This window comes from Heptranchias perlo, chromosome 1, assembly GCF_035084215.1.
Source record: "Heptranchias perlo isolate sHepPer1 chromosome 1, sHepPer1.hap1, whole genome shotgun sequence".
NCBI classification, from domain to species: domain Eukaryota; kingdom Metazoa; phylum Chordata; class Chondrichthyes; order Hexanchiformes; family Hexanchidae; genus Heptranchias; species Heptranchias perlo.
Window position 1 is genome coordinate 146,598,779 of NC_090325.1, and position 288,358 is coordinate 146,887,136.

Consider the following 288,358-nt stretch of genomic DNA (forward strand, 5'->3'; position numbering starts at 1 on the left):
GGATGTAGTATACCTGGATTTTCAAAAGGTATTCAATAAGGTGCCACACAAGAGGTTGTTACACAAGATTAGGGCTCATGGGATTGGGGGTAATATATTAGCATGGATTGAGGATTGGTTAATGGACAGAAAACAGAGTAGGAGTAAACGGGTCATTTTCGGGTTGGCAGGTTGTAACTAGTGGGGTGCCGCAAGGATCAGTGCTTGGGCCTCAGATGTTTACAATCAAGATCAATGACTTAGATGAGGAGACAGAGGGTAATGTATCCAAGGAAGGCAAATGGTATGTTAGCCTTTATTGCAAGGGGGTTGAAGTATACGAGTAAGGTGTTTTTGCTGCAGTTATATAGGGCTCTGGTGAGACCACACCTGGAGCACTGTGTACAGTTTTGGTCTCCTTACCTAAGGAATGTTATATACTTGCCTTAGAGGTGGTGCATCGTAGATTCACTGGATTGATTCCTGGAATGAGAGGTTGTCCTATGAGGAGAGATTGTGTAGAATAGGCCTATATTCTCTGGAGTTTAGAGGAATGAGAGGTGATCTCATTGAAACGTATAAAATTCTTAAGAGGGCTTGGCAGGGTAGGTGCTGAGAGGATGTTTCTCCTGGCTAGAGCGTCTAGAACTAGCAGTCATAGCCTCAAGGTAAGGGGTTGGCCATTTAGGACCGAGATGAGGAAAAATCTCTTCACTCAGAGGTTTTTGAATCTCTACCCCAGAGGGCTGTAGATGCTCAGTTGTTAAGTATATTCAAGACTCAGACTGATGGATATTTGGACGCTATGGGAAGCAAGGGACATGGGGATAGGGCGAGAAAGTGGAATTGAGGTAGAAGATCAACCATGAAGTTAGTAATGGTGGAGTAGGCTCGAGGGGCCATATGGCCTACTCCAGCAACTATTTCTTATGTTCCTATGTTTTGACTTCTTTCCTAACCTCATCATATTCCCTTTTGTCATCCTCTCCTTTATTTTTGATGTACTTCGACTATGCCTTTTTCTTTAGTTTCAATTTTACCCTTATCTCTTTATTCATCCACAATGTTTCATTATTGGCTAGTTTGTTCTTTCTTTTTAGAGGAATATATTTCTCCTGAATTCTTATTGATCATCATTTAGAATATTATCCACTGCTGTTCTATTTCTTTGTCAGTCAATTTTTTTTCCTGTTTACCTTCCCTAGTTCCACTCTCATCCCCTCAAAATTAGGTGTTTTCCAATCTATTACTTGGTCTTTGTCTTACTTATGTCTTTCTCAATCATTATTTTAAACCTTATTATGTTATGATCGTTATTGCCTAGATGTTCCCCAACACTTACTTCTCTTATCTGTTCTGGTTCATTTCCCATTATAAGATCCAGCAGTGATTCCTCTCTTGTTGGGCTTCTCACATACTGGGTAAGAAAGGAGTCATGTACACATTGTATTCCCTTGTCTCCTTTCCCTACCTCTTGCCAGTTTATTTGTGGGTAGTTGAAACCTCCCATGATTATTATTCGATGCTTTTTACTCATTTCACAGATTTGTCTTCATATTTCATCCTCCACTTCCCTTCCACTATTAGTTGGTCTGTAGAATATATCTGTTAATGTGATCGATCCCTTCTTATCCTTTGTCTCAATCCATATGGATTCTATTTCTATCTTAATATTACTTATGTCCCTTTTTTCTATTGCCATTATGTTGTCTCTAATTAGCATAGCTACTCCAAACCCCCCCCCCCAACCTTCTTCCTTCCCTATCCTTTCTAAAAATGTTATATCCTGCAATATTTAACTGCCAAATATTTAAAATGGTGATCAATAAAGGTCAGGAGAAATATATTCCTCTAAAAAACAAGAACAGACTAGCCAATTATGAAACACCATGGACGAATAAAGAGTTATGAGTAAAATGGAAACTAAAGAAAAAGGCATACTCTAAGTACATAGACAATAAAGGAGAGGATGACAAAAGGGAATACAAAGATGTTAGGAAGAATGTCAAAAAAAAATTAGTAAAGCAAAGAGGAACTACGAAATTAAATTATCAAGGAATATAAAAAGAAATAGTAAAGTATTCTGCAGACACATAAATTAGAAATGAAAAATCAGGATAGGGATCGGACCACTAAGGGATGCATAAGATAAACTCACAGGTAATGACAGTGTAGTGGCAGAAATATTCAATAGTTACTTTGCCTCACTATTTACCAGGGAGACTAGGAAGGTGGGCATTACCTTAGAAGAAGTGAACAAAAAAGATATAAAGACATTTAAGATAGAAAGGGGGGAGATAATTGATAAACTAATCAAATTTAGAGGGGATAAAACCCCTGGTCTGGATGGATTGCATCCGTGCTCATTAAAAGAAGTTAGGGATGAGATAGCAGAGGCACTATTACATATACATATGAAAATATAATTAGAAATGGGAATAATGCCATAGGACTGGTGGACAGCCAATGTTATCTGCGACCGACACTGAGTGCAGCCGGCACAGAGTGACCAACTTGAGAGTTTGGTAAGTGTGGGAGTTCGGTGAAGTGGGGGAAGGAGGTGCTGCTTTGCCTTGCTTTTCCTAACTTTTTCGCAGAGCGGTGGTGGACCTGAGCAGGAGCAGACTGAGAGCGGGAATAAAAGCAGCAGCAGACCTGCAACAAGAGAAAACTGTGACATCACAGGTGAGACAGGTAAGTGATTGCTAGTGACTGTGGGCTAAGTTTTAAGTTAACATGTAGCTAAAGTTTAAAAACTAAGCTTAATTTAATTAATCTAATAAATTAAATGAGGTAAATAATTTGATTAACACTAAATTAATTAATTAAATAAATAAAATAATTGGAGAACAGGAGATGTGTTGCTGCTGCAATATGTGGGAGCTTGTGAACATTTTTATCCAGGGCGACTACATCTGCAGTAAGTGTCTGCGGCTCGAGGAACTTCGGCTCCGAGTTGAGGAGCTGGAGTCCGAGCTGCGGACATTGCGAGACATCAGGGAGGATGAAAGCTACCTGGACATTTTGCTCCAGGAGGCAGCCACACCCCTTAGATTAAATACTTTAGAATTGACACGAGGTCAGGGACAGGAGGGTGTGACTGCGAGTGAGGCAGGTACGGGGATCCAGGAGGTAGTATTGCAGGAGCCTCAGTCCCTGCGCTTGTCCAATAGATTTGAGGTTCTTGCAACCCTTGTGGACAAGTGCAGGGACTGCGGGGAGGATGAGCAAACTGACCATGGCACTGTGGCACAGGAAGCCGTTCAAGTGGGGGAAGTAAAAAGGAAGGTGGTTGTAGTTGGCAACAGTATAGTTAGGGGAATAGACACTGTTCTCTGCAGCCAAGAACATGGGTCCCGAAGGCTATGTTGCCTACCCGGTGCCAGGGTTAAGGACATCTCCTTTGGGCTGGAGAAGAACTTGGAGTGGGAGGGGGAGGATCCAGTTGTCGTGGTCTACGAAGGTCCCAACGACATAGGTGGGACTAAGAAAAAGGTTCTGCTGAGAGAGTTTGAGCAGCTAGGGACTAAACTAAAAAGCAGAACCACAAAGATAATAATCTCTGGATTATTACCTGAGCCACGAGAAATTTGGCATAGGGTAAATAAGATCAGAGAGATGAATGCGTGGCTCAAAGATTGGTGTGGGAGAAGTGGGTTTCAATTCGTGGGGCACTGGCACCAGTGGGGAGAGAGAGAGCTGTTCCATTGGGACGGACTACTCCTGAACCATGCTGGGACCAGAGTTCTAGCAAATCGAATAACTAGGGAGGTAGGTAGGACTTTAAACTAAATAAGGGGGGTGGTGTTGGGGGGGGGAGGGTCCCAGTGGAGAGAAATCTAGAATGCTAAAGAGAAAAGACAAAGAAACAGTTCAAGAAAGTGATTGGGATAAGGATAACCAGATTGTGGCAGGAAGGGACAGAGCGTACAAACAAAAGAGTGCACTAACAAATAGGGTCCGGGTAAGAAAAAATGGTAATAAGACAAATAGGACCATAGTACAAAAAAATGTTAAGATGTCTAAAAATGTTAAAAAGACAAATCTAGAGGCACTGTATCTGAATACACGAAGCATTCGTAATAAGGTAGACGAATTAACAGTGTAAATAGATGTAAACGGATATGATATAATTGTAATTACGGAGACATGGCTGCAGGGTGACCAAGGCTGGGAGCCGAATATCCAAGGGTATTCGATATTTAGGTAGGACAGGCAAAAAGGAAAAGGAGGTGGGGTGGCGTTGTTAGTAAAGGATGAAATCAGACCAATAGTGAGAAAGGATATTGGCTCAGAAAATCAAGATGTAGAATCTGTCTGGGTGGAGTTAAGAAGCACCAAGGGGCAGAAAACACTGGTGGGAGTTGTCTATAGGCCTCCTAACAGTAGTGGTAATGTAGGGGATGGCATCAAACAGGAAATTAGAGATGTATGTAACAAGGGTACTACTGCAATCATGGGTGACTTTAATCTACATATAGACTGGCCAAACCAAATTAGCAATAATACTGTGGAGGATGAATTCCTGGAGTGTGTATGAGATGGTTTTTTAGACTAGTATGTTGAGAAGCCAACCAGGGAACAGGCTATCCTAGATTGGGTATTGGGCAATGAGAAGGGGTTAATTAATAATCTTCCTTTAGGGAAGAGTGACCATAACATAGGAACATAGGAACAGGAGTAGGCCATTCAGCCCCTCGTGCCTGCTCCACCATTTGATAAGATCATGGCTGATCTGTGATCTAACTCCATATACCTGCCTTTGGCCCATATCCCTTAATATCTTTGGTTGCCAAAAAGCTATCTATCTCACATTTAAATTTAGCAATTGAGCTAGTATCAATTGTCGTTTGCGGAAGAGAGTTCCAAACTTCTACCACCCTTTGTGTGTAGAAATGTTTTCTAATCTCGCTCCTGAAAGGTCTGGCTCTAATTTTTAAACTGTGCTCCCTACTCCTAAAATCCCCAACCAGCGGAAATAGTTTCTCTCTATCCACCCTATCTGTTCCCCTTAATATCTTATAAACTTTGATCAGATCATCCCTTAACCTTCGAAACTCTAGAGAATACAACCCCAATTTGTGTAATCTCTCCTCGTAACTTAACCCTTGAAGTCCGGGTATCATTCTAGTAAACCTACGCTGCACTCCCTCCTAGGCCAATATGTCCTTCCGAAGGTGCGGTGCCCAGAACTGCTCACAGCACTCCAGGAGCGGTCTAACCAGGGTTTTGTATAGCTGCAGCATAACTTCTGCCCCCTTGTACTCTAGTCCTCTATGATAGAATTCTTCATTAAGATGGAAAGTGAAGTAGTCCAATCCGAAACTAGATTTAAACAAAGGAAACTACGAAGGTATGAGGAGTGAGTTGGCTATGATAGATTGGGAAGCTTCATTAAAAAGCATGACGGTGGATAGGCAATGGCTAACATTTAAGGAACGAATGCATGAATTGCAACAAATTTCTTCACTCAGAGGGTGGTGAACCTGTTGAATTCTCTACCACAAAAGACTGTGGAGGCCAAGTCAATGAATATACTTAAGAAGGAGCTAGATAGATTTCTAGACACAAAAGGCTTCGAAGGGGTATGGGGAGAGAGCGGGAATATGCTATTGAGATAGAGGATCAGCCATGATTATATTGAATGGTGGAGCAGGCTTGAAGGGCCGAATGGCCTCCCCCTGCTCCTATTTTCTATGTTTCTATGTATCCCTATATTTGAAAAGGGAGATATAACAAGTCCAGGGAACTATAGCTTAACGTCAGTGGGAGGAAAGATAATGGAATCTTTACTCAAAGACCTAATAGAAAAACATTTAGAAAACAAAAATTTAATACAAAATAGTCAGCACAGCTTTCAGAAGGGAAAGTCATGCTTGACTATCCTTATTGAATTCTTTGAAGAAGTAACAGAAATAGTAGGCAAGGGTAATGTAGTAAATGTAATATATTTGGATTTTCATAAGGCCTTTGATAAGGTACCACATTATAGACTCATGACTAAGGTCAGAGCATGTGGAGTCAGGGGACAGGTAGAAGAATGGATAGCAAGCAGGCTACAAGTCAGAAAACAGAGAGTAGGAGTTAAGAGTAGCTACTCAAACTGGCAAAAGGTGGGAAGTGATGTTCCACAGGGATCGGAAAATGAATTGGCAAATGAATTTCAATATAGATAAGTGTGAGGTGGTGCATTTTGGTAGGAAGAATAAGGAGGCCACATTCTGATTGGATGATAAGAGTCTAAATGGGGTAGAGGAGCAGAGAGATCTCAGAATAAAGATGCACAAATCACTAAAAGTAGCGTTTCAGGTTAATAAGGCTATAAAAAAGGCAAACCAAGCATTGGGGTTTATTTCTAGAGGGATAGAAGGGAAAAGCAGAGAAGTTATGTTAAATTTGTATGGAACCTTGGTTAGACCACACTTGGAGTAGTATGCACAGTTATGGTCTCCATCTTATAAAAAAGATATAGAGTGCAAAAGAGATTCACAAGGATGATACCAGAACTGAGAGGATACATTTATCAGGAAAGACTAAACATGCTGGGGCTCTTTTCTCTAGAAAACAGTAGGCTGAGGGGTGACCTGATAGAGGTCTTTAAGATAATGAAAGGGTTTGATTAGATAGACGTAGAGAAAATATTTCCACTTGTGGGGGAATCCAAAACTAGTCATCAATATAAGATAGTCACTAATAAATCCAATAGGGAACTCAAGAGAAACTTCTTTACCCAAAGAGTGGTAAGAATGTGGAACCCACTACCACAATGAGTAATTGAGGCAAATAGCACAGAATCATTTAAGGGGAAGCTAGATAAACACAGAAGAAGAAAGAAATAGAAGGGTATGCTGATAGGGTTAGATGAAGTAGGGAGAGAGGAAACTCATGTGGCGCATGAACGCCGGCGTAGATCAATTGGGCCGAGTGGCCTGTTTCTGTGCTGTAGACTCGATGTAACTCGATGTAAGATGTGAGTTCAAGGCTAGAGCCTTGGGGACGTTTGGCTTGGTGGGCAAGGGAGAGGGGGGATGCAGCAGAGACAGCTGAACAGATGACCTCAATCTTAGTGATAAAGTAGTCCATGAGCTTCTCACCCTTGTTGTTGAAGGTGAGGGAGGAGGGGCAGAGGAGAGGGAGTTAAGGAAACAGTTGGTAGTTGAGAAAAGAAGTCGGAGATCTCTGTACTGAAATGACAACAAACTTTAAAGGTGATCTGTATTCAGTGCAACTTCTACACTTCATTTCTACTTTTCTACTTTCTAATGAAATCGGTTGACAGTGTAATGCAATGTTACTTTGCCATTGAGATGTCATACATGTGGAGTAATAGGGGGTTGAAATTCCTCGAGCCCTGCTCCATTTCCAGAGGTGTGACAAGGCAGGACTTCTGAGATACCAGTCCGGCCTGGCTTTGATCTGGTCCCAATTTCAGGGGATAGATTTACTTACATTGAAGGGTCAGGCACCTGTGCCATTTATGGTGTTCGCCAAGCGGGAAAATTGGAGCTGCATCTTATTGCTCCATCAGGGCAGTCTGTTGCGACTGAAGATAATTTTCTTTAAAAAAAGAAAGCCCCATTCTTTTGTTGCTGCTTTATTAATGGCAACTGACTGTTCTGTTATTGATTGCTGTTGGGTAATGGCATTGTAGGCTCCCTTTCCACCTTTATAGATTGGTTGCAAGAAAGGTGGAACAGGTGGCAGCCATCATTCTGCTAGTCCCACCTCTTTAAGTGATGTCAGGATAAATGGAGGGTGGGTGTCAGAAGGGTCTTCCCCCTCTCATTGGAGCTTTGTGGTTGTAAGTAGAGAGGGGTGGAGACCTGGCAGAACCATGTACTTCCCCCAAATTCTAGCTCTTCCTCACCTGCCCAAGCCTCATTCTGCCCTCCCAGGCCCAGGAATTTTGGAGCCACAATTTATTTTCTGAAAGTGAGGTATTATTGCTTCTTTCCTTTTCCATGCCATGCATCATCTTCTGTCAGAAAGGTGGGTAAAATGACATCCTGTTCCAAGGCCTCCACCAATGCTGCTCTGAAACTGGCCACGAGGAAATTGGAAAGAATGGCCTTGGCTGACTGTCTTTCCTTCCCTGAAGTGGGAGTGGCCTGGCTGTTGCATGTCACCTCTATCTATCAACACAGCTCACCGTATGGAGAATCATGGCTAGGAATTTACATCGTATAACCTCATGATGCAGTTCACTCAGGCTCCAGAGCACTGCACTGCACCTGATGGCTGAAAACGTGGGATTCCGCTCCGTCGCCATAACAATGCGGAGCGGGAGTTGTGCCCCGTCAGTGATCCAAGCGCCTGACCAAGGTGGAGTTGCTGAGATCAGATCATTTGCATAGCGACAGTGGACGCCCACGCCAGTCTCAGCATATCTTGGTGCCTGGTGGGGAGAGCAGAAAATGTGGTGTATCCCAGCCTCTTGAAGACAAAGCCAAAGGTCCAACTGTGAACAGCAGAAAAGATTTGAAATCAGCCTCTTTCATGGTGGCCAAAACTTTGGTGTTGTAATATTCCAGGTCATAAACCCAGCCTGGAACACTCTTGTGGGGCTCACTTCCGTTGTACAATTGCACTGAAAGTATTTTTCCTGTCAACGTACAGTATGTTGGGGACTCAGGAGGCTGGACTAGTGAGAATTCTGGCAGATGACGCCAACTCACCTCCTTTTAATACATCAGGCTGCAAGAGGGCGGACGCAACTATTGCCCGCCCCAGCCCCCACTGGTCCCGGAGGAAAGGGGCCTGGTAGCATTCTCAGGGGAAGAGACCTGGTGTGACTGGGTCTCAACCTGATTCCTGCCCTCGCTCACTCCAGTTATATTGGCAGTCCACCCCAGGCCCCACGGAAATTCGAGGCCATGACTGCTATTTTCCCTGGAGTGTCATAATAAATAATGATCTATTATTCATTGGTCCCAGAAAACAGATTTTCTCCAGCACAGCACCAGTCCACCTGTTGCAGACAACGAGTGCTGCTATTGAAAGTTCCTGGAGACACAAATGCTGAATATGTAAGTGGTTTAGTGTGTATAAATTGTTGGTGCACTGTAATCGGCAATTTTTGTTTCAGGGTGGCATCCAATACAGGCAGTGATACATAAACAATGGGGCATACATAGTTATTTAAAAACCATAATTGTAACTCTAACCCTTTGGCTGTGGAATTTGTTCCCACTGTCAGGGGATTCTCTGTATTGGCCAGCAATACAAAATCACATTGCCTGTACATGAACGTTGATTACTCAGCCCACCCACAGCCAGAAATATGCTGGCCTGCAGCATCCAGTGCTGCCGGAGGTGGCTAGTTATGCCCACTGTTGATGCCTTTGTACTTCCACCAGCAGTATTTAAAAAAACTTTTTGAGTTAGAGCTCTATGCCTCTGGAAACACTAGTGCTGCCTCATTTATAATATTTATAAGATTTCCACATCGTTCACCTGAGGAAGGAGGAAGCCTCCGAAAGCTTGTGAATTTAAAATAAAATTGCTGGACTATAACTTGGTGTTGTAAAATTGTTTACAATTCATTTATAATATAGCAGTGAAGCCAAAGTTGGAGCTGCTGTCAGTTCTACCAATCATGGTGACTTCATCCATACCACATGATTCCCTTCATTTCACAATTGATATGGGGTTGGAGTCGGTTGATAAGCTGCTATAGTTTGTAGGTTACCTCTGCATTTAATTTTTTCATCATTACTTCCAAATACAAAGCCTTCTCTGCAGATGGATAAATAGCTTCCAAAGGTATTTTTGCAGACTTTGCTTTGAGGACAAATATCGCTCCTTGTTTAAATTAATTTGCATCTGGAAGACAAAAAACCGTAATAGCATTAAGAGATTAATGAAATGTCATTGGGTATCCCCTAGTGTATGTTTTTATATATCACACACACACTCAAATGTGCATTCCTTGTACACAGAAGTGGCCTAGTGGAAATCCCCCTCCAATTAACCACTCCCCCTACAGGTAGGCTCTTGATATTGGTTGACTCAGCGGGCTAGAAATTCGGCCGTGTAGTGCCCGTTTTATCAGGTGCAACGTGGCCACCTGAGGTCCCAAAATAGTGTCCGGAATGCGCCCGCTCGTTTTAGCGTGACGTGCGACGGAAGCCATCTTGGTAAAGGGGTTTGTGCAGGCGCAGATAACGAATGCTGGCAGCATTTAACGTAGGGAGAATATGCGTTAGATCAGTGTGCAATGCTGATTTAAAGAGATAGATACAATTTTGGCACTCAATGCTCCAGCCAACACACTGTCTTAACCACGACTAGCTGAACATGTCATAGACATGGAAGCCCCCCCACCAGCACTATTTAAAGGGACCATACAGGATTTACGGTTAGTTGCTGGATTATTGCTTCTGGCTGCTGATTTTGAAGGTCTCTTATTCTTGAATACTAAGACTAGGGGACATAGCCCAACATTTAGAGCCAGGACTTGCAGGAGTGAAATTAGGAAATGCTTCTACACGCAAAGGGTGATAGAAGTTTGGAATGCTTTTCTGAAAATGGCAGTTGATGCTAGCTCAATTGTTAATTTTAAATCTGAGATTGATAAATTTCTGTTAACTGGGATTAGGGGTTATGGGGCTAATGGAGTTAGGTCACAGATCAACCATGATCTCATTGAATGGTGGAACAGGCTTGAGGGGTTAAATGCTACTGCCACTTGCTGCCTTATGTTATGTGCTACCTTCTCCTACAAGAAAGCGGGACATGTGTTGGTGAGTGTCCTGCAGGATGTCTGGGTGGTGTGCCTGTCATGGTTGAATAGCTGCCAGTGTGTGTGACCTATGAGTTGTGAGTGTGCGGCTTACAACAGTGGTAATGTGTGAGGGTGAGAGGAAGCATCTGATTGAAAGAGTTTGTTGGTAGGTGGGTGATAGGGGTGTAGTGTGCGGAGCAGTGGATGTGGTTGGTGGTATAGTTGGTAGGAGATGTCACTTGACAGTTGACCTCACTCACCTTGGCCACTCGTGTCAAAGCATTGTGGTGCTATGCACCTGGCATTGACTTTGTCCCCTGCTGCCTCCCACTGTCCCTTGCGCATATGTCTGGAGGGCCTCTTGCCCCGTTGCGGATATAGGATGCCCCTTCTTCTGTCCACCTCTTGCACCAAGGCCTCTAGTGCATCAGCAGAGAACCTTGGCGCACGCTCTCTCGCAGGCCTGGTACAAACTCAAATCGGCAGATTGGTGAGGTCTGGCGTGCAGATTGGAGGATGTGGGATTTAGTAGTGCGCAACCTTTATTCAATGTTTTAACATAACTCAACAGTTTGTAAACATTGGGATGGGACCTGCATCTGTGTTTTATGTGTGTGTTGTCTGATCTCCATTCAGGCTCCGTGCAAACCTGTACCTTATATTTTGCATGTAAGAGGTGCAGCTGCCTTTAAGAGATGCGAGCAACTCACGCAATATTTGGGCCCCCCTGCAGGTGAGAACAATGCAGCTAGGCCTGGCTGCTGTTCTACAATCAGGTAAGTGAGGAGGCAGCACGAATCTCTCATGCTTCCCACATCGGAACCACCGGGCTCGGGTTAATCGTGCGCCTGTGCGCGTGCCCATGCCCGGATTCGGGGGTTAACCAGTTTAACCCCCAGCATCTCTGCAGAGCTGCACAGCTGAGATTGGGAACTCAGCAAAATAAGGAATCAAGCCTGCATTACTCCACTCCATTGGGCTTCTTGCAGTACCTGTCTAAGGGCAGAATCATCTTTTGTGTTCCTCCCCATCACCCCAAATGGAAGACTTGCTAAATGAGTACTTTGTATCCATTTTCACAGCGGAGGAAGAGGACAAAATACCAGCGGTACAAGGGAACTTAAAAATAAATCAAGGGGAGGAATTTAGTGGATTTAATATAAGTTAGAAAATAGTAATGGAGAAAATATTGGCACTTAAGTTAGACAAAGCTCCAGGACCTGAAGAGTATCAAAAGAAAGGAAAATGCAGATGTTCCAAAGCTCTCTAGATTCAGGAATTGTGCCTTTGGAATGAAAAATTGCAAATGTCACTCCATTATTTAAGAAGGGAGGGAGAAACTAGATAACTACAGATGTGTCAGCTTAACATCAATTGTGGGGATCGATCAGCAGAGACAGAGTGACTAAGCATTTGGACAAGTACTAACTGATCAAAGAGAGTCAGCATGGATTTATAAAAGGCACGTCGTGTCTGAATTTTTTGAGGAAGTCACTACCATGATGGATAGAGGACTAACTAGGGACGTTGTCTATATCAACTTCCAGAAGGCATTTGATAAGGTATCGCACAAAAGATTGTTTGCAAAAATGAGAGATCACAGAAATGGAGGTGACTTTGTGACATGGATCTGAAATTGGTTGGGAGGTAGGAGACGGACAATGGGGATAAAGTGAACATTCTCTGACTGCCGAGATGTAACAAGTGGTGTTACCCTAGGAGGGGGTACAAAGTAGACTCACCAGAATGATACCAGGGCTTCAAGGGTTAATTTATGAGGGCAGGTTGCATCAACTTGGCTTGTATTCCCTTGAGTTTAGAAGGTTGGAGGGTGATCTAATTGAGATGTTTAAAATAATAAAGGGATTCGATATAGTAGATACAGAGAAACTATTTCCTCTGGTGGGGAATCCAGAACAAGAGGGCATAATCTTAAAATTAGAGCTAGGCAATATAGGAGTTAAATCAGGAAGCATTTTTTCTTACAAAGTATGGTGGAAAGCTGGAATACTCTGCCTCAAAAAGCTGTGGATGCTGGGTCAATTTAAATTTTTAAGACTGAGATCAATAGATTTTTGTTGGGTAAGGGTATCAAAGGATATGGAACAAAGGCGGGTAAATGAAGTTGAGGTACAGATCAGTCATGATCTAATTGAATGGCAGAACAGGATCAAGAGGCTGAATGGCCTACTCCTGTTCCTATGTTGCTACTTGTCTCTGCACATTGTTTTTAAACTTCATTGCACTACCTGGACAAAAGCAAGAAATGTGTTGCTTTTTTGCATATCATTTGTTATGCCACTTATATTATGTAACGCACAACATTTTTTAACCGTTTCATTTCTAAAAAGAGGATTGATGGTGACACTGCCCCATTGTGTGTTTGCTATTGATTTTCTGCCCATCCAGTTGAAGAATGTCAGTGTTGGGAAATGGAACACTTTATCACTTTTTGCATTCAGTGTCAGCATCAAGTAAAAGAGACTTGCATACCAACATCCTCTCCTTGTGAAGCTCTACTGGCTCCCTGCACCCCAGTGAATCAACTTTAATGTCCTTGTTCTCACCTTCAAATCACTCCATGGGTTCAGCCACACTCTGCCTCATCCGTTGATTGAGTATGGCACCAAGGAGCCCGAGCAAAATTGTGGTCGGTTGGTGGTCAATGGCAAAACCCTCCAGTGGCTTGACACACAAGAAGATGATAGATGGTTGTTAGAGGCCAATAATCTGCAGCCACAGGACATCACTGCCAGACTTACTCAGTGCAGTGCCCTCAGCCCAACCACCTTCAGCTGCTTCATCAATGACCGCTCCTCTGTTATAAGGTCAGGAGTGGAGCTTCTGGTTGAGAATTCCACAGTGTTCAGTTTCATTTAAAGCTCCACCGATAATGCAGCATCCCATGTTGGCTTACAGTATCACCTGGACAACATGGGCAACGCTTGGGCTGATAAGTGGAAGGTAACATTTATGCCACGTAAGTGCCAGGAAATAACCATCTCCAACAAGAACAAGCCCAACTATCGTTTCCTTGACCTTCATTGGCATCACCCTTGCCAGGTTCCCCACAATCAACATCCTATGAATTACCATTGACCAGAGGCTTAACTGGGTCATCTATATCAGCACTGTGGCCACAAGAGCAGGGCAGGGGCTGGGCACTCTGTGACAAATGGCTTACCTTGTGACTCTTTAATGCCTCTCTACCATCTACAAGGCTCGAGTCAGGAGTGTGATGTAATACTCACCACTTATCTGGATGGGTGCAGCTGCAATAACACTCATGAAATGCAGCACCATTCAGGAGCAATCAATTCGCTTGATTAGTGCCCCTGCTACTGAACTCTGGTGGATGCAGTGTGTATTATCTAAAGGATGTATTGCAGAAACTTGCCAAGCTTACTTTGACAATACCTCCCAGCCTTGCAATTTCTGCCACCATGATGGCCAAAACCAGCAAAGTCATGAGAACACCATCACCTCTACGGTCCCCCCGCAACAACAACAACATCAACAACAACATCAACAACTTGTATTTATATAGTGCCTTTAGAGTAGGAAAACTTCCCAAGGCGCTTCTCCGAAGCGTAATAAGACAAAAATTGACACTGAGCTAAAGAAGGAGACATTAGGATTGGTGACTAAAAACTTGTTCAAAGAGGTAGGTTTTCAGGAGGTTCTTAAAGGAGGAGAGAGACGTGGAGAGGCAGAGAGGTTGAAGGAGGAAATTGCAGAGCTTAGGGCCTAGATAGCTGAAGGCACAGCTGCCAATAGTGGGGCAAAGGGAGTGGAGGATGTGTAAGAGCCCAGAGTTGGAGGAATGTAGAGTTCTTGGGAGGATTGTAGGGCTGGAGGATTTTACAGAGAGGGAGGGTGAGGCCATGGCTTTAATATATGCTCCAACAGTGACAGGAGTATGTGAGGTGGCTGCCTGCTGTTGTCCGTGAGTGGCACTTAATATTGAGGTGGCCCTTGACATCCGTGACCTGTGTCCTTTGGAATTAGTTTGGTCTTGTCCGCTTTATGGCAAACATCAATGCCAAGTAACGGGAGGGTCCAAGCAGGTATGGGCACCGCTGAGCCTAAGACTGGTGTGCTGAGTGAAATTCCAAGAATAGGTGTCAGCCTTGGCTTAGTGGTAACATTCTTGCCTCTGAGTCTGAAGGTTGTGGGCTCAAGTCCTATTCCAGAGACTTGACCATATAAGCTAGCTGATACTTCAGTGCAGTGGTAAGTGGGTGCTACACTGTCAGAGGTGCCAGCTTTTGGATGAAATGTTAAACCAAGGCTGCTCTTCTGGGGTTTCACCAAAGTTACAACAGGAGAACCCCCGTGGAAATTCACCTCCTAAATCCAGAAAGGAGGGTAAAAGAAGGCCCCAATGAGGTATATAAAGTATTAAATGGCATAAAGTGAATTATACTTCAAGCTCAGTAAGGCGAGTAAAACAAGGAGACATAAATTTAAACTGGTGAAAAGTAAAAAAATGGATCTCAGAAAAAATTTCACCACCAAAGTATCATAACCATTTTGGAATGACCCATCAAGTAAGATTGTGGAACTAAAAACATTGGGAGACTTCAAGATGTAGTTGGATGCTAGACTGGATGAGTTGAAATACTAGAGGGACGACTTTGATGGAATAAATGATCTTTTCTTATCTGTGACTATATCTTATACTCTGATGATCCAGGAATGAATGAATACAATCAGCATGGAAAGAAAATGGATTCTGTTCATTCAGATAAAACTCAGAATTACATTGCTCGCTTGTACTGACAGACTAGCCCGACACTCACCTTCACATGTTCTGTTATCTGAAGTGAGCTGAAGACCTGTAGGACACAGGCAGCGCATACCCCTGCTCAACAGCTCCTGGCAGCTGAACTGACACCAGGCTTCAGAACGTAAGGAGATTTCTAGAAGGAGAAGGTATTGCCCATGCAGTACATTAAAACCAAATGTTTTATTTACACCTTTTGTGATCTGCATCTCATAACTATTTTATGTGCTATGCTTCAACATCAGACAATGGGGCCGAAATTCCTGGGGAGTGGATGGGTATAAAGCAGGCGGATGAGATCAAGTGTGGATTCCATTGTGGACTTAGAAAAGACCCCTGACATGGAAAGGGGCAAAGGGGACCATTTGCCTTTTGAGCTGAGGCACCTTATTTCCCTGCAGGGATATTAAAAGTTTTTCAACTTAAACCTTCGGTCCTTTAACTAATGTAACTCTCTCCATCGGACCTGCAGAGTGCAAGAAAAGCAAAGAATATTGAAAGTGTTTTATTTTTAAACTTGAATCAAAATATCTTAAGTTTCATAATTTATCATGTCTCAATGTATTTTATAAGCAAAAAATCTATGGCTCTGAAATACAATATAGATTTGTTTTACATTTTGATAAATCAGATATTAATGACATTTGTCTCCATCTTTACAAATGGCTGCATTCAAATTACATATAAACTATGGGGCAACAATAGAGGAAAATAGAGAATCCAGTCAAACTTCACAGAGGAAATTGTCAGCATATGAATAAAAATAAGCTGAACACTTGAATGTCTGGATATCACCAATGAAAACTATCAATGTCAGAAGAAGCGATTTGAGCTTACAGTGATCATTCCTCTCTGTTATCCTGTTGGTCATTCACACACAAGCTCAAAATTTCTGCAAACTATATTCATTTGGTCTGACCACCTTAAGACACTCCATAATATTAACAGTGTCAGTGAAGGCAGGAATTCTAACATTGCAGACTTGCGATCTTGCAGTTCTCTCATACAGACAAATGGCAGTCCTGAATGTAAATTATATTATCGAAGCGTGGAGGATAAATATAAAGTGGCAACATTAGAAATCAGTCCAATTCTATTCTTCATTGCCACTTCCTCTATCTTTAAGACATTTGAAATCCCATATATCTCATTTTATCTGGTCTCTACAATCTACATGAAATAATCAGATTTGGAAATAACACTTGGGAGTGAAAACACCTGGGACCATACTTACATAGTTACAGTGACCGATCCGGAGAATCCCTGTGGAAAATCTACCCCACTATGGCTTTTGTTGTGGATGAGGCAGTGGGAGCTGTTAACCACCCATTGTTCTTTTTGTATTTTGTCCCTTTTTTTAGGCCCCCCTTTGCCAGCCTTTTCCAATGACCAACTGTATCCAATCTCACATGCCATATAAAAGTGGCCAGATTTGACGCAGCTTCTTATTTTGCTCTCCTCTCGTCAGGGAAGGACTGGCAGCCTGGCAATTTGTGACCATGAACCTAATTGCTACCACTCCACAGAGTAGCAAACTGGTGCCCCAATATGCCTCACAACTGGATTGCCTACTTTCTCGTCCTTGGCTGGAAATTTTAATATCTTTTTGCAAACATACCTTCTCTGGAAATGCTCTGAGCAGTTTATTCTTTCATTGTAAAGTCTCTTTCAAAGTTTCATAACGTCATAAAAGAAATATGAGCCAGAATAAATGCTAGCTTACTGGAGCAGGTCTTCCCATCAGGATTCATTTTGTAACCATGGGGAAGTAACAGCGATAGCTCCCATGTGTGTTCATACAGCGATAAGAGCAGGGCTGAGGAATCAGTCCACATTCATTTATATCTTAAAAAAAATAGAAACCAAGTTATTATTATCTGATCCTGTCATTAACATTCATTTTGCAAGGGCTGGCATGAACTATTTGTAATTACTTTAAAATGTTAATTATATGAGAGTAAAAAGTATCCTCATAAACCAGAGAATAGGTACTGTTTTTTTAAAAAGAAAGTGACAACAGAGAGAGACACACAGCGAAAACTTACATTTAGATAGCATCTTTAAATTAGTGTTGGGTACGGCAGCGTAGTGATTATGTTACTCGACTAGTAATCCAGAGAAATGGCCAGGATTTTGAGCCGGGAAGGGGACGGGGGTGGGGGGGCGGGGGGGTCAAATTGCAGACGGGAAAGTCAGAAGTACGGGTTTCCCAGACGTCCTGATTGACAGGCTGTCCTCAGTCGGATGGGAGCAGAGCAAGGAAGAGGATGTGAAAAGGTAAGTCTTTGATTGTATGGATGGGGGGGGGTGAGGGGCCTTGGGGGGCATGGGTGGGCATGGGGGCACCGATGGGCATGGGGGTCACGGGGGGGTCAGTCATCGGAGGAGTCAGTCATGGGGGGTGGGATCGGGAGTCAGTCACCCGGGGGGGGGGGGGGGGTCGGGATCGGGGGTCATCGCGGGGGTCTACGATCATTGTTAAATAGTTACTTTGCGTCAGTATTTGCAGTAGAGGAAGAGGATAGCCTGCCAGACACCCCAAGGAAACTAATTTTGAATCAGGGACAGGGGACTCACCATAATTAACGTAAGCAAATTAACAGTAATGAAGAAAATAATGGCACTAAAGAGTGACAAATCCCCCGGACCAGATGGTTTTCATCCCAGAGTTTTAAAGGAAGTAGATGAGAACATTGCAGAAACCCTAACTATAATCTTCTAAAGTTCTCTCGATTCAGGAACCGTTCCTTTAGATTGGAAAATTGCACATATCACTTCGCTATTTAAGAAAGGTGAGAGAGGAAAACCAGGGAATTATAGACCAATTAGCCTAACATCTATTTTAGGGAAATTACTAGAGTCTATAATTAAGGATAGAGTGACTGAACACCTTGAAAATTTTCAGCTGATCAGAGAGAGCCAGCATGGATTTGTGAAGGGTTGGTCATACCTGACGAACCTGATTGAATTTTTTGAAGAGGTGACTAAAGTAGTGGTCAGGGGAATGTCAATGGATATTATTTATATGGACATCCAGAAGGCATTCGGTAAAGTCCCTCATAAGAGACTGTTAGCTAAAGTTGAAGCTCATGGAATTGAGGGCAAATTATTGACCTGGTTAGGAAATTGGCTGAGCGGCAGGAGACAGAGTGTAGGGATAATGGGCAGGTACTCAAATGGGCAGGATGACTTAGATGACGGGATCGAGTGCCACGTTTGTCGATGACACAAAGATAGGCATGATGTGGAGATGCCGGTGATGGACTGGGGTTGGACTGGGGTTGACAAATGTAAAGAATCTTACAACACCAGGTTATAGTCCAACAATTTTATTTGAAAATCACAAGCTTTCGGAGGCTTTCTCCTTCGTCAGGTGAATGTGGGAATCCTTGAACGTTTCGCATTTATATTCCCTGAATATAAATGCGAAACGTTCAAGGATTCCCACATTCACCTGACGAAGGAGAAAGCCTCCGAAAGCTTGTGATTTTCAAATAAAATTGTTGGACTATAACCTGGTGTTGTAAGATTCTTTACAAAGATAGGCAGCATTGTAAGAAGTATAGATGGAAGCATAAAATTACAGAGAGATATTAATAGATTAAGTGAGTGGGCAAAACTGTGGCAAATGGATTTCAATGTAGGCAAGTGTGAGGTTATCCACTTTCGACCTAAAAAGGATAGATCAGAGTACTTTCTAAATGGTGAAAAGCTCGAAACGCCAGAAGTTTGAAGAGACTTAAGGGTCCATGCACATAGATCATTAAAACGTCATTGACATTGTCATGGCTGTTAAAAGAAGCAAGGGAGGAAATAACGGAGACTCTGAGCATCCTTTTCCAATCCTCACTGGATACAGGCATGGTGCTGGAGGATTGGAGGACTGTTAATGTTGTACTGTTGTTTAAAAAGGGAGTAAGGGATAGACCGAGAATTACATCCAGTCAGTGTCACGTCGGTGGTCGGCAAATTATTGGAATCAATTCTGAGGGACAGGATAAACCGTCACTTAGAAAGGCACGGAGTAATCAAGGACAGTCAGCATGGATTTGTTAAGGGAAGGTCGTGTCTGACTAACTTGATTGAATTTTTTGAGGAGGTAACAAGAAGTAGATGAGGGTAGTGCATTTGATGCAACCTAGATGGATTTTAGCAAGGCTTTTGACAAGGTCTCACATGGCAGGCTGGTCAAAAAAGTACAAGCCCTGGGATCCAAGGGAAAGTGGCAAGTTGGATCCAAAATTGGCTCAGAGGCAGGAAGTAAAGGGTGATGATCGACAGGTGTTTTTGTGACTGGAAGGATGTTTCTAGTGGGATTCTGCACGGTTCAGTACTAGGTGCCTTGCTTTTTCTGGTATATATTAATAATTTGGACTTAAATGAAGGGGGCAAGATTAAGAAGTTTGCAGATGATACAAAAATTGGCCATATGGTTGATAGGAGGAAAGCTGTAGACTGCAGGAAGATAACAATGGACTGGTCAGGTGGACAGAAAAGTGGCAAATGGAATTCAATCTAGAGAAATGTGAGGTAATGCATTTGGGGAGGGCAAACAAGGCAAGCGAATACACAATAAATGGAAGGATACTGAAAGATGTAGAGGAAGTGAGGGACCTTGGAGTGCATGTCCACAGATCCTTGAAGGTAGCAGGACAGGTAGATAAGGTGGTTAAGAAGCCATATGGAATACTTTCCTTTATTAGCCGAGGCATAGACTATAAGAGCAGGGAGGTTATGCTGGAACTGTATTAAACACTAGTTAGGCCACAGCTTGAGTACTGCATACAGTTCTGGTCACCACATTACAGGAAAGATGTGATTGTACTAGAGAGGGTACAGAGGAGATTTACAAGGATGTTGTCAGGACTGGAGAATTTTAGCTATGAGGAAAGATTTGATAGGCTGGAGTTGTTTTCCTTGGAACAGAGGAGGCTTGGGGTGATTTAATTGAAGTGTACAAAATTACGAGGGGCCTAGATAGAGTGGATAGGAAGGTCCTATTTCCCTCAGTAGAGAGGTCAATAACCAGGGGGCACAGATTTAAAGTGAGTGGTAGCAGGATTAGAGGGGAGCTGAGGAAAAATTTTTGGGTGGTAGGGGTCTGGAACTCACTGCCTGAAGGGTGGTAGAGGCAGAAACCCTCAATTCATTTAAAAAGTATCTGGATGTGCACCTGAAGTGCCGTAATGTACATGCTACAGACCAAGTGCTGGAAGGGTGTGGGGAGGGGGGGTGGATTTCCAGAGAAACCCAGAAGTATGGGTTTCCCAGATGTCTTTCAATCTTTTTCAATAGGTTTCCCGTATGACAGCCAGTCAGATTGACAAGCTGGCCATCAGTCGGACTGGAGAGCAGCCAGGGAGTGGATACCAGCAATTTTTGATTGGTGGGGGGGGGGGGGGGGGGTTGATCATTGGGGTGGGGGGGATCGTTCATCGGGGGGGTCAATCATCGGAGGGGGAGGGTTGGTTATCGGGGAGGTTGGACATCAGGAGGGTCATTGCTCATCAGGGGGTCAACTGGGTTGGCAGTCATCGGGGTCGTAGCTCATCGGGGGTGGTCGGTCATCAGGGTCTCAGTCGTGAGGGGGTTGGATATTGGGGGGGGTACGGAGCTCATAGGAGGTCGGAGATCATGGGTGGGGTGTCGGAGATCATGGGGGGGTCGGACATGGGGGAGTTGGAGATTGTGGGGGAGGGTCGGAATTGGGGGAGGCGGACTGGAGGGTGGGGGTCGGCCGATCGCTGTGTCGGATCGCGGCAGGTAGTCTTGTTGGAGTTGGAGGAAACACTCCTGCTCCTCTGGGCCCACAAGCAGTGCAATAAAGGCACTCACCTGTTGATCTGAGACGTCTCGCCTCCTCTTACGTGTTGAGTAGCAGAAGGACCGGGAATCCCAGCCCTCAGGAGTTAAAAATAAAAATGCTGTTAAAATGGAGGTCCGTGGTCTCCTTAAAAGATTTTACTGACTGACCTGCCTCCTGAGAGTGGGTTGGTCACCTGCCCCTTGACCCGCCTCCGTTCAAATCGGAATTGGGTGGGTTGGAGGCGAGTTGGGGTCGGGTTTTACTTTTTTACAATTTTTATTTTCCCACCCACCCTCAACCCACCAGTTCTTGGGATTAAAATTTTCCCCATGACTTCTGGTGTTTTTTGCACCAATTAAAGTACTTCTGTATCTGGCACACAATGTTACAAAGAAATGAAATATTGTTAAAAAAAAATTTGAAATATTTTTCATTAGTTAATGTTTTATATTAGGAACTATCAATCAAACAAATTAATGTTACTGTATCATATTTTATTCAACAGGAATCAGCTTGCAATGAAATCAATATAAAATGTGCCAATCAGTATCTATCGTGACAACTTCCATACCTCTGGGGGTACTTTGATCAAATTGGTGATTTAGCGAGGCTGGTAACTGATTGGTGTGACAAAAATAATGAAAATATGTGTGTGTCTGCAACATTTCTATAAGATGGTAAAAGAAGACAAATGACAATAAAAGGTGACATTATAAGACTTGTTGAAAAGAAACCAGAGTAGTAGTAAAGTAGCCTTCTATGTGTATGTCCCTAAGGTGCTGGAAGCAGTAATAGAATCAGTCTCAACTTGGGGGGGGGGGGGGGGGGGGAAATCAGCCAGTGTACTCATTCCTTATCATTTTCCAGAGGGCCTGCTGGAAGGTGTGCATGCATGGATGTCAGGTGATGGCAGGATTGGCTCTACTTTGTCCCACCCTCCCAATAACCTGTTGACACTCACTGCCTGGGCTTACACATGAAGAGTAGCCACTGAGGCGAGATATTACGAACATATCAATAATGACAGACAGGAAAAGACCCTCTGGTCCACACAATTGCGACACCTTGTTCATCACATTAGATAGATTCTGCACCCCATGTGAAACCATGAGATCTCTTGGGAGAGACAAAAAAACAAATAAAAACCCAGGACAATTTGGGAAATAAAAATGTGGGAAATTCCTCTCCGACCCACTTAAGCGATTGAAACTAGTCCAGGAGATCACTCAGGCCCTGACAATTCCATGCAATACCTATCTTTTATACAAGGTGACTTCTGCCCCAGACAGAAACAGGTCCAGCTCTCGCTTGAGCTCAGAGAATTGGCGTCCACCTCATGAGCCGGCAGCCTGTTCCACAAGTCCACTATTCTCTGGGAAAAGAACCACCTCCTAACATCTAATTTAGATCTGACTTATACAACTTAAAATTGTGACCCCTGGTCCTCCCTAACCTATTTAATTGGAATAAACTGTCCACTCAGAAACAACCTGTTCCCTTCATCACCTTATGACCCTCGATCAAATTCCCCCTAAGTCTACGCTTGTCTAAGATGTGGAGATGCTGGTGATGGACTGGGGTGGACAAATGTATGGAGTCGTACACCAGGTTATAGTCCAACAGCTTTATTTGAAATCACAAGCTTTCGGAGCTTTGCTCCTTCATCACCTGACGTCTTCTGAAAGAACCTCATTCCATTAAAAAAAAATTATAGTTGGGGTGCTGGCCACAATCTCAACTTCTGAATCTCTTTATTTTGTCTCACAAAGAAAAGTCTTGAACTACGAGTCAGCCACCATGATACAGAAGCCAAATTTAGTAATGTAAACATCAGGAGCTAGCTCCCAAATGTTGGTGTCCCAGGTTCCGAACTGAAAGAGTGGCAACATAAAGGAGGCTATTGGGACTTCTTTTGTTTTCAGTAATCGCAAGTGTTCTGATGTAACTGTTGTTGAGTCAGACTAAATTGCCAAAGACAATTAATGTGAGCAAAGATAGAGGATCATTGTTACAGGGAACTCTATTCATGCACAAAAGGGATGTAACACAGCTAATGGATTATGAGATTGTCTGAATCCTCAAAGTTTGCAAATTATGTTCTGATAATTAATATTGTGTATTTCACAAAATTTTTCAATTTTAATATCTGTGATAGTCATAGAGGTGACAGCACAGAAAGTGGCCATTTGGCCCATCTCGTTTGTACTAGTGTTAATGCTTCAACTGGAGCTATCCACATAATCCCATTTCCATGCTTTTTCCTTCTCAAGTCATTATCAAAATACCTTTTAAATGATGTTAAAATCTCTGCCTCAATGGCAATGTGTGGTATTCCACTTTCTAATCATCATGAGTAAAAATTTCCCCTAACTTCCTTCTTGTTCTTCTAGTGATTATCATGAGTCTATTCCTCCTTGTTTACCAGACAGTGGAAGCAATCTTTCCTTACTCACCCTTTCAAAATCTTTCACAATTTCATAATTTTGAAAATTTTTATTAAATACCCCTTAACAGACTTCAGGAGGACATAGCACGACTGGTGAAATGGGCAGACACATGGCAGATGAAATTTAACACAGAGAACTGTGAAGTGATCCATTTTAATAGGAAGAATGAGGAGAGGCAATATAAACTAAATGGTACAATTTTAAAGAGGGTGCAGGAACAGAGAGACCTGGGGGTGCACAAACACAAATCTTTGAAGGTGGCAGGACAAGTTGAGAAGGCTCTTAAAAAAGTGTATGATGTCCTGGGCTTTAATTACAGAGGCATAGAGTACAAAAACAAGGAAGTTATGCTAAACCTTTATAAAACACTGGTTTGGCCTCAGCTGGAGTATTGTGTTCAATTCTGGGCACCACACTTTAAGAAGGATGTCAAGGCCTTAGAGAGGGTGCAGAAGAGATTTACTAGAATGATACCAGGGATAAGGAGCTTCAATTATGTGGATAGACTGAAGAAGCTGGGGTTGTTCTCCTAAGAACTGAGAAGGTTAAGGGGAGATTTGATAGAAGTGTTCAAAATCATGAATGGTTTTCATGATGTGGAGATGCCGGTGATGGACTGGGGTTGACAATTGTAAACAATTTTACAACACCAAGTTATAGTCCAACAATTTTATTTTAAAATCCACAAGCTTTCGGAGGCTTCCTCCTTCCTCAGGTGAATGTGGAAATGAAATCCTCGAACCTATCGCATTTATAAATCACAGAACAATGCCTGGTGATTACAGATAGTCTTTTCAACTGCCCGTTGCCAAGGCAACCAAAGTGTTCAGACAGATAGGTGTTACCTACAGGGCCACCGAATATACAAACAACCAGAACTAAAAAAACAGATGATGTGGAGATGCCAATTAAAAAAAAACAGAGCGAGAGAGGCAGAAACATAGAAACATCTGGAAGGAAAAGACAGCAATTGACCCGTTATATTAAAAACAGATAACATTTGTTCGCTGGTGGGGTAACGTGTAGCGTGACATGAACCCAAGATCCCGGTTGAGGCCGTCCTCATGGGCGCGGAACTTGGCTATCAATTTCTGCTCGATGATTTTGCGTTGTCGAGTGTCTCAAAGGCCGCCTTGGAGTACGCTTACCCGAAGGTCGGTGGCTGAATGTCCTTGACTGCTGAAGTGTTCCCCGACTGGGAGGGAACCCTCCTGTCTGGCGATTGTTGCGCGGTGTCCGTTCATCCGTTGTCGCAGCGTTTTCATGGTCTCGCCAATGTACCATGCTCTGGGGCATCCTTTCCTGCAACGTATGAGGTAGACAACGTTGGCCCAGTCACAGGAATATGAACCATGCACCTGGTGGATGGTGTCCTCTCGTGTGATGGTGGTATCTGTGTCGATGATCTGGCATGTCTTGCAGAGGTTACCGTGGCAGGGTTGTGTGGTGTCGTGGGCGCTGTTCTCCTGAAAGCTGGGTAATTTGCTGCGAACGATGGTCTGTTTGAGGTTGGGTGGCTGTTTGAAGGCGAGTAGTGGAGGTGTGGGGATGGCCATAGCGAGGTGTTCGTCGTCATTGATGACATGTTGAAGGCTGCGGAGAACATGGCGTAGTTTCTCCGCTCCGGGGAAGTACTGGACGAAGATGGGTACTCTGTTGGTTGCGTCCCGTGTTAGTCTTCTGAGGAGGTCTATGCGATTTTTCGCTGTGGCCCGTCGGAACTGTCGATCGATGAGTCGAGCGTCATATCCCGTTCTTACTAGGGCATCTTTCAGCGTCTGTAGGTGCCCATCGCGTTCCTCCTTGTCTGAGCAGACCCTGTGTATTCGCAGGGCCTGTCCATAGGGGATAGCCTCTTTGACGTGGTTAGGGTGGAAGCTGGAAAAGTGGAGCATCGTGAGGTTGTCCGTGGGCTTGCGGTAGAGTGAGGTGCTGAGGTGCCCGTCTTTGATGGAGATTCGTGTGTCCAAGAAAGAAACTGATTCTGAGGAGTAGTCCATGGTGAGCTTAATGGTGGGATGGAACTTGTTAATGTTATCGTGTAGTCTCTTTAGTGATTCTTCGCCGTGGGTCCATAGAAAGAAAATGTCGTCAGTGTATCTGGTGTATAGCGTTGGTTGGGGGTCCTGTGCAGTGAAGAAGTCGTGCTCGAACTTGTGCATGAAAATGTTGGCGTATTGGGGTGCGAATTTGGTCCCCATGGCTGTTCCGTGTGTTTGGGTAAAGAACTGGTTATCGAAGGTGAAGACATTGTGATCCAGGATGAAGCGGATGAGTTGTAGGATGGCGTCTGGAGATTGGCTGTTGTTGGTGTTGAGTATTGATGCTGTCGCAGCGATGCCGTCATCGTGGGGGATACAGGTGTAGAGTGCCGAGACGTCCATCGTGGTGAGAAGTGTTCCTGGTTCAACTGGTCCGTGGGTACCACCCACCAGGTGCATGGTTCATACTCCTGTGACTCGGCCAACTCTACCTCATACGTTGCAGGAAAGGATGCCCCAGAGCATGGTACATTGGCGAGACCATGCAAACGCTGCGACAACGGATGAACGGACACCGCGCAACAATCGCCAGACAGGAGGGTTCCCTCCCAGTCGGGGAACACTTCAGCAGTCAAGGACATTCAGCCACCGACCTTCGGGTAAGCGTACTCCAAGGCGGCCTTCGAGACGCTCGACAACGCAAAATCGTCGAGCAGAAATTGATAGCCAAGTTCCGCACCCATGAGGACGGCCTCAACCGGGATCTTGGGTTCATGTCACGCTACACGTTACCCAACCAGCGAACAAATGTTATCTGTTTTTAATATAACGGGTCAATTGCTGTCTTTTCCTTCCAGATGTTTCTATGTTTCTGCCTCTCTCGCTCTGTTTTTTTTAAATTGGCATCTCCACATCATCTGTTTTTTTAGTTCTGGCCGTTTGTATATTCAGTGGCCCTGTAGGTAACACCTATCTGTCTGAACACTTTGGTTGCCTTGGCAACGGGCAGTTGAAAAGACTATTTGTAATCACCAGGCATTGTTCTGTGATTTATAAATGCGATAGGTTCGAGGATTTCATTTCCACATTCCCCTGAGGAAGGAGGAAGCCTCCGAAAGCTTGTGGATTTTAAAATAAAATTGTTGGACTATAACTTGGTTTTGTAAAATTGTTTACAAATGAATGGTTTTGACAGAGTAAATGAGGAGAAATTGTTTCCAGTGACAGAAAGGTCGGTAACCTGGAATCCATTATTAAGGAAGTGGTAACAGGGCACAAAGAAAATCATAACATGATTAGGCAGAGTCAACACGGTTTTATGAAAGGGAAATCGTGTTTGACAAATCTATTTTTGAGGATGTAACTAGCATTTGATACAGTGCCACACAAAAGGTTGTTACACAAGATAAGGGCTCATGGGGTGGGGGTAAGCTATTTACAATCTATATTAATGACTTAGATGAAGGGACCGAATATAATGTATCCAAGTTGACGATACAAAACTAGATGGGAAAGTAAGCTGCGAGAAGGACGCAAAGAGTCTGCAAAGGGCTATAGACAAGTTAAGTGAATGGGCAAGAAGGTGGCAGATGGAGTATAATGGGAAAATGAGAGGTTATTCACTTTGGTGTGAAGAATAGAAAAACAGAATATTTTTTAAATGGTGAGAAACTATTAAATGTTGGTGTTCAGAGATTTGGATGTCCTTGTCCACGAAACACAGAAGTTTAACATACAGGTACAGCAAGCAATTAGGAAGGCAAATGGTATGTTGGCCTTTATTGCAAGAGGGTTGGAGTACAAGAGTAAGGAAGTCTTGCAACAATTGTACAGGGCTTTGGTGAGATGACATCTGGAGCACTGTTTACAGTTTTGGCCTTCTTATCTAAGCCAAAATATACTTGCCTTAGAGGTGGTGCAACAAAGGTTCACTAGATTGATTCCTGGAATGAGAGGGTTGTCCTATGAGGACAGATTGAGTAGAATGGGCCTATATTCTCTGGAGTTTAGAAGAATGAGAGGTGATCTCATCAAGACGTAAAAAATTCTTAGAGTGTTTGACAGGGCTGATGCAGAGAGGCTGTTTCCCCCGGGTGGAGAGTCTAGAACTAGGGGGCATAGTCTCAGGATGAGGGGTGGGCGATTTAGGACTGAGATGAGGAGGAATTCCTTCACTCAGAGGGTTGTGAATCTTTGGAATTCTCTACCCCAGAGGGCTGTGGATGCTCAGTCGTTGAGTATATTCAAGACTGAGATCAACAGATTTTTGGACTCTAAGGGAATCAAAAAATATGGGGATCAGGTGGGAAAGTGGAGTTGAGGTCGAGGATGAGCCATGAGCAAGCTTGAGGGGCCATATGGCTTACTCCTGCTCCTATTTTTTATGTTCTTATATTCTTATGGCACAGATTTAAGGTGATCGGCAGAAAAGCCAGAGGTGACATGAGGAAACATTTTTTTACGCAGCGAGTTGTAATAATCTGGAATGCACTTCCTGAAAGGGTGGTGGAAGCAGATTCAATAGTAACTTTCAAAAGGGAATTGGATAAATACTTGAAGGGAAAAAATTTACAGGGATATGGGGAAAGAGCAGGGGAATGGGACTAATTGGATAGTTCTTTCAAAGATCCGGCACTGGCACGTTGGGCCAAATGGCCTCCTCCTGTGCTGGGCCTACTATGATTAATCTTCTCTGTTCCAATGAAAAAAATGTTTTTTTTAGCCTTTTTTCATAACTTTATTCCTGGTATCATTTTAGTGAATCTTCACTGTACACTTTCCAAGGCTCTAACATCCTTCTTACAATAGGGTACTGGGAACTGCATGCAATACTCAAACTGTGACCTAACCAAACTCTTGCACAAATCTAACATCACTGCCTTGCTTTTATATTCAATACTCCACAATGGGCCCAGAATCCCATCTGACTTGGTTTTGGTGTTGCAAATAAACAATGGGGCCGATCTTCAACAGTGTGCATGGAGTCGGCAGGATGGGTTGTCGTACACCAGCGTCAGGTGGCCTGTACCATTTTTGGTTGTGCCTCATTTGAACACTGCCAGCGAGCTATGGGCACCAAACCAGCGCCCCACTGCAGCTTGCCAGTTATGGGAGGGCGGTAAACTGGTCGTCTCCCATGCTAGGTTGGCCGAAAGTTGAGTCTGGGAAAGAAAAGGCGATCGGGGGGGGCGGGGGGAGTGGGGAATCTTGAAAGGACTGATAGTGCACTGCTGCTCTCCCTGAGCCCACGAGGAAATGAATTAAAAGTTTCCTGGGCTGTTTTTTGAGTGGCCTCCAGCGTTCCCTTTAAGGATTGCTGGTTAGGCCACTAATTGCCTGGTATAAATGGACAGCGTGTGAATGGTGCACGCTCCGCGCATTTGTACCTAAAATTTGTTATCGGGGTTCTACAACCGGCGTAGGATCCTGGTTTTCATATTTAAGTAGCCTCCTGCCTGTTTCAGATTACTTGCCCATTTACAGGCCCGCTTGAAAATTGTATCAGGTGGGTATTGGGTGTCAATGAGGCGACAAAGATGCCACCCACTTCCAATATTTGATTGCTAGCCGCCCATTTTTAAAGTGAGAAATGGGCGGCTAGCATTTGAAAATTGTGCCCAATATTATTACAAATTACTTAAAGGAATTTTTTTCTATAAATTGTCGTAGGTGACTTTTCGACTTACAACGTTCATAAGACACAATTCCTCTACTCTGTGATAAACTAAGTTTTTATATCCAAACACATCCAAATTTCAATATGATATATTGCTTTACCTTATTGGAGCACATTCACTGTTGTCCTTGGCATCATCACCACCATTATTGCTGTATCGTAGCTTCTAATGAGATCTTATTCTTTCTCTACAGGTATCAGTGATGCATTTTTATTTAGCATTGCTGGTCATTTGCATTTGTTGTCACTTTCAATAACACTGTCTGCAAATCATGTGCTGAGAACAGTTAATGTCCCTAAACACTTCAAATCTGTTGTGCCTCATGTTTGACCAACTTTTTCTTATGAATCACAACTTATCAGCGTTTCATCACACAGAATTGTATTGATGGCAGGAAGACAGACTCCTTTATGTGCATGTGAAAAGGAATAAGGTATGTTGTTTTTAGACCCTACTCTAAGCTTGGTTTGTGTCAGTGCAACACAACTCATCAAAATAAATACTAAAAGTGTCCTTAAAAGTGACACTGATCCTTGATGTCTAATGGTTCACACAGCACAGTACATTATTGCCAATGGCATTTAGCTTCTTTACTCAAATTCTTTGCTCAAAGACACACCTCAGGATGCATTGTTTCCAATGTGATGTAATGTTACATAAAGGGTTTGGAGTTAGTTATATCTTCAGACAGTCTGGTTTAACCTATTATGCTTTAGTCTTACACTGAACTCTGCACTAACGTGGGGTTGGCAATATCTGCTTTATAATGATCTTCTGGAATAAATCATCAATTTACACAGTACTAATCACCTGGAAAAAGACTGCATGATAGTGAGCATATAGCATTGTACAGGTAACAAAGGCATAAGGAAGGCATAACTTCACCAAATGGTGCATAAAAGTAGTAGGCAACAGAAGACTGACTTTGTGCTTGACCTGCTAATAGAGGAATGCATATCTTTCCTGTTGCAGTTCTACCACTGTAGACACTCTTAATTGTCACAGGATTGCAATGAAGAATTGAAAGTTATTTCCTTAGTTACAGGCATTTCTAAACAAAAGGAAATTTATACAGTAGTGTAAGTCACTTAGTTCCAAGTTAAGTTAATTACTATTAACACTCTGCAATTAATTTAAGTATTTTATATCAAAGTATTAACAACATTTTGCCCCAAACATTGACACAATAGCCAGATCAAAGAGTTTCAAGCTGAGCACAAAAATTAAGAATAGAAGGAAAGCACACAGCAATGGAACATGAACACCTTATTGAGACAAACATACAAACATACACACACACATATATAATATATATTATCTACAGTTGCATGACACAGTGTGTACTGATAAAGTGTTACACATCGAAAGGCAAAGGTAGATTTGGTTTTATGTAAGTTAGAACATTTTCACCGAAGTTTATACAAATCCAAACCAGCTGTGAGGTTTTCCAGATGTTGGAGTCACTTACTACGACAGATTCCATTCAAGTTCTTCCAGCCATAACAACAGTAGAGAGACTTCCCAAAAGTGCACAGAGCACCTGGCTGCTGTTTACTTGAAACCCGGGACCATACCAATCCCCGTGCATTCCTGTGTAGGGGAGGGAGACAAAGAAACACTATTCCAAGTGTATTTTTTATATAAACAGGTTGGGTTCTTGTTTCAATTCCTAGATATGCATATAATGAATCTTAATGGTTTTATAAAGAAAACAAATCTAGGAAAAACAAATACAAATTAAACTTACTTCTTTGCATGGCCGATGTTCAAAGAGGACTAATAAAAAAAAAGCAGGATCACCTTCACTCCAGACATGATTTGGGGATCTGCTGCCAAATCCAAACCAATCTCAGGAACGCGGGACAAAGTAAAACCTTCAAATTTCAGCTCTATTAGAACCTGAGGGTGTTGGTACTTTCGCTCCTTGGCAACTGTCAGAATAAGTTAGGGTTGGAGAAGGTTTAGGGTTAGGCGCCTGTGCAATATCCACTAAACCCAGATGCTGGAGACAATCCCAGCGCATCAACCTGCACATAATACTATCTCTTAATGGAGGGGGTGTTCTCGGTTCACTGATGCTAAGGACAGAATTTCTATATGGTTTCGTCCAGTCTGGGGCCTTGAGGGAGATTAACATGACTTCAAAGGACCTCCTATTCTTAGACGCCATTGAGTGTTCAATTTAAGGCACGCCTCCTTTTTTTTGACTGAGATATGTTATGGTCAGACCTTGAGGGTCATTGAGAAGGAGGCGATGACACCGTGATGTTAGGCATTCCATGGGACACAGATCAAAGCATGGGCGGAGTGGAGGGGGGAGGGATTAAAGTCCCATCACTAATAATCTAGCAAATGGAAAAATATCCCGTGTGTCACACACACACACACACACACACACACACAGAAAGGAAGTGGCATTAGATGAACCCCAGGTTACAGTTAGTATTGCTTTTCCATGGAAGTGAAAACTTAACATGTTACTCTGTACTCAGTTATAATAGAAAATGTAAATGTATGAACAAAGTATAGAACACAACATGGTCAAAAAAGGAGCACCTCACCTATAAATTCTACAATTTGTACAATTTGAGCTGTCAATACTGGACAATTCCTAGATTTGAAAATGTCAGTTGGCAGCAATATATTTTCATATATATCACTTCAGGCTTAAAACTTAAAACATAACTAAAAGTGGCAAACTGCACCAATCAAAAAAGGCACAAGTAATATTATTATAATAAGGATATAAGAAAAGTCAATGATGGAAAAAGGCCTTGTAGCTCATTCATCTAATGTTACCTTAGCTCTCAGGAATATTTCACAAATAACAATTCCTTCGTTTTAGCAGCACAGGAACAAAACCTCTCTAACTTTCAATAACATTCTTATCCAGATCGTTATTTAGCTCTTTATAAATAAGTTAATTAATACATTAAGTGCTTTTGCTAGGAGCCTTTTCCACATATCTACTACTCTACTGCAAAAAATTTCTTCTGATCTCGGGTGGAATTTTCCGAGGTCACATCCCACCAACAGGGCCTTGCGTGCAAAGGGGGACTTACTGAAAAATCACAGGTGCTGTTCCTGCTCATTTCTGCCCATTGACATTAATGGATGAAAAATAATCTCTGCAATTTTCCAATAAGTCACCAACTGCATGCAAGGTCCCATTGGTGACATAGGATCTTGGGAGGTTCTGCTCATAATCTTGCTATGGGCTTATTAATTTTGTATTCGATCACTGGTCTGTGTTCACTGTTCAAGTTACACAACTTCCTTTCATCCACATGCATTTTCTCCAGTGAAAACAAGTACACTTCTCGGATTCGCTCTTCATAACCTGAAGATGCCTTTATCCATGCCACTCTTTTCTGAATCTTTTCCAATGCTCCAATGTTATTTTGAATTCCAGTCTTACTAATAAATTATCAAAGATTAGAGTGATTTATTTTGATTTATAATCTAATGACCTGAGATGCATTCAGTACTTGATTAGTCTACATTTGACCTCGATACTTTCAATGAATGGTCAATTATCTTGCCGAAATACATTTATTACCCCATATTTGCTATGGAATATTATTGATTGTACTCTTGATATTTGTTTTCTGTACAATATATATTATTTCATATTTACCCACTGTTACAAACTTTTCTTTCAGGTTAGCATCACCAGCCTCTCCCATAAGCAACCCCCCATCCTTCACAATCAATGAATTTACTTTTGCTACTCATTATCTAGACCTACGATGGTGTATCCCAGGGGGTGTAGTAATAAGACCTATGGGGGGGGGGTTAAATTAGATAGAGTCGGAAACTGGGCGTGGGTATCGCGATCTGCGATTAACCATTGCCTGGTTCTTCCTTCACAGGCAGGACAAGACATTCGCCCGTCTGAGGACTTACCTTCAAGCAGCGTTAAAAACTTGGCCTGACACGACGATTCAAGGAAATGTGCATTTCCACCAGGAGGGGGAGCCCCAATCTCTTAAAGGGAGAATCTCTTAAAATCTCTTAAAAGTAGCCGCTACCTGTTAGTTGCTAAAAATAATAGTCTGCTGTCTACACAGAGTCTGAATGGAGATCAGACATCGCACACATAAAACAAACTGATGACTTTTGTTAAAACATTGAATAAAGGTTGTGCACTATTAAATCCCATATCCTCCAATTTGCATGCCAGACCTCGCCAATATGCTGATCTGAGTTTGTACCAGGCCTGCAAGAGTGCACGCACCAAAGTTCTCTGCTGATGCACTGGAGGCCTTGGTGCAAGAGGTGGACCGAAGGAGGGAAATCCTATATCCGCGTTAGGGGTGGGGGGGAGGCAAAAGACCCTCCAAACATATGCTCAAAAGGCAGTAAGAGGCAGCAGGGGACGAAGTCAATGCCAGGCGCACAGCACCATCAACATGGATGCAGTGCAGGAAGAAGTTCGATGCTTTGACACGAGTGGTCAAGGTGAGTGAGGTCAACTGCCAAGTGGCCTCTCCTCCCGACTGCACCACTAGCCGCATCCAGTGCTCCACGCATTACACCCCCATCACCCGCATACCAACAAAATCTTTCCATCAGTGCGCCCACCCACAACTCACAGGTCACACTCACCGGTAGCTATTCAACCATGACAGGCACATCACCCAGACACACGTCCCGCTTTCTTGCAGGAGAAGGTGGCGCATAACAGGAGGCAGCAAGTGGCAGAGGTATTTAGCCCCTCGAGCCTGTTCCACCATTCAATGAGATCATGGTGGACCTGTGACCTAACTCCATATACCCGCGTTAGCCCCATATCCCTTAATACCCTTGGTTCACAGAAATCTATCAATCTCAGATTGAGAATTCACAATTGAGCTAGCTTCAACTGCCATTTGCAGAAGAGTGTTCGAACCTTCTCCCACCCATTGCGTGTAGAAGCGTTTCCTAACTTCACTCCTGCACATCCTGGCTCTAAATGTTAGGCTATGATCCCGCGTCCTAGTATTGAAGTATAGGAGACCACCAAAAACAATTACAAATGCATCAGCAGCCAGAAGCAATAATCCAGCAACTAACCTGTAAATCCTGCATGATCCCTTTAAATAGCACTGGTGGAGGGGTGGGGGGTCCTCCAGGCACTCTAAGACATGTTCAGATGGTCGTGGTTAAGACTGTGCGTTGAGTTGAGCGTTAATTTCCAAAATGTTGTCTATCACTTTAAATCAGTGTTGCACATTGATCGTATCCATTTCCTCCTTACTTTACATACTGCCAGCGTTCGGTATTTGCGCATGCGCTACTACCTATACCAAGATGGCGTCCGGCGGATTTCACGCTAGAAACGTGCGTGCGGAGCCAAGGTACCATCTTGGCGCTTCAAAAGGCCACGTAGCGCCGAAACAACAGGTGCTATACGGCCCAATTTCTAGCCCATGGCATCTACTGGATACCATAATCCACTGCAAGTGTCCTCATGTGCAATTCTCCAAACTTCCAAAACTTTAGTGAGACGAGGCCAGATATGAATTGTTACATTGCATTATTTTACAGTCAGTAAGTGAATATACAGAATGCCAGTTATAGTGAACCTCATCTTACTGCAACTTAAATTCAGTCCCTCCAGGTAGGTAAGAAAAATAATAAACCACCCTGTCCTGGTTAGCAAGCTAAGTAACACATGTTTTTGGTTGAACTTATCGCTGAATCAGTAAAAGGTTTGCTTAAGACTGGCTTAGGCTTTATCTGCCTTTCTTAGCAGACCTTAACAATTGACTTTGAACACGTGGATCATTGTTTTTTTTCACCCTCACTACATAGAAGTTGGCGGTTTGACTTCTAACTCTCTCCCTGTCTGGGAGTTGACCTGTAGAGTTGTCAAGAATCTGGCCACCACCCGAGCCAAGAATGGATTCCGACCAGAAAACCCCCTGCTGTGTATGCAGGAAAATAGTTTCTTCTGCCATCTTAGGTGAATGCCTTCTGAAAGGATCTGAAATGAGCTAATGTATTACCTATTGTCTCAAAATCATTATGGATAACAATTTCAATGATGGCTCATTAATTCTTGGGTGCCAGGTAATGACCATCTCAAACAAGAGAAAGCCTAGCCATCTCCCCCTTTCCTTCAATGGCATCACCGTCATCAAGTCCTCCACCATCAACATCTGGAGGTCACCAATGACCAGTAACCTAACTGGAATAACCACATCCACATCTTGGCTACAAATACAGTGCAGAGACTGGGTATTCTGTGATAAGTAGTTCACCTTCTGACCCTTCAAAGCCTCTTCACCATCTATAAGGCTCAAGTCAGGAGTATGATGGAAAGTGCCAGTCTTGGCTCAGTGGTGGCACTCTTGCCTCTCAGCCAGAAGGTCATCAATTCAAGCCCTACGTCAGAGACTTGAGCGCATAATCTAGGCTGACACTTCAATGCAGTACTAAAGGAGTACTGCCCTTTCAGTGGTGCCATCTTTCGGATGAGACATTAAACCAAGGCTCTACCAGCCTTTTCAGGTGGATGTAAAAGATCCCAATGCACTATTCGAAGAAGAGCAGGGCAGTTGTCCTGACCAATATTTATTCCTGAACCAACACCACTAAAAACAGATTATCTGGTCATATATCTCATTGTAGAATCTTGCTGTACGCAAATTGGCTACCGTGTTTCCTATATTACAACTGTGATTGCACTTCAAAGTTACTTAATTGGCTGTGAAGGGGTTTGGGACATCCTGAGGACATGAAGGGTGTGAAAGTGGGCCGTGTAGCGCCCATTTTGTAGGCGCTGTGCAGACACCTAAGTCCCGAAAATGGGGTCCAAGATGCACGTGCACACTTCCGATGGGAAGTGAGCAGGACACCAACTTGGTAAAGGTGTTTGTGCGCACACCTAACGACTGCCGGCAGCATGCAGAGTAGGGAGATTATGGCGCGGATGAGTGTGCAATGCTGATTTGAAGGCAATGCTGCTATTTTGGAACTTCACACTCTAGCCAACGTCCAGTCTTAACCTCGCACAGCTGAACAGAACTTAAAGGGCATGAAGGACCCCCCCGCCACCAGTGCTATTTAAAGTGGTGTACTTACAGGTTAGTTGCTGGATTATTTCGTCTGGCTGGTGCAATTGTATGTGTTTGTGGAGGTTCCCTCTACTTGGATAAATTTTCAGTACTGTACAGAGAGAGCGCTCTGGCTGGTTTTGCTATACTCTTATTGTCATTTAAAATATTGTGCCAAAAAATGTTGCTTCCAGACATGGGTGGCCTGGTAGGGCTTCCTCTGGGAATTAAACATGATTGGGAGAATGAAGAGACGTCATGCAGAGCAGGACAAGCTGCTAGAAGAGGGAGGAGGAGAAGGAGGAGCTGGGCACTCAGCAGGAGGCCATATGCGCTGAGGGTCTTCAGGGACCAATTCTCTTACCTCAACATCATCGGTGACCAGTGCATCTGACATCTTCGGTTCACAAAAGAGGTTGTGACTGAAATTTGTCAGCTGCTGCAGCCACAACTGCAGCCTCAAAGCAGAGCAAGAACAGCATTGCCTGTGGCTGTCAAGGTGACTGTGGCTCTTAATTTTTATGGCTTTGGCTCCTTTCAGGCTGCTGCTGGAGATATAAGCAACATCTTGCAGTTTGAAGTGCACTACAGTATAAGGGAGGTCACTGAGGCTCTCTATACAATGAGAGACAGGTTCATCTCATTCCCTCTTGCCAGAGACAAACAGGAGGAGCCAGCACAAGGTTTTGCTCACATTACAGGCTTCCCCATGGTGCAGGGTGCCATTGACTGCACCCACATTGCCTTGCGTGCTTCTCGTCTGTAGTCGGACATATTCATGAACAGAAAGGGATTCCACTCCCTCAATGTGCAGCTGGTGTGCGACCACAGGCAGGTCAATGCCCGTTATCCTGGCAGCAGTCATGATTCGTTCATTCTGCTGCAATCCTCACTTCCATCTGTATTTCAACCAGCACAGCAAGTCAAAGGCTGGCTACTGAGCGACACGGGTTATCTCCTCGTGACATGGCTCATGACTCCGGTCAGGAACCCACACACACGTGCCTACAACGAGAGCCATTCTGCCACAAGGAACATCATAGAGCACACCGTAGGTGTCCTCAAGCCCGGACCACTCTGGAGCCCTGCAGTACTCAGCTGAATGGGTATGAAGATTTGTTGTTGTATGCTGCATGCTGCACAACCTGGCCATTATGAGGGAACAGCCCTTGCCATCGCCTGTCAGGCGAGAACCTGAGGAGCATGAACAAGAGGAGGAGGAAGTGGAGGAGGAAGAGGAGGAGGAGGAGGAAGAGGAGGAGGAGGAGGAAGTGGAGAGGAGGAGGAGGAAATGCAACAGAACATGGAGGAAGAGGAAGGGAGGCTACAACATAGACAGACCCTGTCTGCCAGGAGTTTATGTGATCAGATTATTAATGAGCGATACCAGTAACCTCTACTACACCTCCCCATTCACCAACAGTCCCACACTCCTTACCTTTTCTCTCTCACATGACCATCGAATCGTCCTCCTTATGATTACACATTGGTTCCTCCCTCAGCTCATCGCAGAAGTAAAAACCATCACAAAATGCAAATTCAAATCCACTTTTATAAATTAACACATAAAATCATGCAAACAAAATGTGACTATTCACCCTTGTGCATTCCATTAGTGCCTGTCGTTTGTGTGCCTTTACCTTTCCTAGTGCTCCCACGAGGTGCTTCCACAGTGGCTGGAGCATGGGAGCAATCTCCTCAATTGTTGACATTCAATTGAGGAGTTTGCAGATGGCTCTGGAGGGTGACCTCGAGCAGCTTGGAGGAACTAGGGGGTCCGGCTCCAGACTGGACCATCTCGGCCTGGGCTGCAGCAGTCTGGGCTGGCTGACAGGCAACAGCAAGAGCACTGGCGGAGTGACAGGGGTGGGAACAGGAATGCTGTCGTCCTGAGGGAGGACAGCAGGTTCGTTTTCCATGGAGCCACTGCCACTCTCCTGGGGCAGCGCCTTAGCAGTTCTGGTGATTTGTTGGAGAACAGATTGCTCGATTGTTGTGAGGCCCTGGAAGTCCCTTTCAACAGTGGTACCCAGAGCCACAGGGTTCCACAAGTGTGCTGATGGAGGTGACCACCCATTCCATTTGGGAAAGGATGGACTCCAAGCTCTGTGCAAAGCCCTGAGCCAACTTGGAGCTGGACTTCTCCATGTCCCTTGATGTTGTGCGCAAGCTTTCTGGCAGGCTTTCCAATGCACCAAGCATTTGGTTGTGTGCGCCCTTCAGGATGGCCAGTGCTGTCTCCTCCATGGGGGTTAAAATGTGTAGACGCTCGTCCTCCTCCAGTTGTTTCTTGTTGCCTCCTGTTATGCACCACCTCTTGCAAGAAAGAAGGAAGTGTGTTTGGGCGATGTGGCTGTGATTGTTGAATAGCTGCCAATGTGTGTGAGCTGTGAGTTGCGGGTGTGAGGCTTGCAACAGTTCTAATTATGTGAGGGTGAGATAAAGCATATGATTTGAACGGTTGAGTACTGACTGAAAGAGATTGTCAGTAGGTGGGTGATGGGGGCTGTAGTGAATTGAGCATTGGATGAGGCTAGTGGTGCAGTTGGTAGGATATGCCACTTGAAACTTGAACTCACTCACCTTGACAACTCGTGTTAAATTATTGAACTTCTTCCTGCACTGCATCCATGTTCTTGGAGCTATGCTCCTGGCATTTACCTCCTCCAGTACTTCCTCCCACTGCATCTTGAGCATATGTCTGGAGGGCCTCCTGCCCCCCTGCAGATACAGGATGGCCCTACTTCTCTCCACCTCTTGCACCAAGGCCTCCAGTGCATTATCAGAAAACCTTAGTGCATGCTCTCTCACTTGTTCAGCCATTCCTCAAGGTATCGGATTCAATTTTCAAACAACTCCCACCACTTCTTGCAGCCACAGTGCACCTCCCCTTTAAGAGGTACAGGCTGCCTTTAAGTAGCTCTAGCCACTGGTGATATCGGGCCCCCTGCTGATGCATGCAGCCAATGAACAGGGAAGGGATCGCTGGCTGCATGCAGCAATTAGGGAAATCAGCGGGCAGCACCAATGTAACATATTTCCTGCAGCGCAATGAGCAGGCGCAGGTTAATCGTGGACCACAATCCCCGCGCCCGTTTTCGGGGTTTATTCAATTTAACGCCCGAAAGGTGTTATATAAATGCCAGCCTGCTCTTTCTTTTCTTTTTACTCACCACTTGCCTGGATAGATGCAGCCACAAAAACACTCAAGAAGCTTGACATCAACCAAGACAGAACAGTTCACTTGATTGGCACCCCTGCCAGTGGACTCAATATCTGTCACAGGCGTACTGTGTTTGCAGTAAATACGATCTACAGGATGCAATGCAGTGGCTCACCAATGTTACTTTGCTAGCACCTCCCTACCTTGCAACCTCTACCACTGAGAAGGGCAAGAACAGCAATATTGTGATAAACACTGTTAGCTTTAAATTCCCCTTCAGGTCACACACCATCTTGACTTGGACATATACCACTATTCCTTGATTGTTGCTCAATAAATATTATAGAATTTCCTATCAAAACCATTGTGGGAGCATCATCACTACAATGACTGCAATGGTCCAACGAGAAGGTCCCCCACCGTCTTCTCAGGGCAACTAGGGATGGGAAATTAACATGGGCTTGCCAAAGTCACTCACATCCTAAAAACAAATCTTAAAAAAGCCCTTTAACATACTAAATCCTTCTTCGTCTCAATGGCACAGTCTGCCTCTCTATCACGGTAACAGGAAAGATGTTGGACCCTTGAGAATTAATTCTTAGAATTCCTGAACCTGAGTCCATATCAGAAATATATTATAACTTAAACTGAAAATCCCTGCTGAATCAAATAGCTAATAATCCTCAGGCGTGACACTCACATTAAAAGCCATCTTGTATTTCTTAAGCCCCTGAGTGCTCCCTTAAACTAGTCACATGGATACAACTCTCATCAACAGCAAATGTCATAATATTACCAGAAACCCTTACTGAACATCAATTAAAAATAATATTAACAACAGGTGCACCTGGATTAGGTCACTGCAGGATTCCACCAATCACTGACCACTGCAGGTAGAGCCTTTTCCATTTATCAGTATATTCAGCAGTCTATTGTCAAGTCAATTTTCAATCCAGGTAGCAAGATTGCCATTAATTCCATAAGCCTTAGCCTTTAAATTAAACCATGTGAGTAAGAAAATGGGACACAGATTCAAACCCTATTAAAAGGCAATTTTATGACTGATATTGGGAAATTCTTCTTTACACAGAGCGATCAACACTTGGAATGGCTGAATGGTTGGAGGAGAAAACCCTGAAAACTTTGAAGAAACAATTTGATTCAGCAAGTGGGGGAAGTAGGGGTAATCTGGGTGGATGAATTTAGATGGGCCGAATGGCCTTCCTCATTATAAATATCTTGTGATCTTGTGAACAGCTTCAAATGAAGAATTCTGATAAATGTCTCCTGAAAGCTTTGAGTAAATAATATCTTGGTATAGCTCTTTACCACTAATATGGTAAACTTCTTGAAGAATTCCAATAGATTGATGAGGTATGACTTATTCTTTCTAAAACCCGACACTGCTTTCATCTTAGTGGATCTGCATTCGTCAGTCAAATGTTTACAAACATTTCCGGCCGGCATTTGCTGGAGCAGGGCACCTCGTGGAGTTCCCGGTTAGTTAGACTTTTTCCTGCACCCTTCATCTCAAACTTTTTTTGCCGTGTAAGTTGCAGGAAGTGCAAGCTGATAACAACGGAGCGAGAGCAATGGGGCATCTGGGACCTTAGCGAAGAGCGGGGCCAACATTGCATCTCCTTAACCAATGAGATTAAAGGATTGAGAAATAAACAGAGGAAGGACTGAAAAGGCAGGTGAATTAGAGTGGGTGAATTCAATGTCGAATCGGGTACAGAAAGAGAAATAGAGAGGGAAAGAAAGATCGGTAAGACTTTTTTATTTTAAATTTGACATTTAAAAAATTTCCAAAAACAATTCACGACCTGAAGGAATGAGACTCCACAGATTAAACTGTTCACTTTCTGGGCCAGAGTGGTTGATTGGCAGTCAATAACAATTACCACGTTGTTAAAAGGGTACTTATGCTATTAATTACTAGATTTAACTTCCTGTGGCGAGTTTAATGAGCAATTTAATGTACAAATGCAGCAACTTCATGAAACTTACGGGGAGGTTAAGAGCAAGATGCCATTTTTGCGAAGCTAACGGCAGAATGGCGCAAATTGACCAGCAACTTGTGGCGATTTGCAATTCACTGGGTATCTCTTCCTTGGCACAAGTTGCTGGCTGATAATTGCTGCACATTGATAATACAGTGCGTCGGTCACACACTGTTATTTTTTCAGCAAATTCTGGCCCTTTGAATTTTCGGAATATTAGGATCACATTTGCTATCTTTCAACCTCAGGTACAGCACCTATATTTAAGAAGCTCCTAAAAGTATTAACCAAAGCCTGATCTGTTTCCTTGCACATTTTCTTAAGGATTCTAAAGTGTAACTCATTTGAATGAGACATCCTACAGACACGTAAGCCCTGGATTTCCAAGGGAGTTGTCCTGTAAATTCGGCAGGAGACCGGCTGAACTGTAGGAGAAGTAACATAAGGGGCTCGATTTTACCGTCGGGTTTCCTGTGGGTTTCCAGCGGGGGGGCCCCGAAAATCCCGATATCCAGTCACGTGACGGGAACCCGCCACGATCCCGCCCACTTCCGGGTTCCCCGATGAAGTGCAGGGTTGCGTGCGTGGCCCCCGCTGGTGGGAATCCCGCAGGCAATTAAAGCCAGCGGGATGCCACTTGAGGTTATTTATTTCGCTTGTTCAGGTCATTAACTGACCTGATTAAGGGACTGTGTGTGATTTTGGGGAAACATGGGACTGTTTCATACACTGGGGGAAACAGTCCTAGTTGAACTGGACGTGTTGCAGCCGTCAGCCTGTGGCAGCTGCAAAGGTCCATTTGACAGGTGGAGGGGGGAGACCCTCACCCATTGCAGGAGGCCGCTCTGTCACTTGGGACAAAGTGTGGCCTCCACCACCCCCCTCCGGACGGTCAAAGTCACCAACCTGCACACTCACCCCGGGGTCCGGAGACATGTGCCTACCTTGCGGACCCCCTCAGATGTACATATTGCGGATGGGGGCCGCCGTAGCTGCAGTCATGACCCCTTCGGAGGGTGAACAGCATCACCAGCCTCGCCATCCACGCCGTCCACCTCTGACACGTGGAGCTCCACAACAGAGTGCTGTGACACATCCACCTGTACAGCAAGAGGGAGGGCTACCGCAGAGAGAGACGCGTTGCAGAGGGCACTACCCTCGCCACAGGGTCCACAGACCGAGGCGCAGCTCCCCGGACCTCTCCGAGCAGCAGTGCACATGGAGGCGCAGATTCACTCGACATGTAGTCGTGGAGATCTGCAGGCTCTTTCATGCCGAGCTGCTCCTGGCTGGCCCCAGCACCATCTGCTTACCTTTCGCTGCCAAAGTCACCACTGCCCTCCACAACTTCTCCTCCGCATCCTTCCAGGGTGCAGCCGGGTACACCGCCGATGTCTCTCAGTCGTCTGCGCGGAAGGGCCCTGCAAATACACCTGCACCTACTCTGCAGTAACACAATGGGTGGCATCAGTGGTGGGTCCTCATAGTGATACCCAGGAGCGGGCATTATTGGACACAACAGACAGGATTCGCGGAGACATGGCAGTGGTGGTGCCAATATAATGTGTGATGTTTGTTGCTCTGAAATTCAATATAGGTAACACCCATGGCAAACCCTCAGACACCCTCGTGAACCCCCTTCATGCTCACGACACGTTTGCCTTACGCTGCCTACTGCACATATGCGATGCATGCCCTGTGGCTGCAGCACAGGTGGTGGCAGGTTGAGTGAGGCTGGCCGTGAGAGAGATGCACGAGAGGGTGAGTATGGGATAGAGCCATGAGATTGTATGAGGATTGGGTTGCATGTTAGTGGCGGGTGAGTACTGGCGAGGTGAGTAGGTGCAGGTAAGATGAGGATGGGGTTTGAGTGGGTATGAGGGGTGATGTGACAGAGTAGTGTTGGCGGTGCCGAAGGAGATGTGGGATGGGGGCAGTGTTGTGGCAGACGGAGTGTAGGGGAAAGACTACGTGTTCTCACTGTGGCTGACCTACTGAGGTCATTGGAGCGCCTCCTGCACTGTATGCAGGTGGGCGATATGTTGGTGGTGCAGGTGACCCCCTCTGCCACCTCGAGCCAGGCCTTCTTGGTGGCAGAGGCAGGCCGCTTCCTCCTGCCCGCCGGGTGGAAGATCTCTGTCCTCCCCCTCCTCCTCACCCCATCTGATGATACCTGGGGTGAGGCATCATTAAACTGGGAGCAGCCTTCCCCCTGGGCTGCTCCATGCTGTAATTTGTTCCATTGGTTGCAGCATCTGTCAGTGGAGGACTGCCCCTTTAACGAGAGAGCCTCCAGCTGACAGATCGTACTGCACATGCGCAGCCCGCCCGACGCGCAGACCAGCAGTGGGGACCCCGGAGGAGCAGGTAAGTGATTCCAATTAGTGTGTTGCCTGCTACGATCGCGCAGGCAACCCACTAATTTCACCGGGCGTGGAGGCCACGCACCCGAAACCCAACCCGCCGGAAACCCGCAGGCCTGCTAAAATCAGGCCCAAGCAGTCAGTTTCAGCCATCTGAGGTTCCCTCAGTCTCCCACTGAAGTTATGGTGGGATATCAGGACAACCCCGATGGAAATTCAGGGCCTTAATGCTTGGAGTTTTTCTGTAACACATGACTTACCAACCTGTACATCTACTATACCTTCCCAAACAATTTTGGCTTGATTTGGAATTTATTTACATCCATCGTTTCTGAAGACCAATTTGAAAAATCCTTTTAATCCATCTGTCCTTTCCTGATTCCTTATAATAACTCTAACTTATTCTTTGAAGGACTCACATAGCATTAAAACTCCATCTGCTTCTTAAACATTTGTTTGGAGCCCTCATGCTGCCATCCACAATTTGCATTCTTATTGTCCGCTTACCAGTTCTAATATTCATTTAATTAAGTTGTGTTTTCTCACTGGTTGTTGAAAACCTGTTGACCATATGGACTAATGTTGCATTTTAGACTTCAGGTTCAGGTTTTGGTTTGGAGAGTCAAAATGTGCATCCTCTCAAATTAATATTGAAATTGTATGCAATCCAAATTGCAGTAATTCTGACTTGTGATTTTTAAAATTATTATTTATTTGTTCTTGGGAAATTGGTGACACTGGCAAGACAACATTTATTGCCCATCGTTACACTGTCCAGAGGGCATGAAGAGTCAACCATGTAGTCCAGACCAGGTAGGCGGTGGAAGGTTCCCTTCTCTGCAGAACATTAGTGAACTAGTTACAACAATCCACTAACTTTCATGGTCATTTTCTAGTGCTAGACCACAAATGATCAGATTTAGTGAATACAATTTCATAACTTGCCGTGATTAAATCTGAACTTATAATCCACTTGGGTGCTAGGCCAGTGCCATAACCACTGGACGATGGAGCTTGGGTAATTACTACAGCTATTTTCACTTCTGGGACCTTTTAGCATAGGTGCAACCAATACAATCAAGTAATTCCACTTATGCTTAAGATCTTGGATAGGGACTGAATAATTCTCCACCGTAAGGTCATACATCCTTGTTCATGGGAGCTGGAGCAATATGTATTCAACTCAAAACCATGCACCACTGGATAAATCAAGGATCAGACTGATCCATACTCAACATGAGGTCTTATATTCCATTCCCTTAGACAACCAGAGGTGAAAAGCAAATTGACTACAAGGCCCTATACCCACTCACCATTAGATCTCCAGGAGTAGACAGATTTATATTGGCCAATGTACCCACATCGTCACTTATTGGACTACCAGGGACAATACAGCAACATACTTATAACAAGGTTCTATACCACTCTCCTACTAGATTATCAATGATCAAACATTGATCCTCATGTAACCTCATGGCCCTGCATATTCCTCACTCCACCATTACCAACAAGCTAGGGGATCAACCCTGGTTCAATGAGGAATGTAGAAGAGCATGCCAGGAGCAGCACCAGGTGTACCTAAAAATTAGGTGCCAACCTGGTGAAGCTACAACACAGGACTACATGCATACTAAACAGTGGAAGTAACATGCTATAGACAGAGCTAAGCGATTCCACGGATCAGATCAAAGCTCTGCAGTCCTGCCACATCCAGTCGTGAATGGTGGTGGACAATTAAACAACTAACGGGAGGAGGAGGCTCTGTAAACATCCCCATCCTCAATGATGGCGGAGTCCAGCACATGAGTGCAAAAGACAAGGCTGAAGCATTTGCAACCATCTTCAGCCAGAAGTGCTGAGTAGATGACCCATCTTGGCCTCCTCCTGATATCCCCACCATCACAGAAGCCAGTCTTTAGCCAATTCGATTCACTCCATGTGATATCAAGAAATGGCTGAGTGCACTGGATACAACAAAGGCTATGGGCCCTGACAACATCCCGGCTGTAGTGATGAAGACTTTGCTCCAGAACTAGCCGCGCCTCTAGCCAAGCTGTTCCAGTACAGCTACAACACTGGCATCTACCCGACAATGTGGAAAATTGCCCAGGTATGTCCTGTCCACAAAAAGCAGGACAAATCCAATCCGGCCAATTACCGCCCCATCAGTCTAATCTCAATCATCAGCAAAGTGATGGAAAGTGTCATCGACAGTGATATCAAGGTGCACTTACTCACCAATAACCTGCTCACCGATGCTCAGTTTGAGTTCCGCCAGGACCACTCGGCTCCAGACCTCATTACAGCCTTGGTCCAAACATGGACAAAAGAGCTGAATTCCAGAGGTGAGGTGAGAGTGACTGCCCTTGACATCAAGGCAGTATTTGACCGAATGTGGCACCAAGGAGTCCTAGTAAAATTGAAGATAATGGGAAACAGGGGGAAAACTCTCCAGTGGCTGGAATCATACCTGGCATAAAGGAAGATGGTAGTGGTTGTCAGAGGCCAATCATCTCAGCCCCAGGACATTGCTGCAGGAGTTCCTCAGGGCAGTGTCCGAGGCCCAACCACCTTTAGCTGCTTTATCAATGACCTTCCCTCCAATATAAGGTCAGAAATGGGGATGTTCGCTGACGATTGCACAGTGTTCAGTTCCATTCGCAACCTCTCAGATAATGAAGCAGTCCATGCCTGCATGCAGCAAGACCTGGACAACATCCAGGCTTGGACTGATAAGTGGCAAGTAACATTTGCGCCACACAAGTGCCGGGCAATGACTATCTCCAACAAGAGAGAGTCTAACAACCTCCCCTTGACATTCAATGGCATTACTCTCCACTTGCTTGGATGAGTGCAGCTCCAACAACACTCAAGAAGCTCAACACCATCCAGGACAAAGCAGCCCGCTTGATTGGCACCCCATCCACCACCCTAAACATTCACTCCCTTCACCACTGGCGCACTGTAGCTGCAGTGTGTACCATCTACAGGATGCACTGCAGCAACTCTCCAAAGCTTCTTCAACAGCACCTACCAAACCCGCGACCTCTACCACTTAGAAAGACAAGAGCAGCAGGCACATGGGAACAACACCACCTGCACGTTCCCCTCCAAGTCACACACCATCCCAACTTGGAAATATATCCCCGTTCCTTCTTCGTCGCTGGGTCAAAATCCTGGAACTCCCTTCCTAACAGCACTGTGGGAGAACCTTCACCACACGGACTGCAGCGGTTCAAGAAGGCAGCTCACCACTACCTTCTCAAGGGCAATTAGGGATGGGCAATAAATGCTGGCCTTGCCAGCGACGCCCACATCCCATGAATGAAAAAAAACAAATGCATAATGACTCCTGGCCTCATAAACCCTCTTCATTAGACTACCGGAGATGAGTCAAACATATCTTAACTGCAAAGTCCCTGTGACTAAATAAGTATTTTCATAGAATCATAGAATAATACAGCACAGAAGGAGGCCATTTGGCCCATTGTGCCTGTATCGGCTCTTTGAAAGAGCTATCCAATTAGTCCCGATAGTCCTGCTAATTTTCCTCCTTCAATTATTTATGATTTAGCATAGTACTGCTCTCTTGAATTCTGTCACAGTACATAAAGGATTAACAATGAGCTTCACTCACAGAAATCATGCTTAACTTGATAATTTTCTTGCAGCAATTATTTAGATTTTTATCGGGCGATTGCCCAAGAGAGGAGCCAAGCCATTCAATTTAAATATAAACATCTTGTGCAATTTGTTCAAATATATTTTTAATAGGCTGCCCCTTTAGAATTTAACAGATAGCTATTTAAATTCATTGGATCCTGGTCACTATTTTGAAGTTATTACTCAGCCAATTTAAAAAAAATGAGTGGGCCTGTCTGGAATCTTCGAAGTTAGTCAAACCAGCTAGTTTCTGTAGTTGGTAAAAAAAGAAAGAACAGTTATGCAAAAAAATTACCGACATTATAGTTTAGCATGGAAGTTGCAAACTATTTGGAATTTTTTTTTACAATGAGGTAAGCTTAACAACTATTACAAAAATGTTATGTTACTGCTACAATTCACTTGTTCTATTATTGTTTAACAAATTCATTTAGCAGCTGAAGCCTAAGACAAGGTCTAGTGAAGTGTTATTCTGTTGCCTTATGAAGACAAGGAGGATCCTGTGAAGGAATGTGATAGAGCCAGTAGCTGAAATAATCTGAAAATGGTTCTCAGTTTGTTACCTGGACACACAGTGAACCTTACCTAGGTAACATGGCAAGTGAAAATCCTGTCTGGGACAAAAGGGCGCCAGGGCTCACCTGTGAGAGTAATTTGAAACATGAAGTCCAAAAATATCTAGGATAACAAAACAATGTAATAATCTCATTTTCCCTTCCCATTAGACCAATAAGGGGTAGTTTTTGAAAGGGCCTACTTTTGCTGTAATGTGGGTTTTGTGTCTATAGTCATAGATGGTAGTCATTTGTTCAATAACTGTCATAACGTTAGAATTAACTGTAGCAGATTAGATAAAATGCTGAAGTCCATTTTGTGCCTTTGGGATCAGTATTTTGAATTGGATAGAATTTGGTATTCAACAATTAACCCAAACTCGATAGGACTGGAACACCATGAGTCCAGAATTTAATTTGGTCCTCATTCCTAGTTAAATACAAAATAGTTTTGAAGGTTCCTGCCTCTATATGGATTATTGATTGTTGATCCTTATTTCTACAAAATTTTACTGGTGTAACTTTATTCCTGGAATCTTATCTGTTCAGATACTTGTAGACCATTATAAGTGATAACAGTATCAGCTGTACTCAGGATGTTTCATTTTCTTGTATGACTTGTGGAACATGTACTACATAGTGTAGTTAAAGTTTTTGCATTTACATAGTGCCTTGCCACATCCTCAGGACATTCCATGATGTTTCACAGCCAATGAGCTATTTTTAAAGTGCAGTCATTGTAGTTGACAAGATTACAAGAGAATGAATGATGAAGGCCATTTGTCCCATCTTAGTTCATCCTTCCAGAATGACCCTAAGGCCCACCATAGCAACAACTTACTGCTCCCAAATCTGTCTTTTACTAGTTTGAATCAATGGCTAGTAGTCCTACTTTCACAATTTAGTTTAAAGCAATTTTCTGCAGTTACATAAGAACATAAGAACATAAGAAATAGGTGCAGGAGTAGGCCAATCGGCCCCTTGAGCCCGCTCCGCCATTCAATAAGATCATGGCTGATCTGATCCTAACCTCAAATCTAAATTCATGTCCAATTTCCTGCCCGCTCCCCGTAACCCCTAATTCCCTTTACTTCTAGGAAACTGTCTATTTCTGTTTTAAATTTATTTAATGATGTAGCTTCCACAGCTTCCTGGGGCAGCAAATTCCACAGACCTACTACCCTCTGAGTGAAGAAATTTTTCCTCATCTCAGTTTTGAAAGAGCAGCCCCTTATTCTAATATTATTCCCCCTAGTTCTAGTTTCACCCATCCTTGGGAACATCCTTACCGCATCCATCCGATCAAGCCCCTTCACAATCTTATATGTTTCAATAAGATCGCCTCTCATTCTTCTGAACTCCAATGAGTAGAGTCCCAATCTACTCAACCTCTCCTCATATGTCCGCCCCCTCATCCCCGGGATTAACCGAGTGAACCTTCTTTGTACTGCCTCGAGAGCAAGTATGTCTTTTCTTAAGTATGGACACCAAAACTGAATGCAGTATTCCAGGTGTGGTCTCACCAATACCTTATATAACTGCAGCAATACCTCCCTGTTTTTATATTCTATCCCCCTAGCAATAAAAGCCAACATTCCGTTGGCCTTCTTGATCACCTGCTGCACCTGCATACTAACTTTTTGATTTTCTTGCACTAGGACCCCCAGATCCCTTTGTACTGCAGTACTTTCCAGTTTCTTGCCATTAAGATATTAACTTGCTCTCTGATTTTTCCTGCCAAAGTGCATAACCTCACATTTTCCAATATTGTATTGCATCTGCCAAATCTCTGCCCACTCACCCAGCCTGTCTATATCCCCTTGTAGGTTTTTTATGTCCTCCTCACTCTCTACTTTTCCTACCATCTTTGTATCTTCTGCAAACTTTGATATGTTACACTCGGTCCCCTCCTCCAAATTGTTAATATAGATTGTAAAGAGTTGGGGACCCAGCACCGACCCCTGCGGAGCACCACTGGCTACTGGTTGCCAGTCTGAGAATGAACCATTTATCCCAACTCTCTGCTTCCTGTTAGATAACCAATCCTCCACCCATGCCAGAATATTACCCCCAATCCAGTGATTCTTTATCTTGAGCAATAATCTTTTATGTGGCACCTTGTCGAATGCCTTCTGAAAGTCTAAATACACTACGTCCACTGGTTCCCCTTTATCCACCCTGTACGTTATGTCCTCAAAGAACTCAAGCAAATTTGTCAGACATGACTTCCCCTTCATAAAGCCATGCTGACTTTGTCCTATTAAATTATGTTTATGTTTACCTTTTCCATATGCTTTATAATCTCACATAAAGTTATAAAGTCATGTCTTTGGTGCCTCCTTTCAAGCAGCTTAGGTTCACCCAGTCCTACATCATTACTCAGGCCTCTCAAACCAGGGATCAGCCTCGTGGCTCTTCTCTGCATTGCCTCCAATGCTTGACTGTCTCCCTAATGTCTCCATTAGATCAGAACTGGGCACAGTACTCAAGGTATGGTCTGACAAGAGCACTATATCGTTCGATCAGTTATGTGGGCAAACACAACAGCCAGCTTGCACACAGCAAGATCCTACAAACAGCAAATGAGACAAACGTCCAGTTAATCTGTAGTTTTGGTTGGTTGTTGGTTGAGGGAAGGTGCTAGAGAAATAGGAGAACTCCCTACTCCTCTTCGAGCAGTACCATGGGATCTTTTACATCCACTCGTGTAGGCAGATGGGGCCTTGGTTTAACATCTTAAACTGTCTCCTGATAAGCAGTTGTTTTAAAGTCATAGACTGCTCCTATTTTACTCCTGTTGGTTTCTCAGTGGCTAGAGAATGTCCAGCAATATAGTCAAAACACTCAATGATCTCTACAGTCACTCATCCCACCAGTGACCAAGATTTTTTGGCGACTTCCAATGGTGTCTGTGCTGCCATCAGAGTTGGCACTGCTATTGAAGACATGGTCAAAATCACCTACTATTGTACTGATGACAGGAGTGCTATTTTGTAAATATAATGGACTATTAGGTGAAATTAAGCAGTGGACGGTCTAATGAACATTGGAAGTGAATGGGGAGCAGGAAATGGAATTCTTTTCTCAAGATTAAGCTCTGTCTGCATCAGGAATTTTCTAGACTGGGAATGAATGGGACCATACATAAACATTGCTTTGATTAAAATGTTGCTTGAATCACAGGTTTATTTATTTGGAGATCACTGAATTAGAAAATTTGAGAGAACTATTGTTCCCCTTTGAAACACATGCAAAACTGAAGGTGATGGTTGTTTGCAAAGTCTAGGGACACTAAGGAGCATTTTCAGTGCCAAAATTAAATAGTTCAGAATTATACTAATTGGGAAATTAATTCCTAGGTCATGTCCCTTTGAGCAGCTTTTAGAAACTGAGGCACATTAACTGCCTCAGAGGAAGAAGCTAAATGTACTTGTGCAAAGTTAATTGGAGCCACGTGAAATGGAGGAAAGTTTGTCATTGTTCTGAATGTGATATTGGAATAGCTCCAGGATTTCTCATACTGCAAATGCTACAACTGTCAGTGCTTTTGTGCCCTATGAAGGACAGCAGAAGACATCCATGGGGCCATCACATAAGGATCTGGGATTTCAAGCATAGGAGGAAGTGGCACAGCAGAGGCCTGTCTCAGACACAGCACCCTGCAAGATCCCAGGTCTCTGAATAGTGACATTGACATTGCACATTTCCTTTTAGTTTGTTTTGCCCCCATTATCCTAACATTTGGCATATTCTGACTTTTTCTATTATTTCCCACCTGGACCATTGTGCAACTTCACCCAAAAGATATTGAAAATGTTGAATCAAAAGCAACTTCTAAGAAAATGCAGTTCCATTTTAAATTAGTAGGGGCAAAAGTGGACAATGCACTGTTTGAATGACATTACTTGTTGGAGAGTTGTAGTTACTGCCAATAGTTGTGAATAAATCTGTGCCGCTTGCTATCCCGATTAGTAGAGAAATGCCCGTGAGAAAGAGTTGGGGTGAAAATAGCTTAAAAAATGGGGATGGAAAATCTTCATGCTTTTGGAAGAATGTGAAATTCATCAGAATTGACTTCTTGATATTAGTGACTTTCACTACATTGATAGTATAGATACAATTGAAATATACCACAAATGAAACACATCACTAACGCTGGTATTTTTTGGATGCAAACTCAACTGCTTCACTTGACACCTGAGAGCTTTATTTTATTAACAGAGAATGATCCCAGGAATAAATGGTCAATGGTACTTGGTGTGAATGCAGTGCCATCTTCTGACAATTTTGTGAAGAGCTGGAACAAATCAAGTACAGAGTTACAACTCCATCATCACTAGGACTTTTCTTTTGGCTGAGAAATCAGCACTCTGCGTTTGTTTTCACATCACCTGTCAGAAGTTCCTGGTACATAATCAACAGACTATATATTTTTTATCTGAGTTTTATAGGAATTATTTTCCCTAATATATAAGTAAGAGCTGAGAGCCTGGCTGTTAAAAGGTACATTGAAGTTTTAACCATGGAGGACAGTTTCAGAAATGTATGGTTTGTGAGCACATTGCTGACCTCAGCTGTTTGCTGATGTGTTCCTGTCAATCACAGATGGAGAGAGTCCAGACGTCAGCGTCACATGTACACAATCCTATTTTCCTAAAATTTATCCATGGTACTCGGAGGAATTTGTTCCCTCAGATTTCATCTGTGCCATTGGAGGGACACAATGAAAAGAGGCCAGGAACTGTCTCACAGAGAAGAAGGAAAAATCAGAGGCCTTTCTTGTGCAACACCTGATGGCTGACTTAAAGAAGGAAAGTAATGGGAGGTATACTTTCTGTAGAAAGTGCTTCTCCTACCTCTCTATTATGTAAAATAGAACCATATCTACTACATGCTGACAAATACCAGCGATCTTGCTGCTTATTTTTATATTCAGGGAGACTGCCATTTCTTAGGTCACAGAGTTTGCCTGCATAGCTCCTAGAGCAGCTCCAGTGCATTCAATGGAAGCCTGGAGGCCAATCTGGAGCTGCCTGCCCCTATGAAATAGTACAGTGTCTAGTACCGCTGCATAACCAGCTAGCAGAGGCCTTTTAGGGTCAGTTGGCTCTGTATTTGCCCATAGGTCAATCAGAAGTGCCAGTTTCCATTGAAGTCAATAGACTCGTTTCAGTCGGCATAGGGCTTATTTTATGACATCATGCTCTCCATGATTTTCTGCCCATTAAAATGAATGGATGGAAAATTGTGGGCTGCCTGTGCCTGGATTCCCAATGTGAATTCCCAGCAGGTGAGGTTCCACACCAGGAATGCATTTTTGTAAAATAGGCCCCTATATCATGGGAACAGCTTAGCAAGAGTGTTGTAGATGAATTGATAGAGATTAATTGCAATGATTAGTCAACAACTCCAGTATCATTATATCATGCGACTACCAGGATGGTAGAAGGCGAACTAGATAGACCTTGGCCTTTTCTCGTCTAGCGGTTCCTATGTTCCTAAGAGATCAGAAACTCCAAATGGCTGATTTCCAAAAGACTGAAAGTAACCCATACAATTGCTGCTATTTACTAACAGATATTAGATATAGTTTTAGATATTTTTGAAGTGCGAGCTCACACTACGGTTTCTTCTCTCCCTTTCATTCTCCTTTAAGATTGACGTCGGCAGATTCCTGGCAGTAGGTTACCTTCTTATCCTCCCAGCTGAAAGATAGGGTACTGAAGTGAGGTATCAGAAGAAGGAGAAAATATAAGTCAAATAAGAATAGGAGGAGGGAAGAAACAAATATAAAACACCAGTGAAAGCCAAATTTGTAAAAGGAAATAATTATTGAATCTAGCTAAGTTCAACATTAACTGAGTCTGTGATCACTTTTCATTAGCACTAACAATATAATGATGTTTTTACAGCTGAATAGCATTGCTATAGTTTTAGGTTAAGATGGTTCACTTATTATGATGGATATATTAAATTATATGTATTACGTATTTTTTCTGCCTGAAGCAGCTGATTTATAAATACTTCAGCTTTGCTGTAGTACTACTTTGAATATACTGGCTCTAATGGGCAATCAGTGTCACTAATACATGTGGGCACTGCTTCTCCTCAGTGACAGGGGCTCATTAGCCATTGGCATCACAAATCTAGTCAAAAATACACCTTGTCTAAGCAGTTATTGTTCATATATAAGACAATGAATGTTGGCAGGCTCTTTGACCTGGTAGGGGAGGGGGAACACTGCAGCTAAGTGCAATCCTTTGCTCACCTGACATCCACATATATGTACTTACTGTATGGCGACTGGACAGCAATCAGGAGCAGGAATCTAGGCTCATTTTTCCCCTGGAACACTGAGGTCAGTTGTTGCACCCTATCTGATGGCCCCAGCTGAGATCAGTTCTTACTTCTCCAAAGCTTTATGCACCAGGGTCTGAGTTCCACCCTACATAAATTCCAACTTATGCCCGTATCCTATCTCACCCCGAGTGCTGCTGACCTATCACCACTGTCCTCACCAATCTCCACTGCCTCTCCTTCCCTCAGTGTATCGATTTCAAAATCCTGGTCCTTTTTTATAAATCACTCCAGTGCCCAATTTCACCCGACTTCTGTAACCTCCAACAGTCTTACATCTTCACTCACATCCCCTGCTCATTTGATTCTGTTCTATTGTACGCCCCTTTTTCCCCCATCTTCCCTGGAATCAGAGCTTTAGCCATCTAATCGCGCTCTCCGGAATTTTCTCTCAAAACTGCTCAGCCCTGTGACGTCTCTCTCCACCTGCAAAACCTCCCTTAAACCTACCTCTTTGATTGTGCCTTTGGCCATTTCCCCTAACTCTTCTCTCTACTCCTACTCAGGCCCGACCTCACTTTGCAAAGTACCCTGGGGCGGTTTGCTACCTTAAAGGTGCAACTGCAAGTTACTGTTGCTCTTCTTCATATTATAATGGGAACAACAAAGCACGGCAAAATACATATAAACCCCATTCAAGACTCACAGTCTACTTGTGGAGAACGGACCAATTCTACACATGAAACTGAAAGAATAATCTATTATATACATATTTTCAACATTGATAAAAATGGTAAAAACACACTAGTACAGTTTTATTATGCCATACCATTCAAATCCAGTAGGTGGAACTGGTTAGTGTTAAATTCAACTGCAGCATTTCAAATATTCTGGTATAAACCTCAACCTAAATGAAAGTATACCTAGTCTTTACTATATTTTAAAACAAAGTTGTATCATTTTATTAGTAAATTATGAAAGATACTCCTTTCATAATTATGAAATTATGAAAGGAGTATCTTAAATCAAAGAGTAAAAGGGTACAATTCTTGCCAATATTTAATATATCATGAAATGTACTAATTAATGATAAAATTGTATGATATGCATCTTTCATCTGCTCTGGTTGTGTGTTTGTGTGTGTCTATGTGTGTATACATGCAGTTCAGTTATCAAGACACTTTTATCAGTTTTAGATAAGAAAAACATGGACTTATTCATTCAAACTCGGGAACTTAGTTATGCCTTCCAATTCAAAATTTGCTGAACATGCTCACCACAATACACACGAACTCCCACAGACCAACTTCAAAAACAATGTAAACTGATCAACTCAGAAAAATTGCTAAAATAGGACAGCAGTTTAGCAGCAGCTGGTGGTTGAAGATCTGTCATGTCAGATTTCCCTTCTTGACTGCTGTGTTGAAAAAAGAAGAAAAAGTTAGCTATTGTAATATCAGACAGCTGCTTGAAGCTGCAGAATCAGACTACTCTGGAAAAGAAAAACTCTGCAGCGTCGGAACACAAAAGAACATCTACTGTTATAAGACAGCAGAGAGCTGAGGCCACCAAACCTTACCAGGGTTTGTATGGTACAATACTCCCAAACACAAATAACAAAAAAAACACACATAAAGCAGAAGAAAAATAGAAAGTAAAGAAATGACTAGCAAGGAGACTGAGAGAATGTGAATGTGCACCAGAAATTGCAAATATTATAGTATAACCTTAGATTAAAAAAAAACATGCAGATAGGAGTCAAAACACACTAAAAATATGGAAAAAGTTTAATATTTTCATACTTTTTCATGGTATACTTATGTGCAGTGGGGGAGGAAAGGATTGATAGTGCTGGGGGTGAGTGTGGTGCTGCAAGGTTTCATTCAGAGTAAAAGAAAAATCAAGATAGATTTTTTTCCTTGGCAGCCAAGGTAAGATCATTGAATTTCTTCCCCACTGCGACTAGGTCCTCGGTATGATGTTGTTTCTCTCTTTCCCTTTACTTCTTTACATTTCTTTTTTTTTCTCCTCCCCCTTTCGTATTCTTCTGCTTTGTCTGCCTGTCCTCCTATTTGTCTCTGCAGCTGCTGGTGGGAGAAACGGCAGCACTGTGGCTCGAACAATTAGCTGAAATAGAGGCAGCAGCATCAAGACTCAGGCAGGCAAGCTGCTTAGATGCAACATTAGTGGCCACTGAGTCTGGGGCATGGAAGTAAGAGATAGGAGCAGTCTAAGAGTCTCCTGGTTACTGATCTTCTGGGACACCAGCGTCCATTGGGTGAACACCGAGGGGTGTACCCTCAGGCTCACCTGCCCTGTATCAACTTTTATAAGGCCTGGTTGGGGTTGCCCTGAGCTATTCAAGCCAAGCCTGATAGCAACCTGCACCCTGCTCCCAGCACAGAGCCATATGTGAGTGAGGTAATGGGCTGACACATGCTTCCCTCTCTCGGCAATGCTGTTCTCTCCCTCCAGGCGGGAGCTACAGCAGGAATCAACAATACTGAGGGTCCTGACTGGAGGTGGAGAGCAGCATTGCTGGGAACATGAGGTGTGTGTCAGCATGCTCAGGATGACTCTTGCTGTGAGAGCCTGTATGACTGTTTGACTGATTGTTATCTTTATCCTCCATTAATGGGTCAGCTGTTTCTGCCAGCAAGCTTTGTTTTTAATCAGAAGCTGTTCAGCAGGTCATTTGATATTATAAAGCAGGCCAGATTTATCCTCCAGGCTAGAGTTGGACACCCCTAAAATGGGGTGTCAGAGAAAGCCTTTGAAATGGGCAACATAAAGGGGTTCAAGAGGAAAAAAGGGTTGAGGTTGCTTTTTGTGTTTTTTTTCCAAGTGTGCTGGTTGGTGTGTTCATATCAAATGACTGTATGTGCTGTTAATGATTTTGCTTAAAGAGCACATGCAAAAATTTCACACAAACATGTTAGCCAGTGTGCTAAAAATATCAGAGAGAAATGTGAACTCCTAGATGTGGTTCTGGAGGGAGAACAATTAAAATAATGGAAAAGGAATGTCATACAAACACATAAAGCATTTGTACACTGATATCATAAACACTCATTTCTAGGCCAATGCAGGAAGAAGGTGGGGTTGAGGTCAATCAAATGAGGTAGACTGGGTGAGCCGAGTGGGCTTTTTCCTATTTCTGAAAATATATGTATGTATGTGTGTGTAAAGAGTTGCTTTGAATACTGAAGACTCTTCAATATTTAAAATGTTTTGTTGATTCAGGATGTTTCAGACCACTCATTGTAATCTTCACAAATTTCAGCAAAATTGAAAATGCCAGGTTCGTGAGGAACTTTTACATGTTTTTCATTACTGTATTTTTGCTGCAAGATGCAATTGAAACCAGTGTTAGCCTGTGTTGGCCGTTTGTTTGAACCTCTGTTGGTAACAATTTTTTATTGTGATATGAATACATGTCTCTTATTAACTGCTTTTACATTGCACAAAATGTGTTAGTGCGGCAAGTTCCTGACGCATGGGTCTCACTCAGCTAGCAGTGAGCTAAATGTAAAATTGCTGGAATTCACTCGGATTGCCAACCTGGAAGACCAGTTTTTAGTTAAAGTTTTCCCCCTATAACTTTTCCCAGCTACCTCGGCATCAGATATTCTGTCCACGCTTTAATCGCGTTATTTAAGTCTGCGCCAATGTTCAAATGATTTGAATTAGCTGACCTTGTGAACCCTGGCAAGGTTAGGTCACCATCTTACTTGTATGCCATATTTGCGAAGTGCAGCTGTCCGACTGCTGATACGATGAGACTGCATCATTGGCCGCTTAGCGTCCTTTATTTGTTTGATGCTTGTAGGCAATCTGTTGCTGTTTTGATGTTTGAACTTTTTGAAGCAAGTCAGGGGAGGGGAATACTTTTGATTTTCCGATTTCCTTGCCTACTTTTTGCATTCTTGAGTTGGTCTCAAGTCCAGTTTCTTTCATGTGATTCAAGAGTTGTATGTTTGAATCCCCTCAACTGCAGGTGTGATAAGTCCGTTACCTGGTATAACATTGCGGCTGTACCATAACTTTGCCCGTGGAGAACTTTATAAACGTGGAGAACTATATAAACATGCTTGTTATATTTCTGTGAAGATGTGACCTTGGGTTTATTGAGGATAGTCGTAGTCTTGTAAATTTCTCATTGCTTCTATAAAAAAGAGTATGGCTTAAAAGTTCCACAGTGCCATTGCCATCCTCAGGGCGGCATAAATTACATCATAGAGGTGGGGCAGCAGTACCTGCATGGCTGCCAACCCATGAAGGTGGCATATCTTGGATCAGCACCCTGCTGCTCTGAAAGGGGGAGTCAGAGTGGACTGGCCTGAAGATAAACTGAGAAATTATTTTAAATGTTTTCCTCAGGACAGTAGGCCCAGCCTGGGATGAATTACCATTTGCTCGCTCAAAGGTGGGGCCTGCATTTGGCCTAAAAAACAAAACTAACACCTGCTCTCAGCAGATATCAGGTTTATATCTGACAGGAGTCCCAGGGTAGGCCAGGAATGCCCCCCCAGACACACCTCATACTGCTGCCAGGATGTAAGTGGGGTGGACATAAGAAGTGCCTGTCCCTCCTCGATTGGAATATGGCTTGATTTTATGAGTGGGACGTAAACGGAGTATTCAGTCCCACTTTGTTTTCTGAACCCCCAATGGAATTCCACTGTTACTGCGCTCATAAGATCACACAATTTGTACCCTTATACATTCATCATATTTCTAGTTAGTTTTGTGATAATTACTTTTAATTTGTCCTCTAAAAACAGCTGTTTTTTAAAATTCATTCATGGGATGTGGGCGTCGCTGGCAAGGCCAGCATTTATTGCCCATCCCTAATTGCCCTTGAGAAGGTGGTGGTGAGCCGCCTTCTTGAACCGCTGCAGTCCGTGTGGTGAAGGTTCTCCCACAGTGCTGTTAGGAAGGGAGTTCCAGGATTTTGACCCAGTGACGATGAAGGATGACGATATATTTCCAAGTTGGGATGGTGTGTGACTTGGAGGGGAACATGCAGGTGGTGTTGTTCCCATGTGCCTGCTGCTCTTGTCCTTCTAGGTGGTAGAGGAAATGGGTTTGGGAGGTGCTGTCGAAGAAGCATTGGCGAGTTGCTGCAGTGCATCCTGTAGATGGTACACACTGCAGCCACTGTGCGCCGGTGGTGAAGGGAGTGAATGTTTAGGGTGGTGGATGGGGTACCAATCAAGCGGGCTGCTTTGTCCTGGATGGTGTTGAGCTTCATGAGTGTTGTTGGAGCTGCACTCATCCAGGCAAGTGGAGAGTATTCCACAACACTCCTGACTTGTGCCTTGTAGATGGTGGAAAGGCTTTGGGGAGTCAGGAGGTGAGTCACTCGCCACAGAATACCCAGCTTCTGACCTGCTCTTGTAGCCACAGTATTTATATGGCTGGTCCAATTAAGTTTTTGGTCAATGGTGACCCCCAGGATGTCGATGGTGGGGGATTCGGTGATGGTACTGCCGTTGAATGTCAAGGGGAAGTGGTTAGACTCTCTTTTGTTGGAGATGGTCATTGCCTGGCACTTGTCTGGCACAAATGTGATTTGCCACTTATCAGCCCAAGCCTGGATGTTGTCCAGGTCTTGCTGCATTTGGGCACGGACTGCTTCATTATCTGAGGGGTTGCGAATGGAACTGAACACTGTGCAATCATCAGCGAACATCCCCATTTCTGACCTTATGATGGAGGGAAGGTCATTGATGAAGCAGCTGAAGATGGTTGGGCCTAGGACACTGCTCTGAGGAACTCCTGCAGCAATGTCCTGGGGCTGAGATGATTGGCCTCTAACAACAACTACCACCTTCCTTTGTGCTAGGTATGACTCCAGCCACTGGAGAGATTGCTCCCTGATTACCATTGACTTCAATTTTACTAGGGCTCCTTGGTGCCACACTCGGTCAAATGCTGCCTTGATGTGAAAGGGTCACTCTCACCTCACCTCTGGAATTCAGCTCTTTTGTCCATGTTTGGACTAAGGTTGTAATGGGGTCTGGAGCCGAGTGGTCCTGGCGGAACCCAAACTGAGCATCGGTGAGCAGGTTATTGGTGAGTACGTGCACCTTGATATCACTGTCGACGACACTTTCCATCACTTTGCTGATGACTGAGAGTAGACAGATGGGGCGGTAATTGGCCGGATTGGATTTGTCCTGCTTTTTGTGGACAGGACATACCTGGGCAATTTTCCACATTGTCGGGTAGATGCCAATGTTGTAACTGTACTGGAACAGCTTGGCTAGAGGCGCAGCTAGTTCTGGAGCACAAGTCTTCAGCACTACAGCCGGGATGTTGTCGTGGCCCATAGCCTTTGCTGTATCCAGTGCACTCAGCCATTTCTTGATATCACGTGGAGTGAATCGAATTGGCTGAAGAATCGCTTCTGTGATGGTGGGGATATCGGGAGGAGGCCGAGATGGATCATCCACTCGGCACTTCTGGCTGAAGATGGTTGCAAACGCTTCAGCCTTGTCATTTGCACTCACATGCAGGACTCCGCCATCATTGAGGGTGGGGATATTTACAGAGCCTCCTCCTCCCGTTAGTTGTTTAATTGTCTACCACCATTCACGACTGGACGTGGCAGGACTGCAGAGCTTTGATCTGATCCGTTGGTTGTGGAATCGCTTAGCTTTGTCTATAGCATGTTGCTTCCGCTATTTAGCATGCATGCGGTCCTGAGTTGTAGCTTCACCAGGTTGGCACTTCATTTTTAGGTACACCTGGTGCTGTTCCTGGCATGCTCTTCTACACTCCTCATTGAACCAGGGTTGATCCCCTGGCTTGTTGGTAATGGTAGAGTGAGGCATATGCCGGGCCATGAGGTTGCAGATTGTGCTGGAATACAATTCTGCTGCTGCTGATGGCCCACAGCGCGTCATGGATGCCCAGTTTTGAGCTGCTAGATCTGTTCTGAATCTATCCCATTTAGCACGATGATAGTGCCACACCACATGTTGGATGGTGTCCTCAGTATGAAGACAGGACTTCGTCTCCACAAGGACTGTGCGGTGGTCACTCCTGCCAATACTGTCATTGACAGATGCATTTGCGACAGGTGGATTGGTGAGGACGAGGTCAAGTGTTGGTTCGCTCACCACCTGCCGCAGGCCCAGTCTGGCAGCTATGTCCTTCAGGACTCGGCCAGCTCGGTCAGTAGTGGTGCTACCGAGCCATTGAAGTCCCCCACCCAGAGTACATTCTGTGCCCTTGCTACCCTCAGTGCTTCCTCAAGTGGTGTTCAACATGGAGGAGGACTGATTCATCAGCTGAGGGAGGGTGGTAGGTGGTAATCAGCAGGAGGTTTCTTTGCCCATGTTTGACCTGATGCCATGAGATTTCATGGGGTCCAGAGTCAATGTTGAGGACTCCCAGGACCACTCCCTCCTGACTGTATTTCACTGTACCGCCACCTCTGGTGGGTCTGTCCTGCCGGTGGGACAGGACATACCCAGGGATGGTGATGGAATAATCTGGGACGTTGGCTGAAAGCTATGATTCTGTGAGTATGGCTATGTCAGGCTGTTGCTTGACTCGTCTGTGGGACAGCTCTCCCAATTTTGGCACAAGTCCCCAGATGTTAGTGAGGAGGACTTTGCAGGGTCGACTGGGCTTGGTTTGCCTTTGTCGTGTCCGGTGCCTAGTGGTCCAATGCCGGGTGGTCCGTCCGGTTTTATTCTTATTATGACTGTTTTGTAAGCAAGATTTTACAATTGAGTGGCTTGCTAGGCCATTTCAGAGGGCAATTAAGAATCAACTACATTGCTGTGGGTCTGGAATCACATATAGGCCAGACCCACAGTTGCCAAACTAAAGATTGGGATCATGATTTTCTCCATTTGCTAATTGTTAGGAAAATGTAGACATGCATAAACAGGGTACAGTGCTACTAGAAAGCAGTTTAATTCATGTGTATTGCTGCTCTGAAGATTGCTCTTATTAAAAAATGGGGTCAAGAAAGCTAAAGAAAAGTAATAAAAAGTTATTTTTCTTGTTAAGGCCTTGTTTGTGTACAAGTACATAGGGAAGATTATAACTGAAAAATGAATATTGAATTCCATATCAGATCAGTCCTGGCAGTAGTCAGCTGAATCAAGGGCAAGATTTCAAAGAATCAGCCCCACACTAATGTAACATATTGTACAAATGATATACAGTGGAGTTTAGATAGTGTTTGATTCAGCAAGTGGTGCAAATGATTACTATATCTGACTCAGCACCACAACAGAAAACAGGTACCACACACTCCTCCATTCATAAAACTCCCAATCATTAGAAATATCCATTAAGGAAAAGGATTCAGATACAATTTGTAACCTTGTACATTTCAGTAAGAAGGGTTTAAACAGTTTTTAAAAAATGTTTGCCATTTTAGTTTGCTGCTTGATGGCTTCCACACAATACCGCATATATGGTAAAAGGAACTCCAGTCCAGTCAAAATCTAGTGTCACTTTGTGAGGCATTGCTCAGTTTCTCTCCTTGTTGGCAAACTATGTTCATTTTTCTTATCTTCTCCCTCAGTGCTGACTGCTGGTTTTCTGTCATTTACAATGTCTACATCAGAAAGGTCATAGCCAATTTCAGAATGTCTTAGTTATGAAAAGCATCTTCCTGTGTCATTCCTAGTGGCAGAAAATCATTTTCTTCTTTGCCTTCTAAAGTTTCAGTATCTTGTAAATTGCTAGTCTTCTCATTGCAGATGCCAGGTCACATTGTTTTGTCTGAGTAATGAGTGGATCACTAAACAGCACACCATGAAACAGTGCAAATTGACCAACGGCACAGAACATTTTCAACATCAGGATCTTCTTTTTTCTCTGGATTCTGATTACTAAGACAGTCCCCCAACAATTTTTCCTTGTTCCTCACAAGACTTGCCATGGTTAATTGAGGGAAATTAAAGTGCATAGGGGGAAAAATTGGATAAGGGCCGTTTTTGGCGTAGGTAGCGTGATGTGCTATTACCTCACACCCAATGACCCCTGCGCAGGCAGGACGCAAGTTTCGGCTGGCCCGAGGACTCACCTGCAATCGGCATTCCATTCCAGGCCTTGCATGTGGAATCAATGCAATTTACACTTTCCACCAGCAGGGGGAGCTCAATCTCTTAAAGGGAGTATGTTTCTTAGAACTTTCTTAAAGGCAGCTGGTACCTATTATTTGCTGAAAATAACAGTCTACTGTCTGCATGGAGTCTGAACGGAGATCAGACATCGCACACGTATATCACAGATGCAGGTCCCATCCATATGTTTACACACTGATGAGTTGTGTTAAAACATTGAATAAAGGTTGCACACTACTAAATCCCACATCCTCCAATCTGCACGCCAGGCCTCACCAATCTGCCAATCTGAGTTGGTACCAGGCCTGTTAGGTTGTCCCTCCTTCTGCTGATGCACTAGAGACCTTGGTGCAAGAGGTGGACAGAAGGAGGGACATCCTATATTTGCGAGGTTGGGGGGGGGGGTGCAGTGCGGGGGCAAGAGGCCCTCCAGACATATCTCCAAATGGCAGTGGGGGACGAAGTCAATGCCACAGACATGCTATAGACAAAGCTAAGCGATTCCACAACCAACGGATCAGATCAAAGCTCTGCAGTCCTGCCACATCCAGTCGCGAATGGTGGTGGACAATTAAACAACTAAGGGGAGGAGAAGGCTCTGTAAACATCCCCAATGAACATGGATGCAGTGCAGGAAGAAGTTCAATGCTTTGACATGAGTGGTCAAGGTGAGAGAGGTCAACTGTCAAGTGGCGTCTCCTACCAACTGCACCACGCACTACACCACCCATCCCCCACATACCAACAAACTTTTTCCATGGGTATTCAACTTTTCCAACCAGATGCTTCCTCTCACCCTTACACATTACCACTATTGCAAGCCGTCAACCCACAACTCACAGGCCACACACACTGGCAGTTATTCAATCATGACAGGCACATCACCCAGACCAACGTCCTGCTTTCTTGCAGGAGAAGGTGGCATATATCAGGAGGCAGTAAGTGGCAGTGGCATTTAGCCCCTCAAGCCTGTTCCACCATTCAATGAGATCATGGTGGACCTGTGACCTAACTCCATATATCCGCCTTAGCCCCATATCCCTTAATACCCTTGGTTCACAGAAATCTATCAATCTCAGACTTAATGTTCACAAGTGAGCTAGCATCAAATGCCATCTGTAGAAGAGCGTTCCAAATGTCTCCCACCCTTTGTGTGTAGAAGCATTTCCTAACTTCACTCCTGCACGTCCTGGCTCTAAATGTTCGGCTATGTCCCCCCCAACGTCCTAGTATTCAAGTCTATGAGACCTCCAAAAGCAGTTACAAATGTCTCCGTAGCCAAAAGCAATAATGCAACCACTAACCTGTAAATCCTACATGGTCCCTTTTGTCCAGTTGCGCACTGAATGAAGTCATTTTCTCCCTACTTTACATAATTGCAGCGTTCGTTATCTGCGCCTGCGCTAACTCCTATACCAAAATGGCCTCCGGCGCACATCATGCTGGAAATGTGTGAGCGCATCCAAGACGCCATCTTGGATGTCAAAGAGGCTGTATAGCACCGAAATGACAGGCCATACATGGCCCAATTTACCGCCCATAATCTCTCTGACTGATCCTTTGCATTGTTCCCATCTCCTGCAAAATTTGCGCTTTCTGTGAAGTAGCAAACTAACTGTGACTTATTCACTTGTCATGGTGATTTACTGTGCAGAGCAGAGGGAGAGGGGGAAACACCTGTTTATAGTGCTTTGTTGTTTACAGCTGTGCTTCACAATATGAGTCAAAATTAATTACCTGTGAAATCTCCTGTTGATAACTGGTACAAACTGATCTATACAGCCAAACTTGGATTGATCACAACAAGAAGATTCTACAGTAAAATATTACCCATATGTGAGTCTAGGTTCTGAGTGCCAGTAGGCTTTTCAACCATAGGGTATATCAGAAGCAAACCCAACCTTGAGCTCACGGACATCAATGCCTGTTACTTTGCTGCAGAGATCTTGCCTCTGGGAAGATTAATTAGAAAGCTACTTGGCATATGTGAGTGTTTGGTTCTGTGTAGCTCTTCTCATACTGATCTTAGAATCAGTCACCAGACATTCCAAATTGTTGGGTTAGGTTTTCCTTCTGTGCATAATCATATCCTACTGCACCATTAGATTCCGTCATGAGGGATATGGCATCTTATGGAACAAGATAATGAAAAGCAAGAGCTTTTGAAATGAATTTTGAGATGAGCTGGGTACAGCCTTCTCTAATCAATTTCCTGGAGTGTTGCTCACATTGGGTAAAATGGTTGTTTCACAGCAGCTCAGAAATATTGATCCACATGGGGTCTTTTCTTGGCTGCTATACTACATGGCATTGTAAACGCTTCCCTCTACTACAGCACTGTCCCCCATCCTTTTCAAAATCACCATAACCCACCCTTGACCCCTTTGTCCTTGCAAACTATCGCCCCATCTCCAACTTCCCTTTTCTCTCACAAAGTCCTTGGCTGCCCTGATATCGTCCTTCCTCTGTACGCTTCAGCTCATCCAAAAGTCTGCAGCCTGTATCCTGTCCTGCACCATCCTACTTGCCCATTTCCCTGTCCTTGATGACCTGGATTGGCTCCTGGTCTTCAATGCCTCAAATTTAAAATTCTTATTGTGTTCAAATCATTTCATGGCCTCCCTCCTCCCAATCCCTGTAACCTCCTCCAGTGCAACAACTCTCCCTCTTCCAACTCTCCATTCCTCTTACTCCAGCCTCTTGTGCATCATCTTTCCCTTCATGAGAGTGCCTTCTTGCTCTGGAATTCCTTCCCTAAACCCCATTGCCTCTCCTCCTTTAAGACCCTCCCTAAAACCCACCTCTAACTAAGGGTTTTGGTCAGCCCTTCATAATGTCTCCTTTGGCTTGGCTTCCATTTTTTGATTCCACCATGTAAAGCACTTTGGGTGTTTTTCTATGTTTAAGAGGTTATATCTTTGTCATCTGCTTGACTCTGAATGTCTTAAGTCTAGGTTTGAAGTCATTGGTTGACTAATGCTGCTTGGGTCCAGTGAGTCCACCCATTTAACAGGAAGGGACACTGCATTTGGAAACCATAACTTAGCTCTGAAAAATCTTTACCAAGATCTCAAAGCTTTTTGGGGTTCCAAAGTTATTTCTTCTCCATGAGCTATTGTCCAGGTGATTCCGTTTGAGGCTATGGGTCTTGCTCCAGTTTTGTGCTTTTATCACTGGTGCGGTCTTCAATGTGAAATTTAATGGCTTTCAATGTTCCAGATGTTGGCTGAGTGGACATTTATGATGGCTGTTTTGTCTGTGATTTATGCTGATCACTTTCATACTCTCCAAACTGTATATTTGGGCCTTGTCTTTCTGACAACCAAAGTTTTTCTGAAATTGTGCAGAAGCTTCATGTCTGCCATGGGGGGAATTCTGTGGGATAGAGATTGCTATTAGAGACACTGAGGATCTCATGATGCTGCTTAGCTTGCAGTTGCTTTGTTCAATTTTCTCCCCTCCATTCCTATAGACACTGACTTATGCTTGAATATAGTTCATTGGTGCCAGCAGCCTTCTGGTACCTCTACTCTACTGGGCATGTGTCATTTGAGTGCCTAGATAGTGATTACCAGCAGACTAATCAATCATGGGGAGCATCACAGACATTCTGTTTCCACTTTTCCAGCAGACTTCCAAATGTGCAATTTTCAGCCTGGAGTCTATGGGTAGCAATCAGGAGCATAAACAGTGACTGATTTTTTTTTCTCCCAAACCCTGCTAGAAGGCATTGAGACGAGCTGTAGCACCTTTACCGCCACCTCGGCTGAGATCAGCTAATTCAGCACATCAGGTATGTAACTTGGGACCTTTGTAGTCCATCTGGTTCAGTATCACACCAGGCAGTGCATTATTCATTTGATCCATCAGTGGAGTTCATTTGTCACTTGTGATTCATATCGGTCCGAAACTGAGTGGCACTTATTCCAGTCAACAGCAGCGTTTAGGAGATGGTGTGCTTTTGTTACAATTACACTCTTCCTTTCCTCATTTGGGGTTTGGGGCTACACAGTAGCAGCTCTACAACACCATGCTGGTGACATCACCAAAACTCTGCATTTAATTGGAATTTTTTAAAAAGCATTATCATTTTGTCATATTTTGTGATGTTTTATTCATTTGGGCAATTACTTTACTTACTATGAGTCTATTTTTCCTTATAAACAATACTTCAGTAACTATTTCTGGAATAAGGTCAGCACTGATGGATTCTGGTTTTGTTTGACAGATTTTAATTTTAACAGTGATTTAATTTAATATGCTTAGTTGCAATCAATACTTAAAAATAATAAATAGAAAAGGAAACTTTACCAAATCAAGTTTGATTGCTGAAATCATACAATATTGTATACTTGGCTAATTCCTGAAGTGGAAGTCTAGGTGATAATCAGCAAACAATGTTAAACTTCAAAACAGAGTTACCCCCTTTATTCTTGAACTTGTTTCCTATGTCAGTAGTAACAGAAAACAGCACCCTTGAAACATTGAAAGTTGCATCAGCTTTCTGCTAGATCCTATGTTAAAATACAACTCAAAGTCTTCCCTTTGAATTATTGTCATGTTTTTCTTAGAACTAATTTTTCTCACAATCAAACCACCGGTTATTTAACGCAAAGCATATATTAATACAGTACTAAATATGCCTATTAATTATCCCTGCTGCTAAATCTGCTGTCTTCAGAGAGGTGGTTAAAATTGACGAAGGAGTTACTGGAAAAGTGTAATATCATGGTTATTAAGATTGATGATATATAGAAACAAATTTGACACAACACATTTAATAATTCTTTGCATAACTATTTCCAGCAAATGTCTCACCTAACCACATATTAACTCATTTCTTCTCATGTTCTTTACTCAAGTTCACAGTTAAGTTGTTGTATTTAAGTGCTGAATATACACGGTAAATTCCAAAAGGTATGGGGGACAGAACACTGCATGAATACAAGTCTGGCATATAGTATCGCATAGTTGAATTGACACAAGGAAAAGGAGAATATTTCTTAGCAGGATGTTTTTTTCCATTAATGCAAAAGTGCTGGGGGTTTGCTGAGAAGTGATATGGATGAGGACAGGGAGAAAAAACAAATCAAAATCTTATCTTTCCAGCAGCAATATGAGATCTCACCTCCAAGCATGTAAAACAATGTTAACCTGTTGACTGTTGGCTTTGACAAACATATAGTACAAGGCACCAATGGTTCCTTTGTCAAATTTATATTCAATAACTCCCTCCTCTTTTACCACTGGATTACAGCTTAATGAACATCTAGATATATGCCCACAAAGAGAGCCATTGCAGTTCAACAGAACTGTCAGTGGTCAAGTGTTTTTGCAGCTACTGTAATAAAAATATACTTTAGCATATTTGCTGCTGTTTACATATAGCATAATAACAGATGCAATACAGTACATAACAGGTTATGTTTAAAAATACAATTTATCAGCTCAATGGTCACAGTATAATACTGCATTCTTGAGGACATTAAGCATGCATTTACATAAACAATATATTAAATTTTAAAAGAAATTATACATTTAAATGTCTTTTTTTAAATCTACGTACACCAATTAGAATCTGATGAATGACAGACCAGTAATGAGTTTATGCACTTTTCTTAGATATCACGGTTTCTAAAATCTCATTTCAGATATTACACATCATTTTAAAATAAATTTAAGGCTAGACAATAAAAACCTGAAGTAACCTGTTTTCCCATTTTTGAGTTTTAAAATCTTTTAGTCCCATGTAAAATATACATCAAAAAGTAAAAATTATCTTGAAATGTATTTGTTCTTTTTCTCAGTGTGGAAGAAACTAAAAGATGACTGGCCAATAGTTCATTTACCCATCTCTTGTATCAGTTCTGTGCCTTGATGATTTCTTGGTAAGCAGGTTTTTACACACTCTTCTTGTGAGCTGAATCTGTTTTTGTTTCCCTGGCAACCGCTATAGAGAAACTGTTCACACTGCCTGTTGTCCACATTAAAGAACCATCGCCATGTAGGGGTGTTGCAGTTCCCATTCTTTCTGGACTGCTGGCAAACTGCTGCCGAGGAAAATAATGAAAAAGTGAATCTGAATAAAAGGCCAAACAAAATACTTTAAAAATTCAAGTTATTGGCGATGGACTAAGCAATTGAATTATTTATTATGAAATAAATTCTGGTTGCAGTTTTTAAGAATGCTAAAGTTCAATTTAATGTACCTCTATTTAAAAAGGCATTTCTGCCATTTAGAGTCATAGAGTCATAGAAGTTTACAACATGGAAACAGGCCCTTCGGCCCAACATGTCCATGTCGCCCAGTTTATACCACTAAGCTTTAATACCATAGCAGAGTTTAATATTGAAACTAATAATTTAGCAACACTTTAATGGGAGGAACTTATTGGGTTCAAGACAAGTAAAAAAAAATCATAATGGAGAAAATAATGGGACTTAGGATAAAGAAATCTCCAGGACCTGATGGTTTCCACCCCAGGGAATTAAAAAAGGTGAGGAAATAAATAAGTGTTAGTCATAATCTTTCAAAGCTTTCTTGATTCGGGAATTATGCCATTAGATTGGAAATGTACTAATGTCACTCCATTATTTAAGAAGGGTGGTAGAGAAAAACAGGTAACTACAGGCCTGTCAGTTTAACACCAGTTGTGGCAAAGCTACTTGAATCTGTCATTACGGATAGAGTGAAGGAGCACTTGAACAAATATGAGCTGATCAGAGACAGCCAACATGGCTTAGATAAGGGCAAGTCATGTCTGACTACCTAGTTGAATTTTTTCAAGAGATCACTAATAAGGCATATAAGGGAGTGTCTATAGATGTTATCTATATGGACTTCCAGAAGGCATTCTATAAGGTTCCACACAAGATTATTAGCAAAAATGAGAGTGCATAGAATTAGAAGTAGCCTTTTGATTTGGGTTGGAAATTGATTGGGAGATGGGAGACAGAGAATAGGGACAGATGGTACACACTCTGATTGGTGGGATGTGACAAGTGATGTTTTCCAGGGATCTGTTCTGGGGCCTCAACTTTTCACCATATTTATTAATGACTTGGATGAAGGAATAGAGAGTTGTATATCCAAGTCTGCAGATGACACTAAGTTAGGGGGGGACAGTAAGTAGTGCAGATGGGAGCAGGAAGTTGTAAAGGGACATATACAGATTAAGTGAGTGGGCAAAACTGTGGCAAATGGAGTTCACTGTAGGCAAGTGTGAAGTCATCCACTTTGGACCCAAGAAAGATAAATCAGAGTATTTTCCAAATGGTAAGAAACTAGGAACTGTAGAGGAGCAAAGAGATTTGGGAGTCCAAGTACACAAATCATTAAAACCTAGTAGACAGGTAAATAATGCAATCAATAAGGCTAATCAATAAGGCTAACCCTAACCCTAAACCTTTATCACAAGGGAGTTATGCTTCAGTTATACAGAACCTTGGTCAGATCCCACCTGGAGTACTGTATTCATTTTGGGCCTGCATCTCAGGAAGGATATACTGAACTTGGAGCAGGTGTAGCACAGATTCACCAGAATGATACTGGGGCTCAGACGGTTAAATTATGAGAACAGGTTGCATAAACATGACTCGTTTTCCCTTGAGTATAGACAATTGAGTGGTGATCTGATCGAGGTGTCAAAATTTTAAAAGATTTTAATAGGGTAGATACAGAGAAACTATTTCCTCTGGTGGGGGAATCAAGAACAAGGGGACATAATCTTAAAATTACAGCGAGGCCATTAAGCAGCAAAATCCGGAAGCACTTTTTCACACGAGTCATAGAAATCTGGTACTCTCTCTCCCGAAAGGCTGTGGATGCTAGGAATATTGGAGCTTTCACGACTGAGATAGATAGATTTTTGTTAGGTAAGAAAAGCAAGAAGCATGGAGCAAAGGCTATTAAATGGAATTAAAGTGCAGATCAGCCATGATCTAATTGAATGATGGAGCAGGCTTGAGGGGCCTAATGGCCTACTGCTGTTCCTAATGTTCCTATGTTCCCAACAATTACTGATTGAAATTATATGGGAGAATAATGGGCATAGAAGATAAAAAGAATTTAGTTCTATTTACAGTGTAACAGGATGCATGCCATTGCATTGTGATCATTTCTACAAAATAAAAGTTCAATATATATTTGTTCATCTGCGAAGATTTGACTCATATGATTATAATCCATATATTCCTCTGTGTGTTAAATCTACATTTTTGTTGAACTTGAGTAAATCGGGAATCGTGACCTGCAAGAAACGTTAAGAAACTTTTCTTCTGTTTTTACCGGTGCCCTAAATTTGTTGAATACATTGCCAAAGATCAGCCAAAAACGTTTTGTTGAAGACTGCTAAGGTTTTGTTAAAGGTCAGTTAAGGGAAACTTTTACACAATTACACAAGGGAGAAGAAAAATAAAAATTAGTTACCAATGCAGTCAACAACTGTGAGTTAGTTATACATGAGAACATTAAAACAAAATGTCATGAGGAAGAAAAGGCCATTTCTCCAATCAAGTCTGCTCCATCCAGAGTCCATGAATAATTATTCTATCATGGACTTGTTTGGTCCACTATTTTAAGGAACACTAAAGGGGAAACTTTACAAATTTGTGCTTCTGTCAGAGCTTTGTCTACTGGAAGCACATTGGGAACTTGGGCTCGTATCCCCCATGATTTTCCATCAATTAAAATTAACTGCCGGTCAATGCATGTTTTCTGGGGAGTACATATGATGGTTTCATTCTAAGATTCAAATGTGACAGAACTCTTTGAAGGAGAAGGAGGGAGGGCTAACTCCTTGGAGATATAGGCTACATGTCACAACCATGACTAATGACATCTCTGCACAACCCCTTTACTACAGTAGAGATCAGATACTATGATGCACATGGGTGAACTTGAGTCCATTCTGAGAAAACATCCTGGATCCTAAAGCAAAGCTTTAGCAATGCTTTGTTGGGGATGTACACACGGCTCCATAATTAGATATTGAAGGTTGTTAATAATGTGGTGCAGCAGCAGGTGGAGCGGGTAAAGATGGTAATTACAAAGTAGAGATTAGTTACCACCAATCTGAGGCTGGATAGAATACTGTTATTACAGCAGATAAACAGTCTGTACATGGTGGTTTCATTGGAGACAAGGCTAGAGGAAATACGTGAAAAAAAGATGCTGAAATAGGCAAAGTTATTAGCTCACGTGGAGTGTAAGTATGACGTGGTAGAAATGAAGTTTTGGGGATTTGTGGGAGCGGCAGGTTAGGGAGCAGGCTTGAGGGGCTGCATGACCTACTCCTATTCCCCAGATTTGACTATTCCAATGCTCTCCTGTCTGACCTCCCATCTTCCATCCTCCATAAATTTAGCCCATCCAAAACTCTGCTGCCCTTATCCTAACTCGCACCAAGTCTCGTTCACCCATCACCCCCGTGCTAGCTGACCAACATTGGCTCTCGGTCCACCAAGACCTGGATTTTAAAATTCTCACCCTCATGTTCAAATCCTCCATGGCCTTGCCTCTCCCTAACTCTGTAACCTCCTCCAGCCCCACAACCGTCCGAGAGCTCGGCGTTCCTCCAACTCTGGCCTCTTGGCATACCCCACTTCCTTTGCCCCGCAATTGGTGGCCGTGCCTTCAGCTGTCTACGCCTAAGTTCTGGAATTCTCTCCTTAAACCTCTCTGCATCTCCACCTCTCTCTCCTCCTTTAAAACACTCCTTAAAACCAATCTCTTTGACCAAATGTTTGGTTACGTGTCCTAATAATGTCTCCTTCTTTGGCTCAGTGTTAATTTTTGTTTGATTACGCTCCTGTGACGTTCTTTGGGACATTTTAATACATTTAAGGCGCTCTTGTTGAAAGGAACAAAGATAGACTCTGTGACGAAGAAGACAGAGTGCAGCATAAAGGATGTTGAGGTGGAGAGAAAACCACAACATGTTAAAAGAATTAGGTAAGAACTAGTGTGCAGAGAGTAGTGGGGATGTTCACTGATGCCCCCAGTGGATGTCTCTACAGGTTGATCAGTGGTGTGATAGGGCTTGAAATCCTGACGGTGTCTGACAATTTTAGGCAGTGGTTTCTTTCAATTCTTCAGAGATACAGGGAAGGAGTTTCCTCCAGATTCTTGCTGAAAAAGGCGATCTAAGTGTGGAGAATGTAGGAAAATAAGGCAGGGAGGCCTGCAGCCAAACCTTCGTCCTAAAATTGGCCAATTATATTTTCCTCCCCCGCACCATTGCACTGATGTTGGCCATCTGCCATTGCTCATCCTACCACACATAAATGATGGCTTCACTTATGGGACCTATGCCTAGCCCACTCTGCCACTTAGTTCCTATCTATCAACATTCTTGACCTCACTAACTCCTCTGACCTGAAATGGAACTCTTGCATCTTTCCATTGCTGGAGTTGCTTTCGAAGCTCTGCTTGCTCTCATCTACCAAAGGTTTCTTCTCCCCTCAACAACTCTCAACTCTCTACAAACCAAGTTCATCCAAAACTTGAATGGATTCCCATCTGGGTAGGGTCTTCTAGCACCTCTCTTGCACCTGGCTAGGATAGAAGAAACAGCTAGTCATCTGATAGGTGATCCTTCTCTCAGCTCCAGCCTTCAAATGCACTCTCTTCATTGCAACTATTTTTGTCTCTCTATTTCAGTGTTGTCCAATAGAAATCGCTGACTCCTTCTGATTGAGACTCCATGCTGGTAACCTTACAGGTAAACCTTTGCTTGAGCATTGGCACTCATCAAGACAGGGTGGGGTCCTCATTGTTACTGACACTTATTAGGAAGTCTATGATGTTAAATGGATGATTTTGTAATCCAATGCTCCAAGGGAGATCATTTTTGGAAATCGCAGATACCCAGCTGCAATTTTTCATCCATTTTTTAATGGATGCAAATTTACAGACTGCATGCCTGCAATTTCCTATGATACACTTCCTGTGACCACTGGTTTGCAAAACCATCCCTTAAATGCAATTACAGTATTCAATTTTTATACTCCCACCGTTTCAGAGAGCTAGAAATATAAAATATCTTCATTACAAATTGTCAAAATGTAGTTTAATATTTTGAGCCCATTTATAGGTTAAATACAGTATTTGTTCGAACCCTAAATATAACTAAGAGCTACAAAGTTCCCATGGAGCTTAAGTTATTTAATCCCCTTTCCTTGTGGGATAAATTTTGTGTTCAACTAACAGAGCATCCTTCATATTTCTTACAACTTTGAACTGTACACTTTACTACTGTCTTTAGTCACATACTGAGAACATGAACCTCATTTTCTTAAAGTTCGTTCACAAAATCAGAGTCAGAATACTTGAAATCCATCTTTCTGGCAGAGCTGAAAGGACAGTTTTTGGGAGGGGAGATAAGAAAATGCCAATAATATATGATTTGGTAGAACTAAATATATGTTATTAATCATATGACAAGTAGCATTACAATTGCATGTTTCTATTGAGAACCATAAGTTTTGTTTGTTGCACACAATTTGAAGTTTTTCCCCCCACCCATCTACTTTGGCAGATCTTACAGATCATGGAATCTAACAGTATAGAAGCAGGCCATTTGTCCCATCAAGTATGTGTTTTTCTTCACATGAGCACCTAATCTAATCCCACTTCTCTGCTCATTTCTCATTCTCTTTAATATTCCTCTTTTCCAACAGCTATCTAATTCACTTTTAAAAGAATTTATGTACTCTGCCTCAACAATTGTTTTTAGCAGAGAATTCCACAATTGAACTGCCCTCTGTTTAAAGATGTTTTTCAACACCTCCCCTTCAATTCCATGATATTCTTTCATTTGCGTCCTCTTGTTCTTATCTTGTCGAACAGTGGAAATAATGGGCAACATTTTAGCACCCGCTATCGGGTGCGTTCCTGGTGGAGGGGCCCCGAAAATCGGGAAATCCCGGAGCGGGACCAGAGCCCGCCTCGAACCCGCGCACTTCCGGGTTCCCCGCTGACGTGCCGGCGTGCGCGCAGCCCCGCTGGTGGGAATCCCGCAGGCAATTAAAGCCAGCGGGATACCACTTGAAGCTATTTATTTGGCTTGTTCAGGTCATTAACTGACCTGATTAAGGGATTATGTGAGGAGGGGTGGGATTTTAGAGCAAACTGGGACTGTTTCCCACACTGGGGGAAACAGTCCCAGTTCAAATGGACCTGTTGCAGCTGTCAGCCTGTGGCAGCTGCAAAGGTCCATTTGACAGGTAGGGGGGGAGACCCTCACTCATTGCAGGAGGCCACTCTGTCACTTGGGACAAAGTTTGGCCTCCACCACCTTCCTCCTGACAATCAAAGTCACCAACTTGCACACTTACCCCAGGGTCTAGAGACATGTACCTACCTTGCGGACCCCCTCAGATGTACATCTTCCGGATGGGGGCTGCCGTAGCTGCAGTCATGACCTCCTCGGAGGGCGAACAGCATCACCAGCCTCACCATCCACGCCGTCCACCTCTGACACGTGGAGCTCCACAACAGAGTGCTGTGACACATCCACTTGTACAGCAGGAGGGAGAGCTACCGCAGAGAGAGATGCGTCGCAGAGGGCACTACCCTCGCTACAGGGTCCACAGACCGAGGCTCAGCTTCCTGGACCTCTCTGAGCAGCAGTGCACACGGAGGCTCAGAGTCACTCGACATGTAGTCGTGGACATCTGCAGCCTCCTTCATGCCAAGCTGCTCCTGGCTGGCCCGAGCACCATCTTCTTACCTGTCGCTGTCAAAGTCACAACTGCCCTCAACAACCTCTCCTCCGCATCCTTCCAGGGTGCAACCGGGGACATCGCCGACATCTCTCAGCCGTCTGCACAAAAGAGCCCTGCAAATACACCTACAGCCACTCTGCAGTGACACAATAGGTGGCATCAGTTGTGGGTCTTCATAGTGATCCTCAGGAAAGGGCATTATTGCACAGACCAGACAAGATTCGCGAAGACATGGCAGTAGTAGTGCCAATATAATATGTAATGTGAGTTGGTCAGAAATTCAATATAAGTAACAACCATGACAAACCCTCAAACACCCTTGTGCATCCCCTTCATGCTCACGACACGTTTGCCTTATGCAGCCGACTGCACATATGTGATGCATGCCCTGTGGCTGCAGTACAGGTAGTGGCAGGTTGAGTGAGGCTGGCCGTGAAAAAGATGCACGAGAGGGTGAGTATGAGACAGAGCCATGAGATTGTATGAGGATTGGGTTGAGTGGTAGTGGCGGGATGAGTACTGGCGAGGTGAGTAGGTGCAGGTACGATGAGGATGAGGTTTGAGTGGGTATGAGGGGTGATGTGACAGAGTAGTGTTGGCAGTGAAGAAGGAGATGTGGGGTGGGGGCGGTGATGTGGCAGACAGAGTGTAGGGGAAAGAGTAAGTGTACTCACTTTGGCTGACCTACTGAGGTCATTGGAGCGCCTCCTGCACTGTATGCAGGTGGGCGATATGTTGGTGGGCAGGTGACCTCCTCTGCCACCTCGAGCCAGGCCTTCTTGGTGGCAGAGGCAGGCCGCTTCCTCCCTCCCGCCGGGGGGAAGATCTCTGTCCTCCCCCTCCTCCTCACCCCATGTATTGATACCTGGAGTGAGGTATCATTAAACTGGGAGCAGCCTTCCCTCTGGGCTGCTCCATGCTGTGATTTTTTCTGTTTGTTGCAGCATCTGTCAGTGGAGGACTGCCCCTTTAAATAGAGCTCCTCCAGCTGACAGATCTCACTGCGCATGCACAGCCCGCCCGACGTGCAGGTCAGCAGTGGGGAACCCGGAGGAGCAGGTAAGTGAATCCAATTGGGCTACAATCGCGCGGGTGGCTGACTCATTTCACCGGGCGCGTTACCCACGCGCCCGATAGCCTGCCCGCCGAGAACCCGCAGCCCTGGTAACATCGGGCCCAATATATTATTTACCTGAAAGTAACACTTCACAATCCTGAAGACCTCTAACGGGTCACCCCATAACCTTCTCAGCTCTGGTGTAAAACCCTCAACTTCTCAAGACCCTCTTCATAACTGTAACCTCTTATTCCTGGTAACATGCTAGTGAATCTACACTGCATCTGCTTCATTGCTTTTATATTCTTCCTATAATGGAGTGCACAAAACTGCCAATCAGTACTTTTGCTGCGACCTAAAGTTTTGTACAAGTTCAACATGAGCTTTTTTCTTTTATATTTTACATCTCTGAATGTAAAACCAAGGATTCCGTTTAACTTTTTTATGGTCTTATCTACTTGTGCTGCCACCTTAAATAGATTGTGTATCTGCACACCAAGGTCCCTCAGCTTCTCCACTTGCTTTAAAAGCCTACATTTAAAGCATGTTCTTTTTCCCTATTCTTACTTCCAAAATGTATTACTTCACATTATCTACATTGAACTGCATCTACCACCTAGCTGCCCATTCTACTAGACAATCTTGTCCCTCTGCAGTCTTTCACAATCTTAGTCGCAATTTGCCATATTCCCCAATGTGGTGTCTTCAGCAAATTTTTAATATTGTTCCCTTAATTTCCAAGTCCAGATTATTTTTAGTTTGTAATAAATAAGAGCATCCCCAACACTTACAGTTGTGGAACGTTACTTACCATACCTTTCCATTCCAAGAAACTTCCTTTTACCCCCTACCTTTTGCTTTGTGCCCTCCAATTATCTCTCTTTCCATGAGGCCACATGCCCATATTTCATGTGTTATTATCTTTGCTCTACATATCTTATGTGGTAACTTACCAATGGAATGAAAGTTGGGTGGGTTCAGCCAATTTGCTCTGTCAAGATTACTGTCCAGGCGGCGACGATGGAAGTCTGTCCCATGTGAATCACATTCACTCCATTTTCTTTATTTTTCCTCTATTATTGCTTCAAATAATTCTATAAGGTTGGCATGTCCTGCCTTTTAGAATCCACACTGACTGACCCTGATTAGCTCATGTTCCTTTAAGTGCTTAGCAATTTCATCCCATATTATGGACTCTAGCAGTTTAGCAACAAATGATGTACTGTGAAACTGTTACTGTTTTTAAGCACTTTGAGCATGTTTTTTTTTAGAATTTCACTCTATGGCACTAAGCCAATCAGGAACACTATGTACAGAACATCACAATGTTGGGTTGCCACAACTAGAACCACATAAGTAATTCTGCACTGAAAGATTACATAAAAAGAAAAGCAGAATATTTTAACTATGGTTATGCAGGCAAATTTACTGATTATTGACTTAAATGGATGGTAATTGCAAACAAAAATATGAATAAGTTTACTCACTTGCAGAGCCTCTTTCTGTTTTGACCTGCCCACATATATTAACCTTTATGCTGTGACCGTCAGTCTTCCAAATGAGGACTTCGATTGGCTGAAAAACTGGCCTGTTAGGCAACGAAACCCCAGTTTTAAAAGCAGCTTCCACCTGCAAAATGACACCTGACAGTGTCGACTCCTGCTGGGGGTAAGATTCAGTGGGTGGCAGGCATCCTCCAATACCTTTTTGGACTGGGAACTCTTTATGTGTGAACTTGAACAGTGATGTTAGCAGGCTCTTCAACCAGCTAGGGCATCATGGCTAATTACACTCTCATCTTTCATTTCCAAATGTGCACTTTGCAGCAGGGCTCACTGGAAAGCAATCAGGAGTAGGAACCCTGGCTGATTTTCCCTTCCCTAGCCCATCGGCATTAATGCCAATTGTAGTGGCTCTACCATTTACTCCTGTTGAGATCAGCTAACTCAGCACAGATCGGGAATCAAATCTCGAACTTTTCAGTCTGTATGACTGAGCTACACATTGTTTTTACTAAGCCACTGAGGGAGCTCAATTTGTTTTTAACCTAGTCAGCAAAATCTCATTAACTACTAAAACAATTTAATGCAAGTTATTATTTTAAAGGCATATATATTATACTGGCAGTTGAATAATACCTGCCCTTGCCACTCTTTGAATGTTCCTATCCACTTGTTCGCACTGTGGTCCACTGTAGCTCTCCTTACACAAGCACTTATTAGGCCTCACACACACGCCACCATGCCGACATACTGGATCACACTTTGCTGTTAAAGGAATGAGAAATCTTTAGTATACTGAACAACTTTCATTATCTGAAGGTTTCTTATTATTTTTAAGCACAGTATATTATGTGCAGGTAAAGACAAAAATAATATTGTGCTCTGAAAATGTTTTTTTCTTGATGTGGAAACTTCAGCTCTTTTCCTGTATTTGTTGGAAATAAGCAATAACTTTATGCATGCTTTCAAATTTGGGATGGAGGGACATAGCTTCAAGGTCCGACTCTGCTGAATTCCTGATCTGAGCTACGTTGTGTTGGCAGTGCCAAGCACAGGTCAGGCATCTTTCCATTTGGGGAAGGGAAATTCTGAACTGCTCTGTTGCTATCATGTGCCTCCTGGTGGTCAACAACAGCCATTCGTGGCATCCTGGAATCAAACCATGTGCCTATTAGCAGTGGATGGTATGAGGCAATGAGAAGGGGATTTTTGAGGGGCATAAAACAGAAACAAAAAGGTGTCTGACCTTACTGGTGTACATGACCTCTTAAAGTTACAGTGTGTGTTTTCACCATCATGCACTTTAAATGTTGATTTACTTTTAACGTTTGAATGTTAGACATACTGCTAGTTCAGTATTAAGTAGAAAGATTAGATCACTTATTTATATTCCACACTTAAAAAAAATCCTTCACATTCCACGAGTAAGATAGACAAGCTAACGAAGATTTTGCAAAGGGTCTCTGTCACTTTAACAGACATTCATTCACTACTACATGACTTTCCCTTATCATGCACTTTTACAGTACCACCCATATGGCTATCTTAAGATGCTTTTGACCAGAGAAGGAAGGCAGATGGCCAACTAAGGAAAACATAATACAATTCCATTTTGTTTATTTTTTAAACCAAGAGTAAACAATGTTAATTTTTAAAAATCAATTAGATTAAAATGATGATTAGCACAAATGTGAAAAATTTTAATGCTAATTATGTTCTAATGAGATATATTAAATATTATATCTATGTTATCCACAACACTTGGACAGCCTAATGTGACAATCTAAATGTTGGAACTCAGTTAACCCTAGGTAAAGATCTAGAAGGGAGGGTGTTGGGAAATGTCATCTATTAGGGATATCTAGATTTAGAACCATAGAATCAAAGAAGTTTACAACATGGAAACAGGCCCTTCGGCCCAACATGTCCATGTCGCCCAGTTTATACCACTAAGCTAGCCCCAATTGCCTGCACTTGGCCCATATCCCTCTCTACCCATCTTACCCATGTAACTGTCCAAATGCTTTTTAAAAGACAAAATTGTACCCGCCTCTACTACTGCCTCTGGCAGCTCGTTCCAGACACTCACCACCCTTTGAGTGAAAAAATTGCCCCTCTGGACCCTTTTGTATCTCTCCCCTCTCACCTTAAATCTATGCCCCCTCGTTATAGACTCCCCTACCTTTGGGAAAAGATTTTGACTATCTACCTTATCTATGCCCCTCATTATTTTATAGACTTCTATAAGATCACCCCTTAACCTCTTACTCTCCAGGGAAAAAAGTCTCAGTCTATCCAACCTCTCCCTATAAGTCAAACCATCAAGTCCCGGTAGCATCCTAGTAAATCTTTTCTGCACTCTTTCTAGTTTAATAATATCCTTTCTATAATAGGGTGACCAGAACTGTACACAGTATTCCAAGTGTGGCCTTACTAATGTCTTGTACAACTTCAACAAGACATCCCAACTCCTGTATTCAATGTTCTGACCAATGAAACCAAGCATGCTGAATGCCTTCTTCACCACCCTATCCACCTGTGACTCCACTTTCAAGGAGCTATGAACCTGTACTCCTAGATCTCTTTGTTCTATAACTCTCCCCAACGCCCTACCATTAATGGAGTAGGTCCTGGCCCGATTCGATCTACCAAAATGCATCACCTCACATTTATCTAAATTAAACTCCATCTGCCATTCATCGGCCCACTGGCCCAATTTATCAAGATCCCGTTGCAATCCTAGATAACCTTCTTCACTGTCCACAATGCCACCAATCTTGGTGTCATCTGCAAACTTACTAACCATGCCTCCTAAATTCTCATCCAAATCATTAATATAAATAACAAATAACAGCGGACCCAGCACCGATCCCTGAGGCACACCGCTGGTCACAGGCCTCCAGTTTGAAAAACAACCCTCTACAACCACCCTCTGTCTTCTGTCGTCAATCCAATTTTGTATCCAATTGGCTACCTCACCTTGGATCCCGTGAGATTTAACCTTATGTAACAACCTACCATGCGGTACCTTGTCAAAGGCTTTGCTAAAGTCCATGTAGACCACGTCTACTGCACAGCCCTCATCTATCTTCTTGGTTACCCCTTCAAAAAACTCAATCAAATTCGTGAGACATGATTTTCCTCTCACAAAACGATGCTGACTGTTCCTAATCAGTCCCTGCTTCTCCAAATGCCTGCAGATCCTGTCTCTCAGAATACCCTCTAACAACTTACCCACTACAGATGTCAGGCTCACCGGTCTGTAGTTCCCAGGCTTTTCCCTGCCGCCCTTCTTAAACAAAGGCACAACATTTGCTACCCTCCAATCGACAGGCACCTCACCTGTAGCTGTCGATGATTCAAATAGCTCTGCTGGGGGACCCGCAATTTCCTCCCTAACCTCCCATAACGTCCTGGGATACATTTCATCAGGTCCCGGAGATTTATCTACCTTGATGCGCGTTAAGACTTCCAGCACCTCCCTCTCTGTAATATGTACACTCCTCAAGACATCACTATTTATTTCCCTAAGTTCCCTAACATCCATGCCTTTCTCAACCGTAAACACCGATGTGAAATATTCATTTAGGATCTCACCCATCTCTTGTGGTTCTGCACATAGATGACCTTGTTGATCCTTAAGAGGCCCTACTCTCTCCCTAGTTACTCTTTTGCCCTTTATGTATTTGTAGAAGCTCTTTGGATTCTCCTTTGCCTTATCTGCCAAAGCAATCTCATGTCCCCTTTTTGCCCTCCTGATTTCTCTCTTAACTCTACTCCGGCAATCTCTATACTCTTCAAGGGATCCACTTGATCCCAGCTGCCTATGCATGTCATATGCCTCCTTCTTCTTTTTGACTAGGGCCTCAATCTCCCGAGTCATCCAAGGTTCCCTACTTCTACCAGCCTTGCCCTTCACTTTATAAGGAATGTGCTTACCCTGAACCCTGGTTAACACACTTTTGAAAGCCTCCCACTTACCAGACGTCCCTTTGCCTGCCAACAGACTCTCCCAATCAACTTCTGAAAGTTCCTGTCTAATACCATCAAAATTGGCCTTTCCCCAATTTAGAATTTTAACTTTTGGGCCAGACCTATCATTCTCCATAGCTATCTTAAAACTAATGGAATTATGATCAATGATCCCAACGTGATTCCTCACTAACACTTCTGTCACCTGCCCTTCCTTATTTCCCAAGAGGAGGTCAAGTTTTGCACCCTCTCTAGTCGGGCCATCCACATACTGAATGAGAAATTCCTCCTGAATACACTCAACAAATTTCTCCCCATCCAAGCCCCTAATGCTATGGCTGTCCCAGTCAATGTTGGGAAAGTTAAAGTCCCCTACTATTACCACCCTATTTTTCTTGCAGCTGTCTGTAATCTCCTTACATATTTGCTCCTCAATTTCCCATTGACTATTTGGGGGTCTGTAGTACAATCCTATCAAAGTGATCTCTCCCTTCTTATTTTTCAGTTCTACCCATATAGACTCAGTGGGCGAACCCTCGGATATATCCCCTCTCACTACTGCCGTGATGTTCTCCCTAATCAAGAATGCAACTCCCCCTCCTCTCTTACCTCCTGCTCTATCTTTCCTATAGCATCTGTACCCTGGAACATTTTGAAGAATGAAGAATAGCGTAACTAAAGGTGAGCTTCCTATATGTTTTCTTTATTATTTATCCTTCACATATTAATATCTCCTTTGGAGGTAGGAGGATTTATCTGCTTGCAATCCAAGGCAGAGAGTAGTACTGATCTGTTAAGCTACAGGACACTTTTGTAGCTAAATCCAAATGATAGTGTTTGTGAAAGTATGAGGATTACTCCATATCAATGCCATACGAATGTTTTTTTTTAATGTAATATGAAAATAGCCCACTCTATAGCTACCACTTATGTGAAATGGCCCTTAATCTTGTAAGTAGGGTTTATCACTGCTGGTAGCAGGCACTGAGCTAATTTTGTCAATGGCTGGTTTACCCAGAGTGTTATTTTCACAAGAGAAAAAAGATATATTTTCTGACAGTTCTTATTCTGTCAGCATAATATCATGAAACCTATTAAATATATGTATGTGAAGTAGAAATGGTCTCCTATTTCAAGCATCTTGTTTTCGGTGATATTTGGAGGATAACCACTCATACTTTCATCAAAGCATTGCTAAATAGATTTAAATGCAAAAAAACCACTCTGTTTAGTAAGCTTCCTATATGTTTTACATTATTGTGATTTCCTGAGGAACATAGAATACTAGCTTGGACAGAAAGTTTGGAAGCAATCCAAGCATTGCTCCATCTCAGTCCTCATGTTAGATTAAGTAGGGATGTTCAGTGACTAAGTTATTCCGTTCTCTCGGGATTCTAGGTGGGATGATAATTACGAAATTTTTACTTTAACTGGTCGTGACTTCATTTCACAAGCAGCAGTTCAAATGGCAGGTACATTAACTTGTGAAAAGCCATATTTAGAACTCATGCTGGAGCTAGAAGATTATGCAGGGGGTTTATGTTTCCAGGTTTCTGTCATAAATCTGAATGTTAAGAACTTGTTCCCAACTGAATCCCTTACTTAGAAGGAATACAGTACCGATGTAGCATGTGAAATATGTACTGCGACAGAACTGAGTTTAGAACTCTAATGTAACTGGCCGTGTAGATAGAACTGGAATTTTTGGATTTCACAAACAAGGAATATTCTTTCCTAAACTCAAAATGGCAAATTTCTTCCAATTGCTCGTGCTGTGAAAGGTTTCTGAGCAGGGAGTCATTCTGGTAACAAAATATCAATCCTTGGGTATTCATTTAATAACAAGGCCATTAGTCAAAGGCAAGCTGGGGTAGGATGCCAAAGTGCGCTTGGTAGAGCCTTGCGATGAGCTTTACTGGGAGAAGTGTGCGGATATACACAGTGTGCTGAGAGTTCGGTAAGTGTGGGAGTTCGGTGAAGTGGGGGAAGGAGGTGCTGCTTTGCCTTGCTTTCCAAACTTTTCCTGCAGAGCGGTAGTGGACCTGAGAGTAGAAGACTGAGATTGTGGAATAAAAGCAGCAGCAGACCTGCACCAAGAGACAACTACTGTGCGACATCACGGGTGAGGCAGGAGAGTCCGAGAGGTGAGCAGAGTATAAAAGGGGAGGCCTAGAGCGGGAAGAGAGTCTAGGAGTCTAAGGCAAGTCATGGCAGCGCAGCTCGCACCCGTGATATGCTCCTCCTGCACTATGTGGGAAGTCATGGACACTACCAGTGTCCCTGGCGACCATGTGTGCAGGAAGTGTGTCCAGCTGCAGCTACTGGCTAACCATCTTTCGGAGCTGGAGCTGCGGGTGGACTCACTGTGGAGCATCCGCGATGCTGAGACTATCGTGGATAGCACGTTCAGTGAGGTGGTCACACCGCAGGTAAAGAATACGCAGGCAGAAAGGAAATGGGTGACTGCCAGGCAGAGTAAAAGGACTAGGCAGGTAGAGCAGGAGTCCCCTGGGGCCATCTCCCTCTCAAACAGATATTCTGCTTTGGATACTGTTGGGGGAGATGGCTTATCAGGGGAAAGCAGCAAGAGCCAGGTTTGGGGCACCACGGGTGGCTCTGCTGCACAGGAGGGGAGGAAGAATTGTGGCAGGGCTATAGTGATAGGGGATTCCATTGTAAGGGGAACAGATAGGCGTTTCTGCGGCCGCAAACGTGACTCCAGGATGGTATGTTGCCTCCCTGGTGCTAGGGTCAAGGATGTCACGGAGCGGCTGCAGGGCATTCTGGAAGGGGAGGGTGAACAGCCAGTAGTCGTGGTCCATATTGGTACCAACGACATAGGTAAAAAAAGGGATGGGGTCCTGCAAGGTGAATTTAAGGAGTTAGGAGATAAATTAAAAAGCAGGACTTCAAAGGTAGTGATCTCAGGATTACTACCGGTGCCACGTGCTAGTGAGTATAGGAACAGGAGAATAGACAGGATGAATGCGAGGCTGCAGGGATGGTGTAGGAGGGAGGGATTTAGATTCCTGGGACATTGGGACCGGTTCTGGGGAAGGTGGGACCTGTACAAGCGTGACGGGTTACACCCGAGCAGGACCGGGACAAATGTCCTCGCGGGGGTGTTTGCTATTGCTGTTGGGGAAGGTTTAAACTAGAGTGGCAGGGGGATGGGAACCTGAGCGGGGAGTCAGAAGGGAATAAAGTTCAGAGCAGCAAGAGAGGGCAAGACCCAGGGGAAATCTACAATACAAATAGTACAGACAGTTGTTCAAGAACAAGTGAAAGGGAAAAGCATAGAGCAGCGGAAAGAAAGTGTACTTTAGGTACTTCAGGCACGACAGATAAAATGAAAACTAGAAGGCGTAAGGCGATTAACCCAGCATCAAAGCTGTGGCAGGGGGTTGGGAACCTGAGCAGGGAGACAGAGGAAAGCATATCAGGAAGGGACAGAAGGTATGGAGTAAAAGGTAAAGTGTTAAAAAAGGAAAAAGCAGGAACTAAGTGTCACAAAACATATTTGAAAGTTCTTTATCTGAATGCACGTAGCATTCGTAACAAAATGGATGAGTTAATGGCACAAATAACGACGTATGGGTATGATCTTGTGGCCATTACAGAAACATGGCTGCAGGGTGACAACGACTGGGAATTAAATATGCCAGGGTATTTAACAATCAGGAAGGACAGGCAGGAAGGAAGGGGAGGTGGGGTGGCTATGTTAATAAGGGAAGGAATCACTGTAATACAGAGAAAAGATATTGGGACAAAGGATCAGGATAATGAAACAGTTTGGGTAGAGATAAGGAATAATAAGGGGCAAAAAACACTTGTGGGCGTAGTATATAGGCCTCCTAATAGTTGCAACTCTGCTGGAAGAAGTATTAATCAGGAAATAGTCGGGGCATGTAATAAGGGAACAGCTATAATTATGGGGGATTTTAACTATCATATTAACTGGACAAATCAAATTGGGCAGGGTAGCCTTGAGGAAGAGTTTATTGAGTGTATTAGGGATGGATTTCTTGAGCAGTATGTAACTGAACCAACAAGGGGGCAAGCAACCTTGGACCTGGTCCTGTGTAATGAGCCAGGGTTAATTAATAATGTCCTAGTTAAGGATCACCTTGGAATGAGTGACCATAACATGGTTACATTCCATATCCAATTAGAGGGTGAGAAGGTTGGTTCTCAAACAAGCGTACTGAGCTTGAATAAAGGAGACTATGATGGTATGAGAGCGGAATTGATTGAAGTGGACTGGGAAAATAGATTAAAGGGTAAGACGGTACATGAGCAGTGGTGTTCATTTAAGGAGTTATTTTACAACTTTCAAAAAATATATATTCCACTGAGGAAAAAAGGGTGTAAAAGAAATAACAGCCATCCGTAAAGAAATTAAGGATAGTATCCGACTAAAAACAAGGACATATAAGGTAGCCAAACTTAGTGGGAGGATAGAAGATTGGGAAGTCTTCAAAAGACAGCAAAAAGTAACAAAATTATTGATTAATAAAGGGAAGATAGATTATGAAAATAAATTAGCAAAAAATATAAAAACAGATAGCAAGAGTTTCTACAGTTATATAAAAAGAAAAAGGGTGGCTAAGGCAAACGTAGGTCCTTTAGAGGATGAGACCGGGAAATTAATGGTGGGAAACATGGAGATGGCAAAAATGCTGAACAAATATTTTGTTTCAGTCTTTACGGTAGAGGACACGAAGAATATCCCAACACTGGACAAACAGGGGGCTCGAGGGGGGGAGGAGCTAAATACGATTAAAATCACTAAGGAATTGGTACTCAGTAAATTAATGGGACTCAAGGCGGATAAATCCCCTGGACCTGTTGGCTTACATCCTAGGGTCTTGAGGGAAGTGGCAGTAGGGATTGTGGATGCTTTGGTAATAATTTTCCAAAATTCTCTGGACTCGGCAAAGGTCCCGGCAGATTGGAAAACTGCCAATGTAACACCCTTATTTAAAAAGGGTAGTAGGCAGAAGGCTGGAAATTATAGACCAGTTAGCTTAACATCTGTGGTGGGTAAAATTTTGGAGTCTATTATTAAGGAGACAGTAGCAGAACATTTGGATAAACATAATTTAATAGGACAAAGTCAGCATGGCTTTACAAAGGGGAAGTCATGTCTGACAAATTTGCTTGAGTTCTTTGAGGATATAATGTACAGGGTGGATAAAGGGGAACCAGTGGATGTAGTGTATTTGGACTTTCAGAAGGCATTCGACAAGGTGCCACATAAAAGATTATTGCTCAAGATAAAGAATCACTGGATTGGGGGTAATATTCTGGCATGGGTGGAGGATTGGTTGTCTAACAGGAAGCAGAGAGTTGGGATAAATGGTACATTCTCGGACTGGCAACCTGTAGCCAGTGGTGTTCCACAGGGGTCGGTGCTGGGTCCCCAACTCTTAACAATCTATATTAACGATTTGGAGGAGGGGACCGAGTGTAACATATCAAAGTTTGCAGATGATACAAAGATGGGAGGGAAAGTAGAGAGTGAGGAGGACATAAAAAACCTACAAGGGGATATAGACAGGCTGGGTGAGTGGGCGGAGATTTGGCAGATGCAATACAATATTGGAAAATGTGAGGTTATGCACTATGGCAGGAAAAATCGGAGAGCAAGTTATTATCTTAATGGCGAGCAACTGGAAAGTACTGCAGTACAAAGGGATCTGGGGGTCCTAGTGCAAGAAAATCAAAAAGTTAGTTTGCAGGTGCAACAGGTGATCAAGAAGGCCAACGGAATGTTGGCTTTTATTGCTAGGGGGATAGAATATAAAAACAGGGAGGTATTGCTGCAGTTATATAAAGGTATTGGTGAGACCGCACCTGGAATACTGCATACAGTTTTGGTCTCCATACTTAAGACATACTTGCTCTCGAGGCAGTACAAAGAAGGTTCACTCGGTTAATCCCGGGGATGAGGGGGTGGACATATGAGGAGAGGTTGAGTAGATTGGGACTCTACTCATTGGAGTTCAGAAGAACGAGAGGCGATCTTATTGAAACATATAAGATTGTGAAGGGGCTTGATCGGGTGGATGCGGTAAGGATGTTCCCAAGGATGGGTGAAACTAGAACTAGGGGGCATAATCTTAGAATAAGGGGCTGCTCTTTCAAAACTGAGATGAGGAGAAACTTCTTCACTCAGAGGGTAGTAGGTCTGTGGAATTTGCTGCCCCAGGAAGCTGTGGAAGCTACATCATTAAATAAATTTAAAACAGAAATAGACAGTTTCCTAGAAGTAAAGGGAATTAGGGGTTATGTTGAGCGGGCAGGAAATTGGACATGAATTTAGATTTGAGGTTAGGATCAGATCAGCCATGATCTTATTGAATGGCGGAGCAGGCTCGAGGGGCCGATTGGCCTACTCCTGCTCCTATTTCTTATGTTCTTATGTTCTAAGTCTGACAATAGTTTTAAATTCAGACTCCCTCTTCTGTCTTATGACGACTGTGAGGCATCGGAAGAATCAGAGGGGAGCATACACCAACCTTTGCATGGGGAGGCTTTGTTGCGAGAAGAATCTTGCTCCTGGAGCACAAGCTTCTTATACATGTACTTTCACTTATGGTGAAAAATAATCTGTTTCCTTGTAGCTCCATTTCTGGAGCTATTTCCGTTACTTCCTGATGGGAGTGTTCACTTATAGGGCTGCATCACTCTCCTTTGAACAGGTCTGCTAAAGTATTTGTGTTTGGTTGTTTTAATCTTGTGCATTAGTGTCCAATCCCAGGTGATCATTGCATAAAATCAAGAAATATCCATTTCTGTCGGTTTCTGAACCTTACTTTTGTGATAAATGCACACAAGAAGAACCTGAGATACGTAATGCTGCAAGACTAGGTAGACTACTCTCAGCTCTAATCTATGCTTTGTGATTCTTGACAGGATTATAGCCTCAGAATTGCAATGTTGGCAATTTCAGGGTTGTGACCCATCTGTGGTGTGGGCAAATCTTCGCCAGCAGCAAGGGTTGGCTTTGCTGTAAATTGCGAGCCTAGTTGCTCTCAATAATTGCGATAGGCTCTCAGTGCTTGGAAAATAGGCACTGGGGGGGAAATAAGGCCAGCGATTGACAATATTTTATGAAAGTTTATTAAGGAAACTAAGGAAATACGGGAAAATGGTGGCCCCCACATCAAAATAACCTGATGCAGGAAGCAAAATGTAACTAAATATCAATGCTTCTACTAAAACAAACATAACTTTCCAATGCACTTTCAGAACAGAAAAGTAGATTTAAGACTCTGAATACAGGAGGCTAGACATTGGCTTACCAAATCGCCTATGGGTGAGAGAGTGTCAGGGCACAGTTTGCTCAACCAACATAAATTTCAGCATGGCACCTCATTAATATAACTCCTCCTTTGCAAGAAGGCTAACACTGGTCAGCAGAAAAGACTCCATTTGTTCCATTTCTTTTATTGCTATGAATTGCAGCCCATAGTAACTGTAGTGTATGCCCAATATCCTAACCAACGTTCACCCACAGTGAGGTTGTTACTATAGGACATATCTCAAAATGTTATCTTTGCCCTTCTACCACTTTGAAGTAATTTGAAATGATAGAAGTTACTCAACAACAACTTGCATTTATATAGCACTTTTAATGTAGAAAAACATCCCAAGGCGCTTCAGAGATGTAATCAGACACAAATAAACGTCAAGTCAAAGAAAAGGACATTAGCATGGGTGACTAAAAGCTTGGTCAAAGAGGTGGGTTTTAAAGAGGGGTTATGGGAGGGAATTCCAGTGCATGGGGCCTAGACTGCTGAAGGTATGGCCACCGATGGTAGGATGAAGGAATGGAAGGCTGCACATGAGGCCAGAGTTTGGGGGCGGAGGGTGCAGAGCTGAAGAGGTTACCGACATAGGGAGCAGCAAGGCCTTGAAGGGATTTAAACACAAAGATGAGAATTGGAGACATTGGAGGACCGGGAGCCAACGTAAATCAGCAAGGACAGGAATGATGAGTGAACGAGACTTGGTATGGGATAGGATATGAGCAGCAGAGTTTTAGATGAGCTGAAGTTTACAGAGCATGGATGACGGGAGGCCAGCAAAGAGAACATTGGACTAGTCGAGTCTGGAGGTGACAAAGACATGGATGAGAGTTTCATCAGCTGATGGGCTGAGGCAGGGACGGAGAAGGACGATGTTACAGAGGTGGAAGTAGACAGTCTTTGTGATGGGGAGGATAAGGAGTTGGAAGCTCACGTCTGGGTTGAATAGGATGCCGAAGTTCTGAACAATCTGGTTCAACCTGAGAGAATGGCCAGGGAAGGAGATGGAATCGGTGGCAAGGATATAGAGTTTGTGGAAGGGGTCAAAGACGATGACATCAGTCTTCTCAATGTTTAACTGGAGGTAATTGCGGCTCATCCAAGATTGATATTGAATAAGCAGTCTGAGCACAGAGGCAGTGGAGGGGTCGAGAGAGGTGTAGTAAAGAAGAGCTGACTGATGTCAGTGCACATGGGGAAGCTAACCCTTGTCTTTGGATGATGTTGCCAAGGGGTAGTATGTAAATGAGGAAGAGGAGGGGGCTAAGGATAGGTCCCTGGGAGGACTCAGTTAACGGTGTGGGGGTGGGAAGGGAAGCCATTACTGGAGATGCTGTGGCTACAATTGGAACCAAGCCAGGCTAGTCACACTGAGCTGGACGATGGATTAAAAACTTTGATTAATTAAATATATAAAACAAGGTTAGCTGGGAATGGCAGGGCAGGTGGTGAGTCATAACTGCAGCATGTGGGAGTTGGTGGAGACCAGCAAGATCCCGAATAACCATATCTGCAGTAAGTGTCTACAACTCGAGGAACTTTGGCTCAGAGTTGTTGAGCTGGAGCCTGAGCTGCAGACATTGCGATGCATCTGGGAGGGGGAGAGTTATCTGGACACTTTGATCCAGGAGGCAGTAACACCCCTTAGGTTAGGTAATAGTTTAGCCTTTGACCCTGTCCAACAGGTACGAGGTACTTGCTACCTTTGTGGTTGAGAACAAAGACTGCTGGAAGGATGGGCAATTTGACCACGGCATCATGGTACAGGAGGCCATTCAAGTGGGGGGAGTAAAAAGGAATGTGGTAGTGGTAGGGGATAGTATAGTCAGGGGGATAGATACTGTTCTCTGCAGCCGTGACCAGGAGTCCTGAAGACTGTGTTGCCTGCCCGTTGCCAGGGTCAAGGATATCTCCTTGTGGCTCGAGAAGACCTTGCAACATGAGGGGGAGGATCCAGTTGTTGTGGTCCATGTAGGAACCAACGACATAGGTAGAACTAGGAATGAGGTTCTGCTAAGGGAGTTTGAGGAGCAAATTAATAAGCAAAACCTCAAAGGTAATAATCTCTGGATTACTACCTGAGCCATGCACAAAGTGGCATAGGGTCAAACAGATCAGAGAGTTAAATACGTGGCTCAAAGAGTGGTGTGGGAGACAAGGGTTTTGATTCATGGGGCACTGGCACCAGTACTGGGGAAAGAGGGAGCTGTTCCGTTGGGACAGGCTGCACTTAAACCGGGCTGGGCCCAGTATCCTGGCAAATCAAATAACTAGGGTGGTAGACAGGGCTTTAAACTAAAAAGGGGGAGGGGTGGGTTCAGGTAAGGGTAAATTTATAAAACTAAAGAGAAAAGTCAAGACCATAGAGCAGTGTAGCGATTTGGGTAAAGATAAGCAGAGCCTGTCAGGAAAAATTAAAGGTGCTTTATCTGACTGCACGAATCATTCATAACAAGATAGATGAATTAATGGCACAAATATAGATATAAATGGGTTTGATCTAGTAGCCATTACTGACACGTGGTTGCAAGGTGATCAAGGTTGGGAACTAAACATTCAGGGTTACTTGACTTTTCGAAAAGACAGACAAAATGGAAAAGGAAGGCGGGGTAGCCCTGATAATAAAGGATGATATAAAGGCAGTCGTGAGAAGGGGTCTTGGCTCGGAAGATCAGGAGGTAGAATCAGTATAGGTGGAGATAAGAAATAACAAGGGGCAGGAAATACTGATGGGAGTAGTTTATAGGCCCCCCCAACAGTAGTTATACTGTTGGACAGAGTATTAATCAAGAAATAAGAGGAGCTTTAACAAAGGTGATGCAATAATCGTGGGGGACTTTAAACTTCATATAGACTGGGCAAATCAAATTGGCAAAAGTAGTTTGGAGGACGAGTTCATGGAATGCATTCGAGACAGTTTCCTAGAACAATACATCATAGAACCAATCAAAGAACAGGCTATTTTAGATCTTGTCTTGTGTAATGAGACAGGGTTAATTAGTAATCTCATGGTAAGGGATTTTCTGGGGAAGAGTGATCTTAATGTGATAGAATTTCATATTGAGTTTGAGAGTGACGTACTTAAGTCCGAAACTAGAGTCTTAAACTTAAACAAAGTCAATTACGTAGGTATTACGGGCGAGTTGGCTAAGGTTGATTGGGAAATTAGATTAAAAGATATGACAGTAGATAAGCAATGGCGAACATTTAAATAAATATTTCATAATTCTCAACGAATACACATTCCATTGAGGAATAAAAACTCCATGGGAAAAGTGATCCATCTGTCGCTAACTAAAGAAGTTAAGGATAGTATTAGATTAAAAGATGAGGCTTATAATGTTGCCTTGAAGAGTAGTAAGCCTGAGGATTGGGGGAGTTTTGGAAATCTGCAAAGGATGACTAAAAAATTGATAAAGAGAGAAAAAATAGAATATGAGAGTAAACTCGCAAGAAATATAAAAACAGATTGGAAGAGCTTCTACAAGTATGTAAAAAGGAAGAGAGTAGTGAGAGTAAACTTGGGTCCCTTAGAAGCTGAGACAGGAGAAATTATAATGGGAAATAAGGAAATGGCAGAGACGCTAAACAAATGTTTTGCACCTGTCTTCACAGTAGACGACACAAAAAAGATACCAGAAATAGTGGGGAACTAAGAGCGAGGAACTTAAAGTAATTAATATTAGTAAAGAAAAAGTACTGGAGAAATTAATGGAACTAAAAACCAACAAATCTCCTGGACCTGATGGCCTACATCCTAGGGTTTTAAGAGGTGGCTGCAGAGATAGTGGATGCATTGGTTGTGATCTTCCAAAATTCCCTAGATTCTAGAACAGTCCCTGTGGATTGGAAGGTAGCAAATGTAACACCGCTATTCAAGAAAAGAGGGAGAGAGAAAACTAAGGGAACTACGGGCCAGTTAGCCTGACATTAGTAGTAGGAAAAATGCTGGAATCGATTATTAGGGACATGGTAAGGGGGTACATAGAAAATCATAATATGATTAGTCATAGTCAACGTGGTTTTATGAAAGGGAAATCATGTTTGACAAATCTACTGAAGTATTTAGAGATTGTAACTAACAGGGTAGATAAAGGGGAATCAGTGGATGGAGTATATTTGAATTTTCAAAAAACATTCAATAAGGTGCCACACAAAAGGTTGTTACATAAGATAAGGGCTCACGGGGTTGGGTGTAATATATTAGCATGGATTGAAGATTGGTTAATAGTCAGAAAACAGAGAGTAGGAATAAACGGGTCATTTTTAGGCTGGCAGGCTGTAACTAGTGGGGTGCTGCAAGGATCAGTGCTTGGGCCTCAGCTATTTACAATCTATGTTAATAACTTAGACGAAGGGACAGAGTGTAATGTATCCAAGTTTGCTGACGATACAAAGCTAGATGGGAAAGTAAGCTGTGAGGAGGACACAAAGAGTCTGCAAAGGGATATAGACAGGTTAAATGAGTAGGCAAGAAAGTGGCAGATGGAGTATAATGTGGGGAAATGTGAGGTTATTCACTTTGGTAGGAAGAACAGAAAAATGGAATATGTTTTAAATGGTGAGAAACTATTCAATGTTGGTGTTCAGAGAGATTTGGGTGTCCTTGTCCATGAAACACAGAAGGTTAACATGCAGGTACAGCAAGCAATAAGGAAGGCAAATGGTATGTTAGCCTTTATTGCAAGGGGGTTGGAGTGCAAGAGTAAGGAAGCCTTGCTGCAATTGTACAGAGCTTTGGTGAGGCCACACCTGTGGTACTGTGTACAGTTTTGGTCTCCTTACCTAAGGAAGGATGTACTTGCCATAGAGGCGGTGGAATGAAAGTTCACTGGATTGATTCCTGGGATGAGAGGGTTGTTCTATGAGGAGAGATTGAGTAGAATGGGCCTATACTCTCTGGAGTTTAGAAAATGAGAGGTGACCTCATTGAAATGTATAAAATTCTGAAAGGGCTTGACAGGGTAGATGCTGAGGCACTGTTTCCCCTGGTTTGAGAATCTAGAACTAGGGGGTATAGTCTCAGAATAGGGGTCAGCCATTTAGGACCGAGATGAGGAGGAATTTCTTCACTCAGAATATCAGCCATGATCTTATTGAATGGCAGAGGAGGCTCGAGGGGCCGTATGGTCTACTCCTGCTCCTATTTCTTATGTTCTTAAGAGGTTGTCATTTATTTAGGGCCATTTCAGTGCTGTAGCAGGGGCGGAAGCCTAATTAGAGAGATTCAAACATGGAGTTGCGGGAAAGATGGGCATAGATTTTGGAGGTGACAACACATTCAAGGACTTGAGAGAAAAGGGTGGTTGCAGATGGGGTGCTAGTATGCACCGATTTGGGGGGGGGGTGTCAAGGGCTTTTTGAGGGTGGAATGATGAGGGAACTATTTACAATGTCAGCTAGCATGGGGGCCAGGAAGGGAAGTTGGGTGGCCAGTTTAGCGGAAATGGGGTCAAGGGAGTAGATGTGGGTCTCATGGACAAGATGAGCTCGGAGAAAGCTTGAGGGGAGATAGGAGAGGAACTTGAGAAAGACGTGGATTGAGGGGTAGGGCAGGGGAAAGGCTGGGAAGAGGTTTGGTTTGATGGGCAGGGGAAAGCCAGGGAAGCAGCAGAGGCAGCTGAACAGATGGTCTTCATATTACTGACAAAGAAGTCCATGAGCTTCTCGCATGTTGTTGGAGGTGAGGATGGAGGAGGCAGAGGAGAGGGATTTAAGGAGACAATTAGTAGTGGAGAAAAGCAGGAGGTTTTCTTTGCTTCCCAGGATGATCCTGGAGAAGTGGATACTTTTGAAGGAGGAGAGTGAGCCCCCATAGCACTTGATGTGGTCCAGTCAGATTTGGTGAATGATGGCTCAACCAGTTGTGTGCCAGATATGCTCATGTATGTACCTCTTGGACTTGAGTGAGTGAAGATGAGGGCCATACTAGAGGGAATAGGAGAGCGTAAAGGTTTTACTCAGGACAAGGACATTAAAAGTGGAGGTAGGTGAGTGGTTGAGCAGATCGACAGCTGCAGAAGTTTTGTGGCGAAAGTAAGGCCAAAGGTTAGGCAGCTGGCAGCTTGAAAGTGCAATTGTAAGTGACTTGGAGGAGAGTTTTTTTTCCGGAGTGGACACAGAAGGGAGAGGGATTGGAAAAAGGTTTGGGGGACATGGGTGGTGAAGGATACAAGCAAGTGGTCGGAGATGGCCTTGTCTGTGATTGAGATGATGGGAGTAGAGAGGCCATGTGAGATGGCAAGATTGAGGGGGAAATCCATGAATATGGGTAGGAGAGTTTATATGGAGGGAGAATTTTAGGAAGGACAGGAGAGGGGGAAAGATGAGGTGAGATGGAGATTGAAATCACTGAGGATGAGGAGCCGCTCAGTGCAGGGGCTGAGGGAGGATATCTCAGGATGTGGTTTGGGGGGGTTGAGAATGAGGATTTTAAAGGAGAGGTGGGAGGGGTGGAAAAAAGTGAGGTACTCAAAGGAGAAGGTGCCAGAGGAGTAGAGAGAGACACCAGGGTGTGATTTTATGGTGAAGGCCACACCGCGGGGGATTTGGGCAGCGCAGGTAGTGGAAAGTATAGCCAGGCAGCGAGGTTTCGGTAAGGGGAAAGGTGTCACCACCCGTAAGCCAAATTTCAGTCACAGCCATGATGTCATTGTGATAATCCACAATAAGATTGTGGATGGCAAGGGGCTTGTTTGCGAGTGAATAAACATTCTGGAGGGAAATGCGGAGAGTGGCGGCGATTACTGATTCACTGGCAGAGTCCGAGGGGTCAGTGGTGAGTCGAATGAGAGGGATGGGAAGGAGGGTGGCGAGATTAGCTCCCAGCAAGTGCACTGGGCAGGAAGATCGGCAGGAGGATGGGGTAGTTGGCATTTCTACTCATAAGGAGGTACTCACGGGTGCCTCAGTGGGTACTTTGGAGAGTGTCAAGAGAGATATAGAGGGTTTCTGTAGACGTATCCAAGAGGGATTCAAGCCTGGGATGGCATCAGGAGAGCAGGAAGGCAGAAGTGTAGTGTTGGGCTGGGGTATGAATTAGCAGGGGGAAAGTACCAGAGAGTGAAGAAATGAAAGGTGGCATAACTATGTGAGAGGAAAGGGAGGAGACACAGGGGAGAGGGACCTGTGAGGGGTCAAGAGAAAAGAAACGAGATAGAAGTAATGGGCTTGGGTCTGCAGTGGCAGCCAAATGCACATGCGAATGGATACAAAGAGAATTCAGGTTGCTTTGGCGTGACAGAGATTAGGAGAGACATGTCCTGGTCATAAACAGAGGACAGGGAGGAGACAATGTAAGAGAGTCCAAAGTTAAATTCTGAGGGCCAGTGACGGGATGAAGTTTATTTGTAGATAGGGCAGAGTCAGCTTGGAGTATCGACGAACCAATATCCAGATTCGGAGATAGTTGTGGAGAGGAAGTGAATCAAGGAGCCGTTCGAGGGGCAGAATGTCAGTGGGTGTATTGCTGGAGGTTGTCCAGTGGAAACAGAAGGCCAAGGGGAGTGGGGAGTTGACCATGAGCTAGCAGAGGTTGATTCAGGAGTTCAACAGAGGTTCATAGTGCCCTCAGATGTTAGAAATGTGCACCAGCAGATCTGGTATACCAGCAGAGGAGCGAGGTGCAGTTGGAGTGAAACCTAAGAACCGAGAGCAGTGAAGTCCAGGGAGCCTGAGAAGGGTGAAAAGTAAATCCGTGGGATCAGTAGAGATGAGGGAGCTGGTCCAAGTAACAGCTGTTAGGGAGCCGAAGTTGGAGCTTGAGGAACTGGTCCAACCCAGTTTAGTGAAGGGTGATGGAGGAGCTTTGAAGGATGAGTGGAATCAGCAGCTGTGGAAAGGAGCAAAGTAGAGATCATTCAGCATCAAGGGAGCAGAATGGGAATCAGCAGAAACAGATCAAACTCAGCTCAGCGTAGAGTGAAAAATTCCCAGCAGATGAGCAGAAGAGCAGAAAACTGATCCTGGAGAAGCAATTCAGGAACTGGAATAGATGCAGTCCAGCAAAGAATACAGTCTCAGAAGAAAGTGGTGGCAAAGTGAAGGTCACTGTAAAGTCTAGAAGCCAACAGAGAAATGGACTTCAGCTCAGGAGATGGTACGGTAGCATAGTGGTTATGATACTGGACTAATAATCCAGAGGCCCGGACGAATGAACAAGAGTCATGAGTTCAAATCCCACCACGGCAGCTAAGGAATTAAAATTCAATTAAATAAAATCTGGAATTAAAATACTAGTATCAGTAATGGTGGCCATGTAACTACCGGATTGTCGTAAAAACCCATCTGGTTCACTCATACCCTTGAGGGAAGGAAACCTGCTATCCTTACCTGGTCTGGCCGATATGTGACTCCAACCCACAGCAATGTGGGGTTGATTCTTAATTGCCCTCTGAAATGGCCTAGCAAGCCACTCAATTGTACTGTCTCACTAAAAAAAGTCATAATAAGAACAAATCCGGACGGACCACCAGGCACCGGACACAACAAAGGCAAACGAAGCCCAGCCAACCCTACAAAGTCCTCCTCACTAACATCTGGGGACTTGTGCCAAAATTGGGAGAGCTGTCCCACAGACTAGTCATGCAACAGCCTGACATAGCCATACTCACAGAATCATACCTTTCAGCCAACGTCCCATCATCATCCCTGTGTATGTCCTGTCCCACCAGCAGGACAGACTGACCAGAGGTGGCGGTACAGTGATATACAGTTAGGAGGGAGTGGCCCTGGGAGTTCTCAACATTGACTCTGGACCCCATGAAATCTCATGGCATCAGGTCAAACATGGGCAAGGAAACCTCCTGCTGATTACCACCTACTACCCTCCCTCAGCTGATGAATCAGTCCTCCTCCATGTTGAACACCATTTGAGGAAGCACTGAGGGTAGCAAGAGCACAGAATGTACTCGGGGTGGAGGACTTCAATGTCCATCACCAAGAGTGGATCGGTAGCATCACTACTGGCTGAGTCCTGAAGGACAGAGCTGCCAGACTGGGCCTGCTGCAGGTGGTGAGCGAAACAACACGAGGGAAAAACTTACTTGACCTCTCCTCACCAATCTACCTGTCGCAAATGCATCTAGTCCATGACGGTATTGATAGGAGTGACCACCGCACAGTCCTCATGGAGACAAAGTCCCGTCTTCGCACTGACGACACCATCCAACGTGTTGTGTGGCACTATCACTGTGCTAAATGGGATAGATTCAGAACAGATCTAGCAGCTCAAAACTGGACATCCATGAGGCGCTGTGGGCCATCAGCAGCAGCGGAATTGTATTCAAGCACAATCTGTAACCTCATGGCCCAGCATATTCCTCACTTTACCATTACCAACAAGCCAGGGGATCAACCCTGGTTCAATGAGGAGTGTAGAGGAGCAGCACCAGGTGTACCTAAAAATGACGTGGCAACCTGGTGAAGCTACAACTCAGGACTACATGCATGCTAAACAGCGGAAGCAACATGCTACAGACAGAGCTAAGCGATTCCACAACCAACGGATCAGATCAAAGCTCTGCAGTCCTGCCACATCCAGTTGTGAATGGTGGTGGACAATTAAACAACTAACAGGAGGAGGAGGCTCTGTAAACATCCCATCCTCAATGATGGCGGAGTCCAGCATGTGAGTGCAAAAGACAAGGCTGAAGTGTTTGCAACCATCTTCAGTCAGAAGTGCCGAGTGGATAATACATCTCGGCCTCATCCTGATATCCTCACTATCACAGAAGCCAGTCTTCAGCCAATTTGATTCACTCCACATGATATCAAGAAACGGCTGAGTGCACTGGACACAGCAAAGGCTATAGGCCCCGACAACATCCCGGCTGTAGTGCTGAAGACTTGTGCTCCAGAACTAGCTGCACCACTCGCCAAGCTATTCCAGTACAGCTACAACACTGGCATCTGCCTGACAATGTGGAAAATTACCCAGGTATGTCCTGTCCACAAAAAGCAGGACAAATCCAATCCGGCCAATTACCGCCCCATCAGTCTACTCTCAATCATCAGCAAAGTGATGGAAGGTGTTGTCGACAATGTTATCAAGCAGCACTTACTCATCAATAACCTGCTCACCGATGCTCAGTTTGGGTTCCGCCAGGACCACTCGTCTCCAGACCTCATTACAGCCTTGGTCCAAACATGGACAAGAGAGCTGAATTCCAGAGGTGAGGTGAGAGTGACTGCCCTTGACATCAAGCCAGCATTTGACTGAGTGTGGCACCAAGGAGCCCTGGTAAAATGAAGTCAACGGGAATCAGGGGGAAATCTTTCCAGTGGCTGAAGTCATACCTAGCACAAAGGAAGATGGTAATGGTTGTTGGAGGCCAAACATCTCAGCCCCAGGACATTGCTGCAGGGGTTCCTCAGGGCAGTGTCCTAAGCCCAACCATCTTCAGCTACTTCATCAATTAACTTCCCTTCATCATAAGGTCAGAAATGGGGATGTTCGCTGATGAATGCACAGTGTTCAGTTCCATTTGGAACCCCTCAGATAATGAAGCAGTCCGTGCCCGCATGCAGCAAGACCTGGACAACATCCAGTCTTGGGCTGATAGGTGGCAAGTAACATTCGCGCCAGACAAGTGCCAGGCACTGTCTAACCACCTCCCCTTGACATTCAATGGCATTACCATCGCCGAATCCCCCACCAACAATATCCTGGGGGTCACCACTGACCAGAGACTTAACTGGACCAGCCATATAAATAATGTGGCTACAAGAGCAGGTCAGAGGCTGAGTATTCTGCGGCGAGAGACTCACCTGCTGACTCCCCAAAGCCTTTACACCATCAACAAGGCACATGTCAGAAGTGTGATGGAATACTCTCCATTTGCCTGGATGAGTGCAGCTCCAACAACACTCAAGAAGCTTGACACCATCCAGGACAAAACAGCCCGCTTGATTGGCACCCCATCCACCACCCTAAACATTCACTCCCTTCGCCACCGGCGCACTGTGGCTGCAGTGTGTACCATCTACAGGATGCACTGCAGCAACTCGCCAAGGCTTCTTCGATAGCACCTCCCAAACCCGTGAACTCTACCACCTAGAAGGACAAGAGCAGCAGGCACATGGGAACAACATCACCTGCATGTTCCCCTCCAAGTCACAAACCATCCCGACTTGGAAATATATCGCCGTTCCTTCATCGTCACTGGGTCAAAATCCTGGAACTCCCTTCCTAACAGCACTGTGGGAGACCTTCACCACACGGACTGCAGCAGTTCAAGAAGGCGGCTCACTACCACCTTCTCAAGGGCAATTAGGGATGGGCAATAAATGCTGGTCTCGCCTGCGATGCCCACATCCCATGAACGAATAAAAAAAAATGGTGGATATCTGTCCAGGACCCAACACAGCAGCAGAGCAAAGCTGAGAAGACAGTAGTACACTGAAGTACAGTTCTAAAGCTCAGCAGGTAACAGCAGTATGTGGGGGATGGACATTGTAAACTGGAACAAAGTACCTTAAATTTGAAGCGATTGAGGGGCAGAGTCACAGCAGCCAAGACGAAGGTTTTTAAAAATTCATTCTTGGGAGGTGGATGTCATTTGCAAGGCCGGCATTTGCTGCCCTTGAGAAGGTGGATGTGGACCACCTTCTTGAACTGCTGCAGTCTGTGTGGTGAAGTTACTCCCACTGTTGGGTCGGGAGTTCCAGGATTTTGACCCAGCAACAATGAAGAGACGGCGATATATATACACAAGTCAGGATAGTGTGTGACTTAGGTGGGGAACTTGGAATTGATGGTATTCCCATTCACTTGCTGCCCTTGTCCTTCTAGGTGGTAGAAGTCTTGGGTTTGGGAGGTGCTGCTGAAGAAACTTTGGCGGTTTGCTGCAGTACATCCTATAGAAAGTACACAATGCGGCCATGGTACGCCGATGGTAGAGGCAGTGGATGTTTAAGGTGGTGGATGGGCTGCCGATCAAGCTGACTGCTTTATCCTGGATAGTGTCGAGCTTCTTGAGTATTTTTGGAGCTGCTCCCATCTAGGCAAGTGGCGAGCATTCCATCACTCTCTTTACTTGTGCCTTGTAGCTGGTAGAGAGGTTCTGGCGAGTCAGGAGGTGAGCTACTCACCACAGGATACCCAGCCTTTGACCTACCTGTTCCAGTAGCCACAGTGTTTACGTGACTGGTCCAGTTCAGTTTCTGGTAAATGGTGACCCCCAGGATGTTGATGGTGGGGGACTCAGCAATGGTAATGCCATTGAATGTCAAGGGGAGGTGATTAGACTCTCTCTTGTTGGAGATGGTCATTGTCTGACACTTGCGTGGCACGAATGTTACTTGCTACTTATCAGCCCAAGCCTGGATGTTGTCCAGGTCTTGCTGCACGCGGGCACGGACTGCTTCATTATCTGAGGGATTGCGAATGGAGCTGAACACTGTAATCATCAAGGACTACTCCACTTCTGACCTGGAGGGAAGGTCATTGGTGAAGCAGCTGAAAATAGTTGGGCCTAGGACAATGCTCTGAGGAACTCCTGCAAACGATGTCCTGTGGCTCAAATGATTGGTCTCCAACAACCACTACCATCTTCCTTTGTGCCAGGTATGAGCCAGCCACTGGAGAATTTTCCCCCTGTTCCCCAATAACTTCAATTTCACTAGGGCTCCTTGATAGATTGTAGTCCAGCAGAGCAGCACAGCCCTAATGGCAGAGGAGTCCAGGAAACCAAATGTGAGCAGAGTCGTAGCTATTGGAAACAGCACAGTAAAAGCACAGAGCAAGCTGGGTCAGGGGATGGGCAATGTGCTCTGCATAGATAGCTTTAAACTTGTAGCTTAAACTTATCGATTAAGCAAAAATTAAATCCACTATTAGGGGCAGGAAATCTTAAGTGGTGGAGGAGAGGAGACGGGGCGGAGGGGGGGAAATGGCAAAGGAGTTGCAAAGGAGAGGTGCTCATACATTGCCTGAAAGGATGGCGGAAGCAGATTCAATAGTAACTTTCAAAAGGGAATTGGATATGTACTTGAAAAGGAAAAATTTACAGGGCCATGGGGAAAGAGCAAAGGAGTGGGACCGATTGGATCATCCTTCAGGCACAGGCACTTCTGTGCTGTCTGATTCTATGGCCTGAAATTTTGGCACGCAGGGTACAATGCCTGCGTCTGAATGGTGAAGCTTGAGGCACTCCTAATATTGGGCCTCGAGTCTCATTTCCATCGAGCCAGCGAGGCATGAAGAGGCCACCAACAAAGAGTAAATGAAGACTGGGTCGCCGTTAGCGTCGCAGCGGGCCTCAGGCAAGTGAGGCCCGGGTAGGGTAGGTTGCTGGAGCAGGGTGGGGGGAGAGAGAGAGTTCGGAGGACAGGGAGGGAGAGAGAGATAGAGAGATCGGAGGCCAGGTGGTGGAGGAGGGCAGGGAGAGAGGTAGAGAGATCGGAGGCAAGGAGGGGGGGAAGTGATTGGAGGCTGGGGGGGGGGGGGGGGGGGGGAAGAGAAAGGGGGAGGGATTGGAGGCAGGGCAGGAGGAGGGGAGCGACTGCGGTTTGCATTCTCCTGCCCCTCATGGCTCCTCATTCTGGTAATTTTATTTCAAAAACCTTCCTTGTTGGTTGCGGCCTAACAGGAAGTCCCAAGGCCTGATTTTTCTGAGTGCCGCAGGTGCTGGCTTCCTTAGGAAAAATCCATCTTGCAGTGGGGGCCTCAAACAGGCGTTAGGCCCCATATGCAAAACGACCAACACCTGTTTCAGGCGTGGGCACTGCACAACGATATTTTGTGCTTTTCCAATATGGCGGCCAGCGCACCTCTGGCCAGAAATGTGCACACGCTTCTTGCCCGCCATATTGGGGGCATAGTAGACCTGTTCGTGCCCAAAAATCAGCCACTGTGCGGCTGAATTTCTAGGCCTATGATTCTATGATCAGAGATCTGCCCAGCCCAGGAACCATCTTTTCACCTAAAACATTTCAGATGAATTATATTGTTTAGGTGACCATGATGCTAACCCATTCGGTTTCTGAAAATCCTAGTATCTGATATGATATGGCTGCTGGCATCAGTTACAAAACTTTCAGGTGGACTCTGATTATAATTTAGAGGTCCAACCACAAAAATGCCTTAACATGCTTAAGACAAATTCTTCTGGCACACACTAGCCTTGAGGCAATTTTAAGGGGATGTCCTGGGAAAGTTCCAGATGGGTCTTTTCCAGCTTTACTACCATGTATTGCTGAATATAGGTGGAGACTCTTTACAGAATAAAATCTCTTCGCTTTTTTCTGAGATATTTAGGAATTTGATCCATACGGTTCCCATAACTTTATGAATATTTTGCAAGAAATATTTATGGTGAGGGAGAGGGGTATTTACAGCAGCTGTTTTTACAAGAGATCACCTCAGTGCATGAGGAATCATCCTAACCGAGGAGCTGTTTTGTGTGTTCTGATGCTGTAGTAACATGATAAGACAGCTGCCTTGATCCTCATGCCCTTCAACAATAGAAAGAGTGATTTATCATCCTAGTGCACTCAATGGGGAATCGTAACCCAGCAAATTGAACTTGACAGATTGTTGTCACTGGTGCACCAACATAGGTGTAAGACTCACCTGCACTGATGTCTAGGCAGAGTATGTGTCTGTTATAGAACTGTCTCCTTTAGACGACCCCCACTACTTACCCAGTCGACAGTGCTATCAAGCGGCACTTACTCACCAATAACCTGCTCACCGATGCTCAGTTTGGGTTCCGCCAGGACCACTCAGCTCCAGACCTCATTACAGCCTTGGTCCAAACATGGACAAAAGAACTGAATTCCAGAGGTGAGGTGAGAGTGACTGCCCTTGACATCAAGGCAGCATTTGACCGAGTGTGGCACCAAGGAGCCCTAGTAAAATTGAAGTCAATGGGAATCAGGGGGAAAACTCTCCAGTGGCTGGAGTCATACCTAGCACAAAGGAAGATGGTAGTGGTTGTTGGAGGCCAATCATCTCAGCCCCAGGGCATTGCTGCAGGAGTTCCTCAGGGCAGTGTCCGAGGCCCAACCATCTTCAGCTGCTTCATCAATGACCTTCCCTCCATCATAAGGTCAGAAATGGGGATGTTCGCTGATGACTGCACAGTGTTCAGTTCCATTCGCAACCCCTCAGATAATGAAGCAGTCCGAGCCTGCATGCAGCAAGACCTGGACAACATCCAGGCTTGGGCTCATAAGTGGCAAGTAACATTCGCGCCAGATAAGTGCCAGGCAATGACCATCTCCAACAAGAGAGAGTCTAACCACCTCCTCTTGACATTCAACGGCATTACCATCGCCGAATCCCCCACCATCAACATCCTGGGGGTCACCATTGACCAGAAACTTAACTGGACCAGCCATATAAATACTGTGGCTACGAGAGCAGATCAGAGGCTGGGTATTCTGCGGCGAGTGACTCACCTCCTGACTCCCCAAAGCCTTTCCACCATCTACAAGGCACAAGTCAGGAGTGTGATGGAATACTCTCCACTTGCCTGGATGAGTGCAGCTCCAACAACACTCAAGAAGCTCGACACCATCCAAGATAAAGCAGCCCGCTTGATTGGCACCCCATCCACCACCCTAAACATTCACTCCCTTCACCACCGGCGCACTGTGGCTGCAGTGTGCACCATCCACAGGATGCACTGCAGCAACTCGCCAAGGCTTCTTCGACAGCACCTTCCAAACCCGCGACCTCTACCACCTAGAAGGACAAGAGCAGCAGGCGCATGGGAACAACACCACCTGCACGTTCCCCTCCAAGTCACACACCATCCCGACTTGGAAATATATCGCCGTTCCTTCATTGTCGCTGGGTCAAAATCCTGGAACTCCCTTTCTAACAGCACTGTGGGAGAACCGTCACCACACGGACTGCAGCGGTTCAAGAAGGCGGCTCACCACCACCTTCTCGAGGGCAATTAGGGATGGGCAATAAATGCCGGCCTTGCCAGCGACGCCCACATCCCGTGAACGAATAAAAAAAAGTTTGGATTGAAATCATACACATTCTTCACGTTTGGATTTGTTCATTTGTTCGCCCAATGCTATCTTTGTTGTTAAACTAAAATGTCAATGGAAACCTGAAGTAGAAAATTTTGGCTGAATGCCCCTTCTTTCAATACCTTTAGACTACTTTTTCCCCTTGAGGGAATGAGTATAGGAGGAGAAAACAGCACAGTAATTTGGTATGTTCCTTTAATTTTGCTATGAAGGGATTTGCTGCTTCCATTTCCCTGAAAATTCCAGCCTCCTTTTTTTTGAACCTTCCTTGGAAATTCTGAGAACTCGATTATCTGAAGGAAGGCCTCAGTCACACATATTTTTGCTAAATAAAATAATTTGATTTTGATTTTTATGTTAAACAGAGGTAGACTATAAAACTTTCTTCTATGAAATAAAATTTAAGCCCACTGACTAAAATCTGACAGATATTTATTTGCTGCTTTATGGGAGGAGCATGATGCTAAGAACTGAGATGATCGCGTAGGCTCACTACAGAAACTCTATGGAAGTGTCACGTAGTGCTGGAAGAAACTCTCAAGGGACAGGTATCACTCATGTTTTCTCCTATTATTTAAGATACGTGAAGAAGAAAGCCAAGTGTGCAAATCAGTTCTGTTTTGTCACTGTTCTACCACTGGCTAGCACATTTAAACAAATATAAATACTGAGTTTGAATGAATGATGTAGTAATATTGTAGAATAGGAATAATTCAGCCAATGTAATTCTTACTTACAAATTGAGATGGAATAAAATATTGCTTTGTAGTATTGTTCTATGCCACTTATAGTACATGATCTTTTCTGATTTCCTTAAAAATACAAGAAAGACTACTTACCCACTCTGCAGAACTCTCCCTCCCAGCCTGGATTACAGCAGCATTTTCCTGTTGGTGTGCAATGTCCATTCCTACACTGGCGTGAGCAATCTGATACTACTGGCTGTGGAGGCTGCACTGATCTCTTACATTCTTCTGGAACCAAAGCTCTATTTTAAAATAAAGAAATGCCAAATGCTTGTTATTTGGCTGAAAAGTGAGTTACGTCAAATCTCTGCTGGTTTGTCAGATTTTAGCAACAGAGCCATTTCAATCACTCAGATCAAACAATAGCTTGCTCACTATCTCCTAAGTATAACATTTTATTTTAATGACAAAAACTGCTAATTAAAATAGAAAACATCAGAGCCTAGAAATGACATTGTTCAACATTCACAAATGGGCACATTGCATTTGTATGACATTATTTTGTCTGCTAAAGGGTTTAACAGAGGGTTTAACCCATTTATTTCAAATGCTTCAATGGCTCCTTTGATGTAATTTCATGCACCGTAATTTCTAGGGGTTACACTTTTACTCGATATCTATTACTACTTACATTTAATGAATTAACTCTGGTGCTTATACTTCAGGAATTGAAAAAAAATCATCGAACCATAACTTTATAAAACAGACTGATGATGAAAAAAGGTGGCTTTAAGCAAAAAAAAATGAACAAATGTGGTGTGTAATAGTTGTGAACAATGGCCCGGAATTCCTTAGAGCTATGCAACTTCATCGGAAGTGCAGTGGAAACCATGTTTATGTGCGCAAATTGGGTTTCCGCTGCATTTCTGGTGAAGCTACTGTGGCAGAGCAGGAACAGCTCCAAGGAAATTTTGAGCCAATAAGTCATTTAGTCAAGTAGCCTGTGGAAGACATATGCTGGAAATGTCCTCATGGCTTCTCCTGCACTGTTGGCAGAAGCTTGGCGGAATCCCATAAACAGAGCTTCCGTTGGACCTAGAGAGGAAAATTCAACTTTGGTTCCCTCAAAATCGTCAAAGATTTTATTGCTTATCCTCAGAACAGGAAGGACATGCCACCGAACATTTCTGTCAACAATGACAGAGCTACACCCAAGCCAGAGAATATAGTTGAACCTCAGTTTTCAAAATGTGAATAGTTCACATGGAAGATATGGCTACAGGACGTTCTAAACAACTGGGGATATATAAAAGCTCTCTTTATCCATAACTGGCCTTTTATTTTGTATTCAATTAGGGCTGTTCTCCCTTTCAATTATCATTACAGCTAATTGGTGTTTCAACACATTACATTACCTACAGACTAGGCAGCCCTTAGCTGGTAATCTCAAAGTTAATCATAGATATTTAGTTTAACCTTTATACCAGTACTTTCAGGAATTAACACCACTTCCAATTGGTAGATCAAATGGTAGATGGAGAAGGAAAGTTTAAATAATTTTGCAAAGATTATAATCAATCAAATCTTTAAAAGTTTCATTTCTGAATTTTAAAAATTAATAAGGGTATACTTTAAAGGGCACCATCTTCATGAAAAAAATCCATATTTATTTCTTTTTTGGTGCACAATGATGTAAATTGCATTAGAATGCATTAGCTGTGCAGGAGATCATAACCACGGTGACAACGTACAAATCTTCTTGCTTGTCATCCTGCCTAAGCAAAAATATTTGCCAAAGACTTCATTTGATGAAGTTTTGGCTCTTTAAACATATTTATTACAAAAAATACATGTGATAAAGTATGGATGGGTAAAAGACAAGCAGTAATGATAACAGCCCTGAAAGGTATGGAAAATATGAAAGTGAAAATCGGTTTACTAATGTATCTGCCATGATACTACTGAACCAGTAGTACCTAAACTTATTGGCAGTGATACAGCTTATTGGCTACAAATGCATTAACTAATGGAAGTGTTTGGACTAAAGGAGAATTTGTTTGAAGCTTCTGGCAACAAGCTGAATCGCTGCCAGTAAGTCTGAGTACTTGTGCCAGAAACCAATGTCAGGATAGATGCTTTAGTAAGGCATCTCCTTTTGAATTTTCCATGCACTTTTTTGGCTACTTGCCATCCTCCGTATTGTAAATTTAATGTAATGAATTTCCTTTTGTTTTATTTTTAAAATAATTTTACAGTAGTACTTGACTTTAAAGGAGAAGGTAACTCGAGTGGATGTAATGTAAAAGAGGATGATGGTAGCTTTACAGATAAATAGTTTGGTATTAGCCAAGGGAATATCTTTGCAGCACACACACTCACTCACTTTCTATCATTTGTTTTCAGGCTAATCTCAACATTTTTTTTTAAAACAAAAAGTGAATCTGCTGAATTTTTTGCTAATATAAACTGACACTAATGTTAAGAAGTGAATACACCTCAAGTAGTGCCTTTTGACCCGACACCATTAAAGCATGACAATTTGTTATTCCATACAACACATCTTCTCTAAGCAGACCTCAATGGAGGAGCTCTTCAAATAATATTTTATTGGTCATACCCTTCCAGCAGCTTATGAACAGTTTTCTCATTGCTCCACAGGATTTCTTCCATCATGTCCATATCTGACACTTTCTCAAGGACCCCAATGTCTCCCTAATACCCAGTATAAAATACCTCACTTGTCCTCTGCAGCAGAGTATTGGTGAGAAATCAAGTATTCCAGAAGTGTACACTTTGCTGATTGATGAATGTTGCTTTTATGCTGTTTCTTTCTTTTAGTAAAAACTAAATAGTGGTTTTCAGCCTGAATCAAATGGTCTGTCAGTATGTTATTTTCCAGTGATTTTGGAGAGGTAAAGATTTACTGAGGTAACCCAAACTAGTTTCAATGTACATATCAACAGTAGAAGGGTTAACTGTTTGCCCCTGGCATGCTATTTTGCGCTTATCATCAAGTTTCATTCTTAGGATGCATGTGCTTGATTAAGGAAACTGATGTTTGTGTGGAGCACGAGTAGAAATTATCAGGAAAGAGCTCAAATCGTAACTGTTCCCCCACAGACATATAGGGCTCAATTTTAAAACCAAATTGCGGGTGCATTGGGGCTGCGAAAATCCTGAGCAGGTTCAGAAGATGGCTCCAACCCGCCGACTTCTGGGTTCTCCACAGACGCACCTGTGTGCGTGTGCGCTTCACGACTCCGGAAGTCCCGCCGGATGATAGTTAAAGAACCAAATATACCTCATTGAGGTACTTAAGGTACTTTATTTCTGATGTAGTAGATAGTTGAAACGATTTTAAACTTACCTGGGCGGCTTCCGATTCACGCCTGGTGAAGCCAGGCATGAAGGGCTGGATCAGGCAAAAATAAACAGAATAAATTCCTATGTTCCTATAAATTAAATTAAAAAACCATTGCACAAAGTTTAAAAAACAAAATAAACCTACTTTTCCACCCTGCTCCGATGACTCCCTCTCCAATGTCCCTCTCTCCGATCTCGCCCTCTCTTCCCCCTCCCCCCCATGTCCCTCTCTGATCTCCCCCCGATCTTCCACTCTCCTCCCCACCCCGATCTTCCACTCTCCTCCCCCCGATCTTCCACTATCCCCCCCCACCCCCATCTTCAGCGTCCTCCACTCTCTGTTCCAGCGCCGGACGACATCTCGCTCTCTCTCTTTCTCTTCTCTCCCCTCCACCCCCCCACCGGCGTTGCAGCTCCTGTCGGCAGCCAGCTTGTTAATCAGGCTGGCTGCTGGGCACGAAACCTGGAAACCGGAAAGAACTTTAATCACCATCAATTACATCGCGATCGCGTCGAAAAGGTAAGTTTTTTTAAATTCGGGTTTGCCACACGCACCTTCACCGCCCCCCGCTGCCAACCTGCCACCATTTCAAAATTGAGCCCGTAGGGTGTGAAATTTAACTTAGTCGGAGACACAAAATGTATAGTAGTGCATCGGCTGCCTGTAATACACCTCGCCCAATTTTCCTTAACATTGAAGTCAATGGAAAGGAAAATCAGACTGGGAGTATAACTGGCGGCCTATCCACTACTGCCTGTTTTGCACTTTCAGGGAAGTTGAATTTCACCCCAATCTTCTCCTACTCCATACTGGCCTCCCTGAGAAAAGAAAATAAAGGAAGCCTAAAAGTGTTTAACAAGAAGAAATGGAGAGAGGGTAACTGTCATGACTTTCTGGAATCAGACCATTTGCATAGAGGTGGGGTGTGCTACATCACTATTGGAGTATCTTTGGCACACGCTAGAGAATGCGGCAGCAAAATGTAGTGCTTGCCAGCCGCTTGTGGCTGTAAACAACCGCAAAAATTTGAGATTGGCCCTCTTTATAAGTTTCACGGTGGCCAAAACTTTGGCCTTGGAGTATTCTAGACGATCAAAATGGCCTGGAACATACATTTGTATGGTGGTGGGCTCTACTTCCGCTGCACAAATGTACTACACGCTTGTACTTTGCCAGCAGACAGTGCTTTGGGGGCTCAAGAGGAGGGACTAGTGGAAATTCGGGTGGATTACATTATTCCATTGCTCCTGCCTCCTTTTTAATATGTCAGGCTGCATGGGTGTGGATGCAATTACCACCTGCCCCTGCCACCAACAGGAAATCCCCACAGCTGTTCCTTCACGGTGGAGTCCTGGTGTTAACATGTTACGCCGCATTTCCCATTCCCGTGTGCCCTTGCTTGTCCCAGTTATGCTGGCAGTCCATCTCAGGCCCCAATGAAATTTAGGGCCTTTATGGTTTGCGTCACTACTTCCATTAAATGATACTGGGTAGCATAACTCGCATGCACCTTTAGCTTTGTTAAGCCATGGAGCCGCATACACTCAGGTGCTTTGGTGTGTTGAATTTAAAGATCTGATCTTGGGCGCTGAGGTATTTATGAAGCATTATATTTTTGCGGTTCTATCATGCAGCTCTCTGCTGGCTGTATCATGTATTGTAGGTGTGCATATTTGAGCTGTAATAGCAGTTTGCACTATTGGTGGCAGTGGGAATCTTTCTCCTCAAGTTATTTTGTAGAAGCGTTAGAGATAGAATTTTAAAAATATTTTTTGCAAGTCATTTAAAAATAATCATAATGCAATATGTTTGTTTCCTTTAATGCTATTAGTATGTTTTCAAGACTGAAGCTGGAAGAAATTGATTGGTTCCCGTGACAAGCGGGTTGGCATTTTACTTCCCCAGCTGTGGCAATGCTGGAAGGTTAGTGTTTACATTATGCAAAGTGACAGGTCTTGGCTGGAAAAGAACTGGGGAATCTTTAAGATGGATTTCCTGATTTTTCTATGAACACCATTTATGGAAAGGTACAAAAAAAGGGCAGTTACTCTTCAGACCAGATGAAATCCAATGTTAGTACCACATAATAACCACAACATTTTTTAAAGATACACAGAATAACTTCTATCATAGGCATTACAGGATGAAGTTGTTTTTCATTTATTTAGACAATAAAATCATAGATATATGGTTCTGTACTTTTTGCTTTGTGCTTCCCTTTCTACCACCACAGAATCCAGAATAGCCACCAGAACCGACCAAAATCTTTACTTTTACAGGGCCATTGCAGTTTACTATATTAACCCTTACAGTGCTATAAATGAATTTGTTTGTCTGGGCACTGTCAGGCTCTGGGGCCACTGACAGTATCCTCATTCAGTAGAACTTGTTTGGATTCATTTTTATGCTTTAAATATTGACCTAACATTGATTCAGAGGTCAGTTAACACGTAGAATCTACAGCATAGAAACAGGCCATTCAGTCCAACTGGTGTATGCCTTTATTTGTACTCCACATGAGCCTCCTCCCTCTCAAATTATATCTTTCCACACTGTTTCCGTATCACTCTATTCCCTTCTCCCTCATGTGTGCAGCAATTCTCCTCTTAAATGCATCACTGCTATCTGCTTCAACTGCTCCACATGGCAGTGAGTTCCACATTCTCACCACTCCGTGTAAAGAAATTCCTCCTAAATTATGTATTTGATATCTTATATTTATGCCACCACATTCTGGACTCACCCACAAATAAAAACAGTTTCTCCACATCCACACTATCGAACCTCGTCATAATTTTAAAAACTTCTATCAGGTCTCCTTTTAGTCTTTTCTTTTCCAGAGTGAAGAGCCTCACCCTGCCAAATTTGTACTGATAGTTTCATCCTCTCAATTATGGTAATATTTTTATATATCTTTTCTGCACTTTCTACAGTGCTTTTTGTAATATGGAGACCAGAACTGCACACAGTACTCCAAGTGTGGCCTAACCAAGGTTCTATATAAATGTAACATTATTGCCCTGCTTTTGTATTTTATTCCTCTAGAAATGAACCCCGGTACTTTGTTTGCACTCTTTACGGTCTTATCATCTTCTGTTGCTACTTTTAGCAAGGGATAGAGAAGGGTGAGGCCACGAAGATAGGACAAGGATTTTAAATTTGAGTCATTGGAGGATCAGGAGTCAGTGCAGATCACCGAGGACAAGGGTGGTGAACAAACGGTTCTTGGTGCGGAATAAGATTTGAGCAACAGAGTTTCGGATAAGTTGAAGTTTATGGAGGGTAGAAAATGGAAGGCTGGCTAGAAGAAACTGGAGTAAGAAAGTCTGGATGTGATGAAACCATGGGTATTAGCAGCAAATGGGCTGAGGAAGCACCGGAGGTGGCTAATGATATGAAGAACTAGGTGGTCTTTGTGATGGAGAAGGTACATGGCTGGAAACTCAACTCAAAGAGGATGCTGAGGTTGTGAACAGTCTGTGGCAGCCTGTGACAGTGCCAGAGAAGGGGATGGAGTCAGTGGTGAGGGAGCAGAATTTGTAGCGGAGACTGATGATGATGTCTTTGGTCTTTCCAATATTTAGCTTAAGGAAGTTAACGGTCATCCAAGACTGGATGTTGGACAGGCAGAGAGGCAGTGGAAGGGTTAAGAGAGGTGGTTATTGCTGTTTCAATGCTGTGGGAGGGGCAGCAGCCAGAATGGAGGAATTTAAACATGGAGTTGCAGGAGAGATGGGCACAGAGCTGAGAGGCAACAACACGTGCAAGGAATTTAGAGAGGAAAGGAAGGTTCTAGATGGGGGTGGTAGATGATGTTTTTGTTTCGAGTAGGGGAGTGATAACAACAGTTTTAAAAGAAAGGGGTGAAGACCCATGGATCCCACACCTTCTCAACTAATTGCAATGGGGACTACAACTTCAGACCAGCATGGGAGTCGATCCAGAGGTACCAACTCCATTAAAGTACTCTACATACTAGATATGTAGTGAAGAGTTAAATCACTGATGTTGCTAGAGTGGCTAAAGGCAAGGCAGTATGATAGAGAGTTCATGCATTTCAAAAATGTCAACGTATATTTTTATACACACAAATACATGCTATACATTACAAAATTAAAAATGGTGGCTGCAACATTTTAATGGTATTGCACCTGTAAATATCACTGTCAATGTAACGGTACGCTACCGAATATTATATCGCCCTCAATGAATTGAATTCAAGCCTTTTATGTCAATTCTAACTTCAGTACTTAACATTAGCCACAATGCATTTCCCAGGGAATATCAGACATAACCCTGCTCTACCTTCCTCTTTCTTCAGCTAGCCAACCCCTACTCCACTCAGCTCTATGTTCCCCCTCCTGCTATACCATCCCACTGTGCCCTAGTCACATCCTCATCTTTGCAGTCCTATCTCAGACCATGTCCAATTATTTTCCACCCGCGTGGGAGATTGATGCGTGTGTGTATGTGTGTGTGTGTGTGTGCGCGCGTGTGTTCAGACAGGGCAGTGTGCTGCATCACTGAGCCATTTGGTGCTCCGCTGGTAGCATCTTTAAACCTCGGACTGCTAGCAGGTCCAGAATAATTGCAATCTCTTTGGGACAGCTGTTTTCTTAAAGAAGGAAGTATGAAACAGACAGTTACGTGGTGGCCGCCAACACAGATAAATTGACTCTTGCCTTTATCTAGTTACGGTGAATGGGACGCAAGTAAGAGGGTTGCGAGACATTGGCTGCTCTTTTACATGGCAACCTGGTGATAGGCTACCATTATATAATGAGCAATGATGCCTGCATTTTAGGGAATGTGGATGACTACAGATGTACAGATATTGAGTTTAGAAACAAGGCACCTTAACAGTGGTGGGCTGGGGGGTACATGGTGTTTCATGTTTCAGGATTTTTTGATCATTCTTTTCCTTAACAGAAAAGTATTTGGGAATACATTATGTTTAAGAGTCATGTTTTAAAACAAAGTGGATTCACCCAGGTCTAAAAAAAATCCGCAGGCCACAGGCATGGAAGATGTATATTAAAGCGAGATGAGCCAGTTTATGGAATCTCCACATCAGTCTATTTAAAACAGATGCAATGAAGTTCAATTGTCTCATCCCAGGCCCGATACACAGAATGTCCTTTATTTATTTTGAAAATAGAAGGAGAAGTTTTCTTTAAACCCACACCCCAATGAAGATAAAGTGATAGCCAGTTTTACCGAAAGGTCTACTGGCGAATCACTGATTGGGAAAGGAGCAAGAGGATCAGCCCTCCCATTGAAAAAGGATAAAAAGACACATAGGCAATCAGGCAACCAGCTAGACAGATCTGGGGAGGAAGCCTGGCTTCCTGAGGGGAAATTTGTGCTCCTCAAACCCAGAGCTGGTCAGGATCAGGAGGATAATTAGGAAAAATTAAGTGAGCCATTTAACAGAGATAGTGTGGCACATTGCTTATTATTTTTCTTGTTCTCAAGGAGGGTTCTATAGTTAGTAGAATCAAGGCGAGATCTGATTACAGCTATTTTTTAAAAACTTGCTGTAAAACAATATGACTTAACTATTTGTATATGGCCATGTCTCATTAAATGTTTCAGTTCACCTTCTGAAACATTGAAGAAACATGAGGGCATGTGCGAAAGATACAATATATGATTCGGATCACAAGGGAGCGCAATTGTTACAACCCCAGGTTATGAAATTGTATAATTAGATATTGTTTAGTACAGGCATATTCCTGAATGTAAGAAACATAGAAAATAGGAGCAAGAGTAGGCCATTCGGCCCTTCGGGCCTGCTCCGCCATTCAAAAAGATCATGGTTAATCATCTAACTCAGTACCTGTTCCCGCTTTTTCCCCATATCCCTTGATCCCTTAAGCATTAAGAAATATATCCCTCTCCTTCTTGAATACATCTAATGACTTGGCCTCCACTGCCTTCTGTGGTAGAGAATTCCACAGATTCACCACCCTCTGAGTGAAGAAATTTCTCCTCATCTCGGTTCTAAATGGCATACCCCGTAACCCGAGACTGTGACCCCTGGTTCTGGACTCCCCAGCCTTTGGGAACATCCTCCCTGCATTTAGTCTGCCTAGTCCTGTTAGAATTTTATATGTTTCGATGAGATCACCTCTCATTCTTCTAAACTCTAAAGAATATAGGCCTAGTTGACCAACCTCTCATCATACATCAGTCCTGCCATCCCAGGAATCAGTCTGGTAAACCTTCGGTGCACTCCCTCCATGGCAAGGACATCCTTCCTCAGATAAGGAGACCAAAACTGCACACAATACTCCAGATGTGGTCTCACCAAGGCCCTATATAACTGCAGTAAGATATCCGTGCTCCTGCACTCAAATCCTCTTGCAATGAAGGCCAACATACCATTCGCCTTCCTAACTGCTTGCTGCACCTGAATGCTCGTTTTCAGCGACTGGTGTACAAGGACACCCAGGTCTCGTTGCACCTCCCCTTTTCCCAATCTATCACCATTCACATAATAATCCGCCTTTCTGTTTTTACAACCAAAGTGGATAACCTCACATTTATCCACGTTATACTGCATCTGCCATGTTCTTGCCCACTCACCCAACTTGTCTAAATCACATTGGAGCCTCTGTGCATCCTCCTCACAGTTCACATTCCACCCCAGCTTTGTGTCGTCTGCAAACTTGGAAATGTTACATTCAGTTCTCTCATCCAAATCATTGATATATATTGTGAATAGCTGGAGCCCAAGCACTGATCCCTGTGGTACCCCACTAGTCACTGCTTGCCACCCGGAAAAAGACCGTTTATTCCTACTCTCTGCTCCTGTCTGTCAACCAATTTTCAATCCACGCCGGTATATTCCCCCCAATCCCATGTGCTTAATTTTGCACACTAACCTCTTGTGTGGGACCTTATCAAAAGCCTTCTAAAAATCCAAATACACCACATCCACTGGTTCTCCCCTATCTATTCTACTAGATACATCCTCAAAAAACTCCAGTAGATTTGTTAAGCATGATTTCCCTTTCATAAACCGGTTGGCCTAGCATCTGTTGTGGGGAAAGTGCTGGAGTCTATAATTAAGGATAGGGTGACTGAACACCTCGAGAATTTTTGGTTGGTCAGAAAGAGCCAGCATGGATTTGTGGAGGGTGGGTCGTGCCTGACAAACCTGATTGAATTTTTTGAAGAGGTGACAAAAGTGGTGGACAGGGGAATGTCAATGGATGTTGTTTATGTGGACTTCCAGAAGGCATTTGATAAGGTCCCACATAAGAGACTGTTGGCTAAGATAGAAGCCCATGGAATTGAGGGAAAAGTACCCACTTGGTTAGGAAGTTGGCTGAGCGAAAGGCGACAGAGAGTAGGGATAATGGGAAGGTACTCACATTGGCAGGATGTGACTAGTGGAGTCCCGCAGGGATCTGTCTTGGGGCCTCAATTATTCACAATATTTATTAACGACTTAGATGAGGGCATGGAAAGTCTCATATCTAAGTTTGCCGATGACATGGAGGTTGGTGGCATTGTAAGCAGTGTAGATGAAAACATAAAATTACAAGGTGATGTTGATAGATTGGGTGAATGGGCAAAACTGTGGCAAATGGAATTCAATGTAGACAAATGTGAGGTCATCCACTTTGGATCAAAAAAGGATGGAACAGGGTACTTTCTAAATGGTAAAAAGTTAAAAACAGTGGATGTCCAAAGGGACTTAGGGGTTCAGGTACATAGATCATTGAAATGTCATGAACAGGTGCAGAAAATAATCAAGAAGGCTAATGGAATGTTGGCCTTTATATCTAGAGGACTAGAGTACAAGGGGGCAGAAGTTATGCTGCAGATATACAAAACCCTGGTTGGACCGCACCTGGAGTACTGTGGGCAGTTCTGGGCACCGCACCTTCGGAAGGACATATTGGCCTTGGAGGGAGTGCAGCGTAGGTTTACTAGAATGATACCCGGACTTCAAGGGTTAAGTTACGAGGAGAGATTACACAAATTGGGGTTGTATTCTCTAGAGTTTAGAAGGTTAAGGGGTGATCTGATCGAAGTTTATAAGATATTAAGGGGAACAGATCGGGTGGATAGAGAGAAACTATTTCCGCTGGTTGGGGATTTTAGTAAGTAGGGGGCACAGTCTAAAAATTAGAGCCAGACCTTTCAGGAGCGAAATTAGAAAACATTTCTACACACAAAGGGCTGTAGAAGTTTGGAACTCTCTTCCGCAAACGGCAATTGAACATAAGAAATAGGAGCAGGAGTAGGCCAATCGGCCCTTCGATACTAGCTCAATTGCTAAATTTAAATCTGAGATAGATAGCTTTTTGGCAACCAAAGGTATTTAGGGATATGGGCGAAAGGCAGGTATATGGAGTTCGATCACAGATCAGCCATGATCTTATCAAATGGCGGAACAGGCACGAGGGGCTGAATGGCCTACTCCTGTTCCTATGTAAACCCATGTTGACTTTGTCCAATCCCGTTAATGCGCTCCAAGTGTTCTCTTATCACATCTTTTATAATAAACTCTAGCATTTTCCCCACTACTGATGTTAGGCTAACTGGTCTGTAATTCCCTGTTTTTTCTCTTCCTCCTTTTTTAAATAGTGGGGTTACATTTGCCACCCTCCAATCTGTAGGAACTGTTCCAGGGTCTATAGAATTTTGGAAGATGATGACCAATGCATCCACTATTTCCAGGGCCACTTCCTTTAGTACTCTGGGATGTAGATTATCAGGCCCTGGGGATTTGTCAGCCTTTCGCCCTATTAATTTCCCTAGCACTTGGTCCTCTTATTGGTGTACCTGAGAATGTCTAAGGCAGACCCAAAATTTGTCACAATCCTCTACTACACCATCATTTCCTAATTAGTGCCAAATTAACACAGCTTCATACTATAAGCCTATACCCACTAGATTCACACTGTCCAAATTCATTTTACGCAGCACTTTTATAGTCAGCAAACAGACGTTCATCCAATCAGTCCAGGCTGCATTTGAACCCAGGTCCCAGAGGTGAAAGGTTAGTTTCTAAACCACTGTGCCACCCAGTTTGCATACCCCACCAACTTTGTGGTCCATTTGTACTCAATTCAACAACTGAGGGCAGTCACATCAATCATCAAATATTTATTGAGAAAATATTGAACTGATGCCCAATATCAGCAGAGGAAAATTATTGCAAGTAATTTGAAGAATTATACTAACATTAATTTTGTTTAGGTAAGATTTTTCTTTTGTAAAAATAACTGGAGTTATTTTCCTCTGTTGGATTTCTGTAGCAAGAGGAAATTAAAACAGTAATGCATTAATGTATTACTTCATGTCAGAACACTGTGATTGAAACTAGCAGGAGATTAATACTGTACCGGCATCTTCTGGCCCACAGCCTTTAACAGCTATGACACTTTTGAAAAATGATACCCAGTCTGCTTTGCATTGATGGTAATAGCTCAGAGGTCAGCACAACTACTAAACAGTTTGTATTACTGTCCGGGTGGCCATGAAAACAACACCTGCTGCACAAGCACTTGACCAAACAGCTGGGTCAACAGTCACTGTGGGAATTTATCAACGTAACATCTATCATAGGAGAGGGCAAAGGGAATTTACTACCGTTCTCTAAAGTTAGTTTAAGTGTTTGGAAAGTTGAAATGCACACAAATTATTATTAAAGCTCTTAAGGGAATGGTTTCTGCATGTGGTTGGGTATTTGAGATAAGCAATCTGTGGCAATGTTATGCTCACTGGCCAAATTAAACACAACATAGTGCTAATTTTAGTACGTCATTTCTTACAAAGAATGATATTAATTCATGAGGAAAAGTGCATAGCTAAACATTATATAAAACTTAAAATATGTTTTTAAAACATTACTGGCAATAGAGTATATTTAAGTAATACTTTAAAGGCAGACACTATTGGGATTACTCCAACCAGCCATCCACTGGGAAAAAAGACTGAGTAAACTGCCAAAATACAGGAGCCATTCTTATTCAGCCAATACTGCACATTATGTTCATCACATCGCCACTACAACCCATCATAGTCAGCCCAGTGCAATGTGAGGTCCCAGTATAACCTTCAAGATATTTCTGTTCAAGACCACCCCGCTAGTTTGGGCAACATGAGCACAAAACCAAGGTCAGGCAAGCCAGTCTGTTGAAATCAGATACAAATACTGTAACAGGCACAATGTGCAAAATAACTCACACAGTCCAAGAAACTGAATCACTTAATCTAATGTGGAAAGATTTGCTAGTTGTCTGCCATAATAACAACATTATCAAAATATCTAGCTAGCTGCAACCCTGTTCTCATATGACTTGCATAATGATTGTTCCTTTGGATCGAAGGAAATGTAGACTTCTCAACTACTAACTTCTTGACTACTGAGACTGGATTAATGTGGTTTACTCATACCATCTCACAATTAACCAAAAACAACTTGCATTTATATAGCGCCTTTAACACAGCAAAACATCTCAAAGCATATCAAAGGAGCGTTATCAGACAAAATTTGACACTGAGTCACATAAGGAGATAATAGTACAGGTTACCAAAAGCCTCGACAAAGAGGCAGGTTTTAAGGAGTGTCTTAAAGGAGGAGAGAGAGGTAGAGTGGCAGAGAGGTTTAGAGAGGGAATTCCAGAGCTTAGGACCTAGACAGCTGAAGGCACGGCCGCCAATGGAATGGCGAAGGAAATTGAGGGTGTACAGGTCAGAATTGGAGGAACGCAGATTTCTCGAAGGGGTGTAGAGGTAGTGGAAGTTACAGAGATAGTGAGGGGCAAGGCCATGGAGGGATTTGAACACAATGATGAAAATTTTAAAATTGAGGTGTTGTTGGACTGGGAGCCAATGTAGGTCAGCAAGCAAAGGGTTATGGGTGAACTAGACTTGGTGCGAGTTAGGATACGGGCAGCAGAGTTTTGGATGAGGTTACGTTTACTAGAGCAAGATTTTGCATTTTAGCTCCTTAAAAATCAAAGCAAAAATGACTTTGTTTCACAAGACTATACTTTGTTCAGATTTATCCAGATGATAACTATTAGAAATCACATATTGTTTTGCTATGTTTTCTTCATTCTTTTGAAAATAAGCAAGTTCTGCATTACAACAATTTAATGTAAGGGCTAGTTCTGATGTTAAACAATTAGCCTCCAGTAACACACGATAATGTAACCTCAGTCCTAACTGAAAAGACAACCCTTGATACAGGAGGTAAGATGTCTGCTTCTACACTCTTTCTACCCAAATCTCTTGAATTTTATATTTGCTGATTTAGCATATTTCGCACATGAATTACAGATCATCTGCTATCAGAAATACTTGCAGCAAAAAAAATACAAATACCTCACTTTACCTGTCTGTATTTAGCCATTCCTTCATTTACCATAGTCTAATACTGTAGCTTTCCTACTATTTAGATTAGGAAAGTTTGTCACATAAAAACAATATATGAAAGCTATTTTCCCAAAGGGTCACTGTAGAAGCAACCATATGCAATGCTGGAGAAACAGAACTGAGATGCAAAACACTCTGCGGTCAGACCCAAATGCTGCCAATTGTTTGATAAGTGTTTCTGTAACCTACTCTAACAGCAGCCAGCTTGAATTAACAACAAGTTAATACTGTTTCCCTCCACTTTATAGACTATTCTCACCTTAGGGCGAGGACTGCTGGCCAGTGTTAGTTTCCTCATACTGCTTGTCCCAACCATATCCGAATCCTGATCACCACCACACGTGATTCCATACACAAGTGGACACTGACATTTTCGTTTTCTTTTTGGAGGGTGGAAACATAGTTGTTCTCCCTAACTGCATTCATGGAGGGCCGCATAAAGAGGAAGAGCAGCCTCACTACTGAAGCCTCCCCATCTGCATGACCTACTAGCTAGTGCAGCATGGCATGGGCAGTTGCAGCTGCTAATTGAACATGCCTTACAGCCCTGCCACAAATGTATGTGAAGTTGCAAATCAACCACGGGAAAAGTCAAATCACCACTTTCCTTCACAAGTTAGGAGCTTGAACTGTGAGCCATGCGGGTGGTTGGCAATCAGCATAAGAAAAGTCTGCAATTTGATCTCAATAGATTAGGAGTAGCTTTAAAATTACATTGGACAACGGTCGCTCTCTGGTTCCTCCAAGCTCATGATGACGGTAGTTTACCACTGTAGGGGTAGAGTAGGATTATTGGCGATGGGATAGCAAAATTACTGCCTCATGCCTGATATTATAGGTTTTCATAATCACCGAAGATCATTTTTATTTTATTCTTCCAATTTTCACAACAACCTCCTTCATCTGCTGAAGGCTGGCGCATGTTGCATATCATTTCACAGGCACTAGCATCCTTCTGGTACCTTAAACAAGTAGTTATTCTACATGTGTGAATCCAGATAGTGAGTTGTCAGTTGAGTGTTGAGGTCATCAGGTTGACAGACTCTTTGACTGCTAGGTGAATCATAACTGAACATAATTGTCCTTCCCTGATGTCCACACACCTGCCTTTTCCAGCAGAGGTTACTGGATAGAGGTCAGGAATGATAAACCTAGCCATTTTTATTTCCTCTTCTGAATCTAGGGAGGGAGTGAAGCCAATTTAAGCACCTACCAAGTACTGTGCTGGCAGTACAGACCAAGGGACAAATCTAAAAATTAACAAATAGACTAAACTGGCCTGACCAGATTGGCAATAAAACTGCATAATATGCAAATTGGTGGTAACACCACCCAAAGAAGCCTCAACACCTTGATGTCTATTTTCCACAAGGTAGTAAGTTGATATAAAAATGACTGACTTGGCATAAAGCCCCATAATTGTATGAACTAACAGTAAAACTGTCACCTGGTCTCAGCCTACAGTTTCTTGCAAATAAACATGTGTTCTGTTACAATACTTCCACTCCAGTTTTTCATTGATGGCTGTTATCTCAGTTCAGTTTCTTGCTACTGGTTATACTCTTGGTCCATGCTTGCTTGCTACCAATTATACTCTCAACTTCTGGTTTCTCACCATCAGTAACAAATTCTGTTGCAATCATTGCTGCAGTCTTGCAATTTATTTTCAAAGTGCAATAGAATACAGGACAATTAGTGAGAAGCCACAAGTTGAAAACATAACTGATAGTTAGCAATGGCAAGCTAAGTATGTGACCATTAATGAGGAGCCATGCCAAGCAGCAGAGAGCAGGGCCACGAGTATAATCAGTAGTGAGGCACTGTGAGCTGAGCGCATGACTGGCAGTGAAAAGTTATAGGCCAGACCATCAGTAAAAAAAAATCATACAGAAGCAGGAAATTGTACAAGAGCAATTAGAAGTAAACTGGTTGCACAGAAACAAAGGACATGATAACATAGGAACAGGAGTAGGACATTCAGTCCCTCGAGCCTGTTCCACCATTCAACTAGATCACCCCTGATATGTACCTGAATTCCATATACCCGCCTTTGATCTATACCTCTTGATACCCTTACCTAATAAAAATCTGTCGATCTCAGTCTTGAAAATTTCAATTGACCCAGCATCCACAGCCTTTTGGAGGAGAGAATTATGTTCTTATTTGGCCATTTAAGACTGAGGTGAGGAGGAGTTTCTTCACTCAGAGGGTTGTGAATCTGTGGAATTCTCTACCCCAGTGGGCTGTGGATGCTGAGTTGTTCAATATATTCAAGGCTGAGATAGTTAGATTTTTGGATTCTAGGGGAATCAAGAGATATGGGGATCGGGCGGGAAAGTGGAGTTGAGGCTGAAGATCAGTTGTGATCTTGTTGAATGACAGAGCAGGCTAGAGGGGCCATGTGACCTACTCCTGCTCCTATTTCTTTCTTTCTTATGTTCTGAGAATTCTACAGTTCTACTACTCTTTATGTGAAGAAGTGACTTAGTGGCCTAGCTCTAATTTTAGGATTGTGCCCCCTTGTTCTGGATTCTCCCACCAGAGGAAATAACTTCTGTGTATCTACTCTATCGAACCCTTTTGTCATTTTAAACACTTCAATTAGATCACCCCTCAACCTTCTAAACTCAAGGGATTACCTCACACTTCCCCACATTGAATGCTATCTGCCACAATTTTGCCCACTCACTTAATCTGTCTTTGTCCCTTTGTAACTTCCTACTTCCATCTACACAACTTACTGTGCCTCCAATTTAGAGTCATCTGCAAACTTGGATATACAACTCTTTGTTCCTTCATCCAAGTCATTGATATATATGGTGAAAAGCTGAGGCCCCAGTACAGATCTCTGGGGAACACCAACTTGTCACATTCCGCCAATCAGAGTACATTCCCTTTATCCCTTCTCTCTGTCTCCTACGTCTCAACCAATTACCAACTCTTGACAGAACAACAAAACATAACTTAAAAACCCTTATAATAAAAGACTAGGACATAACATTAAAATTACCCCCAAAATCCAATAACTGAAGAAAGCTGCATTGTTATTCTTGGCCAGATTCACTTATATTGTATGTGTGCAATGTTTCTGTCAGAAATTCCCAAATGGAAGTTGACAGACTTGGAGTCATTCAGGGAACTTAAAGAATGTACAAACCAAGAACTATTTCAATGAATCTGTAAAAATCGACAAAAATTACCCCCAAGGAAGATTTGAAACTTCTAGTTAATTACAGATGTCTCCACTGATGATTTTAGCTGATGTTAGCACCTGTGCCCGGAGGGCATGTAAATCACAGGATTTGGGTTTACAGTTTTTAAACTATCCAAAGGCTCCTTCCAGCTCCAGACTAAAGTTGCTTTTATACTATTCTCCTTTTAAGTTGGATTTCGTGAGCCAGCTGATGGTGGTTATAGTGTTAAATCCACTTCCCATAGCTTGGTGACAGACTCAGACTCAGAGTCTAGGGGCTCGATTTTACCCGTAGATTGGGGTGCGTTGGGGGCAGGGGGGCTGCGAAAATTGCAGAAATGCAGAGCGGGTTCGGAAGCCGGCTCCAATCCGCCGACTTCCGAGTTCCCCATGGACACACCTGCGAGCATGCGTCCCGAATCCGGAAGTCCCGCCGGCAATTAAAGCCGGCGGGATGATAGTTAAAGAGCCAAATGTACCTCATTGAGGTACTTAAGGTACTTTACTTGTGACAGATTAAGTAGTTGGAACGATTTTTTTAACTTACCTGGGCGGCTTTCCCATGGCTTCTGAATCATGCCTGAAGGGCCAGATCAGGCAAAAAGAAACAAAATAAATTAAATAAAAAACCATTGCACGAAGTTAAAACACAAAATCAACCTAACATTCCACCCTGCTCTGATGTCCGATATCCCCTCGATCTCCCCTTCTTTGTTTTCCCCCCCGCACCCCGGTCTTCCCTTCTTCGTCCCCCCACCCCAGTCTCTCCTTCTTCATTCCTCCCCGATCTCCCCGTCTTCGTTCCCCCCGATCTCCCCGTCTTCGTTCCCCCCCGATCTCCCCTTCTTCTTTTCCCCCCGATCTCCCCTTCTTCGTTCCCCCCCGATCCCCGATCTCCCCGTCTTCGTTCCCCCCCGATCTCCCCTTCTTCTTTTCCCCCCGATCTCCCCTTCTTCGTTCCCCCCCGATCCCCGATCTCCCCTTCTTCGTTCCCCCCGATCTCCCCTTCTTCGTTCCCTCCCCGATCTCCCCTTCTTCTTTCCCTCCACGATCTCCCCTTCTTCGTTCCCTCCCCGATCTCCCCTTCTTCGTTCCCTCCCCGATCTCCCCTTCTTCGTTCCCCCCCCCCGATCTCCCCTTCTTCGTTCCCCCTCCCCCGATCTCCCCTTCTTCGTTCCCCCCGATCTCCCCTTCTTCGTTCCCTCCCCGATCTCCCCTTCTTCGTTCCCCCCCCCGATCTCCCCTTCTTCGTTCCCCCCCCCGATCTCCCCTTCTTCGTTCCCCCCCCCCGATCTCCCCTTCTTCGTTCCCCCCCCCCGATCTCCCCTTCTTCGTTCCCCCCCCGATCTCCCCTTCTTCGTTCCCCCCCCGATCTCCCCTTCTTCGTTCCCCCCCCGATCTCCTCTTCTTCGCCCCCCCCCGATCTCCCCTTCTTCGTCCCCCCCCCCGATCTCCCCTTCTTCGTTCCCCCCCCGATCTCCCCTTCTTCGTTCCCCCCCCGATCTCGCCTTCTTCGTCGTCCCCCCCCGATCTCGCCTTCTTCGTCATCCCCCCCCGATCTCCCCTTCTTCGTCCCCCCCCCCGATCTCCCCTTCTTCGTCCCCCCCCCCGATCTCCCCTTCTTCGTCCCCCCCCCCGATCTCCCCTTCTTCGTCCCCCCCCCCGATCTCCCCTTCTTCGTCCCCCCCCCCGATCTCCCCTTCTTCGTCCCCCCCCCCCGATCTCCCCTTCTTCGTCCCCCCCCCCCGATCTCCCCTTCTTCGTTCCCCCCGATCTCCCCTTCTTCGTTTCCCCCCGATCTCCCCTTCTTCGTTCCCCCCGATCTCCCCTTCGTTCCCCCCGATCTCCCCTTCATTCCCCCCCGATCTCCCCTTCGTTCCCCCCCGATCTCCCCTTCTTCGTTCCCCCCCCGATCTCCCCTTCTTCGTTCCCCCCGATCTCCCCTTCTTCGTTTCCCCCCGATCTCCCCTTCTTCGTTCCCCCCGATCCCCGATCTCCCCTTCTTCGTTTCCCCCGATCTCCCCTTCTTCGTTCCCCCCCCGATCTCCCCTTCTTCGCGCCCCCCCAATCTGCCTTCTTCGCCCCCCACCCCACCCCGATCTTCCGTTCCAGCGCCAGATGACATCTTGCCCTCTCTCTTTCTCGTTCCATCCCCCACCGCTTTGCAACTACTGTCGGCAGCCAGCCTGTCAAGCCCGGCGCGAAACCGCGAGAGCACGTTAATCACCATCAATTACGATGCAATCGCGTCGGAAACGGTAAGTTTTGTTTACTTGGGTTTGCCACGCGCACCTTCACCCCCCTGCTGCCAACTCGCCACCATTTCAAAATTGAGCCCTAGGAGACTGCTGCTGGGCTGTAGAAATGATTCAATAGCGTGAAAGCTGGGAGCTGGCTCATGGATGCCAAACTTCAGGAATCCTAATTAAAAGAACGATATAAATGTCGCTCAAAAATAGTAAGGTTGTTAAGAGTTAAACACTGGAACAAGCAGCACTCAACCATTTTCAATACCGACAAGGCCGCAGCTAATAGTTTTGTGTACTTAGAAGTGTAAAGATATCACTACAGTGACTGTAAAGACAGCAAGTGATTTACATCCGGGTAAGACAAAATGGTAATAAGACAAATAGGGCGTAGTACAAAAAAATGTTAAGATGTCTAAAAATGTTAAAAAGACAAATCTAAAGGCACTGTATCTGAATGCACGAAGCATTCGTAATAAGGTAGATGAATTAACAGCGCAAATAGATGCAAACGGATATGATATAATTGCAATTACGGAGACTTGGCTGCAGGGTGACCAAGGTTGGGAGCCGAATATCCAAGGGTATTCGATATTTAGGTAGGACAGGCAAAAAGGAAAAGGAGGTGGGGTGGCGTTGTTAGTAATGGATGAAATCAGAGCAATAGTGAGGAAGGATATTGGCTCAGAAAATCAAGATGTAGAATCAGTCTGGGTGGAGTCAAGGAACACCATGGGGCAGAAAACACTGGTGGGAGTTGTCTATAGGCCTCCAAACAGTAGTGGTAATGTAGGGGATGGCATCAAACAGGAAATTAGAGATGCATGTAACAAGGGTACTACAGGATTCATGGGTGACTTTAATCTACATATAGACTGGCCAAACCAAATTAGCAAAAACAAGGTGGAGGATGAATTCCTGGAGTGTGTATCAGATGGTTTTTAGATCAGTATGTTGATGAGCCAACATGGAACAGGCTATCCTAGATTGAGTATTGTGCAATGAGAAGGGGTTAATTAATAATCTTGTTGTGCAGGGTCCTTTAGCAAAGAGTGACCATAACATGATAGAATTCTTCATTAAGATGGAAAGTGAAGTAGTCCAATCCAAAACTAGAGTCCTAAATCTAAACAAAGGAAACTACGAAGGTATGAGGAGTGAATTGGCTATGATAGATTGGGAAGCTTCATTAAAAGTCATAACGGTGGATAGGCAATGGCTAACATTTAAGGAACGAATGCATGAATTGCAACAATTATACATTCCTTTCTGGTGCAAAAACACAAAAGGAAAAGTGGCCCAACCATGGCTAACAAAAGAAATTAAGGATAGTATTAGATCGAAAGAGGAGTCATATAAAGTTGCCAGAAAAAGTAGCAAGCCTGAGGATTGGGAGCAGTTTAGAATTCAGCAAAAAAGGACCAAGAGATTGATTAAGAGGGGAAAAATAGAGTATAAGAGTAAACTTGCAAGGAACATAAAAGTGGACAGTAAAAGCTTCAACAAGTATGTAAAAAGAAAAAGATTAGTGAAGACAAATGTAGGTCCCTTACAGTCAGAAACGGGAGAATTTATAATGGGGAACAAGGAAATGGCAGAGCAATTAAACAAATATTATGGTTCTGCCTTCACGGAAGAGGATATAAATAACTTCCCAGAAATGCTAGGGAACCAAGGGACTAGTGAGAAGGAGGAATTAAAGGAAATTGGTATTAGTAAAAAAAGTGGTGGAAAAATTAATGGGACTGAAAGCCGATAAATCCCCAAGGCTGGATAATCTGCATCCCATGGAAATAGTGGATGCATTAGTTATCATCTTCCAAAATTCTGTAGATTATGGAACAGTTCCTGCAGATTGGAGGGTGGCAAATGTAACCCCACTATTTAAACAAGGAGGGAGAGAGAAAACAGGGAACTACAGACTGGTTAGCCTAACATCAGTAGTAGGGAAAATGCTAGAGTTTATTATAAAGGATCTGATAACAGGACACTTAGAAAATATCAACGGGATTAGACAAGGTCAACATGGATATATGAAAGAGAAACCATGTTTGACAAACCTACTGGAGTTTTTTGAGAATGTAGCTGGTAGAATAGATAAGGGAGAACCAGTGGATGTGGTTTATTTGGATTTTCAGAAGGCCTTTGATAAAGTCCCACACAAGAGGTTAGTGTGCAAAATTAAAGCACATGGGATTAGGGGTAATATACTGGCATGGATTGAAAATTGATTAACGGACAGGAAACAGAGAGTAGGAATAAATGGGTCTTTTTCGGGGTGGCAGGCAGTGACTAGTGGGGTACCGCAGGGATCAGTGCTTGGGCCCCAGCTATTCACAATATATATCAATGATTTGGATGAGGGAACCAAATGTAATATTTCCAAGTTTGCCGACGACACAAAACTAGGTAGGATCATGAGTTGTGAGGAGAATGCAAAGAGGCTTGAAGGCGATTTAGACAAGTTGAGTGAGTGGGCAAATACATGGCAGATGCAGTATAATGTGGATAAATGTGAAGTTATCCACTTTGGAAGGAAAAACAGAAAGGCAGAGTATTATTTAAATGGTGATAGATTGGGAAATGTTGATGTACAAAGGGACCTGGGTGTCCTTGTACACCAGTCACTGAAAGCAAACATGCAGGTGCAGCAAGCAGTTAGGAAGGCAAATGATATGTTGACCTTCATTGCCAGAGGATTTGAGTACAGGAGCAAGGATGTCTTACTGCAGTTATACAGGGCCTTGCTGAAACCACACCTGGAGCATTGTGTGCAGTTTTGGTCTCCTTACCTAAGAAAGGATATACTTGCCACAGAGGGAGTGCAGCAAAGGTTCACCAGACTGATTCCTGGGATGGCAGGGCTGTTGCATGACGAGAGATTCGGTCAGCTCGGCCTGTATTCACTCGAGTTTAGAAGAATGAGAGGGAATCTCATTGAAACAAATAAAATTTCGACAGGGCTAGACAGACTGGATGCAGGGAGGATGTTTCCCCTGGTTGGGGGGGTCCAGAACAATGGGTCACAGTCTCAGGATACGGGGTAGGATATTTAGGACTGAGATGAGGAGAAATTTCTTCACTCAGAGGGTGGTGAACCTGTGGAATTCTCTACCACAGAAGGCTGTGGAGGCCAAGTCACTGAATATATTTAAGAAGGAGCTGGATAGATTTCTAGACACAATAGGCATCAAGGGGTATCGTGAGAGAGCGGGAATATGGTATTGAGATAGAAGGCTCGATTTTCGCACCCACAATCGGGTGCATTCGTGGCGGGGGGTTTGCGAAAATCCGGGATTCCCGGGGCAGGTCTGGAGCCCGGCTCCAACCCGCCCACTTCCAGGTTCCCCAGTGACGCGCTGACATGCGGGCGCAGCCCCCGCATGTGGGACACCCGCCGGCAATTAAAGCCGGCGGGGTGCCACTTAAAGTACGTAAACAGGCACTTCAGTTCGTTAACAGACCTGATTGACCTGATATTTTAGGAAGGCTGGGATTTTAAAATGACCTGAGACTGTTTCCCGTACTAAGGGAAACACTCCCAGTTCAAATGGACGTGTTGCAGCCATCAGCCTGTGGCAGCTGCAAAGGTCCATTTGACGGGGGTGGGGGGGGGGGGGGGGGGGGGGAGACCCTCATTCATTGCAGGAGGCCACTCTGTCACTTTGGACAAAGTTTGGCCTCCACCACCCTCCTCCTAACAGTAAAATTCACCAACTTGCACACTTTTCCCCGGTGTCCAGGCACATGTACCTACCTTGCGAACCCCCTCAAATGTACATCTTCCAGATGGGGGCCGCCGTAGCTGCAGTCATGACCTCCTCGGAGGACGAACAGCATCACCAGCCTCGCCGGCCACGCCGTCCACCTCTAACACGTGGAGCCCCACAACACAGTGCTGTGACACATCCACCTGCACAGCAGGTGGGAGGGCAACTGCAGAGAGAGATGCGTCACAGAAGGCACTACCCTCGCCACAGGGTCCACAGACCGAGGCTCAACTTCCTGGACCTCTCTGAGCAGCAGTGCACACAGAGGCTCAGAGTCACTCGACATGTAGTCGTGGACATCTGCAGCCTCCTTCATGCCGAGCTGCTCCCAGCTGGCCCGAGCACCATCTTCTTACCTTTTTTTAAAATTTGTTCACGGGATGTGGGCGTCGCTGGCAAGGCCGGCATTTATTGCCCATCCCTAATTGCCCTTGAGCAGGTGGTGGTGAGCCGCCTTCTTGAACCGCTGCAGTCCGTGTGGTGACGGTTCTCCCACAGTGCTGTTAGGAAGGGAGTTCCAGGATTTTGACCCAGCGACAATGAAGGAACGGCGATATATTTCCAAGTCGGGATGGTGTGTGACTTGGAGGGGAACGTGCAGGTGGTGTTGTTCCCATGCGCCTGCTGCCCTTGTCCTTCTAGGTGGTAGAGGTCGCGGGTTTGGGAGGTGCTGTCGAAGAAGCCTTGGCGAGTTGCTGCAGTGCATCCTGTGGATGGTGCACACTGCAGCCACAGTGCGCCGGTGGTGAAGGGAGTGAATGTTTAGGGTGGTGGATGGGGTGCCAATCAAGCGGGCTGCTTTATCTTGGATGGTGTCGAGCTTCTTGAGTGTTGTTGGAGCTGCACTCATCCAGGCAAGTGGAGAGTATTCCATCACACTCCTGACTTGTGCCTTGTAGATGGTGGAAAGGCTTTGGGGAGTCAGGAGGTGAGTCACTCGCCGCAGAATACCCAGCCTCTGATCTGCTCTCGTAGCCACAGTATTTATATGGCTGGCCCAGTTAAGTTTCTTGTCAATGGTGACCCCCAGGATGTTGATGGTGGGGGATTCGGCGATGGTAATGCCGTTGAATGTCAAGGGGAGGTGGTTAGACTCTCTCTTGTTGGAGATGGTCATTGCCTGGCACTTATCTGGCGCGAATGTTACTTGCCACTTATGAGCCCAAGCCTGGATGTTGTCCAGGTCTTGCTGCATGCAGGCTCGGACTGCTTCATTATCTGAGGGGTTGCGAATGGAACTGAACACTGTGCAGTCATCAGCGAACATCCCCATTTCTGAACTTATGATGGAGGGAAGGTCATTGATGAAGCAGCTGAAGATGGTTGGGCCTAGGAGATGGCCCTGAGGAACTCCTGCAGCAATGCCCTGGGGCTGAGATGATTGGCCTCCAACAACCACTACCATCTTCCTTTGTGCTAGGTATGACTCTGTCGCTGTCAAAATCACCACTGCCCTCAACAACTTCTCCTCCGCATCCTTACAGGGTGCCACCGGGGACATCGCCGACGTCTCTCAGTCGTCTGCACAAAAGAGCCCTGCAAATACACCTACACCCACTCTGCAGTGACACAATGGGTGGCATCAGTTGTGGGTCTTCATTGTGATCCTCAGGAAGGGGCATTATTGCACAAACCAGACAAGATTCGCAAAGACGTGGCAGTAGTGGTGCCAATATAATATGTTATATGAGTTGATCAGAAATTAAATATAGGTAAACACCATGACAAACCCTGAAACATGCTTGTGCATTCCCTTCATGCTCACAACACATTTGCCTTACGCTTCCTACTGCACATATGTGATGCATGCCCTGTGGCTGCAGCACAGGTAGTGGCAGGTTGAGTGAGGCTGACCGTGAACGAGATGCATGAGAGGGTAAGTATGAGATAGAGCCATGAGATTGTATGAGGATTGGGTTGAGTGGTAGTGTTGGGATGAGTACTGGCGAGGTGAGTAAGTGCAGGTAAGATAAGGATGAGCTTTGAGTGGGTGTGAGGAGTGATGTGATAGAGTAGTGTTGGCAGTGCAGAAGGAGATGTGGAGTGGGGGTGGTGATGTGGCAGGCGGAGGGGAGGGGAATGAGTAAGTGTACTCACTTCGGCTGACCTACTTAGGTGATTGAAGTGCCTCCTGCACTGTATGCAGGTGCACGATATGTTGGTGGTGCTGGTGACCTCCTCTGCCACCTCGAGCCAGGCCTTCTTGGTGGCAGAGACAGGCTGCTTCCTCCCACCCGCCGGGGGGAAGATCTCTGTCCTCCCCCTCCTCCTCACCCCATCTGATGATACCTGGAGTGAGGCATCATTAAACCTGGGAGCAGCCTTGCCCCTGGGCTGCTCCATGCTGTAATTTTTCCTATTTCCTGCAGCATCTGTCAGTGGAGGACTGCCCCTTTAAATAGAGCTCCTCCAGCTGACAGACCTTGCTGCGCATGTGCAGTCCGCCCGCAGCGCAGCTTACCAGCGGGAAACCCGGAAGCACAGGTAATTGGCTCCAATTAGCCTGCGATTCCGTGCGGAGCACACTGATTTCACCAGGCGCGTTACCCACGTGCCCAGTTGACCTCCTGCTGAGAACCCGCCGCCCTGCTAATATCGAGCCCAGAGGGTCAGCCGTGATAATATTGAATGGTGGAGCAGGCTCGAAGGGCCGAATGGCCTACTCCTGCTCCTATTTTCTGTTTCTATTTTCTATATTTATGCTGTTGCCTGCTTTCTACAATTCACTAAAAAATTCATGTTATAACAATGGACAAAGGACATCATTTTACATTCATTTTCTTGCTGCTAACAGGCTACCCAATTTCATCCGTAAGGAATTGCTTCACCTGAGCATACGACATAGCAAATTGTTGAATAAATTAATATTCCATGAGTATGGAAGACCATAGTTATGAATGTGCCTGACAGGTTTTCATCACAACCGATGTAATATTCTATTGATGTGATGCATGTTTTCCAGTTTCAGATTAGTTTGTTTATGATTTAAATTATATTTGCCTTTCAGTAGTCAATTTTTGACTTGGTTTTTTGTTACTTGCACGAGCAGAGTACTATAAAGCCACGGTGATGGGTCGGATGCTGCTGGATGCCAAAAGCTTGGGTGAAGGTGCATGATTGCATCAGTCATGCAACACCAGCATGTTTTTTTTGCAGCACCAATACCACAGAAAGCTCAATGGCAGTTATTAGGCAAGAGATCTACAATTATAGCTGTATGCTCAGCTTTCTGCTGAATCAAAGCAGCACACAGTGATCAGTACTTCTCAAAGAACTGCAAAGAAGTTGCTTTTAGCTCATTGTGTGTTAATCGAGAACTGTGAGTATGCAACCCTTAAAGGGCTGCTGCTCCAAATTAAAGGTTTGTGCCTTGCACCAATTCCAAATAAGTGTACAAGTAAAAAAAGAGCAAACCTAGCGCAAATTGCGGAGTTGTGAAATTCAAATATTTTTGCGCCAAATGTGAGGACTAATTTGGGGCTTACGCATGAAATGGACACAAACAATTCAGCACACTAATAATAGAAAAGCAGGATATGGCAGACCTGAAAGAACCTGGTGTTCTTCACTCCCAATTCCCCAATCCTTGTGCTCCAGCTGCAAATGTGCTCTCCTGGCACAATGAACTGGGGAAATCACCCTTTAGTCTTAGAGAGTGGCATGCTCAAATAGTGGGTTTAAATAATTGAATTTTTGAATATAAAAAAGTTATATAAATAAATTAGATATGTGACTCACAGCCTCTGTGTCCCATGGTTATTAGTCTGAAAACAGTCTCCAGAGGCATCTGACTGTCAGGTATTAAGGGGCTGAGACAGTTATACATATACAAGTCTTATGCCAATGAAAGTTACATCTGATGCTGGTAGTAACAAACAGTGAAAAACCTAGACCACAGACAACCCCCATTAGCAGATCAATGACCTCAAAAGGGTGTCAAAGATGACAATGGAATACAATCAATAATGGCAGCAACAAAAAAGCCATAAATTCCTGAAAAATACTTAGCTGACCTGAGAAGATGATTGCCGAACATTTCAAACTACTCAACAAGGGAGACAGGACCTCCTCACATTGTTGAACCTGCATCACATTATGCATACAAAATAGCCTTAACATCTGGATTGCTATTTTCCACGATGATGTAAGTCAGTAAAAGGTATTGACAATCTGATTATATCTTTCTAGCTTTATGGACACACAAGAGTTACCAATGAAAATGACATTTAGTTCTGTTTTAACGATTGCTGAGGCAAGCACAATCAATTGGATCAGTGCTACCAAAAATTGAAACTCATTTTAATCCTCACTGAAGCTTCTGCAATTAAGTTGTAAAAGTTAAATGCATAAAAGTTTTTTTTAAAAAAAGATTTAAAATATTTTTTTTAATCATCAAAGACTTGTTTTGCAGTTCCAAGGTTTTACTACTTTGTTCCAGGTACCATGACATTTGCTTTACCTAATGTTTAGCATTTAACAAAATACAGATGTGGGATGATCTTTTTACCCTCATAACTGAAGAGTTTGATGGTGCTGTCTGCATTGTTTTCACTCATTCTTTAATTCGGCTGCCAAGCAGATATAATAACACCGATTGATACCATGTGGCGCACAAACTGAACACTATGTGTTCCATGAACATTTGCCAGGGCTGTACCTTTTTGGGTCTATCAGTTTGTAGAGCTTCCCACTGTGAGCTTGTGTCACACTCTTGCTGCTTGCCAAAATGTAAACCTCACCTGTAAACAACAATTTAGAAAGTTTTCAAACGTTGCCCCCATGCAGTCCAAGTATTACTGTTTATTAATGTATTGTCCGCAACAATTAAGAAAATATTTAACACAGATAGGAGTACATGGTTACATGGTCAAAAATCTGTTTGCCTTTCTGTAAACTAAAATGCTAAATCCCCTATTAACATGTACAGTAATGTTTTTTTAAATCCACCGAATTGAAGTCTGCTTCCAGACAGCTTGCTTTAAGATATTTAATCTGTTTTAACAGTATTTACATAAATGCTATTACATATAAACACCTGGGGAAGGGGAGGGGAAAATTGGGTATATAGGGTAAGATCTGGAAGGTTCTGTGAAGAGGAAGAGAGCGAGGTGAAAGGAAATGTTTTGAACTGTATCACAGATACCGTCTACTATTAAATATGATTTTGTCTATAGTCTGAAAACCCTGTTAATCTGGTGCTGTACATGGGTCAATGTGAAATATTTTTGTTCATTACATGAATGCTAATTCTTAGAAATAAAACCTCGCATGTCCATAATTATTCAGTGAGGTCACTGTATTAAAGAAAACCACATTCACAGCTGCTTCAATAGGAGTAATCTGTGAAATCGCAACACAGTGGCCAATTATTTTCAGTAGATACAGATGTGATGATTCACCACCTCATAAAACTTTTAAAAACCTGCCAAGCACTGACAAGCTCTATTAATACTTGATCTTGTTCCATAATAGAAATTCTTGCAATACTATCTCACTGTACTTTCAGACAATATGTGGAAATTAATGAAGGTTCCAAAAACACAATAAACCCACTCCATAATATGCTTGCAATGCATAAACAAAGATTGTTGTAGAAATGGTCATGTCACAGACAGGGGCAGGATTCTGGCACATCTTAGTCGTGGCAGGAGTTTCACCCACCTCAAATATAAGCCTCTTACCTCAGCTGATTTGCTGTGGATGGGCTCTTTTGCATAACTGAGATGGGCTCTCCAGCCTCTACCTGGGAGTCCGTTGGGGGTCATGAGAGAATGGCTGCAGTAGGCCTCTGTGGCCTTCCCCTGTGCAGCATAGCTTGGAGTCTTGGTACTGTCTGAAGGAATTCTTTTTTGACATGGTGCATACAATCAAACACCCTGCGAATGCAGTCTTACATTTTTCATATTATTTACAACAATTACAAAAAAATGATTAATTTGCCTGATTTGTAATATAGAAATTCTATTTATCCAATTAAATTTGACTCCAGTAAATAGGAAGTGAAATTTTAGCAGTAGCAATTAGTTGCAAACAATGGGTTGATTACCTAATTCATCTTCTCCAAATCCCAAAACCGTTCCTGTGTTATGACCAATAAGAGAATGTCTGCATGTGGTGCTACTGCCAAGGCACAAGGCTCGTTCCTGCCACAGTTTGTTCAAAGGGTTTTGTTGAAGACTCATCAGTTGCCTGAAATTATATGCAAAAAATGGATCATTATTCATACTGTATAAATATTTTGAGCTATAGCCTCTCCCTGTCGTAACTAGGTTTTTGAAATGAATCTAAGATTTTCTGGGACATCTTTTAACGTTTACAATATTCAAACCAATTTACCCACTGGCACCAGGGATTTTGAGGGTTGCTAAATCACTCTATTGCAGTGGATAACATTAGTTGGGAATTAAACTTTTAATTGTAGCTAAGACATACACTGATTATATGTGTTAATAACCACACTAACTGGAGGAATACAAGTCTCAATGCATCCGTAAAGACTCATGCCTATAATGAAGACATGAACCACAAATAAGAATCCTAATCAGAGAATCCAATAAGTCTGTTTACATTACTAACACAATGCCAATTCATCTTTGCAATTGGATTTCACTTCATATGTCACCCTCTTTCAGTTGTGTTTACACTTCGTTTGTTTCTAAATAATAATACATATCTAAGATGTAATCTCCTGCGGCTGAAATCATAAAGTACATTGCCATAGTAATCATAAAATACATTGGAAAAATGTATCTTTAATTGCAAGAATAAACACAATAATTTGCCACAGATGTATTTAATTGTATCTTAAATTTCACTGGTGTACTGCAACTATTAAAGGCCATTACAACTTGTTTTGTCTAACTGCCAATTGCATCAGAACATGTTTGCAAGGGCTGCTGAAGAGCATGAGAATTTTATGCCAATTTCAGTTTCACAGGTGTTCTCACCTACTCAATGCTGGGTTGAAGCCATCCAAAAGCCAACTCTTGGGTGGTAAGTTTTTATAACACATTCAGAGCAGTTTTTATAGTTCCTAAGGGTTTACATTGGCAACATTATACAGTTATGAGATCAATACCACTTTTATACTGGCACAAAGCTGTAAGTATAAACAAAGTTAAGACTCCCAAACCCCTCGAATGACTGTTACAACTTAAAGAGCACATGCTTGGAAAACTGAGCAAGAGCTGTGAAAGCAGAAAGCATAACATTTCCAACCATATAAACTGAAAGACGTACAATGGAACATAAAGCAAACATTATTTTATTCAATGGACTCAATAAACTGAGAGAAATGTTCTGAATCTGGACAAAGTGCAACTCCACTCCCCAACCAAGTTACCAACAAGACTGCAGGTAGTGGTGGAAAGTTGAATCAATGGGGTACTTTTCACCTTCACCGCCTGGGCAGTAGTCTGGTGGAGCAAATTGCCTATCCATTGTAGAACTTGCCCGATTTTCATCCCATTGATTTCAATGGAATAATAATTGAGTGGGTTCTATCATGCATGAGCAATCTGCTCCACCAGATTACTGCCCAGGCAGTGAAGATGAAAATTCCCTACCCTTTCCCCAATTCAAGCCAGAAGATACATAAATTCAACCTAAGGAGAAAATACGAAAAGCAATTGGTTCTAGTTGGCACAGTTTGAAACTGATTGAGTAGTTTTATGAAAGGTTTTCCTCTGCTGGCTGTAAAGGTCTTACCTCAAATAAAGTTGGTCAGCCTGAATCCAGTTGTAAGTAAGCACAAAGCTCACAGTGCAATATTACCCATAATTTGATATTAATTGGAACTAAATTTGCAATATCACTCAGGAAAGCCATAAGAATAACTATGTGGGAAAGAAAAAAAAATGTAATGATACAGTGGGAGTGTTCTTCTCAAGTTTGGGTTAAGGGGCATTTGGCCTCGGACTTCTAGATTGTGACTGTGAATGCCAAAATGTTGAAATTGCTCTATTATCCAATGTAGACATTCCTCAACTTGATAATCACAAGAAATTATCATCTCCCAAGGTACTGCTCAAGGGTAGTTTGGAACCTGGGGTAGTTTCTGACGTACTCCATAGTCCTACTGTAACCTATGACAGTGATTTGTAGATTGCCTGTAATACAGCAAATTTGATGAAGCAATGTATCATGACTAAGGTATAATTTTACATACCTTACTTATAATGAAAGACATACATAATATTTGTAATACCCTTCACCTACCATCCCTGTTAATCTCCCATTGCAACTAACTTTGGGAGAGACCAAATTTGACAACAGGCACTGAAACCACAATAGACGATGTAAACACAAACATCGGAATAAACGGCCCTCTTCAGGATCTCAACCAAAGATGGTACTCAGAATTGTCTGCTTTAATGTGGAGGAGTTTTCTGCAGAGGGGACTGACATCCTATCATGTGCTTGCATGAGGCACAGAGAGACATCAACACCAAACATCCCTGGCATCCACATTACTGCAAACATTGAAAGTAACGTCAATGGTAGCACAATATTAATATGTGACAAAAGACTGGTGAAAAACACTGCTGTGAAATATCATGGTACAACGGAACTTATCAAAGGTGAACTCGACGAAATAGCAGTAGTTTCAGTTTTCAAATCACCAGGTGAACGGTTTGTTTGGCCAACCGACTTTCCCCTGCCAGAAAAACCAGGCCTTGTTATAGCAGACTTCAACAGTCACAATACCATCTGGGGATACTCCAACAACAATTACAATGGGAAGAAGTTGAGAAGTGGGCAGCAAAGAGCAACCTTACCATACTCTACGATCCCAAGAACAAATGTAACCTTCGAAGCACAATGGAACAAGGGGTGCAATCCCAACCTAGCCTTTATTACCTCTGATAATGGAGGCAACTTCAGAAGGAAGGTGGTGGCAGAGATCCCAAGATTACAGCATAGACCAGTATTGTGACAATAGAGGCTGCAGTCCAACCCAGGAAAACAAAGTACCCATCAAAATTCAACTTCAGAAAGGCAGACTGTGAAGGTTTTACCTCTGAATTGGATGAATCCATCTGTAATATTACCTTGACACGTGAGTGCCATGGAGAATTTGGCCAGGAGTTTGACGCAGAGCTGGGAAAGGGGCGGGGGGAGGGGGGCTGTCGAATCGCGGATGGGAAACCCGACCTGATTGACAGGCTGATCTCAGCCGGATGGGAGCAGAGCATGGAAGAGGATGTGAAAAGGTTAAGTGTTCAGTTAAGTCTTAGATTGTATGGATGGGGAGGGGTGCATGGGTTGGCACAGAGGTCATGGGGAGGGTCAGTCATGGGGGGTGGGGTTTGGAAGTTCAGTCATCAGAGGTCAGTCACCGGGCAGTCAGTCATGGGGGTGGAGGGGGAGTGGTCAGTTACTTGTGTGGGGGGTAGGTCAATCATCGGAGGTCAGTCACCTGGGGGGGTGGGTGGGAAATCACGAGATCATAGGTCATGGAGGGGCGGTGGAGGGGGCGATTGGGTGTCAGTCACCGAGGTGAGGGGGAGGGGGGGTCAGGATCAGGGTCAATGCAGGGTTCAGGATCGTTGGGTGGGGGGGGGGGGGTGGGGGGAAGAGGTCACTTCAGCTGAGTTCCAGTTTCGGGTCTTTTTGCCTCCTCTCACGTGGCGTGAAGGAGAAGGCCTGGGAATCCTGGTCCCCAAGAGGCTAAAATCACGAAACCTTTCAAAATGGAGCCCCACAGCTTTGAAAGGGTGCGTTGGGGGCGGTGGTGAAACCAGGCGTGAAGGGCCAGATCAGGCAAAAATAAATGAAATAAATTAAATACAAAACCATTGCAACAAAGATAAAAAACAAAATAAACCTACCTTTCCACCTTACTCCAATGTCCCTCTCAGCCCCTAATGTCTCCCTCTCCGATCTCCCCCTCTCCCCCCCCCCCCCCCGCCCCAGATCTCCCCCTCTCCGATGTTCCTCTCAGCCCCCGATGTCTCTCTCGCCAGTCTCCCACTCTCTTCCCCCCCCGCCACCCCTGATGTCCCTCTCCAGCCTCCCCCCCCCCCACTGTCCCCTCCCCAAACCACGATCTTCAGTGCCCTCCACTCTCTGTTCCAGCGCCGGATGATGTCTCGCTCTCTCTCTCACCTCCACCCCCCGCCCCCGCCGTTGCAGCTCCCATCGGCAGCCAGCCTATGGATCTTCACCCCCCCCCACCACCTGCTGCCAACCCGCCACCATTTCAAAATTGAGCCCTATATATACCTGAGCTTTCAAAACAAGCTAACATGAGATATTTAGAGCTGTTTCATTCGGATCCTTTCGGTGAAGGAACCATTAGGCTTGGGGAAATGCTTATGACAGCTTGGAAAGCTACGGTACGACCAATTTTTTTTTATTCGTTCATGGGAAGTGGGCGTTGCTGGCGAGGCCGGCATTTAATGCCCATTCCTAATTGCCCTTGAGAAGGTGGTGGTGAGCCGCCTTCTTGAACCGCTGCAGTCCGTGTGGTGAAGGTTCTCCCACAGTGCTGTTGGGTAGGGAGTTCCAGGATTTTGACCCAGCGACGATGAAGGAACAGCGATATATTTCCAAGTCGGGATGGTGTGTGACTTGGAGGGGAACGTGCAGGTGGTGTTGTTCCCATGTGCTTGCTGCTCTTGTCCTTCTAGGTGGTAGAGGTTGCGGGTTTGGGAGGTGCTATCGAAGAAGCCTTGGCGAGTTGCTGCAGTGCATCCTGTGGGTAGTACACACTGCAGCCACGGTGCGCCTGTGGTGAAGGGAATTGAAACAACAAACCTGTGCTACAATAACAAAAAAAGCATGGACCACCATTCGCAACAACCAAAGCGCAGTCTCTCCTAAGCAAGTCGAACATCAACTCATCCTAAATGGCAAACCAGCCCACAAAGCATAGCGCAAAATGAAACAAGATAAGCAGGAGCTTTGCTCACTCCTTGAAGACAGCAAAGTCCACAATCAGCAGCTCAACATCAAGGGGCTAAAAATTACCATGGAAACATTGAAATGTGGAAAGGAAGCTAGCCTTGAAGGTATATCTAGTGAACTATTATGGCACTTTGGGAAGACAGCACAGAAGTGGCGACTTGACTTTTTCAACTCTTGCATGGAGAAAAAGCAGATATCCAAGCTGTGGATGCAGGCCATAATGTTGCAATATTCAAACTGCATAATGACCCCAACTTTGCAGAGAGTTACTGCCCAATATCCTTACTCTGCTTAATTTACAAGCTATATGAGCAGATGATAATGAATAGAATAACCCCATAGTGGAAGGGCAGCTAGTTGATGATCAAGCCGGTTTTCACCCAGGACATTCATGCTGTAAACAAGTTGCAAATCCATACATCGAAGATGGCTTTGAAATCAGCAAAAATTCAGGGCTGTGTTTACTGATCTGTCAGCTTCTTTTTTACAAATCACTCTCAGGATATGGGCTTTGCTGGTAAGGCTGAGATTTATTGCCCATCCCTACTTGCCCTGAGAAGGTGGTGGTGGTGGGTCTAACCTTGAACCGCTGAGTAGTGGTTTGATACAACTGTGTGGTTTGCTACTTACTTACTCAGTAAACAGTCAACTAAGTTGGTGTGGGACTGGAGTCACATATAGGCCAGACCTGGTAAAGATAATAGGTTTGATTCCCTAAAGGACATTAGTGAAACGGTTGGGTTTTTACGACAATCCGACAGGTTCAAGGTCACTTCTACTGGTACCAGCTTTTTATTTATTTTATTTAAACTAAATTTAAATTCTCAAACTACTATGGTGGGATTTGAACTCACATTCTCTGATTAGTCCAGAAAAATGTATCCTGACCCTTTCCCTCACAATTCATGATATGTTCAGGCAACTGGTGTAGAGTTCATGTCAGTGTGAAGGTAACACTTCATCCTGGTTTATAAAGAACAGCTGAATGTTCCTATTAGTTTGTGCACAATATACAGCTCATGGATAAGTCAGGTGATTTGTTGACATGAAAAATGTTGTGGCGTCTCTCAGCGTGCTGTGTCAAGGAGGTAAATTTTTATCTTCACCGCTGGGCGGTAATCTGGTGGAGTGGATCACCCGCTGGCATTAAAGCTGTTGATTTTCATTCCACTGATTTCAATAGAATGGAAATCGAATGGGTTCTACAATGGGTGTGCAATCCGCTATGTCAGATTACCACCCAGGCGAAGATGAAAACGTACCCAAAATGTCTCTCTCCTCCACTTGTATTGCTTGTTCTACCCCAGTGCTTTCCATGCTGGCTTTTCTGGCCTCTTACTACTCTGTCTATCTGTTCAGACATTGATCCTACACATCGAGCCAGATGACACTGCATGCTACATGTGATGATGCTGCACTCACTCTTCCTCTCCGTATGTCGGGTTGGAAACATAACTCAGTGACAACTATCTGCCTCCAACACTTTTTAAGCAATATCATAGAAAGTTACGGCACAGAAGGAGGCCATTTGGCCCATCATGTCCATGCCAACCGAAAAAGAGCTATCCAGCTTAATCCCACTTTCCAGCACTTGGTTTGTAGCCCTGTAGGTTACGGCACTTCAAGTGCACATCCAAGTACTTTTTAAATGAGTTGAGGGTTTCTGCTTCTACCTCCCTTTCAGGCAGTGAGTTCCAGACCTCCACCACCCTCCGGTAAAAACATTTCTCCTCAGCTCCCCTCTAATCCTTCTACTAATTACTTTAAATCTATGCCCGCTGGTCACTGACCCCTCTGCTAACGGAAATAGGTCCTCCCTATCCACTCTATCTAGTCCTGTCATAATTTTATATACCTAAATTAAATCTCCCCTCAGCCTCCTTTGTTCCAAAGAAAACAACCCCAGCCTATCCAATCTTTTCTCATAGCTAAAATTCGCCAGCCTTGGCAACATCTTCGTAAATCTCCTCTGTAACCTCCCTAGAGCAATCACATCTATCCTGTAATGTAGTGACCAGAACTGTACACAGTACACTAGTTGTGGCCTAACCAATGCTTTATATAGTTCTAGCATAACTTCCCTGCTCTTATATTCTATGCCTCAGCTAATAAAGGAAAATATTCCATATGCCTTTTTAACCACCTTATCTACCTGTCTTGCTACCTTCAGGGATCTGTGGACATGCACTCCAAGGTCCGTTTGTTCCTCTACACCTCTCAGTATCCTCCCATTTATTGTGTACTCCCTTGCCTTGTTTGCTCTCCCCAATATTGCACAACATGTGGTAAGAAGAGAAATTTGCGAGCGGTCACGGCATGGCAGATCTTTTGCCCTGCTCAGAGACAATGTTAATTTTAGGAATGCTTATTTTCTGAGAATGGGAAGGCAAATGAAAATTAGAATGTTGGGTGCACGGAAATGCTAGTTTTGTCCTTATTTGGAATGAGATTGCTGCCAACATTTAAGCACAGAGTGGTTCCCTTTTGCTTTAGACTGTGATGAATACATTTTAACCAAAATAAATGAATCATGCTGTAAATTGTCTGGTATGTTTTTCAGTGAACGATTCCCTCATGAGGTTTTGATTTGAACCAGTTCAGCTTGCCACATCTCTTATTACTGTATAACACAGCTGCTACTGTAACCCTTTTAATTTTGCAACCCCCCATGATTTCTGCATTAGTGTTTTCATTTCTTTAATTTATATATAAGTTGTTGCAATTATTTTAAATTGCAGTTTTAAGGGTAGAAATTACTGTTGGTGGATGTTTTCATACCAACACTTAACAGCCCGTTTCAAATTCCTCTCTCCGCTATTTTAACTGAGGCATTAGTGCGTTTATTTTAAACATATTAGTGCCTCCCTTTAAATAGTGGAGAAATTTCATATGAGGGTCTTAAACGTTTGTGTAATAATGTGACCAACAGTAATTTCTACCCACTAAAATTACAGTAGGCTCCAAAATACAACAAAGCTTCAAAAATCAAAATCTTCAAAGTCACTCGCATATCCACCTGGAAAAGAGAAAATATATCTTGTCATCAGCTCCTGCATACCCCATGAGAAATTTCTAAATTCAGCCCTGCTACAAAATGTGCTTTTGTGTACTTCCATTTATCAGCAATACAGAAATGGAACATTGAGTATATTAGCAGCTAAGGTCAATAAAGTTTTATCCGCAAGGAGAGGCAATCCCTGGGGCGGACAGCCAGGAAGGAGCATTTGGTCCCACAAAAATCTTGAAACAGAATTGTATCTGGTTTTTGGGGTGGCCTGCAGTGCTCCCCTTCAGGGCTGTTGGTTAGATTAATGGGCAGAGCGTGCAGAGTGAGCAGCATGGGTGTACTCTGCCCCTGGATACCTTGAAATTGCATCAGGGTGCTATGTACATCATAGCAAGTGTAACCCCTTTCAGGGTGCTACCGTCCTGTTCCTGCTAGACGGAGAGAACTAAAATTGGTCCCATATATTCTCTATGTTTCATTACAAGAGGAATTTTGCTCGGTATCTTCTCAATACTCTTACTTATGCTAAAGACCTGCAATATATCAACTGCGTCTATCTATAATGCACAGGAGGAAATTCAGACATAACACTGCATACATGGATTTAACTAACTCAAATTAATGTTAAAAAACGATTCAGCATCTTTAAGGAGAGCAGAACTGATACGTAACAATAGATACCTGAGAACGCGTTATGAGGCTTTAATACAATTAAGGTGTTCAGATGATACCACAAACCACAAAAGCAAGGCTTGAATAGTTTTAACTGTGATCAGAACCCTTGAAATTCAATTTTCCAGAAGGTAGCAACCATCAGTCCAAGTGATGAGATTCAGATGATGTCCCATTTTAGTCATTTTAGCAGGTTTACCCACTTACGCCCACTGACAAATATCTGTTTTTGCTTATAATTTGTTGGGATACTTAACGGTAAATAGTAATGAAAATGGAATCTGATCCTACAAGTGAGCAGGACCAAATAAATTAGGAGCACCACTGGTGCATGCAAGTTTAAAAGTCTTGGCTTTGAGTGGAATAAATAGAATGACAGAAAGGTTAAAGCATGGAAGGAGGCCATTTGGTCCATCAAGTCCACGCCGGCTCTATGCAAGAGCAATCCAGCTAGTCCCACTCCCTAGCCCTTTCCCCGTAGCAATTTTTTTCCTTTCAAGTACTTATCCAGTTCCCTTTTGAAGGCCATAATTGAATCTGCCTCCACCACTCGCTGTGTAAAAAAGTTTTTCCTCATGTCACATTTGGTTCTTTTGCCAATCACCTTAAATCTATGCCCTCTGGTTCTTGACCCTTGGGAACAGTTTCTCTCTATCTACTCTGTCTAGACCCTTCATGATTTTGAATACCTCTATCAAATCTCCTTGAAACCTTCTTTGTTCCAAGGAGAACAACCCCAGCTTCTCCAGTCTATCCACGTAACTGAAGTCCCTCATCCCTGGAATCATTCTAGTAAATCTCTTCTGCACCCTCTCTAAGGCCTTCACGTCTTTCCTGAAGTGCGGTGCCCAGATGGGACACAATGCTCCAGTTGTGGCCGAACCAGTGTTTTATAAAGGTTCATCATGACAGCCATACTTTTGGACTCTATGGCCCCGATATTACCAGGGAGGCGGGATGGCAGCGGAGGGGGCGACTGGGCGTGTGGGTAACCCGCCCAGTGAAAACAGTCTGTTCCCCACGTGATCGCAGGTAAATTGAAGCCACTTAACGTGGCTTCCGAGTTTCCTGTCGGAAACCTGCGCAGAGGGTGGACTGCGGACCCGCACCACAGGCTGTCAGCTGGAGGAGCTCTACTTAAAGGGGCAGTCCTCCAATGCTGCTCCTGCAGCAAAAAAACAAAATTATAGAATGGAGCAGCCCAGGGGAAAGGCTGCTCCCAGATTTACTGATGCCTCACTCCAGATCTTACTGGATGGGGTGAGGAGGAGGAGGGATATTTTCTACCCAGCGGACGGGAGGAAGTGGCCTGTCTCTGCCTCCAAGAAGGCCTGGCTCGAGGTGGCAGAGGAGGTCACCAGCAGCAGCAACGTCTCCCACTCATGGATCTAGTGCAGGAAGCGCTTCAATGACCTAACTAGGTCAGCCAAAGTGAGTACACTTACTCATTCTCCTACACTCCGTCTTCCACATCACTGCCCCCACCCGCCAATTCATTCTGTACATGCCAACACTACTCTATCACATCACTCCTCACACCCACTCAAAGCTCATCCTCAACTTACATGCACTTACTCACCTCGCCAGTACTCATCCCACCACTACCACTCAACCCAATCCTCATACAATCTCATGGCTCTCTCTCATACTCACCCTCTGATGCATCTCTTTCACGGTCAGCCTCACCCAAACCAATGCATTCAGCGGTTGGCCATGTCACCATCCCTCACCCACGCCTCTCTCCTTTCTCCCCTTATAGGAGAAGAGAGCCCAGAATGCACGGGAGAGGGCGAAGACTGGAAGGGGGCCGTAACTTCAGGTTGTCCTCACAGACGCAGAGCAGGAAGTTCTTGAACGTTCTTGAGCCACACCCTCGAGTGCCTGTCCGTCGGGGACACCGAGATTACCACCCGACAAATGGCTGGTGACAGAACTTTAATGTTCAGCACTCACAAAAGCAAATGATGTTAACATGCCTTGCCATCTTCAGCACCTCAACATCTGTCATCATGCTTAATATTGCCTTCTGTTCTCTTACTGGGCCTTCAGCGACCGCCGTGACGCGGAGGGTGATTCCTCAGAGGACCTGCCGGCCTCTGAGGGGGCACTGTCACATCTGAGCGAGCCATCCACCAGCGCAGATACTCACACCTCGGTGGGTCCCCGTCCTCACTTAGTTGGGGTCGCACATGGTGAGTCACCACACACGTGAGCACAAGCAGACACTGGTGGCAGGGGCAGCTGTGGAGAGTCCCCGTCGGTGGGAGCACTCTTCTCCAGGCTCTGCTCAGCTGGACACAGATGCTGAACCCTTGGGGCCATCCTTTAAAAGGAGAATGATCGAGGGGCAGCAGCACATTTGCAAGGTGCTGGAACAGGTGCCATGCGCACTCTCCACAATCGCGCAGAGGATGGAGGAGTCCAACTCCTGGAATGGTGGCACAGGTACAGGAGGGAATCTCTGAGATACTGTCACAGGGATGTGAGGGCATCTCTGAGATAGTGTCGCGGGTAAGTGCGAGAATGTCTGCGATGGAGGGAAGGCTAGCCTCCATCGAGCTTCAAGCACGGCTCACCAATGAGTCCAGCGAAGCCCTGACAACGGCCCTTCGGACTCAGGGTGAACAACTTTCTGCTGCCTTATACAGGCAGGCAGATACACTAGCGCTGGCCTTACAAGGCTTCACACATGTCCTCCAAACTGTCGTCCAGCAGGTTGGTAGGAGAGATGTGGGCCTGGCCCAGGAGAGGGATGATGACGAAAGTGGACATGGAAGTGAGGACGCCACTCAAAGCACTCCCACGTCTCACCCGTTGCCCCCGTCAACCAGTACCCGCAATGCTGCCTCCTCTCCAGGTGGTCGAGTCTGCCCCTACACAGGTGCAGGTGGAGCAGTCTTTGGAGGGACCCTCACGGGCACCGAAACCCAGAGGGCATAGGCCCAAAGCATCTAGTCGGTCAGGGCATGAACAAGAGCAACCTGCCATACCTCTGCTGCAGCCACAGGGGAAGCACAACGTAGGAGTAGTCGGAAGCGTAAGGCAAAGGTTTTGTGAGCACAAAGGGGATGCACAAGGATGTTTGACGGTTTGTCATGTTTTTTATTTATCTTTGATTTTTGTTAATGGCACATTAAATATTATTATTGTCACCACTACTGCCACGTCTTGGCCATTCTTGACTGGATTGTGTAATATGTCCTTTTCATGAGATTCACCATGAACACCCACACTTGATGCCACCCATTGGGTCACCCTGCAGTGGGTGTATGTGTAGCTGCAGGACTACTTTGTGCAAGTGCCTGTGGCGCAGCACTGTGTTGTGGAGCTCCACGTGGCGGAGGTGGACTGTGTAACTGGCGAGGCTGGTCATGTTGCTCGTCCTCGGATGAAGTGATGAATGCAGCTATGGCGCCCCCCCATCCTGACGGTGAGAGTTTGATGGGGTCCACAAAGTAGGTAAATGTGTTTGCACAGCAAAGTTTAGGGTATAAATTAATAATTTTGAGTGGAAAGACAAAGGTGTTGCAGCCAAAACTTTTTCTGAAGTGACACAGTGCCCTGCTGTAAAAAATGAGGTATTCCCCCCAGCTGTTAAATAATCCTTTGCATCTCCCACAGGCTGCTGATTGAAACACGTCTGCTCCAACAGGGAGTGTTTCCCACAGCACGGGAAACATGCTGAGGATCCTTCAAAATTGCCAAACCCCTGCCAAAATCTCCACTCAATGAGGTTTGTCAAGTACCTCAACTAGCCAAATAAGTATCTAAATTATCATCCCGCCGGCTTTAATTGCCAGTGGGAGTCCCGCATGCGGGAGCTGCACGCACACCCGAACGCGTCATTGGGGAACCTGGAAGTGAGCGGGTTGGAGCCGGGTTCTGAACCCACTCCGGGATTCCGACATTTTCGGCGCCCCCCCGCCCCCAACGCACCCGCTCGTTCATCCGAAAATCGGCCCCTATGCCTCTATTTATAAAGCCCAGGATCCCGTATGCTTTTTTAACTGCTTTCTCAACCTGCTCTGCCACCTTCAATGATTTGTGGCAATATACCCCCAGATCTCTGTGTTCTTACACCCCTTTTAAGAGTTATGCCCTCTAGTTTATATTGCCTCTCCTCGTTCTTCCTACTGAAATGTATCACTTCGCATTTTTCTGCATTAAATTTCATCTGCCACGTGTCCGCCCATGCCACCAGCCTGTCTATATCCCCTTGAAGTCTATCACTATCCTCCTCATTGTTCACTACCCTGCCAAGTTTTGCGTCATCTGCAAATTTTGAAATTGTGCCCTGTACACCCAAGTCCAAGTCATTAGTATATATCAAGAAGAGCAGTGGTCCCAGCACTGACCCCTGGGGAACACCACTGTACAGCTCCCTCCAGTCCGAAAAACAACTGCTCACCACTACTCTCTGTTTTCTGTCCCTTAGCCAATTGTATCCATGTTGCTACTGCCCCCTTTATTCCATTGGCCACAATCTTGATGATAAGCCTACCGTGAGGCACTTTATCAAATGCCTTTTGAAAGTCCGTATACACCACATCAACTGCATTGCCCTCATCTACCCACTCTGTTACCTCATCAAAAAACTCTATCAAGTTAGTTAAACATGATTTGCCTTTAACAAATCCATGCTGGCTTTCCCTAATCAATCCACACTCATCCAAAGTGACTATTAATTCTGTCCCGGATTATTGTTTCTAAAAGTTTCCCCACCACTGAGGTTAAACTGACTGGCCTATAGTTGCTCGGTTTATCCTTACACCCTTTTTTGAACAAGGGTGTAACATTTGCAATTTTCCAGTCCTCTGGCACCACCCCTGTATCTATGGATGTTTGGAAGATTATGGATTTCCACCCTTACTTCCCTCAGCAACCTAGGATGCATCCCAACCCAACCGGACTTTAAGTATAGCTAGCCTTTCAAGTACCTCTTCTTTATCAATTTTTAGCCCATCCGGTATTTCAACTATATCTTCCTTTACTGAGGCTCTGGCAGCATCTTTTTCCTTGGTAAAGACAGATGCAAAATACTCATTTAGTACCTGGGCCATCCGCTCTGCCTCCATGAGTAAATCTCCTTTATGGTCCCAAATCGGCCCCACCCCTCCTCTTACTACCTGTTTACTGTTTACATGCCTGTAGACTTTTGGATTCCCTTTTATGTTGGCCGCCAGTCTATTCTCATAATCTCTCTTTGCCCCTCTTATTTCCTTTTTCACTTCCCCTCTGAACTTCCTATATTCAGCCTGGTTCTCACTCGTGTTATCAACCTGACCTCTGTCATAGGCCCCTTTTTCCTGTTTCATCTTACTCACTATCTCTTTTGTCATCCAGAGAGTTCTAGCTTTAGTTGCCCTACCTTTCCCCCTCGTGGGAATGTACCTAGACTGTACCCGAACCATCTCCTCCTTAAAGGCTGCCCTCTGTTCAATTACAGTTTTGCCTGCCAATCTTTGATTCCAATTTACTCGGGCCAGATCTGTTCTCGTCCCATTGAAATTGGCCCTCCTCCAATTGAGTATTTTTACTTTAGAGTGGTCCGTGTCCTTTTCCATAGCTATTCTAAACCTAATGATACTATGATCGCTGCTCCCTAAATACTCCCCCACTGACACTTGCTCCGCTTGGCCCACCTCATTCCCTAGAACCAAGTCCAGCAATGCCTCCTTCCTCATTGGGCCAGAAACATCCTGGTTAAGAAAGTTATCCTGAACATATTTCAAAGATTTTTTTTGTAATCAACAGCTTGCCATCAAGTATTCTTGAATCCAGTATAAAACTAGATAATATAAACACATTTTAGATTGTTACTATATTAATTATAAATTATAAATTCAGACAATGCTTTCATATGTCCCTATTCTCCATGTAAAACAGTTTCATGCTTTTTAAATTAGATAAAATTAGTGAGCATTGGAGGGTTGCAGGAAATCCAGCTGCACTTCTGTGGAACTGAGCTAAAAGTAAATATTCCCAGCACTAATGTTCAGGTTGCTTACGTCCAGGTACTACTGGGAAGAGCCCACTCCACCATGCACACTCCAACTTTTGGCACACGAAAATTGCATCAGGATCCTTCATCCTGGTTTAGGACTCCGATTTAAATATTTAAATCAGGCTTGGTTTGGGCAGGAGCGTTGGCCGCCTATTTTGAGACCCGCTTGAAAATCAAGCCAGGCACGCCTTGGGCAGCCAGTGGTTAAGAGTTTCTTCTTAAATTTGCGTTTGCCGACCACCTCATTTTTCAGCATGAATGGGACAATAGGCACATGAAAATTTCCCTCTTAGTATAACAAGAAATGCAGCAGCATTGATTGGTAGTTGGTTGGCAGATAAGAAGCAAGATAAGGGTCAATGGGTCTTGCTCAGAATGGAGAAGAGTTGGAAATGGTGTACTCCAAGGGTCAGTGCAAGATCGACTTTTGTTCTCGAAAGAGAGATAAACATAATATTCATGACATCGAAATTTGCTGAGGACACAAAAGTAGGGATTTTGGCAAACAGTGAGGAGGACTGTGTAAGACTTAAGGAGGGCAGAGGTTGGCAGAATGGGCAGACAGGTGGCAAATGCAATTTAATGCTGAGAAATGTAACATGATGCATTGTGGGAGGAAAAACAAGGAATGTGAGTATATACACAATGTAAATATGCTGAAGGACGTGCAGAAGAGAGAGACCAAGGCATGCAAATAATTCCGAGAAAGTACTAGTGCAGGTAAATAAAGCCATAAAAAAGATCAATAGCATTTGGGCTTTATAACTAGGGGTATAGAGTACAACAGCAAAGTGGCAGTGGGTAGGCCCCTTGTTGAAGTACTGCCTGCAGTTTCAGTGCCCCATTATAGAAAAGACATTAAAGCAAACTAGGTTCATCAGGATGATGCCACGGATGAGAAACAATAGTTATGAGGAGAGACTTCAGACATTGGGATGAGTTCTATTTCAACAGAGAAGGCTAAGGGGAAATTTAAGAAGTTTTTAAAATAAAGGGTTTTGATAGAGTGAAGAAAAAATGACTATTTCTGGTTAGAAAGTCAGTGATGAGGGGGTCATCAACTTAAAATTATCATTAAGAGAGTGAGAAGAGGGGATAGGAAAAATTTCTTTATACAAGAGTTATTGGAGCATGGAACATCTTACCACAGGGAGTAGTTGAGGTAGAGATCACTGCACCTTTTAAGGGAAGTGTAGATAAATATTTGAAGCAGTGGAAGATACAGGGCTTTGTGGAAAGGGAATGGCAATGGGGTTACTTTTGGACTGCACTAGCAAAGATCTAGCACAGACTCAATGGGCCAAATAGCCTCCTTTTGTGCTGTTAAAATTCCAGGGCTTCTCCAATACATTTTGTCCATCATCTTGAAAATCCCATTACTGGGGATTAAATCTAGAAGCTATGGGCTGATATGATCCCAACAACAGTATATTTTAAGTTTGCCAGTTGAATTTAACCAAAATGGACAAAATTAAATCTCATCCTTCCAGAATAGTAACCTGAACGTTGGCCTATTATGGCATTTAGCAGTTTCTTAAATGAGTCCAACATCCTGGCTTCAATTAACCTTCCTTGCAACCCATTCCAGTTGTTAGTCACCCATTGTGTAAAGAAATACTTCCTGATGTCTGTCCTAAATTTTTCCTTCACATTCCTGAACCTGTACCCTCATTTCCTACTGCCTAGGCCTATCTGAAAGCATAGTTTCACTACCCATATGAGCATCTTATATATATGTATATGGCCACCTCTGAGAAGTCTCTTTTTGAGGTTGAAAATGCTGGATTATCAAATCATTCTTCATAACTATTTCTCATTACACCAGGGATTTGCCTTTTTGCTCTCTTCTGCATTGCCTCTAGTACGTGGCTAGCCCACTTATGTTGGGATAACCAGTACTCCACGTGTGGCCCAATCACGACAGCATGAATGCTGGTGATTTGAACTCAATTGATTTAGCAATATATCCCAACATTCTATTTGCTTTGTTATTGCTGCTCAACACTGTTTGGACATCCCCATGGGCAAGTTCTATCCCAACTATGGAGTATGTATGCTTTGTATTCTTACTTCCAGTATAAAGCAACTTGTATTTGTCCATTTTGAACTTCATTCGTCACTGATCAGCCTTGGTGCAAACGCAGCTGAGCTCTTTGTAAGGTCTCAGTGCCTCCTCTTTGGCCACAACCCTATCTGCTCCCAGTGAGGTGTCATGTGTGAATTTAACTACTTTGCATTGAAACTGCAATTCCAAGTCATTAATGTGTACCAGGTCAAGGAGAGAAGACCATGGAGTCAATACTATTTTATAATTCTGCCTCAAAGGAGTTTGAGAGGGGCTGTAAAATTAATAAAAAATTGCCTGTAGTAGTCAGAAAGAACAATTTAAATGGAATTTGACTTATTAGTAGAATTACGAAGATTAATGACCTAGGAGAAAGGGTGTATTCAATTAGCGGATTTTTTGACTTCAAGAATGCATTTGCTCACATTGGATACTATGGTGTAATTCTTTGGTTTTAAAAGCAATTTACTCATTTTTATATTTTATAAGATTAGAAGTTACAACTTCTGCTTTTTGCCTTGTTGGAAGCAGCAATGAGTTCACGAGAGGCCATGTGCCTCTTTGTAATGTCATTACTGCAAAATTATCAGGGAAATAATTGAGGTATATTAAGTACCAAAAATGTTTTCCTTGTTTGCTATTATAAAGTTCTATTTTCCTCAATTGAATTTGTTTCACTGATTAATTGGAAGTAAGGGTCAGATAATGGTATACAGGTACAACTTTCTTACATTACACAATACTGATTGCGTAGTATGATTTATAATAAAGCTAGGATAAAGGTGTGAATGTAGTACCAAATATTATGTATTTAAGTGAGGAAAATGCATCTTAGGTACAAAGGGGGACTGTTAAGGGTTTTCAGGTGTACTAATTTCAAAATTTTTAGATATCCTCATTTCTGTAAAAGGCTTAGCAACTCTTAGGGCCTTGAAATTATGAGATGTAAATATTAGCATAGGGACACTCAACGTGTAGAAGTGCAACTCCTATGTCTATTACTTTAACTGAGGCATTAATCTTATTTTAAATGGGTTTACTTGGACATAGGAACTGCCTACTAACATTCAGGCTTGGAATTTTACTCCAAACCGTGGGGCAGGGAGGATGTCCGGACGGGAACCCCGTACTACATTCACACCTTTATCTTAGCTTTATTATAAATCATACTACGCAATCAGTATTGTGTAATGTAAGAAAGTTGTACCTGTATACCATTATCTGACCCTTACTTCCAATTAATCAGTGAAACAAATTCAATTGAGGAAAATAGAACTTTATAATAGCAAACAAGGAAAACATTTTTGGTACTTAATATACCTCAATTATTTCCCTGATAATTTTGCAGTAATGACATTACAAAGAGGCACATGGATTTCCCAGACGTCGTGCCAATTTTCGGAGGTTTCCTGCGCGACAGCCAGCCAGATTGGCAGGCTGGCTGCCTGTCGGTCGGATGGGAAAGCTGCCGGGGAGTGGAGGGCAGCTAAGTCAGACATGGGTGGGTTTTGGTCTGGACATCGGGGTGGGGGGGGGGTGTTGGAGTACAATGGGGAGGGGTCAGAGTACATCGGGAAGGGGGTCAGAATACATTTAGTAGGGGGGGGTTCGGAATACATCGGGGGGTGTCAGAGAACATTGTTGTGGGGGGGGTCAGAATACATCTGGGGGGAGGTGTCAGAGAACATCGTTGTGAGGGTTGGAGACATCGGTGGCGGGGGGCGGGGTGGCGATCGCATGTGTTCGATCGCACAGGTAAGCTTGATGGGCCTGGAGGAAACACTCCTGCTCCTCCTGGCCCGCAAGCAGTGCAATAAAGGCACTTACCTGTTGATCTGGACCTTCTCGCCTCCTCTTATGTGTCGTGAATCAGAAGGTCCGGGAATCCCAGCTCCCAAGATTTAAAAATAAAGAAGTTATCAAAATGGAGGCACGCAGCCTCCTTAAAAGATTTAACTGACCGACCCACCTCCTGAGAGGGGGTTGGTCACCCCCCCCACCAACTGGCCTTCGTTGAAACTGGAAGTAGACAGGTTGGAGGCAAGTTAGGGTCAGGTTTTACATTCCCACTCAATCATCCTTGGGGGTTAAAATTACCCCTTATGTGTTCATAACCTAGCATTCATATAGCACAATTGCATGGACAGGAAGTCTTTTAAAAATAATGGCATTTTTAATGTCAGCAGCAACTCACTGGTGATTACCACTAGCGTTAAAATTACGTCAATCAGAAAAACTAGGCTGTTATAGGAACAGGAGTAGGATATTCAGCCCCTCGAACTTGTTCCGCCATTCAATTAGATCATGACTGATCAGCATCGTAATTCTATTTACCTGCCTTTGTTCCATATCCCAAACAAAAATCTGAGTTTTGAATTTTTCAATTGACCTAGCCTCAACAGCTTTTTGAGGGAGAGAGTTCCAGATTTCCACTAACCTTTGTATGAGGAAGTGCTTCCTGACATCAACCCTGAATGGCCTAGCTCTAATTTTAAAAGAGGTTATGCCCCCTTGTCCTGGACTCCCCCATCGGAGGAAATAGTTTCTCTCTATCTACCCTATAAAATCCTTTAATCATGACATTAAAGGAATGCCGATCAGAAATGTGGACTATTATTTGGTGTGATTTGTCACCAGAAAATTGTTGAAAGCTATATCTTAGCATGCTGTTGTAATAGCAGCCTGGACCTGAAGCATGAAGTCCTTGCTTTAAGTTCCAGAACTTCACGAATCATCAATTAGATCACCTCTTAATCTTCTATACTCTAGGGAATGCAAGCCTAGTCTATGCAACCTATCATCATCATTTAACCATTTTAGTCCTGGTAACATTCTGGTGAATCTGTGCTGCACCCCCTCCAAGGCCAACATATTCTTCCTGAGGTGTGGTATTGTGCCATGCAACCTACAGAATCCTCAGAAAACATGACTCAATTGATTTTTTTGTATGCAGCATTTAACTGCATTTTAATACAGTAGCAAACAAGTACCAAATTACTTGGATGGACATTTTATGGAAATTTTGCAAACATACCCATTTCGGTCTCCGAAGATATAGCTTCCAAAAAGTCTCCTAGACTGGCATCCTCTGTATATAAAGCCACCCACTAAAGGGCTGTGACTAGAAGATTTGAACTCAACTACTGGAGGTTCTGTTTCTGCAACAAAAAAATTCCGTAGCATTGATTTCTGACAGGAAATGTTGGCTAAAAGTAACAGATTAGGAATACATTTGTTTTACTTATTGCATTATAAGTGGAATGTTGGGGAGGGATCATACTGCTATGAATTGTTTGTAATTTAGTCACAATAACTCTTTATAACCTTTTAACAGTTTTCCTGAAAATGCATTTCATATTTATAAGTGCAGCTGTTCAAAACAAAAATGGAAGCACGAACAAGCATGCTTTAAGATTCACAATTACCATAATCTTTCCCCCTTGTTATCTTGATTATTCTTCCTGATGATTTATTCCAAGTATTTGACTCTGAACAAAGTATGGTCAGATTGCCATTAGAGTCTATGAGATGCTGATCCACTGCGCACCTACATAAAATCAAGATATCATTAAAGAGGGTCACTGAGGGAAAAAAAAATCATTACCTTAAAGATTGTTTAAGTGATAGCAATGCAAGCTATTAAAACACCATCAACACGCACTGGTGTAAACAATGGTGCATTTAATAATTCAATATTTCAGGACTATTCACCATTTTCTCCTCTTCTGATGTTGACATTTTACTTAAATGTCTTTAGACATTATCAGGCTTTTAGCTAATTGTACAATAACATGGGGGTAGATATCAGGCCTGCGATTCTACAAGCCTGCTTTGTTGCCAAAGCACGGTGATGTGGGACATCTGGCCGCTGGTCTTCTCCAGCCTGGCCCTGTCCCAAATCATGGGGGGGGGGGGGGGGAGGAAATAGGAACATTTGCATAAAGGGAGCAGCACCAGAAATTCCAGAGTAGCACTTTTTTGCCTTGTAGGGGGTCGAACTGGATGAAGATCTCAGGACTTACGAAGAGAAAGCTCTATTTTATGATTGAAGTTGGAAAACTGGCATTGTGAGCCCCAATTCCCCAGAGTGATATCCTGACAACGCAAGGCGTACTTTGCATTGGCGGCTGAGATGAAGAAACTGGCAGGATTTGGGGGAAATTACATCATTTTGATAGCCCCATCTCCTTTTCTGACATGGTATTAGAAATCTGTTGATATTGTTTTTGGCTCGGAAGAATGGTGAAAAATAAAAGCTCTCTCAATGTGAAGCAAAAAGATAAAAAAAAAATTCTGGCTTTCAACCAAATTCCCAAAAGTGCAAATGGATCCAATACATCAGTGTTTCCTTTCCTAATCCAGTCACTCTTTATTCCCTGTACTTTAGGGAATAAAAAAAATGCATTTCTCAAACTCTGTGGTAACATAATGCCATAATGCTTCAAAGTACCAAAGTACTATACCACAGTGCAGAAGGATGCAGGTTCTGGGCAATGATTCTGCAGCTGGTAAGTGGCCAAACTCCATCACTTGGTTGTTGGGAAGTGTGAGAGGCCAGGTGCTTCAGGGAGGGTGGAAAAATCAGATGGAAAGTCATCCCGGGGCAGTTAAACTACAATATTGGCAGAGGATGAGGAGCAGGTTGCAGGCCCACCAGCCTGGCTGGGACGTTGCCATAGTAAGACCAAGAGTAGGAAAGGGGATAAAACAATAAATACTTTTCAAATATGTACATATTTTTTCCTAATTTCAGTATAGTTAGTTTTGGTGCAAGATCAGAATACTTAAAAAGATGAGATCATTCCAAAATACGGAACAATCCTTTAACTAAATCTATGTTTAGGAGAAAAAAAAGCTGTCATTGGACCCACTGAGTTAACCAAGCTGCTGGGAGAAGGGTTCATTCATTTTAATCTCAATCTATGTTTATTAATTTGGAGAATCACAATCCAAAATAAAGAAAAAAACTGGCATCTTTCTCTTTCAATCCTTTATAAGGAAGGTGAAGAGGGGTGGAGAATTTTTTTTTAAATGAAAAAAATTTGGTTAGCTCTCAATACAAAGGAATGGACCTTTTGTTTCCAATCATTCATTTGTCTTCAATATCAATAAGTGTTGAAGCTTTTTTTGAAGTCTACACTTTTTTTTTCAAATAGCAAATCCAATTTTCTTCTCTCCTCCTCTAAAGGCACTATTACTTGTTGGAAGAAAGCTGGTGGCAGCCCTCCACACTTCACCCAAGTAGTCATTCTTCAGTTGTGGGCGTCAACCCCTTTATTGCCTCTAAGCTGTCAGACTGCTTGTCTGGATGAATCGCAATTTCCTCCAGTTAAACATTGGGAAGTCCGAAGCCATTGTCTTCAGCCCCCACAACAAACTCTGTACCATTGCCATCAGTTCCACCCCCTCTTCGGCCAGTGTCTTAGGTTGAATCAGACTGTTCATAACCTCAACGTCCGATTTGAACCCGGGCTGAATTCTGACCCCATATCCTCTCCATCACAAAGACTGCCTACTTCCACCTCCGAAACATCACCCACCTCTGCCCTTGCCTCAGTACATCTGCTGCTGAAACCCTCATCCATGCCTTTGTCATCTCCAGAGTCGACTATTCCAATGCTCTTATGGCCAATCTCCCATTCTCCACCCTCAGTAAACTTCACCTCATGCAAAACTCTGTTGCGTATATCCTATCACGTACCAAGTCCCACACACCCATCAACCCTGTGCTCATTGATCTACACTGGCTCCTGGTCCCCTAGCACCTCAAATTTAATATTCTCATCCTCATGTTTAAATCCCTTCAGGGCCTCACCCCTCCTTACCTCTGTAACCTTCTCCAGTCCTATAATCCCATGAGAACTCTGCATTCCTCCAACTCTGGTCTCTTGTGCATTCCCCATACTCTTTGTCCCACCAATGGTGACCATGCCTTTAGCCATCTGGGCCCTATGCTGTGGACTTCCCTGAAACTCTTCACCTTTCTTTCCTCCTTAAAGACCCTCCTTAAAACCCATCTTTATGACCAAGCTTTGGCTTGGTACCCGTTTTTGTCTGAATACACCTTTGTGAAGCAGTCTAGGATATTTTTCCCATTGCAAGTTGTTGTTGTTGACTAGCAGGTATTTGATTATGGAGGGCAGCACAAGTCCAATCCTGTCCTCACCCAAAGTCTGCAAACACGCAGTTGCCAGCAACAGGTTGATGTCCCCCTCCTAGGCCTAGGGATGCTCTGGTCAACTATACTGCTCCCACTAGTTTCCTCACTGAGATTAGCTTACTCTCTATAGACTGGAGAACCAAACCTGTTATCTTTCCGGACTATACAAATACTTTATATTTGATATGTGGAAGGGGCTCTCTCTTCTATTTATGTTTGTTTGTGTTGTCATTACTGAATAAAATCTTATTAAAATCAGACGATCAGCAACTCACAGGACCCATGAAAACATGAGCCACTGATACTATTGGGTCTCTGGAGATTCAGGTTTATGCTAGAGTGCCATTTATTGCAAGATTGCTTTATGGCTCAGTACCTCAGTGGGCAGTGCATTAAAAAAAAGGAGATGTAAAGGTGACTGGAATAGGCTCTATGACTCAGAGAAACCACATGCGCCCTGCAATAAAACTATAAAAAGGACTACCCCAGGACTGATTGCTATGCACCATTCCTTACAGCCACCTGAATTCAAAAAGGGTTTGAGGATTGCATGCCTTCCAGAAGTGTCCATAATATAGGCCCTGTTGCTTAAACCACCAAGAACTTTAATAACCTAAAAGGAAAATGTAGCAGAGAGCTCTTTCTTTCTTTTCCTCCTAGCTTTATCCTTGTATAAGGCCTAAATAGAACCAGACAACGACACACCAGAGGAAGCACAGTTTTGATCACAGCCAGAAAAGCAGCCACAAATGGGCTGGGGTCACAGCAAGGAAATTTCCCAGCAATGACCAAGCACAAGAGAGCTCAGGTACGACCACTCTCAATTTCAAAGATGATTTCATGCTCTCACAATTTGCTCGTATTGTACAAAATGTAGCATTTAAAGTAAGCTCCAGCCTGGGGCGAATAGTAAGAATTTGTAATTGGGTAGGTAGGTCAACGGAATTAATGTGGAATTAAAGTTAGATTACTGCATAGTTTATCAAGTGAACTGAAGGACATCTAGGTGGGAAGCAAAGCAATGTATTGTTACTAAATACACTGACTGTGTTTGCTACTGCTTCTTTAGATCCTTTCTATAATTTGGTCTTGATTTAGAATTTATACTGTTTAGTAGCCTGCCAGGCCACATGAACGTATATCTTTGGAAAGTAGCTTTTCTAAGGCTTTAATTGTAATCCTAAGAAAAAGTGTTGTATTCTATATTTTACATTTTTTTAAAAATAGGCCCTACAAATTGCACAGGAAATGGTGATTTAATTTAAATACATAATTTACTGCAGAGCAAATTAAATACTTAATAAGAAAAATTAACTCTGAGATTGCGTGGGGGGAGAAGCAGATCGCGTGGGGGGGGCAGGGAGGAGCAGATCGCGCCGGGGAGGAGGAGATCGCGCCGGGGGTGGTGGGGGGGGGGGTGGGGGGGAGGGAAGGGTCGGCAAGGAGGGAAGAGATTGGGTGGGTGGGGGGGGGGGGGGAAATCAGCATCGAATCACCGAGTGGGGAGCGGGGTCTGGAGATTCCGGGGAGTGGGTCTGGAGATCGCGAGACAGGGGTTGGCCGATTGTAGGGCGGGAGGCAAATCTTGACAGCTTAGCTTGAGGGTTCGGGGGGAAGCACTCCTGCTCCTCTGGCCCACAAGCAGTGCTAGAAAAGCACTCACCTGCTGGATCCGGCAATTCACACCTCCCTTTCGCGGCAGTCTCATTAACATATTTAAATTACTGACTCGCTCACCCCCACAACCTGCCCTGATTAAACCGGAAGTAGGCGTGTTCGTGGCTGTTTGGGGTCGGGTTTCACATTTTTAACAATACCCCACCTCCACCTGTCCTGTAGGTTAAAATTCACCCCTTTAACTCTGTTTCTCACTCCACAGATGCTGCCTGACCTGCTGAGCGTTTCCAGCATTTTCTGTTTTTATTTCAGATTTCCTGCATCCGCTGTATTTTGCTTTTGCTCTAATATTTAGGAATGAGTTATAAACTACTTGCTATAACTACTATAAGCTATAAGCTTGGCATTCAAATGACGATTGGAAATTGCTCTGGAAATTTATGATATGACCTGAATCCACTTAATTGGATTACAGTCTTGTAACTCACTCTCCAATATCTATTACTTTAAGGCTCTGATTTCCAGCTCCCCACCAATATATTATGACTATGTGAACACAACATTGGTGCTGGTTCTCAAAAACATGAACATAAAATTAAACACGTTAAGAACATGGCCACTTACCTGAGCAGAACCCTTCCTCCATACGGTGCAAGTAATCAACTGATTTGCAAACATTTGCATGGCGTTGTATTTTTAGATTTGAATTGAATCTTGTTTCCTCCATTTTTTTTTGTTGTGAATTTGTGCCAGTTGACACTTGACTTTGTAACACATGAAGCAAAAACTGAGGCCTTTATTTTAACAACTGTAATTTGAGTTTATCCACAGAATCTTTAAGCACACTTACCTGCCTGGGTTATGGAGTCCATGTGCAAATATTTCTGGTGGTTGATTGGTGCTATTAAAGTAGGGATTGCTTCTGGGTATAGCATAAGGTGCACTGCAGGAGTCAGTATCAACATCAATTCGAAGCACGGAGCCTGTAAAATCACTGGAAAGATTATATGGCAAATATTAGAAAAAATTAGAGGAAGCATAGACTTTTGTTAATAAACAAGGATGCAAATCCAAATACATCGTCAGTTCGGGTAGTTTGCCAAGCAGTAGAATTTGGGCCAAATGTGGAGACCTCTCATTTGGATGTACTTCTTCCTTTAACAAATAGGTTTGTGAAAATGCAGAGGAATAAAAGGTTGGTTTTCACCCACAATTCCTCACACTGTTTACGATTTTAGACAGGGTCCTATTAAGAGGCCTAATCCAGGTAAGATGTTTCTCCACAGGGTAAGAAGAAAATTGGAGGACTTGTTGATTTGGGCTGGTATGCACCTACTACCACTAGCTGAGAAAAATAATTGCACTAAATGAATATTGCATGGGAGGTTCTCCTCTCTAGTGGTGGTCTGCAGCAGATTTCTTGGGAAGTTATCTGGTACATCTCCTGAGGGAAAAGTGAAGAGGGTGTGTGCTTGGTGAGTGTTAATGATATAATTAATAAGTGTTAATTACTGTTAAATGTATGAGTCAACATCAGTTCCCATGCAGTCAAGTGATAATTATGCACACCCATATTCCCATGTGGTCTAGTTCAACGCGCTTGGTTTCAAACTCTCCTCCAGCCTGTGCTAACTGGTTTGTCTAAGAATAGTATTAAATCCTTCCAATGTTTCCAAATGCAACCTCGTTATTTTCAGCTAGCTGAAAAAGTTTTATACTCTCACCTGGGAGATACTGAAGAAAGACCTTGCATTTATATAGCACTTTATTGCATTCTCAGGATATCCCAAAGTGCTTCACAACCATAGAATTACCTTTATAATGGACTCACTGTTGTGTAGGCAAACATGTCAACCAAATTGTGCACAGCAAGACACCAAATAGCAAAGGAGATAAATGGCCAATTTGTAATGTTGGCTACAGTACCGGGAGAACTTCCTGAGCATCCTTGAATACTGCCATGGATGAGATTTTGACTGTGAGACGAGGCCTTCATTGAACATCACATCTAAAAGTGCTGTGACAATGCAGCACTCCTCAGTACTCTGATGAAGTGTCAGTCTAGAACATAAGAACCTAAGAAATAGGAGAAAGAGTAGGCTATACAGCCCCTCAAGACTACTCAGCTCCACTTTCCTGCCTGATCCCCATATTCCTTGATTCCCTTAGTGTCCAAAAATCTATCGATCTCAGTCTTGAATATACTCAATGACCAAGCATCCACAGCCCACTGGGATAGAGAATTCGAAATATTCACAACCCTTTGAGTGAAAATTTTTTTCCTCATCACGGTGCTAAATGTCCATCCCTTTATCTTGAGACTATGACCCCTAGTTTTAGACTCTCCAGCCAGGGAAAACAGCCTCTCAGCATCTACCCTGTGAAGCCCTCTAAGAATTTCAAACGTTTTAATAAGATAACGTCTCATTCTTCTAAACTTCAGAGAATATGGGCCCATTCTACTCGATCTCTCCACATATGACAACCCTCTCATCCCAGGATTCAATCTAGTGAACCTTCGTTGCACCCCCTCTAAGGGAAGTATATCCTTCCTTAGGTAAGGAGACCAAAACTGTACACAGTACTCCAGGTGTGGTCTCACCAAAGCCCTGTATAATTGCAGCAAGACTACTCTTATACTCACTCCCCCTTGCAATAATGGCCAACATACCATTCCCCTTCCTAATTGCTTGCTGTACCTGCATGTTAACTTTCTGTGATTCATATACGAGGATACCCAAACCCCTCTGAATACCAACAGTTCTTAGTCTCTCACCTTTTAAAAAATATTCTGCTTTCCTATGCTTACTACCAAAATGGATAATTTCACATTTCCCCATGTTATACTCTATCTGCCAGCTTCTCGCCCACTCACTTAACCTGTCTATATCCCTTTGCAGCCTCCTCACAGCTTGCTTTCCCACCTAGCTTTGTATCATCAGCAAACTTGGATACATTACACTCAGTTCCCTCATCTAAATCATTGATATATATATTGTAAATATATGTGGCCCAAGCACTGATCCTTGCAGCACCCCTCTACTTACAACCTGCCAACCCGAAAATGACCTATTTATTCCTGCTCTAGGGGCTTGTTGGGGTGGGGGGGGGGTGGGGAGGGGAAGGTGTGCAAGGCAAACCCGAATAGAAAAAACTTACCTTTCCTGATGTGATCACGATGTAATTGATGGCGATTAAAGTTGTTTCCAGCTTTCGCGGCCGGCAGCCAGCCTGACTGACAGGCCAGCTGCTGACAGGAGCTGCAACGTCGAGGGGGCAGGGGGGCGCAGAGAAAGAGGGAGAAAGGTCATCTGGCGCTGGAACAGAGAGGGAGGGCGCTGAAGATCGGGGAGGGGGAAGATCGGGGAGGGTTGGGAGAGGGGAAGATTGGGGCGGGGGAAGATCGGGGGGGAGGGAGGGAGAGAGGGAGATGTCGGGGGGGGGAGGGAGAGAGGGAGACGTCCGGGGGGTTGGAGGGAGAGAGGGAGACATCGGGGGGTTGGAGGGAGAGAGGGAGATATCGGCGGGGTGGAGGGAGAGAGGGAGACATCGGGGTTGAGGGGGGGAGGGAGAGAGGGAGACATCGGGGGGGGGAGGGAGAGAGGGAGACATTGGGGGGGAGAGGGACATCGGAGAGGGAAACAGCGGGGACTGAGGGGGGCACTGGAAAGGGAGACATTGGATATCAGAGCAGGGGGTTGCAGGTGACATCGGTGGAAAGGTGGGTTTATTTTGTTTTGTTTTTAAAACTTTGTGCAATGGTTTTTTATTTAATTTACTTACTTTATTTTTTGCCAGATCCAGCACTTCCGTTTCACCAGGTGTGAATCGGAAGCCATGGGAAAGCCACCCAGGTAAGTTTAAAATTGTTTTAACTATGTCAGAAATAAAGTACCTTAAGTACCTCAATGAGGTAAATTTGGTTCTTTAACTATCATCCTGCCGGCTTTAATTGCACTTCCACTTTCGGGAAGCATGCGCGCACACAGGTGCGTCTGTGGGAAACCCAGATGTCAGCAGGTTGGGGCCAGCTTTAGAACCCGCAAGGGATTTTCCTGACTTTCGCAGTCCCCCCCACCCCGAACGCACCCGCAATTTCATTTGAAAATCGGGGCCTCTGTTTTCTGTCTGTTAACCAATCCTCAATCCATGCTAATACATTACCCCAATCACATGAGTCCTAATCTTATGTAACAACCTCTTGTGTGGCACCTTATCAAATGCTTTTTGAAAATCTAAATATACTACATCCACTGGTTCCCTCTTATCTACCCTGCTAGTTAAACCCTCAAAAAACTAATAGATTTGTCAAACACTATTTCCCTTTCATAAAACCGTGCTGACTCTGCCTAATCATATAATGATTTTCTAAGTGCCCTGTTACTTCATCCTTAACAATAGATTCTAGCATTTTACCTACTACTGATGTCAGGCTAACTGGCCTATAGTTCCCTTAATTTTCTCTCTCCCTCCTTTCTTGAATAGCGGGGTTACATTTGCTACCTTCCAATCCACGTGGACCATTCTAGAATTTAGGGAATGCTGAAAGATCACAACCAATGCATCCACTATCTCTGCAGCCTCCTCTTTTAAAACCCCAGGATGTAGGCCATCAGGTCCAGGGGATTTGTCGGCTTTTAGTCCCTTTAATTTCTCCAGTACTTTCTCTTTATTAATATTAATTACTTTAAGTTCCTTACTCTCATTAGACCCTTGGTTCCCTACTATTCCCGGTATGTTTTTTTGTGTCTTCTACTGTGAAGACAGATATAAAATATTCGTTTAACGTCTCTGCCATTTCCTTATTTCGCATTATAATTTTTGCTGTCTCTGCCTCTAAGGGACCCACGTTTACTTTCGCTAATCTCTTCCTTTTTACATAGAAGCTCTTACAATCTGTTTTTACATTTCTTGATAGTTTACTCTCATATTCAATTTTCTCCCTCTTTATCAATTTTTTGGCCATCCTTTGCTGAATTCTAAAACCTTCCCTAGATTATGAGGTCCAGTCCTGAAGTGGGGTTTGAACTCTCAGCTATCTGATTTAGGCAACTTCTGCTAACTGAGCTGTGCTGACATTTACCAACTGAACTGCTACTAACTGCATTCCCTTCCCTCCCCCCGCACCCCCCCCCCACAAAGTCAGGTACAACAAAGTCTTAATGGTTAATTCTTTGCTGTAATGTTAACCATTTCTTCTTACAATATTTACAACTTTCTACAGCAATGAGGAGTTAAGATAGTAGGTAGCTACCTAGGGAATTCACTGATTTATGTAACTATCAGATATTTAACTTACCATCTCGTATTTTTTATAATATAACTGAAACAATCAAAAAGGTTAATGAGAATAAAAAAAAAAGAAAAAGAGTGCTTCTGAAAGTTATATTGTACTGATAACATTACCGAATGAGGCTAGTCATGTAACATCTTGGACAGTGAATATTAAGTTCTTTATCACCCTGGTACAAGGGTAAAGGACATCTTGGAGCAACTGGAGAGGAACTTGGAAAGGGAGGGAGAGGATCCAGTTGTCGTGGTCCATATTGGCACCAATAACATAAGTAAGAACAAGGAGGAGGTCCTGCTAAGGGAGTATCAGAAGCTAGGAACTAAATTAAAAAGCAGGACCTCATGGGTGGTAATCTCAGGATTACTACCCGTGCTAATTGGCATAGGGTTAGTCAGATCAGAAAGGTGAATGTGTGGCTGAAAGTGTGGTGTGGGAAGGAGAGTTCCATTTCATGGGACACTGGCACCAGTACTGGGACAGGAAGGAGCTGTTCCGCTGGGACGGGCTCCAACTGAACCGGAGTGGGACCAGATGGAAAGGATAAATAGGGTGGTCGATAAGGCTTTAAACTAGCAAGGTGGGGGGAAGGATCTGGTAGCAACAACAAAAGCCTAAAGATAAAAGAAATAGGAGGTGAGCGTGAAGGTCAAACCAGGGTAAGGAATAACGATAACATAAACGATCAAGGAATAAATAGAGTTATAAAACAGTAGTATAAAACAACTGTTAGAAATAAAGTAAAAGGAATAACTATTAAAGGGGAATTAAACTGCCCGTACAGCAATGTACACAGTTTCCAAAATAAAACGGGGGAAATGGAGGCAATAATCCATGAAAATGGAGGCAATAATCCATGGAGAGGAACCAGATGTAGGAGGAATAACTGAAACATGGCTACATAAAGAACAGGATGGGGAACTAAATATTGCAGGTTATAACATAATCAGAAAGGGTAGGGAAGGAAGGGGCTGGAGTAGCTTTACTAATTAGAGATAACATAATGGCAGTAGAAAAAAAGAGACATAATTAACAGAAGGATAGAAACAAAATCCATATGGATTGAAATAAAAGATAAGAAAGGATCAATCACATGAATAGGGGTATACTACAGACCACCAAATAGTGGAAAGCAGGTGGAGGAAGAAATATGTAAGCAAATGTGAAATGAGTAAAGGACATAGAATAACATGGTGGGCATGACATTAGAAAAAGAGATCAAAAAAGATGTAAAGACATTTAAGATAGAAATGGAGCAGATAATTGATAAACTAACCAAATGTAGAGAGGATAAAACCCCATGTCTCGATGGATTGCATCCAAGCACATTAAAAGAAGTTAGGGAAAAGATAGCAGAGGCACTATTACATATATATAAAAATTCATTAGAAAAGGGAATAGTGCCAGAGGACTGGTGGATGGCTAATGTGATTCCTATGTTTAAAAAGGGAGATAGAACAAGTCCAGGGAACAATAGATCAATTAGCTTAATGTTAGTGGTAGGAAAGATAATGGAATCCTTACTCAAAGATGTAATAGAAAAACATCTAGAAAATGAAAATACAATAAAGAATGGTGAGCACGGATTTCAAAAGGGAAAGTCATGCTTGACCAACGTTATTGAATTTTTTAAAGAAGTAACAGAAAGGGTGGACAAGGGCAATGTAATACATTTGGATTTTCAAGAAGGCTTTTGATAAGGTGCCACATAATAGAGTCATGCCTAAGGTCAGAGCATATGGAGTCAGGGGACAAGTAGCAGAATGGATAGCAGCCTGGCTACAAAACAGAAAACAGAGTGTAGGGGTTAAAGATAGTTACTCAGACTGGCAAAAGGTGGGAAATGGTGTTCCATAAGGATCGGTGCTGGGACCACTGTTGTTCACCAGTTACATGAACGATTTGGACTTGGGAATTGGAAGTACAATTTCAAAATTTGCAGATGACACCAAATTGGGGGTTATAGATAATACTGAGGAGGACTGCGACAAAATACAGGAAGACATTAATAAACTTGCAGAATGGGCATGTAATTGGCAAATTAATTTCAATATAGACAAGTGTGAGGTGTACATTTTGGTAGGAAGAATAAGGAGGCCACATATTCCTTGGAAAATAAGAGTCAAAATGGAGTAGAGGAGCAGAGGGATCTGGGGGTACAGATACACAAATTACTAAAAGTAGTGATACAAGTTAAGAAAGCCATAAAAAAAGCAAAGCACTGGGGTTCAGTTCCAGAGGGATAGAATTGAAAAGCAGTGAAGTTATGTTAAACTTATATAAAACCTTGGTTAAACCATGCTTGGGAGTACTGTGAACAGTTCCGGTCTCCATAGTATAAAAAGGATGTCCAGGCACTGGAGAAGGTGCAAAAATGATTTACTAGGATGATACCACAACTGAGAGGTTATACCTATCAGGAATGATTGAATAGGCTGCGGCTCTTTTCTCTAGAAAAGGGAAGACTGAGGGGGGACCTGATAGAGGCCTTCAAGATTATGAAACGGTTTGATAGGGTAGACGTAGAGAAGATGTTTCAACATGCGGGGGAGACCAGAATTAGGGGCCATAAATATAAGACAGTCATTAATAAATCCAATAGGGAATTCAGGAGAAACTTCTTTACCTGGAGAGCGGTTAAAATGTGGAACTTGCTACAAGGAGTAGTTGAGGCGAGTAGCATAGATGCATTTAAGGGGAAGCTAGATAAACACATGTGAGAGAAAGGAATAAAAGGATATATTGATAGGATTAGATGAAGAGGACTGGGAGGAGGCTCGTGTGGAGCATAAACACTGGCATGGACCTATTTTGTTTTTATTCATTCATAGGATGTGGGCGCCGCTGGCAAGGCCAGCATTTATTACCCATCCCTAATTGTCCTTCAGAAGGTGGTGGTGAGCCGCCTTCTTGAACCGCTGCAGTCCGTGTGGTGAAGGTTCACCCACAATGCTGTTGGGCAGGGAGTTCCAGGATTTTGACCCAGCGACGATGAAAGAACGGCGATATATTTCCAAGTCAGGATGGTGTATGACTTGGAGGGAATCGTGCAGTTGGTTGTGTTCCCATGCGCCTGCTGCCCTTGTCCTTCTAGGAGGTACAGGTCGTGGGCTTGGGCGGCGAGTTGCTGCAGTCCAACTTGTAGATGGTACACACCGCAGCCACGGTGCGCCGGTGGTGGAGGGAGTGAATGTTTAAGGTGGTGGATGGGGTGCCAATCAAGCGGGCTGCTTTGTCCTGGATGATATCGAGCTTCTTAAGTATTGTTGGAGCTGCACTCATCCAGGCAAGTGGAGGGTATTCCATTACACTCCTGATTGTGCCTTGTAGATGGTGGAAAGGCTTTAGAGAGTCAGGAGGTGAGTCACTCGCCACAGAATACCCAGCCTCTGACCTGCTCTTGTAGCCACAGTATTTACGTGGCTGGTCCAGTTAAGTTTCTGGTCAATGGTGACCCCCAGGATGTTGATGGTGGGGGATTCGGCGATGGTAATGCCGTTGAATGTAAAAGGGAGGTGGTTAGACTCTCTCTTGTTGGAGATGGTCATTACCTGACACTTGTGTGGCGTGAATGTTACTTGCCATTTATCAGCCCAGGCCTTCATGTTGTCCAGGTCTTGCTGCATGCGGGCACGGACTGTTTCATTATCTGAGGGATTGCGAATGGAACTGAACACTATGCAATCATCAGCAAACATCCCCACTTCTGACCTTATGATGGAGGGAAGGTCATTAATGAAGCGGCTGAAGATGACTGGGCCTAGGACACTACGTTGAGGAATGCCTTAAGCGATGTCCTGGGGCCGAGATGATTGGCCTCCAACAACCACTACCATCTTCCTTTGTGCTAGGTATGACTCCAGCCACTGGACAGTTTCCCCCCTGATTCCCATTGACTTCAATTTTACTGGGTTCCTTGATGCCACACTCGGTCAAATGCTGCCTTGATGTCAAGGGCAGTCACTCTCACCTCACCTCTGGAATTCAGCTCTTTTGTCCATGTTTGTAATGAGGTCTGGAGCCAAGTGCTCCTGGCGGATCCCAAACTGAGCATCGGTGAGCAGGTTATTGGTGAGTAAGTGCCGCTTGATAGCACTGTTGACAACATCTTCCATCACTTTGCTGATGATTGAGTGTAGACTGATGGGGCGGTAATTGGCTGGATTGGATTTGTCCTGTTTTTTGTGGACAGGACATACCTGGGCAATTTTCCACTTTGTCAGGTAGATGCCAGTGTTGTAGCTGTACTGGAGGAGCTTGGTTAGAGGTGCGGCTAGTTCTGGAGCACAATTCTTCAGCACTGCAACCGGGATGTTGTTGGGGCCCATAGCCTTTGCTGTATCCAGTGCACTCAGCCGTTTCTTGATCACGTGGAGTGAATCGAATTGGCAGAAGTCTGGCTTCTATGATGGTGGGGATCTCTGGAGGAGGCCTAGATGGATCATCCACTCGGCAATTTTGGCTGAAGATGGTTGCAAATGCTTCAGCCTTGTCTTTTGCACTCACGTGCTGGGCTCTGCCATCATTGAGGATGGGGATGTTCACGGAGCCTCCTCCTCCCGTTAGTTGTTTAATTGTCCACCACCAATCACGACTGGATGTTGCAGGACTGCAGAGCTTTGATCTGATCCATGGCTGTGGGTTTGCTTAGCTCTGTCTATAGCACGTTGCTTCAGCTGGATTGCATGCATGTAGTCCTTTGTTGTATCCTCACCAGGTTGGCACCTCATTTTTAGGTACGCCTGGTGCTGCTCCTGGCATGCTCTTCTACACTCCTCATTGAACCAGGGTTGATCCCCTGGTTTGTTGGTAATGGTAGAGTGAGGGATATGCCAGGCCATGAGGTTAAAGATTGTGCTGGAATACAATTCTGCTGCTGCTGATGGCCCACAGCACCTCATGGATGCCCAGTTTTGAGTTGTTAGATCTGTTCTGAATCTATCCCATTTAGCATGGTGGTAGTACCACACAGCACATTGGACGGTGTCCTCAGTGTGAAGACGGGATTTAATCTCCAGAAGGACTGTGCGGTGGTCACTCCTACCAATACTGTCAAGGACAAATGCATCTGCGACAGGTAGATTGGTGAGGACGAGGTCAAGTAGATTTTTCCCTCGTGATGTTTCTTTCACCACCTGTCGCAGGCCCAGCCTGACAGCTACGTCCTTCAGTGGTGCTACCAAGTCACTCTTGGTGATGGACATTGAAGTCCCCCACCCAGAGTACATTCTGTGCCCTTGCTACCCTCAGTGCTTCCTCCAAGTGGTGCTCAACATGGAGGACTACTGATTTATCAGCTGAGGTGGTAATCAGCAGGAGGTTTCCTTGTCCACGTTTGACCTGATGCCATGAGATTTCATGGGGTCCGAAGTCAATGTTGAGGACTCCAAGGGCCACTCCTCCTGACTGTATACCACAGTGCCGCCATCTCTGTTGGGTCTGTCCTGCCGGTGGGACAGGACATACCCAGGGGTGGAGGTGGAGGAATCTGGGATGTTGGCTGAAAGGTATGGTTCTGTGAGTATAACTATGACAGGCTGTTGCTTGACTTGTCTGTGGGACAGCTCTCCCAATTTTGGCACAAGTCCCCAGATGTTAGTGAGGAGGACTTTGCAGGGTCAACTGGGCTGGGCTTGGTTTGCCTTTGCCGTGTCTGGTGCCTAGTGGTCCAGTGCCAGGTGGTCTGTCCGGTTTTATTCTTATTATGACTTTTTGTAGCAGGATTGTACAACTAAGTGGCTTGCTAGGCTATTTCAGAGGGCAGTTAAGAATCAACCACATTGATCGTGAAGGAAACCTGCCATCCTTACCCACTACTAGTCCAGTAACATAACCACTACACTACCGTACCCAAATGGCCTGTTTCTGTGCTATAGATTTTATGTAATTCTATGTAATCACAATTGTTTTCACAGTACTTTCAGCATTACTCAAAGTGATGCGCATTTTACAGTTTTTGTTTTTATGACGTACTTACCTTAACCCATCCATCTCTTCCATATCATCAAGGGTAATCATTCCATCTCCAAGGAAGATATACAAGAAGCCATCGGGTCCAAACAAGAGCTGTCCACCCAAATGCTTTCTGTGTAACTCTGCTACTTCAATCAATACTTTTGCTGTTCTTGTATCCACTTGATTTGCATTTTTTCTGTATAATAAATTACAATTATGTTTATTAATGCAGTTATATTCCTTTGAAAAATGCATTAAAGAAAGAACTTGCATTTTTATAGTGACTTTCATGACCTCAGAATGCTCGAAAGCGCTTTATAGCCAATGAAGTATTTCTTTCTTTTTGAAATGTAGTCATTGTGGTCGAGAAACGTGACATCCAATGTGTACATAGCAAAATCCCACAAGCAGCAATGAGATTAATGTTCAGATAGTCTATTTTGGTGGTGTTATTTGAGAGATAAATATTTGCAAGGCACCAGGAGAACTCCCCTTCTCTTTTTTGAATAGTGCCATGCGATCTTTTATGTCCACCTGAGAGGGCAGATGGGGCCTTGGTTTAACATCTCATCCGAAAGACAGCACCTCCGACAGTGCAGCACTCCCTCAGTACTGCACTGTAATATCAGCCTAGATTATGTGCTCAAGTCTCTGGAGTGGGACTTGAACTCACAACCTTCTGACTCGGAAGGCAAGAATATTACCATTGAGTTAAGGCTGGAGCTTTCCTCATTACTTGAGGAAAAGGAAAGGCATCAATTTAGGCAGATAATGAAATGCCATCAAAATTTATTTCTCAGAATTAAGAATTCTAATTTTTATTTTAACATTCCTTTATTTTTTAAATCAACAGTGAGACAGAAACAAATCCTTTTATTAGAAAACTGCTGATTATATCAGGGGTACTGGCTTGAAGATTTACTGAGCCCCACAGTGTGAGCTAATCTGTCCAGTTGAGCAGCTAAAGCACCTTTAGTTAATGGCATGCTTTTACTGCTATTAAATCCAGTCCCTCACAGAGTCAGGCTTAGTAATTCTCCAAAAATATTCATAAAAATCAACTGAAAAGGTTAGAAATAAATCAAATAATGATAATGCTTTGTAACTGTTTGATTTTTAATTTAATCTTAATGGTGACTGTTTAAATATTCATCTGAACTATTTAAGTGGAGTTCTTAAAAATTTATAAAATGGGAACACATTTTCTTCATCTGACAACTTGCTTATACTTTATATAGCTAGCCACTATTAGCCACAATGGAAAGAAAGCACACATCATTAAAACACTTAATCAACTGTATTTTTAGAAAATGTGAAAAAAAAAAGTAATCGTGAAATGCAGAATTTAGGGAAATAATTCAATGTTAAAACTTGCTTGAAAGTGAAATAAATGAACCCCAGCCAAGTAAATGGGTTCTTGTTATTGGTTATCTTCACTAACAGATACAGTGTGTGGCATTTTGAAGAGTTTTTGAAGTTAAACAGCACAAACTTGTTAAACTTGTATAGACCTTGATTAGACCACACTTGGGAGTATTGTGAACAGTTCTGGCCTCCATAGTATAAAAGAATATAGAGGACTGAACAATAAACTATGTTACTGTTTTCGTGAACCACTAAATAGCATCACCCATCATATACATCATGGCATTTACAATCCATTTACAGCAACGCAAAGCCAATAAAGCTCTGTTCAATTGTGTTCGATAATTAATATTTGTAATACATATATTTGTAATACAAGGTACAAAAGTATCTCGTATTGTTAATTGCATTACCTGGATACAGTGTATTCGACTACTCTAAGAATGTGGTCGTGTGGTCCAATGGCCCATCGTTCTTGGTTGGTGGTATAAGACACATAAAGCTTTCCATTTTTCTTGTACTTGGGATGGAAAGCAAGGCTTAACAATCCTCTTTCATCTCCACCCTGTGGTTAAATAAAAAACACAAAGCATTATAACATTAAATATGTTCTCCATTTTGTTTCATCTGGAACCCAGTGGAGACGATCTTTTTCTGATGTGGATAATTTGTTTCTAAACTCTTTTTGTTTCTTTTTCCCATTGACTAACACACAAAGAGATTATAAAATATTTCACTTTAAGCTACTCTCTTAAGTTGGAACCAGGCATTTGTCAAAATTGACGAGCACTGCATTGCACATAAAAACCTCTTACTGCACCATTATAAAGTGATTTGTGTGTGTAATCTCTGGATCTCCATGAAGACAAGCCTAAATGCTAGGAAGAATTCTTTGTTCAGCTATTAACTTGCTTATACTCTAAGGAAGACAAATGAGTCCAACACTAGCAGTAGTTTTTCCTGCTGTTGATATTCTTAAAGTATCCAATACCACAGGGTGAGCTGTGAACTCCTTGTCTTGGCACTGCACTCCAAAAACAATTAAATTGATTGTCTAGTATATGAACTTTTCTTTACCCTGGAGGCAGCTACATCAATTGTCACATCTACGGTGGTCTGTTTCTTCTTTGCCTACAATAATGAAGTGTCATTTTTTCATTAGTAGCTGTGTATTGGACAATGGAGCTATGCAAGGAATGAAAATGATCCCTATGTTTTGAATATTGCATATGATATTAAATATTACTTGCATACTTTTTATTTAATACAGTTCATTACATGTGGGGTGAAGTTTTTTCTTCTCAGCTTATCCATTATTGACTGCAAACTGTAGAAAAAGGTCATATGATACAGTCGGTGATCTCAAAGATCTACCGTCAATAAATTAGAAGGTTTTCGGTACCATAGTTAGGACACTGACCGTCGCAAAATAGAATTGTTACCATTTTGCACTTATGGTAATGTTGAAATTAAAAGGACAGACTTTTTGCTAGTCCCTGCGGTTTACATATAAAGAAAACTGTTTTCAATTGTGGGACTTTGCTGTGTGTAAATTGGCTGCTGCATTTGCCTATATAACAATAATGACTACACTTTAAAAGTACTTCATTGGCTGTAAAGTGCTTTGGGACATCATGAGGACATGAAGGCTACCGTGTAATGCAAAGTCTTGCTTTGGTATAAAAGAAAGTGTACTGTTTCAGCGTCTGCATGAAAAAATCTCCAATTTAAAAGTGTGTGTGATAACAGTAAACCCGTCTTTTTAATTAGAATACATTTGTTTGTTAAGGCCTGTTTAATGGGTTTTCAAAGAAAGATGTGAGAGAATTACCCGCTTAGGAATTGAAACAAGCAGGGATTTGTTTGCTCATCTGCATCAACAGAATGAATGGTTAGGCACCCAGAATGAATCTAAAGTCCATTGTGCACAACGTCCTATGTTTGGCCGAAATGTCTTGATTACAGCACACAGAGAGAAGTGCTGCAATAAGCTGATGTATGCCCTTCTCACTACTTCAAAAAGACAGTGAAAAAAATGTAAAATCACTGTAGACTATACTAGTAGTAATAAATCTGAATGTTGTTGTGGATTCTACTTTGATGCATTTCTGAAACTTTGCCTTTTAGTAAATGGAGTGGGAACCTGGCATTCAATTGCTGTAAGAAAGTAGTCTATTTCTCTGCAAAGAGGAAAGCAAGGAATAAGGAGGGAAATGATCCACAAAGGAATTTTTGGTCAAATGGAGTATATTTAACAGATGAGTTCAAAAGAAACAGTTAAAAACCATGAGACTAAAATTGTGAAGCTGCAGGCAAATGGTGAACTAATCAAAATTTGAATATACAATTAAATAAAAAAGAAACAGCATAACACAGATCAAAACAAAGTAAAATAAAGTAACGGATATAAGATGATGGGGAAGAAGGAAATTAACAAAAAAAATTAAAACAATAATGGTGTGATATTTGGAGAGAGCAGTTACATGAAATGCCATTATGGTAAATGCTCCCCTGGAAGGAGGAACAGCATGGAGGGGTGGTCACAAAGTTCAGTAACAGGATGCATGGGAGGCAGTGGACAGAAGGGTCGGACATCTATTGCAGTCCTCATCCTAGAAAATATGGAATTTGACAAAGTGCTGTGCTCCTAGGAATTTAAACATAAATCCTTAATATATATGAATGAGTAGCAACAGAATGTTTGAACTTTCCATATATGGCTTCTGACCTTATTTTGATAGATTTGGCCGTTACAAGTAGACTGTCATTCATTTGTCTGGGTGGGACAAAATGAGCACTATTAAGGGACAGTTCTGATTGGCCAGGTACTTGAGAGTAATGAAATTTTATTAAGCAAATTCACCCAGTGGAAACAGAGTTTAGCAATATTTCATTGAGTTGTCATTAAAATAAAAAAATTAGGAGATTATGTCTCAGTTTCTAAAAGCAAAATAATAATTTCAATTTTTTTTTAAAAAATGTGTTCTTGATATTTTTGTCATATGATCAGAAAACAAAAATCATAATTGGACTTAATTAGAATTCTTCCCATACAATCCCCATTCACTCCCATCCCTGCGGCATTATGCTTGCACTTTCATCTGGGACCACCTCTGCTTCTCTGCCCAAAGCAGCTGATATCTTTCCTGAGGCTACAAATACCCACCCATCCTATTAAATTTTGGGTATGTCTATTAATTGTTCTTAAAACAATGTGTCAACCTTATTTTCTATGTTCCCCCCCCAGAGTTCATGCTAATAACAAGAATTTCAAAAAAGGTTCTAAAGCTTGGTTAAGAAAATAATCCACTAATCATGGGTTTTTCCAATAATTCTTAAGATAATCAAAATTCTTGCTTTGGGTTTGCTCAATCCAATAAGCACATTAGCTGTTTTTATTTTAATATAATGTTTCTAATCCCATCAGTACATAATAGAGATTTACTGTCAGCAGCAGTAGCCAAGACACAAACCCTCCCAAGGCATAAACTGAGCAGAGGTAACCTGCTGTTACAAGCATTGAGCATCATTGCCAATAAGTTGTAGTATTACTTGCAACAAGATTGCAACATATCCATATTTCTCGATGCCAAAAAAACCCAACAGGTATAAAAGACCCCCCCCACCACTAAACCATGCGGGAAATTATTTAACACCTTGTTGAACTGCTGGAAATATGCAGTATGTTTACAAGCCACTTGTTAATATTTGCATTTCTCTAAGATAGCCTTTGTCCGTAAAGTAGAACAAACCACAAAGGGCAAAAGCCTCTCTTGGTAGGAATTTTTTTTTTACTTGTTGATATTTTAAATGGTCTCTAGAAGGTTCAGCATTACATTCAGCAAAGGAAAACAGTCCTCGAGGGCTAGGAAGGGACGCATTGAGCTGCAAATGAGCATTCATTATTCTGCCTATTAAACAGAGACTGCAGCTGTGATGATATACAGCACATTCCAAATAAAATTATGTGCCATATTATTGATGAAAGGTCAATGGGTAAATATTACTAAATTCAGGGATCCTACAAGTGCAATATTTGATTTCATCCACCACCCCCACAATTCTGTAGTGAAATGTTATGACCTACCACATTTACAACTCACAGCTCAATTACATAAACTTACAAACAGAAAGCATGGTAACCACAATTTACAAACCATGCAATCAGAAAAGGAGCCAAACCAAGTTCAATGATTTTATCAGGATAATGAAGAGTCTGAATTGTATAACTAGCTATAGTTTTAATACCAACATATAACAAAGGCACAAGGCCTCCTTGCATTCAAATAAAAGCTTGCTATTTTTCAGCATAATTTAAATATTCAAATCAACGAATAACATGGCTTTCAGTGCTTTGCAACAAAAGGAACACAGGAACAGGAGTACGCCATTCAGTCCCTCGAGCCTTTTTTCGCCATTCAATTAGATCATGGCTGATCTGTATCTTAACTCCATTTACCTGACTTAGTTCCATGTCCCTTAATACCCTTGCCTACAAAAATCTATCAATCTCCGTTTTAAAATTTTTAATTGACCCAGCCTCAATAGTTTTTGGGGAAGAGAGTTCCAGACTTCCATGACCCGGACATGGAAGTGCTTCCTGACATCACCCCTGAATGGCCTAGCTCTAATTTTAAGGTTATGCCCCCTTGTTCTGGCCTCCCCCACCAGAGGAAATAGTTTCTCTCTATCTACCCTAATAATTTCTTTAATCATTTTAAACACCTCAATTAGATCACCCCTTAATCTACTATACTCAAGAGAATACAAGCCTAGTCTATGCAACTTGTCCTCATAATTTAATCCTTTTAGTCCCGGTGTCATCCTGGTGAATCTGCGCTGCACCCCCTCTAAGGCCAATATGTTCTTCATGAGGTGCGGTGCCCAGAACTGAACGCAGTACTCTAAATGGGATCTAACCAAAGCTTTATATAATTAAGGAAAAGGTCATGTGATTTAACACAAATAGAAATGTCCACCTGTAGTAACTAAGCACTGGGGATGAGGTGTGACAAATTCTCCACTAGTCTTTATCTTAAGCAATTAATGAATCTGTACTCTGCCTTGACTATTACATTAAAAATTTGTTCTCATTAGTTCCATGACGCAGAATCAATACTGATATTTATTTACAAACATATATACAAACGAAAACGGGCACGCAGGGGGCGAGGCAAGGCTGCATGCGTCTGTTCATGTGGGTTGCTGGGACCATGTGAAATTGGTGGCTGGCGGCTCATTATCATGTATAAGACATGTAGCCAGTGCTGCTTATTGGCTGCATCTGTTTGAGCGGGTGGGAAATTGGGCTTATCTGATGCCACTTAAAGAGAGCCAGCACCTCTTAAATGGGAGGTGCACTGTAGTTGCAGACAACAGGGAAACTTTGCAAGTTGAAAAATGGCTGCAAGAGGTCCAGAAAGGGCGTCCCGGTTCACAGATGCAGTGTTGGAAGTCCTGGTCCAGACAGGAGGAGAGAGATCATGGGCCTGATATTACCAGGGCGGCGGGGGGGGGGGGGGGGGAGGGGCGATTGGGCACGTGGGTAACTGCCCCGAACGCAATCGCAGGCTGATTGGATCCACTTACCTCTTGTTCCGGGTTCCCCGCTGCTAAGCTGAGTGGCAGGCGGACTGCGCATGCGCAGAAAGGTCTGTCAGCTGGAGGAGCTCTATTTAAAGGGGCAGTCCTCCACTGACTGATGCTGCAAGAAATAGGAAAAATTACAGCATGGAGCAGCCCAGGGGGAAGGCTGCTCCCAGGTTTAATGATACCTCACTCCAGGTATCATTGGATGGGGTGAGGAGGCGGGGGAGGACAGAGGTCTTCCCCCGGCGGGAGGGAGGAAGCGGCCTGCCTCTGCCACCAAGAAGGCCTGGCTCGAGGTGGCAGAGGAGGTCACCTGCACCACCAACATATCGCGCACCTGCACACAGTGCAGGAGGCGCTGCAATGACCTAAGTAGGTCAGCCAAAGTGAGTACACTTACTTATTTCCCTACACTCCGTCTACCATATCACTGCCCCCACCCCACATCTCTTTCTGCACTGCCAACACTACTCTGTCACATCACCCCTCACACCCACTCAAACCTCATCCTCATCTTATCTGCACTTACTCACCTCGCCAGTACTCATCCCGCCACTACCACTCAACCCAATCCTCATACAATCTCATGGCTCTATCTCATACTCACCCTCTCATGCATCTCGTTCACGGTCAGCCTCACTCAACCTGCCACTACCTGTGCTGCAGCCACAGGGCATGCATCACATATGTGCAGTAGGCAGCGTATTGCAAACGTGTCGTGAGCATGAAGGGGATGCACAAGGGTGTTTGAGGGTTTGTCATGGTTTTTACTTATATTGAATTTCGGACCAACTCGCATTACTTATTATATTGGCACCACTACTGCCACGTCTTTGTGAATCCTGTCTGGTTTGTGCAATAATGCCCTTTCCTGAGGATCACTATGAAGACCCACAACTAATGCCACCCATTGTGTCACTGCAGAGTGGGTGTAGGTATATTTGTAGGGCTCTTTTGTGCAGACGACTGAGAGACATCGGCGATGTCCCCGGTGGCACCCTGTAAGGATGCGGAGGAGAAGTCGTTGAGGGTAGTGGTGACTTTGACAGCGACAGGTAAGAAGATGGTGCTCGGGCCAGTCGGGAGCAGCTCGGCATGAAGGAGGCTGCAGATGTCCACGACTACATGTCGAGTGACTCTGAGCCTCCGTGTGCACTGCTGCTCAGAGAGTTCCAGGAAGCTGAGCCTCGGTCTGTGAACCCTGTGGCGAGGGTAATGCCCTCTGCGACGCATCTCTCTCTGCAGTTGCCCTCCCTCCTGCTGTGCAGGTGGATGTGTCGCAGCACTGTGTTGTGGAGCTCCACGTGTCAGAGGTGGACGGCGTGGCCGGCGAGGCTGGTGATGCTGTTCGCCCTCCGAGGAGGTCATGACTGCAGCTACGGCGGCCCCCATCCGGAAGATGTACATCTGAGGGGGTCCGCAAGGTAGGTAAATGTGTCTGGACACCGGGGTAAGTGTGCAAGTTGGTGAATTTTATTGTTAGGAGGAGGGTGGTGGAGGCCAAACTTTGTCCAAAGTGACAGAGTGGCCTCCTGCAATGAGTAAGGGTCTCCCCCCCCACACCTGTCAAATGGACCTTTGCAGCTGCCACAGGCTGATGGCTGCAACACATCCATTTGAACTGGGAGTGTTTCCCCCAGTATGGGAAACAGTCCCAGTTGTTTGTAAAATCCCAACTCTCCTAAAATATCTCGTTAATCAGGTCTGTAAATGACCTGAATTACAAAAATAAATACCTTAAGTGGCACCCCGCCGGCTTTAATTGCCAGGAACACACCCGATCGCGGGTGCTAAAAGCGACCCCCATGTTCTCCACAAGTGGCAGAAAGTCCTCCAGGCAACACTTCCACCATCAGTGGGAAGAGGTCGCTGAGGAGGTCAATGCCAGGAGCTTAACTCCAAGCCCATGGCTTCAACATCAGAAAAAAGTTTAATGACCTCACACCGGCAGTCTCAATACTCCCCTCCCCTGCTTCCCCTCACTCTCCTACAATCACTGCATCACACTTCGCTCCACCTCATTCTCCTCCTATCCACATTCTCTACACCTCCTACTCCCATCACTATTGCAATCCTCACTTCCCCACACATCACATCGTGCACCACAACATTTGCACTATTCCACCATGACAGCCACATTTTCAAAACAGCTCACAAGGTTGTCACTAACACACTTCTTTCTTGCAGGAGATGGTCGCGCACAATATGAGACAGGAGGCAGCAATTGGAGGAGGACGAGCCCTTTTCTCACTGGAGGAAGATGTACTGGGCGTCAAAGGCAGGGGGCGAGCCATGGCCATGTTGAGTGGCAACACTGGAGGAGACGTGCGCAGGGTTTCTTCACACCTTATCCTCTTTTTCCTTTCTTACTTCTATCTCACCCTACACACTCTGTATGACAAACTGCAGCTGCTTTTAGCAGCCACTCATCTCTCTCTGCTCTTCCTTCACACTGAAGGCTCCCTCACTTCAGATGCTGAAAATGTCAAGGCCCCTGTGCCACTTCAGGAAGGAGGACAGCCTTCTTGAAGATGTAGCACCACTCGATCTGACCATTGCAAGCATCAGCTCAGATACCAGCACCACACACACTTTAGAGGATAGGTTAGAGACAGGGTTGTCACATGGTTAATTGCCAGACACAACTAGGAGGTAGGGCAGGGAGATATAACACCACAGTTGCCAGCTCGCCGGAGGGTGAGATCACATACTAGTGCCGCTGCAGAGTACTCGGATATAGACTTGAAGTACCTAGACTACCAAAGAAGGCTGATGAGCATACACCTGGAAATGCTCGGCGCACTGGGCAGCTCACCAGGGATCTTGCACACAATGGCTCAGAGCATGTGTTGGGGCTTCGCGCAGAGCCCAAAGACCATTCTATCCAACATGGAGTGACTGGTCAGATCCATGAACACGACAGTGGTGTCCACCACAATGAAGCCTCTACTGACAACTTCCATGGCAGCGAACGCTGCTCCCTTGGAATCTCAGACTGCTGCCATCTCTGGGGGCTAGCGGTGACAGGGGCTTCCAGAGCTTCACATCACTCCTACACTCTATTCTCGCGCAGAGGCATAGGAGTGCTGAGGCGCAGTCCCAGGAGAGTGGCCTTGGCTCCATTGGAGAGGCACCTACTGTCCTCTCTCAGGACAACAGGATACCTACTCCCCCACCATCCACTCCAGCAATGCCCTTGTTTGTGCCATACAGCCAGCTGGACCACACCGCACTGGCCCACGCCGAGATGATGCAGCCTGCGGCTAGGCCCTCAAGACACAGAGCTCTCGAGGTCGCCCATCACAGCCATCTGAAGTGTCCTCAATGGAAGCTCAGCAGCCTTCCACTTCCCAAGCTGTAGCCACTGGGGAAATACTTCATAGGAGCATCTAGGATAGGTAATCGAGCACACTAGGCCAGTGCTCGAGGGTTTAACATGGGTGATTCTTCATTATTCCTGTTAAATGTTATACACATATGGAAGAGTTGTTGGAGTAAATTTTTCGTTCTGGGTTTGGCATTGTGTTAATATTTGTAGTCAAGTCCATCCATAAGGCTGGACTGAAGGAAGGAGTAAGAATGGTGGTGATAAGGACTGTGGGAGTATTGATGTCAGTAATCCCACTCCAGGGACTTGAGCACATAATCTCGGCTGGCACTTCAGTGCAGTTTTGAGGGCGTGCTGAACTGTTGGAGGTGCCGTCTTTCGGATGAGATTTTAAACCGAGGCTACATCTGCCCTCTCAGATGGACATTAAAGATCCCGTGGCACTATTCGAAAAAGAGCAGGTGAGTTCTCCTGGTGTTCTGGCCAAAATTTATCCCTCAAACCAACACCAAAACAGATGATCTGGTCATTTATTTCATTTGTTTGTGGGATCTGGCTGTGTGCAATTTAGCTGCTGCATTTCCTACATTACAACACTTCAAAATATTTCACTGGCTGTGAAGCGTTTTGGGATATCCTGAGGTCAGGAAAGGCACTATATTAATGTAAGTCTTTCTTTGTTTCTTTCCTCCTTCTCCACTGCTTGCTGACCAGATGGTGGCAAGGGCTGGTCCCTCAGTATAGAAAAGTTATGCAGCACATGACCACAAATATAGAAACACAGTCATGGGTGTACTGTAGAATTACTCCCATATGATCCAGGCTTAAGCACGCTGATTGTCTGCTCAATGATATTTCTGGTGGTGGCATGACTCTTGTTGTAGACATCTGTGCCCGGGTTCTTGACAGGAGTCATGAGACATGTCTAGAGGGGATATCCTTTGTCGCCAAGTAGCCAGCCTGTGATCTGACAACCTGATTGGAATAAAGGTGGCACAGAATGAATGAATCATGACTGAAACCGGGCACAGACCTATATGATGTGCAGCCTGTGATTGCAAACAAGCTGGACATTCATAGAGTGGTATCCTTTTCTATTGATATTGCTGATGTCACATCCTGCAGCCTGGAATGACCCTATGGGAAAAAAGGTTAAGGGCGACGGTGACCTTGACAGTCCATGCTTTGGTTTGACGCTCGAGTTGTGGCTGCAGGTGACATAACTCGGCCTCAGTCTCCTTGGTGGCTTATGTAATTACAGGGTGACAAATTTACATAAGTGAAACCTATTATAAATGTGGACATAGGAATTTATAATGGTAAAAGGTTGATATAAAAATCTATAAAAGACAGACAACAAAGTTACTTTGAAGTGCTATGACCGTTCTTATGTAAGTAAGCACAGCAGAGGTTCTGCACAGCAAAAGCGCATAAACAGCAGTGATTTATTTTGGTGGCTTTGGTTGAGGGAGGAATGCGGAACAGGAAACCAGAAGAACTTCTATCAAGTAGCACTGAGGGATCTTTAACTTCCAGTAGTACAGGAAAATGAGGCTGTGCTTTAACATCTTATCCAAATGACAGCATTTCTTAATGCAGCATTTCCTCAATACTGCACTGGAGAGTCAGGCTACATTATAAGCTCAAACTCCTTGTACAATAAGGGGTTCAACCCACAACCTTGTGATTCAGAGAGAAGATTGCTACTGAGTCCAGCTGAATCACAAACAGATCTTTATTTTCTGTAGCAGAAAATAAAAATCTGATTTCAAAACTCAAACAACAAAGAAAAATAAAACAAAATAAAATTTATTGTATAACAGAATACTACGGGATAGATTTTCATCTTCACCGCTTGCGCGTTGATCTGGTGGGAAAAATTGCTCGCAGATGCGTTCTATAAAGGACGGTTGATCTGTCCCCATGCTGAAGATGAAAATCTACACCTTCGTGTTGATGTGTGTTATTTAATCTTATTCTGCTTTATCGACAAAATTTGTCTCTATCTGTCCAGTCCAGGTGGCTTTAGTTGTGAAAAGTCAGGCAAAATGCTCAGTCACTTCATATACTCTTGGTTAACACTATATCAGGTAACTTCCATAACCTGATAAAGGCAAAGGGTTAATCCAGAAGCATAGTCACTTAAATTCAGCTGTGATGAAGTTCAGTCACGAAAAGGTTCTGTTTCCAAAGGCTTGTTAACCATACTGTGTTTTAATTGTAGGAGGATAGCTGATGGGTACTAATGTCATAGGATTATCTCATAGCTCGCAAAGCTCACTGAATAACTTCTACTTTTTTCAATGCTAACTTTGTTTTTGAAAGTAGGGTAGGTATTCAATTCTACTGAGGCCAGATAGTAAATGACACAGCCTAGCAACATTGTCCAACGTGAATCGTTACTATGGTGGGTTCCCAAGTTTGCAGTAGTCCATGAAATGCGGTATCACACTGGTCATTGAGCTACTTTCATTGTAAATACTACAGCTGTTTACAATTTTTTTTATTAACGTATTAAAGTACAACAACTACCTTGTCTGAATCTTTCAGTCTGTGGAAATCGCTGAATACAATGATGGACTTTTGTCTAAATTAATGGAGGTGTTCTTGGAAGCCTTGGATTTCCTTAAAAAAGCACACGCATAATGCATGCAGAAAATTTTCAGATCAATATTTCCAAAAAAGTTTAATTAAAAAAAAAAAATTCTTATCCCTTGTTGGTTTACCAAACTGCATACTGTGGGCAAGACAGTCAACAGTAGCCACCTCGAAAATCTCCAATAAATCTACTCTGTGGCAACCAGGTAGGGTGTAAGGAGGCATAAATAAGTAAACAACATTTGAAACTCCTGCCAATGAATAATGGTACCTCTATGTCTTCCCCAAAGCTGCAGCTCATTAAGGCAGTGAGTAGATGAGCCATACAGACCAGGAAGGTTCAGGTTTGTTCACTGGTCTGTGCTGAGTTAGTTGATCTCAACTGGAACCGCAGTAGGGGTTGCTGTAATTGGCTTCAGTTACTAAAGGGAAAATGAAGGAGGCAAGTGATAAAATGAAAGTCAGTAATACAGGAGAAAAACAAGGGGAATTGCCAAAGGTATAGCAACAAAGCAAAAAGGGAGATTAGAAGTGCTGAGAAAGGGTATTAAAAAAAAGACTACTGATGAACATAAAGGGTTTTTGAGTGTCAATGGTCTAGAATTAGCAGAAGTAATGGATAGTCAAGGAAGGATGAGACCATGAAGAAATGAACAAGGCTATCTTGTAGTAGAGAATGAAAAAATGAAAGAGATCCTCAACATGTACACCTTGTGAAGTTTAAGGCCAACGGTATTAAAGGTAAAGTGGTAGCATGGGTAGAGAGGTGTGAAGGATCAAAAGTAGAATAGGAATAAGTTGATGTTTCTCAGATTGGCAAAACGTAGCTACTGGTGTGCTCAAGGGATGTGTGTTGGGACTTCTCATTTTCTATATACATAAATGATTTGGGCATATGTATAAAAAGAACATAAAAATATTGGTGATAGTACCAAATTAGGGGGAAAGGCAAGTGTAAGAAAGAATGCAGGAGACTCCAGGAGGCCATAGACAAGTTACGACAGTGGACAGATCTGTAACATATGCAATTCAATATAGATAAATGTGGAGCAGTACATTTTGGAAAAAAAGATTCACACTCAACAAATTGCCACTTGGACAAGCACCCCGGCCCTATGGAATAATACTCCAGCAGAGAGGCATCAGCAGAGGAGTAGAAAGGAAATTGTTAGAAAGGGGTCAGTGTTGGGTCCCTTGCTGTTTGTGGTATATATTAATGATTTGGACTTGAATGTAGGGGGCATGATTGGCAAATTTGCAGACGACATAAAAATTGGCCATGTAGTTGATAGTGAAGAGGATAGCTGTAGACTTCAAGAAGATATCAATGGGTTGGTGGAGTGGGCGGAAAAGTGGCAAATGGAGTTCAACCCGGAGAAATGTGAGGTAATGCACTTAGGGAGAGCAAACAGCAAAAGGGAATACGCAGTAAATGGGAATATATTGAGAGGGGTAGAGGAAGTGAGAGACCTTGGAGTGCATGTGCACAGGTCCCTGAAGGTGGCAGTACAGGTAGATGAGGTTGTGAAGAAGGCATACGGAATGCTCTCCGTTATTAGCCGAGGTATAGAATACAAAAGCAGGGATGTAATGATGGAACTGTATAAAACGCTGGTAAGGCCACAGCTGGAGTATTGTGCGCAGTTCTGGTCACCACATTACAGGAAGGACGTAGTTGTTCAAGAGACAGTGCAGAGCAGATTTACAAGAATGTTGCCAGGGCTTGAAAATTGCAGCTACGAGGAGAGATTGGATAGGCTGGGGTTGTTTTCCTTGGAGCAGAGAAGCCTGAGGGGTGACTTGATTGAGGTGTAAAAAATTATGAGGGGCCCAGATAGAGTAGACAGGAAGTATCTGTTGCCCCTAGCGGAGAGTTCAAGAACTAGAGGACATAGATTTAAGCTGATTGGCGGAAGGATTAGAGGGGACATGAGGAAAAACTTTTTACCCAGAGGGTGGTGGGTGTATGGAACTCGCTGCCCGAATTGGTGGTAGAGGCAGGGAAAGCTGCAGGGCTACGGACCGGGTGCTGGAAGGTGGGATTAGAATGGGCACCTGGTTGTTCTTCGAGCCAGCGCGGACACGGTGGGCCGAATGGGCCCCTTCTGTGATGTATCTTTTCTATGGTTCTATGGGAGGAAAATAAAGCCTTACTTCTGTTTGACACTTGATAATCTGGCTCAGATTCGCAGCTCGCCTCGATTAGCACCTGAGAGAAGCTCAAGTGTGACCATCAGCTGAGGTTGCAATTTGAACCCGAGTCTCTCAGTCTATGGTATAGCACTGCAACATATTAGTTCTCTGAGCAACTCAACATATTATACTCAAACTGCAAGCAATACTTTGAAGATACTTTCATTTGCTCACTTTTAATCTCTGTGCATGTGATGGAAGGAGTGCAGTACAATATCAATTTCTAAATCCATATGTGCTGATGCACACTAAAAACTTGTTTTCAGAAAACTGGAAAACACCGCTTCATCATTGAGGGATGCGTGGTATGGAATGTCATGGAACACCCACACTGAACATAATTTGTAAACAGAGCATTATTTTGGAACAAGTTTGGCTAATTGGCACCTTGGGACTCTATTGAGGGAAACATGGTACATTAACATCTAAGCATGTGCATATAACATGATAAAACAGAATCCTCTGACTCCTGGAACCTAGATTAATCACCCATAACTTAGCGACAAGATAATATTTTGTTGATGCAAAGGTTTTGGAATTAACATCCGGCTTTTCTTTCACTGACATAAGATTTTGCACAATTTCAATCCATAGTATGTATGAACAATCTCCAACAAAGACAGTGCTTTACAACACAGAGTTTTGAGCTACTTGTAACTGCTATCATGATTACTTCAACCACAAACAATCTGACTAACTGATGAAGAGATTGCTCTGAGGCCTCCCCAGTGGAGCAGTCTGCATGTTCTTGCAACAGATCAGCAAATGGTGCTAAACTTCACTACAAAACAGTGAAAGAATACAACTAATAACTAACTTGATGATTGAAAAAACCTCTGAGAAATGAAAGATATTTAACAAAACATTTTTGATTACTTTTTTTCCCTGAAATCATGTCCCTTCAGTAAAAAGTATTAAAACACTGGGCTCAATTTTAACTCACTGGCGGGAATGTGGCAAAGCAAGCGGCCAGTCGGTCTGAGAGCCGTAAAAGGGGGGCTTGGACAATTTTAATGGCTGAGCCTCATTAACATGCGGTTTGCCAACTTCCTGACCAAAACTGACAAGATTTCGGTGCGAAGAGGCTGCTCTGCCATTAAAATCGGGTGACAGGGAGGCCACCGCCAGAAACTTAAAGGAACAGTCCCCTGCCCAAGAAAAATGCTCCCAGTGATGGGAGAGGGGGTGGGATTTCCTTGTGAGGCTTGGAAGTACACTTCTGCTTCTCCTGACTCACAAGGAATCAAAAAAAAATTAACAAACTAGGCCCTCTTCTGTGCTGGCTCCTGTTCCCAGCAGGTTTGGCCTGCCGGGGAAGCCATCACATCTGTACCCTGCTCAGGCCTCAGGTTAATATAACAGATCGGGTCCTGAAGATGATATCGGAACTGGATCTGCATATTTAAAGAGGACCCCACTGGCTTGGGGTGGGTTTACTAGCCGCCTGCAATTTAAAATTGCAGTTGACCAGATCCGGTAAGCTTCCCACTCAATTTTAACGGCTCTCTCTGCCTGGTTTGCACCAGACTGCAGGAGTTAAAATTGACCCCCACGAAGTGGGAAAAATGGGAAAATGCATGGATACATGAAAGTCTATCTACAGCATTGGTTTTCAAACTGGTCCTGTTCCAGATTCTGGGGGATCGACTAGGCCTTTGGATTTCTGCCTGTCTATTTTGCATATTCTTTAAATTTGTTGACGCTTTATTATACATTAACATAAATAAGATCCTAATAAAAATGTTTTCTGCAATGACAGTACTTGTTTTCCTTTGGGTAATTGATACTGTCTTTTGAACGTTAGAATTCAGATCCCTAGGAGCATGTCAATATTCGCGGAGACGTCCTCACATAGAAAAGTTTGAAAAACACTGATCTACAGTAAATAAAATGGTACATTCTAACCCCAATGTATTTTTAGGTATGATACAGAAATAGTAGTGCAGGCTTCAAGGTTGAGAACTGTGCTTATAAATCAATTGCCATTCCTGTGGAGTTGCAATAGGTCAGCACCTGCCCTTTCACCTCTGGGAACTGGATTTAAAGCTAGACCAAGTGGGATAAATGTCTTCCACTCTAATCTGTTGGCGAGAAAAGGTCCCCAAATAACATGCCTGAACCCAGTTCCCAGTGGGGCAAACTCAAAGCACAAAATTGCCTATAATTAAGCACTAATTAAACCCAGTTGAAAGCTGGGAGGCTTTCTATGATTGGAAAAAAACCACTTAAACCCATGTCCTTATTGAAATTTTGTACTTATATGTTAAAATAGTTCTGTAATGTATTCAACTTTCCTACAGAAGCCTATTAACTTGCATCTAAAATATACTTTACTTTTTAAATTGTAGCTTAAAAATGCACTTATTTCTAAACTCTGCATTTGCTATTTATGTTTGATTTTTAAAAATGAATCAGCAAGCTAATTTCCTGAAACCCATTTTCGAGTAGGAGCAATCCTCAGAGCAACACTAAACAGAGATGAATAGTTAGTCACTATTTTCTGTCAGTATTGCATCACTGTTTATGCATGTCTAATTTTTTTGCAAAAATAGTGAACAGGGGAAAGTATAGCTCAAAGGGATTATAATCATAACGCACTCATTATAGGCATCATGCCTGTGCTGATCCCATTTATTCTAATCCCATTTTGTCGTTCTTTCTCCCTCTTAAAATATCATGATTTGATTTCAATAGCCAAAGGCATTCCATATCCTAATAATTCAGACTGTGAATAATAACATATACTTATAAAGCATCTTTAATAAAGTGAAACATTCCAAGCCGCATCCTAAAATTGTGGTTCAGACATCAATGAGGAATAGGGAACAGATCAAGGGACTTGACCAAAGAAGTGGTTGAAGGACAAATTTTGAGAAGACTTTTAACGGTGGGGAGAGTTGCAGCAAGGCAGAGGGGTTTGTTAGAAGAATTTTCAAAGTAGGGTCATGATGGCTGCCGGCTCAGCCATACGAACATACGAATTAAGAGCAGGGGTAGGCCATTTGGCCCCTCGATCCTGCTCTGCCATTTGATAAGATCATGGGTGATCTGATTGTGACCTCAATCCTACTTTCCCATCTACCTACTATAACCTTTGACTCCCTTGTTAATCAGGAATCTATCTAACTCGGCCTTAAAAATATCCAATGACCCTGCCTCCACCGCTCTCTGGGGAAGGGAGTTCCACAGACTCACGGACCTCATCTCCGTCTTAAATGGGAGACCACTTATTTTTAAACTGTGTCACCTAGTTCTAGTCTCTCCCACAAGGGGAAACATCCTCTCAGAATCAACCCCTTCAAGTCCTCTCAGGATCTTATATGCTTCACCATGCGGACTGCAGCGGTTCAAGAAGGCAGCTCACCACCACCTTCTCAAGGGCAATTAGGAATGGGCAATAAATGCTGGCCTCGCCAACGACGCCCACATCCCATGAACGAATAAAAAAAAAATCAACTCTCATTCTTCTAAACTCCAATGTTTTACAGGTCCAACTTGTTCAACCTTTTCTCATTAGATAGCCCCCTCATCCCAGGAATCAGTCGAGTGAACCTTCTCTGAACCGCCTCGAAAGCAATTATGTCCTTCCTTAAATAAGGAGACCAAAATTGCACACAGTATTCTAGATGTGGTCTCACCAATGCCCTGTACAACTGTAGCAAAACATCTCTACTTTTATATTCCAATCCCCTTGCAATTAATGACAACATTCCATTTGCCTTCCTAATCACTTGCTGTACCTGCATACTAACTTTTTGTGATTCATATACTAGGACACCCAGATCCCTTTGTACCTCAGAGTTCTGCAATCTCTCCATTTAAATAATATACTGCTTTTCTATTCCTCCTGCCAAAGTGGACAAGTTCACATTTTCCCACATTATACTCCATTGGCCAAATTTTTGCCCACTCACTTAATCTATCTATAAACTGATGCAGACTCCTTGGGGTCGATTTTGCAATGGTGGTGGGTTGGCAGCTGGGGTGGGGGGGGGGTTGAAGGTGCACGTGGCAAACCCGCATGAACAAAACTCAGCGTTTCCGATGCGGTCGCATGTTGATTGATGGTAATTAACGTCCTCTCCAGGTTTCGCGCCCGGCAGCCGGCCTGATTGAGAGGGTGGCTGCGGTCAGGAGCTGCAACGTGAGGGGGGAAGCGAGAAAGAGAGAGCAAGACGTCATCTGGCGATGGACTGGAAGACTGGAGGGGTGGGGGGTGGGAAAGAGTGGCAGATCCGGCGCTGGACTGGAAGAAGGGGTGGGGGGGAGAAGGGAAGATCGGGTGGGGGAGGGGGTGGGGAGAGACGGGAAGATCAGGGAGGAGGAGAGATCCATCTTCAGCCAGAAGTGCCGAGTGGATGATCCATCTTGGCCTCTTCCCGATATCCCCACCATCACAGAAGCCAGTCTGCAGCCAATTCGATTCACTCCATGTGATATCAAGAAACGGCTGAGTGCACTGGATACAGCAAAGGCTATCGGCCCCGACAACATCCCGGCTGTAGTGCTGAAGACTTGTGCTCCAGAACTAGCTGCGCCTCTAGCCAAGCTGTTCCAGTACAGCTACAACACTGGCATCTACCCGACAATGTGGAAAATTGCCCAGGTATGTCCTGTCCACAAAAAGCAGGACAAATCCAATCCGGCCAATTACCGCCCCATCAGTTTACTCTCAATCATCAGCAAAGTGACGGAAGGTGTCGTCAACAGTGCTATCAAGCGGCACTTACTCACCAATAACCTGCTCACTGATGCTCAGTTTGGGTTCCGCCAGGACCGCTCGGCTCCAGACCTCATTACAGCCTTGGTCCAAACATGGACAAAAGAGCTGAATTCCAGAGGTGAGGTGAGAGTGACTGCCCTTGACAGCAAGGCAGCATTTGACCGAGTGTGGCACCAAGGAGTCCTAGTAAAATTGAAGTCAATGGGAATCAGGGGGAAAACTCTCCAGTGGCTGGAGTCATACCTAGCACAAAGGAAGATGGTAGTGATTGTTGGAGGCCAATCATCTTAGCCCCAGGGCATTGCTGCAGGAGTTCCTCAGGGCAGTGTCCTAGGCCCAACCATCTTCAGCTGCTTCATCAATGACCTTCCCTCCATCATAAGGTCAGAAATGGGGATGTTCGCTGATGATTGCGAAGTGTTCAGTTCCATTCGCAACCCCTCAAATAACAAAGCAGTCCGAGCCCGCATGCAGCAAGACCTGGACAACATTCAGGCTTGGGCTCATAAGTGGCAAGTAACATTCGCGCTAGACAAGTGCCAGGCAATAACCATCTCCAACAAGAGAGGATCTAACCACCACCCCTTGACATTCAACGGCATTACCATCACTGAATCCCCCACCATCAACATCCTGGGGGCCACCATGGACCAGAAACTGAACTGGACCAGCCATATAAATACTGTGGCTACAAGAGCAGGTCAGAGGCTGGGTATTCTGTGGCGAGTGACTCACCTCCTGACTCCCCAAAGCTTTTCCACCACCTACAAGGCACAAGTCAGGAGTGTGATGGAATACTCTCCACTTGCTTGGATGAGTGCAGCTCTAACAACACTCAAGAAGCTCGACACAATCCAAGACAAAGCAGCCCGCTTGATTGGCACCCCATCCACCACCCTAAACATTCACTCCCTTCACCACCGGCGCACTGTGGCTGCAGTGTGTACCGTCCACAGGATGCACTGCAGCAACTCGCCAAGGCTTCTTCGACAGCACCTCCCAAACCCGCGACCTCTACCACCTAGAAGGACAAGAGCAGCAGGCACATGGGAACAACACCACCTGCACGTTCCCCTCCAAGTCACACACCATCCCGACTTGGAAATATATCGCCGTTCCTTCATCGTCACTGGGTCAAAATACTGGAACTCCCTTCCTAACAGCACTGTGGGAGAACCGTCACCACACGGACTGCAGCGGTTCAAGAAGGCGGCTCACCACCACCTTCTCGAGGGCAATTAGGGATGGGCAATAAATGCTGGCCTCGCCAGCGACGCCCATAACCCGTGAACGAATAAAAAAAAAGGTACATGGGAACAACACCACCTGCATGTTCCCCTCCAAGTCACACCCCATCCCAACTTGGAAATATATCGCTGTTCCTTCATCGTCGCTGGGTCAAAATCCTGGAACTCCCTTCCTAACAGCACTGTGGGAGAACCTTCACCACATGGACTGCAGCAGTTCAAGAAGGCGGCTCACCACCACCTTCTCAAGGGCAATTAGGGATGGGCAATAAATGCCGGCCTCGCCAGCAACACCCACATCCCATGAACGAATAAAAAAAAATCGGGGGGGGGGGGGGGGGGGGGGTGCGGGGCGAGGCGAAGATCAGGGGAAGATCAAGAGGTGAAGAGGGCGACATTGGGGGGACGAAGAGGGGGAGATCGGAGAGGGAGACATCGGACATCGGAGCCAGGTGCAAAGATGGGTTTGTTTTGTGTTTTCTCTTCTGTCTATGGGTTTTTATTTAATTTACTTAGTTTCTTGTTCCCTGATCCGGCCCTTCACGCCTGGTTTCATCAGGTGTGATTCAGAGGCGGTGGGCAAGCCGCCCAGGTAAGTTAAAAATCGTTCTAATGACTTATTCTGTCACAGGTAAAGTACCTTCAGTGTCTCAAGTAGGTACATTTGGCTCTTTGTCATCCCGCCGGCTGGTTGGTGCCGGCTTCCGAACCCGAACGGGATTTCCGCGATTTTCGGAGCCCCCCCGCCCCCAATGTAGCTGCAATTGCCTCCTAAAATCACCCCCCTTATGTCATCTTCACAACTTACTTTCCTACCTACCTTTGTGTCTTCAGCAAATTTAGCAACCATACATTCGGTCCCTTCATCCAAGTCATTGATATAGATTGTAAATAGTTGAGGCCCCAGCACTGATCCCTGTGGCACTCCACTCGTTACATCTTGCCAACCTGAAAATGCCTATTCTCTGTTTCCTGTTAGCTAACCAATCCTTCATCCATGCGAATATGTTACCCCCTACACCATGAGCTCTTATTTTGTGTAGTAGCCTTTGATGTGGCACCTTGTCAAATGCCTTCTGGAAATCCAAGTACACCACATCCACAGGATCCCCTTCATCCACGTTGCTTGTTACTTCCTCAAAGAACTCTAATAAATTAGTCGAACACGATTTCCCTTTCACAAAGCCGTGCTGACTCTGCCTGATTGCATTGAGATTTTCTAAGTGCCCTACTATAACCTCCTTAATAATAGATTCTAGCATTTTCCCTATGACAGATGTTAAGCTAACTGCTTTCTGTCTCCCTCCTTTCTTGAATAGAGTTACATTCGCTATTTTCTAATCTGATGGGACCCTTCCAAAATCTAGGGAATTTTAGAAAATGAATACCAATGCATCTAGTATCTCTGCAGCCACTTCTTTTAAGACCCTAGGATGAAGTCAGTCAGGACCTCAGGACTTGTCAGCTTTTAGTTCTAATCATTTTTTCAGACTCCTTTCCCTGGTGATTGTAAATGTTTTAAGTTCCTCCTTCCCTTTCACCTCTTGATTTACAATTATTTCTGGCATGTTATTTGTATCTTCTGCAATGAAGACGGAAGCAAAATATCTGTTCAATTCATCCACCATTTCCTTGTTCTCCATTATTAATTCCCCTGACTCACTCTCTGGAGGACCAACGCTCACTTTACTTACTCTTTTCCTTTTTAAATACCTGTAGAAACTCTTACTATCTGTTTTTATATTTCTAGCTAGCTTTCTCTCGTACTCTAATTTCTCCCTTCTTATTATTCTTTTAGTCATTCTTTGCTGTTTTTAATATTCTGACCAATCTTCTGACCTACCACTAATCTTCGCGGAATTGTATGCTTCTTTCAATTTTTTTAAATTTTTTTTATTCGTTCACGGGATGTGGGTGTCGCTGGCGAGGCCAGCATTTATTGCCCATCCCTAATTGCCCTTGAGAAGGGGTGGTGAGTCGTCTTCTTGAACCGCTGCAGTCCGTGTGGTGAAGGTTCTCCCACAGTGCTGTTTGGAAGGGAGTTCCAGGATTTTGACCCAGCGATGATGAAGGAACGGCGATATATTTCCAAGTTGGGATGGTGTGTGACTTGGAGGGGAACGTGCAGGTGGTGTTGTTCCCATGTGCCTGCTGCTCTTGTCCTTCCAGGTGGTAGAGGTCGCGGGTTTGGGAGGTGCTGTCGAAGAAGCCTTGGCGAGTTCCTGCAGTGCATCCTGTGGATGGTGCACACTGCAGCCACAGTGCGCCGGTGGTGAAGGGAGTGAATGTTTAGGGTGGTGGATGGGGTGCCAATCAAGCGGGCTGCTTTATCTTGGATGGTGTCGAGCTTCTTGAGTGTTGTTGGAGCTGCACTCATCCAGGCAAGTGGAGAGTATTCCATCACACTCCTGACTTGTGCCTTGTAGATGGTGGAAAGGCTTTGGGGAGTCAGGAGGTGAGTCACTCACCACAGAATACCCAGCCTCTGACCTGCTCTTGTACCCACAGTATTTATATGGCTGGTCCAGTTAAGTTTCTGGTCAATGGTGACCCCCAGGATGTTGATGGTGGGGGATTCGGCGATGGTATTGCCATTGAATGTCAAGGGGAGGTGGTTAGACTCTCTCTTGTTGGAGATGGTCATTGCCTGGCACTTGTCTGGCGCCAATGTTACTTGCCACTTATGAGCCCAAGCCTGGATGTTGTCCAGGTCTTGCTGCATGCGGGCTCGGACTGCTTCATTATTTGAGGGGTTGCGAATGGAACTGAACACTGTGCAGTCATCAGCGAACATCCCCATTTCTGACCTTATGATGGAGGGAAGGTCATTGATGAAGCAGCTGAAGATGGTTGGGCCTCGGACACTGCCCTGAGGAACTCCTGCAGCAATGTCCTGGGGCTGAGATGATTGGCCTCCAACAACCACTACCATCTTCCTTTGTGCTAGGTATGACTCCAGCCACTGGAGAGTTTTCCCCCTGATTCCTATTGACTTCAATTTTACTAGGGCTCCTTGGTGCCACACTCGGTCAAATGCTGCCTTGATGTCAAGGGCAGTCACTCTCACCTCACCTCTGGAATTCAGCTCTTTTGTCCATGTTTGGACCAAGGCTGTAATGAGGTCTGGAGCTGAGTGGTCCTGGCGGAACCCAAACTGAGCATCGGTGAGCAGGTTATTGGTGAGTAAGTGCCGCTTGATAGCACTGTCGACGACACCTTCCATCACTTTGCTGATGATTGAGAGTAGGCTGATGGGGCGGTAATTGGCCGGATTGGATTTGTCCTGCTTTTTGTGGACAGGACATACCTGGACAATTTTCCACATTGTCGGGTAGATTTGATACCATCATTAACTTCCTTAGCTAGCCACGGATGGTATGTCCTTCGCCTGGAGTCTTTCTTTCTCACTGGAATGTATCTTTGCTGAGTGTTATGAAATATCTCATTAAATGTCTGCCACTGCATCTCTACTGACCTACCCCTTAGCCTAATTTCCCAGTTCACTTTAGCCAGCTCTGTCTTCATGCCCTCATAATTGCCCTGATTTAAGTTTAAAACACTAGTCTTAGATCTACTCTTCTCTCCCTCAAACTGAATGTGAAATTCAAATATATTGTGATCACTGCTACCTACAGGCTCCTTTACAATGAGGTTACCAATTAATCCTGTCTCATTACACATTACCAGATCTAGAATAGCCTGCTCTCTGGTTGGCTCTAGAATGTGCTGCTCTAAGAAACTGTCCTGAAAGCACTCTATGAACTCATCTTCCAGGCTACCTTTGCCAATCAGATTCTTTCAATCTATATGTAGATTAAAATCACTCATGATTATCGCTGTTCCTTTCTCACAAGCTCCCATTATTTCTTCCTGTACACCCTATCCTACAGTATGGTTTCTGTTAGGGGGCCTATAAATTACTCCCACAAGTGACTTCTTGCCTTTTCTATTTCTTATCTCTACCCAAACTGATTCTACATCTTGCTCTTTGGAACTAAGGTCATTTCTCTCTATTATATTCATGTCATTCTCAATTAACAGAGCTACCCCTCCACCTTTTCCTAGCTTCCTGTCCTTCCAAAATGTCAAGTACCCTTGAATATTCAGGTTCTAGCCTTTGTCATCTTGCAGCCATGTCACTGTTGGTGGAGAGTGGGAGGCGAAAGCACTGTAGTCCAGATTGGGAAGAACAGCGGATGCAAGTTATGCTTTATGAGAAGGTTGCACAGCTGTAGAATGGAATGAGACTAGGGAGGGATTTGTAAACGAGGACGTGGGTTTTTAAGTTAATGTGCTGGGGAACAGACAGCCAATGGCGAAAACTAAGGTGATGGATGAGTGGAGCTTGTGCAGGATAGGATGTGGGTGAGAGAGTTTTGAATGAGTTGGACTTTAAATAGGGTGGAGCTTCCACATGTAGAGTGGAGCTTCCACATGTAGGGATGTTCAAAAAGTCAACCTGGTGGTAACAATGGTGTGGGAGAGGTTTCAAAAATGGAGATAACCAGTCTTGGTTATGGACTATATTTGGGGTTTGACGCTCAGCTCAGGGTCAAGCAGGACATTAATGGTCTATTGATTCACCAAGTTGAAACAATATTTTACTATTTACACTTTTCATAATTTCTGACACTTCTGTTAGATCCCCCTTAATCTTAGCGAATAAAGCTGTTTTTAAAAAAAAATAATCAGAATTATATCCACTCATCCATGGATCATCCTAGCGAATCTACGCTGGAACTTTTCCATGGCTCTAGTATATCAGTATATCTAGTTTGAGAAGCCAAATGTCTGGTCAATGATGTTCCTGTTGGGCTTCATTGTAAGCTCTTTGCTGGGGAAAGAGAGAGTAGAGAAGCTTAACAGTGCCACAACGCACATTTTGAGATGGTCTCAGAGGAGCCAACTATTCAACTGATCACCCTAGAATAAGGGGGAAACCCACAAGTCCCTTAAGATATGGGCATCACGGGCAATTCCTGGAAGCTATGCATGAATAATTCTTTTGTGATAGTAACAGAATTATTTGGATGTTCATAGAGTGGCATCATTTTCCTGCTGATGAATGTCTTGGGATTTTATACAGTTGCTTAAATGGACATGTGGGTGCTCTTGATAGTAACCTGTACTGAGGGAATGCCACATCTTTCACAAATCCATGTCAACCTCTCCCAGTGCTGTTGAATCCTAGTGCTAAATTTAATATATTCGGAAGCATAGTGAGCATCTGTGATTTAAGTAACATAGCAGCGGACCACAAACTAGCTGATCCATACCCAGTCTAAAAGGACCCTGTGGCAAAAAGTTGTGTCATGATTACTTTTACTACTACTGGCAGTATAATGCCAATCTTGCATTTGGTCCCAGGAGAAGGCACAAATTAATCAATGGCTTCCTTCGTGAGATACAGTCTCCTCACGTATTGCTCCTCAATAAGGTCAAGGTAGAGCTGTCGCCTACAGTTACATCGCGTTACATCAAAACTATAGCACAGAAACAGGCCGTTTGGCCCAACTGGTCTGTGCCGGCATTTATGCTTCACATGAGCCTCCTCTCTTCCCACTTCATCTAACCTTATCACGATACCCTTCTATTCCTTTCTCCCTCACGTACTTATCTGGCTTCCCCTTAAATACATCAATGCCATTTGACTCAACTACTCCTAATGGTAGTGATTTCCACATTCTTACCACTCTTTGGATAAAGAAATTTCTCCTGAATTCCCTATTAGATTTATAAATGACTATTTTATATTCATGGCCTCTAGTTTTAGACTCCCCCACAGGCTGAGATATGGGTTGACATGTTGCCCTTAGGTAGTATGGGGGCTGGTGGCTCTCCTGCTACCTCACTGGACCTCCTCTCATGCTGCCCTTCTTCACTATCGCGACACACCGAAACTTGTTCATACTATCATTTCTGAACCGCCTAGCTCTAATTTTAAGTTTGTGCCCCTTTGTTCTGGACTCCCCTGCCAGAGGATATAGTTTCTCTGTATCCACCCTATCAAATCCTTTTATCATTTTACACATTTCAATCAGATCACCCCTCAACCTTCTAAACTCAAGGGAATACAAGCCAAGTTTATGCAACCAGTCCTCAGAATTTAATCCTTTAAGCCCCCATGCCATTTTGGTAAGAAACTTGTTGTGATCCCAGGATGCTGATTTGTTTTGAAACACTACAGAGCCCCATAGTGAGTAAATGTACCATTTGCCTTGTATGGAGCTGCCTAGATGAAGTAGTTATAAAACTTGTAAATGGTTCTCTAGAACTGATCTCAGCTAGGATAGGACTTGGGTGCTACAATTGGCCTCAGCACATCCTCGTTATGGGGACAGGGAGAAGTTGAGCATGAATCCCACTCCTAATCACAGTCCAGAAACTCCTGCTGGAAAATGCATGTGGGTAGGCGCTTGGTGAAGACAGCATCGGTCTTGGTGCTGCACGGTGCTATCCGGGTTCACAAGGGAAGAACAGCCGCCAGGGCAAGTGACCAGTGCCTGACGCATCAGATCCCAGAGTTGGGAAACAATGGCCGCCCTCCTGTAGTTCCCTAAGGCAGCCATTCTTCATCTATGAGCCCAGCAAACGAGTGTCCAGTTATTCAAACACGGAGGGCCATTGCAGCCGAGCCTGATCCAGCCAACGCCCGATGGCCACACAAGCCCGCTGACTTTTTTTTCTCTCCCTGGCCCAGGACACTGGGAGCAATCATAGTGCCTCAACTAACTTAACACAGATCGGGGATCAAACGCAAAACATTCTGGGTCTGTACTGCTCGTTGCCACACCGGGCAACTGAGTTGCTTCCTATAACGTCCCTGCACAGTTACACTCTGTGCTGGACCTCTGCCAATTCTACTGTTTAATGATACCTTTATAGTTGTTGCTATTAACATGGCATGGAAGACAAGTCAACAGCAAGTTTGCCTGTTGTTTTAAGTGGTGTTTCACAAGCCAAAAGAAATGAATGTGGGTCTGTGCTTTAACATGCATTAAACTGGTTTGATCCTGGGAGGAAACTTAGGAACGTGGACAAAAATGAATAAATGCCAATGCACACACTTACTACATCAACTCACATTCAGTGCATATATTAGCTTTAACACACAGCAGAATTTTACCCTGTGGTGCTCATGGAGTGTGTTATCCTGTTTTTGGTGAGTTCTGTTTGACAGCAGACAGCAAATGACGGTAGTCTCCTGCAATCAAATACATCATTTGAAATGAAGTACTGTTACGTTTCAGTTTACTTCATATTGCAGGGGAACAAATCCTTTCATATATAGAGCTTTAATTCAAGTAAGTGACTGTAATAACTTGATCAAACAAGCTCATACAAATGTTATCAAAATGATCAAGATTGAAATTCATCTCCCCATTTACTTATTATTTTTTAGAATGTATACTTTAAACATTTTTAAATAAAAGGTTCCTTAAAAAGTTTGAAAATGACAGCCAAGTAGCTATAAAAATAATAGACAGAGGAATGCCATATGACTGCAAAGCTTTTATATACTCATATTACAAGCAGTAATTTCTAGATTTGTAACCAATATAGTATAAATAAGTATAGTCTGGGCAAGGGTGCATTCTGAGTATTTGCATTGGATCTCACCACTCACAGTTTGCATTTCACAGCTACCTTTAAGAGGTGTTAAGTTTTAAAAAAAATTTTGATAATTCAAATAGGACACTTTCCATTTCAGGCACCCATTTCAGTGCTAACAAACAGTCATGGGTCAAATATAACACAAATTGATGCTGAGATCAGCACCTTGCCTATGTAATGTGCCTCAGCCTAACCCCAGAACCCCACTACTCCAGTGTAACATTTTTTCCAATTCCCCCACCAGCCATTCTGTGGTATCTCAGAGTGAAATTGCCCATCAGTACTGAATTAGGGACTCGAGCCCACTACGATCTGGATGGAGACTGCCCAAACTCTTATTATGTAGGATCCTTACCATGGTCACATTCCAAAGGCTACATTGGCAACAGTGTTTAAGCATGGGTGGTAAGTTTTTTTTTGTCAGGCCTTGGGGAAAAGGTGCCTCTTCCCCAGTCTGGGCTTGCAAAATCAGTAAGCATGTTTTTCCTGTCTCCACCCTGTAAAAGCAAGCCAAAGCCCTTTTCTCTGGAATGGATCAGTTAGTCAGACTTCTGATCTGTCTGCACCCAATTTCCTTAATTGAAGAAGTCCCTTCCAAACTTCTCTGCTTTATAGTGCATACTTGGGAAACCATTTACCACACTAACCCTGCTGGAAAAGGGTGTTTTTAGTGAAGCTGAAAACTAAAAAATATATGACAAAGGCCTGAACTAAACAAAGGCCTAGAAATTTGGCCATGCAGCATCCGTTTTGCTGCTTAAAGTGTGCTGCCCACCATATTGATAAAGGTCAAAAAAATTGGTGTGCAGTGCCTATGCCTAAAACAGACGTTAGGCTCCTTATTTACATCGGAAAAGGGCCTAACGCCTTTTTGAGGCCCCCACTGCAAGACGGATTTGCCCTGAGGCAGCCAATGCCTGCTGCACTCAAGAAAACCAGGTCTACATGCAGCCTCGCAGACGGTCCTTAAAGGGATCGTTGCAGGCTGTAACCAACAAGGTAAATGTTTAAAATATACTTACCTTAATGTGGAGGTGAGAGGGGGAAGAGTGCTCCACCCAAATCCACGTTCAAAGGATGTAGGTCACTGCTTCCTTCTCCACAATCATCACCGTTACCTCCCCCACCCCTGGCCACCGCTAGCTCCTGACCAAACCCCCCACCCCGCAAAACCCCATTCCCGACCCAATTGACTCTCTTCCCGACCTGGTCACCCTCCCCCTTCATCACTTACCTGAGGGCCGCTGCTGGCATCACAGCAGCCCGATCTTCAATCCCTCTTTGCCGGCGAGCTGCCTCTTACTGTCTGCTGCTCACCAGCTCAATGGTAACGAGGCCCGAGGCCCATTACCGCATCCGCCTCGGCCCTCACCATTCAGGCGCAGGGATTGATGCCTGCACATCCCGCGCGTACCAAATTTCTAGGCCAAAGAATATTCCGAATTACTTTTTATTTTACGTACACAGGCAAAATTTTTGTTTTAAATGGGGATCCATCAACAAAAGTAAATCCTACATTTGAAAATAATTGACAGTCAAGCTAGGTTGGAAAAGCAAATTAAATAAGAAGTTGATTAAGCCAGTTAAAGAGAAGTGTTCAAGAAAAAAAGAATTGAAGAAGCAGTCTCAACACTGTGACTGGAAGCCTGTGGCCAGTGGGGTACCACAGGGATCGGTGCTGGGTCCCTTGCTGTTTGTGGTCTACATTAACGACTTGGATATGAATGTAAAAGGTATGATCAGTAAGTTCGCTGATGATACAAAAATTGGTAGGGTGGTAAATAGCGAGGAGGATAGCCTCAGTCTGCAGGACGATATAGATGGGTTGGTCAGATGGGCGGAACAGTGGCAAATGGAATTTAACCCGGAAAAGTGCGAGGTGATGCACTTTGGAGGGACTAACAAGGCAAGGGAATACACAATGAATGGGAGGATCCTAGTCAAGACAGAGGGTCAGAGGGATCTTGGTGTGCAAGTTCACAGATCCCTGAAGGCGGCGGAACAGGTAGATAAGGTGGTAAAGAAGGCATATGGGATACTTGCCTTTATTAGCCGAGGCATAGAATATAACAGCAAGGAGGTTATGATGGAGCTGTATAAAACACTGGTTAGGCCACATCTGGAGTACTGTGTGCAGTTCTGGTCGCCACACTACAGGAAGGATGTGATCGCTTTGGAGAGGGTGCAGAGGAGATTCACCAGGATGTTACCAGGGCTGGAGCGCTTCAGCTATGATGAGAGACTGGGAAGATTGGGTTTGTTTTCCTTGGAGCAGAGGAGGCTGAGGGGGGACATGATTGAGGTGTACAAAATTATGAGGGGCGCAGATAAGATGGATACTAAGGCGCTTTTTCCCTTCATTGAGGGTTCTATAACAAGGGGGCATAGATTCAAGGTAAAAGGCGGGAGGTTTAGAGGGGATTTGAGAAAGAACTTTTTCACCCAGAGGGTGGTTGGAGTCTGGAACTCACTGCCTGAAAGGGTTGTGGAGGCAGGAACCCTCACAACATTCAAGAAGCATTTGGATGAGCACTTGAAATGCCATAGCATACAAGGCTACGGACCAAATGCTGGAATATGGGATTAGATTAGACAGGGCTTGATGGCTGGCGCGGACACGATGGGCCGAAGGGCCTCTATCCGTGCTGTATAACTCTATGACTCTATAACACCTGGATCCCCTTTAAAAATCAAACAGATGCAATGGGTTATGATTAAAACTAACATCCTTTTGTTTGGTTTAAAATCAATCCTTGGTTCCATGAGTTGTATAGAAAAGGAGTTGCCTTCTCTGGTTCTTTCTAAGGGGAAAGAACAATTACGGCGAATGTCTTTATGGTTGGAATCCTCTATCCCTATTATAACCAAGAAATCATTGGATTTCTAATTTGTAAACAACTTTGAGAAGATACCTTGCCAGTTACATAGAAACATAGGAAATAGGAGCAGGAGTAGGCCATTCGGCCCTTCGAGCCTGCTCCACCATTCAATATGATCATGGCTGATCCTCTATTTCAATACCATATTCCCGCTCTCTCTCCATGTCCCTTGATGCCTTTTGTGTCTAGAAATCTATCTAGCTCCTTCTTAAATATATTCAGTGACTTGGCCTCCACAGCCTACTGTGGTAGAGAATTCCACAGGTTCACCATCCTCTGAGGGAAGAAATTTCTCCACATCTCAGTCCTAAATGTCCTACCCTGTATCCTGAGACTGTGACCCCTCGTTCTGGACCCTCCAGCCAGGGGAAGCATCCTCCCTGCATCCAGGCTGTCTAGCCCTGTCAGAATTTTATATGTTTCAGTGAGATCCCCTCTCATTCTTCTAAACTCGAGTGAATACAGGTCGAGTCAACCCAATCTCTCCTCATATGACAGTCCTGCCATCCCAGGAATCAGTCTGGTGAACCTTCGCTGCACTCCCTCTATGGCAAGTATATCCTTTCTTAGGTAAGGAAACTAAAACTGCACACAACACTCCAGGTGTGGTCTCACCAAGGCCCTGTGGAACTGCAGTAAGACATCCCTGCTGCTGTACTCAAATCTTCTTGCAATGAAGTCCAACATACCATTTGCCTTCCTAACTGTTTGCTGCACCTGCATGTTTGCTTTCAGTGACTGGTGTACAAGGATACCCAGGTCCCTTTGTACATCAACATATCCCAATCTATCACCATTTAAATAATACCCTGCCTTTCTGTTTTTCCTTTCAAAGTGGATAACTTCACATTTCTCCACGTTATACTGCATCTGCCATGTATTTGCCCACTCACTCAACTTGTCTAAATCGCCTTGAAGCCTCTTTGCATCCTCCTCACAACTCACGATCCCACCTAATTTTGTGTCGTCAGCAAACTTGGAAATATTACATTTGGTTCCCTCATCCAAATCATTGATATATACTGTGAATAGGAGGGGCCCAAGCACTGATCCCTCCGGTACCCCACTAGTCACCGCCTGCCACCCCGAAAAAGACCCATTTATTCCTACTCTGTTTCCTGTCTGTTAACCAATTTTCAATCCATGCCAGTATATTACCCCCAATCCCATGTGCTTTAATTTTGCACACTATCCTCTTATCTGGGACTTTATCAAAGGCCTTCTGAAAATCCAAATAAACCACATCCACTGCTTCTCCCTTATGTAGTCTACCTCAAAAAACTCCAGTAGGTTTGTCAAACACGATTTCCCTTTCATAAATCCATGTTGACTTTGTCTAATTTTCTAAGTGTCCTGTTATCAGATCCTTTATAATAGACTCTAGCATTTTTCCTACTACTGATGTTAGGCTAACCGGTCTGTAGTTCCCTGTTTTCTCTCTCCCTCCTTTTTTTAAATAGTGGGGTTACATTTGCCACCCTCCAATCTGAAGGAACTGTTCCATAATCTATAGAATTTTGGAAGATGACAACTAATGCATCCACTATTTCCATGGCTACCTATTTTAGTACTCTGGGATGCAGATTATCAGGCCCTGGGGATTTATCGGCTTTCAATCCCATTCATTTCTCCAGCATTATTTTTTTAGTGATACTAATTTCCTTTAAATCCTCCTTCTCACTAGTCCCTTGGTTACAGAGCATTTCTGAGAAGTTATTTGTGTCCTCTTCTGTGAAGACAGAACCAAAGTATTAATTGCTCTGCCATTTCCTTGTTCCCCATTATAAATTCTCCCGTTTTTGACTGTAAGGGACCTACATTTGTCTTCACTAATCTTTTTCTTTTTACATACTTGTAGAAGCTTTTACAGTCCACTTTAATGTTCCTTGCAAGTTTACTCTCACTCTGTTTTTCCCCTCTTAATAAATCTCTTGGTCCTTTTTTGCTGAATTCTAAACTGCTCCCAATCCTCAGGCTTGCTACTTTTTCTGACAACTTTATATGACTCCTCTTTGGATCTAATACTAACATTAATTTCTTTTGTTAGGCATGGTTGGGCTGCTTTTCCTTTTGTGTTTGTGCGCCAGTAAGGAATATATAACTGTTGCAATTCATGCATTTGTTCCTTAAATGTTAGCCATTGCCTGTCTACCGTCATGCCTTTTAATGAAGCTCCCAATCTATCAAAACCAACTCACTCCTCATACCTTCGTAGTTTCCTTTGTTTAGATTTAGGACCCTAGTTTCGGATTGGACTACTTCACTTTCCATCTTAATGAAGAATTCGATCATGTTACGGTCACTCTTCCCTAAAGGACCCTGCACAACAAGATTATTAATTAACCCCTTCTCATTGCACAATACCCAATCTAGGATAGCCTGTTCCCTGTTGACTCCTCAACGTACTGGTCTAAAAACCATCTCATACACACTCCAGGAATTCATCCTCCACAGTATTATTGCCAATTTGGTTTGGCCAGTCTATATGTAGATTAAAGTCACTCATGATTACTGTAGTACCCTTGTTACATGCATCTCCAATTTCCTGTTTGATCCTATCCCCTACATTACCACTACTGTTTGGAGGCCTATAGACAACTCCCACCAGTGTTTTCTGCCCCTTGTTGCTTCTTAACTCCACCCTGGTTGGGTCTAAACTGCTGTTGGGTAGCATCTATTGCTGACTTCTCTCACCTTATAGAGCACCAAAGAAGGCAACTCCTTTTCTGCACAACTCACAGGATCAATGAAAGCTTAGGCAACGAGGATATGTTGTTCTTACTAATTGTACGTCAAGTAAAAGACCCATTTCAGGAATATTTTGCACATTTGGACAAGGATGGATTTTAAAAGCTGGGTAGAAAAATGTGAGTTGCGTGAGACAGTGTAGAAGAAGCCGGGAATTAAAAACTACATAAAGATGATCTTTGTTATTTTGGTCTTGCCTTCAGTAGTGTCAGATATCTGTCCTCTCCCGTGTTTTCACTTTCTTTTTAGTGAAGACTTAACTTGCCATTTTCTTTTGGGTAGTGACCAAAAGTGGGTTGTCTGGACCCTCAAGTAGTTTCAACCAGCTTTTTAAAAAATATTATAGGCAGCTTTAACTAATGCCCTCATTTGACATCATTTTCACTTCAGTCCGCAGTCAGCGTCACTCCATTTGAACACAGCTACCTTGGAAATTGTGTGCATGTGCTACATAATCTTTTTTCCTATTTTTGATAATTTTCTCCACAAGAAACTGCACTTCTGCATCTGTAAACATTTGTTTCCTGACCTTTTTCTTTTTTCTTCTTTTTCACTTTGATGATTCAGCCATGTGTTCTATCCATTGACTGTTTATCAGTTACACGCACTTCAAACTGAATTTAGATGCCTGATGGAATTGTACAGTGCTCCACCATTGTGGGGCACTGTACAATTCCATGCCACTGTACAAAACCATGCCAGTCTCCATGTTAGAAAATAATATTTTTGCCCTACGCTACTCTGTCACAAAAGAAAACTTACTGCAATGTAAACTGCAAATATGCCAGGAAAATGGGATCAGACATCATTATAAAGTAAATAGATGAGTTTTCAAAACTCCCCATATTAGCATTAATTCACCTTAGTGCTTTTGCACAAAATACCTCCAGTATTTTATATCTATGGTATGGAATAATGCCAAGTATCCACACATTTTTGGCTTGGCTTAAATTTAGTGCATTGGTAATTAGTAAACATGCACAAAAATGTTCCCACATGCTGATATTTTTTAAAAACAAAAATCACTGACTGACAAGACAAAGTCACTTATAGATTTGGTTAAAAAGGAATTAAATCATAGAATCATAGAAGTTTACAACATGGAAACAGGCCCTTCGGCCCAACATGTCCATGTCGCCCAGTTTATACCACTAAGCTAGTCCCAATTGCCTGCACTTGGCCCATATCCCTCTATACCCATCTTACCCATGTAACTGTCCAAATGCTTTTTAAAAGACAAAATTGTACCCGCCTCTACTACTGCCTCTGGCAGCTCGTTCCAGACACTCACCACCCTTTGAGTGAAAAAATTGCCCCTCTGGACCCTTAAATCCCTAACTGACTGCAGTGATAAGTCATGGTTTATGAATACAATGATTTCCACTTCATCTAAAAGAAAGGGAATAGAAGCCCAAGTGAGAAAGGGCTTCATCAAATTTGATGAAAAACGAACAAATTGTTTTTAAGTGATTGCGATGACTTAATATGTTCAACATTTCTGCTCCAAATGGAACACTATAATGCAGGGAAATGACTTGTCAAAGTTGGCAAAGAATTCAAACGGTTTTAAATTATTGAGCTACAAATCAGTGCTCAGATGTCTCTTTCATACTACAAGAGTGAAGAAGTGACTCCATTTGCAACATCAATTCAAGTAGTGAGCCATGTTTATCCAAGTCATCCACATTGCTAGGGATTTCGAAAAGGCATGAAAGGAGTTTTGCTCACTGGCTAGTGGCAGTTTTACTGATTGAAAAAAGATGACTATCCTGTCAACTCTTTTCAATCATTAAAATGTGAGCAACGGTACAACTGGCCAGCAGAGTTTGTTTTTCCAACCGTCAAAACTAACCTGTTTTGGTAAGCTTCACAACAGTAGCTTTTATACAGCAGCTGATGCGTATTGTTACCACTGCAAGATCAACTCTTCCAGGTGATCTTGCCAATCATGCAAATCTCAGATCCACTTTGGTCAGTTTTATACAGCACTTCGGGTGTCAGGTTGGTGTTTGGATATGGCACCTATGCCAAAACTGTAGTGTAAAACTGAACAGTTCTGGTGTCCAGATTATAAAAAGGATATAGAAGCACTGGAGAAGGTGCAAAAAAGATTTACTAGGATGGGGGGATACCAGAACTGAGAGGTTATACCTGTCAGGAAAGATTGGCTGGGAAGACTAAGTATTGACCTGATAGAGGTCTTTAAGATTATGAAAGGCTTTGATAGGGTAGACATAGAGAAGATGTTTCCACTTGCAGGGGAGACCAGAACCAGGTGTCATAAATATAAGATAGTCATGAATAAATCCAATAGGGAATTCAGGAGAAACTTCTTTACCCAGAGAGTGGTTAGAATATGGAACTCGCTACCGCAAGGTGTAGTTGAGGTGACCAGCATAGATGCATTTAAGCGGAAGCTAGATAAACACATGAGGGAGAAAGGAATAGAAGGATATGCCGATAGGGTAAGATGAAGTAGGGAGGGAGGAGGCTCGTGCGGAGCATAAACACCGGCATGGACCTGTTGGGCTGAATGGCCTGTTTCTGTGCTGTACATTCTATGTAATCTTATGTAAAAGCGCTTAGAAATGTAAGACCATAATAAGACCATAAGAGATAGGAGCAGGAGTAGGCCATTCGGCCCCTCGAGCCTGCTCCGCCATTCAGTGAGATCATGGCTGATCTTATTTTTATCTCAATTCCACTTTCCTGCCCTTTCCCCATATCCTTTGACTCCCTTGTGATCAAAAATTTGTCTAACTCAGCCTTGAATGTACTCAATGACTCAGCCTCCACAGCTTTTTGGGGTAAAGAATTCCAAAGATTAACGACCCTCTGGGAGAAGAAATTCCTCCTCATTTCCATCTTAAATGGGCGACCCCTTATTCTGAGACTATGCCCCCTAGTTTTAGATTCCCCCATGAGGGCTAACATCCTCTCAGCATCTACCCTATCGAGTCCCCTCAGAATCTTGTATGTTTCAATAAGGTCTCCTCTCATTCTTCTAAACTCCAATGAATATAGACCCAACCTGTTCAATCTTTCCTCATAAGACAACCCTTCCATACCCGGAATCAACCTAGTGAACCTTCTCTGAACTGCCTCCAATGCAAGTATGTCCTTCCTTAAATAAGGGCACCAGAACTGTACGCAGTACTCCAGGTGTGGTCTCACCAGCACCCTGCACAGTTGTAGCTAGACTTCCCTGCTTTTAAACTCCATCCCTCGAGAAATAAAGGCCAATATTCCATTTGCCTTCTGGATTACCTGCTGCACCTGTATGTTGACTTTTTGTGTTTCATGCACAAGGACACCCAGATCCCTCTGTACCGCAGCATTTTGTAGTATTTCTCCATTCAAATAATATTTTGCTATTTTATTTTTCCTCCCAAAGTGGACGACTTCACATTTTCCTACAATATATTCCATCTGCCAAATTTTTGCCCATTCACTGAACCTGTCAATATCCCTTTGCATACACTTTGGGCCTGATATTACCATGGCAGCGGGTTCGCGGCGGGGGGTCGATTGGGTGCGTGGGTAACATGCCCGGTGAAATCAGTCTGCCCCATGCGCAATCGCAGGCTGATTGGATCCACTTACCTCTTGTTCAGGGTTCCCCGCTGCTGAGCTGCGCGGCGGGCGGGCTGCGCATGCGCAGTAAGGTCTGTCAGCTGGAGGAGCTCTATTTAAAGGGGCAGTCCTCCACTGACTGATGCTGCAAGAAATAGGAAAAATTACAGCATGGAGCAGCCCAGGGGGAAGGCTGCTCCCAGGTTTAATGATGCCTCACTCCAGGTATCATTGGATGGGGTGAGGAGGAGGGGGAGGACAGAGATCTTCCCCCCGGTGGCGGGAGGAAGAGGCCTGCCTCTGCCACCAAGAAGGCCTGGCTCGAGGTGGCAGAGGAGGTCACCTGCACCACCAACATATCGCCCACCTGTACACAGTGCAGGAGGCGCTGCAATGACCTAAGTAGGTCAGCCAAAGTGAGTACACTTACTCATTCCCCTACACTCCATCTGCCACATCACCGCCCCCCCCACCACATCTCCTTCTGCACTGCCAACACTACTCTGTCACATCACCCCTCACACCCACTCAAACCTCATCCTCATCTTACCTGCACTTACTCACCTCGCCAGTACTCATCCCACAACTACCACTCAACCCAATCCTCATACAATCTCATGGCTCTATCTCATACTCACCCTCTCGTGCATCTCTTTCACAGTCAGCCTCACTCAACCTGCCATTACCTGTGGTGCAGCCACAGGGCATGCATCACATATGTGCAGTAGGCAGCATAAGGCAAACATGTCGTGAGCATGAAGGGGATGCACAAGGGTGTTTGAGGGTTTGTAATGGTTTTTACTTATATTGAATTTCTGACCAACTCACATTACTTATTATATTGGCACCACTACGGTCATGTCTTTGCGAATCTTGTCTGGTTTGTGCAATAATGCCTTTTCTTGAGGATCACAATGAAGACCCACACCTGATGCCACCCATTGTGTCACTGCAGAGTGGGTGTAGGTGTATTTGCAGGGCTCTTTTGTGCAGACGACTGAGAGAAGTCGGTGATGTCCCCGGTGGCACCCTGGAAGGATGCAGAGGAGAAGTTGTTGAGGGCAGTGGTGACTTTGACAGCGACAGGTAAGAAGATGGTGCTCGGGCCAGCCGGGAGCAGCTCAGCATGAAGGAGGCTGCAGATGTCCACGACTACATGTCGAGTGACTCTGAGCCTCCATGTGCACTGCTGCTCAGAGAGGTCCAGGAAGCTGAGCCTCGGTCTGTGGACCCTGCGGCGAGGGTTGTGTCTTCTGCGACGCATCTCTCTCTGCGGTTGCCCTCCCTCCTGCTGTACAGGTGGATGTGTCACAGCACTGTGTTGTGGAGCTCCACGTGTCAGAGGTAGACGGCGTGGCCGGTGAGCCTGGTGATGCTGTTCGCCCTCCGAGGAGGTAATGACTGCAGCTACGGCGGCCCCCATCCGGAAGATGTACATCTGAGGGGGTCCGCAAGGTAGGTACATGTGTCTGGACACCGGGGTAAGTGTGCAAGTTGGTGAATTTTGTTGTTAGGAGGAGGGTGGTGGAGGCCAAACTTTGTCCAAAGTGACAGAGCGGCCTCCTGCAATGAGTGAGGGTCTCCCCCCGCCACATGTCAAATGGACCTTTGCAGCTGCCACAGGCTGATGGCTGCCACAGGCTGATGGCTGCCACACGTCGATTTGAACTGGGAGTGTTTCCCCCAGTACGGGAAACAGCCCCAGTTGTTTGTAAAATCCCAACCCTCCTAAAATATCACGTTAATCAGGTCTGTAAGCGACCTGAAATACCAAAATAAATACCTTAAGTGGCACCCCGCAGGCTTTAATTGCCGGCAGGAGTCCCACATGCGGGGGCTGCGTGCGCATGTCAGCGCGTCAGTGGGGAACCCGGAAATGGGACGGGTTGGAGCCGGGCTCCCGCCCCGCCCCGGGAATCCCCGATTTTCGTAGCCCCCCCGCCAGGAACGCACCCGATCGCGGGTGCTAAAATAGAGCCCTTTGTGTCCTCATTGCAACTTGCTTTTCCACCTATCTTTGTATCATCAGCAAATTTGGCCACAAGACACTTTGTTCCTTCATCCAAGTCATTGATATATATTGGAAATAGCTGAAGCCCCAGCACTGAGCCCTGCGGCACCCCACTAGTTACAGATTACCATTTTGAAAGTTACCCTTTTATCCCGACTCTTTTTTTTCTGTTAGTTAGCCAATTCTCTATCCATGCCAATATATTACCCCCAACACCACGAGCTCTTATCTTGTGCAGTAATCTTTTATGTGGCACATTATCGAATGCCTTTTGGAAATCCAAATATACCGCATCCACTGGATCCCCTTTATCCACCCTGCCCATTACTTCCTCAAAGAACTCTAATAAATTTGTCAGACACGATTTCCCCTTCATAAAACCATGTTGACTCTCCTTCATTGTATTATGAGTCTCCAAATGTCCTGGTACTACTTCCTTAAGAATGGATTCGAGCATTTTCCCAATGACAGATGTTAGGCTAACTGGTCTATAGTTACCTGCTTTCTGTCTCACTCCCTTCTTGAATAGAGGTGTTACGTTTGCGGTTTTCCAATCCGCTGGGACCTTTCCAGAATCTAGGGAATTCTGGAAGATTACAACCAATGCATCCACTATCTCTGTAGCCACTTCCTTTTAGACCCTCAGATGCAAGCTATCAGGTCCAGGGGACTTGTCAGCCTTTAGACCCATAAGTTTACCTAGTACTTCTTCCTCTAGTGATAGTGATTGTTTTTAGCTCCTCCCTCCCCTTTGCCCCTTGCCCCTTGATTTTCTACTATTATTGGTATATTATTAGTGTCTTCCACTGTGAAGACAGATACAAAATATCTGTTCAATTCCTCTGCAATTTCCTCGTTTTCCATTATTATTTCCCCAGTCTCATCCTCTAAGGGACCAATGTTTACTTTAGCTACCCTCTTCCTTTTTATTTACTTGGAGAAGCTTTTACTATCAGTTTTTATATTTCTTGCTAGTTTACTCTCATAATTTATTTTCTTCCTCTTTATTATTCTTTTAGTCATCCTTTGCTGGTTTTTAAAGTTTTCCCAATCTTCAGGCTTACCAGTAATCTTTGCCATGTTGTATGCTTTTTCTTTTAACCTGATACCATCCTTGACTTCCTTAGTTAGCCATGGTTGGTTCACCCTTTTTGTGGAGTCTTTCCGCCTAACAGGGATATATTTTTGTTGCGAGTCATAAAATATCTTTTTACATGTTTGCCACTGCTTATCCACCATCATACCATTGAATCTGTTTACCCAGTCCACTTTAGCCAATTCTGCCCTCATTCCTTTATAATTGCCCTTATTTAAGTTTAATACAGTAGTTTCAGACCCAAGATCCTCGCTCTGAAGCTGGATGTGAAATTCTATCATGTTATGATCACTGCTTCCCAAGGGATCCTTTACTTTGAGATCATTAATTAATCCTGTTTTGTTACCCATTACCAGATCCAAAATGGCCTGTTCCCTGGTTGGTTCCCCAACATATTGGTCTAAGAAACAATCCATAATACACTCTATGAACTCCTCCTCAGGGCTATTTATGCCAATTTGATTTGTCCAATCTATGCGAAAGTTAAATCGCCTATGATTATTGCATTACCTTTTTTACAAGCCCCCCTTATTTCCTGATTAATATTTTGCTCTACAGTGTAGCTACTGTTAGGAGGCCTATAAACTATTCCCACCAGTGATTTCTTTCCCTTGCTATTTCTTACCTCCACCCAAATTGATTCGACATCCTGATCTTCTGAGCCAAGATCATTTCTCACTATTATACCAATTTCATCCTTTATTAACAGATCTACCCCACCACCTCTATCCTTCCGAAATGTTAAATAACCCTGAATATTTAGCTCCCAACCTTGGTCACCTTGCAACCACGTCTCTGTAATGGCCACGAGATCATACCCATTTGTTTCTACTTGTGCCGTCAATTCATCCATCTTATTACGAATGGTGCGCGCACTCAGATAAAGAACCTTTAATTTTGTCTTTTTACCATTCATTCCTATCTCGGCCCCATTTGCTATTGCACTCTTATGTTTGGACGCTCTGTCCCTTCCGACATACTCTGTTTACCATTACCCCACCACTTTCCTGTACGACTTCCTTGTCTTTTCTCTTTATCAATCTAAACTTCACCCACCTGAGCACTCCCCCCCTCTTTTTGGTTTAAAGCCTTCTCTACAGCCCTAGTTATTCAGTTTGCCAGAACACTGGTGGCAGCATGTTTCAGGTGAAGCCCGTCCCATCGGAACAGCTCCCTCTTTCCCCAGTACTGTTGCCAGTGCCCCATGAATTGAAACCCACTTCTCCCACACCAATCTTTGAGCCACGCATTCATCTCTCTGATCTGATTTACCCTGTACCAATTTGCTCCATGTGTCAATGGGAGACACAATGCAGCGTGTGTGAACATTTTGAAAAGGGATCCAGCAAGTGATGAGGTAAGAGCATTTATGAAATTTAGTTAAAAGATGAAGTATTTGAAAATTATTACAGTGACGTATCAATTCCTATGGATAGGCGTAAACATTTAGATAGATTGAACATTGTCAATAATTTATGACAAAGGAACTATAGAACAGCTGTGGGCATACACTTAGAATCCATAATTCAAGATAATATTATTAAGCATTTAGTCGTGATGTATTTGTTAAAAGCAAGTTTTTTTGATAAATTCATAGATTTTTGAAATGACTGATTAGATAGATAAAGGGAATGTGGTAGAAGTACTATACATGGATTTTCAGAAGGCATTCACTAGGGTATCTCAGGAGGCTTGTTAGAGAACTTTAGGCACATGGTACAATAGGAAATGTAGCAGTTTGGATAGAAAGCTGTTTTTTTCATTCGTTCATGGGATGTGGGCGTCGCTGGCAAGGCCAGCATTTATTGCCCATCCGTAATTGCCCTCGAGAAGGTGGTGGTGAGCCGCCTTCTTGAACCGCTGCAGTCCGTGTGGTGAAGGTTCTCCCACAGTGCTGTTAGGTAGGGAGTTCTAGGATTTTGACCCAGCGAAGATGAAGGAACAGCGATATATTTCCAAGTCGGGAAGGTGTGTGACTTGGAGGGGAACGTGCAGGTGGTGTTGTTCCCATGTGCCTGCTGCTCTTGTCCTTCTAGGTGGTAGAGGTCGCGGGTTTGGGAGGTGCTGTCGAAGAAGCCTTGGCGAGTTGCTGCAGTGCATCCTGTGGATGGTACACACTGCAGCCAGGGTGCGCCGGTGGTGGATGGGGTGCCAATCAAGCGGGCTGCTTTGTCCTGGATTGTGTCGAGCTTCTTGAGTGTTGTTGGAGCTGCACTCATCCAGGCAAGTGGAGAGTATTCCATCACATTCCTGACTTGTGCCTTGTAGATGGTGGAAAGGCTTTGGGGAGTCAGGAGGTGAGTCACTTGCCGCGAATACCCAGCCTCTGACCTGCTCTTGTAGCCACAGTATTTATGCGGCTGGTCCAGGTCTGGTCAATGGTAACCCCCAGGATGTTGATGATGGGGAATTCGGTGATGGTAATGCCGTTGAATGTCAAGGAAAGGTGGTCAGATTCTCTCTTGTTGGAGATGGTCATTGCCTGGCACTTGTCTGGTGTGAATGTTACTTGCCACTTATGAGCCCAAGCCTGAATGTTGTCCAGGTCTTGCTGCATGCGGGCACAGACTGCTTTATTATCTGAGGGGTTGTGGATGGAACTGAACATTGTGTAATCGTCAGCTAACATCCCCATTTCTGACCTTATGATGAAGCAACTGAAGATGATTGGGCCTAGGACACTGCCCTGAGGAACTCCTGCAGCAATGTCCTGGGGCTGAGATGATTGGCCTCCAACAACCTCTACCATCTTCCTTTGTGTTAAGTATGACTCAAGCCACTGGAGAGTTTTCCCCCTGATTCCCACTGACTTGAATATTACTAGGGTTCCTTGGTGCTCCACTTAGTCAAATGCTGCCTTGGTGTCAAGGGCAGTCACTCTCACCTCACCTCTGGAATTCAGCTCTTTTGTCCATGTTTGAACCAACGATGTAATGAAGTCTGGAGCCGAGTGGTCCTAGCGGAACCCAAACTGAGCATCGGTGAGCAGGTTATTGGTGAGTAAGTGCTGCTTGATGGAATATGTCATCGACAGTGCTATCACTTTGCTGATGATTGAGAGTAGACTGATGGGGCGGTAATTGGCTGGATTGGATTTGTCCTGCTTTTTGTGGACAGGACATACCTGGGCAATTTTCCACATTGTCGGGTAGATGCCAGTGTTGTAGCTGTACTAGAACAGCTTGGCTAGAGGTGTGGCTAGTTCTGGAGCACAAGTCTTCAGCACTACAGCCGGGATGTTGTCGGGGCCCATTGCCTTTTTGTATCCAGTGCACTCAGCCGTTTCTTGATATCACGTGGAGTGAATCGAATTGGCTGAAGACTGGCTTCTGTGATGGTGGGGATATCTGGAGGAGGCCGAGATGGATCATCTACTCGGCACTTCTGGCTGAAGATGGTTGCAAACGCTTCAGCCTTGTCTTTTGCACTCACGTGCTGGACTCTGCTGTCATTGAGGATGGGGATGTTTGCAGAACCTCCTCCTCCCATTAGTTGTTTAATTGTCCACCACCATTCCCTTGATCTGATACGTTGGTTGTGGAATCGCTTAGCTCTGTCTATAGCATATTGCTTCCGCTGTTTAGCATGCACGTAGTCCTGTGTTGTGGCTTTAGCAGGTTGGCACCTCATTTTTAGGTACGCCTGGTGCTGCTCCTGGCATGCTCTTCTATACTCCTCATTGAACCAAGGTTGATCCCCTGGCTTGTTGGTAATGGTAGAGTGAGGAATATGCTGGGCCATAAGGTTACAGATTGTGCTGGGATACAAATCTGCCGCTGCTGATAGCCCACAGCGCCTCATGGATGCCCAGTTTTGAGCTGCTAGATCTGTTCTGAATCTATTCCATTTAGCACGGTGGTAGTGCCACACAACACGTTGGATGGTGTCCTCAGTGTGAAGATGGGACTTCGTCTCCACAAGGACTGTGTGGTGATCACTCCTACCAATACTGTCATGGACAGACGCATCTGCGACAGGTCGATTGGTGAGAGCGAGGTCAAGTAAGGTTTTCCGTTGTGTTTGTTCGCTCACCACCTGCCGCAGGCCCAGTCTGGCAGCTATGTCCTTCAGGATCCAGCCAGCTCGGTCAGTAGTAGTGCTACCGAACCACTCTTGGTGATAGACATTGAAGTCCCCCACCTAGAGTACATTCTGTGCCCTTGCTACCCTCAGTGCTTCCTGCAAGTGGTGTTCAACATGGAGGAGAACTGATTCATCAGTTGAGGGGTGGCCTGATGGTGTTTGACCTGATGTCATGAGATTTCATGGGGTCCGGAGTCAATGTTGAGGACTCCTAGGGCCACTCCCTCCTGACTGTACTTCGCTGTACCGCTAACTCTGGTCGGTCTGTCCTGCCGGTGGGACTGGACATACCCAGGGATGGTGATGGAAGAGTCTGGGACGTTGGCTGAAAGCTATGATTCTGTGAGTCTGGCTATGGCAGGCTGTTGCTTGACTAGTCTGTGGGACAGCTCTCCCAATTTTGGCACAGATCCCCAGATATTAGTGAAGAGGACTTTGCAGGATCGACTGGGCTTGGTTTGCCTCTGTCATGTCTGGTGCCTAGTGGTCTGTCCGGTTTTATTCTTATTATGACTTTTTGTAGCGAGATTGTACAACTGAGTGGCTTGCTAGGCCATTTCAGAGGGTGATTAAGAACCTACCACATTGCTGTGGGTCTGGAGTCATATTTAGGCCAGACTGGGTAAGGACTGCAGGTTTCCTTCCCTAAAGGACAAGAGTGAACCAGTTTTTTTTAATTCCAGATTTTATTTAATTAATTAAATTTAAATTCCCCAGCTGCCGTGGTGGATTTGAACTCATGACTCCAGATTATTAGTCCAGGAACATAACCACTATGCTACTGTGCTCATATCTGGTTGATGGGCAGGAAACAAAGAGGGGCAAATGGCTGTTGCTCGGATTGGAAATGGTGTACTCCCAAGGATCAGTGCTGGAGTATGTTCTCGGAGTATGTAGATAAATTGGACTTAGTTGTGGGGAACACAATCTTGAAATTTGCTCTTGACACAAAAGGTTTGGTAAACAGTGAGAAGGATTGTAAAAAATCTTTAGGAAAAAAGCCAATAGAATTCTGGCTCTTATAAATAGGGGGATAGAGTACAAGAGAAAGGAAGTAATGAAAAATTTGCACAAAACTTTCGTTAGGCCACAGTTTGAGTACTGTGTACAGTTTAGGGCATCCCATTATAGAAAGGACATTAAAACCATAGAGACCATGCAGCTTAGATTCACCAAGATGATGCCAGAGATGGGAAACTATACTTATAAGGAGAGACTTCAGATACTGTGACTATTTCCATGGCAGCAGAGAAGGTTGAGGACATTTAATAGAGGTTTTTATAAATTATGAAAAGTTTTGATAGCAAATAAGAAAAGACTATTGGGGAATCAATGACGAGGGATTCATCAACTTAAAGTTATCACTAAGAGAGTGAGGAGAGAAGTTAGGAGAAATTGATTTATACAGTGCGTTGTTGGAACATAGAATGCTTTGTCACAGGGAGTGATTGAGGCAGAAACCATTGGACCTTTTAAGGGAAAATTGGATAAACATGTGAAGCAGAGGAAGATACAAAGCTACAAGGAGAGAGAAGGGCAGTGGGATTAGTTTTGTATTTCTCTAGCAAAGAACAGACACAGACGTGATAAGCCAAATGGCCTCCTTCTGTGCTGTAAACACCTATGGTTCTATGGAAGGATTTGTAATTTAATTTTACTTTTTTTCCCCCCAATTTTCTCCTCTCTATCTTTGAAGGCACTGACTTGTGCTGCGGTAGATTTCAGGTACCTCAATCAAGTGGCTATTATTCATGTGTTAGCCTAGAAAGCGAGTATTAGCAGACTATTTGACCATGGTGCTCTTCACAATTGACCACGTGCATCCTGTCATCACCCAACACCCACTCACACTTTCCAGTGGAGATCACTGGATAGCAATCGGAGTCAGAACCCTGGGTAATTTTTCCCCTTCCTAGTCCAGGAGCACCGAGGCCTAACTGTAGCTCCTAACTGCTGCCCCAATTGAGATCATCTACCTCAGCATTGAACAAGAGGTGAACCTTCAGGATTGCATGGCTTAGTGCTATACCAGTTGATTCCCTTACTCATTGAGCATTCAGAAGTGATTTTAGCTTTGCATGCTGAATTTAAAAAAATGAATTAAGTTATTTTTTCATTTTGATCTTCCTAGAGAATTCCCAAGACAACACGGCAATCATGTGACCTGCTTTAGACTCCATTAATATTGTATTGTAACTTGTTGCTTCAAATTGCACAAGAGTGATTCTCCCTCATTCTCCATCTATTGTTGTGAGGAAGCACCTAGCTTCTTTTCAGTAGTTCTCTCTCTAACAGTAGATAATGGGATGATGAATCTGCTAAGCAAAGAATCATGAAGATGTCTTATCCCACAGCACAGTGCATTGGTGCACCATTGTACTACGTTAACTGGTTGTCATCTTGGGAAATTAACTTCTATGTTCTGGAAAACCAAAGCACACTTTCAGCACCAATGCAAATATGCTAAGACACAGATTCAGTTCCCCTTGTGTACTAATTTCCAAATAATGCATCACTGTGGATACTCTGCTTATTACTTTCCCATAGCTGGGAGAGAAAATTTGAGGAAAAGTATCTTGTGAACCCCCTAGAAGCTGACTTCAGGGATATATTGATGTAGGTTGCTAGGCTGTCTTGTTGGTTGTCGGAGCTCATGGGCACTGTGAGACCAGAGCAAGAAGAAAAAGGGAGAAAAACAGGAATTTCATAATCTCAAAAAAAAACAGCTGGTGAAACACTTTTAAGCTCTTGAGGGCACATATCTCAACAGAACACATGCTTAAGTAGCTGTTATTCACTTGTGAGCCATGAAACTGAACAGCAGCATGCCATTCTACCACAGGGAGCATCATTGCCAAGCCCAACCCTGTCCTCAACTGACATTCACACAAACAGCGCACTTCCAACAGGAATTATTCAACAGCCTAATTTCCTCTCTCCACCACAAGAGTGCAAAGAGCAATTGCAGTTTCTGTACCACTGCTCCAGCTGGATGAGCTAACTCAGCACAGAAAGGGGAAGAAAATTGAACCTTCTAGGTCTGTATGGCTCAGCTATTCACCGGTTAAACGCATTGAGCATCGGGTCCCTTGACCACACTCATTTTTGAAAATATTTCCGCATCTAACGAGGGGAGAAACTTAACAAGGTTTGGCCAAATCTGGCAAAGCTCTATTGAGTTATTAAAGTGACAAGCTACCATTCACAGACAGTCAAACATAGATAATGGCAACGAAGCCAGACATTTTTTCTAGAAAGGACCATTTTTCACTTCTGTATCTAACTTATCATAACGGATAAATTATCATGGATGAACACAATTTCTAGAGAAAATGCCAACCTTTATTCCACTCTGGACCAGCTTGTGTATGTCGAAGAATGATTCCTTCAGTAATTCTCCATCAGCAGTGTAAATCTTCACAAAACCTTCCTTTTCCAAGATGAAGAGTCTTTGCGATCCATCCCCACAATGCGCTAGTCCAGTAGGCTGCCGAAGTCCACTGATCACTTCATGAAGGCAGTAACAATTTTTTTTATGTTTTCTAAACAAATAATAAAATATTTCATTATCCCTGATGATGGCTGGATTTATTTTATCCAGAAAACAATTTGGCTATCTTGGTTACTTAAAAAAAACACAAGAATACTACAAAAGAAAATATATCAAGTACTCAAACAAATTTTCAAAGTTCAACAATAGACTGTAAAGCTTTTATTTTTCTTTAATACTTTTTTATAGACATTCAAAATTCACTGTGTGCGTGTGTTTCTATTTTGTTTATAATATAAAAGCTACCTTCAGCTTTGAAATGAGCCTAGCCTGTTTGGACAAAAGTCTCACCTCTCTATGGGTTATAAGGTTCCCAAGTGGAATAAGTTTAACTAGTTTCAATCCCTGAAATTTCTGATGCAACTCCACCCACAAAATTGTCCATAACTTATCAGTAGTTAGCCCTATTACACCACCATTTCTATAGTGAAATTATGCTCATAGTGGTATAAATTCAGTACAAAATGCATTGTATAAAAGTACTAACACCCAAACTGTAGAAGCTCAGTGAGATACTGAGATCAACCTAAGGTGGTGGTCTGACACTGCAGTAGTGCTATGTTGATTCCAGCACAGCAGTTGGACCTGGTGCAATGGGCTAGAATCCAACGAAAATCATGTTACAATGTTGTGGCCTGTACCAAAGCCATCCTCTGCTTACTTGCTTGAGTAAATCCGCCCCTTGGGTCGGTAGACAATGCGTTGCTTCCTCTGAAGCAAGGAATACCATTGCACATGCACAAGTATTCCATATATATTCATTTGGTCTTTCAAGAGATGTTCATTTGTACGGAACTGGTATAATCAAGTTGGTGTGAGTGAGGCAACATTGCCAGTGTTTCTCACTCTCACTGCTACTGTTGTTATAATAAATGGATAAATCTTACAGATATGGAAAATTGAAAAATCACAGTGGTTCAGTAGGAGATGCTATTGTAAGGTCTAACCAATGCTCCACCTGACTTGAGTGCATTTTGTTTCTGGCGATTGGTGCAAAAATAACTCCTTTTCTCCTTACCATAATGAATATATATTAAAAAAAAATCACACTTTTTACAACATCTAGACTGCTATAATTATTCATAGAACTTATATAGTATTTGTTACATTTTTTTCCATACAGCTGAACTATGCATAAACAAAATGTAAGAAGTAGGGTTGAGTTTTCAGGATTTTGGTTTCCGATGGCTAAAGCCAAATACTTCAGGTTTCTGATGATTCAATCTCCGGCTTCAGAGAGCTATACCAATTGAGTAAATCCAAAGTTTGGATCAGAATTTGGCCTTGGACCATCAGAATTCGATTGGAAACCAAATGCAGAAACCAAAGCCATATTTCAGACATGTCATCTCAGTGAGAAGTCATTTCATTAGAATTTCAATGTTGAAGTGGTCTGCAATATAGCAACTTGAACTCACTGAGACCCACAGGACATCACATATTCTTATCGATCTTTCAAGGGTGTGAAAGGTTGATAAGCCATGTAGGCTGTAAGCATGTGTTGTAAAAAAATTTCTTAAGAGTGTGATAGTCTAACTATTCAATGAATAATGTCGGATATTGTATTAACATGTCTAAGTTCCATGTTTGCAAAAATCAGAGGTTTATATTTTAAGGATATGATCAAAACTCCATTGGATGTTAAAGAAAGAACTCAGACAAAACTTTGTTCTACAGACATTGTCGGTATTTTTAAGATTCCATACCATTGGATAGCAAATGAATATTTTCAGTGTTTCTTACACGTGATATTCTAATTATTCTACTTGTCTTTACTATCGTTTGGAATGCACAAAACAAATAGACCATCAAGAAACATTTTACATATGTTTAAATAAAAAGGAAAAAATCCTGCAACTGCTTGAAAGCTGAAACAAGAATAGAAAGTGCTGAAAATAAACTGCAAATCAGTCAACATCTATAAAAGGAAAAGACAGGTTAACATTACAGGTGCACAGTGACAAAGGGTTACACCCAAAACGTTAACTTGCCTTTTCTTTTTACAGATGATAACTAATTTGCTGCGTATTTCCAGCATTTTCTGTTTTAGTTTAACATATGTTGAATACTGTGTTAATTTATACTGGTTAAATATTATGTTTCAGAACTGCATAAAAATTAGCTTGAAGAACTAAGGTGGCTATTTGCTCAAAACCTTCCAGAATTATTTGAAATGTTGTATCTTGTGTCCCTGCCCTTTTTGATTTCTAACCACTCAATTCATAATCACGTTCTTGGTGGTGGTCCTTTCTGACCACCCATAAGGAGAATTCCTAAAATCAGAAGGTATTTATTTGCACCCTGTGATTAGAGAAAAATTAATCTATAACACTGAGTTAGCATAATTTGGATAAGCATTTGTACTTTTCAGGGTTTGACTTTACAGCCCCCTAAGTTAATTTAATTAATTATTAAAAACAAAAAATATCAATCCTTGACTGTGGGGAATAACAGATACAGTAAATAAGGATGATGAGTTATGACATAATCTGGACTAATTAGAAACTGTACAAAACTGAACTTTGGTACAAAGCATCAATCTTCTGTTAAAACTTATATTCTACCACCTTTACATTCCTGACATAGACTTTTACCCCTTATTATCCCACTGCTGCTTCTCAGCACCATAAGAATAACAAAGACTAAGGCTCAAACTTTACCACAGCATCTATTATCACTGGTGTATGACTTTGTTACTGTTGTGTGCAAAATTGGTCTTGCTCCAGTGCTGCACTGTGCTCCCTCTGCACATTCTTTCCACTCTCCTACCTACCCCAGCTGACTTGGGGAACTCATCCATGGGAATTAGATGTACAACAAGACCGATCAATCTATCATTCTGTACCACAACCCATGAGTACCATCACATTTGTGCAGTGTGCCACACTACCCAAAGTAGCAACCTTTTAAAACTCTCAAAGAGTGATGTTTGAAACAGGTCTCCATCAGAGTTGTAGCTTTTGTGTCATATGTTTCACTACACCATCTATCCACAGCAAATACAATGCTGGTAAGATAATTCGACAACACCGAATACAGAACTGCATGATTAACTTTAATAGGGCTGCAATATAATTTTAGCAGAATTTTTTTTAGAAAGGTGTTCAGAGAATAATATACTGTGAATTAAGAAATAAATGATCCACAGTTCCAATTAAAGTATTATTTTAATCATATAGTAACAAGCGTTACAAAATTACTGATTCTTTTACATGCGATATGATTTTCTATCCTTGCAACTTTTTAAAATCCCTTACTTTCTGCCTTTTTCTTTAATTCTTCCTGGGACAAATAACTGGTTCTGGCTGACTCCCCTCTCTCCCTGGTTCTGCCTGACTCCCCTCTCTCCCTGGTCCTGGCTGACTCCCCTCTCTCCCTGGTCCTGGCTGACTCCCCTCTCTCCCTGGTCCTGGCTGACTCCCCTCTCTCCCTGGTCCTGGCTGACTCCCCTCTCTCCCTGGTCCTGGCTGACTCCCCTCTCTCCCTGGTCCTGGCTGACTCCCCTCTCTCCCTGGTCCTGGCTGACTCCCCCCTCTCCCTGGTTCTGGCTGAATTCCGTCTCTCCCTGGTCCTGGCTGAATTCCGTCTCTCCCTGGTCCTGGCTGACTCCCCCCTCTCCCTGGTTCTGGCTGACTCCCCTCTCTCCCTGGTTCTGGCTGACTCCCCTCTCTCCCTGGTTCTGGCTGACTCCCCTCTCTCCCTGGTTCTGGCTGACTCCCCTCTCTCCCTGGTTCTGGCTGACTCCCCTCTCTCCCTGGTTCTGGCTGACTCCCCTCTCTCCCTGGTCCTGGCTGACTCCCCTCTCTCCCTGGTCCTGGCTGACTCCCCTCTCTCCCTGGTCCTGGCTGACTCCCCTCTCTCCCTGGTCCTGGCTGACTCCCCTCTCTCCCTGGTCCTGGCTGACTCCCCTCTCTCCCTGGTTCTGGCTGACTCCCCCCTCTCCCTGGTTCTGGCTGACTCCTCCCTCTCCCTGGTCCTGGCTGACTCCCCTCTCTCCCTGGTCCTGGCTGACTCCCCTCTCTCCCTGGTCCTGGCTGACTCCCCTCTCTCCCTGGTCCTGGCTGACTCCCCTCTCTCCCTGGTCCTGGCTGACTCCCCTCTCTCCCTGGTTCTGGCTGACTCCCCTCTCTCCCTGGTTCGGGCTGACTCCCCTCTCTCCCTGGTTCTGGCTGACTCCTCCCTCTCCCTGGTTCTGGCTGACTCCCCCCTCTCCCTGGTTCTGGCTGACTCCCCTCTCTCCCTGGTTCTGGCTGACTCCCCTCTCTCCCTGGTCCTGGCTGACTCCCCTCTCTCCATGGTTCTGGCTGACTCCCCTCTCTCCCTGGTTCTGGCTGACTCCCCCCTCTCCCTGGTTCTGGCTGACTCCCCTCTCTCCCTGGTTCTGGCTGACTCCCTCTCTCCCTGGTTCTGGCTGACTCCCCCCTCTCCCTGGTTCTGGCTGAATTCCATCTCTCCCTGGTTCTGGCTGAATTCCTTCTCCCCCTGCAGGGACCTTACTTTGCACCTTCTTCAACATCAACAACAACCAACATTAGGAACTGACTGTCTGAGGAATTGTGTGTGGGAAAGCCACATCCTACCAACACACTGTACCATTATACTTAATTGTAAAACTACAATAGGGGATCCTGCGGTTAAAGGGGTCAACTATTAGTTTATTATCCCTCCTAGTAATTTTAAAAAAATTTGAACAAAAGTGTTCAGCCAGAAAAAAAGTAAATGTAGCATGCACATACATGTGGAACTGCAATAGAAAGGAATTCACTTCAGGGAGAACATTACTTATGCTGGTAATAAACTTCAACAATGTTTTAAATTTTGTTAAAGTTCTATGACAAAGCAAACCATCTGGCAGCACAATAGTGCAGCGTAAGCTGACATGTAGCTGGTTCAGCGTCATGACTACAAAGACTATACAGTTTTTCTAAATCAAACAGCAGTTATCTTATTGAACCTGTTGATCTGTTTCATTTCATGGTAATCATCCATCTGGTTTAAATAGTTGGAATCTGGTCCTTGCACTTGTTTTCTGGGAGAGTCTGGAAAGCACATCCCACTGTCCTTTGCTGCATAAAGGTTGCAGAACTCATCTGAAGTGGTTTGGAATAGTCCTGGAAAACAGATGTTAAACAAATTATTGGAGTTTACACTATTAAAATGCTCGCATGTGCAACAAGAATAGTTGAAGTCAAGCTTTTACTTTAAAGAATCAAAGAAGAAACAGTATATTGCTTTGTTTTGAAAGATAATACATTTTAAAATAATTCTCATTGGCATTATCTTGATATATACAGTGGACAATTGGTAATATTTTTTGTGGTGAATAACTACCTAAAGTATAACAAGTTATTTTATTTTTCAAAGTTAAAAGAAAATCAAAGTGTTTTTTTTTAAAACACACATTTGAAAGAATTCTACTCTTTTTCAGTGCATCAGTGTCTGTGCCAATGCATGTCCTGTCATATACTGAAGCCTTTAAAGTGTTATTTCATTTGGTGGTAGCATGCATAGTTTCTTTAAATATAAAAGTAATTTTTTATGAGGTTCCCACATTACTTTGTCAACAAATTGCCATTATGGCCAGGATTGTCTCATATAGAACGAGTATACCATGGAAGTTTCATCCATAGTTTGAAAGAGGAGTGAACAGGAAACAGTAACAGAGTTAGGGGCATGCCAGAATTTTTTTCTTTTTCTGATAACAAGACTCAACCCGGTCTTTAAACTGAATTAAAATAATAGCATTATCATTGGTTCCAGCTCCTCAGCATTCATATGGAGGGCGATATAAAACGTGACAAATCATTTATGCACCCCACACATTGACAAATGCATAAAATTCAACTCCTCCTCAATCTATTTTGACTGTTGTGGGTTGTGATTATCCTGATGAGGCAAAATAGACAGACCAATTCTCATGAGTTTTATGTGTTATGAAACACTGACTCATCATAAATAGGGGATGTACAATAGGAATGGTGCCAGATTTATCTTTCAAGAAAGGAGAATCTCATAACTTTTAAGTAACAAAGTCATGAGTGAGTTATAAAGGTCTTTGGCATGATTGAAACAATGTTTACATTTCGCCTTGCCGTTTGTCCCTTTGATTTAAAATTTAGACACAAACCATTTATTTTCCCAGAATGTATATCACTTCACAGCTGAAGTGGTAGGTAGGCAACCTGCTCTCCGGCCTCTTTCTCTGCCCCTATTTCCTTATTCCTTGTGGCTTTTTTCTTACTGGGTTCCCTGGTGCCAAGAACAGTTTCATGCTGTGTGGAGAATCACAGACACAAACCCTCTTCCTGCTCTGCATGGGACAGCACATGGGAGTACCAGCAAGCTTGTCATTCCACCAATCTTCAATGTAGACAGTTTTAAATTCAATGCAAAGGGTTTTTCTTCAGTGTATTGAAAGTCAAAAAGGTATATTTTCCTCTTCACTATTTTTAGCAAAAAAGTGGATGCAAGTATAAAGCAGTGTTCCACACCTCATACTCATCTCTACTTTTTCTATAAAAGCAGCAAGGGGAAATATACCTCCTAAGTATGATATCAGAAATAATGTATGGGACAAACTTTGTCACTGTCTTTCTACAGTGTAGATAATATTAATGTATCCCAGATTGTTAACACTGATTTGTATAATTTTTAATATTTTATTTTACCTGCTCCCTTTTTAATTCTTTTGCCTGCTTCGATTCCAATGCCCCCTCTCTGCTGTGCAATACATGATTACTTAGCAGACTGGATAGGACAAGCAATTCCTGAATCCAGGAAGTTAACAATAGCAACACACACAGGCTCACCCACCAATTGCCTATCCCTCTCCAGACAGCCTATCTGAGCCTGGGAATTTATCACATGAAGAAACACCATTGAGTACTCTTTGTGTGAGGCATAACAATAGACAAATCATATCCTACCACTTTGTGGCCAAATACATCACTGCACTAATATAGTGAACCACCAGGCCACCCACCACTGTAGCATCTTAATTACATATTATAAACCTGAAGATTCAGATTTTGTTAATTGGCTGTGTGTTGTAAACAACACCTGACTGTGATGTGTAAATGTATGATAAACTGTAATTATTTTCATCAATGATTTCAACACTATCATAATTATGATGAAAAAATATTTCAAATGAGTAGCAAAACTTCTACAAAAAAGATCCTCAGAGTAATGCACTGTATACTTTTAACACATTATAAAGTGTTATGCAATTACCTATTCGTTGATATGAAGTCAAACGACTTCTTTGAAATTAAAGATTGTGCAGCCAGAAGTATTAATAATACTGAAAAGAAACTTTTTAAGCTTAAAAGAACAAAAGAAATCCTCAATTTTTTGACAATTTTCTTTGATTCATTAGCTCCTGTTGCATATTTCTCTGGAAACTTAATTCTAATTGGATACTTTAAACAAATACAATTAGGGTGCTTGTCAATGATCACTCTGTCAACAAAATTTGTTTTCTATCGTTGGTATCAAAACAACAGCTTTCAATTAGCACCGACCTCTGCAATAGCAAGCGGTGCCACATGCTGATTATAAGCATCTGTCTAACATAGGAAAATCGTCTAGCTCGGCTGAAAAACAGGCTGCTAGTTCGCTTATGCACACCCCTGAGCCCCATCCATGTCCCAGTGCTAAAGTTATGCTTTCATCTGGTTATCTTCCAAGACAACCTGGGTGGTCACCCAAAGCACTTGACATCTTGATGCACTTCAGCAGTTTTACATATACACAAACTTTGTAGAAAAATAAATTTGTCATTCGTCACCACATATGTTGATCTGGGGAGAAAGGTTCCTGTGGCACCAGCTCCTGTGCTGCTCAAGACTCTCCAATTAACTCTTTTGCTCAGTTCAACTGCAATTTTAAAAAAGTTAAGTAGCAAGTCACAAAAAAAAATGCGGATGAGGTCACAGGGTCAGGGATTAGTTAATTTTTTGAGTGGGAAAAGCGTACAAAAATTCCCCAATGCTTTATTGTTTGTGCATAATATCCACCAAAATCTAATCTGTTATGACTGCCTAGCAAGCAGACTTGGAAAATGTGACCCCCACGCCCCCCCCCCCCCCCACTCCCTTTCAGTCTGCAGGGAATGTGATAAAGAGTAAGAACCAGCTGTATGCAGGGAGCTGTGGAAAAAAAAAATCAGTAGTTTGTGGATAAAATAATAATATTTTCATTTTCCAGGAAACTTTGGAAAATCTGTGAAACCACACCAAAGGAAATGAAGAGCTCTGCTTAAGAAGCTTTTCCTTTTTTTAAAAAAACAAAAGTCCTGCACTGAATTTAAATGCAAGATATCATTAAAAATACAAGCCTTGCTGCAAAAGGACTCGTCTCTATCACAGAATGAGACGCAGAGTGAAATACCATGCATCTGGTATCTTGTATTTATTAGAGCAGAATGAAAAGGAATTACTTCAGCTATTACAGCAGCAACAGTACTGTATTATTAAAGCTGCTTTTAATTGTGAAAAGGGACACGGTGGGGTGGCAGCAGCCTTTTCTGAATGTTACTACAGCTCCAAGCAGGATGGCAGCAGCATCTGCCAGCAGTACTGAAGTAATGACTTTTCAGTCAGCATTCGTTTTGCTTAATGGTGCCCATGACCACCCCCTTTCACAGTAATAAGCACACCAGAGGACCATGGCTCTGCTATGGATACCCCCCACATTGATTCATCACGTATCAAAAAAAGGATGAGATTTATATGATTTCAGGGGTTCATTGTCCTGTTGCCTTTATTACCTGCTATATGACTTCTGCAGGCAAAGTAGAGCTGTTTGCAATAATCTCTGCACAACATGGGAAGAACTAGCTCATTGCCTGATGCTCCTTCCCGGTCAGGTAAGTGAAATAAATTCTGTGCATGTGGTGAACATTGGGCACACTTGATTTCCTCCAGCAGCTTTGCACATTCTGTGTTGTTTGTAACAGAAAATATCTGAAAATCAAACAGCAGAAAGAAGTAAGCAAAAGCAAACTGAATAAAAAAAATACAATAACACTCAGGCTTAGAGAGAATATCTGTTTTACATAGGATCTTTACTGTACCTTCTTGCCTTTTAATACAGGTGAAAGAATTTTTCCCTTATTTTAAATCTAGTGAATCAACTAATAGTAAACGTTTTCTAAATTCCGGAATTTATTTGCTGTTTCTTTTCTCCCGTAAACTGGAGTATGAATTGAATAAAAGTTTTAAAGGAAAAACTAGGGAGCGTCAATATCAAAAATTCCAAATGTCACAGCACATTAGAAAAGCTTTACTCAGGCCACAACAATATGTATGTTTTCCATTATGTTACGATCCTACCCCAAAACCCCCCACTGTAGGAATTCTCGGTGGGAGTTCTGCTGATGCCCTCTTGATCTGCAATGTTCTGAAGTGCGATTATAAAACTTAAAAGAAATAATAATGCTCATAAAATACATCATTCAGCTCCATATGATTACAAATTTCCTCAAGTAACTTTCAACAGAAAAATATTTACTACAGCTAAATTAAATTACTGTGGGAGTGTTGGCAGATTACATGTTTTTGTTTATAAATATACTGAAATTGCTAAAACCACTTAATAACATTCTTTTCTTGGATGCCTAATTTTCCATCTCTGTAAAGTAATTTACATTGTTTTCTCCTTTACTTTGTTGTACATGTTACCAATTTACAGTTAGCACAGTTGGACTAAACTGAGTACAAGCATACTATCTGTAAAATAATTTAATGCTTACACCATTTATTATGAACTGAGCAGCAGTGGGCAGTCTATGAAAAGGAATTTCATCTCCGCATGCACATAATTTCAGCTTGTTTTGTATAGGTATAAGAAAAAAAGTCACCTTTTTACATATCTGAAGCAGTACAATTTTAATCCAAACTTGTCATAATTAACGTTCCATTTGGAAGAAAATCCAGTGTTACAACCACCATAGAGACTAAACTGCAGCCAAATGCCTTGCACATTATTCTTCATAAGATTATCCAAAAGAAAGTGCTGCTTCTTGAAAAATAACAGCTTATTTCAATCATTCCCTAAATTTCTGAAGCTAAAATTACAATTCAGATATTTCTTTTTTATATATTTTTTTAAAAAGGCATAGTGACTTACATGCACTGAAAAAAAACAAAATAATTCAAATTTTGCTTGCCAGCTGTCAACTAACATGCTCCTCTGCTGGCCATTACAGACCCTAAATTCACTATAAAAGGTATTTCTTACAGAGACATACACTGCTACAGATTCTAATCATTGCAATCACTTTTACTATTTCTGGAATGTGTTTTTGGTCACATATAAACCAAACAATAGATTAGGCAAAAGGATTATATAAATTATCTGAAATGAAATACAGTATTTTCTCTATTTTTATTTCATGCTGTTTCCACACAGTGGGACTGTAGCATTTTGCTCTGTGTGAGGTCTGCAGGGTATATACCCATGAAGAGATAGATAGAGCCATCATTATAACACACCCCCGATGTTCTCTCCCACTGGAAACAATGGGAGTGCACACAGGGCAATACAAGCAAGCAATGACTGGCCCTGTGCATCTGTTGCATGCGTAGTAGAACTAGCTACCATTGTCTTCAATGAGAGAAAGTACAGATAGATCATGTGAAGTACAATAAAGGATGCATCTCAAACTTTATTTAAAAAATGCATGAAGCTAAAGTTTAATTTTTTTGCGCCAGTTGTCCGAAGACATTAAAGGTAGACCATGAAAAAAAGGCATGGATCAGGAGAATCTCTCTCCTGAAAAACTTCATTGGTGCTACTCACTTCACTTGCCCTTGGGTCCACAAAACAGTCTCAGTCCTGAAACTCCATACCATGTATTTCGACCTCCTGTTCCCCCTCACTCACAGTAGTTTACTCATAAGGCAATAATAGCATGCTACCAGTGTGTTTTTCTATTGAAGGGGGTGCAGCTTTGACATGATTACTTTTATTTAATTAGTTGATCTCTTGTAGAGCTGTTTACAGATTTATAGGTAAATTCACTGATCCCAAGCTCTCAGTGGGCAGTTACACGCAAAAGGAGCATGGATCAGAGAATCAGCTCCACAGCAATGTTACCCTATCTCGGACCCACATTCCCTTCTAATGCAGCTACCCACAGGGAGTATAGTATTGGTGAATTTGCCCTTGTATAAGTTGGGCTGTATCTCCTCACTGCTGCTATGGGAGGTGCTCAACATAGTGTAATTGGAAGTTCTGCAATCTGATTGGTTGAACTGGCCCTACAACACATTAGAACTACTGCACACGCTTGCAATTATTTTAGTAATATAGATAGATTTTATCTTTTCTTTTCTTTCACAGGCCATGTACTTTCCATTTCAGCAGCCACACCATGATCAACACAGGAATCATTCTTGTGGAGTGCCAATTGGCAATGCCAATCAGCTTCTCCTCCTAGCAAGCAGTAACAGTGTCAGGTAGATTCTGGCAAAAGGTCTGAAACCTGCATCTTGGTGGTTGGGAAATCAATGGTGCAATTGCTAAACTACAGACCAAAAGAAACTATGTTTAATTTATATAAAATTTTCCAAAATTTTGAGTGGGATATTATCTTCATCCTTTATGTATTCCTCTACACAAAATGATCAGCTTGGCAGGAAGCTCAAACCCATGTTCATCTGGTTAGGATACCAATGCTACAGACACAAGGCTAGAGGGCTGTAAAGAAAACCTAGTCTTAAACTGTAGAAAATTTTCAGTGGGACTCTAACTTTTTTATTCTTCTTTAAGATAATATACTTCCTTTTGCCGTTGAAAATTATGAAAGACAAGGTTGTATTGAAGCACTTGATTTATTGTACTGCGTATGCCCTTCTTTTCAATGGGGGATGTAAGCATGTGGCAGTCAATAAATGAATGGCAATAATAAAACAAACATCCGGCAACTAAGTTAGCTAAACTCAACTTTAAAAGCTGCAATTAAAAATAATACATCAGTTTTAACATTTTACATGGAATGTTCCTTAATTGTAGGTGAGTTTTCAAAGGACACACAGCATCAGGGCAATTCAAGTTTTAGTATTCCTTTTGTGTAGTCTCTGATTAAAAAAAAACAGAATACAGAAACGTTGCCATCGGCGTCCCTGAACATAACAACAGCAGTGCCCAAGTCTTGGGCTAGTTGTCACCCTTTGTGCACAATCATCACTTTCGTTATACTGATTTTTTTTCGAATGAAGCTCAAATTTGAATGTAGGCTTAGAACTCTGAATTTAGCTGAGTTGCCCATTCGTACTGCATATTATGTTGGGGAGGGAAGAGATTGATGCCATGGCCCTCCGATGCATACCATTATTTCGACGCACGAAATCATCAGTTGCTAAGTGATATTTCAGATTCTGAGAGAAGGGCAGTTTTTTATGGCAGGCAATCTCAGATTGAGATGCTTAGTTCTCTAATGACGAAACAATAAAGATCTGTCCAGTCAAGTTTTCCGCTAATTATTTAACAAGCAGTGTTTTACGTTGCTATCCCTTATTATTAATGTAGTTTCTCTGCTAAACTTACCACTCCCCACAGATGGATATTTTCTTGCAAGACAAAAATGAATCTTCTTCTAAATCCCTTGCAGAGATAGACAGAAACACTGTTATCTGTATCCTTAAAAACTGCATTGTGCAGCTTGCCATCTACATTGAGGAAAACCAACCTTGGCACACAGTGACATCCTGGTCCTGTCGACACTATGCAGGTTGAAAGGAGCAAAATTATTAGACAAGTTAAATCAGGAAGTGGTAACTACTTGACACAAAGCTTGGCTTTTAAAAGCCTGATGATTGTAGCCGGAAGGAGGCAAGGAGTTTCACAGTTTTAAGGTCCTAGGAAAGAATGAGTAGTGCAGGACCATACCAGCTAAATGACTCCAGGCACAAAACCTACACCAAAAGCAGAGTTTTTTTTAATGTCAGGGGCAATTTGGATTGTAGATTCTGTACAGTTTACTTGTGGACAAAAGATGACAGGTGCAAATTCAGAACCCATTCAAGTCTCCAACTGCCAAAAAACTGATCACGTGCTGCTGTTTGGTTAATGGTTTGCACTCTTCTTTCTGTTAACAATGACAAATTATGCAAAGTACAGTGATTTGAATCTTACATTAGCAGAACAAAAAAGTGCAATTCATTGAACATATTTATTCTATGTCCTTTTAGTTTCAAGTAAGTAACATATCACAATTTCAGATTGCTGTCAAATGACAAAATGAATCTGTACTACATAGGTTCCACTGTCAACCTTTGACTTGTTCAATGTATGAGCTTGTACACTGCGAACTATTAACCTGATGCTGCTTTAGCACTTATGCCCAGCATAAAGTTATGGAGTTGTATAAAGCTTTAGCACTGAGGATATTCAACAATCTCTAAAGCTACCAGAGGCCAATAACATTTGCATACCGCAGTCTGTTTTATACAGCATAGACTAGTATCAGTTTTAAGTCTGTTTAATTCTTTGTGTTCTCCACTGTATATTTAAGAGTACTGAGTTGCCACAGAACAGGTGGGTTATAATTTATAAACAAAAGTATTGCGTGGCTGGTGCATGGGTGGTCCAGATAACTAGAGGGATAGGACTGAGCTTACTTATTGCCAGTGGATGTGATTTGATGATATCACAGGGGAAACCACGACTGGGGCTCGTATTTAATGTAAGGCTATTTCGATGTGCTGTCGATGTGAACAAATCCGATTCCCCAAGACTGTTGTTTGAATCATGAAGGAAAGGAAGGTCAGCACTGGGTAATGGAGAAGCAGATCCGATTAGTGATAAGGTCGTAGCTGGAAACATTTTTAGGGTGAGAGAAGGAAACTGAAGAGTTGCAGAGCTTCCAATTGTACAGAATTAAGTAACGGAGGTTTTCTCCCACAGAGGATGTGTTTGGAGCATGAGCACCACAGATGGGAGCAGAAGTGCATTTGGGTATGGCAGAATCAATTACATGTTAGCATTATGTGCCTAGGTAGTACAAAATCATAGCATTTGCTTGATTGAATGGGAGGACACAATTCAAGTAGAAGGTATATTCTGTATATTTTCCGCTTGCATATTTTCTTCATGAAATGCAGTAACATGAGATTCCAGATTAGGAGCCTCAAGTTTGCCTGCGACTCAAATTCTGCACCTCATTTCAGTAAGGTTTGCCAATACTTGGGCAAGCCATTAGATGGAGCACCACGTAGATGCCGTTGTGGAAAAACTGAAATTCTCTGGCTCTTTTCCATACACTCCCTCAACCCCCACCGCCAACCGCCAACCCCCCCCCCCCCGCAATACCATCACTCAAGCTTGGAAACCACAGAATTTTGTCAATGTGGTCACAGGGAAGTCTGCTGCCCCAAGACTATCCCACCCACCTGGCTGTGAGATGGTTCACAGTTGAGAATATCCTGTGGAAAAAAATAAATTGACAAAAAATATTTTTTTTAGACTAGGAAAAGGAATGACAGTGGATCCAATAAATTTAATGTTCAGACAAGCAGAGCAATCTACTAATTTTATTATTTTGAGTGTGTTTTTTTTCTATATGCAGTTTTCTTGAGAACATTAAGTGTAAGCATCAGCATTCTGAAATGTTAACCAGATATGCTAATAAATGTTATCAACAGCTTACAGTTTTTGCAGTAGGATTGTACAGTCCAAGAATTTTGCCTAATGCAGTGTATGAAATGTTTTTGAGTTCTCAAAGGCATTCTACCTATATTTAATAACCTGTTATTCTTGCACTCATATCAACAAACTAAAAATCTGACAAAGCCTATTCAACATAAATCTGTCTGATTCCTTGAAGCATCCTACTTGTTCAGTAGACCGGATGGCCCTCCCTTTTTTTGGTTGCTAAATAAATGGTGGCAAAGTTTAAATCTAAAAAATCTTGTTTTCTCCAGTAATACATCTCATTTCCTCTTTTCGTTACTAAGTGTAACAGATAAAACCATCGAGCTGCATGTGATTAAGCATAACACATTGAAAGCTACCAAAAATTCAAACATTATCGTAACATGCTTAGGGATGATTAGTGTTACTATTGACTAATGTAAAACATGTGTGCAGTCCTTCTTTCATCTCAAAATCACTCAAAATACAAGTAAGACTTAATAATTTGGACCTTTATTGTGCCAGGTTTAACACTGGATGAGTTTGTTGCTCAGTCACATTTGTATAACAAAGGCAGTTGTTAGTGAAATAGCAAGAGCAAACAGATTAGAGTGAGGGGAACACACTTGAAAACAATCCCTTGGACAAACTTGGCTCTGAAATCATCCAAGGTAGAACAGACACAAAGTTGCAACTCAGCCAGGCTGAATTCTGTAATAAGCTCTTCCTTGAACTGCCATGTGTTCAGGCAACAAACTATCCAAAACACTTGAAAGGTATTTGGGATAAAAGGTTGCAGAGAACTACATCAAGAGGCATCATTATGCATGGTATAACCACCAGCTGGTTGCCAGAAACAGTCAAACAACATTTTTGTATTATTTTTGTACATATAAATAAAATATATCTGGGAAAAGTTTAGCTATAGCGTCAGCTCTGTTTACTCATTTACACCTACACTCCTAACCCTGATCATTCCCATCGGAAAGACCAAATCTTTTGCCCTATCAAATATTGCTGCATATGGTAGAAATAAAATGGAAATCTACAGCTGAAAACCTGCAGTAAGGCGTTCTCACTCATTTGGGAATAGAAATAGTAGGACAAATGCTCACTCAAAAGGCACGAACATTTGGACAGAGCTTGGACTGAAGGAGAATGATGTTCTCCAGTTTCACCCATTAGTGAACCAACTAACAAACACAATGGTGTTGTTGTTATTCTTTTGCCATAAGCAACAGGACTCTGTGTGTGGGCAGCAGTTTAGTGGGGAGGAGGATAAGTCGACCCCTTTTTGTCCTATTGATTTTTTCTATTTGCATGACTTGAGCAAATTAAATGATGCAATATGGCTTTTTGTTACAAAACAAAGTGAAAGATACCACCCAGACACATATGTTGATTCGTAGAAGCTGTTTACATGAGAATAGAGTGAAATCTACCGTGAACCTAGCATAAAAATTCGCTTCAGTCTGGGTATTTCTTATTATGCTGGGGCCAACAACACTGAAACACGAGTTTCGAAGCGTCCCTCATCAGACCTTGACAACTACAGTGCTGCAACTGTGGAGCTTTTAAAGCAAGAACAACACCTGAATGTTACATATACATTTTCTAACTTTAGTCCGTCAACACGATTATGATTGGAGCCTCCTCCTCATGCCCAAGAAAAGTAAACAAAAGTTTTCCTTCCCCCCACACAAAATAAATCTGATACATACAGTACTATAAGGTGATTGATGACTATGGTAACTGAAGTTGCTGGTCTGCGCTCAATACGACGAACGTATCATTTGCAGCCTCACGTAATGCATTTTATTCAACCCTGCGAGTGAAAATTTACCTTGGCATCAATGAACTCATGGAAATGCCTGTCCCTAGGGCAGCAGGACAGCCGGCTGTAGAGCTTGTGACAGATATTCCCACTGGCGTCCAGTGCGAACAGTCTTCTTTCCCTTTTCCTCAAGCGGCGCGGCGCACTCCCATCCAGGCACCTCCTCATCGGAGATTTCTCACTCCTTTCACGCGACTTCGCTTCGCTATCAAGAAAGTTGGCGGCCACCGCCAGCACCAGGACAAACTTTAAAGACACCGTCGCGTTCATCTTCATCCTCCAATATTGATGTAATTTTAAAAAAAAAAATACCCCCACTCCTTTTTTTTTTGCTCACTTAAAAAAAACTCATAACTTTTGAAAGCACAAATCTAGTTTTTTTTTTGACATAAAAAAATATATTTACAAGTTATTTCTTTTTTGCAATTTATATCTCTAATGAGGCTGAGGTGCACTGGTTGAAGCTGCAGCTGCCTGTGCTGCGAGCTGTTGGGTGTGAGTAGCAGCACGCGCTCAGGCTGAGACTGGTGTAATGTTTGCTTCGGATGGATGTTAGCAGGTAGGTGGGTGGGTGGCACGCTCTCTGCTTCTTTTACTCTCTCCACATGATGTGTGTGTGTGTGATTCACCCCCCCCCCTCCACCCCCCTCGTTCTCTTTTGCAACCGCGTGCACGCGCGCAACGACGTCATCGCTGAGAACCGATCAGTCTCGGGAGTGCGCGGCGCGTGCCGTGGGTGGGTGGACGGACGGACGCGCGCGCGCGCGCTGGGGAGACAAGCGCTGTTGTTCGTGTTGCGAGTTCTGCAGAAAATTAACCGAGAACTAGCCACGATTTTAGCAACAAGTGTAACACGAAAAATGTTACCACAGGATTCTTCCATTTCCCCCCAAAAGTACAAATAATCCATAAATTCTTTTTTTTTGATACAATTGTAGTGGGTGGGAGTCTTCCCCCCCCCCCCACTCTTAAAGTTTAGGATGTTCCTATGAGACTTTCTCCCAAGTTTTGCTCATTGAGGGAAGTTGCACCGCGATGCTTGAGTATTTTCCGTGCTGTTTTTTAATATATGTTAACAGTGGCATGCTTTGGTTCTCGCCCGTTTCCTGTGAGAGAGTAAGTTTAATTTAATTTCTTCGATAACAGCTTATCGTAGGAAACGACTCCCGATTAATTTTTACTTCATTAACAGTTAATCGTTTTCATAACACGGCATTTTGAGGATGGATGTGTATTTTTTAAATATAAATGTATACAATAGGGGTAGAAAGAGAACTCATCGTGAGGAGGAGCCGTGGGACATGGATTACAGCCCAGTAGTGCACTGACTGAATTATGGTTGGGGCGACAAGTGGGATCCAGATACTATCCCGGTGCCTCATCCTGTGTCCACGTGTTAGGTAAGTACTGAACATGAGGAAATTGAAATTAAGTATTAAACGCAAACTGTATTGATAGGCGGACTGGTTCCAGCAACATCAGTGTGAAATGCTTTTTATCTCACGGAGCGGTCTTTTCTGGAGTGTGACACCCTCCCCATGGAACAGGACATTATTACATATATAAGATAAACATATCGATGTCTTACAATGTTCAAACCTGGTTTTATCATCCACCCAGATTTTCCTGAAAACTGGCGCCACAGTAATGGTGCATCTACAGTGTGGGCCATCTTTCGGGTGAGACATTAAATCGAGGCCCCCGTCTGCCCCCTCAAGTGGTCGTAAAATATCCCATGGCACTATTTTGGAGATCAGCAGGGGAGTTCTCCCTGGTGCCCCGACCAATATTTATCCTTTAACTAACATTTGATCTGGTCATTATCACATTGCTGTTTATGGGACCTTGCTGTGCACAAATTGGCTGCTGCAGTTCCTACATTACAACAGTGACTACACTTCAAAAGAAATTCATTGGCTGTAAAGCGCTTTGGGACATCCTGAGGTTGTGAAAGGTGCTGTAGAAATGCAAGTCTTACTACTTTGGTGCAGATTTTCCAGGAAATGACATGCTATTACTGACACCAAAATTTCCTGGGCCATTTGCGCCGCTCCGCTGTTGCGTTCATTATCATAGCTCCGGTCCCACAAAAATCAATGGTGATCGCAATTTTCCTAACTTGATGACTGTTTTCTCGCAGCTGCCACTTAGACTGGAAAATAATGGCATTGGTGACCTGGCAGCTACAAGATTTCTCCAAGATTGGTATGGAAAATGGAGAGCTGCTCATTTACCTTCATTAGGCTTTACTGTCATAAGAAAAGAAACATATCTGTCCATTGTCTCAAGCACCTTCCCAAATGCTAGAATTATCATTTTATTGACTTCATGATTATTTATCGTACATAAAGCTCCTTGAAGATGTCCTTGAATTTGATCACACAATGAATTAAAACTCTGAAATCTCAACAAAGTTCCCAGTAATAGTCAAAATTTGATTAAACTGGACTCTAACCTGAACCATGCATCCGTAAGGAAAGAGTGCGAGCAAAAGCAACATTCTGATATGTTTTTAATATTCTATTTGAGCAAAATTGTATTGTGCATTGCTTTGAGGCAATGGATCGAATTGAAGCAATGAGACCTGGATCATGTTAACCTAATAAATACTCATGATCATAACCTGCCTAGTTAATGATCATTTAGCACTTTGACATTCCAGGATCTGAAAGGTCAAGGCAGACAATTCTGAGCTAAAGTTTATGAAGCTCACATATGCAGCATAATTCAATTGACAACAACTTTTCAGTTTCATCCCCATTTTAAATGGTATTTTCCAGTTTATTGCTTCATCAAATTTGCATACGGTGATTTAAAAATTGTTCCATTAACATGGATCAACCTCGGAGGCCAGAAAGGAGAAGTGGGTTCTTCAGAGATAGGGAGGGATGAGGCCATGGAGGGATTTGAAAACAAGGATGAGAATTTTAAAATTGAGGTGTTCCTGGACTGGGAGCCAAAGTAGCACAGGGGTGATGGGAGAATGGGAATTGGTGCCAGTTAGGATACGGGCAGCAGAGTTTTGGATGAGCTCAAGTATATGGAGGGTAGAAGATGGGAGGCCGGCCAGGAGAGCATTGGAATAGTCGATTCTAGAGATAACAAAGGCATGGATGAGGGTTTCAGCAGCAGATGAGCTGAGGCAGGGCGGAGATGGCCGATGTTACAGAGGTGGAAGTAGGCAATCTTGGTGAGGGAGCAGATATGTGGTCGGAAGCTCATCTCAGGTCAAATAGGACGCAAAGGTTGCGAGCAGTCTGGTTCGACCTCAGACAGTGGCTGGGGAGATGGATGGAGTTGGTGGCTAGGGAACGGAGTTTGCGGCAGGGTCCAAAGGCAATGGCTTCGGTCTTCCTCAAGGTGGTGATGAGGTAGAGCTGGGTGTTGTCATGTGGAATCTGATGTCATATTTTTGGATGATGTCACTGAGGGGCAGTATGTAGATGAGAAATAGGAGGGGGCCAAGAATAGATCTTTGGGGAGACTCCAGAGGCAAAGGTGCGGGAGCGGGAAGAGAAGCCATTGCAGGTGATTCTCTGGCTACGACTGGATAGATAAGAATGGAACCAGGTGAGTGCACTCCCATCCAGCTGGACGATGGAGGAGAGGTGTTGGAGGAGGATGGTGCGGTCAAAAATGACAAAGGCTGCAGACAGGTTGAGAAGGATGAGGAGGGACAGTTTACCATCATTACAGTCACATAGGATGTCATTTGTGACTTTGATAAGAGCTGTTTTGGTACTGTGGCAGAGGCAGAAACCAGTTTGGAGGGATTCAAACATGGAGTTGCAGGAAAGATGGGCATGGATTTGGGAAGGGACAACACGTTCAAGGACTTCGGTAAGGAAGGGGAGGTTGGAGATGGGGTGGTATTTTGCAAGGACAGAGGGGTCAAGGATGGATTTTTTGAGGAGGGGGGGTGATGACTGTAGATTTGAAGGGGAGGGGACAGTACCTGAGAAGAGGGAACCGTTAACAACATCAGGTAATATGGGGGCCAGGAAGGGAAGTTGGGTGGTCAGCAGATTGGTGGGAATAGGGTTGAGGGAGCAGGAGGTGGGTCTCATAATCAAGATGAGCTCGGAGAGCACATGAGGTAAGATAGGAGAGAAACTGGAGAAAGATGTAAGTTCAGGGCTATGGCAGGGGAGAACCTTAGGCGAAATTTGGCTTGGTGGGCAAGGGAAGGGAAAGGAAGGGAAGCGGCAGAGGCAGCTGAACGGATGGTCTCAATCTTAGTGACAAAGAAGTCCATGAGCTCCTTGCACTTTACGTTGGAGGTGAGGGTGGATGGGGCAGGGGATTAAATTCAATTAATTAAATAAAAATCTGGAATTAAAATACTACTATCAGTAATGGTGGCCATGAAACTACCGGATTGTCGTAAAAACTCATCTGGTTCACAATGTCCTTGAGGGGAGGAAACCTGCCATCTTTACCCGGTCTGGCCTATATGTGACTCCAGACCCACAGCAATGTGGTTCATTCTTAATTGCCCTCCGAAATGGCCTAGCAAGCCACTCAGTTGTAAAAAATCTTGCTAAAAAAAGTCACAATAAGAATAAAACCGGACGGACCACCCGGCATCGGACCACTAGGCACCGGACACGACAACGGCAAACCAAGCCCAGTCGACCCTGCAAAGTCCTCCTCACTAACATCTGGGGACTTGTGCCAAAATTGGGAGAGCTGTCCCACAGATGAGTCAAGCAACAGCCTGACATAGCCATACTCACAGAACCAACCTTTCAGCCAACGTCCCAGACTCTTCCATCACCATCCCTGGGTATGTCCTGTCCCACCGGCTGGACAGACCGACCAGAGGTGGCAGTACATTGATATACAGTCAGGAGGGAGTGGCCCTGGGAGTCCTCAACATTGATTCTGGACCCCATGAAATCTCATGGCATCAGTTCAAACATGGGCAAGGAAACCTCCTGCTGATTACCACCTACCACCCTCCCTCAGCTGATGAATCAGTCCTCCTCCATGTTGGACACCATTTGAGGAAGTAGTGAGGGTAGCAAGGGCACAAAATGTACTCTGGGTGGGAGACTTCAATGTCCATCACCAAGAGTGGCTCGGTAGCACCACGACTGACCGAGCTGGCCGAGTCCTGAAAACATAGCTGCTAGACTGGGCCTGCGGCAGGTGGTGAGCGAACCAACACGAGGGAAAAACTTACTTGACCTCGTCCTCACCAATCTACCTGTCGCAAATGCATCTATCCATGACAGTATTGGTAGGAGTGACCACCGCACAGTCCTCGTGGAAACAAAGTCCCATCTTCACACTGAGGACACCATCCAACGTGTTGTGTGGCACTACCACCATGCTAAATGGGATAGATTCAGAACAGATCCAGCAGCTCAAAACTGGGCATCCATGAGGCACTGTGGGCCATCAGCAGCAGCAGAATTGTATTCCAGCACAATCTGTAACCTCATGACCCGGCATATTCCTCACTCTACCATTACCAACAAACCAGGGGATCAACCCTGGTTCAATGAGGAGTGTAGAAGAGCATGCCAGGAGCAGCACCAGGCGTACCTAAAAATGAGGTGCCAACCTGGTGAAGCTACAACTTAGGACTACATGCATGCTAAACAGTGGAAGCAACATGATATAGACAGAGCTAAGCGATTCCACAACCAACGGATCAGATCAAAGCTCTGCAGTCCTGCCACATCCAGTTGTGAATGGTGGTGGACAATTAAACAACTAACGGGAGGAGGAGGCTCTGCAAACATCCCCATCCTCAATGATGGCGGAGTCCAGCACATGAGTGCAAAAGACAAGGCTGAAGCGTTTGCAAACATCTTCAGCCAGAAGTGTCGAGTGGATGATCCATCTTGGCCTCCTCCCGATATCCCCACCATCACAGAAGCCAGTCCTCAGCCAATTTGATTCACTCCACGTGATATCAAGAAACGGCTGAGTGCACTGGATAGAGCAAAGGCTATGGGCCCCGACAGCATCCCAGCTGTAGTGCTGAAGACTTGTGCTCCAGAACTAGCTGCGCCTCTCACCAAGCTGCTCCAGTACAGCTACCACACTGGCATTTACCCGACAATTTGGAAAATTGCCCAGGTATGTCCTGTCCACAAAAAGCAGGACAAATCCAATCCGGCCAATTACCGCCCCATCAGTTTACTCTCAATCATCTGCAAAGTGATGGAAGGTGTCGTCGACAGTGCTATCAAGCGGCACTTACTCACCAATAACCTGCTCACTGATGCTCAGTTTGGGTTCCGCCAGGACCACTCGGCTTCAGACCTCATTATAGCCTTGGTCCAAACATGGACAAAAGAGCTGAATTCCAGAGGTGAGGTGAGATTGACTGCCCTTGACATCAAGGCAGCATTTGACCGAGTGTGGCACCAAGGAGCCCTAGTAAAATTGAAGTCAATGGGAATCAGGGGGAAAACTCTCCAGTGGCTGGAGTCATACCTAGCACAAAGGAAGATGGTAGTGGTTGTTGGAGGCCAATCATCTCAGCCCCAGGACATTGCTGCAGGAGTTCCTCAGGGCAGTGTTCTAGGCCCAACTATCTTCAGCTGCTTCATCAATGACCTTCCCTCCATCATAAGGTCAGGAATGGGGATGTTCGCTGATGATTGCACAGTGTTCAGTTCCATTCGCAACCCCTCAAATAATGAAGCAGTCCGAGCCAGCATGCAGCAAGACCTGGACAACACCCAGGCTTGGGCTCATAAGTGGCAAGTAACATTGGCGCCAGACAAGTGCCAGGCAATAACCATCTCCATCTCATTGTGGAATACACAATGAATGGGAGGACCCTAGGCAAGACAGAGGGTCAGAGGGATCTTGGTGTACAAGTTCACAGATCCCTGAAGGCGGCAGAACAGGTAGATAAGGTGGTAAAGAAGGCATATGGGATACTTGCCTTTATTAGCCGAGGCATAGAATATAAGAGCAAGGAGGTTATGATGGAGCTGTATAAAACACTGGTTAGGCCACAGCTGGAGTACTGTGTGCAGTTCTGGTCGCCACACTACAGGAAGGATGTGATCGCTTTGGAGAGGGTGCAGAGGAGATTCACCAGGATGTTACCAGGGCTGGAGCGCTTCAGCTATGATGAGAGACTGGGAAGATTGGGTTTGTTTTCCTTGGAGCAGAGGAGGCTGAGGGGGGACATGATTGAGGTGTACAAAATTATGAGGGGCACAGATAGGATGGATACTAAGGAGCTTTTTCCCTTCGTTGAGGGTTCTATAACAAGGGGGCATAGATTCAAGGTAAAAGGCGGGAGGTTTAGAGGGGATTTGAGAAAGAACTTTTTCACCCAGAGGGTGGTTGGAGTCTGGAACTCACTGCCTGAAAGGGTTGTGGAGGCAGGAACCCTCACAACATTCAAGAAGCATTTGGATGAGCACTTGAAATGCCATAGCATACAAGGCTGCGGACCAAATGCTGGAATATGGGATTAGATTAGCCAGGGCTTGATGGCCGGCGCGGACACGATGGGCCGAAGGGCCTCTATCCGTGCTGTATAACTCTATCTCTATCTAAGAGAGAGTCTAACCACCTCCCCTTGACATTCAATGGCATTACCATCGCCGAATCCCCCACCATCAACATCCTGGGAGTCACCATTGACCAGAAACTTAACTGGACCAGCTATTTAAATACTGTGGCTACAAGAGCAGGTCAGAGGCTGGGTATTCTGCAGCGAGTGACTCACCTCCTGACTCCCCAAAGGCTTTCTACCATCTACAAGGCACAAGTCAGGAGTGTGATGGAATACTCTCCACTCAAGAAGCTCAACACCATCCAGGACAAAGCAGCCCGCTTGATTGGCACCCCATCCACCACCCTAAACATTCACTCCCTTCACCACCGGCGCACAGTGGCTGCAGTGTGTACCATCCACAGGATGCACTGCAGCAACTCGCCAAGGCTTCTTCGACAGCACCTCCCAAACCCGCGACCTCTACCGCCTAGAAGGACAAGAGCAGCAGGCACATGGGAACAACACCACCTGCACGTTCCCCTCCAAGTCACACACCATTCCGACTTGGAAATATATCGCCGTTCCTTCATCGTCGCTGGGTCAAAATCCTGGAACTCCCTTCCTAACAGCACTGTGGGAGAACCGTCACCACACTGACTGCAGCGGTTCAAGAAGGCGCCTCACCACCACCTTCTCAACGGCAATTAGGGATGCGCAATATATGCCGGCCTCGCCAGTGACGCCCACATCCCATGAACGAATAAAAAAAAAGAGGAGTTTAGGAAGATTGTTTATATTGGAGAAGAGAAGCGGGGAGTTATCTTTGCATTCCAGGATGATCCTGGAATGTTAAGCAGTTTTGGCAGAGGAGAGCAGAACAAAATATGCTTTCTGTGATCCAGCCAGATCTGGCGATGACTGGCTAAACCAGATATCTGCCATTACCGTTCAATTCTGCGTCCCTTGGACTTAAGGGTGCTGAGATGATGGCCATACAAGGGGGAATGACCAGGGTGAGAGAGTGTAATGCTTTTAATGGGGACAAGGGCATCAAAGGTGGAGGTGAGGGTATGATTGAGCAGATCGGTAGCTGCAGAAATATCCTGGTGAATGGAGGGCCAAAGACTCGTCAGTTGGGAATTTGAAAGTGTGGTTGTAAGTGACTTGGGGGAAGAGTTTTCTCCAGGGGCAAACACAGAATAAAGTGGGATTGGGAGGGGGAAGGGGGGATATGGGTGGAGAGGGATACAAGGAAGTGATCAGAGAGGCCTTATCCGTGATTGACACGATGGGAGTAGAGAGGCCACGTGAGATTGCAAGGTCGAGGGGGTGGCCGTGAATGTGGGTAGAGGATTTTATACAGACGGAGAGATTAAGGGAGGATAGGAGGGTAGTGAACTCAGAGGAGAGCATGGTGAGTTGAGATGGAGGTTGCAATCACCGAGGATGAGAAGTCGCTTGGTGCAGAGGCTGAGAGAGGAAAGCAGTGAAGATATCTCGGTGAGAAACTTGGCATGGTACTTGGGTGGGCGGTGGAGAATGAGAATTATGAAGGCTGGGTGAAACAAGGTAAGATGCTCAAAGGAAGAGAAAACGCCGGAGGAATAGGGGGACAGACCAATGCGAGATTTGGTGATAAGGGCCACATCGCCACCACGGCAGTCTGGGCGGGTCAAGTGGTGGAAGATATAGCTAGGCGGGGAGGCTTCATTAAGGGGGAAAGTATCATCATCCGTCAGCCAGGATTCTGTCAAGGCTATGATGTCAATGCAATCATCCACAATAAGCTCATGGATCGTAAGGGCCTTGTTCACAAGTGAATGGTCATTCTGGAGGGAGTTGCGGAGAGGGGCGGTGATATCTGATCAGCTCACAGAGTCCACAGGGTCAGCGTTGGGAGGGGTGAGTGCGACGGGAAGTAGATTGGCAAGATTAGCCCCCAGCGGACGCAATGGTGGGAAAGTCAGAGAGAGAGTAGGATGGGGCATTTGGGGTTGCTGCTTGTAAGGAGTCAGCGACAAGTGCCTCGATGGGCCCTTTGGAGGATGCCAAGAGAGGCACAAAGGGAATCTGTAGGCTTATCTAAGAGGGAGTCAAGTTTGGGTCGGCAGCAAGAGAGTAGGAAGGTCAAGGAGTGCTGAAGGGTTGGGGTAGGGATTTGGGGGGGTAGAGTACCCGAGAGGGAAGAAATGAAAGGAGGCATGACGACAGGAAGGAGGGGTATCGGAGGGGTCAAGCGAGAAGAAAAAATGTGAAAAAAGGGGAAATAGAAGCGTTGGGCTCGGATCTGGAGTAACAGCCAAAACGCATACGTGAATGGACACAGGGCGACTCAAGTTCCATTTTCTGTAATGAGATAACTCTTTTTGATTAAATAACCAAGTTTCGAGAATTGTCACAGCAGGGTGCCCAGTGTCAATCATTGGCCATTGGCCACACCACTTCCGATTCGCCGCCATGCTTCCTACGGCATATACTAATTAGAAATGCAGGGAAATATGGAGGATGTTATCAGCAGCAAGTTCAGCACGCTAGATGGTGAAATTTATAGTCTATGTTACCAATCTCACCATTGCAGGAGAATCTGGGCTATCATTTATAAAAGGTTGCTAGAATGGGAGCAGGCCTAGGATTCCACAAAGACGAGGAACACATAAACCTGTACAAGGTTAGATAAATGCATATTTACTTTCAATTTTTGGGGTACATGTTTGGCATGTTTCCTCCTTTGTCCTATAATTTCATTCCCAATTTGTTTTGCCTGGCCCCGCTGCAGTCGAGAAGGTGAACACAAGATTTTCACCCAGGCTACCATCAGTGCCCTCTGTAATTGGCTGCAAGAACGTGCCAAGGACCACCCGGGCATGATTATCCCACTTTTTTTTTCTCCTGCTTACCTGAAGACACTGCAGCTTCCATTCAGCAATTCTCCTGCTGGACACAGCTCAGATTGACAACTGAATAAAGCAGGGCTCAAACCTACATGCTTTAATGCTCAGCACCATTGTGCCATCCACTGTATGTATATTATTAAAAGCCTTTGAATGAAGTGTGTTATGTGGTTGAAGAGTCATTTTAATAAGAAAGAGAGAGCACCATATGGGTTTGGTATAGCACATAATCAGCAAATGGACTGACCACATAATGCATGACCAACAAAGTTGTAAGTGTCCTGTGCCTGGTCAGATCCATGAGTTGTTCACATGTCATAACACACTGGGTCTCATGTGGTTGGTGCAGTAGATAATTGATGTTAGTTATTGATATTTGAGAAGAAAATTGGTACGAATGAAGAAAAATTAAATTAGTGGAATACATGCTTTATATTTTTGTATGGCTTTATGGAGGAGTGCTATAGTTGTGTATGGTGATTTGGTCATTGTACTGACATTAGCACTGGGTTCTTGTGGATATTTTAGAGTCGCAATATTTTATGATTTCTGATGTCAATTATACTGCGAATCTTATCTACTCGACTTCCTCATTGTGACCCCTTACTTGCTGACATCATTTGTTGGTACTGTCTCCATCCTTTTCAAAACTGCCATCATCACTTTTTTTTTAGAAAAACAACCCTCAAGTGCACATTTCTGTCTATCTACTATCCTATCTTCAACTTATCCATTCTCCCCAGAGTCTTTGAATGGATTGTTGCCACCCAACAATGTACTTACCTCTCCCACCACATTCAATCCCTCCAATCCAGTTTCTGCCCCACCTCTAAGACCACCAACAGCATCCTGCGCGACTGTGATGGCTACTCGCTGTCTCTATTTGCCCTTGTTGACCTCTTTGCATTCCCTGTTGACTCCAAGGCTGTTGCTAGATCTTCTGACTGTTTGGTCTACATTTAAGTCCTGTGTGAGTTGAAATTTCCTTCAATTCAACATCAACAAAGCCAAAGCCATTTTTTGGCTCTAACCAGTATCTTTGTGCCTCTTACCCAGACTCCATGAACGTCCCCCACCACCTCCATGCTGTGGAAGCTACAATCAATGGCATTACCACCTCAAGTTAGGCTCTCCAAACACTCACCTGCTTGTCCTCCTTGCCTGCATCCTTCACAATCTACAACCAATTCAGAATTACATGGCATGCACAAAAGGCCCACACTCGCATCATCCTGTTCTTTCCAACTTCCGCGCCCCAGTACATTGACTTCAAAGTCCTCGCCCTCATCTTCGGATGCCTCCATGGTCTTGCTGCATCCTATATGTGTGTTCTCTAGCTGCGCACATTATCTTGTACGTTGTATGCATCTTCTACCTCTCTGACACTGGATTATTGCTTGTTTGTCACGTCTTCTGTTCTATTATTGGAGGAAGATCTTTTGGCTCCTAAAAACCCTTCTCTTTTTGACTGTGCCTTTGGCCTTTCCGTATACTTTTCTCTTTCAGTCTCAGCGCCCACATTTCTGTTTTGTTAAATCTTCTGAGACATTTTCTTTTACTTGAGCACTATATAAATGTGAGTTGTGTTTTTTAGTTAGCAGTGTCAGAATGTTATTTCTGATGTGTTTTGTGCAATTGACAGACAGGAATTATACCTCTGTACGTCGCTGCAAGTCGTGCTGAAGTCAACTACAAAGGAGGTCTGTACACGCAAACTTGGATACATGCACAGTGTTTTGCTCGCAGTTGGCTAATTTTTAATGTTAGGAGAGTGTGGGTTGAAGTGTCTGTTCTCTGTAATTAAAAAGTTTGAAAAGTTACCAGGGGCTCCAACAGACCACCTTGGGATTTTTAAGATGTGGCTGTGCATTGGGTTGGAGTTATACCACAACTGTTGTTTTCCATAGGAGAAGAAAGTAACATGAGCCGCCCCCATGGTTTTAAAAAAAAAGTTTCTGCCTCAAATTTAAATAGGAGATTTACTATAATGGTACCAGGGATAAGAGACTTCAATTATGTGGAGAGACTATAGAAGCTGGGATTGTTCTCAGAGCAGAGAGGGTTAAGGGGAGATTTAATAGAGGTGTTCAAAATTATTTGTGATAGAGTTGATAGGGAGAAATTGTTACCATGGCAGGAGGGTCAGTAACCAGAGGACACAGATTTAAGATAATTGGCAAAAGAACCAAGGGGGAGATGAGATTTTTTTTACACTGTGAGTTGTTATGATCTGGAATACACTGCCTGAAAGAGTGGTGGAAGCAGATTCAATAGTAACTTTCAAAAGGGAATTGGATAAATACTTGAAAAAGAAAAAATTGCAGGGCTTTGGGAAAAAAGCAGGGAAGTGGAACTAATTGGAGAGCTCTTTCAAAGAGTAGGCACGATGGGCTGAATGGCTTCCTTCTGTGCTGTATGATTCTATAACTGTACACACAGTCACAAAAGGATGGACAATATATACTGTAATATCCAGTGTACTGATTGCATCTATGTAAAAGTTAGACTGTGTAAAAGTTTTACAGTTAAAAATAAAAGGTTGTTTCCCCTGGCTGGATAGTCTAGAACTAGGGGGCGTAGTTACAGGATAAGGGGTTGGCCATTTAAGACTGAGATGAGGAGGAATTTCTTCACTCAGAGAGTCGTGAATCTTTGGAATTCTCTACCCCAGAGGGCTGTGGATGCTCAGTCATTGAGCATATTCAAGGCTGAGATAGATTTTTGGACTCTAGGGGAATCAAGGGATACAGGGATGGGGCGGGAAAGTGGAGTTGAGGTTGAAGGTCAGCCATGATCCTATTGAATGGCAGAGCAGGCACGAGGGGCCGTATAGCCTACTCTTGCTCCTATTTCTTATGTTCTTAGACTCATAATTTTCACGTTGGTCTGACAGCATTTTGTACATTTTGTTCTTATAGCTACAGTCTGCCCTTGATAAAAATATGTTCTGAGTCAGTAATATATGTTATTATTTACCTTTGTACTGAAATGGTGATCATTATTTGCTAAAGAGCCACCACATATGAGAAAGTAGTTTTCTCCATGTGTCCATTATTGATATAATCAATGCCTGATATCGTTGGGCAATAGAAAGAGACAATTGCTGATTTCTTAAAGCAATGGCAAATTGCTCAATAGGTTTTTTGAGGTATTTGAGTATGTTAAATAGCCATATATTGATCAAGAAGGACTTTAAGGTATATAGGACAAGAGTTTTGAATCTCAGTCCTTGTGAATATTTCTTTTTTTTTAAATTCTAAGTTCAAGGGAATAATAAAAGAAGTATTGATGCAGATTTTGGGTTATAAATTAAGCCAGTGCTTTTTTGGCTTCAGAAGTAATCTTTGAATATCTTCATTCAGCAGGCATTGTAACACATTGTCATGGGCTTCTGAATTCTTTACTGCTGTACCCCTCAATGGTGGTCAGTATTTGTTTCTTGAGTTATATAAGTGACCTCTTAAGTGTACAAAAACACCTCAATATTTTGGGATTACAAAACATCATTGGTCACTTCTATAACCTGTGGGCCAATTATTTATGGTTATAGCCCTCAATCAGTCAGTGTTTGTATATATTGTCCAGGAATGCAGAAATTTGCGAGGTTCTATCTTTGTTCTGCACCTCTGTACAATTGTGGGCACTCATGAAAGCTATACATCAGCATTTGCTCTCAGCAGGTGGTTCCAAAACCTCTCAAACAACCAAGAACTCCATAGAAATATACATTTCTAGTAATTATACAATTATAAACAGCATACTTATAATGTTATCAAATGTAGTTTTACTGAGCTGTAGTGCATGAAAGTATTGTCTTAAAAAAAATTATGTGCTGCTGGGAATTACTCAGGTGAGAGTAGCATGACAGTATTTGTAATCTTCTGATGTCGGAATGAATTAATTTCAGATTTATTCCAGTGCACAAGAGTTCATAAATGATCGTAGGATTTTCAATGTAATGGAAAGAAATAAAGATATATTTAGTGTCATTTTGGAAGGCACTGTGTTTCTCCTTGTTTATTATTTGAGTAACCCTAAAAAAACGAATAAACACAGTTCAGCTTACAGCAATCAGCAAACTCTCATTTCAGTCCACTGCAACAGACTCTCATGTTTTTACTAAACTTGTCATTCATAAGTTAGTTGTTATAGCCCACATCCACACTGAACAACTGCAGTGATGATGCGATTTGGCACCTTCTCAGAACTGGGCTATAGGGACTGTCATGGGAATGACGCCAAATGGCATCTTCAGCATTGCATGAGATAAATGCGACTGGCGAGTTGACTTTCATTTGTCCTAATCAATTTTTTTTCTGTTATGGATTCATTTCAAGTTAATTGTAGTATTCTACATTAAACAAAAACATTTTTTTTAAATTAAAGAATCTGTACAACAACTATAATTATTAAAACAATATAGAGATCAATATTGGAAATCTATTGCATACAATTTTTATCCTTTGATTAGATCTGACTGAAGTGTCAGCTTGGCTCATTTGGTAGCACTCTTGCCTCTGACTCAGTAGGTTGTGGATTCAATCTCTACTCCAGAACTTCAGCATATGACCCTTCAGTGCAGTATTGAACAAGTACTGCATCGTCAGTAGTGCTGTTCTGCAGATGCCCATTCAAGTGGATGTAAAAGATCCATGGGACTATCCAAAGAAGATCTGTTTTTTGTTTATATTTGAGAGGTCAGAACTGAACTGGTGATAAAGATACTGGAGCACTTAAAAATAGATAAAGCACCCAGGTAGATAAATCAGCAATTGCCAGTAAAGTGTTAGGGTTTATAAACAGGTCCATTGACAGTAGGGTAGATTTTACAAATCCAAGCTTCGGGAGCAGAGCTTTGTGCCAAAAGCACAAATGGATAACATTTACCCTCATGGATCCAAGGACATAATATCCAGCAATCTACAAAGCTCTAATAAAAGCTCACTTGGAGGATTGTGAGCAGTAAATACTTTATATTTACAGTTGTCAACTTATGGGCAAGACCTTAGCACAGTGAATGTGAAGTTAATTGGATCAATCAAAAAAACTTGGTAGATTCCAGGCACAAAAGGAAGTAGAGGAATTATGGGCTTGGTACCAAATCAGGAGGGAGATGACAAAATTCCACATGGGTGCTATACATTGACTTAAATGAGACTAACCTGACCTATCAGTGATTGAATGTCCTTTTCTCATGCTTATCCTCTTACGTTTTATTCCTTGTGTGCAAATCTAAATTCATCACTAGAACTGGCTCTTCAGTATATTATCACAAAAATTATGTATGCGTGTGTGTAGAGAGAAGAGGAAAATGTATTAACAGCTTTATTATAATATTATCCAAGGTTATGTACCAGTGTATAGAAGTCTCTGACATATGACTGGTAATTACAGTTACATTCACAGATGTGTTAAAGGGTTATAGTTTTAGCCTCTTTTAACGTGTGCCACTCCTATATCAATTTTTATAAAATCTTGTGACTTTCTAAAATTAAATAGTGCTTTGCTAATTCTTTGGGGTGATTTTTGTAGCTATTGTCATACATAACAAGATGATGTAGCAGAATAAGTCAGAGTGAGGGAAGAGGAGGGAGAGAGTAATTCGAAATTAAGTTCTCATTTTGAGTCCTTTCTTTCCTCTCTAGGTCAGTGCAGCAGGGAGACTGGGGAGGGGAGGCTTGGATGCACTTTTATCATGTTTGAATTGGACTGCAACTTTAATTCTTTGTTATATTTTTGCTATTATTGCAGATTTGACTATCTAGAGAAATATCCCATGTAAAATCTCTGACCCATATTTGAATTACTGCTCTAGGGGAGTATCATTAGTATTATTATAATTTCTGCTGCATGGAATTTGTTTTTGTTACCTTTTATGAAGATATCCAGTATACTTAAGGGGCTGGTAACTGCCTCTATCCCAATTAAATTGGACAAAGATGCTTTCAGCTGGAGATAATGATATATTTGCTTAGTTTTTGGAAAACTTTAGTGTGCTTTTTTAATGTCTTCATTAAGGTGATGTAGTTGATTTTTGATATCACTTATTATTATAATATCCACCTGTTCACATAAAGGTTATATTTGTGTGCTCATGGGGTTTATATTGATTTGTATCACCTCAGAAGAAGTTAAATATTTTTTTACCAGCTGCAAAAAGGCAAAATCAAAACTTTGAAACCTCTTAGGCAAAGGAATTTACCTTGTACCTGATAAATATGATCTTTATTGGAAGAAACTTCTGGATTGGGCATGAACTGTAACAAATCATCTGTGGAAATTTTCAGCTCCCCTGCGCCGTACTCCGTATGCTCAACTGCTGGAGGCTCATTGTCCAGAGCAAACGGGAAGGACAACAAATAAATGAACAGATCACTGATTGAATAGGAAACAGAGGGTTACAGGCTTGGCACCAAGGCAGGAGAGGGATTACAATGGGTGTTACACATTGATCCAATTAATAGCCTGAACTGGATGGACTAATTGGCCTTTTGTCATTCTTGCAATCTTTTTATATTTTTTGTGTGCAGGTCTCAATCTATCACATAAACTGGCCCTTGAATGCATTATTTAAAAAAGAGATTTGGGAGACATTCCACTGCAAATTACCGTAATATTGCATAGACATGTTAAAGATGTGGTAGCTATGGACTTTGCCTCTTTTAATATGTATCACTCCCCATCCACTTTTTTGTTTTTTGTGCACTAAATCTTTGTATGTATTTTTCATGTAAAAACAGAAGTACCAGAAGGCCCATTTTTGTTTTAAATATAATTTTTTTTTGACACTGAAGCCTACAATTTCTGATTGGACTCTTTTGATCGGCCAACAAGTTGGCATTGGGGTTAACCCAGTGCTCACAGCAAAAACTGAGAGGAGGGCAGCACTAATAAAATGGCCCAAACAAAGCTAAAATATATTAAATGACAATATTATTGTCTCCATCTATTAGAACACCCATGTCCAGCAGTTCTCACTGGTCGCGGAACGCTTCAAACGTACCAATGGACACTGCGTCATCTCTCACCAAGGTCACCTGGGAGTGCAAGGCCATGGAAGAGAGGCAAGCAGTCGGAGCGACCTACCTGGCAGATCCTATTCATCCTGGACTGTAGATGGCAGTCTTAAACCAGGTCCAGGAGCAGATCCATGAGGAGGTCCTCTGATCTGCACACTCCCCTGCCCCCACCCACTGGATGACAAAAGATAACCAGGGTAGGGCTAAAATGCAGCTAGAAACTGAGGAGCAGCCCCTTTAGACAGTGAAACAGGGGCTGCAACCTATGGCATTGCATAAAGATGTGAAAAGTATCTACCTTCAGGCCATAGAATAGGCAAGCGGCCTGGGTATCTGTAAAGTCGCTCAAAAAAAGAGTTGAAGCCATTGCATCCTGCAACACTCTCCACCCTAGGTCCCCAATTCTTGATTGGTTACACCTGAAATGGGCATATAGTGGTGTAACAAATTGAAAGAAAGGGGTGTGGATCTGTCATGATGGTTCACCACTCATTTAATACCACATCGAATTTTGTGTAAATTTGGGTTTCACACTGCTGCCAGACTGGCAATCAATTTGCAGTTTATAATAAAATGAAACCGCTATGCCACAATCTCCCCTTATTCCCGTGTTGTCGGTCTTCCCTCCTTGCACTATTCCTCCTCAGCCTTCAGTTTCAGTACTTCTAGCTGATGCACACAATGGGCTCGATTTTCGCACCCCCGAGTGGGTACGTTTGTGGCGGGGGGGCTGCGAAAATCGGTGATTCCTGGGGCGGGTCTGGAGCCCGGCTCCAACCCGCCCACTTCCGGGTTCCCCAGTGACGCGCTGACATGCGCGCGCAGCCCCCGCTTGTGGGACTCCCGCTGGCAATTAAAGCCACTTAAAATACTCATTAAGGTATTTCAGGTTGTTTAGAGACCTGATTAACATGATACTTTAGGAGGGGTGGGATTTTGCAAACCACTGGGACTGTTTCCCGGACTGGGGGAAACAATCCCTGTTCAAATGCACCTGTTGCAGCCATCAGCCTGTGGCAGCTGCAAAGGTCCATTTGATAGGTTGGTGGGGGGAGACCCTCATTCATTGCAGGAGGCCACTCTGTCACTTTGGACAAAGTTTGGCCTCCACCACCCTCCTCCTAACAATAAAATTTACAAACTTGCACACTTACCCCGGTGTCCAGACACATGTACCTACCTTGCGGACCCCCTCAGATGTACATCTTCCAGATAGGGGCCGCCATAGCTGCAGTCACAACCTCCTCGGAGGACGAACAGCATCGTCAGCCTCGCCGTCCACCTCTGACACGTGGAGCCCCACAACACAGTGCTGCGACACATCCACCTGCACAGCAGAAGGGAGGGCAACGGCAGAGAGAGATGCGTCACAGAAGGCACTACCCTCGCCACAGGGTCTACAGACCGAGGCTCAGCTTCCTGGACCTCTCTGAGCAGCAGTGCACATGGAGGTTCAGAGTCACTCGACATGTAGTCGTGGACATCTGCAGCCTCCTTCATGCCGAGCTGCTCCCGGCTGGCCCGAGCACCATCTTCTTACCTGTCGCTGTCAAAGTCACCACTGCCCTCCGCATCCTTCCAGGTTGCCACCGGGGACATCGTCGACGTCTCTCAGTCATCTGCACAAAAGAGCCCTGCAAATACACCTACACCCACTCTGCAGTGACACAATGGGTAGCATCAGTTGTGGATCTTCATAGTGATCCTCAGGAAAGGGCATTATTGCACAAACCAGACAAGATTCGCAAAGACGTGGCAGTAGTGGTGCCAATATAATATGTTATGTGAGTTGATCAGAAATCAAATATAGGTAACCACCATGACAAACCCTCAAACAACCTCATGCATTCCCTTCATGCTTACGACACGTTTGCCTTATGCTTCCTGCTGCACATATGTGATGCTTGCCCTGTGGCTGCAGCACAGGTAGTGGCAGGTTGAGTGAGGCTGACCGTGAAAGAGATGCATGAGAGGGTGAATATGAGATAGAGCCATGAGATTGTATGAGGATTGGGTTGAGTGAGTGTGGTGGGATGAGTACTGGCGAGGTGAGTAAGTGCAGGTAAGATGAGGATGAGCTTTGAGTGGGTGTGAGGAGTGATGTGACAGAGTAGTGTTGGCAGTGCAGAAGGAGATGTGGGGTGGTGATGTGGCAGACAGAGTGTAGGGGAATTAATAAGTATACTTACTTCGGCTGACCTACTTAGGTGATTGAAGCGCCTCCTGCACTGTATGCAGGTGCGCGATATGTTGGTGATGCAGGTGATCTCCTCTCCCACCTCGAGCCAGGCCTTCTTGGTGGCAGAGGCAGGCCGCTTTCTCCCGCCCGCCGGGAAGAGGATCTCTGTCCTCCCCCTCCTCACCCCATCCAATAATACCTGGAGTGAGGCATCATTAAACCTGGGAGCAGCCTTCCCCCTGGGCCGCTCCATGCTGTAATTTTTCCTATTTCCTGCAGCATCAGTCAGTGGAGGACTGCCCCTTTAAATAGGGCTCCTCCAGCTGACAGTCTATGCTGCGCATGCGCAGTCCGCCCGCTGCGCAGCTTTCCAGCGCGAAACCCGGAAGCACAGGTAAGTGGATCCAATTAGCCTGCGATTGCGTGCGGAGCACCCTGATTTCATTGGGCGCGTCACCCACGCACCCAGTCGACCCCCCGCTGCGAACCCACCGCCCTCCTAATATCGGGCCCAATATCTTTACTTTTTCCTCTGCAGCCAAATGGGCTAATTCTAGACCTCTCCCTATGACTTTTTGAGCCCTTGTAGACAGTTTTAACTAATGCTGGTACTGCTCAATTTAGTGTAAATGTAAAAACTTTTAATAGCCTTTTGGCCTGTGAGTGATGAATTAATCCTACTTTATGCCTCCACCACTGTTACACTTTTGGGTTTTTATTCAAGATATTTTTCTCAGGTTCAGCATTTCAGATCACTCAGGTCGGTGAACTCTTGCTCCCTGTGAACTGGAGTGTGCCCTTACCAGCTCACAAACAGAAAACACCGATTACTGTTTTTCAGCAAACTGCTTATATACCCTCACATCACCTACCTCAACTTTGGAAGGAAGTAGAATAAGCACTGCTGAACAATGCCTTATGCTAGAAACTGTTAGACAGATTTATTGAACAGTAAATGAATAAATGAACAAAGGCAATGACACACTATACACATACAATAGTTCTAGATTTAACTATCCCTCCTCAAAAGATGGAAAGTACCAAACAACTACATCTGCTGTGCTAAACTGCATTGTGAACTGGACCTGATACAAGGGGGTACATTTTAACCCCGAAGAACGGGTGGGTTGGGGGCAGGGCAGGGGGTGGTGGAGCGAAAATTTCAGAATTTGGGAGCCGGAACGAATCCCAACTCCAACCCGCCGACTTCTGTGTTTGACCCAGACGCATCTGGGTGCGTGTGCGCTTCTGGAACCCAGAAGCAATTAAAGCCGGCGGGATGACATTTAAAGCTGCAATTAAGGTAGTTGAAGTAGTTAAGGGCATTAAATTTTAGTGTATTGAGGCAGACAAACAACTTTACCTCTACCTGAACGTGTCTCCCATGGCCTCTGAAAGACGCCATGGAAACGGAGGCGAGTTGCAGCGGCCAGCCATTTGGACCTTTAAACCAGTGATTGACGTGAAGAATAGGTGAGTTTTTGCAGCATGGCAATCAGTTCTCCCAGACAAAGGTTTGGCTGGGAGTTCTTTGTGTTTAGGCTGAGAGTTCTTTGTTCACACTCAGAATTCTTACGTTCACACATATTTACCTACATTTTGGACCCCCTCAACCTGACACCATCAGGATGGGGAATGCAATGGATTTATTCAGCAGTACATCTGAGGAGGAGGCACATCAACACCCATGGCAGGCAAGGTGTGCAGCTCCACAAAACAGAGGTGCGCTACAAGGACCTGCAGAAGCGCAGAGAGAGGACCAGCAAAGGGACTGAGGTTGCAGGAGGCACTACCAATGTGAGAGGGTCTACAGACAGAGGCTGAGTTTCCTGGACCTCTCTGAGTAACAATGCCTACAGAGGTTCAAATTGATTTGCCAGGTGGCCGCAGACATCTGCAGACTCCTTCATGCAGAGCTGCTCCTGGCCACGCATTGCCCATCGCAGTTAAAGTCACCACTGCCCTCAATTTATTTGCCCCCCGATCCTTCCATGGCACCACCGGCGACATCATCAGGATCTCTCAGTCATCTGCACACAAGTGTGTACGACAGGTCACAAATGGCTTGTTTGCCAGGGCATCCGACTATGTCAACTTCCCCATTGACGACATCAGTCAGACTGAGAGGGCAGTGGGTTTCCACTCTCTGGCTGGCTTCCCACAGGTACAAGGCACAATTTGATTGCACACAGGTAGCAATCCGAGGACCTGCACATGAGCCAGGACTGTTCATCAACCGAAAGGGATATCACTCCATCAATGCGCAGCTGGTTTGCGACCACCGGAAGAGGTTTCTGCAGGTGTGCCAAATTCCCTGGCAGCTGCCATGATTCCTACATTTTGCGCGAATCCAACATCCCGGCCCTCTTCCACACACAAGACAGACTTAAGGTCTGGGTCCTTGGAGACAAGGGATACCCCCTGCAGACACGGTTCATGGCACCTGTGGGAATCCCCACCAGCGAGGCACAGCAGTGGTACAATGACAGTCACATTACCACCAGGTCTGTCATTGAACAAGCCATAGGACTGCTGAAGATGTGCTTCTGGATCGATCTAGGGGAGCCCTTCAGTATGCACCAGCAAAAGTGTGTAGAATAATAGTCGTGTGTTGTGCCCTGCACAACATCGCTCAACAGAGAGGGTTACCGGCGGATAAGGTCCCATGCGCTCATGAAGCAGCTGCACTTACCATCAACATTGAAGAAGACAAGGAGGAGGAGGACGATGGGCAAACCATTGGCAGAGTAGTGGCTTATCTGGCTGCTCGCTTTGCCAGGGAGTCACTCATATTTGATAGATTCTCATAGGGAGATCTGCAAAGTGAAGATAGTCAAGTACGCAGTCCACCTGGAATGACCATCACCACCATGGACACCGCCATCTGCGCCCCCCCCCCACCCCCATTTTGCAGGATGCACAAAACAGTCCTACACATACACCCATCGTAAACGCGCCCAATGGGTGGCATCAAGTCTCGCCGTTCATGATGAAGCTTTCACAAAAGGGCAAGATGTAGCAGTGGTGATGAGAATCATAACATTTAATGTGCATTTAACAGAAAACAAATTTAAATGATAAACATGACATTCTGTCAGACACTCTTGTGCATACCTTTGGTGATTACAAAATCTTAGACTTCCTCTTCCTACAGCTTCTATGTGGTGCATCCCTTGTGGTGCAGCAAAGGTAGTGGCAGGTTGCTCAGATTCATGCCCTGACTGCTTAGATGCTTTTGGCCTACGACCTCTGGGTTTTGGACCTCGTGAGGCCCCGCCAAAGACTGCTGCACCAGTGCAGGGGCAGACTCGGCCTTCTGGAGAGGAAGCAATATTGTGGGTACCGGTTGAGGTTGTGGGGGGGGGGCACTGGATGAGATGTAGGAGCGCTTTGAGTGGAGACCCCACTTCCATGTTCCCTTTCGTCATCATCCCTCTTCTGGGCCAGGGCCACATCACTCCTAACACTCTACTGGACAACAGTTTGGAGGACGTGTGATGCCTTGTAAGGCCAGTGCTAATGTTTCTGTATGCCTGTTTAAGGTGGCAGAATGTTGTTCACCCTGAGTCCGCACAGCCGTTGCCAGGGCCTGAATGGACACATTTGTGAGCCGTGCATGAAGCGCCATGGAGGCTGTGATTCCCTCCATCGCAAATATTCCCTCACGTACCTCCGCTGCCAGTCCACTAATGCTGGAGGTGGACTTCTCTATCCACTGTGCTAATGTGGAGACTGAGCGTGGCAAGTCTTCCATTAAGTCACAAAGGTGCATCAGTACCACTATCGTTCTCCTTTTCAAGGACGACCCCTGAGATTCAGCATCCGTGCCCAGCTGAACAGAGCTTGGAGAGAGGAGTGCACCCACTGATGTGGACTTTCGCAGCTGCCCCTGCAACCAGTGTCTACTCATGCTGACTTGTGTGGGTGACTCACCAGGTGACAACCCAACTACCTCTCTAATAGGACCCACCGAGGTGTGAGTATCTGTGCTGGTGCATGGCTCGCTATAATATGATGGTGTGCCCTCAGAGGCAGGGAGCTCCTCTGAGGAGTTGCCCTCATTCACGTCATCACTCCTTGAAGGCCCTGGAAAAGAACATACAGCAATATTAAGAAACATCGCAGAAGTAATGTCGCGATGAGCATACTGAGGTGTGCAACAGGTCAATCATTGATAACATCAGTTCATGTGTGTGAGGGATATTAAAGTTCTATCACCGGACGCTCGCGGGGTGTCAGTTTCGGTATCCCCGACCGCCAGGCACTCCACTGTTCGGCTGATGTCCAAGGCTGCCTCCTCCGCCTCTGCAAGCTGACAGCAGAAAATTGCATTTAATCAGCTCATTGCACTTTTGGCCAACTATGTGCTTGCCATTCTTGACTGAACTTCGCCAGGACCGGAAAATATACCCTATGAAGTACAGCTTAGGAGTTATGAACAGTGAAACATTTATGTTGGCAGCACTAATGATTTTGATTTCCCCTTCTTACTCCTATTCTCCATTACACAGGCGAAGTAAAAAAAGAAATCAGACTTATGGCTGTTACCTTGAATTCAGTACATTCCCCCCAACTGAATTTCTTGTTTATTTCTGACCCATCCTGTCAGCAGTTTTCTTTCATACCCACTCCCTGACTGTACTGCATTTGCTTCGCAGACCTTCCTGCCTAGTTCTGTCTCTCGTTCCCTCTTCCTGACTGTATTGCTCCGTCTTTGCAGATCTTCTGGCCTGGCCTGTCAGCAGTTTCTCCCTCCTTCTGCTTTTTTCTTTCTTCTTTGATAAACCACTATTGTAATCTGCATTAAAGCAGTTATGTCTGTATGTAAGGGTCAATATTATGGAATTGTGCTTCTGACACAGACCGTCACCTGTTGGGTGCACATGTCAGATATCTGGGCATATGCTCCCTATGACTTTCTATTCAGAAGCTTCACCCACCAGGAGCATAAGTGGAATTTAGGCATGATCTCCTCGTGATTTTTTGTTCACTAAATTTTAATAAAAGTACTTTTACAAATTCATGCTTCAGTGTGAAGCTTCCATAGTTAATTGAAGAAAAAATATAACCAGTCCCTAGCTCTCTTGAAGTTCCAGACTACCCATGAGCAACATCATTGGAGGTCTTCTAATATTGATTACTATTTTATATTAATGTGACTTGGAAACCTAGGTAGAAATAATTATTACTTTTATGGAATGTAATATAAATCACAGTTTTCAGTTTTACTTGGACAAATTAAGCTCTTGGGCCTTAATGAATGCTTGCATTGATTAAGTAGCAACTGGAGAAATCTTTTTTTGGCAAATGCATCAGTTTTTTTTTCTTCAGAAATAAATATTACATGTAAATCTATAATGGTTATAAATCATTCTCTCCTACATCAATGAACAATGCATATACATAATGTTCAGTTTTGGCACTGGTACTATGAATGGAAGAAGAAATGTGAGCAACAAATGATATCATGAATTGCCCATCCCTTCAGGCCATTAGGCAAAGTTTCATATTATGGGGTGGGAACTCAAAATTTCTTTGCATTCCCCTGGAGTAATTTGCAAACCACACAGAGTTAAAAGATTTAAGCACTTCACACCCTTCCTAATTTATTCTTACTTTTCTTAATTTATTTTTCTTTCAAAACTAGGCTGAAGGTTAGAAATACTGGAAATGCTGAAAAATTCAAATGGAATCATATAGGTCAACAAAAGAGTCTCGAAGCTTAGCCAAAGTATGAGAAGCAGACAGGAAATGTGAAGGATCTGCACAGGGTTTACTGATGAACAGTAGAAGGAGAGAATAGGTCAGGCTTGTGGAGGAGAAGAAGCAGAGAAAACCAGCAGATAACAGCAAGAAAGTACACTCTAGTCTTCTTTGATAGGGGGGCAGGGGGGGTGGGGGTGGAAATTGGAAGGTTAAGGCAAAAAACATTATAGCGTTGCCCATAAGATTATCATTGCACTATTTTGGATTGCCAAATGTTAATAAACATACGTTTTCATGCAAACATTTATGATGAGATAATAACAGGTTGCCAAATAAACTGCTTTAAAACTGTAAGCAAAATAACATAAATTTTGATAGCCATCTGATAAAAATTTGCCATCGTCAGTTATTATTTCAAAACTTTTACAAATATGAATTCACAGGACAAGTTAGAGACAATCCCACCTTAAATAAATAAATAAATCCTTGAATTATTAGTCATATCACAAGTACTATGGGGGTGGGGGGGGTGGAATGGATGGTGACAGTGATGCCGTTCCATGGAATTTGAGAAGATTTGTGGGTTCCCACTACTGATTTCCACACAAGGCGAGTTTGTGATTTAAGCTGCGTCGTCACTAAAGGCACAAAGCAGAGGCACTTCTCTCGTGGGTGAGAAGGAAAACCAGACGGCAAGCGACCCAGAGCTCTTTTCGTACACCTGGCAATCTCCGATTTCACACCCCCTCCCACTTTGGAATTTTTGGGCAAAGTTTGGGCAGGGCAGGGATGTCGTCGTCCCCGTCTGCCCCTGCTGCCCCCTCCCCCCCCTCCCAGTTTTACATCCTTCCAATTTCCCACCAGGAGCTATTTTGAATTTTGCCTGCGCCTTGGAGGGCATTGACAACATTATACCTGCTGAACGCCCACCCTCCAAAAATACGTTAATAACTCTGAGGCTAGTAGATTTTCACATTTTTATGGTGACCGGAAGTCCTGGTATGCTGGAGATGCACCCCAAATCTACTGAAATGGAAAATCTGGGCCAAGGTGTCATTGATGGAGGTCTCAACGAGTAGGTTTCTACCCATCCCTTCTAATGGAGAAGTTGCGTGCGAGTGAAGACTGCATGAGGGGAAAAAGGGGGAAAGCGCAGAAAGGAAGTTTACAAAAAATTTTAAAACTAAATGCTATGTACTTTTTGGAATCACTGATGACACACAATCCTTTGTGATCATGGTATTCCAAGGTGGCATATCGGAATCCATAGTTTAATTCCATGCGGTCAAATTTTATTTAAATGAGAATCAAAAAAAGGCACCTAAAAATTTCTATGAAAAGGCAATCTAAAGCCTACTTAAAAAAAAAGTAATATTGCAGATTGAGATATGCAGCAGAGATTCACTTGGTAACAAAATGGAGTATTTTATATGCAATATGATGACTACAATATAGAAATATTGTTGACAGGAATTCCCTCGGGGCTTTTCCAACTCCACACTGTAACTTCAGCATAAATGGGGTTTCTGACGAATTTCCGCCAGAGTTACCGTGGCGGAGTGGGAGAAGCCCCAAGGAAATTATTATGGTGGGCATTCTGATCTTTGTTGTTGGTCTGGATAGTCAATTCAATATTTCAAGTTTCTGATGGTACAAAAGGAATTAGTTTCTTTAAGCTGAATAAATGGAGGAAGTGCAAAGTTTGGCTTTGATATATTAAAACTGAAGTGAAATTCCAAATGCTTTATTTTTAATTTCTTGGACTGTACCCTATGAAATTACATCGTGGGATGATAGCCTATTAATGCTCAATGTGTTTGCCTGAAATTCCTTTGTCTGCTATTTCAGCTTAAATAGGTTAATGCCTCTGCTAGAATAGCAGACAAAGGAATTTCAGACCAACAAGTTAAGTATTCGTTTAATATTATTGAACAGAGTAATTTCACGGCCAATATTTCTAGTTATGCGCTCATTCTGCGTGTTTCGTTAGTTGCTGATCGAGCCTGAGGTTAGGATCAGATCAGCCATGATCTTATTGAATGGCGGAGCAGGCTCAAGGGGCCGATTGGCCTACTCCTGCTCCTATTTCTTATGTTCTTATGACAACGTCTGTTGACTCCATTATCTCACGTGAGTAAAGCCATCGGGGCCGATTTTCCTGTCTTCTCTCTGCTGTAACATCGGATAGGCACAATATACAGATCCAGCTGAGACCGAAAATCTGAGGATTTTGGGAAAACATAAATAGCTGGAGACTGGAAGAATGGGTTTCCATTGTCTGTTTTCTGACCTATGCGCCTGGGGGAAAGGTCAGAGAAGTTGGCCCTCATACCCATCATTATGTAGATATATTTGATACTTTTTAACACTTAGACACATTGGCCCCGAAAAACCCACAGGTCGTTCAGTGCAATTCCAACTTAAGTTGGACAGTAGTGTGGCTGAATGCCTGCAAGTTAGGCCTCAACCCGCTGGGCCTGATCTCTGATGCGAGTATCCTCAAAACCTTGTTTGGGTCAGATCTCTGCATCAGAGGGGATGTAGCCAGGAGGGTCAAGGGACTCCGATGCTGGGAATTTCTTTGGCCTTTGCCTGGAATTCACCAGGTGGCTAGTACACCAATTAAAAGGAGGCATACCGGCCTCCTAGCCAGTGCAGGTAGGGCCCACCTGGGGATCGTGGCCTGGGCCTGAACCCCAGAATACTTCAGAGTGACTTCAGGCCTGATCAGCCCCCTTCCCCAGGGGGCCATAGGCTGCTTAAACTTCACCTTTAACCTGGGGCTGCCACAGAATGACAAAGCAGATGGCTACCACCGGCTATCCCATCTGCAATGGTGTGAATGCCTGCCAGGATTATTCAAATCAAGGAACCTCCCCCAATCTCACATACCCCAGCAGGGTCAGCTGCTGTAGTCCCTGGAGGGCTGATTCACTGGGTTCAAATGTCTGTGGATGTTTGGGCCGATTGTCTTGGAATTATCAATGCAGAATGTTATTTGTCAATCATCAATGCAGATACGAGTGGATAATTTTTACACATGCCCGTTACTGGCTCAGAGCCTTGAATGAGAGGACTGCCTATCAGGACATTGCAGCTCCTTTCCCTTTTTGGTTTTCCATTCAATAAAATAATGGATGGAGACTCACAGGGAGTGTGCCTGCACTTTCCGGCTATATGTTGCTGGTGAGGGAGTCTTCAAGCTGGGAGGGTACATTCGTAAAGTTTACCTTGAGTCTCTTTAAATCCTTTTGAATAACTTGACACGTTTGATTTTTTTTTAAACTTTGTAGTAGCGGCCAAATTAGATATTCTGTTTGCAATCTTCCATACAGGTAATTTATGAGAATTATGATTGAGGGAGTTCAAATTACTGCTCCACAACTTAAATAATGCTGTTATATAGATAGCTTCTGTTACCTTTTGCTAAGTTCATTTTTTGTTAAATTTGCAATTTTCTGCATTATCCTTGAATCATTACCTTTGCTGGAAATCTGACATTGGACACTTGACCAAATGTTTCTTCAAAATCAGGACACACAGTACTAGCTGTATTATTCTAATTCCCAAATTAAACAACACAAAATTTGGGTAAGTTGGTTAGGTACACAAACTCCATACCCAACTCATTAACTTTTTTTAATTGCCACTTTTGTTGTTGAAATATGGCTCTGAATCCCACCAATAATATAGGCCAATATTTTCCCTATTAGGGTCATGCCTTTGCTAGTCTTCTAAAATCTCCAGATTCTAACCAACTGTGGAGAATTTCAACAAAATACACCAGTATTGTCTCCTTCATTTCCTTTAATAATCTATATGCATGTTGTTTGGGACTGGCATTTTATAGATGTTCACTTATTTTGGTTTACCAAATCCACATGCCTTACATGTAAAAATAAATAGTATCCAAAAAAAGTATTGGCACTCTGATGAAAGTGAAATAGTGTCGGAAAATTACATAGCAGTACTGGAAATCTAGGTTGTGATTTGGGCAGTAGGATTCATCATCTACATTGACTGATCATGACAGAACACATTCACCTAACCTGAGTATTGCAATCAGTTATGCATTTGACTTCATTGAACAGTACGTCTCTTTGTTCTGTGCCATTTTTTTTGAAAATTTTAACACCCGTGAAGAAAACTGGTCTGATCAATGTGGGTGTTACAAAATTTCATAATAACAATTTGCTAAAAAAGTGATATTTGCAAAATATGGATATAAGTGAAATTCCTTAATAATGTAATCAGGTTTCTCCCACAGCATTGAAATGGCCCTAAACAAAATCACAAAGAACATTCTTGGTTATCGTGATCATGATGCATTATCCCTCCTTGCCCACTCGGCAGCCTTCGACATCGTTGATCACAGCATTCTGCTCTAATACCTCTCCTCTGTTGTCCAGCTCAGTGGGACTGCCCTTGTTTTGTTCCACTCTCACCAATCCAATTGTAGTCTGAGCATCTCTACCAATGGCTTCTCTTCCCACCATGTACCATCACCTCAGGTGTCCTCCAAGGATCTATCCTTGCGCCCCCTCCTCTCTCTGATTTACATGTAGCCCCTTGGCAACAGCATCCACAGACACGGGATCAGCTCTATCGCTCCACCATCTCTCTCGGCCCCTCTACTGCCTCTGTGCTACCAGACTGCTTGTCCGAGATCCACTCTTGGATGCACTGTAATTTGCTCCAGCTAAACATTGTGAAAACTGAAGCCATTGTCTTCGGCCTCAGTACAAACTCAATACCCTTGCTACTGACTCCATGCACCTCCCTGACAGACCTATGATAAATGCCAATAAATGGTTTCTTCCACCTGGGAAGCCTAAAACACTGTCTTGGATGAACCCGACTGTTTGCAACCTCAGAGTTCTGTTTAACCCTGAGCTGAGTTTCTGACCCCATGCCTTCTCCATCACAAAGACAACCTACTTCCACCTCCGTAATATTGCCCACCTCCGCTCCTACCTCAGCATATCTGCTGCTGAAACCCTTGTTCATGCCATTGTCATTTGCAGACTCGATATTCCAGTGCTCCTCAGGACGGCCTCATATCCTCCAACCTTGGTAAATTTTTGCTCATCCAAATATTTGTTGCCCATATCCTATCCCACACTAAGTCCCACTTGACTATCACCTCTTTCCTCGCTGATCCACATTGTACAATCAACAGTTTTTCAAATATGGTGTGAACATGCAGTGAGTACATTATAACTTCAACACAATTAATTTGCAGTGCAATTCTTTTACAGTGAATCCAAAATTATTTCAGTACTGCTGAATTTTCTAATTAAAAATTATTGGGGATTGTACAGTTAATAATTTCACAGTTATCTCTTGTAATATACAATTTTTTATATATAATATGGGATGAGGGGAATTTTTTTAATGCAGTTGTTATGATTTAGAATGCACTGCTGAAAGGGTGGTGGAAGCAGATTCAATAGTAATTTTCAAAAGGGAATTGGATATATACTTGAAAAGGTAAAATTTATAGGACTATGGGGAAGAAGCAGGGGACTGGGACAAATTGATTAGCTCTTTCAAAGAGTCGGCACAGGCACAGTGGGCCAAATGGCTTCCTTCTGTGCTATATGATTCTATGATATAATCTAGTTCATACAGATTGATTGTTGGGTTGAGTACTCTAATGAATTCACTATGGGATGTTATCTATAGTTTAAACAAGGCCTTCATTATATTCTGGAAAGACTCAATTATTAGTGATGTTTTTGGCTTCATGGTTTGGAGTAAGCAATCTTCACCTTTGAAAAAAGATCTTGATTTTGGAAGCTAACTTTATCAAAGTTAACTTATATTTTGCACATAAAGAAACAATGTTTGCATTTGTATAGACCTTCTCATATCAAAACATCTCAAAGGCCTTCACGTTGAATTTTGGAGCGCAGGTAGAGGAAGGACATATTACTTAGGACTGGTATGTTAGAATATTTTTATAACCAGGAACACCAACCACAATATCAAAATCTTATCAGTGAAACACCCACCTGTATTAGGCTTCTCAGGTGGAGGAAAACCATTCATTGACATGGTACCATAAGTCTGTCAGCAGTGCTGAATGTGGATTGTCATCCTTCCCAATACTGGGCCTCCAGTGCCATTTAAAAAAAAGTACTGGATGGGTATATTCTTCCCCTCACTCTTAATTGTGCTGTGCTAATGTTGACTGGGTGTGTTAATTAATACACACATTCTATGAGGCACTTTAATTTTCACTTTTAAAAATTGGCAGGAGAGAAATCCTTAATGCCTGTTTGCAATACAAATCTATCAAAAATCTAGTCAGAATATCTTAAATCCTGTCACTCAACAAAATGCAGATAATGTGGCCAATCATTTCCTTGCCTGAGCCCTTGAAGTCATAAAAAAACTGAAGTGAAAACCTACTTATTCAGGAAGCAGTGTCCTGTTCAGGCAACGGCAAAGAGAAGGAAAATTCTTAGGCAAGAGCAGAAGGCCTTTAAATCATTGTTTGAAGTCTCAACCAAGAGCTTCTGCAAAGGTATATTATAAGGCTACACATCATGAGGCTAGCAGGGTCATTAGGGAGATGAAGTAGGATCAATAGGTCCCATTAATTTGAAATAGAGCAATTACACAAAAATGTAAATTGTTGAACAAATCCAGGGAAAAATCTCATAAGGTGACGTCATAGTCAGCACAGAGGGGGGAACGGCGGAAACCGAGGAAGTTAAACTAAGTCTTTAATTTACTATACACACTAGATTTGGGCGTCCTCGTACACGAAACACAAAGTTAACATGCAAGTACAGCAAGCAATTAGGAAGGCAAATGGTATGTTGGCCTCTATTGCAAGGGGGTTGAAAGGGGTTGGAATATAAGAGTAAGGAGGTCTTGCTGCTCCGGTGAGATCTCACCTGGAGTATCGTGTACAGTCTTGGTCTCCTTACCTAAGGAAGGATATACTTGCTTTACATTGGGTGCAACAAAGGTTCACTGGATTGATTCCTGGGATGAGAGGGTCGTCTTATGAGGAAACTATAGATAACATCCCATAGTGAATTCATGTTTAGAAGAATGAGAGGTGATCTCATTGAAACGTATAAAATTCTTAGCGCGCTTGATAGGGTAGATGCTGAGAGGCTGTTTCCCCTGGCGGGAGAGTCTAGAACTAGGGGTCATAGTCTCAGGATAAAGGATCGGCCATTTAGGACTGAGATGAGGAAAAGTTTCTACACTCAGAGAGTTATGAATCTTTGGAATTTTCTATCCCTGAAAGCTGTGGATGCTCAGTCGTTGAATATATTCAAAACTGAGATTGATAGATTTTTGGACACTAAGGGAATCAAGGGATATGGGGATTGGGTGGGAAAGTGGAGTTGAGGTAGAAGATCAGCCATGATCTTATTGAATGGCAGATCAGGCTCAAGGGGCCGTATGGCCTACTCCTAATCCCATTTCTTATGTTCGTATTTTCTTTTGTTGTAAATCATGATGCCAAGGGGTTCATTTGGGCCAGAATTATGACTGACTAATCTTGTGTTCTCCAACAAATCTGTGGGGACATCCTCAGGGTCTGGAGAGAGCATTATACTGAGTTGGCTCAAAAAGCTGTAACAAGGACCCAGCTTCATGGAGGTTGGAAAATCTGGTGGTATGTGCTGCACAGAAAGAAGGTCTTAATGAACTAGTTTGATGGCAGGAGGTGTATTCCATGCTGTATTGTCAGGTAGGGGAGCAGACATGGACAGTATTCATGCCAAATTCCAAATTCCTAAAATCTGCCCTAAGTGAGGTGAGGGGGGGTGGGGGTTGGGGGAATGGCAGTGGTAGTGAAGGACAATGCTGACTTGCTTTGGAGATGCTTCCCTGAGGCTGGTGAATAGGGTTCAGTTTGATGTATGTATACTCTTGATGTTCAAGAGTACAGTTGTGGTTTCTATTCATGAGAGCCGGATCCTAGTGAATTGGAAAATTACTGAACAATCTCTGTGGCAGTTTCAGTAATCTGTCATTTGAGCCAAAAAAGCTTGCAATGATCCAAGGCACTGATGATTGACCAGCTTGTCTTGCTTTCAGATGGAAACTGGAAGGATAAATGTGTCACTGGGAGCCGGGATTCTTATGGGTGGTCCTGGTTGGACAAGCAATGGGAAGCCTACCAGTGATGGTAGCCTGCATGTTTTTAGGTACTTCAGCTCCAGTAATACCTTTGTGAACATGTGGGGAGCCCAAAGCCATGGCTCTGCCAACCTCCATATAAACTTTCTGGATTCAGTTAAGGGTATGTCCCTACGAAGAGAGATTTAAAAATAAAATTGTTCACAGGATGTGGGTGATGCTGGCAAGGATATATTTATTTCTCATCCTTAGTTGCCCTGAGAAGGTCATTCACTTCTGGGTTCAAATCCAACCCAAATTGATGGGATAAAAGTCCCCTCCAGCTTCTGGCTGTCAGGATCCAATGTGAAATGAGTTTGGGCAATATAATAGTAGGTACAGCATAGGCCATTAGGCCCATTGTGCCTGTGCCGGCTCTTTGAAAGAACTATCCAATTAGTCCCATTCCTCTGCTCTTTCCCCATAGCCCTGTAAATTTTTTCCCTTCAAGTATTTATCCAATTCCCTTTTGAAAGTTACTGTTGAATCTGCTTCCACTACCCTTTCTGGCAGTGCATTCCAAATCATTACAACTCACTGCGTAAAAAAATGTTTCCTCATGTCGTCTCTGGCTCTTTTGCCGATCACTTTAAATCTGTGTCCTCTGGTTACCGATCCTTCTGCCACTGGAAACAGTTTCTCCTTGTTTACTCTGTCAAAACCGTTCATGATTTTGAACACCTCTATCAAATCTCCCCTTAACCTTCTCTGTTCTAAGGAGAACAACCCCAGCTTCTCCAGTCTCTCCACGTAACTGAAGTCTCTCATCTCTGGCACCATTCTAATAAATTTCTTCTGCACCCTCTCTAAGGACTCGACATCCTTCCTAATGTGTGGTGTCCAGAATTGAACACAATAGTCCAGCTGAGGCCTAACCAGTCTTTAATAAAGGTTTAGCATAACTTCCTTGCTTTTGTACTCTATGCCTCTATGCCTCTATTTGCTTTTTTAACAGCCTTCTCAACTTGTCCTGCTACCTTCTAAGATTTGTGTATGTGCATCCCCAGGTCTCTCTGTTCCTGCACCCCCTTAAAAAATGTACCATTTAGTTTATATTGCCTCTCCTCATCCTTCCTACCAAAATGCATCACTTCACACTTTTCTGCGTTAAATTTCATTTGCCATGTGTCTGCCCATTTCACCAGTCTGTCTATGTCCTCCTGAAGTCTGTTACTATCCTCCACATTGTTTACTACATTTCCGAGTTTCGTGTCATCTGCAAACTTAGAAATTATACCCTCTATACCCAAGTCCAGGTCATTAATATATATCAAAAAGAGCAGTGGTCCTAACACGACTGTGTACTTCCCTCCAGTCTGGAAAACAGTCTCTATCCATTTAATGTGAATGGGCCTTCAGCATGAAACTGTCACTAATTTGCAATGTTACTCAAAGAGACCACAGGATGGCTGTTTGGGCAATGGGAAAAAATGTCATACAGTTGCAGTAGAAGTTATTCTTGCAAAGTTGGGGCTGAGGCACATTGTTGGGGGAGAGAGAGCTTTACTCTGAAGCTGGCTGTGCTACACCTGACCTGAAGATGTTGGGTGCTGACACTAGGAAAGGTTCCATTCCCTAGCACTAATATCATTCACCTTGATGAGCCCCTTGAATTCTGACGCTCAGTAAAATTGCAATCCTGTCATTTTTGTGCCTGGCGTCCATGGGGAAACTGACAAAGTTGCTTGCTAAAGAGAAAATGCATCCTTGACTTGCTTGATGCATCTGTCTGTGCACAGTTGTTTAGCTTACATTATAGGTGTCCCCAGTGGCAGCCTGCAATGACTCAGAAGCATAGAAGTTAAGGGCAGTAGTGTTAGGGCAGTGCACATGATGGAGGCAGTGTTAAGCAGCCACTGGATGCTATTTTTATATTGACATGATTATGATTCAGTGCAAATGAGGTAAAATTACAGAAAATTAGATGAAATATGGAGTCACATCATTACTGTCTCATATGAACACGCCTGCCCAAAAATCGGTGGGTACTCCCACCAGCCACTGGAAAATATGACGGAACGTGGATGGTGATCCAGTGCCCAAAATCATGTGGATGCCAGCAGGCTATGGGAACTAAGTAGTGTAATGGTTTAGTAAACTGCCATTCTGAAACCTGGATTTCCATGTGCGGGCAATGGACAGCCGGCTGCAAGCTAAATGTAAAACTAACACAACTTGCTAACACAAGACCTGTTTAAAAAATTAACGGTCTTCCTGGCACCAAGTCTAGGTGATCCTGGCACCTAGTCTTAGTGAATCTTGGCAGTTTTATATTTGGTTTAAAGCCAGCTGCACAAAACCTGTGCGTGGGGAAGCATGAGCACCAGCATAGGTCTTGTGCAATATTGAAGCGTCTTTACAGTCAGCAACCTACACCTTACTGGGTTGCAAGTTAATAGCACAAACATTCAATTTTTCAGCTGAAATTAACACTAAATTGGCAATCTTACCCAAGGAGGCTGTAGGATGGTTAATGCGGGCATGGAAGAAGTCATGCTGCTGCAACAGGAAGTGTTTTTCTGAGGTTAATGAGCATTGATGGAAAAGATTCCAGAGAATGATCTGCTCCACAGATTTAGGCTTTTGGGATTTGTATAAACAGTTTTATTTGTTGGTAAAACTGTTCCTTCATTGCTTCAATGTTTGTTATGTACCTGCAACTGTAATTTGTGATCCTTTCCTGCTTAAATCTAGGAAGTGCCTTGATCTTTCACTGGTGTAAAATGTTAAAAATAATTAAGTTCATATTCAGGATTTTCTGATACTTAAGAAATGTGTTTAAGTTGTTTTGCAGCTACCTTATGTAGGGAATCATTTCCGTAGACCTCATGCAGCCATTGAATCTTGGGGTACAAGTAACCCAAGGAATTGTGCATGTCTCTGTCAATTTCTCCTAATATAATTTATTGCTGTTACCCTTAAGGTTTCAGCACACTCAAAACAAAAATATTAGGTGTCAGCCTTGGTTCAGTAGTAGCATTCTTGCCTCTGAGTCAGAAAGTTGTGGGTTTAAGCCCTACCCCAGAGCTTTGAGCACATAATCCAGACTGGCACTTCAGTGCAGGACTGAAGGAGTGCTGCACTGTCAGAGGTACCACCTTTTGAATGTGATGTTAAACTGAGGCACTGTTTGCCCTCTTGGGGTAGACGTAAAAGATTCCATGACACTTCCCAAAGAGGATCAGGGGAGTTCTCCGGGTGACCTGGCCAACACGTATCCCTTCGCCAACATCACTAAAATATAGATTATCTGGTCTCTGCTGTTTGTGAGACCTTACAAATTGGCTGCTGCATTTCCCTACATTAAACAGTGATGGCACTTCAAAAAGTACCCCATTGGCTGTGAAATGCTTTGGGACATCATTTTATCTTGAGTCATAATCCTCAGACTGAAATCAGTAAAATATATAACTGATTTTCAGCCATCTACCTCTCACATAATGCTTAAAAAAAAGTTGTGTTTATTTGTAACAAACCCAATCTAGTCCCTCACTGACTGCATGGATATTCAGACTATTCTGATATTTGGAACTGCCTCAGAAGGATAGCATCAAGCATCTCATCTTATCTCAATCTATCTATCTATTATATATTGGGAATGGTGAGCAGTTTCAAGTAAAATATTGCACCTGTAGATGGAGATATTGATATCAATGTAATATTATGTGACCAAGTGATTATGAGGAACTGCTGGTAAAGTAATCAGACCGTTCCTCTCTGAACTCACTAGAATCCCAAGCTTTATTAGGATACTGGGAATCCATGAACTGCCCAAGTGGGCAGGAGGAATTTTTCAATGAGCAGATATGTTGGCCCTCTTCCTCTGAGCAAAATTCTTACCCTTTCTTCCTACCCCCAACAATGAGCCAGATTTTGACCCACATATCCCTGCTGGGCAGGATATGGATGTCCTACAGAAAAATACAGACCATAAAAAATAGTAAAACCCTCATCCCACTGAGCAGACATATTGCTTCTACCCCCACCCCCCAACTGAAAAGATTTCAGACCCCCTTCATCCACCCCATTAATCTTGTTTATGGCTCCTAACTCTTCCAAACCCCCAAGCTGTGTGATATTTTGGCACCCTAATGCTTTCTCCCCCCTCCCTGGATAGCTGTTGTTCCCTCTACCGCTGGTGATATGAATTTGTCTTCCGCTCTTCCCCCTTTTTGACCACACCTCTCCATTCTGCACCCTCCCCTCCTGTCCCAGTCTTCTTCCTCCTCTCCCACTATGTTCTCCCTCCCTTGCCTCCTTCCCCCCCTCCCACGCTCCTGTCCCTTTCCCCTCTCCCTCTCCTGACAACCCTCCCCTCCTATTTGCCTCTACCTCTTCATTCTCCCCGCCCCCCACCCACATATTGGTTCCATTATCACCTACCCTCTAATCCTGCATAACCTGAAAAATTCAAATTGGTTTCGACTACCTGTGTGCAGCACCATGGGAGATTGATCAATTATATATGAAATTTGGTACATCGACCTAGAATTTGGGGGGTGATCCCGGTTCAGCACACGCTAAAAGAGGCCAGCAGCAAGACCACATCAAATTGGTCCACTGGATTTATTAGGATAGTATTGGTGAGCTGCAGGTACCAGTCGCGGCCCCAGAGCCAGCTTGCTGGTCGTGGGAGGGCAGCAAGATCGCCTGGCTCGGACCCCGGCCAAGGTCCTCAGGTGTGTCCAGGGGGTGGGGCGTACTAGTTCTATATCGGCATGACATAGCGAGGAAAGGGTCCCCCAATGGCTGCAATTGGGGTGTAGTTACGGGGAAAAAATTGGCTCTCAGCAGCTCCCTTTCCATCCCCTCCCCCAATCACTTATGATTCCCCTCACTTTTATCGATTCCCCTACTCCTTCACCTTCCCACTACCCATTCCTCTTTCATCCACCCACTCTGCTTTATACATTTTTTAAAAAATTACTGCATGTAACAACTCTGGCCCATGTCCCGCTGTGCTGCCCAACCCATGTTTAGTTTGCCCTGCCTCCATGCCCAGCGTGCAGGTTTGTGTTCGACCCATGTGTTCCATTGTGCAGCCTGATCTATGTTGTCCCTTTCTCAGCCATGTTACGATGTGTCCTGGTATACTGTACAAGTCATGCTACCTCCATCTTCGTCCCTATCTGATGTCACCTGCTGTCCGATGTGGTTAATATCTCATTCCCCCCTCCCACCCCCTCCCCAGTGCATCTGCCCCTGCCGGCACTGGTCCTCTGTGCTGATATCTGCTACTGTCCCCCCACTTGCTGCACTCTGGCCCAGCTTGGCTCACATTGCAAGGCTGCTTTCCTATACCCACCAGTTCTATTAGCCCAGGCCCTGCTCTACTTTATGCATGTTTAAAAACGCCCTCTACTTTGATTTGGTATAGTCTCTGGGCTCAGTCCCATCTCCCTCTCTTCACTCCTCCCCCTTGCTTCCACTCACCTTCTGCATTCCCATTTCCCCTGTCTCTACTCATCTTCTCCCTTCCTTCCCTCCATTTCCCTCACTTCACCCCCACACCAACTCTGATTTGCCTTGGTTTACTATATTGTTGTTATGGATTCCAGCAATGCAACTGTTTCCTCTGCGCTTCAGCCCCACTCCAACATCATCTAGCAGTCTTCAAACTTCAAATGTCTCCCTTGGTGCCTGCCCCCTACCTAGGGTCTCTAACCCTGTTATAGCTTTTTTCAGTGCTGTACTTTCTCCCTCTCCCCTTTCTCTAGCCTCAAACCTTGCTCTTTCTTCTCTTATCCTTGCTCTTAACCTTGCCGTACCTTCCCCCTCATCCCTGTAACTTCTAACCCTCTTCTACCTTTTCACCTGACCTCTAACTTGCTTTACCTTCTCCCTCACCTCTAACTTCTAGGTGTATACTACCTTCCCCTTCATCTGCCCCCGGACTGTAACCCTCCACCTTCCTCTCTACCTCTAGAAAAATTTGTTAAGAGCTCATAGGAGCATTTTGTAATTTGTTCATAATCATATTATTTATCAATAAAACCTTCTCTTCCCGTCAGCTCATCACATTAGAATTCTGGTCTGGTAGCATAAAGTTGCAAATCACCACCTTCCTGGCACACAGTGTAGTGCCACACAAAAAAACTGACATGCATGACCGGTTATGGAAGATATTAATTGGAACAGTAAAATTCCAATGAGAAGCCCCTAAAAGTAAACCATATTTTGTAATGTGTCCAGTGTTATAATATACTCTCATGGTTCAGGTGCTAAACAAACTGCTTTCCTGGTTGATAATATGATCTTAAATGTGTTGGAGCCTGTTACATACTCCTAACCATTGTTTATTCTCTATATTGAGCAACTCAATTGATGGAACACCATAGTAGTTTGTTGGAAAGTATTTAGAGAAGAGGCTCTCAAAATGGAGGTAATTAATTCCTACTGTTATTATTATGTAGAAGAAAATTTGGATTCAAATTTGTTACCAAGATGTCACAAAACTGGAGGTTTCAGATAGGAACAGGAGTAGGCCATTCAGCCCTTTGAGCCTGCTCCCCATTCAGTTTGATCATGGTTGATCTGTATTTTAACTCCATCTACCCACCTTGATTCTGTGACCCTTAATACTCCTGCCTGACAAAAATCTATCAATCTCAGTTTTGAAGTTTTCAATTGATCTTTTGGGCTCAGAGAGTTCCAGATTTCTACTACCCTTTGTGTGAAGAGTGCTTTCTCACATCACCTCTGAATGGCCTAGCTCTGATTTTAAGGTTATGCCCCCTTTGTTCTGGACTCCCCCACCAGAGGAAATAGTTTTTCTCTATCTACCCTATCAACTCCTTTAATCATCTCAAACACCTCAATTAGATCACCCCTTAATCTTCTGTATTCCAGGGAATATAAGTCTATGCAACCTGTCCTCATAATTTAACCCTGGTATCATTCTGGTGAATTTGTGCTACACCCCCTCCACGGCCAATATATCCTTCCTGAGATGTGATGCCCAGAACTGAACAGAGTACTCCAGATGAGGTCTAACCAGAGCTCTGAACAGCTGTAACATAACTTCCATCCCTTTGTATTCCAGCCCTTTTGAGATGAAGGCTAGCATTTCATTAGCCTTTTAAATTATCTTTTGTACCTGTCCACTAGTTTTTAGTGATTTCTGTACTTGGACCCATAAATCTCTCTGCTTATCCACAGTTCCTAGCTTCTCACCATTCAGAGAATACTCTGATCTATCTTTCTTCGGTCCAAAGAGAAAATTCCGGCGTTCACACACGCGCAGACAAACACGGAAATCCGGAACTTGCTCTTCCTGGTTCGCTGCCGATCTGACAGGTTCGCCTTAAATGGATATCACCGGCTGCAATCAACGGACCAGTACCAACTTGCTCTTCTGCCCGGCTGGAAACTAACAGGTTCAGCACAAAACAGGTATGCTTAAATAAACCAGGTCTAAACTAAGTTTTAACAGTGCGGTAATCTTAATGACTGCCAAACAACTAAAAATTAACTTCTAAAAATGTGGAGTCTCATTACTCCTTATTTTAATAGTTCTTGGTCACTAAAAAACAAAATTTTAAATTAAAAAATTACATTTTTTTTACTTTTTCCTTCTGTCGCTTTTATTTAATTTGATTATTAAACTATAACTGTTTTCACATGATTTTATTGTTGTGGCTTTCACTTCCTGGTTTCTTTATTGCCACTTCATGGCTTTTCAAGGATGCTGCAACCTGATTGGCCGAGGGGAGAGATCGATCCTTTTGCTTCCTCCATGGGTCCTAGTTTCACTGGAGCTCACGCTGGACTCTTCTCAGTTTCTTATTAGAGGACATGCCCGCTGTAAAGACCGTGGTAAGTTAATGGGTTAGTATAAATCTATGGAGTGGCGAGCGCCCCTCGGATCAGTTTATGGGCCTATTTTTACTTTGTGGTATTTCTGCCTGAAAGATGTCAGGCTGAAAATAATCATGTAGTTAAAGGTATGACATTTTAAGCTGTATAAGTCCATATCTTTCCTTCTCATAGCTGAAATACATAAGTAGTAGATTTCAGATGGTATTTCTTATAGTAGATCTATGTCTTTATATGGTGGTAGCATTATAATAAACAATTCATTTATATTATTAAAAACTTCTTGTGCAATCAGAGAAGCCATTTTCTCAACATCCGTTCTGGAGATAATTGGAAATTCTTTTTTATTCAAAGCATTGAAAGTAGGAGGTAAACTTTCAACCTTTTTGATGAAGGTCCTGTGAAGCTCCATCGGTCATTTTACTATGTTAAAGGCACTATATAAACGCAAGTTGTTGTTGTAAATTAAAAATTTAGGTCTGGAAATTCCTTGGCGCAATCCTGGCAGTTACATTGGCCACTGGTGAACTCTGCCACTGAGCCAGGTAGAGTTAAGGGGAGGGGCGAACAGGCTTTCAGTGAGTTGGAGAGTGCATCCACAGCAACCCCACCGAAAAGACCAGATATAATTGTTGAAGCTGTAAGGATGTGGGAGTGCAAGGGGTACTGTCCCCTGCCCCCTTCTTCCCCAGGAAAAGTACATATCATGGCTCAGGCAGCCCATGTGCCAGGGGCTGCTTAATCATAGACTCCCATGTGGGCCCCACTTCCACCAGTTGTTGGCAGTGTATGTCTGTGATGATACCACGTGTCTCTGCAGCGATGTTTTTCCAGTTCTGGACTGAAGGATAGGGTGTGCTAACTCCCGGAGTAGAGGGAGTCGCCAGCCCTGTCCACCTTGCATTGATGGCTATGTAAGGGCAGGTGGAAGCTCCACCCATGTCCTGGAAAGTTTGACTGAAGGCCAGGATCAGGCCAGATCCTGGTAAAGTTTGTGGATGTTTCGAAGGATTCCCATCAAAGTCTAGGCGGGAGTCAGCCAGAATAGGTGAGCTGCTCAAGATGCGCTTCAGGTGCCTTGATCGTTCTGGGGGAGCACTTCAATAGGCAACAGACAGAGTGGGATGCTTAATAGTCGTCTGTCGTGCCCTGCACAACAAGGCAAAAAAGAGACGGGTGCCGCTGGAGAAGGCCCCATCCACATCTGCCACCCACATTGAGGAGGACGAGGATGAAGTGGCAGAGGAGGAGGAGCAACCCATGGGCAGAACAGCGGCTCACCTGGCTGCTCGTGAGGCCAGGGAGTAACTGATGTGTGAACGGTTCTCCGAACATCAGACAGTGAGAAGAGTCCAGTCCTCACCACCTGGACAGAGCAGCGGCCACACCAGCCACCCCCCCTCCCTGCCCCCTGCACAAAATAGTCCTGCAACTACACATACACCCATTGTAGAGTTACCCAATGGGTGGCATCAAGTGTGGCCGTTCATGGTGAACCTTATGTAAGGGCCTTATTACACAAGCCAGTCAAGAATGGCCAAGACATTACAGTAGTAGTGACAATAATAATATTTAATGTGCGATTAACAAAAAGCAAATATAAATAAAAAACATGACCAACCATCAAACACCCTTGTGCATTCCCGTTGTGCTCACAAAACCTTCGCCTTTCGCTTACGACTGCTCCCACGTGGTTCATCCCCTGTGGCTGCAGCAGAGGTAGTGGCAGGTTGCTCTTGTTCATGCCCTGACCGATTAGATGCTTTGGGCCTACGCCCTCTGGGTATCAGTGCCCATGAGGGCCCCTCCAAAGACTGCTCCACCTGCACCTGTGCAGGGGCAGACTCGGCCACCTGGAGAGGAGGCAGCATTGCGGGTACTGTTTGAGAGGGGGGCAACGGGTGAGACATGGGGGTGCTTTGAGTGGCGCCCCCACTTCCATATTCCCTTTCGCCACCTTCCCTCCCCTGGGCCAGGCCCACACCATTCCTACCACTCTGGTGGACGACAGTTTGGAGGACATGTGTGAAGCCTTGTAAGGCCAGTGCCAGAGTTTCTGCCTGCCTGTTTAAGGTGGCAGAATGTTGTTCACCCTGAGTCTGAAGGGCTGTTGTCAGGGCCTCAATGAACTCATTGGTGAGCCGTGCTTGAAGCTCCATGGAGGCTAGTCTTCCCTCCATCGCAGACATTCCTGCACTTACCTGCGATACTATCTCAGAGATGCCCTCACGTCCCTGTGACAGTATCTCAGAGATGCCCTCCCTTACCTGTGCCACCATTCCACTCATGCAGGAGTTGGACTCCTCCATCCTCTGTGCAATAGTGGAGAGTGCGCGTGGCACCTGTTCCAGTACCTTACAAAATGTGCTGCTGCCCCTCGATCATTCTCCTTTTCATGGATGGCCCCCAGGGTTCAGCATTTGTGACCAGCTGAGCAGAGCTTGGAGAAGAGTGCTCCCACTGATGCGGACTCTCCACAGCTACCCGTGCCACCAGTGTCTGCTCGTGCTCACGTGTGTGGTGACTCACCATGTGCGACCCCAACTAAGTGAGGACGGGGACCCATCGAGGTGTGTGTATCTACGCTGGTGGATGGCTCACTCAGATGTGACGGTGCCCCCTCAGAGGCCGGCAGGTCCACTGTGGAATCGCCCTCCGCCGTGACGGCGGTCGCTGAAGGCCCTGTAAGAGAACAGGAGGCAATATTAAGCATGATGACAGATGTTGAGGTGCTGAAGATGGCAAGGCATGATAACATCAATTGCTATTGTGAGTGCTGAATGTCAAAGTTCTGTCACCAGCCGTTTGTCGGGTGCCAGTTTCGGCGTCCCCGACGGACGGGCACTCGAGGGTGCGGCTCAGTTCCAGCGCCTCCTATTCCATGTCCATGAGGACGACCTGATATTGCGGCCCCCTCCAGTCCTCGCCCTCTCCCATGCATTCTGGGCTCTCTTACTGTTCAAGTAGTTAGAAAACAAAGTTTAAACTCTCATTTAAAAATCATGTGTGGCAGATTGGAATGCGGGCAGTGCCTCAGAGGTGGGATTTGGGTTTTTGGAGTGTTTCACTCCATTCCCAAAATGTACTGTGTTATGGGGGAGGAGATGACAAATGGAGGCTAAGCACTCACTGTCTTAAACTGTCCATCATTTTATGGAATGTCCTACCCATTGATTTTTTTTTACACCAGCTGGGGCACCTACACTTACACCTGTGGAGTTTGCAGTGCTTTTTCTTAAATGAAAATAATTATTTTGTGTTGACAGATATTTGACGGATAGCACAGCCATTCTTTTCCGTCCTAATTTGAAGCCAAGACGTTTTTATTTCATTGTCATAAGTATTGTTGAGAGCAGCTAATGTTGTTACTCGGTCATGATCTGGCACTGGCAAGAAAGGAGAGAAGTGTCGTACCTAATTGGTCAAATTTATTGACATCTGGCAGTCACAGATTGTGACACTTGCTTGTCCAATTGAATAACACCTTGGAAAAGATTCATGTGACAAAATCAATCCTCTTGAATGGTCACTAATGTTCCTGACCCTTCAGTGGAATTCTCTTTTAAAAATAATGGTGTATAGGGTTATGCTTTGCCCCCCTAATTTAGAAGGACAAAGAAAGTTTCTTAGAAGGTTTCTAGAGAGGGTATAAGGTTAAAGGAAGTTGTGAAAAAACCTTTGAAGCAGCTCTGCCAAAATCAGAGCGTTAAGTGTAAAAGTTGGAAGATTCAGAAAGGTTAAGTGTTTAATTGAATGGAAGTTAAACTTATAAAGCGTTTCATAGCTGTTAGTTAACAGCTTACTAATATGAACGAGGTTAGGTAAGTTAGGACAAGAAGCTGACTGAAGCAAAAGAGCATTTCGACGATTAGTCTCCACGACATTCCCAAAGGAGAAGCTGAGCATTCCCGAGGAAGGCCGAACCACTCAACGCTACAGAAACCAAACCGCAAACAGGAAAAGCATATGGAGTTGATATTTATATGTGACGTACTTCGAGGGGGGGAGGGGGCAGTGAGCGGTGTGACCGCTCCACCCGCCTGATGACATTGGCGAGAGTCCTGAACGATTTTCATGATGGGCCTCATTTAAATTTGAGTGGCGAACTGCCACCACTAATCAAGGTGCTTATAGGCAGTTTGCCATTTGGGAGGGTGGGAAATCCGATGAACCTGTCACTTCTTAAAGCCAGCCTGCACTACTTAAAGGGGAGGTGGTGTTTTCATCGGAAGTGTGCGGAAACTGCTTTTCTGGAGTAGCAGGCACAGTAGCCAGGGCACCTCAATTTTCAGATACTGCCATGGAGGTACTTATTAAACAACTCAGGGCCAGGAAGGAGGTTCTGTTTCCCTCAGATGGCAGATGGCTGCTGCACCAAATAAGTCAGCAAACATAGAGAGAGGTGGCTGAGCATGTCCGTGCCAGCAGCATTACGCCCAGGACCTGGCTACAGTGCTGGGAAAAAAATTAATGACCTTATCAGGACTGCCAAGGTAAGATTCCTCTTCACATCTCTCTTACCCTGAATACAGCCCTGCAATACCATTCTTTTGGCAAATCATTACCAACCCTACCCTTCCCCTCTGCACAAGCCCCTTCTCCAGTCACAATGGGATGCTTCACTACACCACCTTCTGCTTACACTCACACCCTCAATACCTGCTATTGCCCTCATAACTGGCTTTTACTTTGTATGGACTTGGATTAATTCTCACATTTCTCTTAAGTTCTTCGATACTTCATACTGTATACACTTTCTTTCATCCAACAACTTCCCCCCTTTGCTCACTTTTGCTGGTTCTTCCTCACATTTAAGATGTTTTCCATAAGGTAAACTGCAAGGAAATGTTGCTATTAATTACTATTTTTCTAAACTCAGGATTTATATTGATTTAAGGTTCTGAATATCACTGAATTTCCTTCCTGCAGATTGCAGATTGTTTTAAGTTTGTTTTTATAATTGCAAGGTAAGTGCAGAGGGTTGAGTTTTGTAAATGTTTCACAACAGAAGAAACTGCAGAGAAAAAACTTGTTCAAAATAAAACAGGCAATGATATTGCAGAACTATAACAAGTTGAAAAAGAGCCTTTAATGTTATGCCTACCATCACACTATCCATGCAATGAATTGATAAAAAATCTGTGCATTATTCATTAAAGGAATGTTCCAAGACAAGGCTCAATAATGTCCTCTCAGAATTTCCTTAACAGTAATATACCTCTATTGTAAAATGATTTTAAATATTTACCATCAGAATAAACACAAAAAAAAAATCACTTTAATCTGTTTTCCTGAATGGAGTCACCATTTTCCAGACGTTTGCTCTGGAAGTTGAGACATAAACCTAGATTTTCCACTGCCTGTTGTAGTGGTGTTAATCACAGGGCTGGGACTGAAAAATGGACAGGAGTTCTGTACCACCGGAACTCTGTTCATTTTGTGCTGCAGTGTAGTTTCTGGAAAGTTGGAAGTGCCTGCTTTTAAATAGGTGGGTACTTCATTTAAATATCAGTTTGGTGGTAGGGATATTCTGCGTGTCACTTTCCGATGTTTGGGCACACAAGATGTCAATTCTAAAGGACTCCCTGCCTGCCACGATCAATCCTCCTAAAGCAGAGTGGCCCACAGCTGCTCCATGGAGGTCCTCAAGACCTTTGTGGTCCAGTGAAAATATTGCCTTTACAAGTCTTCAGCTCCAAAAAGAGAACTGAAGCCTCTCCAGGATTGATTACCATAGTCTAGTAAAGATTTGGGGCCTTTCAGAAGGTCTCACTAGCTTTCAGCTGGCAAGGGTTCCATAATGGGTGGAATTCCCATGATAATTGGGAAACTTTCCCCCAAGTCATGCTTCCATGATGCAGGGTGCCGGCAGAAGATCTTGAGCCCTAAAAATCTGGCAAGTCTCTCCTCCCACCAGAAAACGGCTGGCGAAAAGAAACGGGACGTAATCCTGATGGAACCATGTTATGCCTTAAATTCTGCCCACCTGCAGGCAATCCACTTGCACTTGCCCTAAATCTAGACCAAAATTTCAGGCCATTATTCTTTAATATTTAATTAACTTTTTGGCTGTCTTTGCCGGTTACTTTTGTTTCTTCTGGTGGCACTTAGGCTCTCATCAGCCTTTGTGCCAGATGTCCAATTCCTCTCTTCTCACCCCCACCCCTCCTCCTCCTCCCCCAATACCATTACTCAGAACAATGGATTTCCTAATGGGGATCCTCTATCTGAGAAGGAAGAGGAGGAGGACCTATGGAGGATGCAAGGTAGTTTAGGTCACAACACCACTTGCACGTTCCCCTCCAAGTCACACACCAGCCCGACTTGGAAATATATCGCCGTCCCTTCATCGTCGCTGGGTCAAAATCCTGGAACTCCCTACCTAACAGCACTGTGGGAGAACCTTCACCACATGGACTGCAGCGGTTCGAGAAGGCAGCTCATCACCACCTTCTCAAGGGTAATTAGGGATGGGCAATAAATGCTGGCCTCGCCAGTGATGCCCACATCCCATGAACGAATTTTAAAAAAGGCTGCACAAGAGGTTCTCTGTGACGACCCATCGGTACCCTTACAACCACATCTGCAGACTGAGATGTACAGACCTCACTTTGGTAGGCAATTGGTGTAGGTGGAGGCTCCTCTTCCCAAAGGAAGCTGCAACTGCAGACCCCTGATAGCCCTACCTGGATATCTGAATGCCTGACTAACACTGTTGTTAAATGGTTCCTTAGAAGCGCCCCAATTGCAGAATGGCATGTTTTCAGTGGCATTGCAATAAAGTAGTCAAGCCAGGGTCATCAACAGCTAGCATCTATCTGGATGTTATCAGCCATATCTGCAGTTCTTGGCACACCTGCATGCCATTGGCTGTGGGAATTGAGTTCATGGTCTTGGTCATGGGAACGCCAGGTTCAGAGCTGTGCCATGTGCCGCAAGGACATCTACAGCTTCAGGCTGGTGTATCCAGTTACAGCTATAGCCTGAAACTTGACACCACCTCCTTGGAGACATGCTGACCCATGGGCTACCCACCTTCACAAGCATCTAATTCTGTATCACCTCCACTTCAGCAGCCATCAAGCAGGATTGGGTACTGGACTGCTCAATCACTTCCCTGCAGACTTGTGTCTGCATCTTTGATTTTGGTTCCCTTCATTTTTGACTCCTTCTTTCTTAGTTCTCTCCCTGTCCAGCCATGGCAAAGATTTCTAATAGGTTGAGATGCCTTCTGAGCCTTTCCAAAGGCTTTTAGAATTTTTGTCCCATATTCTTGCACTTCCCTCTAATTAATCCTTTCCTTTTAAATTTCACATACACACAATTCCCACCACGCGTCTTCTCCCTGTGCCTATCCAAATCTGCACCCGAAGGTATGCAAATGAGCTATCATCGGAAAATAAGGTGAAAACAACAAACTTCCAATGAGCTGATCTAAAATCTACCAGTTTAAACTGCACCAATATCAGAAAATCTAGGCTATAATATTTTAGGGACTTTTTTAAAAAAATTGACGTGAAGCCTGTTAGCAGGTTCCCAGCCTTGGTTGGGCAGGGATGTGACTTGAGTAGAGTTCAGAAGCAGTAAAAAAAAGGAACAAATAAATAATAAAAATTGAGAAAAAAATGCTCAAGTGGGGCTCCATACTTGTTCAAGTTTGGTTCCCATTTTACTCTGCCAAAAATTCTTCTTGTCATGGAAAGTCCTCTTTCATTTTGTGGAGGAAGGGCAGCGAGCAGGAGTGACCATTTTCTCTTAATACACCAAAATTTCATAATCCTTTATGTGCCAATAAATTGAGTTGGAGGTACTTTATCCCAAGAATGTGCTACAGTCTCTAGCTAGCAAAAACGTGTTGAAGCTATTAATATCTGCTTCTCAATGCCTTATTTAGCACAAACAGGAACAGATCCAAATGGAGGACTCCAGTGGTTTGAACTTAATATTGTACTTTTTCAACTTACGTTTGTAACACATGGCTGACTGTTACATTCTCTCTCAAGCTCAGAAACAATATAGAAGGTAAGTTTCTCCCGTCAGGACCTGTATGCACTATACCATTAAACTAGAAGGCTGTACAGGTTATCAAACACTAAAATATAATGTGAACAGTATTTTCGGAAACACTCTTACCTCTGAATGATTGTTATTTTTAAAGTAGCCATTTAATTGTGAGCTGTTGGTCTCATGTTAGAAGTCCAGGCAAAAAGTTATGTACATCGTCTGACAAAAAATAACCAGGCAGAGGATACATTCTTGGGTTGTTGGGGGTGGGCCACATGACCTTTAGGAGGCCAAGTCAAAGTTAGTGTAAATGGACAATGAAACATTGATTTTTGAAAAACATTTTGCCAGGAAACAAAGTAGTAAAACATGGCCTTGTAGGGTACACATTTCGTGTTAAATAATGCTGTCTGGATAGCAGTGAAATTATGGAATGTAAGAAATATAAACTTTCATTCACATAGACTCTGTAAAATGCTTATAATTACTTTTAGATGACACATTGTAAAATTTAACCTTGGCTTTGTATACATGTCACAGTTAAATGTATAGTTACACTTCTGACTGATGCAGTAAAAGCCCCATGACTTATGTTCTGTATATATTAAAAGTGACGTATAGTCTGCTAATATTGGTAGAAATGTTAATTTGATAAAATACAATGACTGCCAATTATTCAAAGCATCAACCAAATTAAGAAGTATCACGTACTGCTATCTGACAAGTAATGAAAACACAGATAGGTCATAAAAATTATGTGACTGTTATCCCAGTCAGGAAAAATAAACAAATTTGGCTTTTGGTTTAAGGACTGGGGACAATTCTTTACTTGTGTGCAATGCTAAGCTTGGTTTGTTCCAGTTTATAATGCTGACGCAATTCATTATATGTATGAGTGTTTATTTATGCTTGGGTAGGTGGGGATGTTTGGTGGAGTGTATCTGCTGAAATTGAAATGGGTATTTGTAACCTTTGGCCATTTTTGGAATTCTCCCTTCCCAGCATGTGTAAAAAGGATCCAGTGCGCAGGTCTTGCTTATCTGAAAGTCAGTTTGGGTTCTTTCTTGCAATGTTAAAACAAAACATAAGTAGACATCTGTCCCTGTCAGTGTGACAGTCTAGCTTATTGGGGAAGGGCAGGAAAAGATTGAAAAACACATTACTATAAACTCCAAAATTGGGTAATAGTGGCTTTAAATATCAGCTTGACTCAGTTGGTAGCAATCTTGCCTCTGAGTTAGTGCATTGTGGGTTCAAGCTCCACTCCAGGATTTGAGCTAATAACCTAGGCTGGCGCTTCAGTGCAGTACTGAGGGAGTGCTGCATTGTTGGAGATGCTGGGGCTGAAAATCCATGATCCCGCTGCACGCTATAACTATTGTGAGTGATAGTCTTGCCTCAAGTGCCTTGTTCCCAGAGTTAGGCCATTTCCAAACCCGCGACCTCTACCACCTAGAAGGACAAGAGCAGCAGGCACATGGGAACAACACCACCTGCACGTTCCCCTCCAAGTCACACACCATCCCGACTTGGAAATATATCGCCGTTCCTTCATTGTCGCTGGGTCAAAATCCTGGAGCTC

The 288,358-nt window shown here is 43.6% G+C and overlaps 1 protein-coding gene across 8 annotated transcripts; it reads right to left on the reverse strand.

The window, feature by feature from the left end:
* Window positions 1-68,340: 68,340 nt before the first annotated feature.
* On the reverse strand, window positions 68,341-238,150 carry hhip (hedgehog interacting protein). Of its 8 annotated transcripts, none has more exons than XR_010964347.1 (15): window positions 237,550-238,150; window positions 229,840-230,035; window positions 226,024-226,180; window positions 220,860-221,061; window positions 174,251-174,402; window positions 172,495-172,668; window positions 162,078-162,221; window positions 156,876-156,997; window positions 156,485-156,608; window positions 136,841-136,983; window positions 135,452-135,533; window positions 106,975-107,123; window positions 79,504-79,628; window positions 78,849-78,949; window positions 69,539-69,625 (listed from the first exon to the last, which is right to left on the reverse strand). XR_010964347.1 is itself a non-coding variant. In XM_067992464.1 (15 exons), the coding sequence occupies exons 1-14, from the start codon at window positions 237,814-237,816 to the stop codon at window positions 78,894-78,896; spliced, it is 2,097 nt and encodes a 698-aa protein (XP_067848565.1). In that variant the 5' UTR covers window positions 237,817-238,150; the 3' UTR covers window positions 69,539-69,625; window positions 78,849-78,893. The 8 variants fall into 8 exon arrangements, 6 of the variants coding, with proteins under 6 accessions (XP_067848545.1, XP_067848539.1, XP_067848530.1 ...); XM_067992464.1 differs by having other exon boundaries at window positions 79,500-79,628; XR_010964346.1 differs by having other exon boundaries at window positions 69,545-69,628.
* Window positions 238,151-288,358: the final 50,208 nt, after the last annotated feature.

Coding starts and splice junctions, on each gene's coding strand:
- hhip (XM_067992422.1), bottom strand. CDS start 237,816: ATGAAGATGAACGCGACGGTGTCTTTAAAGTTTGTCCTGGTGCTGGCG. Junction 156,609..156,875: donor AACAAGGGGGAAAGATTATG/GTAATTGTGAAT, acceptor TTTTTGTTGCAG/AAACAGAACCTCCAGTAGTT. Junction 107,124..135,451: donor AAACTGATAGACCCAAAAAG/GTACAGCCCTGG, acceptor ATTTTAAAATAG/AGCTTTGGTTCCAGAAGAAT.